Source organism: Durio zibethinus, chromosome 20, assembly GCF_047325235.1.
Source record: "Durio zibethinus cultivar Kanyao isolate XHJ-2024 chromosome 20, ASM4732523v1, whole genome shotgun sequence".
In the NCBI taxonomy this organism is placed as follows: Eukaryota; Viridiplantae; Streptophyta; class Magnoliopsida; order Malvales; family Malvaceae; genus Durio; species Durio zibethinus.
The window spans coordinates 5,331,640-5,610,918 of record NC_143181.1 but is presented as its reverse complement, the minus strand read 5'-3'; the positions used below and the strand labels follow the sequence as shown (position 1 = coordinate 5,610,918).

General features: G+C 31.6%; 30 protein-coding genes, 1 long non-coding RNA gene and 4 pseudogenes across 78 annotated transcripts in view; 19 read left to right on the top strand and 16 right to left on the bottom strand.

Annotated features, from left to right (window-relative positions):
* The window catches only part of LOC111315655 (protein CELLULOSE SYNTHASE INTERACTIVE 3-like), a 9,924-nt pseudogene extending 3,291 nt beyond the window's left edge, over positions 1 to 6,633 (top strand). The window contains exons 3-7 of the transcript XR_016330747.1: positions 1 to 1,017; positions 1,856 to 4,389; positions 4,744 to 5,201; positions 5,799 to 5,915; positions 6,102 to 6,633. The exon at positions 1 to 1,017 is cut by the window's left edge and continues 1,995 nt beyond it. The product of XR_016330747.1 is annotated as a protein CELLULOSE SYNTHASE INTERACTIVE 3-like (transcript). The remainder of the gene's footprint in view (positions 1,018 to 1,855; positions 4,390 to 4,743; positions 5,202 to 5,798; positions 5,916 to 6,101) is intronic.
* Positions 6,634 to 7,167: 534 nt separating this feature from the next.
* On the bottom strand, positions 7,168 to 11,895 carry LOC111314985 (replication factor C subunit 3-like). Its single transcript, XM_022916597.2, has 9 exons — positions 11,536 to 11,895; positions 11,021 to 11,237; positions 10,526 to 10,605; positions 10,284 to 10,443; positions 9,275 to 9,356; positions 8,538 to 8,667; positions 8,366 to 8,429; positions 8,213 to 8,281; positions 7,168 to 7,481 (listed from the first exon to the last, which is right to left on the bottom strand). Exons 1-9 carry the CDS (start codon positions 11,723 to 11,725, stop codon positions 7,382 to 7,384), a joined length of 1,092 nt encoding a protein of 363 aa, XP_022772332.2. The 5' UTR covers positions 11,726 to 11,895; the 3' UTR covers positions 7,168 to 7,381.
* Positions 11,896 to 13,991: 2,096 nt separating this feature from the next.
* On the top strand, positions 13,992 to 29,787 carry LOC149513073 (kinesin-like protein KIN-7C, mitochondrial). 4 transcript variants are annotated; one of them, XM_089749455.1, is made up of 6 exons: positions 13,992 to 14,685; positions 15,138 to 15,227; positions 16,645 to 16,709; positions 16,790 to 16,844; positions 29,014 to 29,118; positions 29,545 to 29,787. In XM_089749455.1, the coding sequence occupies exons 2-6, from the start codon at positions 15,225 to 15,227 to the stop codon at positions 29,785 to 29,787; spliced, it is 471 nt and encodes a 156-aa protein (XP_089605581.1). In that variant the 5' UTR covers positions 13,992 to 14,685; positions 15,138 to 15,224. The 4 variants fall into 4 exon arrangements, with proteins under 4 accessions (XP_089605581.1, XP_089605584.1, XP_089605583.1 ...); XM_089749458.1 differs by lacking the exons at positions 29,014 to 29,118; positions 29,545 to 29,787 and adding exons at positions 17,914 to 17,989; positions 25,827 to 26,065 and having other exon boundaries at positions 13,998 to 14,685; XM_089749457.1 differs by lacking the exons at positions 29,014 to 29,118; positions 29,545 to 29,787 and adding exons at positions 17,914 to 17,989; positions 24,897 to 25,333 and having other exon boundaries at positions 13,999 to 14,685; positions 16,799 to 16,844.
* On the top strand, positions 29,782 to 39,934 carry LOC111315653 (kinesin-like protein KIN-7E, chloroplastic). Of its 4 annotated transcripts, XM_089749452.1 has the most exons (14): positions 29,782 to 29,910; positions 29,996 to 30,142; positions 30,427 to 30,609; positions 30,803 to 30,973; positions 31,816 to 32,052; positions 33,116 to 33,256; positions 33,353 to 33,477; positions 34,114 to 34,164; positions 34,265 to 34,306; positions 34,392 to 34,685; positions 34,831 to 35,536; positions 36,530 to 36,619; positions 36,969 to 37,044; positions 37,960 to 38,126. In XM_089749452.1, the coding sequence occupies exons 2-7, from the start codon at positions 30,080 to 30,082 to the stop codon at positions 33,368 to 33,370; spliced, it is 813 nt and encodes a 270-aa protein (XP_089605578.1). In that variant the 5' UTR covers positions 29,782 to 29,910; positions 29,996 to 30,079; the 3' UTR covers positions 33,371 to 33,477; positions 34,114 to 34,164; positions 34,265 to 34,306; positions 34,392 to 34,685; positions 34,831 to 35,536; positions 36,530 to 36,619; positions 36,969 to 37,044; positions 37,960 to 38,126. The 4 variants fall into 4 exon arrangements, with proteins under 4 accessions (XP_089605578.1, XP_089605576.1, XP_089605579.1 ...); XM_089749450.1 differs by lacking the exon at positions 36,969 to 37,044 and having other exon boundaries at positions 37,960 to 39,934; XM_089749453.1 differs by lacking the exons at positions 34,114 to 34,164; positions 34,265 to 34,306; positions 36,530 to 36,619; positions 36,969 to 37,044 and having other exon boundaries at positions 34,463 to 34,685.
* LOC111315652 (aspartic proteinase Asp1-like) lies at positions 37,268 to 40,470 on the bottom strand. 2 transcript variants are annotated; one of them, XM_022917546.2, is made up of 9 exons: positions 40,015 to 40,465; positions 39,638 to 39,755; positions 39,341 to 39,570; positions 39,034 to 39,258; positions 38,803 to 38,941; positions 38,521 to 38,712; positions 38,360 to 38,432; positions 38,186 to 38,273; positions 37,268 to 38,082 (listed from the first exon to the last, which is right to left on the bottom strand). In XM_022917546.2, exons 1-9 carry the CDS (start codon positions 40,212 to 40,214, stop codon positions 37,956 to 37,958), a joined length of 1,392 nt encoding a protein of 463 aa, XP_022773281.2. In that variant the 5' UTR covers positions 40,215 to 40,465; the 3' UTR covers positions 37,268 to 37,955. The 2 variants fall into 2 exon arrangements, with proteins under 2 accessions (XP_022773281.2, XP_022773282.2); XM_022917547.2 differs by lacking the exon at positions 38,186 to 38,273 and having other exon boundaries at positions 40,015 to 40,470.
* A 3,041-nt stretch (positions 40,471 to 43,511) lies between these two features.
* Positions 43,512 to 46,018, bottom strand: LOC111314984 (aspartic proteinase Asp1-like). 4 transcript variants are annotated; one of them, XM_089749448.1, is made up of 9 exons: positions 45,878 to 46,018; positions 45,562 to 45,704; positions 45,289 to 45,406; positions 44,950 to 45,179; positions 44,538 to 44,762; positions 44,310 to 44,448; positions 44,038 to 44,226; positions 43,844 to 43,916; positions 43,512 to 43,773 (listed from the first exon to the last, which is right to left on the bottom strand). In XM_089749448.1, the coding sequence occupies exons 1-9, from the start codon at positions 45,878 to 45,880 to the stop codon at positions 43,676 to 43,678; spliced, it is 1,218 nt and encodes a 405-aa protein (XP_089605574.1). In that variant the 5' UTR covers positions 45,881 to 46,018; the 3' UTR covers positions 43,512 to 43,675. The 4 variants fall into 4 exon arrangements, with proteins under 4 accessions (XP_089605574.1, XP_089605573.1, XP_022772331.2 ...); XM_089749447.1 differs by having other exon boundaries at positions 45,562 to 45,769; positions 45,878 to 45,993; XM_022916596.2 differs by having other exon boundaries at positions 45,562 to 45,773; positions 45,878 to 45,992.
* A 1,327-nt stretch (positions 46,019 to 47,345) lies between these two features.
* LOC111315137 (mitochondrial protein import protein MAS5-like) lies at positions 47,346 to 48,345 on the top strand. Its single transcript, XM_022916728.1, has 3 exons — positions 47,346 to 47,531; positions 47,856 to 48,170; positions 48,286 to 48,345. Exons 1-3 carry the CDS (start codon positions 47,346 to 47,348, stop codon positions 48,343 to 48,345), a joined length of 561 nt encoding a protein of 186 aa, XP_022772463.1.
* Positions 47,816 to 57,320, bottom strand: LOC111315650 (aldehyde dehydrogenase family 3 member H1-like). Of its 4 annotated transcripts, XR_016330746.1 has the most exons (12): positions 56,603 to 57,205; positions 54,537 to 54,605; positions 54,341 to 54,437; positions 54,016 to 54,222; positions 52,778 to 52,893; positions 52,585 to 52,689; positions 52,335 to 52,507; positions 52,154 to 52,244; positions 51,519 to 51,671; positions 50,424 to 50,690; positions 50,122 to 50,261; positions 47,816 to 48,336 (listed from the first exon to the last, which is right to left on the bottom strand). XR_016330746.1 is itself a non-coding variant. In XM_022917545.2 (11 exons), exons 1-10 carry the CDS (start codon positions 56,825 to 56,827, stop codon positions 50,451 to 50,453), a joined length of 1,476 nt encoding a protein of 491 aa, XP_022773280.2. In that variant the 5' UTR covers positions 56,828 to 57,320; the 3' UTR covers positions 49,991 to 50,261; positions 50,424 to 50,450. The 4 variants fall into 4 exon arrangements, 2 of the variants coding, with proteins under 2 accessions (XP_022773280.2, XP_089605572.1); XM_022917545.2 differs by lacking the exon at positions 47,816 to 48,336 and having other exon boundaries at positions 49,991 to 50,261; positions 56,603 to 57,320; XM_089749446.1 differs by lacking the exons at positions 47,816 to 48,336; positions 56,603 to 57,205 and adding an exon at positions 55,691 to 55,786 and having other exon boundaries at positions 49,991 to 50,261.
* A 4,467-nt stretch (positions 57,321 to 61,787) lies between these two features.
* LOC111315649 (putative L-ascorbate peroxidase 6, chloroplastic/mitochondrial) lies at positions 61,788 to 68,053 on the top strand. Of its 7 annotated transcripts, none has more exons than XM_089749445.1 (13): positions 61,832 to 62,118; positions 62,207 to 62,335; positions 62,719 to 62,839; positions 62,921 to 63,021; positions 63,109 to 63,196; positions 63,949 to 64,016; positions 64,104 to 64,190; positions 64,739 to 64,813; positions 64,890 to 64,967; positions 65,044 to 65,148; positions 65,760 to 65,834; positions 66,111 to 66,255; positions 67,792 to 68,053. In XM_089749445.1, the coding sequence occupies exons 1-13, from the start codon at positions 61,927 to 61,929 to the stop codon at positions 67,968 to 67,970; spliced, it is 1,443 nt and encodes a 480-aa protein (XP_089605571.1). In that variant the 5' UTR covers positions 61,832 to 61,926; the 3' UTR covers positions 67,971 to 68,053. The 7 variants fall into 7 exon arrangements, 5 of the variants coding, with proteins under 5 accessions (XP_022773277.2, XP_089605571.1, XP_089605570.1 ...); XM_089749444.1 differs by lacking the exon at positions 67,792 to 68,053 and adding an exon at positions 66,522 to 66,775; XM_022917542.2 differs by lacking the exon at positions 67,792 to 68,053 and having other exon boundaries at positions 61,788 to 62,118; positions 66,111 to 66,404.
* A 7,684-nt stretch (positions 68,054 to 75,737) lies between these two features.
* Positions 75,738 to 82,488, top strand: LOC111315648 (uncharacterized). Of its 2 annotated transcripts, none has more exons than XM_022917540.2 (5): positions 75,738 to 76,263; positions 76,446 to 78,032; positions 78,589 to 78,797; positions 79,631 to 79,854; positions 80,727 to 82,488. In XM_022917540.2, the coding sequence occupies exons 2-5, from the start codon at positions 76,451 to 76,453 to the stop codon at positions 81,520 to 81,522; spliced, it is 2,811 nt and encodes a 936-aa protein (XP_022773275.2). In that variant the 5' UTR covers positions 75,738 to 76,263; positions 76,446 to 76,450; the 3' UTR covers positions 81,523 to 82,488. The 2 variants fall into 2 exon arrangements, with proteins under 2 accessions (XP_022773275.2, XP_022773276.2); XM_022917541.2 differs by having other exon boundaries at positions 75,738 to 76,312.
* A 5,708-nt stretch (positions 82,489 to 88,196) lies between these two features.
* Positions 88,197 to 93,419, top strand: LOC111315647 (protein disulfide-isomerase-like). Its single transcript, XM_022917539.2, has 11 exons — positions 88,197 to 88,433; positions 89,422 to 89,452; positions 89,548 to 89,835; positions 89,925 to 90,113; positions 90,239 to 90,364; positions 90,671 to 90,808; positions 90,888 to 91,007; positions 91,214 to 91,331; positions 92,125 to 92,237; positions 92,672 to 92,865; positions 93,139 to 93,419. The coding sequence occupies exons 1-10, from the start codon at positions 88,261 to 88,263 to the stop codon at positions 92,858 to 92,860; spliced, it is 1,485 nt and encodes a 494-aa protein (XP_022773274.2). The 5' UTR covers positions 88,197 to 88,260; the 3' UTR covers positions 92,861 to 92,865; positions 93,139 to 93,419.
* Positions 93,420 to 94,724: 1,305 nt separating this feature from the next.
* On the bottom strand, positions 94,725 to 97,950 carry LOC111314983 (two-component response regulator ARR17-like). Its single transcript, XM_022916594.2, has 5 exons — positions 97,526 to 97,950; positions 97,192 to 97,319; positions 95,673 to 95,750; positions 95,225 to 95,292; positions 94,725 to 95,109 (listed from the first exon to the last, which is right to left on the bottom strand). Exons 1-5 carry the CDS (start codon positions 97,704 to 97,706, stop codon positions 94,821 to 94,823), a joined length of 744 nt encoding a protein of 247 aa, XP_022772329.2. The 5' UTR covers positions 97,707 to 97,950; the 3' UTR covers positions 94,725 to 94,820.
* An 11,679-nt stretch (positions 97,951 to 109,629) lies between these two features.
* Positions 109,630 to 114,800, top strand: LOC111315646 (delta-aminolevulinic acid dehydratase 1, chloroplastic-like). Of its 3 annotated transcripts, none has more exons than XM_022917536.2 (13): positions 109,630 to 109,841; positions 110,222 to 110,548; positions 110,923 to 111,034; positions 111,270 to 111,343; positions 111,578 to 111,646; positions 111,720 to 111,803; positions 111,914 to 111,983; positions 112,350 to 112,405; positions 112,837 to 112,958; positions 113,359 to 113,430; positions 113,525 to 113,606; positions 113,693 to 113,770; positions 114,452 to 114,800. In XM_022917536.2, exons 2-13 carry the CDS (start codon positions 110,243 to 110,245, stop codon positions 114,611 to 114,613), a joined length of 1,287 nt encoding a protein of 428 aa, XP_022773271.2. In that variant the 5' UTR covers positions 109,630 to 109,841; positions 110,222 to 110,242; the 3' UTR covers positions 114,614 to 114,800. The 3 variants fall into 3 exon arrangements, with proteins under 3 accessions (XP_022773271.2, XP_089605568.1, XP_089605567.1); XM_089749442.1 differs by lacking the exon at positions 109,630 to 109,841 and adding an exon at positions 109,876 to 109,958; XM_089749441.1 differs by lacking the exon at positions 109,630 to 109,841 and adding an exon at positions 109,882 to 110,017.
* A 492-nt stretch (positions 114,801 to 115,292) lies between these two features.
* On the bottom strand, positions 115,293 to 119,618 carry LOC111315645 (IAA-amino acid hydrolase ILR1-like 6). Its single transcript, XM_022917535.2, has 5 exons — positions 119,046 to 119,618; positions 118,197 to 118,322; positions 116,259 to 116,573; positions 116,043 to 116,171; positions 115,293 to 115,866 (listed from the first exon to the last, which is right to left on the bottom strand). The coding sequence occupies exons 1-5, from the start codon at positions 119,544 to 119,546 to the stop codon at positions 115,501 to 115,503; spliced, it is 1,437 nt and encodes a 478-aa protein (XP_022773270.2). The 5' UTR covers positions 119,547 to 119,618; the 3' UTR covers positions 115,293 to 115,500.
* Positions 119,619 to 137,384: 17,766 nt separating this feature from the next.
* On the top strand, positions 137,385 to 141,452 carry LOC111315136 (F-box protein 7-like; annotated as a pseudogene). Its single transcript, XR_016330742.1, has 11 exons — positions 137,385 to 137,417; positions 137,643 to 137,729; positions 137,873 to 137,985; positions 138,387 to 138,502; positions 138,589 to 138,685; positions 139,511 to 139,584; positions 139,687 to 139,740; positions 139,834 to 139,935; positions 140,111 to 140,166; positions 140,628 to 140,841; positions 141,123 to 141,452. The product of XR_016330742.1 is annotated as an F-box protein 7-like (transcript).
* Positions 141,453 to 141,523: 71 nt separating this feature from the next.
* On the bottom strand, positions 141,524 to 143,552 carry LOC111315642 (acetyltransferase At1g77540-like). The gene is made up of 2 exons (XM_089749440.1): positions 142,952 to 143,552; positions 141,524 to 141,885 (listed from the first exon to the last, which is right to left on the bottom strand). Exons 1-2 carry the CDS (start codon positions 143,213 to 143,215, stop codon positions 141,820 to 141,822), a joined length of 330 nt encoding a protein of 109 aa, XP_089605566.1. The 5' UTR covers positions 143,216 to 143,552; the 3' UTR covers positions 141,524 to 141,819.
* Positions 143,553 to 143,707: 155 nt separating this feature from the next.
* On the bottom strand, positions 143,708 to 146,115 carry LOC111315644 (V-type proton ATPase 16 kDa proteolipid subunit). 3 transcript variants are annotated; one of them, XM_089749439.1, is made up of 3 exons: positions 145,873 to 146,115; positions 145,398 to 145,683; positions 143,708 to 144,076 (listed from the first exon to the last, which is right to left on the bottom strand). In XM_089749439.1, the coding sequence occupies exons 1-3, from the start codon at positions 145,919 to 145,921 to the stop codon at positions 143,944 to 143,946; spliced, it is 468 nt and encodes a 155-aa protein (XP_089605565.1). In that variant the 5' UTR covers positions 145,922 to 146,115; the 3' UTR covers positions 143,708 to 143,943. The 3 variants fall into 3 exon arrangements, with proteins under 3 accessions (XP_089605565.1, XP_089605563.1, XP_089605564.1); XM_089749437.1 differs by having other exon boundaries at positions 145,867 to 146,113; XM_089749438.1 differs by having other exon boundaries at positions 145,870 to 146,113.
* A 2,709-nt stretch (positions 146,116 to 148,824) lies between these two features.
* LOC111315641 (BTB/POZ domain-containing protein At1g21780-like) lies at positions 148,825 to 152,287 on the top strand. Its single transcript, XM_022917533.2, has 4 exons — positions 148,825 to 149,193; positions 149,312 to 149,457; positions 150,617 to 150,732; positions 151,421 to 152,287. Exons 1-4 carry the CDS (start codon positions 149,081 to 149,083, stop codon positions 152,024 to 152,026), a joined length of 981 nt encoding a protein of 326 aa, XP_022773268.2. The 5' UTR covers positions 148,825 to 149,080; the 3' UTR covers positions 152,027 to 152,287.
* Positions 152,288 to 153,951: 1,664 nt separating this feature from the next.
* On the top strand, positions 153,952 to 170,252 carry LOC111315640 (protein transport protein SEC24 C-like). Of its 3 annotated transcripts, XM_022917530.2 has the most exons (25): positions 153,952 to 154,127; positions 154,262 to 155,208; positions 157,380 to 157,616; positions 157,804 to 157,878; positions 158,024 to 158,122; positions 158,232 to 158,343; positions 158,803 to 158,930; positions 159,511 to 159,630; positions 161,025 to 161,105; positions 161,923 to 162,000; positions 162,143 to 162,235; positions 162,826 to 162,880; positions 163,005 to 163,081; positions 163,892 to 163,963; positions 164,118 to 164,201; positions 165,361 to 165,480; positions 165,600 to 165,668; positions 166,732 to 166,809; positions 166,935 to 167,073; positions 167,369 to 167,533; positions 167,745 to 167,890; positions 167,961 to 168,140; positions 168,830 to 168,918; positions 169,041 to 169,072; positions 169,495 to 170,252. In XM_022917530.2, exons 2-25 carry the CDS (start codon positions 154,339 to 154,341, stop codon positions 169,599 to 169,601), a joined length of 3,306 nt encoding a protein of 1,101 aa, XP_022773265.1. In that variant the 5' UTR covers positions 153,952 to 154,127; positions 154,262 to 154,338; the 3' UTR covers positions 169,602 to 170,252. The 3 variants fall into 3 exon arrangements, with proteins under 3 accessions (XP_022773265.1, XP_022773266.1, XP_022773267.1); XM_022917531.2 differs by lacking the exon at positions 157,804 to 157,878; XM_022917532.2 differs by lacking the exons at positions 157,380 to 157,616; positions 157,804 to 157,878.
* Positions 170,253 to 173,439: 3,187 nt separating this feature from the next.
* On the top strand, positions 173,440 to 174,037 carry LOC111315639 (zinc-ribbon domain protein). The gene has a single exon (XM_022917529.2). It carries the CDS (start codon positions 173,531 to 173,533, stop codon positions 173,855 to 173,857), a length of 327 nt encoding a protein of 108 aa, XP_022773264.1. The 5' UTR covers positions 173,440 to 173,530; the 3' UTR covers positions 173,858 to 174,037.
* Positions 174,038 to 174,390: 353 nt separating this feature from the next.
* On the bottom strand, positions 174,391 to 178,547 carry LOC111315638 (chlorophyllide a oxygenase, chloroplastic-like). The gene is made up of 9 exons (XM_022917527.2): positions 178,397 to 178,547; positions 177,669 to 177,911; positions 177,313 to 177,417; positions 176,778 to 177,053; positions 176,353 to 176,500; positions 175,980 to 176,164; positions 175,743 to 175,855; positions 175,236 to 175,530; positions 174,391 to 174,963 (listed from the first exon to the last, which is right to left on the bottom strand). Exons 1-9 carry the CDS (start codon positions 178,472 to 178,474, stop codon positions 174,793 to 174,795), a joined length of 1,614 nt encoding a protein of 537 aa, XP_022773262.1. The 5' UTR covers positions 178,475 to 178,547; the 3' UTR covers positions 174,391 to 174,792.
* LOC149513072 (uncharacterized) lies at positions 175,416 to 177,158 on the top strand. Its single transcript, XR_016330741.1, has 2 exons — positions 175,416 to 175,553; positions 176,796 to 177,158. It is a non-coding gene; the product is annotated as an uncharacterized LOC149513072 (long non-coding RNA).
* Positions 178,548 to 183,301: 4,754 nt separating the features above from the next.
* On the bottom strand, positions 183,302 to 185,284 carry LOC111314982 (myosin-9-like). 4 transcript variants are annotated; one of them, XM_089749436.1, is made up of 4 exons: positions 184,467 to 184,831; positions 183,932 to 184,079; positions 183,634 to 183,704; positions 183,302 to 183,534 (listed from the first exon to the last, which is right to left on the bottom strand). In XM_089749436.1, the coding sequence occupies exons 1-3, from the start codon at positions 184,530 to 184,532 to the stop codon at positions 183,682 to 183,684; spliced, it is 237 nt and encodes a 78-aa protein (XP_089605562.1). In that variant the 5' UTR covers positions 184,533 to 184,831; the 3' UTR covers positions 183,302 to 183,534; positions 183,634 to 183,681. The 4 variants fall into 4 exon arrangements, 1 of the variants encoding a protein (XP_089605562.1); XR_016330740.1 differs by lacking the exons at positions 183,302 to 183,534; positions 183,634 to 183,704 and adding an exon at positions 185,158 to 185,284 and having other exon boundaries at positions 183,708 to 184,079; positions 184,467 to 184,580; XR_016330739.1 differs by lacking the exons at positions 183,302 to 183,534; positions 183,634 to 183,704 and adding an exon at positions 185,112 to 185,250 and having other exon boundaries at positions 183,708 to 184,079; positions 184,467 to 184,580.
* Positions 185,285 to 185,383: 99 nt separating this feature from the next.
* Positions 185,384 to 187,999, top strand: LOC111314981 (uncharacterized; annotated as a pseudogene). The gene is made up of 3 exons (XR_016330738.1): positions 185,384 to 185,625; positions 186,818 to 187,093; positions 187,469 to 187,999. The product of XR_016330738.1 is annotated as an uncharacterized LOC111314981 (transcript).
* Positions 188,000 to 188,386: 387 nt separating this feature from the next.
* On the bottom strand, positions 188,387 to 193,333 carry LOC111315637 (filament-like plant protein). 2 transcript variants are annotated; one of them, XM_089749434.1, is made up of 5 exons: positions 192,640 to 193,333; positions 192,332 to 192,491; positions 190,653 to 190,845; positions 189,094 to 190,529; positions 188,387 to 188,955 (listed from the first exon to the last, which is right to left on the bottom strand). In XM_089749434.1, exons 2-5 carry the CDS (start codon positions 192,440 to 192,442, stop codon positions 188,554 to 188,556), a joined length of 2,142 nt encoding a protein of 713 aa, XP_089605560.1. In that variant the 5' UTR covers positions 192,443 to 192,491; positions 192,640 to 193,333; the 3' UTR covers positions 188,387 to 188,553. The 2 variants fall into 2 exon arrangements, with proteins under 2 accessions (XP_089605560.1, XP_022773260.2); XM_022917525.2 differs by having other exon boundaries at positions 193,183 to 193,333.
* A 3,912-nt stretch (positions 193,334 to 197,245) lies between these two features.
* LOC111314980 (photosystem II 22 kDa protein, chloroplastic-like) lies at positions 197,246 to 199,417 on the top strand. The gene is made up of 4 exons (XM_022916593.2): positions 197,246 to 197,552; positions 197,662 to 197,772; positions 198,503 to 198,746; positions 199,062 to 199,417. The coding sequence occupies exons 1-4, from the start codon at positions 197,328 to 197,330 to the stop codon at positions 199,304 to 199,306; spliced, it is 825 nt and encodes a 274-aa protein (XP_022772328.2). The 5' UTR covers positions 197,246 to 197,327; the 3' UTR covers positions 199,307 to 199,417.
* A 1,151-nt stretch (positions 199,418 to 200,568) lies between these two features.
* Positions 200,569 to 202,828, top strand: LOC111315636 (uncharacterized protein At4g08330, chloroplastic-like). Of its 2 annotated transcripts, none has more exons than XM_022917524.2 (2): positions 200,569 to 200,907; positions 201,772 to 202,828. In XM_022917524.2, the coding sequence occupies exon 2, from the start codon at positions 202,174 to 202,176 to the stop codon at positions 202,591 to 202,593; it is 420 nt and encodes a 139-aa protein (XP_022773259.1). In that variant the 5' UTR covers positions 200,569 to 200,907; positions 201,772 to 202,173; the 3' UTR covers positions 202,594 to 202,828. The 2 variants fall into 2 exon arrangements, with proteins under 2 accessions (XP_022773259.1, XP_022773257.1); XM_022917522.2 differs by having other exon boundaries at positions 200,574 to 200,907; positions 202,224 to 202,828.
* Positions 202,829 to 203,594: 766 nt separating this feature from the next.
* LOC111315634 (esterase-like) lies at positions 203,595 to 205,099 on the top strand (annotated as a pseudogene). Its single transcript, XR_016330696.1, has 4 exons — positions 203,595 to 203,734; positions 203,860 to 204,030; positions 204,161 to 204,425; positions 204,524 to 205,099. The product of XR_016330696.1 is annotated as an esterase-like (transcript).
* A 6,123-nt stretch (positions 205,100 to 211,222) lies between these two features.
* On the bottom strand, positions 211,223 to 213,012 carry LOC111314979 (uncharacterized). Its single transcript, XM_022916592.2, has 2 exons — positions 212,532 to 213,012; positions 211,223 to 211,692 (listed from the first exon to the last, which is right to left on the bottom strand). The coding sequence occupies exons 1-2, from the start codon at positions 212,929 to 212,931 to the stop codon at positions 211,367 to 211,369; spliced, it is 726 nt and encodes a 241-aa protein (XP_022772327.2). The 5' UTR covers positions 212,932 to 213,012; the 3' UTR covers positions 211,223 to 211,366.
* Positions 213,013 to 215,468: 2,456 nt separating this feature from the next.
* On the bottom strand, positions 215,469 to 222,948 carry LOC111315633 (long chain acyl-CoA synthetase 9, chloroplastic-like). Of its 2 annotated transcripts, XM_089749433.1 has the most exons (13): positions 222,788 to 222,948; positions 222,168 to 222,214; positions 221,465 to 221,958; positions 221,243 to 221,323; positions 220,399 to 220,653; positions 220,089 to 220,220; positions 219,785 to 219,958; positions 219,451 to 219,680; positions 217,905 to 218,022; positions 217,148 to 217,279; positions 216,874 to 217,008; positions 216,594 to 216,800; positions 215,469 to 216,003 (listed from the first exon to the last, which is right to left on the bottom strand). In XM_089749433.1, exons 2-13 carry the CDS (start codon positions 222,208 to 222,210, stop codon positions 215,836 to 215,838), a joined length of 2,169 nt encoding a protein of 722 aa, XP_089605559.1. In that variant the 5' UTR covers positions 222,211 to 222,214; positions 222,788 to 222,948; the 3' UTR covers positions 215,469 to 215,835. The 2 variants fall into 2 exon arrangements, with proteins under 2 accessions (XP_089605559.1, XP_022773255.2); XM_022917520.2 differs by lacking the exon at positions 222,168 to 222,214.
* Positions 222,949 to 223,357: 409 nt separating this feature from the next.
* Positions 223,358 to 229,603, bottom strand: LOC111315632 (uncharacterized). The gene is made up of 10 exons (XM_022917516.2): positions 229,322 to 229,603; positions 228,533 to 228,786; positions 227,519 to 227,552; positions 227,255 to 227,391; positions 226,434 to 226,500; positions 225,700 to 225,799; positions 225,051 to 225,214; positions 224,395 to 224,441; positions 224,270 to 224,320; positions 223,358 to 223,969 (listed from the first exon to the last, which is right to left on the bottom strand). The coding sequence occupies exons 1-10, from the start codon at positions 229,392 to 229,394 to the stop codon at positions 223,598 to 223,600; spliced, it is 1,299 nt and encodes a 432-aa protein (XP_022773251.2). The 5' UTR covers positions 229,395 to 229,603; the 3' UTR covers positions 223,358 to 223,597.
* A 260-nt stretch (positions 229,604 to 229,863) lies between these two features.
* LOC111315630 (ARM repeat superfamily protein) lies at positions 229,864 to 258,653 on the bottom strand. Of its 11 annotated transcripts, none has more exons than XM_089749425.1 (32): positions 258,415 to 258,653; positions 258,064 to 258,297; positions 257,763 to 257,944; positions 257,003 to 257,123; positions 255,980 to 256,201; positions 254,631 to 254,847; positions 254,376 to 254,521; positions 254,139 to 254,296; positions 253,919 to 254,068; positions 253,802 to 253,850; positions 253,228 to 253,416; positions 251,338 to 251,517; positions 250,039 to 250,178; positions 244,289 to 244,415; positions 243,389 to 243,529; positions 243,215 to 243,280; positions 241,387 to 241,523; positions 235,245 to 235,362; positions 234,372 to 234,506; positions 234,086 to 234,282; positions 233,835 to 233,982; positions 233,592 to 233,729; positions 233,446 to 233,517; positions 233,054 to 233,363; positions 232,871 to 232,938; positions 232,711 to 232,778; positions 232,569 to 232,620; positions 231,926 to 232,012; positions 230,956 to 231,002; positions 230,458 to 230,567; positions 230,265 to 230,341; positions 229,864 to 230,062 (listed from the first exon to the last, which is right to left on the bottom strand). In XM_089749425.1, exons 1-32 carry the CDS (start codon positions 258,508 to 258,510, stop codon positions 230,030 to 230,032), a joined length of 4,215 nt encoding a protein of 1,404 aa, XP_089605551.1. In that variant the 5' UTR covers positions 258,511 to 258,653; the 3' UTR covers positions 229,864 to 230,029. The 11 variants fall into 11 exon arrangements, 10 of the variants coding, with proteins under 10 accessions (XP_089605551.1, XP_089605552.1, XP_089605554.1 ...); XM_089749426.1 differs by having other exon boundaries at positions 230,458 to 230,564; XM_089749428.1 differs by having other exon boundaries at positions 230,458 to 230,525.
* Positions 258,654 to 260,587: 1,934 nt separating this feature from the next.
* On the top strand, positions 260,588 to 261,721 carry LOC111315135 (F-box protein CPR1-like). The gene has a single exon (XM_022916727.2). It carries the CDS (start codon positions 260,588 to 260,590, stop codon positions 261,719 to 261,721), a length of 1,134 nt encoding a protein of 377 aa, XP_022772462.2.
* A 4,482-nt stretch (positions 261,722 to 266,203) lies between these two features.
* Positions 266,204 to 270,216, top strand: LOC111315629 (UDP-galactose transporter 1-like). Of its 2 annotated transcripts, XR_016330763.1 has the most exons (6): positions 266,204 to 266,568; positions 267,642 to 267,891; positions 268,000 to 268,207; positions 269,137 to 269,368; positions 269,704 to 270,000; positions 270,046 to 270,216. XR_016330763.1 is itself a non-coding variant. In XM_022917505.2 (5 exons), the coding sequence occupies exons 1-5, from the start codon at positions 266,458 to 266,460 to the stop codon at positions 269,926 to 269,928; spliced, it is 1,026 nt and encodes a 341-aa protein (XP_022773240.2). In that variant the 5' UTR covers positions 266,207 to 266,457; the 3' UTR covers positions 269,929 to 270,216. The 2 variants fall into 2 exon arrangements, 1 of the variants encoding a protein (XP_022773240.2); XM_022917505.2 differs by having other exon boundaries at positions 266,207 to 266,568; positions 269,704 to 270,216.
* A 401-nt stretch (positions 270,217 to 270,617) lies between these two features.
* On the bottom strand, positions 270,618 to 272,590 carry LOC111314978 (uncharacterized). The gene is made up of 3 exons (XM_022916591.2): positions 271,818 to 272,590; positions 271,071 to 271,192; positions 270,618 to 270,966 (listed from the first exon to the last, which is right to left on the bottom strand). Exons 1-3 carry the CDS (start codon positions 272,241 to 272,243, stop codon positions 270,816 to 270,818), a joined length of 699 nt encoding a protein of 232 aa, XP_022772326.2. The 5' UTR covers positions 272,244 to 272,590; the 3' UTR covers positions 270,618 to 270,815.
* Positions 272,591 to 279,279: the final 6,689 nt, after the last annotated feature.

Sequence of the window (279,279 nt, the reverse complement as noted above, 5' to 3'; positions counted from 1 at the left end):
CTAGCAAGACTCAAGTTGTTGCAACACAATCAGCTCAAGCATTGGGTGCTCTGTCTTGCCCAACGAAGTCCAAATCTGCTAATAGGATGGCTCACATTGCAGCAGCTGCAGATGTCAAGCCTCTAATTAAATTAGCAAAAACTTCTCTCATTGGTGCTGCTGAAACTGCTGTTGCTGCCTTAGCCAATCTTCTCTCTGATTTTCATATTGCTGCAGAAGCACTATCTAAAGATGTGGTTTCGGCTTTGATAAGAGTGCTGGGAGATGGAACTTCAGAAGGTAAGAAGAATGCATCAAGGGCTCTTCATCAATTACTCAACCATTTTCCAGTTGGTGATGTGCTCATAGGAAATTCTCAGCGTCGTTTTGCTGTTCTTGCACTTGTTGATTCCTTTAATGCATTGGATATGGACACCACAGAAACTTTATCCACCATGATCTGCACTTGCTGAGGCTCCATCAAGTTTAGAGCCCCTTGTGCGATGCCTTGCTGAAGGGCCTCCTCCACTGCAAGATACATCCATAGAAATTTTGTCTAGGCTTTGTGGGGAACAACCAGTTGTTCTCAGTGATTTGTTGATTGGAAGATCAAGATCTATTGGTTCACTAGCCCGTAGAACTATGAATTCTGCCAGTTTGGAAGTCAGAGTTGGAGGGGCTGCACTTCTTACATGTACTGCTAAAGAACACAAACAGCAAGCAATGGATTTACTTGATCAGTCTGGGTATTTAAAACCTCTAATAGAAGCTCTAGTGGATATGGCAAAGAAGAATTCAAGATGTACCTCTTTAGAAATTGAGGTCAGAGCCCCAAGAGATTTTATTGAAAGAACTGCATTCGAGGAAGGCAAGCAATTTGATGTCCCTGATCCTGCTACTATATTGGGTGGAACTGTTGCTTTGTGGTTATTGTCAATACTGTCTTCCTGTATTTCAAAAAACAGAATTGGCATAATGGAAGCTGGTGGACTTGACATTCTCTCTGCCAAGATTTCAAGTTATGCTTCCAATCCTCAGGTATCTCTCTCTCTCTCTCTCTCTCTCTCTCTCTATATATATATATATATATATATATATATATATATATATATATTTATTTTTATAAAGCAGAATCCACCTCTCTGTAGTCGATGTTGAACAACCTCTTCTTTTGCTCTCTTACATGCTTTGCTATAGGATGAACACTATTATAACTTCTGGAGCTATTTTCATGATTCATTTCGGAAAAGGACTTTCAGGATAAACTTACAGGCTCTCTAACATAACTTTAGCTATGGGTCTTTGATAATTTTGACATTATTTATTCAATAACTGGAGGGAACTTTGAGATATGTTAACTCTAGGTTGGTTTTCCTTTTCAATTTTCAGGTAATGCTCCTTAATGTTATACTGGCATATAACTACTCTTAGAGTGAACCAAGTATCTGCAAGCTTAAATACTTGCACTAACTTTAAATAGATTTTTGCTTGCACTCTAATATTGTTTTATGCAGTATAGATTTCTTTCGGAGGAGCTTATCCAAGTGTTGCCTTATCTATCTTATATACAAGGATTAGGTATATTTTTGCTGGTGAAATATGCCACGACTGTAGATGCATATAACTAAACTAAACTGACATGTATCTTCTGGACATTAATAGCAGAGAATGAGGAAAGGAGAGGAAGAACTAATGTTGACATAATTCTGGAGTAAAAGTGGGAACATGTGTTTTGAATAGATAAATATAATATAAATTTCCTAAATCTTGGAACCACTGCTTAATTCTGTTTTTGTTGATTTGATATACGATCATGCATGTTGTTACATAAGATTCCTTGCTGAAGATTTTGGTAGTGAACTGCATTTATTTGCAGGCAGAATTTGAGGATACAGAAGGTATAAGGATTAGCGCCCTGCTTCTGGCTATTTTGTTCCAAGATGCAAACATTGTTTTGTCTCCTGCAACCATGCGTATGATACTTCACTTGCTCTTCTGCTGAGATCTGAAGAAGTTGTTGACAGATATTTTGCTGCTCAGGCAATGGCTAGTCTAGTTTGTAGTGGAAGCAAGGGAATAAATCTTGTCATTGCAAATTCAGGTGCTGTTTCTGGTTGATAACATTGATTGGCTACATGGAATCAGATATGCCCAATTTAGTTACTTTGTCTGAAGAATTTTCTTTGTTGCAGAATCCTTGTCATGTTGTTCTAGACCATCTTTTTGAAATTGAAGATGTAAGAATTGGCTCTACTGCTCGGAAATCTACTCCTCTTTTAGTTGATCTCTTGAGACCAATACCAGATAGGCCTGGAGCTCCTCCAATTGCTGTTCAACTCTTAACGCGCATTGCAGATGGAAGTGATACTAACAAATTAATCATGAGTGAAGCTGGAGCTCTTGATGCTTTAACAGAGTATCTGTCTTTGAGCCCTCAAGACTCAACAGAGGCTGATATATGTGAATTACTCAGAATATTATTTGGCATTCAGGATCTTATTTGATATGAAGCTTCACTTAGCTCCTTGAATCAACTTATAGCTGTTCTGCGCCTTAGTTCAAAAAATGCTAGATTCAGTGCTGCAAGGGCTCTCCATCAAATTTTTGATGCTGAAAATGTTAAGAGATTCTGAATTAGCTAGGCAGGCTGTACAACCACTGGTTGACATGCTTTGTGCTGCATCAGAGAGTGAGCAAGAGATTGCTCTTGTTGCCTTGATCAAATTAACTTCAGGAAATACTTCAAAAGCAGCTATAATGACTGATGTTGAAGGAAACCCACTTGAGTTTCTATACAAAATCTTATCTTCTGCTTCATCCTTAGAATTGAAAAAAAATGCTGTACAACTTTGCTTTGTTCTCTTTGGAACTACTAAATTTAGAGCAAATCCTATAGCTTCCGAATGCATACAACCCCTTATTTCTCTTATGCATGCTGGTACAGCTGTGGAGTCTGGAGTCTGTGCTTTGGAGAGATTGTTAGATGATGAGCAACAGGTGGAGCTAGCAGCAGCATATGACATTGTGGATCTCCTCATTGGCTTAATTTCTGGGAGAAACCATCAGCTTATTGGGGCCAGCATATGTACACTCATAAAGTTGGGGAAAGACCGCACACCACACAAATTGGAAATGGTCAAAGCTGGAGTTATTGATAATTGTCTTGAGGGGCTGCCTCTGGCGTCCAGTTCATTGTGCTCCTCCATTGCAGAGTTGTTCCGCATTTTGACAAATAGTAATGCTATTGCTAGAAATTCAGATGCTGCAAAAATAGTAGAGCCTCTTTTCATTGCTTTACTTCGTCCAGATTTCAGTTTGTGGGGACAGCACATTTGCGTTGCAAGCACTTGTAAATATCTTGGAGAAGCCAGAAAGCCTTGCAGCTCTGAAATTGACTCCCAGTCAAGTCATTGAACCTCTGATTTCATTTCTGGAATCACCATCTCAAGCTATCGAGGAGCTTGGAACAGAATTATCGACTCATCTTCTTGCACAGGAACATTTTCAGCAAGACATCACAACAAAAAGTGCAGTTGTGCCACTGGTGCAGCTTGCAGGAATTGGAATATTGAATCTGCAGCAAACAGCAATTAAAACTTTGGAAAAGATCTCTGAAAGTTGGCCGAAGGCAGTTGCTGATGCTGGAGATATTTTTGAGCTTTTAAAGGTTATTATTCAAGATGATCCTCAACCTCCACATGTGCTTTGGGAATCTGCTGCTTTGGTTCTCTCCAATGTTATGTGTTTCAATGCTGAGTACTATTTTAAAGTCCCTTTAATAGTTCTGGTCAAAATGTTGCACTCCACACTAGAGAGCACCATTAGTGTGGCTCTTAATGCCTTAATTGTCCATGAAAGGAGTGATCCTTCAAGTGTTGAACAGATGACTGAAGCTGGAGCTATGGATGCATTGTTGGATCTAGTAAGATCTCACCAGTGTGAAGAAGCATCTGGAAGATGCTTGAAGCTTTATTTAACAATGTAAGGGTACTAGAGATGAAGGTTTCTAAGTATGCCATTGCACCCTTAGCGCGGTATCTTTTTGACCCACAGACAAGATCAGAGTCTGGCAGGCTCCTTGCAACTTTAGCTCTTGGAGATCTCTCTCAGCATGAAGGACATGCTAGAGCCAGTGATTCTGTTTCTGAATGTCGTGCACTCGTAAGCTTGCTTGAGGATCAGCCAACAGATGACATGAAAATGGTTGCAATTTGTGCATTGCAGAACTTTGTCATGCAGAGTAGAACTAATGGGCGAGCTGTTGCTGAAGCAAGTGGCATATTAGTAATTCAGGAACTTTTACTTTCTCCTAATGCAGAAGTTGCTAGCAAGCAGCACTGCTGATCAAATTCTTATTTTCTAATCACACTCTTCAAGAATATGTATCAAATGAGCTCATTAGATCTTTGACAGGTGATATAGCATTACAACAGTTTTTTGCTTTTATAACTTGTTGGTTTCAGTTCAAACTGTCAAGATGCATCATTACATCTTTTGTTTGTTATTTGAAAATTTAATGTTGGTAAGAGAAAGGAAAAGGAGGAGCATTCTACATTTTGCTTGAAACTCAGCTCAATTCATTTCTGTCAGAAGTTTTTGTCTGCATGATACACGACTATCATTTTACAATTCAAGAACTTCTGGCCTACAAGCAATATCTAGCTTAAGTTTTTACTTTTCTCTTTGTAAAAGTTCCTATCCCTTCCTCTCTTTTGGTTCTCAACATTGCATTTTAATATTGAAATGCTTAATCACTTTGTTTTGCTGCTGCCCTAGAGAGAGAATTGTGGTCTGCTGCAACTATTAATGAAGAAGTCTTGAGAACATTAAATGTGATATTTGCCAACTTTCCTAAGCTCCATATTTCTGAAGCAGCTACCCTGTGTATTCCCCATCTCGTTGGAGCGCTAAAATCTGCTAGTGAGGGTGCCCAGGAATCTGTATTGGACACCTTGTGCTTGTTAAAACATTCTTGGTCAACCATGCCAATAGAAATTGCAAAATCTCAGTCCATGATTGCAGCTGAAGCAATTCCTATTTTGCAAATGCTGATGAAAACATGTCCTCCAGGTTTCCATGAGAGAGCAGACAGCCTATTGCACTGCTTACCGGGATGTTTGACTGTTACCATCAAGCATGGTAACAACCTAAAGCAAGCCATGGGAACCACAAATGCATTTTGCCAATTGACAATAGGCAATGGTCCTCCCCGGCAAACCAAGGTAACAATTCTATTCAAGTCACTGGAAAATAAACTATGTATCCTACCTTTAGATTGGTCTATGGTCATATGAAATGTAGCTTGTTCCTTATTCTTGAAAATTTTCCATAGCCTTTTTCTTTTCTAATTTAGTTATGGTGATGCATTTTGCATTTATTGCGATTTTGCCAGGGTATAGAAAATAGAGGTTTTGAATATTATCATTTCTTATTTTATTTGATGGTTCCTGAATATGCCACCTTATATGGCAATTATAGTAAGCATATGACTTCATCACCTTGTTGGGATTTTCTAGTTTTTCTTTGTTCAAAAAAATTGAACTCTGCAGGTATAAATTTATTGAGAAACTAAGTGCTTAGCATTTCATTTATTCATTAAAATATTTTCTAAACCATTTATGCAGATGAAGAATTTATTAGCAAGTCTAGAATTTCATTCTTTTAGAAAAAGTGTTCCAATCCACACCATGATGCTATATCAGACACTTCTTATGTGATGGAAAAATAAAAGGTTTATAATTGTACACTTGCTGATTATATATTATTCTATTACTATCAGTGCCCATACTTTAACAGGAGTGGTTTTCAACTATGATTAGGTCATAAGCTACAGTACTTCTCCTGAGTGGAAAGAAGGCTTTACATGGGCTTTTGATGTGCCTCCAAAGGGACAAAAACTCCATATCATTTGCAAAAGCAAAATTACTTTTGGGAAGGTAATGAGATTTCCAATATTATGCTGAATTTATAGTTCAGTTGTTGCAACCTCAATGCAATGATACTTGTTCCTTAGATGAACAGTTTTCATTTTGTGGTGACAAAAGTGCTAATGGTTTTATTTGATATCTCTCTCACAAATGGTTTTACTTTCTGATTTCTGATCGAGATGTTGGCTTTTTCAGACAAGTCTAGGAAGAGTGACTATTCAAATTGACAAAATCGTGACCGAGGAAGTATATGGTGGTTTGTTCAGCCTGGATCATGATAGCAACAGAGATGGCTCTTCCAGAACACTTGAAATTGACATGATCTGGTACAACAGTATGTCAAACGATGGTAGCATATAAAGGGTTACAAGATCATCTCTTTACAAGCAACCACAATGATATCAGGTGCAGAAATTTACAGGAAACATATATGGTATTAATATTTTAAGGTACATGGTGGATTTTTGCTTGTGTAAGTATTACATATATATCTACCCAAGGTCCAGTTTTGTAGTAAATTCGTAAAATGTAAAGTATAAAGTGTTTATTATTTTGAGATGGAAAAGAGAATCAGAGAGGTTTCTTGTGTAGTGAGTGTAAAAGCTGCTTAGAAGTTTTTTGTACAGATCAGTCTTTTAGGACTAACGAGTAAATCATGTTAAAGGAAAATGGCATTGCAAAAATGTGTCGAAATTGGGCTTTTTATGGCACGAATGCTGCCTTGTTAAATGGTTTAAATGGTGTTTTTTTTTTTTTTTTTTGGTTTGATAAGGAGGGCAGAGCCCTATAACAAGGGGGAAGGGGAGAGGCTGGGGTGGAATCCAGCTTTGGTGTCTTTTTAGGGCTTGCTTGGCCACTAGGCCAAGAAGCTGAAAACGGTTAAATGGTGTATGTTATGCTTATATTTGTGTCATCTGGCTGAGTATAGATACTTCATAGTTAGCCCTTACACGCCACTCTTTGGGCGCCAATTCATCAGCATTTGCTTCAGCTGCAAAATCTCAGTCCGTGCTATCTGTTGCTTTTTACAAGAATATTTTGCCTTTGTTTAGCTTCGTATCTGTCTAATCCTTTATTTGCTTAATAAAAAATTATATCCTTCCTCTTCTCCATTCTTTGACCACATATAGAATTAGTAAGCCAATCATGCCCGATGCACTCTCAGTCCGCGTAATTTGTTAGTAAAATATTATACTTTCAATTTTGATTATCAGAGTTCAAATCCTAATAAACTTAAATAAAAAAAAAAAAATCAGTACTCTGTTCCAACAAAAATAAAATCACTACATTAAATACAAGGAGGTTAGCTCTAACTGTTAACAACTATCTTTTGGGCCTCAAAATTACTTTCTTTAGGTGTTCACGACTCACAGATTACATAAGCAAACACTTGGTACTTGTCAGGCCAAAATCAGACAAAAATAACTTGTTGCGATCCCACAGGCAGAAGCAACAAGCCCAAGCCTAACAATCAGCTACTTTGCCGCAGCAACTAGTGCAGATCTAGCTCGTGTGAAAGTAGCAATGAGTGATCCAAGCTGCAATTTATCATCGCACCCAAAACTCAAACGATACCTGCAAATGGTAACCATACCAGTTTATGCCATTAGCCACTATCTGATACCTTCCACGATCTACACCCTATTTATAATATCAGCAATGATAGAGTGAATTAGTGAATTACATTTGTTTGCAAATATGAATATGCAGTCGGACATATAACTGTCATTTCTTTCATGATTCAAAACAAAGCCATCGGTATTCTTTTATAGGGGTTGCATATCATCTATTAGTCAATTGTTCCTCACTCTGTTATCTAATAATTAAAATATTAATTTATATTTCTGATGATGAGAGAAGTTCTTTCAACATTCTGGGCCCAATTAAAACATCCTACGGCTTGGCCCAAAAAAAAGCTTACAATAGCCAACAAATAGCCAGAGTAAGAGAAACAGGAAATCTCAAATGCAGTGGCTAACAATAATAATGAAATGACCTAATGGCTCAAAAAGAAAAATCTCATTTGGCCAAGCATACTCTAAAGTCTAATCCAAAGCCCAAATCAAGAAATTCATAATATTAAGTAAATGCTACAAATATAATGCTGATTGTAGCCAAATAGTCTTCAACATACTTTTCCTCCTATTTCTTTTTCTTTCTTGTTTTACAAGTATAACTGGTTTCAACTATACATTCATATATTTACATCTCAATACCTTGGTTTTATTGTATCACTAAAAGCATCAACCATCAATTATTCATGTGTTGTGTGTGTGTACGAGAGAGCAGCGTCTTTGAGTACTTACTCTATGTCAGCCAAGTCATTAATTAGCTGAACTCGAACATCCGAGGGCATTTTAATCTTAAAAACAAACCTGTTAAAAAAATGTAGTGCATGGTTATCAACCAATAAAATTTCCAAGAATGGCCATTAAAAGTTAAACAGACATGGCACTTACATTGTCACCTCCCTTACAATATCGATCAAGGCCAATCCTTTCCTTGTCTTGATTTCAGATATTCCTGCAGAGAGTTAATCACAGAATAAACAAATGGTTTTCAAAATAATAAAAGGTAAATCTCCAGACTGAAATTGTAGTAATTGCATAAATGAGAAATTGGGATGAATACGTGTGAAACTCTCTGCAAACGATTCATTCAGAAGCCAGTAAGATATTTGCTCAATGTCCTTAGGTAATGGATTTCCGGTACAGAGATACACGGCTTCTTCTGTAATCTGCCGAGAAGCCATGTGTGTTGACTGCATAGAGCAAAAAAACAATTATTGACAATGCCACTCTTGCGCATTCATGAATAACACTAGGAACTCCAGAAGTAATGTGTTGACTGCCTACAGCTAAAAAAATTCTTAATAACGACACTCTTGCACATTCATGAATAACACTAACAACTCCAGAAGGAATAGGCATCTTACTCTCCCAAATATCCCTCAACAAGGATAATAGAGTATGCCTTATTCATGCAAGTATTTAGTTCAATGATAAGTGTATGTATCCCCTTGCTCAAAGAGCTGGGTTTAAATCCCTGTTCCCCCCAACAAAAATAGAAAAAAGTACATTCTATTCATAAAAAATAGTGTTGATATCATTTCCAAAAAAGAAAAAGAGTTGACATCACCTCCAAACACAATCACATAACTCACATATCAAGTATTAATTTAGACAGGGCTACAACACCCTTCCAAAGAACAATGAAAGATCATATAATCATGTAGCACAACTCTGCAATGAACAAAAGAACAGATCAATACCAACCTGTTGTTTTTTGGACTTCCATCTCTAACAAATACTATTATTATACACACCAATGTCTGCAAAAGCAATATATGAGTAGGGGATCTAAAAAACCTGCAAAATGTTTAAAGCCTTTCTCATGTCACCATTGCTAAGCCGTACAAGTGCCGCTAAGCCGCTGTCAGATACATCAAGCCTGTTCCAATGAGGCAAAAACATTTACAGCATTCTGGTGTAAGATTCAATAATATAGTCCAGAGAACAAATTTTTTCAAAACAAAAAGTTGTCCAAAGAACAAAAGGTAAAGCCACATGACAAATGATAAGGCATTAATTTTTCACTTTTTCACAATCTTAATACAAAGTTGCAAATCATTTAAGCCAAGCTAGGCTGTAAAACTTTCAACCTACAATGGTTACATAATCATGCAAGCTAGAGCCAACCCTGAAAAATGCAAGCTCCAACTTAACTAGTGGCAAGTTAGCAAATCTTATGGTTGTTCATATAGGCTTGTTTTTATTTTAGCCAGTTCTAGCTCGGTTTGGAACCAAAAAAACAATCAAAAGCTTTACAACTAGAGCAGTTTGAAACTAAAAAGAAAAAATCTATTTAGAGCCTGAAAAATCAACAGAGTGAGCCTTTATAAGGTTATTGTTGGATTTATTTATTAAATGGGAATTGATGCATGCTCAAACCGGGCTTATTTAGGAAAAAGGCTCAAGCCAAGCTGAGCCAAACTCCTGCAGCTCATCTGCAACCCTGAACAAAATAAGATAAAAATCATCCAGGCAAGTCAAAATTTTCTGATGTCTCTGAATTAAGTCAAAGTAAGCAGTCAAACCTTAACAAGCCAAAAATTGAGAGTATAGTATTATAAGAAGACAATTTTAAAAGAGTTCTAGCATTGACAAAAAATGAATTATAGCTAGAAATTACGTGCAAGATTTAACTTTATTCTAGTAAGTTTATAAATTATAGATTTTTTAGCTGATTATCAGCACTATGAAATTCAGTCCCACCCACCCTCTAACCACCTAGAAGAGCACTTAAATTAAAAACGCCCCAGTCAACCCAAAGTTGGGCACAACATAAATGAATGATAAAAGGAAACAGAATACTTGCCCTTCAGCCTCTATAACATGTTTAAGTCGTTCAGTGACATGAATAGGATCAAGAGGTGCAAATCGAAACCGAGTACATCTGGACTGTAGTGCTGGAATGATCTTGTTCACATGATTGCAGATCAGTGCAAACCTAGTATTCTTTGTGTATTTCTCAATAACTGCAGAGAATCATTGAAAATATAGGCATAAAAAAGGTAATAATTTGCCAATGAGATATAGTTGGTCAAGGACAATATATACCTCTACGCAGGGCAAATTGTGCATCCTTTGTCATAGCATCTGCTTCATCAAGTAAAATCAACTTTACTGACGACTTCGCCCTGCAAAAACCTCCACATTAATCATCAATAAATTACCTTTATAAAGCATTGATTCAAGCTCAAAGATGATAAGGTTCTGATAACATACACACAGAGTCATAAGCTCATAAATGACCATAAAACACTATACCAAAACCCAAAACACAAAATGAATAAACACACACGCATCCTCCTCTCTTTGGAACACATTCAAATCACTCTAAGTTCTATATTAAAAAGGGACAACTATGAAAAAGTAGTTGTAAACGCCCGAAAGAGTGTTCAGCAGCAATACAAGACAACAGCTGGATTGAAACAACAACTACAAGAAATTTATGCAGTGCCAAATTCATAACAGCTGATGGTGGTTGTCACACTAAGGCATTATTTTAGCAATAACGGAGTTAATTAATTGCGCAAAACAAAAGGAATTTACCCAAATGAGAAGCTTTGAGTGCTAGCAAAATCTTGAATCTGTTGCCTAACAACATCAATTCCTCTATCATCGGAAGCATTCAACTCCAGAATCATATTATGATACTGTGCTCCGTAAAGCTTTCGTGCCACGGCCAGAATGGTGGATGTTTTGCCTGTTCCGGGAGGACCATACAACAGAAGATGCGGCAATCTGTTCTCGCTCGTTAGCCTATCAACTAATTTACAACAAAAAAAAGAAGTACTAAGTAAATAATTTGTTATAAGATATTGAGGAAAATATCATTCAATTTCCTTAAATTTAGTAAATATGCAGACTGCTTTTATTAACCTATAAAATTAACAATGAAAATGAAAAAGAAATACGAAAAGTTGAAATCTCGAATTATTTTTGTTCCTCTATTTCCTTTCTTTTTACCCCTTTAAATTACAGTGAAACTGGTAAAAATAAAAGAAAATTAGGGGAAATATATTTTAAAAACCCTAGAAGGGAAGCTGGGGAGAGGAAAGAATTACTGGTGTCGACGATGTCGCGGTGAGCGGCGACGTCCGCAAGGGACTGAGGGCGGTACTTTTCGACCCAGGGAGTAGCTTTGGAATCGGTGGCTGTGACGACGCTTTTGCCTTTGCTTAACTTCTGAGAGTGGTTTTGTTTCTGGTGATTGTCGTCTTCGTCGACGTCCATCAACGAAATTACCTCCGCCATTGTCACCGAGTTTCAATTTTCAGTTCGATTTCCGCCGTTTGCTACGGCTGATGAAAGAAGAAGCTTAGAAGAGGGCTTACTCAACCGTGATTTTTTATGAGAGTGTGATGGCGCGAACGCAGTTTTCGAAGCGCGCTTCTTTTTGCTGTACGGTTTGTCCGATTTTTTTTTTTTTTTAAGTGTGAGTTTTTTAAATAAATAAATTTGATTGTAGTGGTTGGTGTGAATTTATTTAATAATGTTTTAATTATTTTATTTATTTATTTATATATATAAATGTAATAATTAATTACAATCTTTTTGTACTTAAAATTTTAAAAAATAAATTTGCTTTTGTTGAATAAATAATCTTATATAAAAATAGTAATTATATATCATAGAATATCATTTGTTGTATCATCAAAATCTACTTCTAAATTAAAAAAAAAAATTAATATCTAAGTGTAATATCAATGTGATAATCACATTTTATAATTACTAATAATTTATTATCACTTGCATGCTGGCATGTAAATATTTATTTGCAATGAATAATTTATATTATATAAAAAAGTTGAAATTAATAAAATATATATTAATAGAATTTTGTATTAAAAAAGTAAAGTTTGACAAAACTCAAAACAATTAATTATTATATATATGAATTGTTATTATGTTAAGAGTAAATCATTCTCTTATGAAAATAATTAAACATAATTATGACTCTTTTACATTTAAAAGATTAATTTAATTATTAATTTAAATTATTAACAAGAAATATATCATTTGTAGTCAATTAAAATAAAATGTTTTAAACATTATTCCTACTTATTTATTATAGATTATAAATGAGTTATAGCATGCATGAGTATCTTTCAAAATCCAATAATTAATCATTCTAAGCATATGTACATGTCCAACTCAACATTATACTTGGAATGCAACATTTTTTTAACCTTCACTTAGGTTACTTTTGATGATTAAAAAATTGTGCAATACTTATAAATAAGTTTTTGCAAATGGGTGAGATGGGGAGATATTATGTTCCAAAGGTATTTAAATGTTATATGGTAGAACTAAAATTCACATGTTGCAAAAAGATAATGCGAGAACAAATATTTTTGGTGTCATTTTTATGCGTAAAATATTCTAAATATCTACATCTGATTTAATAATTTATATCTATATTGCATCGATATTTTAAAATATTGCATCAAAATATTTGATTTAATGTTAGGTATATGTTTCATGTAACTTTTGAATATATATAGCAAAAATATAATTATATTTATATTTAGATAGCATTAGTCAATGTGAGTATAAAAAAATTATAAATTTATCTAAAATAATTCATTTAGGGGTTATTTATTTTTGTTTTCGTTTTCAAAAATTGTAAAAATAAAAAATAGAAACATATTTGATAGGTTGTTTTATTTTTTATTTTTGAAAATCAAAAACAAAATTTTAAAAAGTTTTGATATTTATTAAAAAAAAAAAATGATATTTTCAATTTTTAAAAATAATTTGACACATTATTACATGAGTATTGTTAGCAAAAAATTATAATTAAACTGTTACAGTATCGTTATAATTATTATATTAATAAAATAATATATTATTTATTAATTATATTAATAAATATTATTTATTAAATATTATTAAATTTATTGTAAAATAATATTATATCGATGAATAATGTATTATATTATTAATATAATATATTATATTAATAATATAATATATTATATGAATAAATATTATATTAATATAAAAAATTATATGAATAATATGTTAATAATTAATATATTATTCATATAATTTATTATATTAAGAATACATTATATTAATAAATAGTATATTATATTAATAAATAAATAATATTAATAAATATTCATATATTATTAATAACAAATAGAACTTAAAAATATTAATCACTTTCTTTTACATATTTTTATTTTTATATTTTTAAATTTAATAAATTAAACATAAATAAAATAAAATATTTAAAAATATAAAATATTAAACAGACAACCATATCAATTCACTTTTAATTAAGTGATAAATTTAATATTTATCTCCCAGCTTTGCTTTTCCAGATTGAAAAGACGGGGGAAAAGGGCAAAAAGGCATCGTACGGTATGCTTTTCACCAAATTTTCATTTTTGTCCCCACTCAATTTCAAAACCAACAGCATGTGACACAAGGGGCATATCTGATAATTCATTAAATTAAAATTGTTAAAAAAAATAAGCGCACAGCACAGGTGAGACAAATTCGAAGAAAAAAACCAAATTAATGAAAAAACGTAAATAAATTATTATTAAAAATTAAATTAGAGCCTCGTTTTGGAGGGAGAGAAGAGAGAGAAAGAGAAAGACTACAGTTGAAAGGCGGCACGGTTCTCAGCCTTCCCTTGCCGGCATGTGAAAACCGCCCTCTCTTTTTCCTTTGCCCAAAACTTTTACTTCCCTTTTACTTTTTCTACTCCCGAATGTCAAGTAGGTCGCATCGATCCTCCATCTCGCCGTTCCGTTCACACAAATCTCCCGTAACCTCGCCTTCCTCCAAAACGACCGGTCGTCCGGTGACTCCTTCGTCAACGACGTCGTCTCCTCCTCTTTCTAGACTCTCCTCTTCTCCAGCTACTTCCTCTAGTCCCAGCCCAGGCCGTAGCTCTAGCCCGCCCATTGTCGTCCTCGAACGTCCCGACACCTCCAAGCCTAAAGAGAATGTCACCGTTACCGTCCGTTTTCGTCCTCTCAGGAACTCCCTCCCTGTGGCTGTCTTCTATTGGCCCGTTATTTAGTTGCCGTGACAGTGCGGAAGCTTTGTTGTTTCATTTTTCTAATATTTAAGTTATTTATTTATTTATTTCTATAACAGTCCGACAGAAATTAATCAAGGAGACGAGATAGCGTGGTATGCAGATGCGGATTATACAGTAAGGAACGAGTTCAATCCTTCTATTGCTTATGGCTTTGGTTAGTATTTTTTTTTTTGTTTTACATTTTGAGTTTCATGAGTGCCATAAATTTTCATGAAAGTAACAATATAATTTCTTCTAATTTGTAGAATTGTCAATTACTTTGAATTTTTGTATGGCGTTTTTTATTCATTAACTTTCTTATTGGATTCAATTTATCCTCCATTCTGATACTGCTGCACTGAGTAAATCAATAATGAACAAACATTTTAGCAAAGATCTTTTTTGCTTTTTTAATTGAATTTTGGAGTGTAAGAGTGAAAAAAAGGGACTGATTAATCTACACTTGTGGTTGCAGAGATCAATAACTATTGTTTATTTTCCTCTAGGGTTATGTTTTCATATAATTTAATGAGATTAGCTTTCTTCAATTTCAACACATGTTACCTTTGTCTTTGAAATTCTTATGGTTATTGATTTTCTAAGTTGATTTTCATGAGTATATCACAGACAGAGTGTTTGGCCCAGCAACAACTACACGCCATGTATACGATGTTGCTGCTCAGCATGTTGTAAGTGGTGCCATGCAAGGGATAAATGGTAACTTTATTTATCTTTGGATTTTAATTTCTCCGATGTTTGAAGTACTACTGAAAGAAGTCTGATGTGAGTGATTTATGGCTGTCACTGTTTGGTTGCAATGTTTGGATGGGATATATTGAATGTCCAATGACCCAGTAGAATATTAATTATGTGGCAATTATAGTCTCACTTTGTATGAATTTTAATTCCAAAGTTGGTGAGAAAAGAGACCAGCCTTCTTTAATATACAAATAAATCTAGCTGAACAGAATACATTTCATGCAAAATTCATAGTGAAAAAGTACAATATTTTTTTTTTTTTTTGTAAAGTATATCAAATTCAAGCAAACGGCCAAATGTTTTAAGAAAGAAGATAGGAAGAAGACTTGCCCATGTTTCCAAAACTAAAGAAGGATCGATTGGTGAAGCATAATTGTCATACTTGTTTATCTAGAATATGGAGTAGTTGTTAAAATAGGTCAATTTGAGGAGAAATGATGGTCTAGATTAACCTAACATGTCTTTTTTTTTTTTATGCATTGTTAAAAAAACAGTAAAAATTTGATCATCAGTTTTTTTAACTTGCTAAACAATGAATAATTAAGAAAGGTCAATCTTAATTCAAAACTTGACGCGTTTAACCATTTTAAGAATTGTATTTATTGACAATTAGACAATAAAAGGCAAACTTTCAATAAAAATTATAAAAAGAGATAGCATATACACTAGCATTAATTTGGAAGGATTTGGCTATAACATAAGGCCTATTTTGTTTCTTAGCCTGGTTTTGTAGTAATTCAAATTGATTGATGACAAAGTTTATGTGAGAAGAGAATATGTTTTTACATTTATTGTCACATCATGATGAATTGTTAGATGATAATTATTGATGTGATCTCATGCATGCAGGCACTGTCTTTGCATATTGTGTTGCGAGTAGCAGAAAGACTCATACAATGCATCTAAGTGTTGACCAAGAGATTATGTTATTTCTTACCTGTCATCTCTACACTATAAGTTATATATACCATGGATGTATTTATTATTGGGTATTTTATATATATATATATATATATACTTTTTTTTGTGGTTGATCTATGTGGTGGATGTTGGATGCTTGTAGAATGATTTGAATGGAAAATATATTTTTTCTCGGAAAGTGCATCAAACATGACAATCAATATCTTTCATACTCAAAATGGCTTTACGCAAATGGGAATATGTGTGAGAATTCTAATGTTTGCTGTTTTTAATGCTTTTATCAGAGAATCAATAGAATTTTAGTAATAAATGAAGTCTCTTTCTGTCTCAGCAAAGAAGAACCAACCGGGGGGGGGGGGTGATGGTGCTTCCATGGGATGTATCATGTTTATCCTATCTCAACATATTCTACTTAAATATAATGGTGCAACCTTGATCTTATTTCTTGATGCAGGGGGAGCAAAAGTCACCTGGAATCATTCCATTAGCTGTTAAGGATGTATTTGCCACCATTAAGAGGTAATTGTTTGATCTTCCATTTGATTGATTATATTTTTAGACAATATCTTTTCTTTCAGTAACCTTTCTTTTGTTTTTAGACATAATAGGCCGGAGTTTCTTCTTCGCATTTCGTATCTTGACATTTACAATGAGGTTGGTCTTGGTCTTATTTTCATTTTATGAAGTTTATGAATTTTCTTTTCATTTATCATGTCTAGCTAGTCGATTTTCCTTAAAATGGTAAAAGTTAATGTCTGGTGGCTTTGAGTTGGGAGTTTTTGGAGGGTAAAAGAAACATAGAGAAGGAGCCAGAAGGTAATAATTGTTGTTGATCTCTGTGCACTTTCTGGATTCAAGGGAAGTTTATTTAAGCTTTAAGTCATTATATATTGGATACTATCGGGGAGTTCAGAATGCTTCATAATATCTGGTCACTTTAGGGGTATCATCTCATGTGGCTTAAAAAATTTTTATGAGTTAGATTTGGCTTGTCGAATATAAAATGTAGCAAATGCAGGGGTAAACATTAGAGGATCATTACTTTTTGACATTTTAAAATTCTTTTCTTTCTTGGCATGGTTAGTTTGGAAGGAAAAGTTCAAGCAAGCAATTTATCAGCTATTTAGTCTGTATCATTGGCAGTGTAGTTCATGTGTTACGCAAAATTTTTTTTTCTTGGATTGGACACTACATTAGTCTTCACAAGTGATTGAAGAGATAAATTAATTTTCTGAAGATCTTTACTGTTGCTCTGCTGTAAGCAACTAAGCATAATCCACCAATTGATCTTAATCTGCCTAGTTGTTCAGTTTGTTGTATTTGATGACATCTAGGAGCATCATGTCTTGTCCAGAATCCCTGCTTATTTTAAGTAAATGCTTTTGTGATTTCTTGCTTGGTGGTTGCTGTTTAATAAACCTTTTGTTTTTGCCCTCTTTGGTCACCAGGTCATCAATAATTTACTTGATCCAATAGGTCAGAACCTAAGAATAAGAGAGGATGTATAGGTGATCTAAACCCTCAATATTTTTTCTGTGGAAGTTGTTCTTTTATTTTCCTGTCTCATGTTATCTGCTTTTATTCCAGCATAGGCCCTGCTTTGTGGTAATTTATATTTAACCTGTACACATACGCCTACTATATTAAGCAATTGCTGCAGGTAATATCATGTTCAGAGCTTAAAATCCTTTTGATTTTAGCTTGTGGTTTATAATTTGAGCAGGGAACTTATGTTGAGGGAATCAAAGAAGTTGTTTTATCTCTTGCTCATGCTCTTTCCTTGATTGCATCTGGAGAAGGTATAATAACAAGTACTCTCTGTATTCTAGTAGACTGTTAAGAAACATTTCTCCTTTGGTGAATTTACTTGTCATTTATTTTCTTGAGATTTTAATTTATTTCTTGTAGCATAATTTTCTTTTTTTGTTGCTTTCATATCTATATCCTTGTGTGGACAAACTGAAAAATAAAATTTTGTGAAAAACTAAGAGTAAAATTGAATGTATATTGAAAAACTTCTCTTAAGAATTATACAAGCATCTTAGGTTTATATACAACTAAATAAAGGGTAGACTAGGAAACTAAATCTTTCGAAAACTGATCATGTAATTGAGGGATTATCTATCCTAATTTTTTGCCCTTAATTCTAGGGATTCAAATATAAATATACATATTACAAGATTGCTATCAACTGTAACTAAGTGTTTTCCCGCACTCCCTCGCAAGCTAATAATAGGTGTTTTCCATTCCCAGTTTGAAAATAATTTCTTGAAATGTTGCACTGCCAAGACTTTCGCAAGCTAGTAAATAGGTGTTTTTCATTCCCAGTTTGGAAATAATTTCATTCCCAGTTTGGAAATAATTTCTTGAAATGTTGCACTGTCAAGACCTTTAATCAATACATTTGCAAGTTGACCTTTAGTTGATACATACAATTACAAATCAACCCATTGTCTAGTTTCTTCTTTATGAAGTGTTGGTCTATTTCAATGTGTTTTGTTCTATCATGTTGCACAGGATTGTGTGCAATGCTTATTGCAAACTTGTTATCACAGTAGTCTCATTGGTCCATCCCATTTTATTTTTAGGTCTTCTAGGAAAATATTTAACCATAATAATTTACAAATTCCTTGAGCAATTGCTCTAAACTTTTCTTTAGCACTTGATCTTGCCACCACCACCTGTTTTTCACTCCTCCAAGTCACAAGATTACCACATAGAAAAGTGCAGTAGCTTGAGGTGGATTTTTTATCAATTATCAAACCTGCATAATTCGCATCAATATATGCATTTAGAACCAGCCTTGAATTTTTTTGAACAAGATAGCTCTCCCAGGATAAGCTTTCAAATAGTGTAATACACGGTAAACAGCTTGTAGATGCACTTTTTTAGGGCTATGCATAAATTGACTTATCACTCTCACAGCATATGCTATATCAGGTCTGGTATGTGAGAGATAAATAAGTCTTCCAACTAATCTCTGGTTCCTTTGTCTACAGCAACATCTTTATTAGCTTTTTGAAGCTTATGATTAGGATCTATAGGGGTATTTGCAGGTTTACATACTAGCTTTCTAGTTTTCTTCTAAAGATCCATCATATATTTTTGTTAGGAGATGAAAATCCCATGCCATGAGTGAACTACTTCAATTTCTAGGAAGTATTTCAATCTCTCTAGCTTTTTTATCTTAAATTCTCTAGCCAAACACTATTTTATAAATTCTTTGTTTTTCATAATTTTCGGTTACAATTATATCATCAATTTACACTAATAGAACTGTTACTTTCCCTGAATTTGAGTGCTTGATAAACAGTGTGTGATCTCCTTGACTTTGCTTATATCTCATTGCTAGCATCACTTTGGCAAATCTCCCTAACCAAGCTTTAGGAGACTGTTTAAGGTCATATAAAGCCTTTTTCAACTTGCATACTTTGTTTGCTTTTATATGACTTTTAAATCCTGATGGAACCTTCATATATATTTCTTCTTCTAAATCACCATGTAAAAAAGCATTTTTTACATCAAATTGATGAAGCTACCAATTGAAATTTCTGGCTAACAATAACAAAATCCTAATGTATTCATCTTGGCAATTGGAGCAAAAGTTTCTTGACAATCCACTCCATAAGTTTAAGTGTAGCTCTTAGTCACCAACCTGGCTTTATACCTTTCAACAGTACCATTCACCTTGCATTTTACAATGAAAACTCATTTACACCCAATTGAATTTTTTTCCTTTAGGCAACTTTACTAGTTTTCGTGTCTTATTTTTCTCTAAGGTTTTCACTTTTATTTTCATGGCTTGCCTTTATTTCTCACTGGATAATGCTTCGGACAATGTAGTTGAAATAGAAATAGTGTTTAGGCTCATAAGGAAATTTTTGTGGGAGGGTGAAAATTTTTTAAATGACACAAAATTAGAGATTGGATATAGTGGATGCTTAGTGCATTTTCTGGTTCTTTTCCTAATGGCAATAGGCAGATCATAATCATTAGTTTTAGTTTTAAGAGATTCATGCTCATTTGAGACATAGATTCAGAGATTGTAGTACTCTCATTTTTAGTGTTAGGATCAGATTTTTGGACTTGCACCAATTCAAGAGTTGGAATGGGTTTAGATTCAAATTCAGTGTTTGACTTGGATTCAAAAGAAACAAGTTGACTCAGAAGAATTAATTGGTGAATATGTTGAGGAAAAAATAGGTTTAGACTCAAAAGAATTAATGGGTAAAAATGTTGAGGAAGATGATAAGTTAAGCAAAAAGAAGTTTTTATCCTTATCTTTCATGAATGAAGCTTCCCCTTAAAGATAAGGTTAAGTAAAAAATAGTTTACTTTCTTCAAAAGTAAGATCTGTAAGCGTAAAATTTTTTGGGTAAGAGGAGGATAGCAGTTATACCCTTTCTAAGTTGATGAATACCCTACAAAATTACATCTAATTGCTTTAAGATCCAACTTCCTCTATTATGATTGTGAACGTGAACAAATTACATACAATCAAATATCTTAGGTGTGAGGTTGTTTATAGTATTAAAGTTGGGATAGAATTGTGATAGTAGTTCCATAGGAGTTTTAAATCTCAAAACCTTTGAAGATAATCTATTTATAATGTGTGTGGCAGTGAGAACAGCTTTTTTCTAGTAGGATTTGGGTATATTTGCTTGAAAAAGTAAGGTTTGGGTTATGGTTAGTGTCATAACGATTTTTTGTCCAAAGGACTCGATCGTTGAGTCGATGAAAATTTTTGGAGTCACTATCAATTTTTTTGTTGTAAGGGTATAATTTGTCACTCAAATGCTCATCTTTTAATAAAAATCTCAAAATTAATTAAGATTTACTAAAAGATGTTTTGGTTTATGAAATAAAGGTTGGGTTAGGGAGTAGGGCTACGAGTGAGGAAATATTAGCACTTTCATGTTGCTCGTTCGAAGAATGGTATCAAATAAGCATGTATTATTCTTTAATGTTGATGATATGGTCTTATTAATTCATAACATTTATTTGTGAAAATCGTTTTTTGTTGTGAAATTATTATTATTATTATTATTATTATTATTATTATTATTATTATTATTATTATTATTATTGCATCCTATAAATTCTTCAACATTTTGGCGGAATCTATAGAAGATGTTTTCATTCAAAAAATTTTGAGAAAATTTATCATTAGCAAAATTTTCGAAATTTCGTTATAAAATATTTTATTTATTTATGTATTAAAACTGATTTTAGAATTATTTCGATTTTTTAACGAAATCCAAAAATCAATTTTTTTAACTAATTTATAGAATTTTTTTGACTCTTTGATGAAATTTTAAAAAATCATATCTTTTGGTGATAATTAAAAAAAAAAAAAAACTTTTCCAATTTTTTCTTAAAATTCTTACCAAGAGATTTAATTGAATTAAAAACTTAATTATTTTTTTTTGTTATTTTTACTATTTTATTTTATTATTTTTTATCATTTATTTATTTTTTTATTATTTAAATAAACTTTTATTTAGTAAAAATAAATTTTAGATTATCTTAACTCTTTGCTGGAATCCAAAAATATTTTTATTTACATTAATTAAAGAAAATTGAACTTTTTCAATTTTCTTTAAAAATTGTATTTTAAAAGGATTTATTGAAATAATCAATAATTTATTATTATTATTTAAAATTTTTATTCTTAGCAAAATAATTTCTTGAATGATTTTACCATTTTGGCAACATTCAAGAAATATTTTACTTGTGATAGTTAAGACATAAATTTTTTATTTTTGGAAGAACTGAGGGAAAACATTGATATTTAACTTCTTCCTTAGCATGGTTTCCTAATAAAATTCATGCAAAAATAAAGTATATAAAAAATAAAAATATAAAAAAAAGGGGAATAAGTATAAAAAAATAAAATTTATGAAGAAAATACCATTGGTCAACAAAGTCAACGGCTCAGTCAACGGTCAAAAGGTTCAGTCAATTGGTTTAAATCCACAATCAACGGATTCTATGAACTTGGTTTGACTATAAGACGCGACTTAAGTCTTGGTTCAACTTGGTTATTATTCTAATCAAAACAACAACGTTTTAATCATGGTATAAATAGTCTAAGAAACTTAATGTCCTTTTCTCTCTTTTTTCTAAAATTCTCTCTTTTTGATTTTCAATTGCTAGAGTTGTCACCGATGCTGCAATCAATCGCTACCCTCCATCGTCTATCACTGGTCATCGATACTAAAAAATTTCAAAAAATACCAGAACACTCCTGTCCACCATCTCTTTTGATCTAATGGCTCAAATTTTCTCAAAAAGTTATTTTTCCCCAAATATTAAGAAAAGATGAAAGCAAAAAACTCAGATCTATCGTCGTTGATACCTTCGATGGCCATTAAAATTTTATTGAGTTTTCCTTTCACCTTTTACTTGATTTTCACAGTTGGGATTTAAAAAAAAAAAACCCTCTAGAGGATCTTAGATATAAATTTTGGTTCGAAAGTTTAGGCCATCGAAAAACTACCTTGCCACCGTTCGATGGACCTAAAATTTTAGGATGTTTTTCTCCCATGGATCTATTTTTTCACCATTCAAATCGTCCAAAAAGCCTTTAAAAAATAGCATATCTAAATTTTAACCCAAAAATTCAAATTATTGGAGAATCACCTCGTCGTTGTCTTATCGTTTTAATATGTTGATCTCTTTTCCATGATCTGTCTTTCAATTTGAGTTTACCAAATACCTACTGTTTGATTAGCTATGGTTTTCATTTGGAGTTGAAAAAAACCTTTTTTTTGGTGTGTTTTAAAGATTGGGGAAGGTTTTGGGCTGTTGAACACTCATTCCAAGTGTGATAATTACAATGTGGGGTCCTTGTAGTAAGATTGGTAGAGGAATTTTTTTTCTCTTTTTTGAAAATTGGCTCTTCCTCTGTAAATTGTCCCCTTATTTGGTTGTGGAGGGTTCCAATTATAAGACCAATAAGGATTTCAAGAGGATTTTTAGAATGATGTTGACTTTGGCTTAAATTCTACTGGGCAGTTAAGGTTTTCAGTGCATTGAAGACTTTTGGGGGGAAAAAGAAAAACTTTCTGGCAGTTTGATTTACGCTACCAAAGTTGAATTTTTTTCTTTTTTTTATTTTTTATTTTTTAATGATTAATCAAAAAAACATATAATAATTAGTTATAATATACAATAAACATGATCAAAATGTCTGAATACATATAAATTGGATGCATCAAAATTGCAAATGTAACTCGAATCCACTTCGATCGATCCAGACAAAATTACATGTCTACAACTATTTTTCTTTGCACGTTATTGAGAATTAGTAATAGGGCAAAAATAAAAAAAACAACAATTTTGTTTGGATGAACATAACCAAAGGACCAAAACGACAATATAGACATGAATACTTTTTTTTTTCTTAAGAAAGAATTGAAACACAAAAGCACACCACACTTATTTTATTTTATTTTGATCTTCCACGTAAAATAAGTAGTAATTATTTTTTTTTATAAAAAAGTCTTCTCATTAAAGGCTTTACAAATTTAAAATTTGAATAAACTTCTCTAACCAAAGGTTTTACCACTTTAAAATTTCAGAAGTCTTACAGATTATGCCCTCAAAGGTTTTATAAGTTAAGCTTGATCTTGAAAAACACCTCTAACGAAAGGGTGTTACATTTTAAAATATTCCTCTAGCCAGAGGTTATGAAACTTTAAAGAAAGTTCCTCTAATCAAAGGTTATGACACTTGAAAAAAGGCTCCTTTAACCAAAAGCAAAGGAACTTTAAATTAAAAATCTTAGAAGTCTTGTAGATTATGTCATTTGGTGTTACAAATCATGCCTAGTTTTGATGAAGTCTTCTAACTAGAGACTCTTAAAATTAAAAAGCTCTTTTAACCTGAGGTTATGAAACTTCGAAGAAAGCACATCTAATTAAAGGTAATGAAACTTTAAATAATTCCTCTAACTAGAAGCTATAACACTTTAAAGAAAGCTCCTCTAACCATAAGCTATAACACTTTAAATAAAGCTTCTCTAACCAAAGGCTATAAAACTTAAAAGAAGACTTCTCTAACCAAAAGCAATGAAACTTTAAATAGCTTTTTTAATAAGAGGCTATGACATTTTAAAGAAAGCTCTTTTAACTAGAGGTTATGACACTTTAAAGGATGCTTCTCTAACTAGAGGTTATGAAACTTGAATAAAGGCTCATTTACCCAAAATCAATGAAACTTTAATTAGCTCTTTTAACTAAAGGCAATGAAACTTGATGTTAAAAATCTAAGTTTTTCTAAACAAAGGTCATGAAATTTGAAAGATTACTTTAAACAGAAGAATGAAATTTGAAAGATTCCTCTAAACAGAGGTGGTTACTCTTTTTTTTTTTTAAGAAGACTTTTGAAATGATGCTTGAAGGACTTTAAATTGATGCTATGAGGACTTTGAAACGATATTCGGAGGGTTTAAGAAATTAAGCTGAGAGCTTTTATAAATCAATACTTAAATGTTCTTATAACTAGAGGCTTTATAATTTTAAAATTTAAGATATTCTTATTGAGAAAAGCTTAAGGCATTAAGGTTTTTATTTAAAGGGTATCAAGGATTCATTTAATATTGAAAATTTCAGGATTTTCACCAAAAGGTTTTCAGGATTCACATCGAGAGTCGCATTACAAGTTTTTATGATTCTCATTGAAGGTTCATGATTCACACTGCAGGTTTGGGATTCACACCAAATGATCTTCGAGATTCGCATTGAAGGTTCGAGAGTCATAACGAAAAGTTGTTGAGATTTGTGTCAAAAGTTTGGGATTCACATCGAAAGGTTCTCAAGATTCACATTGAGATTCCTATCAGAAGGCCTTCCAGATTCACCTCGAAGTTAAGGATTCACATTGAAACGTTATCGAGATTTGCATTGAGATTCATATCAAGTTCGGGATTCACACCTAAGGATTCTCCAGATTCGCATTGAAGGTTCGAGATTCACATCGAAAGATTTTTGAGATATGCATCAAGATTCATATCAAGATCGGGATCCACATTGAAAAAAGTTTTTTTTTAATGAAATTCAATTTTGAACACTAGGATATCACTATCGAGTAATTTTGTAAAAGGCTTAAATATCATCACTAAGTTTTCAGTCTTGAACTCATTTTAGTGCCAACCAAACTAGACTTGGGTGCCAATTAATTTGGGTTTAAATTTTATCTTGAATCTAAAACTCTTTCTTTCTAAAAATTCTCAAACAATTTTCTTTTCAAACGAATTTTTCTCGTCAACTTTTTTTTTGCTTAGGCAAACTTTTTTCCTTTCTTATTTTGATAGATTTTTTTTTTGTTTTTCCCTTGACAAATTTTCCTTGATATTTTTATTTTTTCAAAATTCAAAATATTGTCCTTATTTTTTATTAAATTCTCAATTTTTGCAAAATTAATGAATGCAATTATGATGCAAATGTTTAATCTTAAGATAATTGAGGGAAATGTGAATATATTTACACTAGTACTGATGATTACTGATACAAATTTTTTTCTAGAATGTGTATAACAAAAGTACTTTAAAAAACAGAATGCAATGATGCAAATGCCAATGTTTTTTTTCATGTAATTCCCCTTCCAAATACTTTTTTAATGATGCAAATGCAGTGACACAAATGCAAGTGTTTTTCACATGATGCAAATGCAATGATGCAATGGTGAATGTCTTTATTGTGATGTAGATGCAACGATGTCAATGTGATTATGCAAGTGTCTTTCATGATGCAAATGCAATGATATAAATGCAAATGCTTTTATTGCGATGCATATACAATGATGCAAATGTGAATGTCCTTTTAATGATACAAATATAATGATGCAGATACGAATGTCTTTATTGTGATGCATATGCAATGATGCAAATGCAAATGTCTTTTTGCATGATACAGATGCAATTATGCAAATGGCTTTATTGTAATGCATGTGTAAGCATCTAATTTTGTTTTGATTGATCGAAATGGATTAGAATTACATTTATGATTTTGATTTGTCCAATTTAAATGTATTCAGACATTTTGATCATGGTTATTGTATATTATAACCAATTATTATATGTTTTTTAATTAATCATTAAAATTTTTTTTAAAAAAAGTAAAAAAAAAAAGAAAAAATTCAACTTTGATAACTAAAATCAAGTTGACAAAAAGTTTTTCTTTTCCCCCAAAAGTCTTTAATGCATCAAAAACTTTAACTGTCAAATAGAATTTCATAAGCCAAAATCAACGTCATCCAAAAAACATCCTTTTGAATCTCATGAAATTTGAGATTTAAAATCATGATTGGTCTTATAATTAGGATTTTTTATAGCCAAATATGGGGACAATTTACAAAGGAAGAGTTAATTTTCAAAAAAAAAAATCCTTAACCAAGCCTACTTTAAGGATCTTACATTGCAATTATCACCTTAGAAAAATGTTCAAAACCTCCCTTAAAACACACCAAAAAAAGTTATTTTCATTTCCAAATGAAAACTATAGCTAACCAAGCAATATGTATTTGGTGGATTCGAATGGTGGAAAGATAAATCATAGAAAGGAGATCAACATATTAAATTTTCAAAGTGATTGAACGACAGTGAGGTGATTCTCTAGTGGTTTCAATTTTTGGGTCAAAATTTAGATCTATTATTTTTTATAGGGTTTTTGGAAGATTTGAACTGTGAAAAAGTAGATCCAGGGGATAAGAACAACATATTAAAATTTTAGGTCCATCGGACAATGGCTAGGTGTTTTTTCGATGGCTTAAAATTTCGAACCAAAATTTAGATCTAGGATCCTTCAAAAGGTTTTTTGAAAATCCCAATAGTAGAAATCAAGTGAAAGGTGAGAAGAACACTCAATAAAATTTTGGTGGTCATTGGAGGTGACAACAACAGTAGATCCAAGTTTTTTGGTTTCAGCTTTTCTTAATTTTTTTGGGAAAAAGAAAACCTTTTGAGAAAATTTGAGCCGTTAGATTGAAAGAAGAGATGGAGAGAAGTGTTTTAATATTTTTTGGTACCGATGACTAGTGGTGGCCGACGACAGCATCGATGACAACTCCGATGATTGGAAATCAAAAGAAGAGAGAAGGAAAAGAAAGAAGAAAATAAAAGACTTTGAGTTTCTTGAACTACTAATACCATGATTAAAACGTCGTTGTTTTGATTAGAATAGTAACCAAGTCGAACTGGGAACCAAACCGAGTCATATAGTCAAGCCGAGTTCATGGGATTTTTAAAATACAAACAAGGGATTAATTTGAACATCTTTTAATCCCGCCACTATAGTAAATGAATCATCTGTAACAATAATTTTTTTATTACTAGGACACGGGATATACATACTAAATTTTTATAAGAAATATATCATATGATATGTGGCTCCGAGTCAATGACCAAGAACTCATAATAGACTTAATCGAGACATTTAATCCATAAAAATCAAAGACTTTACTTGAACTAGAGACTTTACCCAAGGAACATACCTCAATAGACTTTTCAAGCGTTTTCAATAGGCTTCTTAGTTTATCAATCTCTTCTTTGTCCAACTCTCCTTATTCTTGAGATATTTGTAGTACTCCGATAGTTTTACCAGTTGGCACTCCTTCAAATTGGATGGTAGCAATAGTAGATTTTGTTATCTTTTTTTGGATTGAAACAAGTCTTAACAATTAAGATATAACTATAAATAAGTCTTAGCAACGAAGGCTAAAGAAGGAAAAAATAAAATGTCTATGAAGGCCTAAAATAGAAGTCAGCAATGAAAGTTGAAAATTTTGCTTCCCAAGAAAAGCCTAAAGGTTTGATACCATGTGAAAAAGCAAAACAATAAATTGCTTTTAAGAATTATGCAAGCACTTTAGGTTTATATACAACTAACTAGATGGTAAACTAGGAAACTAAATCTTCTTAAAATTGATCTTATAATTGAGGGATTCTCTTTCCTAATTTTTTTTTCTTAATTCTAGAGATATAAATATAAATATACAGATTACAAGATTACAACCAGTTGTGATTAAGTGTTTTTCCACACCCTGTATATGTTTCATGTAGAAACTTTGTTTTAATTCTTTAATTTTTTATCTTTTATCAGATTTTATGATTTCCTGATTATTTTTGCTCTCTGTTTTTCTCATTTCAACTCTCTATCCTTTAACTTCTTTTTTCTGATGTTACAGAACCTTGGTTCTAATAATTTCAACCTTCTTAGCAGTCAGAGTCACTATATTTACCCTGGTGCTTATCTTTTGTTTAACTCAAAACTTAATAATTTCATATGTCTTTAGAAGCTTAATGCTTTGTTTGAGCAAATGTCATAAATTATATAATTTCTCTGTAAATAAAGGCAAAGGTAGCAAGCCTTTTTCTTGCCATCTTTGATAGAAATAAAGAGATTTAGTTTGGCTGCACATTCTGGGTTCAAATTGACAGGATAGAAGGGAAATTAAGTGTTCTGTTGGCTGTTTTGAAAAAGGAAGAGGATGTATGTTTTGTAGAAGGTTTTTCTTGGTTATTCTAGATGAATGATTCCATCTTGATTTCTTTTTGATTGTCTAGGACAATCTTTTTGAATTTGGCACTGGCATTTCTTCATAACCATCATTAGTGATCACTTTGATGGGCCTAGCCTAACTTTTTAAGAATTATAAATTTTATTTTCCTACCAATGTGTTGTCATGTTCTTCTATTTTTCCATAATTCTTGTCTCACTTTTCCGCAGGGTTTAGCTTATCTTCCTTGACTGTGATGCTTGTTTGAATACAAACATCCTGGTGTTGGTATCTGTGTGACTGGATTTTTTTTTTTTTTTTGCAGAACTTAATTGATCTTGCTGGATCTGAAAGCTCTAAAACTGAAACAACTGGATTGCGGAGAAAAGAGGGTTCATACATAAATAAAAGCTTACTGACTCTAGGAACTGTATGACACCGCTCTCGTTTTGATCTTCTGTTTTCTCATTTTTTACTTTTGATGATTAGTTTGTAACCAATTGTACTTGCACGATTGCTCCCCTTCCCCTCCTTGCCTGTGAGATGTTATTCTTATGTATTCTATATGTAATGCAATTTACTTGTAATTATGAATCTTATGAACTATTTTGGACTACTTCCAGTTGGATTAACATTTACTTTTGCATTGGTGCTAGTTATTATGGTGCCACTGGTGTTTTAAAATTGATCAACTCCTGAACTTGTCATGTCATGTTTTTAATGATTTTGTTCAAGCAGCATGCCCTTTACCAAGCATATATGAATATATGTTGCAAATGAGCTGGTTTATATTCTTGGTGCAAATTCAATCAGCAGATGTCAAGACTTTTTTGCTTATTAATGTCTCTCATTTTAGGTAATTTCTAAACTGACGGATGGAAAGGTAACTCATATTCCATACAGAGATTCCAAGCTTACCCGATTATTGCAGTCATCCTTTAGTGGCCATGGACGGATTTCTGTAAGTTCAATTAGTATCTTAGGTGATTCAGTATTGCTATTATTAACATTTTTTGTGAGATCTTTGTTTATTACTTTCCCCCCTTTTGAAAATAATGTTGCTGCTGCAGCCATTGTTTGCATTTTGCTGTCATCATAATTTTATGCCAAAGCATGTTTGTCAATTTTCTTTCTATTCCTTACTTTGTTGCTAGAGACACATAACACATTAAAGTTTGCCCATCAAAGCAAGCATGTAGAAATCAAGGCTTCCCAGAATAAGGTAAATGCTAGCCTTATTGTTTATTTGTACTTTTAGATGAAATTTTGTTGGGCTGCGATTTGATTAGTTTTCTTTACCTGTTTAGATTATGGATGAGAAGTGACTTATTAAAAAGTACCAGAAGGAAATTTCCACTTTAAAGCATGAACTTGAGCAGCTAAAGTGGGGGATGAAGGAAAGCCCTTACACTGCTGTAACTACACAAGAAGATCTGGTTAATCTAAAGCTTCAGGTTTGTTGCTGTTCCTTGAAGACTTTTGATAGTCATACTGGATATTTCTACAAAAGGCTCAATGAAAAGTAAAAAATTACTGATATTAAGCTAATTCCTTATCAGAATCATATTCTTTGTAATGGAGTGTACTTCATTACTGAATTCCAATTAACAGGATGTGATCCAATTAAAATAAAAATAGCTCAATGTAGCCCTTTAAACACCGACGTAGCTGATTTCATTGAGGTGTCTGTCATTTCTTGTTGTTTGTATCTGATAAGCATTTGTTTATGGTTTCAAAGCTGGAAGCTGGTCAGGTCAAACTACAGTCACGATTGGAGGAAGAAGAACAAGCAAAGGCAGCATTGATGGGAAGAATTCAGCAATTAACTAAACTAATCTTGGTTTCCACCAAGAATTCCATGCCACCAAGCATTCCTGAAATGTCTGGACATAGACGGAGGCATTCTTTTGGGGAAGATGAGGTAGGTGATCTATCATTTGAAACATGATTAGTATGAGTTATGGTTTCCTGGTGTTTCACAACCTTAGATATCATTTTGATATGTAGAAATAGGCTTTTTGCAGTAAATCATTTCAATGGTATGGTTCTCTTAACAATTTGAGTTCCTGGGTATTATTTCTTCAAATTTACGTTAGACACATTTGATGATGCAGCTAGCAGATTTGCCAGATAGAAAAAGAGAATACATAATTGATGATGATGCTGGAAGCTGTGCTTCTGAGCTCTCAGTGGAAGGAAGGGATGATGTCACAAATCTAGATGACTTGGTTAAAGATTATAAAAGGAATAGGAGGCGTGGAATGCTTGGCTGGTTTACACTAAGAGTAAGTTATGATATGTATCTTCCTTCTCTTTCTCCTTTAGCATGGGGTGTGAAAGCAGAGATTTATTTATGGACTATGGTGTTTGTCAAAGTAGAAAAATTTACAACTATCATTATTCTGTTGTTTCATTGTTCCTCGACTTCTTATATATATGCTTCTTTTAAGTTATATATCCTTAAACCCTTTTTATGTTTTTATTTGCTTGTGTAGACCATGCTAAAGATCAAAGATCTAGTCTATATTTATTCTCTTCATGCTTAATGAAAATTGCTGTCAATGCCATTCATGTCTCTCTGGGCGTTTCACTGTGTTACAATTAATTTAACCCTTCCCCCACCTCTGCCCCCTCCTGTGGCTTTACGTCAATGGCCTATTGCTGTTTCTTGATTTCTTATATTTAGATATATCTCTGTTCTGCTGAATCTTAGACTTCAATAACTATGACAGGTAATCAATGTGAAACTTTTTCATATCGAGGAATGCAATTATGATAACCCTGAATATCTCACAAATTTTTAAATTTATATTAGTTTCTCATGGGAGTAGTCATTATAATTTTGCCAGAAAAGGTGACTTTGAAAAGGTTGAAATGGTTCCTCATGACAAGTAACTATCATAGGATTAAGGATTCAAAACAGAAATTAAAATTTTACTATAATCTTTCTCTCTTGCACAGCTTTGTATTTGAATATTGAAATGAGAGGAAAACTCAATCTAGGTGCTTCTAGATGTGTTTTCTTTCTGTTTTTCTAATTTTTTTTTCTTAGGACTATTGATTTTGTACTTATAAATTCAACAAACTAAGTAAACTAAACAATGAATTTGAGAAATTTCCTCTGCAGAAACCTGAGAATCTGGCTGGACTATCACCAAGTGCTGATAGTGGGAGCTCAGCAAGTGGGTGTCCTGCATCTTGTTCAAAATCTTTGCAATACAATGTTACATTTACTGATACGAAAGACGGACGGAGAAAATCAGTTAGTAGGAGAGGAGATGATCCTGCGATTATTGATTCCTTTCCAGAAAGAACTCAAGCTGGTTATTTGTTTAGTGCAACTGTTGGATGTCGTTTGCCACTGGTAAGAACTCTAACTGCTTTTGGGTTCTTGTTTTCATATATAACTATTCCAATGTAGCAAGTGATGCCACATGGAAAGAAGTTGGAACTTAAGATTTTTTATATTTATTTTTGTTAATTTAATAAACTTATATTAATTAGTGTCTTGCTTATTTAATAAGTATTAGGGCTTTTGGATCATATTTGGTATTTTGTGTTTCTATTAGGACTTAGGATTTAGCTAGTTAGCTATAAGTACCTTCATGAAATTCCCCTTGAAAAATTTAACTGCCATGCCAAGGTCAATAGTTGAAACATGATAAAGCTGATAATTAAATTAACACATGAGATGAAGGAGATAAAACTGAAAATTTGAAATTCAGACAATAATTCGGAAAAATATTTGGTGGGATAACCTGATCGTTTATACTTCATGATCCATAAAGGGTTTATGTAACCTAGAAATTTAAAACTTGGGCATGAGCTTAGAAAGCTTTAATAGAAAAGTTGGAGAAGTATGATAAGGTCTAAATTAAAGAGAAACCAGGATTTCATGATGGATGATATCCTTTTCTCTTAAAATGTATCCAATTACATTATAAATGGGGGAATCTTTTTCTCCTAATTTATTCTTTTAGGTTTTCTACATTTGTGTATTGAGGCTGTTGGTTCTAGCATATGCTTTTACTCAAGTTCATTTCCTTCGACCTTGTTGTGCTAGGATTATGCATAGGAGTGCTAGACTTATGTGCATCTAACATTGTTTGAGATTTTCATGAGAAAGCCCGAACTGATATTGTGTTTTTTTAAAATTAGCTTTTTCAGTAGCATTGCCTTGGCATGTTTTGCGTGTAATGTGATACTTCTTTTTGGCATAGTTGTACTGGTTCTGGTCCTTATGGTTTAAGTAAACCTATTGCTTATTTAAGTTCTTGTAATAAGTTTTCTTGCTCTCATAATCTTTGAAAACTAACAATTTGTTTGCTCATGTTGTGGGGTTATTTGGAAAACATGTAAATAAGTGCTATAGTATTAACTTATTGCTTAAAACGTTATATTCACTGTGAGCTGAATCAACTTTCCAGAGTGGGACCACAATTACAGATCAAATGGATCTTCTTCAAGAACAGATGAAAATGCTAGCTGGAGAAGTGGCATTGTCTATGAGTTCCTTGAAAAGGCTGTCAGAGAAAGCGGCTAGCTGCCCTGAAGATTCACAGCTTAGGGTGAGCTAGATTCTATTATACTCCACACCTTTTGCGAATTTCTAAATTTAATTGGTAATGATTGATGACTTATGATGTTCATATTGTTTAATATAGGATAAATGCAGAAGTTGAAGAATGAAATTAGTGAAAAGAGGCATCAAATACGTGTTCTGGAGCAACAAATGATTGGATCAGTTGAAAAGACTCCCCATGCATCAAATAATGCTGAAATGTCACAGGTAAGCATGCGTCAAGTAATGGGTTGCTTATTGGCCAAAAAACAGTTATTGATCGGTTGGGACAGAAACGAGACAGTTTGATGTTACATGGATGGAATCAACAAACAGAAAATTAAGCTTTGAAAGTCCACATTTGTTAATCACAGAACTTTTGGGCAATGCTACTGAATTGTGAAAAATTTTTCTAGTACCCAGCTTCAGGTTTCCAATTTAATCCACTGCTTTCCATGTCAGTTGGCAGAAGAAATGTGAAATATTTTATTAACCCTGTGCATTGGTGTGAGTAACAACTGCATTTGAGGTGAAGATCTTTTTCGAAAGAGCTCTTCTATCTCACTATTTTTTATTAATTTTTCAAGTTCTCCTGTTTATTATATCTGACAGTAACCTTATTTATTAAGGATCGAGATGAAAATTGATAAGTTAAAATGCTTTGACTTTTGAAATTTTGGTGACCAAAAATTAGACAATAAACTACTGCTTTCTTTTTATTATCCTTTTTTTTTTGGGGGGGGGGGGGAGGGGCTGGTAGCTAATTAGGTCGGAATATCTCATTTTGGTTGTTGTTCATTCTCTGAAACCTTTTTTTCTTGGCCCCTTTTAGTTGCTCATTTAGTTTATTATTCTCTAATGTAGGCTCTGTTAAAGCTTGCAACACTGCTATACAAGAAAACTTTTGAACTTGAGGTTCGTTATTCTACTTAGTTGTTGAGGGAATGGTATTCAATGTCAAATGTCAAGAATATTTTACTAATTTGAGTGCAATGTCATGGAATGTGTATTTAAGTCTGCGGACAGTAGGATACTTCGGGAGCAACTTCAAATGAAGGTAGAATTTCTAAAGTTGCATTGTCTTATCCATGCTTTATTATTTTAGTCTTTGTATTATTAATAATCTTGAATTCTCTAAGTAGATATCAGAGAATGCTGAGATGCAAGAAACTATTCTTCTACCATGGCAACAGCTGAATAATAAAAGCTGCAGGAATCTAGAAGGAAGTGCAGATAATGATGCTACCCCTGAAAAAACTTGTTCCGAGGAATTTTTAGAGAACAATGATGGGAAGAATGGGATTGGTTCATGCGAAGAAATTTATAGTGATGATAATACACCAACTAGTGTCATGAGCTTGAATAGAGTATCTTCCCAGGAGGACTCCAAAGAGTGTGACAAATGGGCCTCTTTGAATTCCCAAGTTCTTATTCGGGTTATTCCTTTCTCTTTATTAATTCTGGCATCTTAAGCAATTTGAACTCAGTATGCTACTCCTGTTCAGTGCTTACTGAAGGGAAGCTTATTACTCTTCCATGAAGGGAACTGCTGATGTGGTCTACCTGTTTTTATTTCCTTAGGCTGCTGAGATAGAGGGCCTGAAGCAAGAGAAGGTGAAACTAACAGAAGAGAAGGATGGGCTTGAAATTCACAGTAACAAACTGGCAGAGGAAGCTTCATAGCAAAAGAGTTGGCAGCAGCGGCTGCAGTTGAACTTCGAAACTTGGCTGAAGAAGTAACCGGGCTCTCTTATGAAAATGCTAAACTGACCAGTGAACTGGCCGCTGCAACTGTTGTCAGAGAACTGCACTTGATTTTAGACAAAATAACGTGAGTGGTGCTTGGCCTGAGGTATGTCACAGGAAAAAAGATGATGGAATTCTTATCGAGGAGTTGCAGCAAGAATTTAACAAGAGAAACCAGAGGGAAGCTGCCCTGAAAGCTGCACTATCTGGGATAGAACAAATAGAAGGTGATCTGCGGAGAAGAATTAATGAAGCAAAGAGGCATGAGGAAGATCTTGAAAATGAGCTTGCAAACATGTGGATGCTAGTGGCAAAGATGAGAAAACCTGGTATGAATGCTGAGGACATATCATCAAATATTTCACAAACAGCCACAAGAAATGGGCCTTTGCTATCCAATGGTCACTCATTTAAATTATTAAAAAAGGATGAAACCTGTGGAAATTTACATGGGATGAAAACATATGAAAAGTTAAGAGCTTGCCATCAGGAAGAAAGGAGAAGATGTGAAGAACTAGAAAGGCTTGTTTCCAGAATGAAGGTATGCTGTTTGTTGATTATGTTTTGAAGAAATAGGAACTCATATGTTTCTTTTTGTGTACCAGTTTATAGTTGTTTCTTCAGCTATGGATTTATCTTTCTGCCGGCCGATTGGCTTCTATTAAATGTTTCACTTTTCAGCCCTAATACAAGAATAAATTAGTGTTCATATTATCATTGGGATATAAGACTTTTCCAAACCAGTGGGGATAAGGTATGTAATGGTTCTTATGGAAATTTATTCTGGCATGGTATGAATGTGTTAAATGCAGTCAACAAATCAATTGGGAACAGGTGGATGGATCAAACCTCTATATAAGGCCACGAGAAACCCAGCACTTAACTGCTGTGGATAACACCACTTAAACACTCTTAACTCATGTATAAGCCCAATTCTGTCAACTGAAGTGAATGGGGGAAAAAGTCAGCTTTTGGTATTATATTAAGCATTCAACCTACCTCAAACTTAATTGATATAGGGTAGGATAGCACACTTAGTAGAATATTGGAGTCTTTTACACTTATATTTCTTGTGTCCTTTTTGCTCTTCCTTGCTCTTTTCCTCAATTAATGGATTAGCAATTTTATCAAATTGTTGATGCTCTAGTTTCAGCTGTGTAACCATGATTTTGGTTTACAAATTAATTCGCCAGCAAATGCCAGCTTCCAGATTTCATGTGATCTTCTGCATCTTAGGACCATCTTTTCATTTTTCTGAAGTTTAATATGTCTCTCCCTATGAAGCCTGTTAGTCAAGCTGACCATTGTGCTGCAGCTTTGTTTGTGTATTTTGTGGTATACCTATCCTAATATGGTGTGAGTTATTCGAGTGTCAGCTATGTAATTGTATTTGATTGTTACTTTTCTTAAGTTGGTTATGATATGTGTGTGTGTAATTGTAGATGTTTAAGTCCCATCCAAACCTATGATTAAAAGATTGTGTTAGAACTTTTAGAAAAGTTTAAAATTTAAACTGATCAGCTATCTTTTACAGGGTGAAGTTATCAGTGGTTTGAGTGTTACAACTCTTGAAGAATTGCAGAATTTTCTTGTTGAGGCTATAACAAAGATTTGTCATGCTAAGGTTATTTCTCTTAATACACTTTCTAAAAATTGCATCGTTTGTATGTTCCTTAGTTTAACTTCTTTCATTTAACACCTAACTTAGATAGTCGCCTAGTCCCTGATCAGCTGTTATACAAAGGTCAGTTGTGTGATGATTTGAATGTTAACATTTAGCAGAATAATTATTGTCATGAGTATTTCATCCAATGGCATTTTTAATGCCTAATATTGGTGTTAACAATAAGCAATTTAATCTTTTAGGGAGCTATGTAGAGGATGTAAAAGTTTGCAGTATCCTGTGTCACATATTTTGTGGTTCTATAGTATTTCCTTTTCTTTTCCTAATTTTGGTTCTTTTAACTTTGCAGTGTGCAAATTATATGTAGTATGCAGAGTTTAACCATTCATTGAGGATCTTGCTTAATGGTTTTCCTGACCATCAAGGTCAGGATAGATCCATTTCTTTTTCCTTTATTGGGCAAATGTGATATAACTTTTGTTGACCACTTTGTACTTTATAAAAGAGGAGAGAAAAGAAAAGAGGTGGCATCCAACGGGTCTATGGCTCAAATCATAACACCTGTAACCCCTTCCCCTGTTTTCCAGCTGTTGCCTTCTTTGTACCAAAAAAAGAAAAGAGACAAATATTAGGAGCAAACTGTGCAGATGAACTAAACTAAATTGAGCCCTTATATCATGAACAAATCATAAGTCAAATACAACATATCCTTTCTCATTATTTTTCTAGAATGTTTGTAAAGGTGCGGAGCCGCTGACCAGACCTGAGCTAGTAAGCCTACACCATCCTCTCCGGCTCCAGGCTTCTTGAATCTGTACTTTTATTTGTCTCTGTATATTCTCGTGTTTTATAGCAAATCTGATTGATTGACTACACTGTTGATGTTGCTCATCTTGCTGATGTTAGGCAGGCGTGACGCATTATGTACATAATGGAATTTTAACCAAATTGATTCATTTCTGAGACAGCCTCTTCGATAATAATTCTTTGGCAAGGTAACAACCACGGCGACGCATCCATGGAGGTGCACCTTTTCCATACTGGAAATTCGTTTATCTAACTTGCATTAGAAATTCCAGAGTATATCAAGGTTTCTAGCGATATATGTGAATTTCTTCTGCGACAAAAGTTAGTATTACCTTTTGTATTTGGGATAATACCCATTTACATTTTATACCTTATAGGTTACAAAAATAGAGAATAGTTCTAATGTACCTTTACTACCAAACAAAAGTATGTGTTTGCTGCATATGATATTATGAAATCGTTTTGACCTATAGATGTTATGAAATCGTTTTGACGTATCTTTTACTAATATCTTTTTCTTCTTTCTGTTTCAGAGCTCTCTGTCGCGAACCCGAATGTTGCTCTTGCTGGAAGCTTGTTTTGCAGGATAATTCTCTTCAAGGATACCAAAATTGGCTGCATATGGTCTAAAATGTTCATCATAATTGCTGTCCCAACTGTTAATAAACAGGGCAAAAAGAAAAAAAAAAGGGTAAGAAAATGCTAAACGCAGTTATAAAGAAGAGAAGTGCGTGCTAAGAGAATGAAAGTGTTCAGGACTTGGGAAGCCTGTCACAATTTGCAGATGCCCAGCCAATCTGCTGCTTCTCATTGTCATAAATCACCATTTTGTCTAGCAATGAGATGTCTGAGGAGAAAAGAAAAAAAATGAATCAGGAACCCAAAAAATGAGTAAAACCGTGGAACCCTTATTTCTTCTCTATTATTGCTCACCTCCAATTATGTTTGAGTCTTCCAATCCTGCTTCTGTGCCATTCAAGATTCCTAAGCATGCATTTCCATGTTCCTGGATAGAAGCTCATGTTAGATGTGTCGATGAACCTGTGCTCGCTTGTATCATATTGCTGGAAAATCGTGGATTAGTTGGCGCTCACCGTGACAATAAGATATGCTTCAGGCAGTAATTGTAGCTGAATATTCCCGGTGTTTGTAAAGCTCAGTGTCAAGCTGCTGAAATAGTTCCTGACATCATGAACTGATTTGAAAGGTTTCTTGCCTTTCCAGCAGACTGGGAGAGCTTTATCTTGCACCGAATTCAATGGCTTCCTGTTTAAGCCTCGGCTTACCTGAAAGATTTAGTAAGCGATCACTTCCCTGAGCAAAGCTTAAAGATTACTCTAAAAGGGGGAATAGTTAAGTCTCGCTCATTTTCTTACCAGATCAAGTAGAGCTTTATAAACTCGGGAGCAGAAGTAAGTGTAGGAACTCCCACTGTCAAATACTACTTTAAGGTCCTTTATACCAGTAGGCTTTCCACCGAAAAGGAGTTCTGCTGGACTCGACAAATAATGTTTACTGAAATACAATAATCAAGGAGGCAGAGAAGAAACGTTAATGGTAAGATAGAGTTGCTACAGAAGAAAAAGGCAGAAATTAACATTGCTTACGATTCGGCTGACACTGGCAACCAAGCAATTCCTGAAGGGACAAGATCATCTCCTAGGAACAAAAATCCTCCACCTTTCCCACTTAAACAATGGCCCAATACATTTCTTGTGAGACCAAAGCTTTGCAGCTGTGACAAGATGCTTGCTTTGCCATTGCCAAGCCCGACGACTCCAGCTGTTGAAGGAGGAGGGTATGGACCAGGGTTTTGCAGATTATAAGCACATCTGTGATTTTGAAGCCATTTCAACGGATTCAATAATAGAATCAAAACCATTGCTAAAACTGAATAGAGAGCAAAATACCCACCCAAAAGTCAGAAGGGGACGAATAAGAGAGCCATTCATAAGTCTAAGGGAAAAGAAGTCATTGACCACCACACCCATAACTGAACCATGATCGACATAGTCGACCTCGAAGTCACATTGGTCATCCGGTTTCTCACATCGAGGACTTTCAGGAAAGTGAACAGCACCACAGGATGGATGATTACAGGGCACAAGAATGTTTTTGTCGGGCTTGTAAAGTTGATCGACGGGCTACAAAAAGACAGACACGACAAGATATAATCAAGTGATAGGAATCAACATCGACCGACAAATTTACCTTGGTGCAACCGGTGCAAGGTGCATCACATTGGACCCAAGTGATGTCACTGCCTGTATCAATATCAAACTCAAAAACCTTAGGCGGTTGGCCTATGGCAAGCCATATAGAGTAGTATCTGCAAAAAGTAGGAATTCCATGATTTCAATCATTGGAGAGAAGGGCAAAACGACAGTACTAAAGATTTTAGAGAGAAACAGAACCAACACCCCCATGGACCCTGACTGGTTTTACCAACAGTCTGATTGAAGAAATCAAATTTTCCAAAGAAGAAACAATTCAAGAATTCTTCCAAAATGTTATACACTGTCGAAAACAAGAACAATAAATGACCAAATTAAAAAGATGAGAATATTTCAAAGTAAATGAGAGCTTACCCAAGAGGATAAACATTCCCAGTGACAGGAAAAAGAACAGATGAACCAAACCCACTAGCTGCCTTGGGATGGGTTGACTTTTTCTTGTTGGGTCGCTGACTGGCAGCTTGGGAACACCCTGAAAAATTTCCAGAAAATAGAAGAATGAACATCATCATCATAATCCATGGCACTGTTGCTTTCCTTTTCTTTACATCCATCTTGTTTTGCCAAGCAAATCTTTTTAAAAATAGACAGAAAGTTGGATTCTTGGGAATCAAAGAAGCTAAAAAGGTGAACTTGTCTTGCTTGGATGAAAAAGGGGGAGTCCTGTGAAAGAAAAGATTTAGGAGGCAGGAAATAGAAAGAAGTTCTGGTCTCCGTACGTCAAATTATAGACAGGAGTTTGCAACTTCGTGTAGCATCCACTTGTTTTTTTACTAATAAAACATTTTTATTTTAGACAGACAAAACGATTTTTGGAACTCTGTAAAAAAAAAAAAATTTACTATTTATCAAATATTAAAAATCGGTATTTATTTTTTTAATTTATCAAACAAATTAGCTTCTATAAATTAATTTAATTTTTTTCAGTAATGAAATTAAACCGGTTATCAATTTGATCCCAAGTGGACAGATTTTAGGGACAAATTAATCAGATAGATATTTTAGATGAAAGCTTTTGATTTTTCTTTAGGATGGAAATATATAGTCGAAATTGTCCCTTAATATTTAATATGGATGTGGAATTGGGAAGGGCATAGTTGTCTTTTGAAGATGGGTTCTTCGCGTCTGTCCGACTTTTGGGTAACAAGAACAAGAGTAAATATGTGGGTATTAGTAAGATCGGAGAGAAAAGAAATGGCGGCTCCACAGCTTTCATCTTTTTCTTTTTCATTTTCCTATGAGAAATTTTTTCATTGTCTATTTTAATAAAAGAATCTCAACCTTTTTTTAGTGGTACAAAGTTTTTGAAACATTTTTTAGATTCGTTCAATATTTTTTTAAAACTAATTTAAATAAATTCATACAAAATTATTTCTTTATATTTTTCTCATAAACTCCCAAAAAAAAAAATTGCAAACTTCCTTTATTAGAGATGTCGATAGATTAGAGAAAAATAAAATATTTTTTATCTTTATTTTTAAATTTTTATATTATATTTATTGTTATAATTATATATAATAAATATTTTAAATTTATTTTTATCTTTATCTTGTGCATATTTAATAGATACGAGTAATTCTAATATCTATAATCATTTTAAAAAATAAAAATAAAATTTTATTTTTAAAACTTTTTTATTTTTAATTTATATGTTTAGATAATTTTTTATAAAAATATATTAATATGTTTTTAATAAAAATATATTAATTTTGATTAATTTATAATAATAATTTATATTATTTAACAAAAAACTATTTATTAATTATATAATAGTATATAAGTACAAAACATATATTATATTTTTTATTTTTATATTTATATTTAATAAAAATTTAAAATTATATTTATATTTATACCCACGATATTATATTTATATTCATTTTTATTTTTATTCAAATAAAATATTAAATTCATCACTAAATATGGATAAAATTTACATCTTAACCTTATAAAGGGTCATTCATTGAATTTCCATGTGACAGAAAAATCAAGGAGAGTAATCAATGGAAATAGTCGCAAAAGAAAGTTGATCGAAAACTCTTGTTTTCAAGAAAATTTTTTGACGGTGGCAAGAAAATATGGTCAAAAATGATTTGTACGTGCTTGATGAAGGTTTAATTATTGGGATCCCTATGATGAAAAAAAAAAAAAAAGATAAGCGTATTAATTTTACAGATATTATTGAAGTGTTTGTAGATTCAAGTTAAAAAAAAATTTGTTGAGATTTATTTTGAATATCATAATCTCACATTAAAAGTTAATGAGTTTTGAATTTGTCTAGTATCTCAGATCGGGAGTTTAATAAAAGTATAAGGAATTTCATCGTATTTTGTTTTTAGTTTGATAATCTTAGAGAGTTAGACACTAAGAGAATAACTAAGTGAGTAGGTTATTAAAAATGTGTAATTAAATTTTTGGTTAAGTTTTGAGTAAGTAGTTTTATGAGACTTTTTTTATTCTAAAAGTCTCATAATTATAAAGATTTATTTGATAGTGGATTAGGTTTGGAGTATGCTATTTTGAATTGGACCGAATCAAATATATTTGTGTGTTTTTATTCTTAATTTGAGCTTGCTATTTTCTGTATGATTACTGCGTGTGGATGTTGTTTTTTCCAATACAAATATTATATTTTTTATTTTTATATTTATATCTAATAAATATTTATATTTATATTTATATTTATATTTATACCCACGATATTATATTTTTTTTTATTCAAATAAAATATTAAATTCATCACTAAATATGGATAAAATTTACATCTTAAACTTATAAAGGGTCATTCATTGAATTTCCATGTGACAGAAAAATCAAGGAGAGTAATCAATGGAAATAGTAAAGAAAGTTGATAGAAAACTCTTGTTTTCAAGAAAATTTTTGACGGTGGCAAGGATGTCTCCTCCAAAAAAAATATAGATAAAAGTAACGATGGGTCATTGTGTTTTAAATTAAAATGATTGACATGTTTACTTTCAAATATTATGCTCCATATATTGTTTCTAGCTAAAAAGTAGAGAGAGATAAGGCCAGAGCCATTTGTTCCGAACATCTGGTTTATATTTATTGGACAGTCTCCAGCAAAGCTGTAGCTTAATATTTTGATTGCCTTTGAGGTGACCCACAGTAAAGGAATTAGGAAAGTTAATCCGAAATCAGTCCAGACAGCTTATCGAGTCATTTTGCATGTACTCCCTTTTTTCTCAAGGGTGTTATAACTGATAGATCATTGCTTTAAGATCATGTTAGGCCTCTGAAATATCAATATCTATTAGTGAAAGAAAAAGTAATATACCAATGCATGTTAATTTCAGTGATAAAAAATTTAATTTTTTTTAATAAATTTTAATTTCGAATCTTCTTATGAATAAAATAAATAAATTTAAAAAAATTTACTTATTATAAAATTTGATCTAACTCGATTTCAAATTAATCGATACTTAAAATGATTATTGAACATCAAAAAATTTCAAACAACAAAAAAAATAATATTATGATTTTTGAATTATAATAAAATATTTAATATAATATTTAAATTTTAAAAATTTTTAATGTAATACTTAAATTATAAATATATTAACTAATATAACTTAAACTATTTGTCCATTATATATTATCATTTAAATCTAATAATATTGTGATTATTACATTAATTAATAAATTTATAATTCATATATTATATTAAAAAATTTTTAAATTTAAGTATTTTATTAATTATTTTAATATAATTAAAAACTACTCGTAGTATTAAAAAAAACACATTTTAGTTACTACATTCCACAAGATTTTCACTTTGTACCGTGAAGGATGCATGTTTTTATGGATATGGAAATTTCTAAAGCTAACTTTGCTGCATAAAACATATCAAAAGACATTGTGAATGTCTTCTGTAAAGCCATTTGTATTGCCACTATAACTAAACAAACTGACGAAACATGGGAATGAGGCCTCTATAAGTAAACAAAAAGAACGAAGCTACGTTCAGCCTTTTTATTTAATTTTACATAGAAGTTATTCAAAATCCGCTAAGCTGGCAAGTACAATCTGCAACAGCCCATCCAATCCTCAGATTCTCATTATCATATATCACCAGTTTGTCTTGCAATGAAATGTCTGGACAGCAAACAAGAAGGCACAGTTAGGTTCCAGGTAAGGGGGAACAAATCTACTAAAACGCTCTTACCTCCAATCACATTGCTACTTCCTAGTCCTAATTCAGTGCCATTCAAAATTCCAAGGCAAACATTTCCTTGTTCCTGAGAATGATGAGCTTGTTACATTGCATTCTCTAATTCTCTAATTGCTTCTATCTATTATCTTACTTCCTATAATTGCACTTTGTTTTTATTCTTTGTACAAGGTTTCAGAGGTACTCACAGTGACAATGAGATATGCTTCGGGTGGTAATTGTAGCTGAATGTCTCTTGCGCCTGTAAACCTCAGCGAAAAGGTGTTGAAATAGTCACTAACATCTTGCACAGATTTGAAAGGTCTAGTGCCTTTCCAGCAGATTGGGAGAGCTTTATCTTTGACAACTTGCAGTTTTCCACTGAGATCTTGCCTTACCTGAAAAACAAAGCGAGCAATCAATTCTGGTAATGTTTTCGCAATCATAAGGTATTGTGCATTGATGTTTGTTTATGTCTCACCCGATCAAGTACAGTTTGGTAAACTTTTGAGGTCAAGTAAGTGTAGGTGGATCCAGTATCAAAGATAACATTAAGGTCATTTACACCAGTAGGCTTCCCACGGAAAAGAAGTTCTGCTGGACCTGAAGAATAATGTTTACTGAAATGAAATCAACAAAAAAAAAAAACATTTGTTAGAGGCAACTGGAATCATTAAAGAAGTAAATAGAAGTTATTGATTGTGCTTACTCAGAGGAATTTTGCAATGTCCAAGTCATTCGTGATTCAGGGACAAAATCTGCTCCAAGGAACAAAAACCCTCCTTGTCCATTGAGACAATGGCCTACCACATTTTGTGTTAAACCTAAGCCACTCAATTGTGATGATATGCTTGCTTTACTTTTGCCAAGTCCGAGGACTCCGGCAGTGGTCGGAGGAGGGTGTGGACCGCCATTTTGCAGACGATTTCCACACCTGCAGATGTGGAAAAACATAACACCATTAGTTATCATGGCAGTGAATGTATCAAATAAACACGATACACAAACTTTACAACTTTCAACATTTTCAAAATTGACAAAATTCTGAGTTATTCACATGGTTGAAATCACTTCCAAAATTCAAAGGTTGTAAATTGAGATGAAGAGTTGGAAATACCCACCCAAAGGCCAAAAGGGGATTAAGACGGGAGCCATTGACAAGGAGTAGGGGAAAGTAGTCTGAGACTACGAAACCAAGAACTGAGCCATGATCAGCATAATCAACTTTAAAGCTACATTTTTCATTAGGGTTCTCGCAATGATGTGATTTTGGAGAGTGAAGTGCAGCACATATGGGGTCCTTGCAAGCCAGAAAGTTTTTCTTAGCCGGCTTGTAAAGACGGTCAGGAGGCTGCACAAATGAAGACAAAGGCATCATAAGAATCTAGCAGAGTTTTTTTTTTTTTTTTTCCCAACAAATCTTTATAATGCTAAGATCACATATGAGTAAGAAATTTTACCAGAGTGCAACCAGTACAAGGAGCATCACATTGGACCCAAGTGAGGTCACTGCCAGTATCAATATCCAGCTCAAAAGGCTTTGGTGGGTTGCCTATTCTAAGTGTCACAGAATAGTACCTGATGATTGACAGAAAGTCAAATTATGATGAACAATCAAATAGCAAAACAACTACAAACCCAAGAAATTTATTACTAAAAAGAGGAGATGGGGAAATTTTGGGGGAAAAGAGAAAAAATTGACAATAAATTTAAAAAAAAAAAAAAAGCAGTACCCAAGAGGATAGACATTGCCAGAAACAGGAAGAAAAACAGAGGAGCCAAAAGCATTAACAGCCGTTGGATGGACAGCACTTCTCTTCCTAAGTTGACCTTGACCGGGTGCTGTAAAACAGCCATGTAAGGATGCAGACAGAACCTGGGAGATCAACACCATGATCATCAATGCTACTATTCTTCCTTTCATTTTGTAATCAACCATCTCTGCCTTGGATTAAAAAAAAAACCCAAAAAGAATAAAAAGAACCCTATTGCAAAAAACGAAAAGAACAGATTTTTTGAAATCAGAGGCCAAAAGGGCACTTAAAATACCATTTCTTTTTCGATGAAAAAGAAGAAGAAAAAAAAAAGCCTTCGATAACTTCGTCACGAACAGGGTGACTTCTCGGCTGTCACTGACCACCCGTTGCTATATTTATCGGCGCGCTCTTTTCAATTTTTTTAATTTTAATTGTTAAAAAAGTTTTTTTTTTTTTGTTGTATTTATTAAAGATTGTCACATTGATGGTCTTTAACTTGGCGACCAAGGAACTTAGGAGAAGACTTTGAGTGTGAATGTTGACTCGATTGATTCAGTGTTTTATGATTTGAGATGTACTTTCGGATTAATTATTGATGAAAATTAAATTAAGTGTAATTATTAATGTAGAATCAATGAATTGTATTAGCATAATTTTAGCATAAAGGAGTAGTTATAATATTAATGATTATGTATTTGTTCTTGCAAAGCTACCTAATATGTTTTAGCATTATGTCCTTTTTGACCATTCAATCTTACCATACATTTCCTTTAGGATAGGATCAGTCAGAACCAAAAAAAGACTAATAGCCACAATTTATTTCTAACTATATATGATACAGTATCAATGAAATCTACTTTACATTCTAAATTTAAAAGTGAATCCCAATAGGAAAGTCTCATTTTTAAGTATTTGATTTAAAACTCAAATAGTGTATTGAAGGTAGTTTTTTTTTTTTTTTTAATTTGAAAGAAAAATATTTCATATGATGCTCATCAAATGAAATATTAAAATGCTTTCAAATCTAATTTGGTCATCTTTAAAAAATAAAATTTTAGATATGTTATTTTTAGTTCTTTATGTTTATTTGACTATATCACTAAAGCATAAACTATAAAAAAAAAAAAAATCGAGATGAATATAAAATATAAACTTTCAAAAATTTAATTTAATTTATTTATTTAAATATGCATTTAAAAAATTTTAATTCAAATTTTAATATCTATAATTTTTTTTTTTACATATAAAAAAAATTTATAGGCTTCCTATCTCTTGGTAAAGGCATGTACTAATAAAAGAAACGAAAAAACACCCCATATAATATTCGGCTAATTAACCATGCAATTTCTGGTGAATATGGTAACTCTATGTCATCCCATCAGCCCTTTCTTTCTCATGGTAGATCATCTGAACCAAGAATGTGCCTCCATTTCTAACCAAAACAAGATTTCAGCCTTCAGGACCTTACCAAACTGTACACATCTTCATTTACATTCCATTCATGGCGTTGTCACAAGAAACCATCCTCAGACGAAGCTCATTTCGAACCCCAAACCATCGAGGAACCTTTCCAGGTATTATCTATATTACCTTCATGCACGCAAACAATAATCTGAAATATTTCGGAATTGTCTTAAAGGATTGATGGAGTTCGAACATTAAACTTTTTTTGTTCTTTGAATCCAAACTTGGGTTGTAAACGTGAGAGAATTTTCATTTCTAGAGCCCTGGAAACGAGGATAAAGATAAAGGAGACGAGTATGGCGTTCGCAGCTATATGTATAATGGAGATGGATTGCGAGGGAATAGTCCTACGAGTTCTAAAGGTTGTTTCAAGCATCGAACCATGGACACTTTCTTTTCTTCCATCCCTTCTTCTATCTCAGGAACTGCCAGCAACAGGAGCCCCAGCCCCAGCCCAAGACCTTCCTTTGTATGGAAGCCTGGTAAGCACAGACAGAAATTGATTCCTGAAACCCTGTCAAGAAGCTCAAGCCGCAGGAACGGCTATCCAATCATGTTTTCAAACTCAGCTGCGATTGTAAAACCTCCACCAATAGAGAGGCAACTCGAATGCACGCTTGAAGAGTTATGATATGGATGTATGAAGAAGATTAAGATTACAGGAGATGTTCTTTCAGAATCTGGGTTCGAAATCTTAAACATTCTCTTGATGTTGTCTGTGATTCGAGATTGCAATGTCTGCTAAAAGCTGAAAGGGCACCACTACTTCAATGTTTAATGATGTTTTTATGTTCTTATATTGGCAGACAAATAGTACAATTGAAGCCAGGATGGAAGAAAGGAACAAAGATACATTTGAGGGAATGGGAAATGAGAGACCAGGATATTATGCAGCTGATGTAACTTTTGTGATTGCTGAAAAACGGCATGATTTGTTTAGAAGAGAAGGTGATGGTGCTTGCAATAGAAATTCCTCTAGTAAAAGCTCTGACTGGTTGCATCCTTCCCATCCCTTTATTGGGTGGGGAGAATATGAAATCATTCACCCTGGCTATCAAAGGATAATCAGGGGCCAGGTTATGCCAAACACAAAAGAACAAGGAAGCAGAGGAAAGTTGAAGGTATTATTCCTTATTAACTTTCCAACAGAGCTCACAGATGAATGACGAGCTGCTGCGGTTAGTGTTTTAGGGGATTCTTGTTGATGAAGTTGATGAATGTGCTTCGTTTCTTTAGGAGTCTAGAATTTGTTTTCATCATTCAGGCAGTGACACTTCAAAGAATGTCCTGTATTAGGCAATTATAAGTCTGGTTAAACACATGTAAGGGTGATGTTTCAAACAGGAACAGAGCATATTTGATCTACACTTTTAAATGTTAAGCATCCAACTTATAATTAATTGACAGTAATTCGAGAGACTCAACTTAAATATAATGTTACAAAAAATTAAAAATTTATCAAATATAAGATAATTCACTTTAATAAGCTTCTATCACTTATAGACAAAAATGAAAAAAACCTTTCACATGACAATTAGGAAAAGACAACAAAATGAAAGTTCTAACTCTGATTCTATGTTAAGCATTCAATTTAAAATCAATTGGATTAACCCACATCCAATAAATTTTCAATATATCATAGTCTTATATTTAGATCAAACCCCATCACTTTGAGACAAAAATGGAAAAAACCTTTCATGTGACAAATTAAAAAAGAATAATGAAAAAAAAATCTTAACTTTGATACCATGTTAAGCATCCAACTTAAAATCAAATGTTATTAGATGTGAAATAACTCACTTTAACATGCAATAAAAAGAAAATAATAAGGCTACAGGAATTGGAAATTTATTCTTCCACATGATAAATGAGGAAAAGGCAACAAAAAGAAAATATAAGGCTATAGGAAGCGAAGATGGAAGAAGCCTTACACGTGATACAGAAAACTAAAAATTTATTAGATATGAAATAACTCGTAATTTATTAGATATGAGATAACTCGTTTTAACATGTAACAAAAAGAAAATAATAAAACTACAAGAAATTAAAAATTTATTCTTCCACGTGATAATTAGGAAAGAGCAACAGAAAAAATATATATAAAGCTACAAAAAATTAAAAATTTATTAGATATGAGATAACTCACTTTAACATGCAACTTAGGAAAGGGCAACAGTAAGAAAATATAAGGCTACAAGAAATTAAAAATTTATTAGACGTGAGATCACTCATTTTAATATGTAACAGAAAGAAAATATAAGACTACAAAAAATTAAAATTTATTAAATGTAAGATAACTCAATTTAACTCACTTTAATAGGCTCTCATCACATGTAGGTGAAGATAAAAAAAACTTTTCACATGACAAATAAGAAAAGGCAACGAAAAGAAAATATAAGGCTATAGGAAATTGAAAATTTATTAGATGCTCAAACTGAATGTAAAACTACATGTATTGAAAATTTATTACATGTAATATAAACCACTTTAACAAACTCTCATCACATGTAAGTGAAGATAATAAAAACCTTGTACGTGACAAATTAAGAAAGGGGAACAAAAAAAAATCCCGACTTGTGATACCCAAAAAAAATATCAAGCTATAGGAAATTGAAAATCTATTAAAGCTCAACCTGAATATAAGACTATAAGATATTGCAAATTTATTAGATATGAGATAACTCATTACAAATTTATTAAATATGGAATAACTAACTTTAACATACTCCTATCACAAATAAATGAAGATGAAAGAAAATTGATACCGAAAAGAAAATATAAGGTTACAAAAAATTGAAAATTTATTAAAACTCAACCTAAATATAAGACTACAAGATATTGTAAATTTATTAGATGTGGGATAACTCACTTTAATATGTTCCCATCATGTGTAAATAAAAATGAAAAAATACCTTTCACATGACAAATTAGAACATGACAATGGAAAGAAAATCTTAATTCTAATACTATGTTAAGCATTCAACTTAAAATCAATTGACAATAAGTGGAGGAGCCCAATTTCAATATAAGATTACACAAAATTAAAAATTTATCAAATGTAAAATAACTCACTTTACTAATAATATCAGCCTTAGGCAAGATTGCAGATAAAGTTCTGTCAAATGAACAGAGTTTTGAAATTTAACGCATCAGTGTCATCCGCTTCCTGTAAAACTATTCCTGATGTAACTATGTTCCTACAAGTCTGAGATCTGCAAAGTGCAAACAATCATTGATAATAAACAATACATTCTTGACATCACATAGATTTATACATATCATAATCGCTGATATATATTTTCCATTGTCTTGTATACAATCAACATTGGTCAAATTGAATTAATGCTTAAAAAATACCGAAATGCGTGACTTACGACAAAGATAGCCGCACCCATTGCCGTTCATGCCTTAGACCATCCCAACAAAGCACGGATTATGCCTAATATGCTACCACCAAGAAGAGCCTGCAACAATCTTAGCTTTCCACTCGTGTATGGTGGGTATCTCATAAATGCATCACAAGCAAAACCTCTATAAAGAACGGCCTTTTTATGGCTAAAAGCATCGAAGGAGAATTTCCCATGATACGCACCCATTCCACTGTCGCCGACTCCTCCAAATGGTAAAGTATGTTCAGCAAGCTGAAATAATATCAGTTGCGTATCACATATACAACTTCTCATATTCAATAAGAATGTGCAAATGTATTTATAAAAGTGCATATTTCGACAAGTAGGGACATACCATATCTTTTAACAGATTTCAACATTATTCAGTACACAAAAAGAAGTAATTAATAATGTCTAATAAAACTTCACTATTTCACCCTTTTTTTAGGAAAAAAAAAAAGGAAAATTGTCAACTCTTAACATCAAAATATACATAGTGAAGCAAACATGAATGATATCTCTACATAAGATATAGTCAACCATATCCAAAACCAACGTGCATAACTTCTGGGCTACCAAGAACAATGCTCAAGGGTATCAAAAGTAACAACCTTCCATGAATCAATGCTTTGCCCTACTGGTGATGATGGCCATTGACACGATTATAAGAGCAGTTCACAAAATCCAATCATTTGCCTATCATTAAATTAAAAATTGTCTACTAATAGCTTTAAAAGATAATTTTTTGCATCACCAAATTCATTCTAGAAATTCTTTTTGACCGAATAATTTCCCAAAAAGGTAGTTAAAATCTATTGTCACCAATGGCCTATAAGTTCCTATCGACATTCTTCAAGGATTCATATAATAATAACTATTATAAATTAAAATAAATTAATTATCAAACCTAATTTGACATTTACACATCTGCCACTCAAATGCTCTCTTTAGCCAAATTGAGGGTCATTTGTAACCTATCCATGGAGATTACCACCACTTTTGAAAGTACATATGTCTAAATCTAAATTGTAATAATGCATGCATGTCTATATTGATTCCATAAGTTAGAAGTATAATTACATGTACAGCAGTGTCATTGACGACCAAACCCCCTGCAGAGACAGTTGCAACAAATTTCTCTTTTAGCTTCTTGTTATTGGTAAACAGATATGCAGCTAGTGGCTTTGTTCCTGAAGAATTTATCACATCAAAGCTGTCTTCCACTTTATCAACCTGTTATAACCAACCACAACAAAGTCATGGTAAATGTCCCATATTCAAATCTCTATAACTGAAGTAGAAGAGTACCGAGCTAAATATTAATTTCAATTTCCAGATAGAATAAATAATTTGTGTTTGTTTCTGCCAGGCCATTTTTCATGCAGATCATTCATAAACCAAGCTGCTATATCATCAAGTAGATCCTCTCTGTTCATATGTAGAAGGAACTTTAACTTTTCCGTTGCAAACTTTCCAGAAAAATATTGCTTAGTACTTCATAAATTGCATTGCTACTACAGGTCAAGTCCTATGATTCATGTTCCATTTGAAGAAAAGCATATGCATTCTTTTCACTCGAGCAATTAAAGAAAGGCTTAAAACTATTTAAAATTTTCAAGGACTATGCTACACACAGAAACAACATAAACTTAAAAGAGAATTAAAAAAAAAAAATAGCAAAAAAATTCAGAGCAATTGACCCTTTTAGTTCCTACCAGGATAATTGGAAGCAGTGGACCAAATATCTCTTCATTCATGATTAGAGAATCTTGTGGGACATCAAGCAAGATAGTGGGAGCAATCTTCCTGCCATTAGATGAAAGAAATGCATATTAACAGTGTAAAATGCCTAGTGCACTTGAAAAGAGTAGAAGCAAACTCCTGGCTAGAACTCACAAGTTTGTTTTGTCTCTTTCACCTCCATGGACGATCTTACTAGAAACCTTGTCCTCATCCAAGAGCTTTAACAAGCGAGCAAAGTGGTTAGAATTCACTATGCGAGACAAATCTTTTGACTCCAATAGATTCTTTCCATAAAATCGCTCCAATTCACATTTGAAAGAATCTACCTGCAGGATGAAAAGCGCTTGAGAAGAATGATTGAAAAAAATGGATTACAAATGTTAACATATACAGGCAATCTTACCAGCTTCAGAGCAAAATCTTTTGTTGTAATAACGTAATCAGGAGAAATACATGCTTGTCCATTATTACATCCCCATTTGCCTGCAATTATCCGCCTAGTTGCAACCTGAAAATACACAAAAACATGTCGTAATGTGTCAGTATGTAAGTCACAAAGAAAGCAGACATGGTGGCAAACTAAACACTAAGCTTACCTGTAAATTGATGCCTGAATCAACAATGACTGGAGACTTTCCTCCAAGCTCCAAAAGAACTGGAGTTAAGTGCTTTGCAGCGGCCGCCATCACAATTCGTGCAATTCTTCCATTGCCTAAAATTCAAGGGTGTTTTGATTCATAACACATTTTATCATAACTGAGATGACAATAGAAGTACTATAGCATGACAATGTCTAAAGCATCAATTAATAACCATACACTGAAAATGAGAACTTTTAGGAAAGCACCAACATTTTGCCACATGTTTTCATGTTTTTGAAAAATGAATGTAAGAAATAGTGGCATTGCATGTCTGAAAAGAGAATCCAAAAACAGCATATCAGCAGAGCATCCAATAAATATGCCAAAGCAAACCCCAGAAATATCCCCAAAAACTCTCTTTAGTTCTTTCCAGATTCCAAATGAGAAACTCTATACCAGCTGTACTTACATGTTCCAGTAAACTCTTGACTAGTTCAATTTCAATTCTCCATAACCAGCCTCAGGGGAACACGTTAGCTTCTGCCAACCAAGGGACCATAGAACTATCTTCTAAATATCCTATTAAGGATTTTTTTGTGTCTATCTAACCAACTCACCAAGGATGGGAAAACGTTCATGGTGAAGTGAGATTTCAATGAAAAGAGAACAACTCACTAAGCCCTAATGTTTTTTACTTCATAGTTTGAGGTCCCAAACCAGATAAAGGATCAGAGTCGCAGTTGGTTGGCCTGGCAGCCAGTGCAGAATTATAACCACTAACTATCACTGTAAATCCTATAGAGAGAAAAGATTGCCACCTACAAACAGTGTTTATACTTTATAAGATAAGTCATTGAAAAAAATATTGGGCCATACACCGCCCAAAAATGAAGAATACCTGATTTTGCATCTAAAATAGATCGAAGCTACAAAGAAACATCTAAACTAAATGCTAAAAGGGAAATCCTGTTAAATCATCCGTTGTCACCATCTGGCTCTTCACTACAATGGATAGAGTCTCAAAACAACACAATCCACACAGCAGACATATAAGACTTCAAATCCTATCCTTCACCCAATTGTTTGATAACAAGAAATAGAAAGCTACATCATTCAACACCAACTTTGGTTACAAACTTCTTGATTCATGGTACACATATGAAACTAAAATGCAGTTGTCCAAGTGTACATTAATTAAGATATAAAAGATTGAGCTAGAGGAGAAGATAAATGGATGATAACTGAGCAGGGACCTGTATAAAATATTTTGTCCCACTTTTGCTCCAGTAATGCTGATGTTTCAGGAACAGCCCCTTCAACAACCTTTATGCAAGAGCTATCCAAATAATTGGATACCAGTTTTGCAAGCAATGATGCTGTTGCTGGAGCAATTTCTGATGGCTTTAAGACTATAGCATTACCAGCTGCAATAGCTCCAACAACTGGATCAAGAGACAACACTGAAAGAAGAGATACAATTATAGTCATCATTCTAACAATTTTAGGAATTAAAAATAAGAAAAAGAAAAAGACAGAAAGATGTGACTTTGAACAAGTCCATCAGGAGGTTTAACATACAAAAAGGATAATTCCATGCTGAGATTACTAACACAACACCAAATGGTTCAGAAACAATTTCAGCAGAGGAAGGAAATGTAGTCAATGAAGTTTTTGCCTGCGAAAAAGGCACGTTAATCATGTTCAACTCTTTTAATGTCAAGAAGAAACCTTAATGAAAGCTTCCACCCAGTTGAGAGGCATCCAAAAAATTTACCTTTTCTGGCATCATCCAATGCTTCATTTCCTTGAGTGCCAATCTGCAGGAGTTCTTTAACATTGCTATCTGCAGAGTAAACCATGTCAACATCAAAAGATAAACAACAACATATTTCATGTGGGACTTCCATAGAAAAGAATAGCACACTCAGGATGCTAAATATAAATAACTCAAATATTGTTGCCTTCTCCATAGTTCTAGTTTTCTAAATTGTGAGACATATAGAGTTTAACTATTAGGTGTAGTATGAAAAATAAAATTAAAACAAAGATATCAACTATCAAGAATTACACAAATTTAACAAGAGAAAGACATCTTCATATAAAATTGTCCTGGTGACAAAAAATTAATTGCTCCTGAAAAAAAGTCATCCAATACATTATTTTCCCTGGGTTAGAAAGCCTAAGATAACTACCTGAAAGTTCCTTAAAGCACTTTATCTTCAGCAAAAAATTGACACTACCACCAAGAATAATTACTTAGGAAATTTTGCTTACTGTTTAATGTTCATTAGCTATTAAATCTAATCAGCTTAACACAGAAGGTTGACTTACATGATGCATATAACTAGTTTAAGGTAAACCAAATCAACCTCCACAATTAAACCCAGAAACTGAAAATGTATAATTTAAGCATTTGGCTCAAATACTGTTGCTTTCAAACATGTAGCAGACAATTATGACTATAAACAGATGATAATTGTTGAAACAACTCCTTAAGTATTCATGAAAATTGAGATAATCAATGTTTATCTAGCTTTAAAATTGCCTATTATTCAGTGATTCCTACATTAATCAATCACAATTACAATTATCCTCACAGCTGACTGTCCTGAAGCTCCATTAATCAAATTATAACTACTCAAAATAACAGCAGATAGCAAGACGTCTCTTTCTTTCTTTTTTCTCCTCTTTTTTCTAATTTATATCCAACTACTGACATACATGCCTACACTCAAATTCAAACACTACTTATTATTCTTAATCCTGATCTCTACTAAATAAAGGTAAACTCAGGAACTATCCACCCCAAAGCCCAAATTTGTTCCAAATGATTAATAGTTTTGAAGAATCTTAACTGATAAAAGAACATTAACAGTCAATATAAAAGCTGAACAAAAAGTATGTATCAAAAATGGAAAGATTTCTTACATTACATCCTGCTCCTTTCAGTAGAGATTTTAACAACGTGTGCAACTTGGATTAGAAATAAATATTCAAGTACTTGAGTTCTAGTAGTTTCAAGCACTGTATAGCTATAGCTAGCAATTCTTTACTAAAGTCTGAAAAATGAACAACCATTTTAATGAAAAAGCAAACTCTTAGCATGTCATAAATACTACTTGTGTCCACCAAGATTTCAAGCCTGTCACTAATATAAACACTTTTAAAAACTTTGCACACCAAGAAAAATAAAAAACAATAAGTGGACCACTCTAATTCCCAAAACTTCCCAACCTCTTTCTTCATGAATTTCATGATTCTCGACTTGATGCTCGACAGAAACAAGGTCTCACACAAAATCAATACAATTAATACAAATATATATAATTAAATAAACCCCAAAAAGGATAAATTAATGAAGATAGACAGCACCAATGCAAAATATATATATATATAGAAAAAATAAAATAAAATAGAATCAGCTTTAGAGACAAAGAAATAGTTGAAGTTCTTTATCAGTAACCAAATATGAACCATCAAATCCTTTATGAATATTCTGATTTGGAGACGGCTCGAGTATTAATAACAAATTAAAAATAAAATAAAATCTAAATTCATTAAATAACTAAGGACACAGTCAATTTTATTATTATTATAATTGGCTGCGAAACAAGAATCATTAATAGCTGACTTAGTGGCGGCTATTGACTCGATACTGATACTATGATTCAATTCATGAAATAACTTCACTGAGTTGTACATCTCGTCGCTGGCCGGAAAAAAAATTAATACTTCTTATCCATTTTTAAATTTACTAAAATAGAAAAACCTAATCCGAAATCAAATTAAAAAAAAAAAAAAAACCATTGAAAAAAATTCAAATTAGAGAAAAACTTTAACCTCATAGATGGAGGATTCGAGTTCCGGCTTGGAAAGATCATCGCGAAGAGCGGCGACGATTTGCGGCTCGTTCTCTTCCATCATCTTCAACATCGCTTTCAACTGAGTCCTGCGCCATTCATAGCTTTTAGTCTTTCCGGCTACGAAGCTAGCTCTCAACTCCTTAACCAGCTCCTTCGCCGACTCCGAATCGAAAACCTCCTTCTCCTTCATTTCGCTCGCCATTATAATCCAAAATCAACTCTCAAAGTAAAATAATCAATTTAATTAGATTCAAACTTTGAAACTTAAAGAAGAACCGAGAACAAAAAAAAGTGAGGATTGAATTGATTGGACTGTAGTTTTGTATTCAATTTGCTTAAGGAACACCCCGGCGTCGATAATGATAATGTCGTATGTCACTTTCTCGTGTGAACGTTGAAAGCGACCAAATCGCGTGTCTATATGCAAAGCGGAAGAGTAGTGACTCGCTCCGGATCTCTGGCATTTTTGATCACCTGATTTCTAGAATCATAACAGTAGGTGTTTCTCACGCGAAGTAAAGGGCGCTTGTGGGGTGGATGTTTTCATGCGGTTCCTGGCTTCTTGCTGGCTTGGAAAAAATCGGTGGGAAGTTGCCAAATTGGAAGCAGGTTTTGTCAAACTGAAAGATTCCGCTTTCGACTGACTTCGAAAATTCCACAGCATGATACAAAAGTGGAAAAGTTGATTGATTATTGAAATTTTAAATTTTTATAATTTTAAATATAAAAAATATAAAATTTATTTTGTAATGATTAATACATTATTTAATTTAAATATAATAATTTGTGTGATTGATGTCTTGTGCAGACATTTAATTTATTAATAATTCCTTGCACGTATCTCAAAGAATCAAATTCAATTTTTTATTTCCAAATTAATAAAAAAAAGAGGTAACGAGCACGTTTCTGACTTAAGAAGATCCCACAACATTATCAAAATTATGTCATTGATAAGTAAAATTTTTAGATTATATAAATAAAATTAATAGAATAATATATATTTTTTAAATATATTAAATTTTTTAATTATATAAAAAATAAAATATGTGATAATTTTTAATTTTATTTGTAAAATTAAAATATTTCATTACTAGTGTATAAAAATGAACTCTTGTAATAATATTAAAAAACTAATTAAATTGGTGTAATGAGTTAAATGACATCAATTCAATCAAAAAAATCAAAAAATAAATACTATAATAAATATAAATAAAAATATTTATGTCTTTTTAATTTTATAAAACATATTTTTATTTAAAAATTATAAAAACTACTTCCATCTACATAAAAATAACTAAATAATTGCTCTTTTTCAAAATTTAAAATTAAAAAAAAAAAAACTCACAACATGGTGGGTGTACCGAATTTTAATCAATAATAATGAAAGCAAATGATGGAATACTACTTCAGACCTTTCTATTAAATTTTCATTTTTCTATTCTAATTTTTACAAAATATTCCTTCATTTGAAGTCTTGAATTTTTTGCGAGTAAATTAAAACAAGAAACAACTGGCAGAAGGCCATTGCGTGATGTTAACAGCCGCGGGGCTGTGAAACTGTCACCACGACTCACAAGGGGGCGAAGTGCCTTTGGTTGATGATTTTTTGTTGAGAAAGCCAGCCGTGGAAGTTGCAGCTACCGTTGCCTTTGCCCTTGGGTATCGTCATCAAAGATTCGTGGTAAATAAAGCTTTGTTGTCTTTAAAGATTGAAATCAAAGCCATGTCATACACTGATGTAGTGACGAATTTAGCCCGTGACTTTATCATCCAAGAATAAATGCTCTTTTTAGGAAAAGATAATATTTTATTGCCGTTATAAGTTATTGAATATTATCAAAGTTTGAATGGAATTATTGAAGTTTCAATTACAACTATGGAGAGGCTATTGGGACACAAGTTATTATTTATGTATTTAAGTTCATCTACTTTTTATTTTTTATAGAAAATTACTCAGCTTGATAGAGGGAAAAGATTTTTTTTTTATTTAGAGTATAAATGAATAAAACATTCTAAAAATAATTTGTAAATAGATTTATTTTTTCTTCATTTATATTTATTTATTAAATTTAATCAATTATTATAAATAATATTTAAAAATTTATTAATTAAATGAACAAATTATAAATATAATAAAACTTATTTAAATTTAATTTATTTACACTCAATGACATAAATGAATAAAGCAATTGATAAATAATTTTATGAATAAATTTAATTTTTATTTATTTATTAAATTTAACAAATAATCATAAAATTATTTTAAAATTTATTACTTAAATAAATAAATTACGAACCTAACAAAATTCATGCTTGTTTAATTTATTTACATATATTTTAAATCCAACAAATTTTTTTAAGATTAAAAAGTTCATTATTTAACATTTCCTTTATAAATCAAGTTGAAATAAACAAATCATTTTTGAATTTTTTTTCCAATAAAGGAAAAGTCAAATTTGTCATACTGGTGCTTTCAGTTCTTAATTCTCACAAAGTGGTCCAAGATCAGAAAAAAACAGACAGTGAAAGCAAAAGCCACAAGATCAACATCGTTTTTCCTTTTCTTCGATCTTATCCCTCCGATCATACTTCATTTAAACCCTGCGTTTGATGTGATAGTATTAATTAATAGACTTAAATTACCCCCACCAAGTTGACCAATTAATGTGAAAGTGTTTTTTTTTTTTTTCAAAATGGAGATGAAGGAAATTTGTCATTCTTTGCAAAATTAATTACAGGACATTAGTTAATTGATAAATATTTCAATGGTTAAGCTATAAAGTGAAATAAAATAAAATTCATGATTTGATTTAATTATTTAAATAATTATTTTTTAAAAATAATATTTAATTAATTTAAATTTTAAATCTTAATATTTATAATTTTTTTTTATTTTTAAATTGTGACTTGTTTTATAGAGAGAGAGAGAGAGGAATGTCGATGGTTCATATGTGGCAAGAGTTTTATTAATATAAGTGAATCTGTACTACATATATAAAGAAAGAAAAATTATTTGATACATTGATAGTTAAATTTTTTAATTAAATAAGAAAAATTAAAATGATTATATATTTTTTATTTTTAAATTATTTTTTATTTTTTAAATATACACTAAAAAATATATATATGATCATTTTAATCTCACTTATAAAATTAAAAAAATTTACTATAATGTATTTAATAATTTCTTATATATATAAATATATAGGTAAATATGATTTTACCAATTAAATATTAATTTAAATGGCATGAATGTTGGAAAAGTCATGGTCACGGGGCTATAGTTTTGAGATTATTTAGACGCTTAAAATTTTTTCAAATGAGTTAAGTAAATAAAGATTGAGAGATTAAAACGTAGAAGAATTAAAAAAAATACAAATATAATTTTGGTTGAGAAAATAGCAGCGGACGTTCAACAACCGTTGCCATTGGCGTGCATGTGATGAGCGATAATAAAGAATTGTTATTAAAGATTGAAATCCAAGCTTAATTCACGAAAGCCTAGAAAGTCAAAGCATAGTTCTGGCGACTTAAGTCACGACCAACCCTCGAAAAGTACTTTGCATTTCCATTTACATTTTTAGCAACGAAAAATGGAAGGCAATGTTTTTTTTTTTTTTTAAAGAAAAATTAAAGATAAATAAGTTGTTCAGTACTTTAAATTAAAATAAGATATATCGTATCTGATAATTTAAAATAAATGATTATAAATTATACATTCGAAATGACCTCAATAAATAAAAACTCGAACCCAATACTTTTTCATCGAAAAAAACGAGTTTTAACCGATTGAATCAATCATTTTTTGATAAAATATTAGCTTAAAATAAAATTAAGGTTACAAGTTAGAAGAATAAAGTAACCCGGATTAATAAAGATTTTATATCTAATATGTGTATAAATTTATTTTAAATCGACGTTGATTATAAAACTTAAAAAAAAAATCATACCCAACAAAATAAAACAAAATTTAAAAAACTAAAGATGTAAATTGATATTAGAACATTTTAATTCAATTATAAATGCATATATTTTGTAAATTAAATTCTAAAAAGTTTCTTCATCTAAATTAAATTGAATCATATTTTGCTTAAAAATGAAAATGAAGGAAACATACGAGAAGTAATATGAGATACATTCGGAGCTATGCAAGATGTTAAACATGCCCACCTTCTCCTCCTGCCAGATGCCTCTTTTATTCCCTTAAATTAATGTGCTTTATTTATTAGTTTGGCACCTTAGAAATGGGCTTTTACGAAACCCAATTTCTTATCCTAAGGCTTGGTTAGACGTTATGGGACACAGCACATGAAAAGTAGGGTGATAAGGGTTTAGTTGAGGTTAATGTATAATATTATAAATTTTTAAATTTTAATTTGAATTTAAATTAAATTTTATTTGAAATAAATTTGATTTTATTTAAATTTTATTGATTTGATTTGATTCATTAGATTTTAAAAATTATTTTAATTATTTTTATATTATTTAAATATAAATTTTAATATATTTAGTTAGATTTAAATATAAAATAATTATTTTTTTATAAAATTTAAAATATATAAATTAATAAAAATATATAATTTAATTCGAACATTTTTAATTTTTTACTTTTTAATCTAAATCTAATATATATATTTAATATTTAAATTTAATATGAATTGAATAAAAAAATCCAAATCAAACTAAATATTATAATTTTAAATTGATTTTTATTTTTTATTTTTTTTCTCCTCCTCAATGAAAAGAGCCTCTTTCTGCATCATTCATGGTGTGAAAAGCGAGCCTAAATCAAGGAAAGCTATTTTTATATACAACCAAACGCGACCTTGATTGATTCCATTAAAAGATAAAAAAATTTTAATTTTAATTAAAATTTATAATATATTAAATTATAATTTAATCATTGGATTATTTTTTATTATTATTAAAAGGAGTGTAAGTGTGAACGAGATGGATACCCCTATAAACATATTCCCATCTGGCACCAACAATTTCATAGGCTTGCCACCATATTTTGCACAATACAAAGAGTAAAAGGATTAAAGTAGATTTTTTTGGCCAAATAAAAAATGAAGATTGTCAAAAGCAATTTTGCTACTATCAATTACATCCACAGTGTAAAAAGAATTAATTAAAAGAAAAAAAAAGGAATATCTTACTTTGAAAAAATGAAAAGCTAAAGCTTTTATATATACATTTATATGTGGCTGTTAGACATATGATAATCGATAGAGCCCAAACCAAAACCAAAATTTTGATTGGCGTGTGTTTGCCATTGGGCAAAACCAACTCCTTGATCCTATGGCTTCGTCTCTAGGCACCGCCGCCGTTTCTCGAATCTTGACTTCCTCCTCCTCGACCTCCGACGGAGCTCGACTGTCTCTCCGCTCCTCCTCTTCCTCCTCCTCCCCTTCTCCCTCTATCCTTTCTTTCTCCTACTCTCTCAAATCCCTCGCTTTCTCTCCTCTCTCTTCTCATTTCTCCCGCCACCAGGTTCCTCCTTTTCTTTATTCTTCTCTCCTTTTGATATTGATATTTGCATTTATTTTTTTGAATTAATTTTGTTAAATTGATGAAACAGAGGAGACCGGTTGTTAATGTGTCGACTAGAGCGAGTCCGAAATGCGCAGCTTCGGATCCGGATCAGTTGAAGAGTGCTAGAGAAGATATCAAGGAGCTTCTCAAATCTACGTTCTGCCATCCTATCCTGGTATTAATCCCTTTTTTTTCTTTTTCAATGCTTTTTTTGCACTATTGCTTCCCTTTGTTTCTTGTTGAATAAATGTAGTTATTTTTTTATTTTTTAGCATAAAGAATAAATTCTTGGTTTATTCTGAAGAACTATTTGATTTTAGTGAACTTTATTTTATATTTGAAGAGATGAAGTATCAGTATAGGCAGCATTCAAAGTGTTTGGATAGATATTAATAAAGGAATGTAATTTGATTGGAGTTTGATAGAAAGGAAGGGCACAATTCTTTCCTCCTCTCTTCCTGTTTCCTTCCTACCAAACCAGAGAAAATAGTTTGTCAAAGACTTGAGAAAAGCAACAAGGTTACTTCCATATGAATATAATTTGATATAACGCAACAGGTTCGCCTAGGATGGCATGATGCTGGTACCTACAACAAGAACATTGAGGACTGGCCACAAAGGGGTGGAGCAAATGGAAGTCTTAGGTTTGAAGTTGAGTTAAAGCATGCAGCGAATGCTGGTAAAGTATTTCCTTTTTTTTACTTATAATGTCCGATTAGCTTAGTTGGTAGGATTGTTGCCTCATAAGCTTAAGTTTCAGGACTTGTGAATGCATTGAAACTTATTCAGCCAATCAAGGACAAGTACTCCGGTGTAACTTATGCAGATTTATTTCAGTTGGCTAGTGCCACTGCTATTGAGGTCATCCTTATTACTATTACTCTTCTATGAGTATGCTTATTAATTGATTGTGTAACTATTGTACTCAAAATCCTTTTGAAACTTCAGGAGGCCGGGGGACCCAAAATTCCTATGAAATATGGAAGGGTGGATGTCTCAGGACCTAATGAGTGTCCTGAAGAGGGCAGGCTACCTGGTATGTGAACCTTCAATTGCTATATGATGTATCCGTATGGATGTTAATTTGTGCGATGATTATGTCGCTCCTTAATTAAGAAACACAGAAGAAGTCTGATGCAGCTAATAAATTGGTAGGAGAGTGTTGCTAAAATTTCTTAACCGGTTGTACGATGAATTTGAACATGGCATCACTTACTCCATCTAATTCTGGATTTTGGGCTGGTCATTGCATTTTTAAGCATCAATTCATGGTTTTTATAGGTGATATATCTTTGTCTGATAACAAACATAGGTACCACTTGGTTTTCTGTTGTCAACAAGATAAGACAAATTCTTCAAGTGCCATTGTTCTAGACTGTATAAGAGTATTATGATCTTTAGGATTTTCTTGTGAGTAATAGTAGCTACAAGGTGCTTTATATATAAACAAGCTGAACCATGTTTTAGCTACCATTAAGTTAGTAGCTCGTGTCTTAGGGATCTGGTAGCAAACTAGTACTAATAAATTTTATTTTGCTGGATTTTGTGAGTAATGAGCTCCTATTGGCTGTGGTTTTGCACTATGTGGCTAAATTATCAGCTGTCGATAATTAGATTCCTCATATTGGTTGCCTTTTATATTTTTTAGGGTTGTTTAGATCTATCCCTTCTCCAAGTATTTTGGGCTTCTTTTCCTTCCATTTTCCCTCATAGGTATTACATACAGTTTGATTGACTTCTGCTTATTTTTGGAAACAACAAACTTTTAAAGTATTTTTCTGTTGTTAGATGCTGGCCCCCCATCACCTGCTGATCATCTACGAGATGTTTTTTACAGAATGGGATTGAATGACAAGGTAAATTTAATTGTAAAAGATCTTGGTAATTGTCTTTGTCTTGGCATGTAGGTGATACTATTAATCATCTGCCTTTTTGATATGTAGGAAATAGTTGCATTATCCGGTGCACACACTCTTGGGAGGTCCAGACCAGAGCGCAGTGGTTGGGGCAAACCTGAAACAAAGTATACGGTATTTAAATAGCTTGTTTTGGAAAGTATATTTGTTCAAGCTACTTAAGTTGGTCATTTGTCATATCCAATTCTTGATTTTGGCTAGAGATTCTGGTGCAAATTCTTAGCACTATAGCCTTTTATAGTTATCAAAGAATATGTGAAGCGCCATTTATTTAGCACATTGCTGTTCATAAGAAGAAGCATTCTCCCTTTCCTGTACTCACCAATATCATCCATAAATCAAATCTATGGTCTTCCTAAATATATTTTTCTGTTTGGTATAATTCAAAAGGCTTCCTGAATATAACATGTCGTCAAGTGTTTTTATTCACGTTTTCTCGCATTTGATAAGAAACCTATTCATGATTGGTAGGTGTGCCTGTGATATTAGACCTGTTAATGACTTCATAATTACTGGAAAGATCTGTTTCCTTAAGTGGAACATGCATTGAGGATAGGCAATGTGGTAATCTCCAGCAGAATGGTGGTGGTTCTAGTAGCTATGGTTTTGTATCAATAGCAGCAATTAAGGATTTAAATTGGATTTTCCTTCTTTAATGACAGAAAGATGGGCCAGGAGCACCAGGAGGACAGTCCTGGACAGTGCAATGGTTGGACTTTGACAATTCATACTTCAAGGTCCAAAATTGAAATCAATTTCTCTTCTCCAGTAAGAATAGATGTAAAAGTGTCTGATTTTCTTTTATATATACAGGACATCAAAACAAAAAGGGATGAAGATCTGCTTGTGTTGCCAACTGATGCTGTTCTTTTTGAAGATCCCTCTTTCAAGGTAGATAAATTGAGTTCAATTTAAGCTGGTAAGAAAATATAATTGCAGTTTTGGCTAAGCATTACTTTATTTGAAGGTATATGCTGAGAAATATGCTGTGGATCAAGAGACATTCTTCAAGGATTATGCAGAAGCCCATGCCGAACTTAGCAACCTTGGGGCCAAATTTGACCCTCCAGAGGTTTGTTTGCGATGAATGGTTGCTGTTTATTGCTTTCATGAATACAAAAAGTTTAATTAGTAAAAATTGCTAGGCTTTTGTTACTATTAACGGCACTTTTCTTTTTATTATGGTGTTGTTTTTCGACATTTGGGGAAGATACTTGTTTTAAAGAGTTGCTTGTTAAGCATACTCTACCTAATTTTTTTCATGCATATTAAGTTCCACCAGAAAGAATTTGTCTTATCTCTGGATGGATCGATGATACCTTAGCATAAGCGAAAGAAAAATGATTGCGTCTTTTCTGTGCAAACCCCATTGTTGTTGAAGTATTCTAAATTGCTCATGTTTGTGGCACTTAATGACAAAGATTTTAAATTTGTGGTTTGGCTAGTATCAGTTTCTAAGTTTTTGTTTCATCGAGTTGCTTTTGTCTTTTGCTTTCTGATGTAGGTTTCCATTTAGATATATGTATAGCCATAGACATGCAACTTTCATGTTTCTTTTATAGAGTTTTAAAAAAAAAAAAAAAAGAAAAAGAAAGATTTTCTTTTCTCAAGTTAGATTGTAATAATGACGTGAGAGAGTTACTTTAAGGACCTAAATATTGATTTGCTAAATTTGATGATCAGGGTATTGTGTTAGATGATGCTCCCAAAGAAGCTGCACCGGAGAAATTTGTTGCTGCCAAGTACTCAACAGGAAAGGTTGTAACCATGAATAACTTATTTCATTTTCGTTATATATAGTGATTTCTTAAATTCATTGCATTTTTTTTCTGCATGAAGGACTCACCTGAAAGAAATTACATATGCGCAAATTGTTCATCTTGTCTGTTTTCCATGATTCATTGCAGGATTAAAAAAAACAAGTTTCTTGTTTTGTTGTGCCGTATCTTATAATAATACAAGCTCACATCTTAAACTTGGAAGTCTAAATGAAGAGGAAAAGAATAAAAATTCAATGAGTGTTTTGAATTGCAGAGAGAGCTCTCAGAGTCTATGAAGCAGAAGATTCGAGCAGAATATGAGGCTCTTGGTGGAAGCCCAGATAAGCCTCTACCAACCAACTATTTTCTAAATATCATGATTATTATTGGTGTTTTGGCCTTATTGACATCTCTTCTTGGTAATTAACTTAGTTTTTCAGATTCTTTATGAAAGTAGTATCATGATTTAATTGTGAAATGAGTGAGACAATGAGTATATATGGTTTATGATGCTGAATCAGTGCTATAATCAATGTTTATATCAGCAAAATAGTTTTTAAGCCTGTCAGATGGTATACTTAAGCTCCATTTAGTTGCTGCTTGTTGCATATTGAAATTGGTTCATGAATCCTGAGCCAGCCACCTATGATTTTTTTCTGATGAATTCCTTTTTGGGTTACAAAAGGGTGGGAGGGAGAGTATTTTCAGGTAAATTTCTTGTTTTGGGTTTCGAATAAAAACTCATGTAGGCCAAAAGCGCAGTTCCATTCTTTAAAGCAATATCTATCTAAACCTGCCACTTTCAAGGGGCAAACAGCGGGAAAACCAGTACTTGTATCCAAAGAAACATTTCCATGGTTCAAATTTGAGGTTTTAATTTATAAGTTTCAAATTCTCTTCTAATGTTAAGTAATGCAATATATCCAAGTATTTACTCAATGGTCAAATTTTAAACTCTTTTTTTTTTTTTTTTTTTTTTTTATTGTGTGTGTGTGGTAAAATTTAGGGTAGATAAGTCATTTAATCTTTCAGGTTAAAGATAAAATGTACTCTTTGTTAGAATAATGCAATTGAAATTATCATCAACAAGGAATTATTTTTAGGATTCCAATCTAAAATCACTTAAATGGAAGTGAACAAATTTATTGATGGAGTCAACTCTTTGAGGTAATTACAACCTCATCTTAAAATAGAGAAGCATCTCAAAATTGCTAGCATATGTGATGTTTGACAAAAATGGAAAGTAGATTTTGGCAGCTACTTACTATCAGTCATGACCAGTTCCAAGCGATTTGACACAATATTAAGCAGCCAGCCTTTGAGAAAAATGGAGAAGATGGTGTGATATGGCCTTTTAAGCGGACATTGGTGCCTTAATAATGCAAGGTGTGTTGGTTGGATTCGGTTGAAAAAAGCTGTAAATTGAACATTTCAAAACTGTACATGTGTGTTAATGGCTAAGATTGGATTAGTAAAATAAAAGAAGATGATCACTTTCAAGTTTTTCAAGTTCTTTCGATGGAATCTCTTATGGACGAGGATAGGGTTTATGGAATTAGAAGTGTAACTCAGACTTAGGATGGAATCTATTTGAGATTTTTTTTTTTTTTTTGATACATAGGATGGGCGTAGCTCGGGAAGGAGAGGAAGTTTTGGTTCGAAACCAAGGTCTTTATGTTCTCCCAAGGGCTACTTAATCATTAGGTGAAGGAGTTGGGGACAAACTCAATTGAACTTTCATGTAAAGAAAAAGTTCAAACACAATCTTAACTAGTCATCCTTCGTAATAAAAATAAGATTAAGAATCCTGAAAAAGCTAAACAATGTTGAGGTCCATAAAAGATGAGATAAATTTGCCTTCAACAACCGGTTTCGATTGTAGTGAACCAGAAAAAAGTCTGGCAAAATTGGTCTCTAATTCAATAATTTGTTTCGCAAAACATGCTAATGAATAGAAGGTGGAACTATTTCAGTCGAAGGACAAAAAGGAAAATGGATTGGAAAACAGGCCAGAACTTTAACAACTTGCAAAATTAAGACATCACCCAACAGGCCAGCACCCACCCAAGTTTCGATTATCAGAATCCTTAAAAGGTGGCTTTTTTGCAAAAGCATATTGGTTTTTGAGTTTTGACCAGACAGACAAGAATGTCGATTCAAACTTTCTCTTCTCTCCATCCATTGAACAGTGTAAAAAGGAGACCAAGAGATCATTGCTGTTACCCCATTTATGCTGCACATGGGGTGTTCAGTTAATGATCAACTCTCATGGAAATCATCATTTGTAGATTTACTTTTTTTCAGCTTTGCTATGGTAAAAGCTTATAGTACCATATAATTGGGGGGCTGAGCTATACCTTATCTTCTTTTTTTTTTATTATTACTTTTTCTCTGGGCCTCACGCTCAGTTTTTGCCTCTCTCATTATTAATTTCGATGGGGAAAGTTGGGATTGGAGGGTTGTAAATTGTATTTGTTCTGCAATGGCAGAAATAAGTTGAGTGCAATGGATTTCATGATATTTTCATGGTTCAATCACTTTTTTTTTTTTTGGTAAAAGAGGTTATAATATGAGAATAAATAAAAAGATTATAAATGTTAAAATTTAATTTTTAATATTATTTTTTTAAAAATAGTTACATAAATTAACTGCATTAAATATTGAGCTTGGTTCAATTATTTTTTTGATGATTATAAATTTGTATATAAATAAAATTTAGAAAAGGGATTACAACATCCCAACATTTAGCTCATTTGGTTGGTATGGTACATAATTTACTTTTCAAAGAGTATGAAACAAATCATGTTCTCCAAATTAAAAAAAAAAAAAAAAGGAATTACAACTATTATCTTAGACTTGCATCAAATTTTAAATGTTGCCCGAGTTTCCAATTTGAAATTTCTAATTAAACTTTTGAATCTCAATTCATAAAGGGAATGGGTAAATTTTTGGAAGAAAGGAACAAAAAGTTGGAGAAAAATAACAGCAGAAAAAGGCTAATACATTATTAACATAATAAGAAATGATAGCTTTGTTATAATCCTTAATCCCAATTCCCATTATTGCCTGTGTTAATAATTTTCAAGTATCAGGCTTAATTATGGCCTGCATCGATAAGACTTGGCAATCTAAAAACCTAATATTTTTGTATGGACCACAGAGTAATTAAAGGAACAATGCAACAGATTAAAATTGGATTCAAACAAATTGATGGATTTTCAAGAGAAATAAGAAGAGATTATCTGATGATGTTTTGTTCCATTACAACTTGCATAATCAACAATCTGAACATGAATACAATTTTCTTAGTCAAAGATGCTTTATCAAATTCAGCATATATTCATCACCAATGGACAAAATTAATCCTTGACCACGAACAAAGGGTGGGTGTCCTAGGTCATATCCTTTACGATGACCAAACCCTATGATTCCACTTCAAAAATTTTTGAGTTTGACTTGAATTTTAAGTGGAAAAAGCCAAAAACTTTTCTATTTTTAGGACCCATCTACTTAAAAATTTTGTAGGTTCTCTAATGGCCATCTCTTTCACAAAATTTTGAGCTTTGTTTTACGCGTGTTTGTGTTGAAAATAGAGGCCAAAACTTCATTACAATACAAAAATTTTCGGATAAATTGAAAATACGTGATTCTACAAATTTTGTTTGGTCGGGGACCAATTACCCTTTAGATTTGAATGTCCTTTGGTTTTGAAATTGGGTTGTTTTGAGCTCCTGTCCTATGAAATTTCAAAGCACGTGATTTGGCATAGGAAATATGGAAAGTAGCACGCCCAATTACCTGTGGGATTTAAGCCACTGCAGTTCATTCATTTTCTCTTATTAATTATTTGTTATTGGTTTGGTTGATTGAGTGAAAATTTTACACGAAATTTTAAGATAAAGTTCATGAATTTTTTTTAATATAAATAATTTAATTAAATATTTAATAAAAAATTTAAATTAAATAAATATATATTTAATTGTAAAAATTTTGTCAAAATTTTTATTAAAAATAATTATTTGAAAAATATATCAAAATTAATTAATTTTTTAAAATTTTTATACGTTTAATTTATGTAATAAAAATTTATTAGTTAATCAATTTTAATTTTTATTTAATACTTTTAATAAAAAATTTTACAATTTTAAGTATTTTCTTATTTTAATAATTATCGCTTTTTGTCTATTTATATGCTACAATTGTTTTTTTTTTTTTTCCAATATTCTACCATCACTATTTAATTAGTGGCGAAGTGATATTTGATATGCTACATTTTTTTTTTTTTACCAATATTCCAGCGTTACTATTTAATTAGTGCCACTTGCGAAATGAAATTTGCAGAGAAAGTAACGCAAGCAGCTGATAACAATTCACAGCCTCTGACTCACCGTTTTACGACATAAGCTCCGCTGAATTTCGAGGCTATCCTTTAGATAGTTTTAGAGTTAGCGTCACGACGGGTTCGAACGTAAATTTTACTCGTTTTGAATTCGATTTAATTTTATGTATTATTAAATATAAATTTAATTTTATTTATTTTTTTAATTTTTATATTTAAATTTAATTTCGATTCGATATTATATAAATTATATTCGATTTGATTTGACTTAAAATTAATAAAATATTATTTTTTTAATATAAAATATTATTTTTTAAATATAAATATTAAAAAATATCATTATATAAATATATAATTAATTAATTAAAAATAAATTTTTATATAATATCGTGTCGGATCAAATCGAGTTTACCTAAAATTTGAACTTGACCCGATCCGATTGTTTTATAATCTTATCCGACCTGACCTGAAATCTAAATTTAAAAAAAAAAAAATCGATCCCTTATAATCGAGTTGGATCAAAACCTGTCAGGGATAGATTAAAATGTCAACCCTAGATGGTATCGAGACTAATAAATTGTTAATTTAAAGAAAATGGAATGAATTTTAAACTAAACAATTTCGATTTCAAATTTTAATTATAATAAAAAATATATAAAAATAATGAGCGAAGAGGAGGTGAGACAAAATGTTTTATTTTTAATTCTTTGATAGATTCACTCAAATTCATTCCTTTCTACCTTAGAATTATTATTTTTATATCTAATCTTGGATCGAAAAATATATATAACTTTTATAATTGTTTTATTAATTACATATATGATATAATTATATAATTAAAATATATATAAATACAAATTATAATAATATAAGTGAATATTTGTTTCGTGTGTAATCACATAATTTAGACCGTCAATGATGAACGTCATCACACCGTCCATCTTTAAAAAATTAAGATAAAATGCCTTAAATTTATGAAATAATAAAGTGTAACACATATAAACATTGTGCTTTTTATTTTCAACTTGGGAAAATGAAAATGATTGTACGAAAGGAAATTCGTGAACAATTATGAAAGTTAAATTGTACAAAAATAGTAAATTAAATTAACATCTTTATAAAAATTATTTTATGCCACCATCTTTAAGTGGAAAATAATTTTTAAGGTTTTTCCTCTTTAACTACAAGATTTAAATAGAATAGAATATAATATAATATAATAAAAATTGACAATATTTAATTATTTTTTAATTAATTTTCATATATAAATATATATTTGATTAAATACTTTGTAAATTCTTTAATTTTATTTGTAAAATTTAAATTTTTAAACGTTAATATGTAAGATGATTTTTCATAAAAAAGAAATTACCTAAATCTTTTTCATAAGTTCAAAAACAATTTGGGTTTTTTTTTTCCAAAAAAAAAAAAAAAACAATTTGAGTTTTTACTTTTTGGTGATTGGATGGAAGAATCAAGAATCTATGCTTGGGGTTACCCAATTGCATAAGTTGTTTCCATCAAACACAATAGCAACAACAACTACTCTTTTTGCAATTATTTATTTTTTTTGGTGAAAAATTCCCACAAAATTGCTTCCTTTCCTCTCATTTCACTTTTAGCTTAGGTTTGTTTGTTAACCCTTTTTATTTCTTTTCAAAACGTTTTCTAAAAGATATCATCTACCATATTTTTTTTATAAAAAAAAAAATTTATTCATGCAATTATTTTTTAAAATTACATTTATAATAAAATATTACATTTATATAATGGACTGAATAATCAATAATTACATCATTAAATTATCAATTAATAAATTATAATTTAATTAAATAATTAAACCCACGCATAATATAACTTAAACCTAAGATCTCATAACATTTACTCAATCGACAGGAAATACATTTTTAAAATAATTATTATAGATAAATGAAAAAAACATGAGAATAAAAAATCTATTAATCTAATAGGTAAGCTATAAAATAAAAAATAATTAAGAATTTTAACTATTAGATTAATAAATTTTTTATTTTTACTTTTTATTTTTATCTTTCCTTTCAAGCTTTAAGTTAAATAAATAAAGCAAGTAGCTTTAACCTTTAAGCATGCAATAATTCTTTTAAAGGACATCTTAATAATAAAAAATCTTACACTCAAATTATAGAAATATTTTATGGAATGAAAGAAAATCATATTTTTTTATTTTTAAATCAAAATTGTTTATATTAAAATAAACAAATTTATAGCTATATCTATATTTGAGTATTTAACTACTTTGCACATGCAATTGATATTGTAGTTTAATAGAGCTATTGATTGCACACAAAAAAAGTAGTAATTTTTTTAATGCCAAACAAATCACCAAAGAAAAACAAAACCTACATTTTTTAATGTCTTGTAATTTGTAATAAAGATTCCTAACTTGTGTCTAACTCATTGCTATTTATATTTGTTTATTGCAGCATGTTTGGCTGGCTTGGTCAACAACTCTCATTGCAACATTCTGCCCACCAAATCTACATCCTTCTCACCTTATAAAACCCCACTTTAAAATCACACCCAACAATAGTAAAGGTTGCTCTAGAGCTAAGGTTTTTCCTTTTGAAGTTAGAGTGGGAAAAAAAAAATTTTTTTAATTGTTTGATTTAATCGATTTATGTAATTATTCTTAAGAGATAGTATTTAATAAGTTTAAAATTTAAATTTTAATGTTTACTATTTTTTTTCTATTCTTAGTTTGCGACATCTTTTGTATCGAAAATTAAAAGAAAAAAGTACTCGAAAACGAAGAATCTAACTACTTTGGGTGTCATTAGGTTAAGATAAGGATGGATTAAAGTGGACAAATTTAAACAATTTTGAATTAAAAAAAAAAGTTTCTTTTTCCAAAGGGTTTTATGAGAGTTTAAATAATTATTTGTCATTCACTTAATCTTGGTTTTCCTTTTTGTTTTTAGTAAGAAGAATAGGCACAATAATGAAAAAGAAATTAAAGCTTGTTAATGAGTGATGTTGATGCCTCTCTTTTTTTTTTTTTTTAATTCTCCTTAAAAGAAGAAAAAAGTTATCTTAAATAATTACATATGTATAGACCTAAGATAGCTATATCCTCAAAATAGATTAATTGTGTAATTTAATCTATGCCTATGTTACTTTTCAGTGATTGCATTCCAATATTTTTAACAACAAAATCAATTTGGTGAGAACTTGTATGGGTGAACCTAAAATAAGAAGAAGAAAAGTAAAGGGATGAATAATATTTTAACTCAAATCATACAATCATACAATCATTCCAAATTTTTTATGTTAAAATGGCATATATATTTAGTAAATAATTTTAAATAAATTATTCAATGCACTGATAATGAAATTTTTTAACTTTACATGCGAAATTAAGATGATGACATATATCATTTATATATTTAAAAAAATTTAATTTAAAAAAGTAAAATATGTATCATAATGTTAATCAAAATTAAAAAATTTCACTGTCAGTATATTAAATAATTTATCGTAATTTTATTATATGATGAATATCATTGTTTCCATTTTTTTTTTAAGCTCATAATATTGATTTTATTCACAAATTTTCTTATTTTAATGTATTAAAATACCAATTTTTAAAAAAAAGTGATTGAAAATCTAGGGAGAATAAAATGGCATATGCCCAAAAGTTAACACCCTTCAAATTAAACTAAAAATATTGTAATGTTTAGTGGTGGAATTATTCAATAAGTGAAGAAAAAAAAATGTAAACAACAAATTCAATGAATTAAGAGATCATTTAGCATTGTGACAAAAGAGATTTTCATAACATCGTAATATAATTGTATGATTGAACTTTAATCGAATCTTAACTAGGGCTGTAAACGAGTCGAGTCGAGCTGAATAGTGAGAAGTTCGAGCTCGAGCTCGACTCACAATTCGGGGCTCGATATTCGACTTAAGCTCGATCAAGTTTTATTTTTCAAGCTCGAGTTCGATTCGTGATCGAATTCGAGCTATTCGAGCTCGCTCGATTAAGCTCGATTAATATGTAAAAATAAGCTCGATTCGTATACTCGACAAGAGTTTGATTATTCATGCTTGAACTCGAACTCGAAATATTTTATTAATTAAAATAATAAAAATATATTTAAATATAAAAGCTCGATTAGGCTCGCAAGCTACTCGAGTCAGATATAAGAATACTCAAATTCGACTCGATCGATAAGTCGAATTACTCAAACTCGAGCTCGACTCGACAATAATCGAACCGAATTCTAATTTTTTTCGAATCGAACCCGAATAACTTGTGAATACTAATATATCATTTACATCCTTAATCTTAACAAAATCCAAAATCAAATGCATTGAATCTGTGGTGGGAGCAATGCACCACAAATTAAATGCATGTCATCAATAAAACACCTACTACAAGCATTTACTATAAAATGATCAATAAATGAGTACAATCACCTAAAATTCATCAACCTATTACTTAGCGTACATTTTTATCTCATACTACATTTATTCTTTTTTTTTTTTTTGTAATTTTGTTACTGAAAATTATGTAATCTCCGTATTTTTTTTTTGTTGGGCTATCTAATTTATTATTGTCAGTAATAAAATCTGTAGGTCTTGGATCACCTAACTCAAACCTATAACTTTGTGCTAATATGCTTTGTTGGTATTAGCCCATTTTCTCTATATATAAATAAATATTTTATATGTAATAAACATCTAGAGTTACTCGAGTTAGAAACATTAATTGACAAATTTTTTAATTTTTTGAGAAAAATTTTAAGACGAATAAATAGTTATAACTCGAATTAAAATATAAATGTATAAAATTTTCACTCATTTTTTGTTAGAGTCTTATTAGGGTTGGTAACCCAACTTATCTTGACAGATTTCGATCTAATCTAATTTTATATGATTGATTTATTTTTAAATTGAGTTTTGGATCGAGTTGAATCAAGTAATAAAGAAAAAAAGTCAGGATCAGATCGAAATCAAATTTTAGGTAAATTCGATTCAACTTGATCCGATATATATAATTATTTTTTAATTAATTAATTAATTATTTATATATTTATTTAATTTTATGTTTTTATTTAAAAAATAATATTTTATTAATTTCGGATAAAAACGATTTATACAATGTAAGATCGGGTTGTGTTTGATATAAAAAAAATAAAAAATTTTTCAAGTCGGATTGGGTTCGTATTTTATAAATCTAAAGTCAGATAAAGTTTTAAGCAAATAAAAATTTATCTCGACTTGATATCATCCTTAAATTTTATATTATTTTTAGTGTTAAAGGGTTATTAAACTCAAATTCAAAATTTTTATTACATAATTTGAGGTGAATGAATTAATCGATTAAATAAATTTTTAATCGATTTTTTAAAATACGTGTATATTACATCTTAATCATTTTAAAATGAAATAATAAATATAAAGCCATCTATGAAAATATAAAATAAAGCACAAAAAAATGTCACTATTAGACAGTAAAATTTTTTTGATAGACAGTAAATTTTGATTGTTCATAGTATGACATTATCATTGTAATCTGCACAGATAGAACAATCAAACAAGGCAGGCAGGCAGGGCACGTGAGCTTAGGAGTTTGACAGAAAACTTATTACTGTCGATTCATATTTATTTTTTGGCCAAACAGTCGATTCATATTTACTGCTATCAAAATAAGATAAAATCTGAAAAAAAAAAAAAAAAAAAGAACGAAAGAGAGAAAATGGTAAATGGGAGCAATAATGACAACGTCCGTTACAATGGCGGGTTCCACGAGCTTTCTTCTTCTGTTCTGTGCAACTCTGAACCATCTCTCTGCACTAAACAAAACAAAATCAAAAGGGAAACAAAGCAAAGCAAAGCAGAGTCTTTCTCACCATCCAAACAATACATTCAATTTTTTTTCACATCCCCACAAAACCCTCTTCACGCATCTCTATAAATCATTTAATTTTTGTTTTCATGTTCTCTGAATTCAATAACTAAACTACAAAAAACCCATATCTTAGTTTCATCAATCTTCTTCTCTCTCTGCATGGACGGTCATTTCTTGTTCTCTGTAATCTCAACGGTCAGATTTCTCCCTCCCTTCTCTCTCTTTGCATGTATCAAATGAGAGAGTTAAGTTCTTCCCTTTCTCCTTGTAGATTTTCGTTGTATTTTTTTTTCTTATCAAAGTTCACTCTTTTTCTTGGGTTCTTTTTTTTGGCTGACAAAAAAATGGCTTCTTTTTGGGGATTGTTTTATGGGCAGGCACCATGAGTGGAACTGCTGGATCAAGTTTCCATAGTGGGTTTTATTCTTCTTCTACTTCTTCAGTTTTGGCTACACTTTTCGTTGCTAGTAGTATTATGGGCTGCGGACCATCCAAAGTCGACGACTTACCTTTGGTGACCCTTTGTAAAGAACGTAAAGAACTAATCAAAGCGGCGTCGATTCACCGTTCCGCTCTCGCGGCTGCTCATGTCACCTACTTCCACTCTCTCCGGGACGTTGGTGAAGCGATCCGCAGATTCGTCGACGAAGAACTCGTCGTCGGATCTGTGTCTTCGGCTGATTCCCCTGTTCTCACATTGCCTTCCGACGAATTCAAATACTCAAAAAAGAACAAGAAAAAAGACGACGACAACTTTCCTTCCTCTTCTTCAACTTCCCTTTCCCATTCCATTGAAGAAAACAGCAAACACACGAAAAAAGTCAAAGAAGAAAGTGATGGAGAGGATTCTCATTTGGATTTGTCATCTGGGTCACCTTCAATTTCCGGTTCAGGGTCCAATACAGGTCCTGCTTCTCCTTCGGGTCCTATTCAAATGGATCATAGTCATAGCCATAGCCCTGAAGAAGAGGGAGCAACGCCTTATGGTTACAACTATGGCTATGGCTATGGCTACGGATATCCTTACTCTCCCCCTCAAGAAAACTGGGGGTATAATGGTAATTCTACTTCTATGTATTACATGAAGAAATCTGCTACACCTTCTCAATCTTTTATTTATCAGGAGCCTGAGGGACATTCAAGTTATGGCTACTCAAGTTATCAAAATGGGGGCTTTTTTGGGAACTCTTTGGGGTCTCCAGGAGGGGGATATGGATATGGGCAGAGGAATTCTCCTCCTGATCCACCACAACCACCGCCAGCGCCGCCGTCTCCGCCGAGAAACTCGACATGGGATTTTCTTAATGTGTTTGACAGTTTTGATAGTAGTGGGTATCCGGGCTACTACTCTGCAGCTAGATACTGGTATGGGTCGACTACGAGTAGCCCAGATTCGAAGGAGGTGAGGGAAAGAGAAGGGATCCCTGATTTGGAAGATGAAACTGAAACTGAGATGTTAAGAGCTGCTCATAAAGAGAAGAGGAAAATAATGAATGAGGAAATGAATCATAATTATAATAATAGTAATAAAATTAGGAACTTTGGTGAAGGTACTTCAAAGTCAGTTCCAGTTCAAAGTGCAAATATTACTACTGATGGATCAACTTCCGCTTCAAAGGCAATGCCATCTAGCAAAAGTGAGAGCTTGGAGTCTGGTGGTCATATTAATATTAATATAAGTAGTGAAAGTGGTGATACTATTGTTACAAAGAGTTCTGAGGAAGGGCATGCAAAGAACAAAATGGTGAGTTTTGAGGTAGAAGAGGTATCAAATTTGGAGGTTGAGTCTTCCAAGCCAAGTAGTTTAACTACATTGTCCGTTCATGGTACAAGGGATCTCCAGGAGGTTGTGAAGGAGATTAAGGATGAGTTTGAGACTGCCTCTAGTTATGGGAAAGAGGTTGCTATATTGCTTGAGGTCGGCAAGCTGCCTTATCAGCGGCGTAAAGGAACTGGGTTTCGAGGTGGGTCTTCGGTTAAATTATCCTTTTTATAATTTGTCTTGGTTTCTTTTTCTGTCCTCTTCTTCAATTTGTTGCTGTTGTTGGATGCTTGTAAAATTATCATGTTGAATGTGCTAGGTAAGGCTTTGTGAGAGAGAGGTTTAAAGATTTTACTGTACTGCTATGGGGTGAGCTCATATTCTGCTAGATATTTTGCTTAAGCTTTCACTGAAATTCGGGACTATAATGAGTCTCATATGATAATGCCAAAATTGAAACAGGATCAGGTTGATCTATTAACAAAAAAGACAAAAAGAAAATTATTTTGACACAGCCAGGGCTGTAGCTAATTACATGATTTTACATCCCAACAAAAGTTGAAACACCGAGCATTAGGCAAAACTGAACTTTAGATCTTGTGTAAGCTTACCCACGTCTATTCTTTCATGATTTTGTCTGTTCAATCCTTGTTTGCATAGATGATTGAATTATTTGGGTTGATGGATTTTAAAGTTGTATTCCTTTTAAAATTCATTTACTTTGTTGCTTTATGGAAGCTTATATCTCTTTTCTGCAGTGATCTTTTCCAGGATCCTATATTTGGTAGCACCTAACATGTTATCATCACATCCTCCACCCAGATCATCCATACAAATAACTTCTAGGACAATGAAAATGGCAAAAGAATACTGTCAGGTATCAGCGCAGGACGAAAAACATAGAAATCTTTCATCAACTTTGGAGGAACTTTATGCATGGGAAAAGAAATTATATAAAGAAGTCAAGGTATGCATGTTATAAAAAAAAAGAAAAGTTTGCTTCTGTACTTAGCAATCGATAACTATTGCCCAATCAATTTTTATTAGACTGAAAAGGTTGTATAGCATAATAGTTATAATTCACAGACGCTATAGTACTTTTTAGTTGTTCGATTTCTGGTTCGGTCACAATGTGATGCTTATTGAATTATTTTTTCAAGACTCTTGCTCTTATCTTACTATCTAATAGTTTCCTCAGCTTTTCTAGCTTTCTGTTTTTTATTTTTTATTTTTTTATTTTTACGTTTAATACTATTTTCTTCACCAGTTTCTGTTATTTCCACTCTTACTTCATAATTAAACAAAAAGCTATCAATAGTTGGATTTTAAAACTTAAAGTATGTTATTAGTCATGAAGTGACCTTATATGATCTGAAGCATTAATTTTTGCTGTTAACATGCATGAACATTAGATACTGATACCTATTTGTTGCAAGGCAAGTTTTGAAGTAGTTTGTTCCTAAATGGAAGAACACTTCCTAGGAGTTATTTATTGGTTTGCATTCTGAGAATTGGGAAACAGCATTTTTGTTTTTGCTAGTCATATTAAGATAAATCTTCAAGTTTCTTTATTATTGTTTGGCTGACCGTTTAAGTCCTTCAACATGATTCCAGCCATGCACTATTTCTTGTACATTTGTTAAAAACTAAATCCTTGGTCAACCAAGTAATAAGATTTTCAATTGTGAATTCAAATTTGGTATGGATGTATCAACTAATTGTTGTTCACAAATGTTTTGAAACTATTCTAGTTGGCTCAGTATCATGCTTATAATATGTTTGTTTTTGCCCTGATTTTAGGATGAAGAAAGGCTACGGGTTATTTATGAGAAGAAATGTAAGCGACTGAGAATGTTGGATGTTCAAGGAGCAGAGCCCAGCAAGATTGATGCAACACAGGCTTCAATAAGAAAGTTGCTGACAAAAATTAATGTTTGTATAAAGGCTGTTGAAGCTATATCAACTAGGATACATAAGATAAGGGATGAAGAATTGCAGCCCCAGCTCACTGAATTGGTTCATGGGTATTGAATTACTTCCATTCTTTTACTATTTAAAATTGATCATCAGTGTGCTTACTAATTAGTTATCTTCATGAACCATGGTGCCTCCTGATGATCTATTACATGATTTGCCCAACACTGGGAGTATCATCCTGTTGTTTTCTTGGTGGTGGCTTTCATTGAATCCATGCACCATTAATGGCTGGTTAGGGATGAAAGAAAGGTTTAATGGGTTGGGTTATTTGACTTAGTACGTTAGTCATGCAAAACACTAATAGCTTTTTCTTTTCAATGGATACAATTAAATTGTGTTTCAATGTTGAATTGCCTCCTTTGCATAATGATATTTGCACGTATTGGTGGTATGTCTGTAAGCTTGTAAATTATAACGACATAGCTTGTAAATTGTAACGACATGGCTCCTTCATTAATTTGTCTTTTAACTTGCTGGGGAAATGACTTTAGTTTTCTCTTATTCTTGTTTATCATCCGAGTGAAAGTATCTTGTAACTTTAAAAAGATTTATGGAATATTTTATTTGCATGTTGTAAAATACTTGTGCAGGAGTTCATTATTGTCTGATGCCAACTTGATGTCTCTATCTGTTTGGAGATAATTGAAGGCTTGTTACTCATTAGTAATTACCTATTTGACTTTTGAGTGATGATGACCAAAAGCTTCAAAATATCTGCTAGTGATGTGATGGTATATTTGAAGCTTGTGAACGTCAAGAGCAGGTCTTTTATCTATTCATGATTTCCCCCCATAATGGAGGAAGACATTTATGTCTCTATGTGGAAATGACAACTGATTGCACACCTATTTCTTCTTGCTGCTTTCATTTTACTTCTTGAGGTTCTTATGTGATGATATGTGGCCATTTTAATTTGCAGATTGATAAGAATGTGGAAATCCATGCTTAGATGCCATCAGAAACAATTCCAAGCAATAATGGAGAGCAAAGTTCGCTCTCTTAGAGCAAATACTGGTTTTCATAGAGATTCAGGCTTGAAAGCTACTGTTGAGCTTGAGATGGAGCTTTTGGACTGGTGCACTCGCTTTAATAATTGGATTAACACCCAAAAGGCATATGTTGGGTCCTTATATGAATGGCTTATGAGATGCATTGAACGTGAACAGGAAATAACTGCTGATGGAGTTGCTCCTTTCTCTCCAGGTCGGGTTGGAGCTCCACCAATTTTTGTAATTTGCAATGATTGGTACCAAGCAATTGATGGAGTTTCAGAAAAGGGTGTAGCAAATGCCATGCACAATTTTGCTTCCAACCTACACCAGTTATGGGAAAGGCAAGATGAGGAGCAACGTCGGAGGACCAGAGCGCAATATCTCTCAAAGGATTTTGAGAAACGGCTTAGGGAGTTTCGCTTAGAGAGGCAGAGGATAGAGCAGGAGCAAGATGCATTATCCCATAAAACTGCTGTTTCCAAGGTTCCTTCCGAAAGTGGAGTTTCACCGCTGGATGACCTAAAGGTGGATTTGGATTCTATGAGTAAGAAATTAGATGAAGAGAGAGCTAGGCATAAGGATGCCATCAAATTAGTTAATGATGCTGCTTCAAGTAGTTTACAAGCAGGTTTGGTCCCAATCTTCGAAGCCTTGGGTAACTTTACCTCAGAGGTTTTGAAAGCTCATGAGCAGGTCAGACTCGAAAATGCTGGAGCCTCCTAGCTTGATATCTCCCTAGGAAGAAAGCCTGCCTTTTTAATGTACAGTAGATGCCATGTGATATTAGATTTGCCAACAAAGACAGCTAGGCATAACAGAAAGTGACTTTGAGGAGAACTTGTTTGGGGTTGGGGGTTGTAGAATCCTTGATACAAAAATGAACGTTGGAAGAAAGTTTTCCCAGCAGATACTGGCTTGAAACCTTAAATCCCCCTAGTTAATTAGAAATAACCCCTTAACATATGGTTAGGTAGCAATTTTGTACAGAAAATATTCATTTATCGGTGGATTGGTTGTAAGTTGACTGTATGGGAGGAGGATTATAGCTAGGAGTAGACATATATTGTAGTTCAGTAGCTTCAAAACAAATATTGATAGGTTAGATATATGGAAAGCTCTTTTTGGCTGCTTCCTGTTATGTTAGAGATCACGTTATTCATAAAATTTTCCAGAATAATGCCAGAGTCTTAGATTAAGGGCAGTCTTTAGATCATCCCAGGTTCTAGTAGTAGTGCCTAATTTGCACGAGAAGGTGGCAATGATCCTGCTATCATGGTAATGAATTAGAACTCCATCTCCAGCAGGTCCAGGATTTCCTATAGAGGATCCATATGTGTCGATTTTGAACATGCATCCCTTCATGAGGTGGCTCCTATCTTCTGCATAGGATGGTTTTTGTAGTGGTTTTAGAAGATTTGCAAGGCCAAGCAAAATATTCAGCAGCTTTGGTTTATCAATAGTGTTTCCAGATGGAGTATCCTCGTTATTGTAATTTATCAAAATCTAACCGGAAAGAATCGACACCATATTGGGTGCTTCTCTAAATTTTGGAAAGATACGATGGATGATATTCTCATTTTCATGACCAAGTATATGACAACTAGGATTAGGGGTGAGAAAAAAAATCAAGAAAACTGAGAATCAATTTAAAATTGTAGTGTTTGATTTGGATATGATTGATTTTTTTTATTTGGTTCGATTCAAATTTAGATATTAAATATATTATTAAATTCGGATCTGATTTTTGATTGATATATAAAAAATAAATCAAATGATATATTATTATTAATTTTTATATATTTTTAAAATTTTTATAAAATAAAAATAATTATTTTACATATAAATTTATTAAAATATATTAAAAAATTTATTAAAATAATATATAAAAAATTTAAAATTTAAAAATCAGTTAATTGAATCGAATCGAATAGGTAAAATTTGATTCGGATTAAATTGATTTCAAAAGAAAAATAGTTTAGACTTGAATCAAATTTTAAAAAATTCATAATATTATAGATTATCTAAAAAAAATAAAATTTGATCTGATTCGAATTGTTATATATCTAAATAAGTTTAAGGGTGAGAAAAAAAATCAAAAAAATTGAAAATCGATTCAAAACTGTAGTATTTGATTTTATTTAAATATTAAATATATAAATTAAGTTCGGATCAAAATGTAAAAAAGATAAAAATAATGAACCGAATTTAATTATATATTTTTATTAATTTTTGTATATATTTTAAATTTTTATAAAAAAATAATTATTTTATATATAAATTTATTTAAATATATTACAAATCTTAATACAATAATATATAAAAATTAAAAAAAATTAAAATTTAAAAATTGATAAACTAACGTGAAGTAATAAAATTTAATTCAAATCAGATTAATTTAAAAAAAATAATAGTTTGGATTCAAATTAAATTTTAAAATTTTATAATATTATATATTATTAAAAAAATTAAATCCAATTCGAACGATTATCCAAATCCGAATCCCCTTTTCGTTGAGATCTGAGGAGTACAAAAGTAGCAAAGTCTTTGGTGAGCCAGAAGCCAGGACAGGTATTGAGTCCTGGGATAAGTAGGAGCTTCCAAATCCACTTGCCAGCTACATTCAGTAATGTCTTTTAGACAGCCTATAAGCATGTTTGTGACAAAAGCTGGCCATCAGGGATTCATATGAGATCTTTTACAGCACAAACTGTCTTGTCCTTGTCCATGCATACGACTGGTTTTTATCGATTCAGAATTATTACGAGGGAGGTGAAAGGAAAAGTCTTCCATCATCGAAGCACCATCTTGAACAAATAAAATTTATTAATAGCAGAGAGAATCATAGCATCCTCTCTGGTGAAAGGACCAGTATCCAAATGTCTGAGTGGTCCATGGCCTTCCAAGCTTTGCTTTATGGGCCACCTCTGATCACCCATGTTAGCATCAACCACTCGTTAAAAATATGTCCAGTGATGCCTTTCCAGAGGTGTGAGGGTCATTGTGATTATTTCGCTCGTGAACCCAAGCCTGTTTGTCCTTTCAGGCATTCATATTTATTTTCAGTATTGCTATGTTTTTGTACTTGCGTCATAAATGGCCACAATCTCTTCTCTTTCTTTTCTTTTTTTGGTTGAAAATAAATGTGCCTAATCTCTAATCTTTAATTTTTTTTCCTAGTTTGCCATTTTCTTATTGGATAATCTTATAATTTGCCATTTTCTAACCCCATTTTGGAACGTGGATGCATTTGAGACCGCTCATGAATTATATTCTTCTGCCTGTTCATTTCAAAATTTTAATTTCAAATCTAATATATATATATATATATATATATTATATATTATATAATAACATATATAAATGAATTTATCACATAAATATTTATGTAAACAACTCTCTTAAATAATATATATGATAGTTTTTTTTTTAAATAAGATAATTTATTTTAATTATAAATCAGATAATTTTAAATTTATTCAAATATTAAAATTATTAAAATTATAATTAAAAATTACATCAATTTAGAGATATTTTTTAAAATAAAAATATAAAAGATGTATTTTATTTTTTTAATAAATAATTTTAGTTGATTACCAAATAATCTTATTTAAAAATTTATTTAATTATCAAAATCTTTCAAATATATTTAAAAATTATAAAATTAAGTTTATCCAAATATTTCAACAATCTTTTTTTTATTTAAAAATTATATTTTTTAAAAAATTTTCGTAAGACATTAAAAATTCAAGCAACTTTACGAAAATATTTTGAAAATTCAAAAATTTTTCATCTTAAATTTTTAAATAATAAGATCATCAAAACCATTATATCCATTTAAACTCTAATTATCAAAATTATAGTTCAAATAAATGTAAAAAATTTAATATTATCTTTATCACTTATTATATCCATTTTAAATTTTAAAAATTAATTTAAAAATTATCTATTTAATCCTAGTTATCACTAAAAAATTCTTCTACAATTTTAAGACTACAAATGTAATGTGTCATACATCAATTTTTTTATTTTTTTAGTAATTTTTTTCAAGGTATATTCTATTACTATTGCATTTTTTTTTTTGTTTATAACTTTTTTTCAATATATATTTTATTGTTGTTACAGTTTCATTCTTATAAAAAATAATATTTTTTAATTTATTTTTTTCACATATTTTTCAACATTTTTCATATTTTGCATAATAAATTAATCAAATTTACTAAAGTAAAAGTACGTTAATACTTCTTTTATTATTTAATTTTATCATTTAATAATATATATTTATTTTAAAAAAAAGCATAATTTATTTTTATTTGATATAATCTTATAGTTGTATATATATTATTGTAAATAAAAATATCCAAAAGAAATACATAATTTTTTCTTGCTGTTTTCAAAAAGTTTATTTTTTAATGACAAGTTAATATATATAAATTTTATATATGTTATGAGTTTTAAAGATTTTAAGATAATTTGAAAAGAAACTAATTTGTGTATATATATATATATATTCATATTAAATAAATAAAATTATTTCGCATATTGCACAAGTTATAATCTAGTTTTAAAATAAAATCTTAGACTTTAATGATAATGATGCTTGGTTGATACATGAAAATTATTTAAAAGGCATAAGGATTAAAAAAAAATTTCAACAAAAATTTAATAATCAATTAAATTTTTTATATTTATTATAATTAATGAAATTCTGTATATTTTATTTTGAATTAATTAAACTCTTAAATATTTATTTTTACTTAATTAAATTTTTATATATCTATTTTTACTTGATTAAATTCTCAATTGGACGGAAGCAATTAACTATTTTTTCTCTAATAAAATCTCAATTGATGAAAATAAAAATTTAATAGTTTAATTGATTGAAAAAAAATTATTAAATTTTAATTCATGATTGTTTTTACTTTTTTTATATTTAAAAAATAGTTTTTAAATTTTTAAATAAAAATATATATTTTAAAGTTTTTATAACTTATAACATGCCCCGATCTTAACGTTATATTTGGATTGAAGGAAAAATAAATAAATAAAAATAAAGAAAATAAGAAAATTTTTTTTGTTTGATTTACATTTTAATAAAAGAAAGAAAATGAAATTGAACTTACTTCCCTTTATTCTAATAGCTCCAATTTTTAATTACCCTAAGTTGGGGTAAACAGGAGGAAATGAAAAGATTAAAACTTTTTAAATATAAAATATTTTTTATTATATTTTATGAATTTTTAAAAATATTATTATAATATTCAAGCTTAATTATTGATAACCATTGATACTATATTTAAATTTTTTGTAACTCATTTCTCAACTATATTTTTGTCAATAACTTCAAATTTTATATATTTTAAAACTAGTTTTTTAAACCCGTACGGGATTTTTTTATTAAATTTTTCATAATTTTAAATTTATTTTTTTAAGTATTTATCTAATATATAATCATATATTTATAAATGCTAAGTTGCAATTAAATGATAATTTATACATAATATATTATAAATGATATTGTTCATTTAAAATAAGTCTAAACTTTGGTAAATTTTAAAGAATTATAAAAATAATTTTTTCATTAAAAAATATTTTCTTCAATTTGTTTACTAAATACTAAAAATTTTACTATCGTTTTTTTCTTGTTCGATAAAAAATCAAGAATCAATATTTTAATAGTTAAAATTGATAATCATTTTTATCATAATGTTGATTAAGTGGTATGTATATATATATATATATATATATATATATATATTTGATTGAACAACAAATCACAATTATTAATTATGTTATAATCATTTGCTTTTTATTAGTTCTTATTTTTAACATACTTCAAGTAATTATTATATTGGGCTAACTATTAGTTCTATATATGTCAATAAAATAAAGTTATTTTTTAGATAAAAATGAAACAATAATTTTTTATGTTATACTTAAAAACCTTTTTAAAAATATTTTTTTATTTTTAATTATTTTTAACATAATTGATAGTATTTTTTTATGAGTTAGACATGCTAGTGATCATCATTATTCTCATATCATCCATTGTAGACAATGATATTTAATAACAAAATGTATAGCAAAAGGAAATAGAGAATATAAATTTATATATTAATTTGTCAATATTAAAATATATACAATAATGAAAGCAATATGTTAATAAATTAACAAAGAATAAAAATATTGAAGAAATAAATAAAAAATATATATAATACAAAAAGTTAATTATAATCAATCTAAGCAAAATAAAAAAAAAATTTATGGACTAAAGAGAAATAAATAAATTAACCAAATATATAATATAAAAATATTTGAATTAGAACATAAATAAAATATTATATTATTTTCAAAGCGAAAATATATTTTTATCTAATTTTTTTATCAATATTTAAATGTATCATATTTTCATATAAATATGTAAACTTTTATTTCTTTAAAAAAACATGCTTTATAGTCAATAATTCATTAGCTTATCTAAAAGTATTAAATATTTGATTTATGCTTAGGCCTTAATTTTTTTATTTTATTGTGACTTCACAAATTCTAAATAATAAAAATAATATAATACAATAAAACATGTACAATGATAGAAAAATACTAATACTTAAATAAATTAATGGTAAGTTTTATTTTAATAATAAGTATTTAAGTTTTTAATTTTCTCATTTATAGATTAATTTTCAAAAAATATTGTAATATAAAAATAATTCTAAACATACATTTTTATGAATTAATTATCAATAATAATCTCTTTAATTAAAATTATTTTTATTAATTTTTAATTTTTTTAAAAGTTAATATTAAAATTATTCACATAATAAAAAAGATTTTATTAAAAAAATAATTAAAGAAATACATTTTTTTTCACAATTTAACTAAATAAAGGTTATGATCAAAATTTTTTTATTCATTTTAACTATTCAAATAAGAGAATAATTTTTTTTTTTCTTTTACTCACGTCAATTCCAACATAAAATAAGCTATCGTCAACTAAATTTCTATTAACCCGAAAAAAATTTCGTTGCCGTTAATTTCGGATTAATAAAGGAAAAAAAATTTGTATCCAAGATGGTCAAACCACGAAACTTGAAAAGATAAAAACGAATTAAAATGCAATAAAAATGACGTGGAATGATTCAATTTGTTTGGCCAAAAATAAATCTCAATAAATGAAAACCCAGATGTACTTGCCTTCAATGACATCATTTTCCAAACCAGCATAAAATGACGTTGATCATCCAATAAATATCATCCATGTGGAAATCAACCACATGCGCAGCGAGTAAAGTATCATCATGTACTCAAGAGCGTGATCTATTACCAACCATGTTTCTGTCTCATTCACCGTCTAAATTCCTTGAGAACCCTATAAATCTCAAAGAGGAAAAACGAAAAACAAAAATAAAAAATAAAAAGGTGTAAAAAGAAGCGAGGAAAAGTCGAAAGGAGAGGGCTGCGCTAATGGCGAGAAGTGTTTCGGTTTGGTTTGCTTTGGCCGCAATCTTATGCTCTCTAACGGCGATCTTAGCTGAAGAGAGTGAATCGAAAGAGTTCGTTTTGACTTTGGATCACTCTAACTTTACTGACACTGTTAGTAAACACAACTTTATCGTCGTCGAATTTTACGCTCCTTGGTAAACCTTTCAATTTCCAATATTTTCCCCTAAATTTCGCATGTTATTGTTTGGATCTGATTTTTGCTTCTCTCTCTCTTTTTTTTTTAATACTTAAATGCCCTTTTTTTTTGTTAAAGTGCGTGCAATGAGTTTAGTAGCTGATTTAGAATTTAAGAAGTCTGTCTAATAGAATTTTGAAAAATAGTGCTAAATACGAAATCATTTTTTTTTTTTGGATTTTTAGTGCATTTTACGGTATTATATGCGATTTATTTCTCCTGGAAATTTCCTATTTAAGTTGGTCAAATTGAGATCAGTGATTAATCTCAGGATTGCTTTATTGAAATTAGCAATTTATAATGAAAAATTGAACTCGAAGTTTTCGATCTGACATTTGTCTATGTAGAAATGAGTGGATATTGGGCTGCTTTTCAAGAGCCAAATGGAAATGTTTACTTTCGGAAGCAACAAGAAATTCTAATGAATTCTAAGAAACAATCGCACTCACTTATATGTGGAATATTATGTGAAAATTTGTGACATTTTAAGTATTTGAGTTTATTATGAAATCTCTTTTTGTCTTTTGTAATTACACATGGTTTTCGATCCTGTAGGTTGTTGTAGTTTGAACCTTTTTTATTGGAATATATTGTGCAACGTATTTACGTGTTATACCGGGTTAACATGAAATATTTTAATAAACAAACCTTGTAATATCGGATGCATCTCTTGATCCTTTTGGCATGTCTGAAATATGAATATTATAGTCATAAAATTATTTGATATATAAACTAAGCAAACTTGATTCGACAATCATTAACAGATCGACAGAGATATGTTTTATACAACGATTACTTAATTTAGCAGTGAAATGCTTCATACTTGAGAGATTTAACTTAATTTCTCAGTTTACAATTTGCAATTCCTTTTCCTTTCTTAATATGCTTTGTTAGTCTTTTGTTTACCTTCTCATAACTAAATAGTCTCCTTTTACCTCTACTCTTAGGTGTGGACACTGTAAAAATCTTGCTCCAGAGGTAAACAAATTTAGGTTTTCTTCAAAGTGTTGAATTTTTGTTGATAATTCATACACTGTCTGTTACTAACAATAAAACTTTTGTTTGCTGTGTAGTATAAGAAAGCAGCATCTATATTGAGTAAACACAACCCTCCAATCATTCTAGCTAAAGTTGATGCCAATGAGGAAGCAAACAAAGATTTAGCAAATAAACATGAAGTCAAGGGTTACCCTACACTCAAAATTGTGAGAAATGGAGGAAAGAATATTCAAGAATACAAGGGTCCACGTGAAGCTGATGGTATTGTGGAGTATTTGAAGAAACAAAGTGGTCCTGCTTCTGCTGAAATAAAGTCGGTAGAAGATGCCAGTAATCTTATTGATGACAAGAAGATAGTAGTTGTAAGCGTTCTGAGAATTCTCTGCTCCTCTGTTTTCGTTGGTTTTTCGTGGCGAAGTTTAGCTGATATGCATGTGTGTTTTGTATCTAGGTTGGGGTGTTCCCAAAATTCTCTGGTGAAGAGTTTGAGAGCTATATAGCATTTGCTGAGAAATTGCGTTCTGACTATGTATTTGGTCATACTTTGGATGCTAAACACCTTCCCCGTGGCGAATCATTGGTGACTGGTCCTGTTGTCAGACTTTTCAAGCCTTTTGATGAACTCTTTGTTGACTTCAAGGTAATCTGGAATGTTGACTCTATTCTATATCACCATTAAAATACAATTTCATTGATGTTTATGTTGTTAGATAGCTCTGCGCCATTTACAATTAGCTATCTTTTACAGAAGGTTTTTGCTTGCAGGACTTTAATTTGGAAGCTCTAGAGAAGTTTGTTGAAGAATCTAGCATTCCTCTTGTGACTTTCTATAACAATGACCCAAGCAATCACCCCTTTGTTGTCAAATTCTTTAACAGTCCCAAGGTGAAGGTAAATTACACGATCAGAAGTTTATTCTCTGTGCCACCTCATTCTTATACACAGTGAAGGAAATAAGAGTGTGGCTGGCATTTATTTGGTAACAATCATTGTCTTGGAATACCCACATTTTGTTATGTTTTCTAGTTGAACATCCACCTTTACTGATCTTGGTTCACCTTTAATGCACTTTGGACTGTGTTATTAAGTTCACTATCAGTTCTCTTCAGTATCATTTTGGTTTGATTGTCATAATTGTCATAACTTGTTCCATGCATCCTTTAAATTCACCTACTAATAGGACTTTGACTCTGGTAGGCTATGTTGTTCGCAAACTTGAGCAGTGAAGGTGTTGATTCCTTAAAATCAAAATACCGTGAAGTTGCTGAGCAATACAGAGGACAGGGCATTAGTTTCCTTTTGGGAGATGTTGAGGCTAGTCAAGGTGCCTTCCAGGTTAGTATCTACTCATATATAGCAGTTTGTTTATTGCATTATCTACTTAAGTCTAATTTTCCTGTTGGTTGGAAAACAGTATTTTGGAGTTCAAGAAAGCCAAGTACCTCTGATCATCATTCAGAATAATGATGGGAAGAAGTATTTGAAAGCACATGTGGTGGCTGATCACATTGCACCCTGGGTGAAGGATTACAAGGTGACTTCTGCATTACATTTAATGTATTGGTTCATAATAAATGATAAAGCTTATCCTTTCTTATTATGAAAATTTTGGTAGAATCGCAAAATTCTAAAGTTTGTACCTGTTAAGGTTATGAGTTTAGTGAGAGGATATGTAGCAATGAATTATGCTATATTAGTGGTTGTTTTCTGCTTTTGTTTGACTAAATTACTCTTCTGCAGGAAGGAAAAGTTCCACCATATGTAAAATCTGAACCAATCCCTGATGTGAATGACAAACCTGTGAAAGTGGTGGTTGCGGACACCCTACAAGACATGGTTTTGAAATCAGGAAAAAATGGTGTGTAATTTGTAGTTTGCTTGATGCTATTTTCCCCCTTTACCATATTGGTAGTCATGGTTTATTGTCTGGATTTTTTGCTTCTTGTTTCACTTGAAGTTATGATGTTATCATTTAGAGCCTATGGCAATTGAAGCTATGATGGATTCTCTGAATTGGCATGCATTGTTTTTATCCAACAGTGTGGAACTTTGCATCTAGACCGAGTTGATCCTTGTCTATAGCTTGTTTGCACTCCAATAATCAGTACCCTTCTGTTCAAAATTTGTTGATACCCTTAGAATCAGCAAATCCTTGTAATACAGAACGACATGTCAACACCCATGTGGTCTGTTAAGTAGAGTGTTAAACTCTTAGTTCCAATGATCAAGTTTTAATCTCTGGAAACCTCAACTACCAAAAAAAAAAAAACTCTGTAAGCATATTTTTTATAGGGTCTCATGCTTTTCAGATACTCTTCTTTTTAAAACTTTTATTTTTTGGTTCAAGACATGACTAATTGGTGGATAACTTTTTGTTGTAAAGATAAAAAATCGTTATGCGCATCTAAAATTTAACTTTTAAGAAGTTGATATCAAGCTTTCTTTTCATTTTGGGAGCTATCTGTTAGGTATTCTGTGAGTCTTAAGTTAGGGATTTGAATAATGTTCTGGTTGAGTTTGGTGGCGTTTTTCAGTGCTTTACAACTGTTGGTGTTAGACTTCAATCTTCATGTATAATGAGCTTTGTTTATTCTATTTCCGTAACCACCTTCTGGGAATTATAAAATGACATCATGCTTTTCTTTCTGCAGTTTTTCTTGAGTTTTATGCCCCCTGGTGTGGACATTGCAAGAAATTGGCACCAATCTTAGATGAAGTTGCTGTCCATTATGAAAAAGATGCTGATGTTTTGATTGCAAAACTTGTAAGTTTTATTACTTTTGTTGGTTTTAAATAGGGAGTAGATATTGCTTTATATCATTATATTGAATATTTTCCGACTTGCTTAGGTTTCCGTTTCCATTTGATCAGATTAAGTTTTGAGCAATGCTCTCTTTAGCCGAGTATGATAGAAATGATAGAAAATGCTTTAGAACGGAAGGTCTTGGTTAGTGGCATTATTGATGATACGTTGTCCACTGATTTTAGACAATTTATTAGGAAGATAATTTTATATAGAATGGTGATGCTTAGAGGTCGTACTTAGGACGAATATTGAGGTACATAAACAGCATTTGTTGCAGGGCCCACATGTTTCTCTGGTCTTTATATTGTGTTGACATGATGTTATGTTAAATTACCTTCCTACTTTTTGGGAAGAGTTTTCTGATCAATGGGCTTCTTCATTCCTCTTTGTAGGATGCAACTGCAAATGATATTGTGGATGAAAACTTTGATGTTAAAGGTTACCCAACTGTTTACTTTAGATCGGCTAATGGAAATATAACTCCATATGAGGGTGATAGGACCAAGGAAGACATCATCGACTTCATTGAAAAGAACAGGGGCCAAGCTGTCCATCAAGAGTCTGTAAAAGATGAGCTTTGAAGAGCGTAAGTTTCTGACATTTCTAATATCAATCTTTTTGTCTTATAAGCACTGGTTTTAATGAAAGCAGTACACTTTTAGACTCTTCCAAGTTTGAATTGGTATTGGTGTTTGGACATTTGCTCTTTTTTTTTTAATCTAACAGTATATTTTTATTTTTATTTTTATTTTTACATTCAACATTCAAGGACGCAAATGGCAAAAGGCATATAACAAAAGCGACAACATAGATTAAAAAAATTTTAATGTCGAAATTCTTCTTTTTTTTTTTCTTGCAGGACTTGAATACACAACCCACATATATGGTATGTGTATTACTGTTATATGAAAGAACTGCTACGGACCAAATGATGCTTAATCTTCCTCCTTCCCCTTTTATTTCACTATAAGCCCTTTTACATTTAAAGATATGTGTCTATGAATAATAACTGGATGTGTTTTTCTTAAGTTTTAGGCTATATGGTTCATAGTAGTTCTGCGGAATATCATTAGTTGTAACAGTTACTTGGCTGTAGGAAACATCGAAGCAAGTTAAATTAGAGAGGATATATTGAAGTTATTCTCTTGTACCCTTAATTTTTGAATGTTTTCTATCACTGCTGTTTGCTTTGATGAGTAATTTGCGATCTTTAAACTGCATGTTTACGAGTACATGGATTACAAATTCAACGAAATGAAATAAAGGTCAAGTTTGGGACAGGGCCATGCTTCTTTTGGTGGAGTTGTGGGACTTTTAACAGATCTAAGTCCAACTCCACCGGGCCTTCAGGTTTTTGAATCGATTAGACTGGACATACCTTTGTACCTGACTCACGTGGGTACTGGAACTTTAGGTTCTGCGTCTACTTCTTATAGTACTTGAATACACAGATTTTTAATTTTTATGATAACCAAACTTTAAGTTGGATACTGGTTTAATTTTCTATCTAATGCTTTGGTTGATTTTGTTGTTTTTGTTTTTTCTTAAAAGTAAAATGCAAAATCAGCCAAATCAAACTCCGAGTTTAATTTAGTGATATTAAAAGGGTCCAAAAAGTTCTTAATTCAAAATTTAATAATCATTTAAATCTTCATGGATTTTTTACAATCAATTAAATCTTCAAATATTTATTTTTAGATATCTATTTTCATTAATTGAAATTTTGTTAAAAGAAATTTGATTATTTTTGCCTAATTAAGGGTTTAATTGAGTAAAAATATATATTTAAAGTTTCAATTGGGTGAAAACAGATATTTAAAGGTTTTAATTAATTTGAAATAGAAGATTTGGGATTGGACTAATTATAATAAAATGTTAAAAGTTTAAATAATTATTAAATTTTTGCTCGAAGATTTTTTTTACCCTTTTGTATATTAATTAGTATAAGTTTGCATTTGAGCTATTAATTAATAAAAATAATAACGAATCATTTATAAAGTGTCAAATAGGTGGGCCAAGTTTGGTTTAGGTTGAGTTCCTTTTGTTTGGGTAATCTTAGGTTAATGAAAGTTCAAAAAGTTTTGCGTTTGGTTCATCTTGCACTTGTCTCTTTAAAGTTTGATAGTTAAATTATTTGAGTTCTAAGTAATTTCTAATTTCTCTTTTGGATTGTTTGAACTCGGATCATTTTAAATTTAAATCATTCGAATTTAAGTCTTCTGGATTCGAGTTAAACAAGTTCAGTGAAATTTTTTCAAATTCAAGTCAATTTTTACAGCTTCTCCGTTCCTCAATTGCTCTTTAGTATGATTCTAATCATATCAAATCTCTTCATCTCCTCTTGTAGCATGATTTTACCATGTCGAATCAGCAATTTACATTATTTTCATGTTATCCTACTAAATTGATTACGTAATTAATATATAATAGCTAAAACATTATAATAAGCCAAAATTAAATCCTCTCGGTTTTTGATATTGGCATTAACCAAGTAAATACACTCCCCGAGTATAAGAAAATTCACGATTACTTATAACATTTTCATACGACAACTGCTAGTCCTTTCATTTTTGGTCTTCTCTCCGTAGCTTCAGAAGATACAGCCTTTCTTTTGCTAAAATTAGTGTTGCTTTTATTACTATTACTGTTATTATTATTGTTGTTGTCGTTGTTATTGATGTTGTCTTCATCGACGTGATCGATCAAGTCTGTTTTGTTGATGTTTGTACAAGAATGATGAAGGGATTTCAGAAGGTAAGTTTGAATCTTGTCAAGGTCTGATAGTTGAAGAGGCTTTAGCAGGAATTCCTCTGCTCCTCCTTCTAGGCACCTGCCATGTAGTTTTATGAATCTTTCATCAAGTGATCACCTAAACTAGGGTATTAAGAAAATTAATTATATATAAAAAAAGAAATGAATTGGAAAAAGAAATAAGTATGACTTGCATGCTGATTCTTGAAGGTACATTCTCTGATGACATGACCACGACTGGTACATCTTTCCAAGAAGATCCCTGCCGTTATAAGCATAATCCTGATAAGTTGTTATAATATTAAAAAAAAAAAATGGCAGTTGATCTTCTAGATTTTTTTGTTTTTTACTTCTTGTTTGAAGCAATCTTAAACATGACTCCATCCGAATAAGAAAAGGTATGCTCTATAAGAAATACGAATCAATAGCATTGAATTTGAAGATGAGTAAGCATTGCTTAGAGCCTAATGCATGTGAGTCAATAGCATTCTTTTTTTTTTTTTTTTAAGTTTTTGCCTGAAATTAGATGTCCTGGTAAAGCATGCAGTATCCTGGAAAGTTGGGAACTTCCTATATTCTAAATGGAGAAAAAATTATAAATATAATAAAAGGAAATTAATTATTTAAGTCGTATTGGTTGACCTTGACTCGTTTGAGTAAATCATAGCCGCTCATTCCGGGCATACAGAAGTCTGTCATGATTAAGTTGACTTTAAGTCCCTACATTTGATGTAAGAACACAAGAAAATATTAGTATCAGCCGTGTAAAATAAACAACTTTAATTGTATTTTCAATGATGCCAATTAAAATTGCAACAGATAAGGTTAAAAAAATTATTAAAAAAAAAAAAAGAAGCTTGCATTGAAAGTGATTAAATTATATTGCACATCAAACCAAAATTTAGTCTAATTGATTCATTAGCAAATTTGAAATTTAAATTTCAATATTACAAAAATTTTTCCTATCTTTAAATGATGATCTAATTTGGACTAAAAAAATTATATCATACATTTTCTCAATAATTACTTGCACATAAAATGAGTATAGATGATTTACATGCATTTAGTTTTTTGGAACACAATTTATGTGAAAAGTAATATCATCTGATTCTGATTTGATCTATCTTTAGGGATTTTGATGATGAATGTGTTTACAAATTTAGAGCTGAATTTTCAAGTGTGAACCCCTAAATTTTTAGGGGTTTTTTATTTTCGATCATGATACAAAAGGGACACATCAAGTATTGTACCCATTAGAGGGAAAACAATGAATCATGATTAACCTTTAAAACGTGCCTTTTCTCCTACGGCCTAATTAATCTACAGTCATATTTCCTGACATGGAACCTAGAACCAATATCCTTGAGCCGTGGAGCACTTTTTTTTTTTTTTTTTCAATTCTGGATTCATGTTACCATTCATTCCAAACATGTAATATATACATATTTAAAGGAAAAACAACAATTGGTCATTGCAAATCTACCGGACACTGGATTTTTTTATGTGTCCTAAGCAGTGTATAAGTCAGCATTTATTGTTTCAACATAGTCTTTAAATGGTGCCAAAAACATTCTAATTTGATGCCAAAAAAAAAAAAAGGAGTGAATTAAAAATTAAATCTAAACAAATATTAAATGGAATGAAAATGATGCCTTACCAAAAGACACTAGAACTAGAGTGCATTTTTCACTCATCTTAGCTCAGAAGAAGGTAAGTGTCATTGTTACTGGAATTCAAGATCTCTTATTATCGAAAACAAAGGAATTGACAGATTCAATAATCTAATTAGAACTAACAAATTTTCTACCAAATTCAAATCCCTTATTTTGGATTCAGTACAATTAAATAATTGTACTGTGTAGAACTTTTAGGTTAATAGTCAAAGGAGAAAAATTTTTACAGGTTCCTGTAAAAGCTGTGGCATGGATTTTCTTTCACTCAATAATCTCATCAAGAAAGAGAATTAACGTTCAGTTCCAGAAATTAAAACGCCAATTAACAGACTAATGATAGTGATTAAAAGCTTAATTTTGAGTAAAAATTTACTATATATATTATATAGTAGTATAGTTGAAACGAGAAAGTGATGCAGCAAGCAGATTATATATATATGATATTCTACAACAGGAGGAAAAAGTGTTTTAATGGAGAGAAGCACTACCTCTTGTTGCGGAGGCTGGGAACACGAAGATGAGGTAGAAGAAAAAGAAGAAGCTGTTGAGTGAGGGTCCAAGTTATTGAGCAGGCCAAGATATTCCAAAGCTTTATCCCCGGAGTCAACACAGGTCACTGCAATTATACGTCAACCCAACAATCAAGAATCAATCAGATTCAGAAACCAAAAAAAAAAAAAAAGCCATTAAACCATTTGGATTTTTTTTTAATGGGAAATTAAGGGGAACCCAAAAAAAAAAAAAGATAAGGCAATAGCTGTAGTCTGAAGGGTTTAGAACACAAATGGGTTAGGATTTTGTTCTTATGTCGTGGTTGGTAACCTTGGTATGAAGAAACTTTAAGGAGCTTCTCCAATAACTTTCTGTCTATAACACTGTCATCAACTGCCAACACATGAAAGTGATGCTGTTCTTGTTGTTGCTGCTGCCGTTGCTGCATTTCTTGTTCTTGTTGCTGTTCGGAGCTGTCCTGAATAATATTGTCTGATTTCATCAACTCCATCACTGTCAAAACAAAACTTATAACTCTAATACTAAACCCAATACTATTACTCGATCAGCCAACCTCTTAAAACTTCTGATGAAGCAAAAAAACTAGTTTTTCTTGTTGATTATTGTTGTAATTGGTATATAGTATGTTCTTGCAGGCCTTTTATACAGCCCAGCTATGAAGAGAAAGAAAGAAAGAAGAAAGGAAAGGGAGAATTGAAATGCCTTTGATGACGGAATATGAATGAAGAGTGTGTGAGAGAAAAAAAAAAAAAAAAAAAAAGGTTGTTTCCCTAGGTTTTTATGAAGTAGGTGAGAGAGGCAACTGTATTTTGCAGCAAATAAAAAGGAAAAGAAAAAAAAAAAAGAAAAAGAAAAAGAAAGAAAAGGAAAGGGAAAGAAAGGGAAAGAAAGAGAGAAAGTGATGTTATTTATTATTAATCTAAGGCTATGAAAAAAAAAATTGTAATTTCTCACTAGATTCTCTATAACGTGTGTTGGTACAACTACTTATCTATTCCTCTTTCTCTTTCTCTTTCTCTTTCTGTCCTTTTCTCTTCTTTCATTTGCTTCGGATTTTGTTTGATTGCCAAGGAAAATCCAGGGCAGATCTTTGTTGCCACTTGGTCATGATGGTTTAAGTGTATAAAAGAGGTTTTGATTTTTGGGAGTTGGAATTGGATTTGGAGAGATTGACTTTAAAAAAAATACAGTGATTAACTAATTAAACTATTATTCTTAGTATTATTCAAGAATTAAAGATATTTAATTTATAATTATTTTTTGTCTTATTGGGTAGGTTTATATATATATATATATATATAAGGGAGGGATTTAATTATGTTAGCGTAAATTTTATATTTTTTGAATCATTAAATCAAAATTATTAAAATTAAAATTATTATTTTAATTTTAATTAATCACAAATTTAATTTTGATCAATTCAAAAAAAATAAAAATTGCACTTATGCAAATGAATCTTTATTTTATAAAATAATTAATATAATATAAATTTTAATTTTAATTTAATTAATTCATATAATTATTTTAAAAAATAACATTTAATAAATTAAAATTAAAATGTTAACATTTACTATCTTTTTACTTATCTTCAATTAAATTATAATTTATTTTATAAAAAATTAAATTAATGTCAAATCAATGTTGCTTTGCATGCTTAAAACTTGGTGGGATCAATTTGTTCCAACTAACAGATTGTGGGATGTGACCCATGATTTCTTCCTTTCTCTTATATTACTATATCCTTGAGGAATAACAGTAAAAGATTAAATTAATATTATGACTATCAATTTCAAATTAATTTATTCATATTTTATAGACTACTTGCAATTACTTAAAAAATAGCACATAAAAAAAGTTGTCGGTCCGACATTAACGAAGTTACAAGTTATCACGGGTTTGTAATACTTGTAATTGTCGGTGAAAATCTTGATTTGCATTTGTCTTTTCTTCTTTAGAAAAAATGCATTTGTATTCTTCACAATTACTAGTAAAAAAAATTCCTCATTAATTTTTCTATAAAATAAATCATAGTATAAGAATAAAAAAATAGGTTATATATGTTCAAATTTAAAATTTATATCTAAAAATAATTGTATGAATTGATTGAGTTAAATCTTGAAATTTTTATTAAAATTCCTTTCATGTTTGCACAATATCTATAAAAATATTATAATATTTTTTATAATAAGAACACGTTGTAGAGTAGACTCGAGATTTATATATTCGTATAATATAAAATATTAAAATTTATGTATTTATATAATATTTTACATGAAAATTATATGTTACAATTCGTGTCAACATGAAAATATAAAATTTTATTTTATTTTTTTGTTAAATTTAATATAGTTATTGCTATAATTTTAAGCTGTATTATCTTTGTATCATATTTTCGTATCGTATTTATATTGTATTACTATTGTATTACTTATCGTATTTTAAATTATCATATCTACAATAAAATTTAAAATTTTAAAATAAGTGTTGATTTTGGGTAACTATAAATTATACTTACTTCAATTTAGAAAATTAATTACATTGACAATATGTGATATTTGTTATGATTTTAAGGAAAGAACTAATAAATGGCGTTTGAGAGCCCAAATTATGGGAACAAAAAAAAAAAACTAGCATTAATTTTAATTTTATAATTAACTTTAGATGCCAAAACTATGAGGAAAAGATTTGATTCCATTGAAAGAAGATAGAAATTTGTTTATATCTTTAGGTATTCTTTCATTGTCAAAAGTCCTAAACTTGGTTTAAGCAACCATGGGGGACCTACAAATTATTGACCTAATTTGGCAATTTAAACTAAGTTTTGGCAATAAGTGTGAATCTTAAGGTCTTCTCTTTTCCTATCTAATTCAATAAGCGAGTTAAAAAAATGTAAAAAAAAGAAAAAAAAAAGAAGCAAAGCTTAGTCTAATCCCCACAAGCTTATTCTTTATAGTTAATGATAAGGACATTAACTTGCCAATAATCAAAAGAAAATAAAAAAAAAATTTTGCCATCTTACATTGCTTAAATAGTCAAAGATAAACAAGTAAGAAAATCCATTAAAAAAAAAGATTAATCCGAATTTAGGATTTAATTTTAATAATTTATATAATTATTTTAAAAAAATAATATTTAACGAATTTAAATTTTAATATATATAATTTTTCTATTTTGAAGCTGTGATTTTTTTATATAAATAATTATTAATCCACCTTAAATAGACATAATTTGAGGTAACCAATCGGTCCAATCCATAACGAAGAAAAAAAAAAAGAAGGGATCCCCTAGTCAATTTTGAAATCAAAATAAGAGGACAAGCTCGGGATTCTTGCATAATCAAGGGAAACATAATAATTATAAATTTGATTACTGTAGATGGCGGAAAGAGTGAAAGGAAAACAAAAAAATAAAGAAAATAGGGACCACGAAATTCAAAACCCATGCAAAGAAAGAATGTCCATAGGCTAAAGGGAACATGAAAGAAATAAAAGTAAGAGCATGAAGGGTCCCACAAAGCAAGTATGAAATCTTTGGGGTGGGGTCCTTTCAAAATATGATCTTTTCAATGGCCCCACAATTTACTATTACTCTAAAATCTTCCCCATTTTTCGAATCTGTCCCCGTCGAGGCAGGGTGGCCATGGTAAGAAAAAAAACATTTTGTTTTTGGAAATTTATTCATACTTGAGTGTGGGTCCTATTGGTTGTCTGCCTCGTGTTGCTAAGACGTGAGGTAAAATGGCGTGGGAGCACATGAACCGTCTGATCACATCACGATCATGATGCATGCACAATGATTTCTCTTTGAAACTTTTGATTGCTGTACTATTTTGTTTTTTTTTTAATATATTTTTTTCTGTTTATTTTTTCAGGGTCGAGGGAAAAAAATAATTTGTTAAACTTTGACGTACTTGATGCATTGTATATGGTAGACTAGCAGTCAGCAGCACATGGAGGAAGTGCAATTTGCAAACGACTTCAATATGCCCTCTGCTCTGCTATTTCAACACTCACAAGTAAATTCTTTCAGTCATTCTGACGAATACATGATGTATAAAATCTGTTAACATTAAAAATATATATATAATACACATTTGTTGATGAGCTAGGCAAACCAAATCTACTAGCTAGGTGTCTTCACTTTCAATCAAGTTGCATAGCAAGGACGTATGGTTAGTCCAGTGGATAAGAAAGTAAAATTGATTCGATTTTCGTAAAAAATATTTTTAAAGTAAAGTTTTAAAATATATCATTTCATGAAGAGAATGTCCCTAAAATGGTATTAAATAAATAAATCCAAATAAAAGTTAAAAACATCCTGATCGTATTTAAAAAAAAAAAGTTAGATCCTAGCTTTATAAAATATTAAAATAATAATATTATCATCTATTATTATTTTAATAATTGTTAAAAATTCAATTGAAAATCAATTTATATTAAATAACAAAATTCAACTTAAATATAAAATTATATAAAATTAAATATTTATTAGATGTGAGATAATATTATTTTAATAAATTTTTATTATATATAAAAAATAAAAAAAAATTTATTACATAACAAATATAAAATAAATAATAAAAAATTGATTAGAGATTTTTTTTTTAATTTCATAAATCTAAAATTTCATATTTTAAAGACTTGTTGAAATTTTTGAACAAATATTAATTAAGCCTAAGCTTCAATTGAATCACACATAAATTCTTTAGTTGATTCTACAAGAAAATGATGATCATCCGTTTGCCTTTTAGCTGTATATTTACTTCCCTCAGTTCCAATTCTTATCTTCATGCAATAAATTTTAAATAAATATTTACAAAAAACTTAAAACCTCCTTTTTATTGTTGAATTTTTTCTTTTAAAAATTTTTCTCTATTGAAAAAAAAAACTAATATATACCCTTCATCAATTGATTATAATTAGAGGTATAAATGATATATTAATACTCGTAAGTTATTCAGATTCGATTCGAATAAAATTCGAATTCGATTAGATTATTGTCGAATTGAGCTTGAGTAATTTGATTTATCGATCGAGTCGAGTTTAAGTATTTTTATACTCGACTCGAGTAGCTCGCGAGCTTAATCGAACTTTTATATTTAAAATTTTTTATTATTTTAATTAATAAAATATATCGAATTCGAGTTCGAACATAAATAATCAAACTTTTATCAAATATAAGAATCGAACTTATTTTAACATATTAATCAAATTTAATTAAATAAATTCGAATTAAATATTAAATTTTAAATTAAAAATTAAATTTAAATTCAAACTTTTCATTATATCGATTCAATTCGATTCAATTTCACCGTTAGATATAATAATAAAAACAAAGTGTGCTGTACAATTTTGACATTTTAAGTTCAGAAGAGAACGTGTAGGCAAACTTTTGCACAGTACTATCGTGCAATTCAAGGGAAAAAAAAATCAACTCAAATTCTTTGGACAATCTTTTTCTTTTTTACTTTGAATTTGGCAAGGAAACATGAAGTCCCATTTTCAGAAAAATTTAGGATTGTTCTTAAACTGATATGTTACCTTAATTACTTAAGCAGACCCACCAAGAATCATACCAAATTTCACTAAATCAAGGCATATGGGGTCCCGTTGATAGATGCTGTTGCTTTTGCAAGGGATGGGAAGAAATTTCCAATGGGTTGGTCCAAACATATATATATATTAAATAAATATATCAAACTTTTTCTTGGTCCAAAACAGAATTATAGCTTACTTTATTGGTCAATAAAAGGACTTGATTGAGGATTCTCAAAATCAAGGATAGATTACAATAAATATAATCAAACTTTTTCTTGGTCTAAATATTTTAATAATTCTCTTATTAAAAGTTTTCATATGGTATCAAATAATAACTTTTTGTTTTGACAAACTTTCTCACTACTTTTCATGTAATTTCATGATCTTTGCAGTAACAAACAGATATATGGTTAAGATATTGCTCCAATTAAACCTATGCTCTGCAATGGAGGTTTTGAAATCAATTTCTCCTATCCAATGACTTCAATTTTTTTTTTTTAAAGGGATTTTCAACAGATTTTCACCTAAAGTAAACAGAAGATTTGACATCTTATTAAATATCTTTGTACCTGTTCTGATCCTTTGATATGAGATCTTTTGTATCAGATTTTGTCTATTGTTTTTAGTTTCTTTTTGTATCAATGAACATCCAGGAAAAAGAAAAATTTGCAAAGAAACATGATACTATTGCTGCCGCTTTGCTAGGTAACAACACAGCCTTTTCAAAATCATGCTTGTGGTATGTTGAGACATACCATTAAAGAACAATATAAATAAATGGGTTTTTGTTGGTGAATGCTCTAAAGAGATATTCTCTCAATCATGCATTAAAATTTATGAAGTTAAATTTTTTTTTTATTTTTTTAAATTTAATATTAAAATTTAAAATTTTTTGTCTATCTTCTTATTTTTAATGCCTCAAAATTATATTTTTTTTTTTGAATATTTAAAACTCTTATTTTTATATATTTTAAAATTATTTTTTTTACTTTTTAACATTAAAAAAATTATAGAACTTAATTTTATAAAAAAATTTAAAATTTAATATTAAATACATTAAAATTATTATTTTTTTAATTTCGTGAAAGTCAAAACATGATAAATATTTTAGGATGAATGGAGTATTTTGTTTGGAAAATTTCATAATTATCTTTAATAAACAAAAAAAAAATCTTGAAAAGAACACTTATCGGCATTATGTTGCATACAAAATTATATAGACTAGTGTTCATTCCCCGCTATGCATGGGTCAATTATTAATTTTTTTCATTTTATTTAATAAAATTTTGCATCATTTAAATTACATTTAGAATTATTTTTCATCTAATTTTTTAAACTAATCATTTATAATTTTTAAGAATTTTATTATCGGATTTATTATTATTATTTTTCAAATATCTAAATTTTAATTCCAAATTTTATTTTATTATTTTTAAAATTTTCTCACTTTCATTTTTTTATTGCTGAAAAATAAATGTAAATTATCATTATTGGAATTTATGAAAGATTTTTCATCATTGGGTCAAACTTAGAAAAAAATTTTCATATAAAAATTTCTTAAAAAATCAATTATTCATGATTTCTATGAATTTCATCTTTGAAATAATTTTTATTTATTTTTAAAATTTTACCATTTTTATATGAATTTTTTCAAAATTTTATTACATTTTATTTTTGGCTTGAAAACTAATATCAATTATCATTTTTTAATTTTTTTCTAAAATTTCTATAACTTGGCTAAAATTTTTTTAAAAAATCTCATATAAATTTTTCTTAAAAAAATCAACCATTTATGATTATTAAAAATTTCATCATCAAAATTTTTTTTATTTTCAAAATTTTATCACGTTATTTTCAAATTTAAAAGATTATTATTTTTTAAATTATCAAAATCTATCATAATCTAATTTTTAAATAAATAACAGATTTAAAAAAATTAAAAATAAAGAAATAAAACAAACCAATAAAATAAAATAATCAAAAACAAAAATGATGAATAAGGTTACAATAATAATTTAATAATATTAAATAGGTGTCACTTAAAAAACCCTTAGGGAATTTTTTTAATCTAATGTAATATATATATATATATATATATAGATGTTAATACTAATTAATTCTAAAATATTATATCACTTATTATGTTTATTAATATAAAAATATTACTATAAATATTATATAAATCCTTAAAACAAGTTAGCAAAACCTAAATAATAAAAAGAATTAATAAAAAAAAGCTTACATCATAATTTTTAGAGAGGAAACATTTAATAAGTTAGAACGGGTTTTTTTTTTTATAGGATCATTAATCAAAATATTAATTATATGCGACAATTGCACGGAGGAACGTTGCAAAAAGGTGTTGGAATGGTTTGAATGACCCCACTTGCTTGGATATGAAATCAGAATCCAATTAATTAATGCTTTAATTAGTATTTAGTTACGGCATGATCATCGAGGATTTTATGGTTGAGGACAAGCCACAAGTTTAGGACCTGGTCCCCCCTTTCATGGTCATGGGGTCCCTCTACATTACTATTACATCTTTGATCAACCTTTGCTAATTGCTAAGAGGTAATTCCCCAATTGGCCAATGTTTTTCATATATTTTTTTTCATTTGTTTGCTGAGAAAAGTTCTTTATATATATATTAGATTTAGATAAAATCGACCCATGTGGTTTCAATGAATGTGATTTGAGTGGGATGGAATTAGTAATAAATAGAGAAAAAGTACAAATTTTCCAAAAAAGGTAAAAACTTGACTAAATAGATAAATTGGTGTAAATTATATTATATTTTTCCGTATATATAAATAAAAATTTATTTATATTAGTGTAACTTCTATATCTGTTTTAAATTGTTGGATTAAAATTATTAAATTTAAAAATATTAATTTGATTCAAATAAATTTTAATTTTAATTTTAATTCAAAATTAAAAAATATAATAAGAATTATTAAGTGAATCTCTTTTTTATATATTTATATAAACCAAATACTAACAATGTGATATTCTTCACTTTCCTTTCTTTTGTTTTAAGAGTGTTTATTAAACTCGAAATTCAACAGTATTTATTAAAAATAAAACTTAATTAAAGTTAAAATTTAATTCAATTAGTTTCATGCGATTATTTTTAAAATGTGACATAAAGGGTTTAAATTAAACTTTTTTTTTATTTTTAGATTACAACTTTTTTTTTTGAAAAAAAAATATTGTCATAGAGGGAAAAATTTCAGATGAAAGGGTCAAAAAGATAGGAATTACTAATGAAAATAAATTGAGGGAAGGATTTAGGTAGCAACTACAAGAAAATGAAACTATAATATTTTCTCAACACCGAGTTTGGGACTGGAGAAAAAAAGGCCATAAGAAAGAGACTTTGAGGGGCCATAGCTTATCTAACCAAACAGGAACTCTTCCTTCAAACATGGGCAATTCCCATTTTTTCACACTTAAGCTGCATTTTTATATTAAAATTCCACCAAAGAGGCAGATGGAATAATTTGCTTTTTAGATTATTCTTATTTTACATGTGGAGTTTCCGAAGTTTCTATTATTGGTCAAGAAAGAAAAGGGTTATGTCATATGATCATACTTATTTGATTATAGGAGCATTTTAATATATATTCTAATTTATTTTTCTTTTATATAATTGATTAATTTATCTAATATTTTTTATATTATCAAATGGTTTGATTATCATTTGTGGCAAAAAAAAAATGATTATCTATAAAAGAAAAAAAAAAGGTTGATTCGATCACATCATAAAAATTTAACGAATCATAACATGATCATATCATAAATCTAAAAAACAAACATATAAAGTAATTTATATAACATAATTTATGCTTCACGTGACAATGAAATGAAATGAACAAAATTCAAAGTGAAAAAAAAAAAAGAAAAAAAGAAAAACACCCTTTACTTAAAAAATGGGCATTCCTTCCAAACCACAAGTTGTAATTCACCTAGAGACCCATGATTATCATGATAAAAAATTCCATGCGTGAAAATCCCCAAGAATTCTTGAAGAAAATCTTTTGTGCTTTGATAACGGACCCACAAAAGGAGCAAATCAGGGTCACAGGGGAATTGAGGTCTTCTCTTTCATTTCATTGCTTTGAGTTGGTATAGAGGCTTGACTTAGTTCATAAATCACTAGAATAAAATCAGATGACAAAGTCCAAAATCTTGGCCGAAGTTCATACTCCATTTTTATCTTTTTTTTTTTGGGTTCTTTTCCATTGTCAAATCAGGATGAGAAACTGATTTACTAAGATACACCAGACAGTTTATGATAGGACATGTGATCAAATTAGCCTTTTGTGTTTTAATATGAAAAGACGAGAGAATGATCAGACATCATCATTCCTGTAATTAAAAAAAAAAAAACGAGATTATAAATATTATAAAATTAAAGGACATTTGTTTATAGTATAGTTGCATTGGGGTTGAACTGGTAATGGAGACATCGTCAAGGTTTTTTTTTTTTTTTTGGTCAGGAAATTGGACTTGGAAAAACGCTCGGTCCTTATTTAACTACCAATCTTATTCTTCCCTTCGTTTGGAAACCAATTTATAGACAAAACAATTAGAAACTTATACGGTTCATTTAGTTTCTCGAAAATAAAATACAAGGAGAATAAAATTAATATTTTGTGAGAATAACAAATAAAAATAATAATAGAAAATATTTATTATTAAGTTTGATTCATTAAAATGAAATAGAGAAAATTTTGATATTAATATGTTTGATTAGTTCAAGGAATATGAAAAAAATAAGTTCAAAAAATCATTTTACTCTTATAATTTTTTTAAAATTATTAATTAATAAAATGAATAAAAATTCATAATAATTTAATATAAAAATTAAATATCAATATTAAATTAATCATATTAAAATTTAAATACTATTAATTCCACAATATTCATTGTTAATTTAATAATATTAAATATTAATTAAAATATTTAAAAACTTTAATAAAATTTAATATTGTTTAATAATTTTACATATCAAACTAATAATATTAAATATTAGTTTACAAAGATTTACTATTATTTTAATACTATTTTCATATTATTTTTAAAAATATTTTAGTATTTAATATTATTTTATTTAATATTTTAATATTATATATTAATTTAATATTAATATAATATATTATATTATTTAAATATTTTTATTAAATATTAAATTAATAATGTTTTAATATTTTAAGAGAGGGTAAAGTGTTGTTATTCTTTATTTTTAAGGAATTGACATTCATGAAATTATTATTCTTTACTAAAAAAAAAACAAACAACGAAGTGAAAAAGGCATAAGAAAAAAGGCTAAAATGTAATCCTAATTCCATCCAACCAAATATGGGGTGAGGATTCCATTCAAAAATTTCTAAAACAATCCAACTTTTTTGACACGAGACCAACCAAATATATCACTCTTAGATTAAGTTTCTAGCATTTATTGGAATTATTAAGCTAACTATGGTTTTGTTATATAATATGATATGAATGCTTTAAATATAAAATTTGAATTATTTTTTGGTCTTTTAGATTACGATTGAGGTTTGAATTTGAAAATTTTAATTTTAGGCTCTATTTGTTTCGCTAAAATTGATTTTTAGAAAATGTTTTTTGAAAAATATTTATACTTTTTGAAAATATAAAATTTTTTTATTAATTGGATAAATTAATGAAAAATATTTTCTTTTGTTTGATTGTTTTCTTGAAACTTTGTTTTTTTTTTTTTTCAAATAATATTAATATAACAATTAAAATAATAAAAATTATTTATTATTAAAATTATTAATATTCAAGAATAATTATATTTTAATAATAATATTTAATATCAAAAAATTATATTAATATAAAAATATTTAAAATAAAACTATCTATTATTCTTTATATTAATATTTTAATATATTTAATAAAAATATTATTAAAAAGATTCATTTTAAGAAAACAATATTATTATACTATTTAACATTAATTATTAAGAAAATAAAAATATCATATATGTTCTTATTTATTATTAAGATAATAATATAATGCTATTTATTATTAAAATATTAAAAATATTTATGTTTAATAATATAAAAAATAAAAATATTTAAAATTGAAATCTTATAAAACTTTTAATGCTAATATTTTAATTTTTTTAATTAAAATTAAATAAAATATTTTTACTAATATAATAATATTTCAAGTTGAATTAAATCAAGTTTGAATTTAAAATATTATGTTTAAAGTCTTACACGAGTATAATTACAAAATATTTAAAATTAAAATATTAAAAAACTTTTGATATTAATATTTTAATTTTTTGAGTAAAATTAAATACAAATATTATTTATTAATATAATAATATTTTGGGTTGGGAAAAATTAAATTTGAGCTTAAAAAAAATCATGTATAAGGTTTGAGTAAAATTATACTCTAACACATTTATAAATAGTTATACTCATAAATAGTTATTTTTTAAAAATTATATTTTTTAAGGAGAAGATAATTTTTTAAAAAATTGCTTCATTTTTCAATGATTAATAAATTATTATTTTTTATCAATCAATATTTTTATTAAACAAACACATCAAAATATAAAAATTAATTTTTAAAAAATTATTTTGTACGAAACAAATGAAAATTCAAAAGGGTCAGTAATAATAAACTAAAAAGCCGAAAATTTTAAGAAAATGGACATCAAATTTTCATTGAATGGGCCATTGGCTCACATTCTAAGCCCAAAAAGATTTGGACAAATCTTCTTTTGTCCAACAGACAAATCCAAGATTAAAGATCGTGGATGATTTCGACACACGCCCCCCCAAAAAAAAGCCCAAGTCTTCTAAGAAAAATGTGAAGACAAGAAAGCGAGTTGAGAAAATTTCATATTCAAGAGAGTAGTTGGTTCGGCCGAAAAAGGAGAGTGTTCGGTGTGTTGCTGGGCATTGTCTTTGTCAGCTGCGAGAGAAGGACAAAGGCAACGGTGTGGGATCCTCTGTCTGCGCCCACAGATCACAATATAAACTTTCTCTTTCAATTTCGCTTCTTGTTTCTCATTGGCTTTCTCTCTATCTCAATCAGATAAGGTAAGATTTTCATACCCAATTTCCTTCTGTTTCTTCTTTTGTTTTTTCCCGGTTGTAACTTTAGATTTCATTTATGTTTTCTCAAGTAACTTTGAAGGAAAAAAAAAAGAAAAAAGGGTAATTCAAAGTTCAACTTTTTCTTTCTGTTTCCTTCGTTTTCTTAACAACCAAACAGGGTATGGCTGAAACGTTATATTTTTTGTTGATTATATAGAGTTTTTTTTTATCCATTTCTTGATTTTAATTTGGCAACTTTTTTCTGCTGCTGATTGCAATTGGAATAATTAGAACAACAGCAATAGAAAAAACCTTCCGACTCTTGTAAAAATTCACAACCTTTTTGTTTGATTTGTGCTGTTTTTTATGATTGCACTTTGCAGAGATCGTGTTGATCTAATGCTATGGCTTCTACTATTGTAAATGCTCCCTGTACGGTTCCTTCAGTTAAAGGTTTTGATACTCAAAACTATGTTGGTCTGAGACTAATCTCTAGTTTAAGGTTCAATTCTGGTAGAACTTCAATAACTGAGCGTTCTCATCGCCTTTTGGTGGTGAGGGCGAGTGAAAGGCACGATGGACATTTGAAAAAGATTGAAATGAGTATTGAAGAATGCGAGGCTGCTGTTGTAGCTGGGAATGTGCCGGAAGCTCCTCCAGTACCTCCTAAGCCAGCTGCTCCTGTTGGGACTCCCGTGATTCACCCTCTTGTGAGTGTTTGAAAATGAAATGATAATGCAATTTATCTTCTGCCCTTTGTATAGTGCTGATTAGTTGTATTTATATGCAAATAGGGGTAATGTGATATGAACTTGTAATTAATTCGATTGTATCTGATTAGTTTTGGAATGTCATCGCCAAGTGTTTGGTCTATTGAATGGTGATTGTTTAAGTATGTATTTGGAACTTCACAGGTTTGGTTTTCTTGTCTTGTGACATGGATGAGATTTAATCAACAACCTTGTGTTCTTCACATCTCTTCAATTCGTGACAATGAAATGAAATAATTCAAGTTGTAATTGTGGTTTTGAGGCCAGTTGGTGCACTCTTTTTTCTTCTTTGCTCATTTGTTTGTTTTTGTTAGCAACTTAGCAGGCGACCTCGTCGTAACCGCCAGTCTCCTGCATTGCGAGCATCATTCCAGGAAACAAGTATATCTCCTGCTAATTTCGTATATCCACTTTTTATTCATGAAGGTTGGTATTCTATGGATATTAGTCTGTTTCCGGTTTTGGTGAAAATATGAAGCTAATAAGTTAAATATTCGAAGAGGATCAATTCTATGAAAGACCCTGATAAGCAGCCTCATATCATAACATGAATATTATATTGTTGCAGTTTTCTTTTCTATGACTTTCGTCATACTTTTCTCTCTTCTTACCTTCTGGTATATGCTTAAATTTAATTTGATACAGTTCCTTAAACCTGCAGGTCAGGAGGACACACCCATTGGAGCTATGCCAGGATGTTATAGGCTTGGATGGAGACATGGACTTGTTGAAGAGGTTGTTAAGCTCTTTCTGATAATGTCTCTTTTTTCACAAAACGTTTTGCATTAGCCCCTCAATGCTATTGCTCAAGCAGTATATTGTCATGTTTTAATGACTTACGTATTTCATGTAACTATGATAATAAACGCTCTAATGATTGTTGAAGTTATAAACATATACAAGCATTTTGTATAATTATTTAATCAGTCAATTGTGAAGTTGTTTTGAAGTATGCATTATCTGATGCAGGTAGCAAAGGCCCGGGATGTTGGTGTTAATAGTATTGTGCTCTTCCCCAAAGTTCCAGATGCTCTGAAGGTTTTGATTCTCCCTCTAGAATTCTATTTTGTTTGATATGTTGATGTAATGTAATTGGTCTTTTGCACATTAGTCTCCCTCAGGGGATGAAGCCTATAATGACAATGGTTTAGTGCCTCGAACAATACGGCTGCTAAAGGACAAATACCCTGACCTTGTAAGTAAATGTAGTTCATCCTCTGATTTGCATATTATTTATAGTGATGGAACTGCCAAATTAAGGTGCTTTATGTGTTGAAACATGGTGATGACTTATTGGTTTATTAGGTTATCTACACGGATGTTGCTTTAGATCCATATTCCTCAGATGGGCATGATGGTATCGTCAGAGAAGATGGTAAGACAGAAATGTTTCATACACTTTTGGTTGCTATAAATGGAGTATCTCGTTTAAAACATGTTATTCAAAGACAGATGCCAAAAGCCTAATTAATTAGTAAAGGATTCGGTTGAAGATATAAGCATAGCCTGGAAAAGATGCGTTAATCTTACTTAGCTGCTTTTTGGTTTGCTAGGTTCCCATACAAGTTAACATAGAATGATACTTGTTTTCCTTACCAAAAATGCTGTGTAAGCATCGAGTTTTGGTTGTTGAGAAATTTCCTTTTTGGTCAAGAAAATTGTGTTCAGGTAAAGTTACTAGGTTCTGAATAGATATGTGCATAGAAGTATTAATTCTATTTATGTTTCGTTTACATTGTAGGAGTCATAATGAATGATGAGACAGTGCATCAATTATGTAAGCAAGCCGTGTCCCAGGTAAGTTTTGTAGATTTTTAACTGTTAGAACATTTACGCTTAGGCAGAAATTTAATGTTGTCATCAGAGTTCTATATGCAGTAATGGCATATGATGACGTGCCATGCTTGTGGTACATTTGTTGTGGCCATTGATGTCTCATGCAAAAGTTTTCAGTGATCGTCTTTGCATTTGTGATTTTGTGCTCTTCCCCTCCACCCATGGGTCTTACTACATATCCATGGATTAACTTTTTATTGATGCTTTATGTTTGAGTAAATAGTGTTTCAAAATTTTGCTATTACTGCTTTAAATGGCTAGTTATTGAAATATTTGGAGTTTGCTAATCGTTTGCAGAGGTCTCTTATGCTTATTTTATGTCCTATTCCTTTTCTGTTAGCTTTGTCTTGGTTGACTATGTTTTGATTCTTTTGGTGGTGTATTTTTAAAAGGCCCGAGCTGGAGCTGATGTCGTTAGTCCCAGTGATATGATGGATGGACGTGTAGGAGCTATTCGCGCTGCCCTCGATGCTGAAGGCTTTCACCATGTTTCTATTATGTCCTATACTGCGAAGTAATTTGACTCTGTATCTTTGTCCTTGCATTCCTATAGACGTCTGTTTCTAGCTCTACCAGTTTCTAAAAGTAGGTTTCACTGAAGCATGGTAAAAGACCCATGATTGTGTTAAACCATTGCAGAGGTTTTACCATGTTTTTTCTTCCCCCCACCACCAAAAAAAAAACAAAGTGCTGTGAGGGCAAATAGAGTGATATCATTCTGTCGGGATGCTCAAAGACAATATACCTTTTGATGCTGTTACTTAACTGCATAAGACATTATGGGTTGTCTTATTCTTTGGCCTTTGAACATTTTGAGCAAATGGAATATGTTGGCAGAAATTACTCTCAGTTATTCTTGGTCACCTGGGTGAAATCTGTTGTCACTATTTATGATTTTTTTTCTGGCATAACAGATATGCAAGTTCATTTTATGGTCCATTTCGAGAAGCACTGGACTCCAATCCACGTTTTGGAGATAAAAAAACGTATGAATTCACTTGACTGTATTGCATTTTATGTGTTGTCATGGGAATTTTTTGATGCTCACATTTGATTGTTAAACTCGGTTGTTAACAACAGGTATCAGATGAACCCAGCGAATTACAGAGAGGCATTAGTTGAGGCTCATGAAGATGAGGCTGAAGGAGCTGATATTCTTTTGGTTAGTATGGCTTTTTTTAGAAACTTTGAGCTCTTCTGATTAATGGCAAATCTCCCTTCGTGATGAAGTCTTTAATTGGATCATAGGTGAAACCTGGTCTTCCTTATTTGGATATCATAAGACTCCTCAGGGATCGATCTGCTTTGCCTATTGCTGCATACCAGGTATTCTCTTTAAAATGTCCTGCATTTTCTTCCCATTCTGTTAATGAAATTATTTCTGTAAATTTCTTTTCTTTTTTCCTTTCACAAGATTGGAGGAATGAGTTTTCCACTATAGTACCTAATTCATACTTCATGGAACGAAGGATGAAGAAAGATAGGATGGCATAAGAATAGTAGAAAAGGGGAAAAACAATTAAAAGGAGTTATTTTTGCATGAACCCAACCATTCTTGTATAAGATACTCAAGATTATGTCTTTATTAGCAATTAACTATTCCTTAATTTGCTTTGGAAAAGGTGTGGGTTTGGTGGATGTCCTTTAAGACTGCTTCTAGTTGTAACACACACATAGCTCTATGTATTCTTATATGTAGCACTGCAAGGAATGTGACGCATGAATTGCATTTCAAAACTTAGCCATGGGGAAAACGTAAAGGAAAGAAAAGAAAAGGCAGCAAGCTTTTACCTGCCCTGACCTTTTTTTTGACATTCTTTTTTTCTCTTCTAAATTGTAAATTCTTGTGATGCATTAAAGTATACATTTGTAGCTGACTTAATCAAACGTAATTTTTTTTTCTAAAAATGTACCTTCTTTTTTCCTTTTTCCCCAAAAATGTATACTTTCGCATTTTAGCCTCTCTATCAAATTTTAAATTTAAATTTTTATTTTTATGTTGCCCAGGTTTCTGGTGAATACTCGATGATCAAGGCTGGTGGTGTTCTCAAAATGATTGATGAAGAAAGGGTTATGATGGAATCATTGATGTGCCTCCGCCGGGCTGGTGCTGACATCATCCTTACATATTTTGCTCTGCAAGCTGCAAGATGTTTATGTGGCGGGTGAGCTTTTTGGCTGATTGTGCAAAAAAAGCTTGAGGTACGAAATTTTCTATTTGAGAGTGCTAGATGTTAGAATGAGCAGGAGTTGTTATAGAATGCTTGACTTTAACAGTTTTTGGCGTAAACCTCAAGTAAATCAAAATAAAATGCTGTCAATCTATGTCATATCTAAATCAAAGTGAAATTTGGAATGATAGGTATCCTTTTTCTGTTCTTTTGAGTGTAATTCTAGATGCATATTCAAAAGAAGAAAGTAATTTAGAACTAAACTTGATTGAAGTGTAGGTCTGGTGGTGTGGTGTAGGTATTGAGAATGTTAATCCAAAATTGGACCGAGGTACTTAATAATGCATTATAAATTATGTATATAAATGAATGCATAAACAATAAATTTATGGATTATACCGATAAAAATCACTTAGTTTATGTTTTAATGGTTATGAACACAATCACAAAGCTACAAGAATTATACCTTGTAAACATGAACTGAGAGATTTATCTAGTATGATTAGGTAAATACCTCTTTGCTTTTAGACATGGGAGATCAACTTGCTAGGTAGGTTTCTGAAACCATGGTAGAGGAAATGGATATTCTGATTTTCATAATTGTGAAGCAGTGTTCAGCACTTGTCATTCAAAATTTGGTGTGTTGGGCCTGGTTGTTGCAAACTTAATGCTCTCTGCAGAAAAGTTGAATGTAGAGTACTATTACTTGAAACATTGAACATCGAAACATTCAATTCTTTACATTGCCAAAGTGGCAAATCCTGCCCTTTGGAAGGACCACACCCTAACTAGACCAAAATTACTGAGAGAACATCACATTGCAAGCACTCCGAATAATCTTGTGCTCAGTTGAGTGGGGGATATACGAGAGGTAGCCTCTTCTCTTTAAACATGCTCAATGAGGTATCTTTCTGCAATAGTGGCATGAACTGAAGCACCAAAAGGAAGAACATCTTCATCGATCATAAAATATGGCGAGTGAACTGTGTGTGTAGACCCGAAGGTCTCATTCCTCACGCCAATGTAGTAGAAGGCTGCCGGAACCGCCTCTGAATAAAAGGAGAAGTCCTCGGCACCCATCATTGGAGGGACCACCCTGAAATTTGGTGGTCCGAGCAAATCAGTAGCCACCTTCTTTACATGCTCATACATTCTGTCATCATTCACAGTTGGGGGATAGATTGTGTACTCTTTTTCAAAGAAGTCAACCATTGCCGAGCATCTAAAAACACTGGCTTGCTCCACGATTACCTGTGTTCCATGTCACGTGTGTGTTAGATGGGGAAAACCAGGCTTGCAGTGGCGGATCCAAATATAAAAGTAAGGCAAAACCATTCAAAAATTCCTTCAAAATTTGAAGAAAACTCTTGAATTCGTCACCGCAGCCTGGACTTAGGATTAGAATCCAAATTAAAAGCATGACGAACCTCTTCGATTCTTTGAAGGAGGTTGTAGAAGCTGGAATTGGAGAAAGCCCTGAAGGTACCTCCAATTACCACCGTGTCAGGGATCATATCAAGATCACTGCCTCCATTGAATGAAGTTACAGATACGACCTTCATTACAGACAAGATGGAACTGGAGTTAGAAATATGAAAAAGGATCAAGAGTAAAAACAACGTTAAAGGTGGAGAAAGAAAAACCTGGGAGTCCAATGGATTTGATTCGCGAGAAACAATTCCTTGTAGGCTAATTATAGCAGATGAAGCAGCCAATATGGGGTCAACTGAGTGGTGAGGGTTCGCAGCGAGGCCTTTTTTTCCACTGATCACAGCTCTAAAGAAGCCGCACCCGGCAAGCAGAGGACCAGGCCTTGAGCCAATTATAGCCGTGGGGTGTTCATGAGAGACATGGACAGCAAAAATGGCCTCTACATTTTCCAGGGCCCCATCTCTAATCATCCCCTTAGCACCATTTCCTGCTTCCTCAGCCGGCTGAAAGAGCAGTACAACAGTTCCCTGAGACAGCCAAAGGATTAAATTTTAAAAAATAATTATTTTTTGTAAATAAGGACAAAGCTTCAACATTATAAAACAATCAAATTGGGTTTATTTCACTGTCTAAAGACTCTAAAAGATTTTTGAATTCCAACCAAATTTTGTTTAATTTTGGAACCACGACATTTTTTTTTAATATTATCTTTTACAAGAAGTTAACCATGGTTTGAGGGAATTCCTTTTACTAGGCAACAAAACGTGGGGGAGAAATTATTCTTCTTCAACATTACTTTGAAGATTCTTCCAATAAATAAGGCTACCATTTAGTGAAAATTAAATTTTTTAAGCCTTTTATTTGTCGGGAAAAAAATTACCGGCGGTGATATTTGAATTTTAAAATTATTGGATATCATCTTTTAACATAGGTGTATAAATCAAGTGATCTAAATCTTAGTTCTTCCTTGAGCAAAAGATTCTTGTTTATCTAAGGGTTTTTCTCAATATTCCCAGGGTCATGATATACTCATGCAGTTATTTTATGTGCCTAAGCACGTTTGGAAACAAAGATTAATTATACTAATTAAGCAACAAATGTTTACCACTTCGTCAATATTTTTTACTTTTCTTAACCTCTAAAGATTCAGATTGTAGAGATGGAAAGATGAGATTGATTATGCAGAAGAAGAACAATCCATTAACCTAGTGTCCTAATATAATATGATATAGAACTGAATGAAACAGCTTCGAAGTCGCATCTAAATTCAACATCTGAAAGCCAATCTCCCTTATAACTTTTTGTAAATCAATGATGTCCATACAATGTGATAAAATGAAAGGTTTGAATCAAGCTCTAGATTTGTACCAAGCGAAATGAACAGACAAAATGAAAAATGTTAAGCAGAAAGCAGCAATATATTTATTACACAAGCAGTTCCACAATTCAACATCTACAGAAAAACAGTGGTTCAAGGTTTGGTAGCTTATCATTTATGTCTTGGACAAAAGAAAAAAAAAAGTGGGAGATTCTCTAAATTGAAAACCCTCTGAATAGATGAATAGGCTGAACAAGAATTGGATCCAAATCTAGATGAATTACAGTATGGATATGGCTTCAGTATTCATTTTTTTTTTCTTTATAAATTCAAGTTCATTCTCTGGACAACCCCAACACCAAATTTCATTTAGCAAGAAGACTGACCACCTTTATGTGGATGTGAAGAAATCTGCCTATATGAGTGAAAGCAAAAGTAGAGGACAAAAGGGGTGTCATAATTCTTTCCAAATACAGCAAAACAAGAAAACTACCAAAGGCCATTTATAGCTCCACGATGGCCCAGGTGACTAGTCAGCCAGGAAACCAATCCTTTCACTTTCAGTCAAGCAATGATGTCCACACAAAATAAATCCCTTTATCAAAAGGCAGCGTTTCCCATCAACAAACGCTAAATTTTATGATTGGATTTTAAAACGAGGCCTAAACCAAGAAGATTTACAATGCATCCATTGCATAAGGAAGAATTAAGAAAAATAAAGTGTATTCATGACATGAAATGATCTACTATTAAAAATTCAATGAAACATGTAGATGAGACTAGTTGGTGATTTTACAGAAGGTGTTGAGTTCGAAGAAAAAAAAAATCAAACCTTCAAAAGGTGTTCTCTATTCTTCAATATTTTGGCAGCACCAACGAGCATTGCAACATGTGCATCGTGCCCACAAGCATGCATTTTCCCGGGAACTTTGCTTTTATGCTCCCATTCTACAGCTTCCTACAGTAAGTTACCCCAAAAATCAACGATGCCATAATATTCTATATGCAACCTCAAAAGTAAAGTACCTTTCTTTAAGATATGGAAGAAATTTCATTTAACCATGGTCTTGACTGTCGAAAATTTCAATGCGCCGAATTTATTTGAAGATCTCATCAACTTCCATCTTAAGAAATGAACATTTTATAATTTATTATACCTAATTAGAAGTACACTTTTTTGTTATATTTGTTATCATTATTTATCCATATAATATAATTTAGCAAAACAGAAAATATTGTACTTACATGACAATAAATTCATCCATCCTACAAAAAAATCTCAAATCAGCAACAAAAAAAGATAATCTCAATTTTTCATTTTCTTAATAAACCTTAATATTCTTATGTTGATTCCAAAACATTTAGTGGTTCATTTCCACTCCTTTAAATTCCATTAGGAAAGTAGTTGACTCCAACTTTATTATACAAAAACCCTCAAAATTTCGGAACTTCCAAAGTCCAAAATATTGTCAGCAAATGAAATCCAATGTTCATGAACCACCTCCCCTCATTTTCTTCTTACCTACAAAAGTACCAACTACCTAGTACCTGAACATATGTACATATATTTATAGAAGTACATGCATGTATATCAGCATACATACATGTATATAATTATAAACAAACGTATATGTATACATATTTTTTTGGAAAAAATCGTCCTAAAAAAACCTATCTATACCTGTATAGGAAGAGCATCCATGTCAGCTCGGATGGCAACAAAGGGCGGGCCACCGGTTCCAATCCAAGCCCGAATACCCGTTTTCGCCAAAGGGTACCTATATTCAATCTCCATCCGATCTAACTCGGCTCGAATCAGCTTACTCGTTTCATACTCTTCAAAAGCAAGCTCAGGGTTCTCATGTATCTTCCTTCTCAACACTTTAATCCACTCTACGTTCTCGCGCTTCAGGGCCAGTCCCAACACCGCCTTGGAGCAGTTCACGTCCCATACCTCGCAGCTGCTGGAAGAAGCACGTGAAGCAGACGAAGAACTTTGGTTCTTATCGGACATTGAAGAAGCCTTTGAATTTATGGAAGTTATGGCGTCGAAAAAAGTGGTGTATTCATTATCCGACGACGAAGAAGAAGTTACGGAGTTAACAAAAACAACAAAATTATTAGCAAGGAAGGGTATAAAGATTAAGAATAAAAATAAAACATATGGTTTTAGAGAATTCATGTTTGGAGAGAAAGAAAAGAAAAGAAATTAAGAGAGAAAGAAAAGTGAAGGAAGAGTTTCCAAAAAAAGGATGAGAAGACAAGGCAAAGAAAAGGAAAGAGAGAGTGAAAGGGACAGGGAATTAGTCACGTTGGAAAACATGGATGTAAGATAAAATAAAATAAAATAAAAAGTAACTGAATTTTGAAGAGATTGGTTCAATGAAGCACTGCCTTCGATGCTATTTTGTTTTTTCTTTTTTTAACATTTCCTCTTTAAAAAATTTATTGGTAAAGAAAAAAAGAATAAAAAATAATAGACATAATTTTATTCGTAAATAAAAAAAAGAATAAAAATTATTTTGTTTTTAAAAGACATAACTTTGCCTTTTTAAAAAGAATAAAAAATTTTAAAAAGGCATAACTACCTTTAACCTTATTTTATTATTATAATATGAATTTATATTTCAATTAAATTTATCAATTGAGGTTGATATCACTTTATTTAATTACATCAAATTCAGTTAACTACTTTATTAATAATATAAAATATATATGACTTTTTTAAAGACTGATTAACTGTATTGAAAAAGTATGTTTAAGAATTTTAAAGTGGGTATAATTTTTTTTTTAAAATTGCATAATTTCATAGTACAAACATTCAAGCATGGGGTATCAATTCTTATTTAAAATTAATTTAATTTAATTATAGCTTTTGTTTATTTTAGAATTTTCATTTGGTAAATAGAAATTAAGAAAATAATTTTTAAAGAAAAAGAGAGGGTGATTCCATGCTGAACAGATTGTTTAAGTTAATCAATGCATGCTCGCCATGTGTCCAAGTGAAAGGGCTCTCGATTTGGTAGCCCAACTCAGCAAGATTCATCATTCCTCTTCATATTCTGTGTGCATGAAATGCCTGGTGTCATACGGGGTAACGGCAGTTATCTTCAAATTTGAAATTTGAATTAACGTATAAAGAGTTTTCATGATTCATTAATACAAATTCACGTATAAAGATTTTGTTTTAAAAATTTTAATCTCTTTTTTAATTTTTTATCTTATTATTTATTTAATTAAAAAAATATTACGCATATAAATTTTTTAAATTTATAATCTTTAAATGTCAATTTTAATAAGATATAAGTTGATTTAAGAAATAATAAACACCTATAAAAATTTATTGAGATGCAATATAAAAAATAAAAATTTATTTAAAAGTGATAAAATTTAAGAATTTTTAAATAATTTAAAAAAAACTCATAAACTTTAATTTTTTTTTTTTTTTTTTAAGAAACTGGATGATTCTGATGCATTTCAAATAAAACATTTGAAAATTAGGTTTCGATATGTTTAATGTTTCATAAAAAAATAATTAAATATTGATGATATTATTAATGTTTTCTTTTTTTAAGGAACAGTATTAATGTTTTCTATGACTTAGAACTGATTTTTTGAGCTTTATCACTAATTAATGGATAATTAATGTACCCAAAGAAAAATATTTATACTACAAATTCTATGTTATAGTTAGAGTGGAATGAATTCACACTGTTTGGTAAGAGGGAAAGATGAATGAAGGACAGGGTGTGAAAAGAAAATTATGATCATTTTTTTTCTTTCGATCAGAAAAAAAAAAAAGAAGAGAGAAAGAAAATGAATTGATCATTCACATATTTCTTTTCTCTACAAAAACGAGAGAAAAATATTCATTCAAATTAAAATAATAATTTTATTTACAATTTTACCTTTAATTTATTTGTATTTTTTTATTTTAATCTTTCATATTAAATACAATGAAAAATAATTTTCTTTTCTCATTTTTTAATTCCTTCTATTTATTGTCTTCCAACCAAACATAGTCTTAATTACGACGTTTGATTATCGTTGACTTTTCAGTTTATGAATAATTGATTTGAATTGGTATTGGAGAGTTTGACTGAGTCATGTGAAGATGTTACTTAGAGCCAGTGGTCAGTAGTGTTAGTGTTGAAAACAAATTATAAAAGCTGCAAAGCCGTTGTCCAAGAAATTCTTACAGTTAAAATAACGAAAGCTGAGGGAGATTTTATTCTTTAAACCAAGGAAATTGAATAACAACAAATGGGTATTATACTTTGATTTTTTTTAACCTTTTTTTTTTATATATAATTGCAGATTTTGTTTGTAGAAGTAAGATGACTGTAGGACGATATGGACATTTCATCCAAGATTGAGATTCATATCACTTACTATTCTTCAACCCTCCACTCTTTATACTTTTTCACATGTTCAAAAAACTAAACATGCCAAGTTGTTTTTTTCCACTTTTGTTTTTTTTTTTTTTTGTTAAGTACATCTTCTCCCACCATTTTTTCAGTTTTTTTTTTCAATAATTTTAATTACATATATACAATTTCATTAACCATTCAAATATAAATAAATACTCGATTGTTGAATAATTTCGGGCTCAATTCTATCAATAATAATAATTTTAAATTTAAATTTTATCGATGATTTTTTTATTAGCTTTAATATCAAATGCATAATTTTTACAAAATCAAGTTATTTAAAAAAAAAAAAAAACTTTTAGCCCAATATCCAAACAAAATGGTGTGAAATTTTTTGTGCATGTTCCAACCCTTTTTGTGTTCCTCCGAATTTGAATAATAATATATTGAAAGTTAAGTCTCAAATGTGGCCAAACCCTAATTCTCTACAAAGGGATAATAGTAGTTTTGGATTTGGTTTTGGAAGAAATAAATATATTTTCTTTTCCTTTTTGAATCAAACCAAACCAAACACACATGAGAGGTCAAATTGCCTCGATTAGAGGTGAGCAAAAATTGGTTTGAACCAATTAAATCGATCAAAATCGAATGAATTCGGTTGAATCAATTCGATTTATTCGGTTTTAGTTATAATCGATTTTTTAAATCGGTTAAATTAGTTAATTCGATCGATTTTTTGTTTTTAAAATTGATAACTGTACTGACTGAATTAACCGGCTTTCTAATAATTAAAAATAAAAAAATTGAGATAAATATTTTTATTTATTTTTTTTATAAAATATTGTTGAAATTATTAAATTCTTTAGTAATTTAATTTGAATGATACTAGAGTTTGAATTTTATTGAAATGAATTTGTGGTTAAATAATTATTCATGATAAAAAAAAATGATAAAAAAAATTGGTTATTTAACTGAACGATCGAATCGAACCAATTTTGGTTGGTTCGGTTATGATCGATTATTTAATAATATTCGATCGATTCGATTATTTGTTAAATGAAAATCAATTAAATTGATTATTGATGTTTTCGAATCATACCGATCGAACCGACCATTTACTCACTCCTAATCCCGATCATTTTCTTAAATCACATGAAAAAAAAAAAAAAAGAAGGCTGCCAATGGATAATGTACAACAGTTGGGGTTGGCGACATGTTCCTTTAATTTGACCCATCTAGGTAGTCACTGTTTCTAAAGAAACTCAAAAGCATTAACTTCCTTAGTTTTCTTTTTCTTTTTCCTTTTTGTTTTTCCCATTTCAAGCTAGAGGAAAGCACAATTAATCCACGTGATCAATTTGTATGGTAGATAAGGATACTATAATATATTATATTATATTTTTGATAAAAAAATTATAATTTAAAATTAAAAAATTATACGTATTAAAATTTAAAATTATTAAATATTATTTAATAATTTTATAAATTAATTAAGCTAAATCTTAAATTTTATACTATATTTTATTATATACTAATATATTTCACATTATAATGCCAAAAATGTGATTTAATAATGGCTTAAAAATTAGGGTTACTAAACCCTTGGAATAAAGGATGGATAGAAGAACAGCTGGCACTGCCAATTGATGTTAAGTGCATGTGAAACATTTTTCTTGTTTCTCATAAAGAAAGGATATGTTCAATAATATCTTTAAATTATTCTGTCTCCTTATTTGTTATAGGTAATGTGTGCTTTGATATGGGAATAGAGTTGGGGGTGTAATGGGTTGGTTTTATACTAGAATTGGAATTTATTCTTCCATAAAAAGAAAATTTTGGAATTTATTATAACAAAAGAAATTGGATATTTTATTAAAAAGACCAATTGGTTTTATTTTTAAAAGGCAAACTTACTCATTGTATGAGTATAATATTTGCAAAATAAAATAGATAAAACAAAAGATGCTCGATTTGGTTCACAACTTCACATAAGAAAAAGTGACGATCAAATGATGAGATCAATACTTGTATTTAGAGATGTTCATGGATCGTAGTAGATTGGATTTAAATCGAATTTATATTTAATATTAATAATTTATATATTTGTTTAGATTTGATTCGGTTTAAAATTTTAAATTTTAAAATTTTTTCAAATTTGGCTTAAATTAAAAAATAAATTTCAAAGTCACATATTAAACTTAATTTATATAATAAAAAAATTTAAAAAATATGATTAAATTAAGTTTAATGAGATTATATTTAATTTACATATATATAAAAATTAAAAACAAAATTATATATGTAAAAATTAAAAATAAAAATTATATAAAAATAAAATTAAGTTTAATAAATATATAATTTTAATTTTTAATTTATATATATTTAAATTAATTTATATATAATCCACATATAATATATATATATATATATAAAAATTTAGGTCAGATAATATCGGGTTTGGATTTTAAATTTTTTATTTACGGTCGGATTCAAAATTTAAATGAATCTAAAAATTGTATCTAAACTTGATTAATGGATTTTAATTTTTTTTCAAGCCCTTTCAAAACTTAAGTGGGCCTTCAAATTTAGACAAATATTTTGATTCTTGAATAGATCTACTTGTACTCATCTAAAAATTAAAATTTAATCCTTTTATAATAATTTGTATTCTTATAATGCAAACTATATATATATATATATATATATATATATATATATAATTTAAATGTTGCAGATCATTGCCGGAGAAATGAGTAATGAGAAAACATGCACTAGAAGCAATGTAAGATCGGAAATTAAGTTTGTTCATCATCCATAATTATCATCTACATATAAATATTTAAATATACGTAAAAGATGCATTTGGTTGGAAAATATTTTTTTTTTTGAAAGATTCTTAATATATATCATTAATGGATAGAACATCTTGTTATGCTTTTATTTCATTTTTTATTTTTATTTTTGAAATGTCTATGTTTAATAATGATTTCGCAATTTGCTGAACAATTTTTCATATCTTTAAAGATTTTAATGGGATGGAGATGATTTCGATCAAAAGATTTCACAAATAAGATGTCATTTTCATTACCAAAGTATACTTCACCCTAGTTCAAGACTTCATTTGTATCTATGCTTTAATTTATATATTTGATAAATATTGATTTTTTTTTTTTACGAATAATCCAAGATAGATAGATTGTTTAATTCCTTGGTTAAGTTACTAGTTGGACTCCAACCCAAAACCACTTATGTCGAAGAAAACAATTTTACCAATTGAGCTAACATTTTATTAATATAAATATTGATGTTAATTACATTGCACTTTTGCACATAGTATGCATGCTTTTAATGGGAGCATGTCATATACAATTTTTTTTTGTATAATTTTGTAATTGTTTAATTATAATAAAAAAAATTATGTAGAGATTAATCATTTATAAGTGTGGATTTCATATAAAATTTTGGTGGACCTCCCACAATTATAAAGTATGATTGATTACTTGTATTATAATAATTATACGTGATATGCTCTCTTTTTTAGCACATATTGAGAACACTTTTTTCTTTTCATCTTGAACCCTAAGGGATTATATCACCTACAATAATTATAGTACAATTAATTAATCACAATTTAAAAATATTATATAAGATTCATCAAAATTTTATACGAAACTAACATTTATAAGTGATTAACTCTTACATAAATCTTTATTTTGATTGGACAATTATAGTATTATAATAAAAGGAATTGTAAATAATATGCTCTCTAAACATATTAATCTCTTTTTATATAAAGAAAATGATTTCTATATTTTTAGTGAAAATTTTAAATTTCATGACAATTTGAAAACATATCGCTTATAATTATTATAGTATAATTAACCAAATATAATTTATTTTTTTTATTTTTTTAAAATTCCTATTCTAACATTAAACCCCATTCCCTACTAAATACCTACATTATACGCCTAAACTTTCTCAAATCCGTAAACTCCAAGTATTAACTCTAATAACATACCAATTGATCCAAGATAAAGTCGACATTAACTAATTACAATTTAAAATTATGTGAAATTTATCAAAATTTATATAAAATCTGTACTTAAAAGTGGTGGACTTCTATATAATTTTATTATTATAATTAAACAATTTTAAGATTATAATAAATAGAACTATAGATGAAATGCTTTCATTACATTTTGCTATAAACCTTTTTTTTTTTTTGCTTTCAGTTTTACTTTGCTATTATTAAATTCAAATTATTTCATTCATAGAGAATATTTTTAGTAAAATATGAGAAAATTTTGGGGCATATCTTAGCTAAAGCAATAGATTTATCGGTTTCTTAGGTACATGGAATGTAATTACCTAAATTGATTCATTCAAGGAAGAAATGCATGAACTTAAAATTATAGATAAAAAATAATGAAAGCAGCAACTCAAAACCCCTTTAAGGTTCATCCAACCAAATACGAAAGTGGATGTATCAAAATTCAATTTCATGCTTCAAAATCAATTAAAAATACATATATATATTTCCGTATCAAACACTTTCTTTATAAAGACACAAGAAGAAAATTTTCACGAGATAACTTTCAATCATTAACATAAGATTTTTATACATCAATTTCTTCCGATCTATCGTCACCTATGGCTATCCAAAACATATAGGATTCCTTGCCTTCTATTTCAGTCAGGAAATTTAAAACGGTCAAGGATTTAACATTGAATCAATTATTGAAGTGTTGAAATAATTTTTTGTGGTTGACAATGGGTTTGGGGACAATTCAATCTTGAGTCACAACGAATCTATCAAATTATTTAATTCAACTTTATTGGATTCCCTATTGGGCCATAAATTTTTCATAAAGTCTCAATTTCATCATTGTCCTAATTTTTTCCTTCTTAAATCTCAACTCCAAGATCAAAGATAAAACTTTCATAAAATTTTTTTAATAAAGTTTGTAAAATTTTTAAAAAAATGATTTATTAATGACCTTAATAAAATATTCAAATTGATAAATTGATAAAATTTAGTGTGAAATTAATAATATGTAAAAAATTATTAAAATTATTATTTATAATTTAAATTTAATCAATACTTATTTAATTATAAAAATTTTATCAATATTTTTATTAAAAATATAAATAATTATATAAAATTCAATTTCGATAATTCGGTAGCATAAGCATTTGATAGTCGACTCTCATTTGATATTTGATGTCAATATTCGATTCTCAATTACATTGACTATGGTCGCGATTAATCTCGTGACAAGATTTGAAAGCACATTTGGCTTTGTGATCCAGCCTGAAAGAATACTCGATTCTGTGCCAATTCTTAGCTCACGTTGACTTGGGGTCTATCATTGTCAACTATAAGAGTAATTCTCGATAAATCATAGTTAACACAATAATCATAAAAGTACTTGAAAAATCATTTCAACAATCAATAAATAATAATTACTCATACTTTGACCATAAAACAATAACAACTAAAAAGAGAGAGAGAAATAAATACCAAAATTTTAAAAAATATCTCCCAAACTTTCTTGTATGTATAAAAATAAGTAAATAATCAACGTCTGTTATTTGATTTTTTTTAAATAAAATTTTAATTTCGAGTTTTATAAATAAAAAAAATTTAAAAGAGTTTTTTTTTATAAGATTTGATCCTACTCAATTTCATATTAATCGTAGTTCAAAGTAATTTTTAAATATAAAAAAAATCCCAAATAAAAATAAATAAATAAATAAATTTATGCATCAATCACCCTAGCTACAAAAAGTTAAAATAATGCTAAAAGTATCATTGAAATGGATAAAACTGTTGCCACCTCAAATGGACACTTTTTTTTTCCCAATTCTACACCACAAACGCCGTAGGGTGGTGGTTGAGGCTCGAGGGACAAAATGAAATTCCAATTGAAAAAATTAGCGAAATTGTGGGTGAGTAAATAAGAGAAAAGAGAGTGATTTGAGGGGAATATGTGAAAGAAATATTTGACTAAACAACAGTATATAACAAAGGAAAAATTGATGGAATTTCCTTACATTCATTGAACATCACTCACCAAAAGGAACCAATCGATGGGGATTTAGGGTTTGAAGACTTTATGTATCATAAATACAACATGAATGTAACCATGATACCCTTGGGGTTTGTTTGGTTTTCAAATATATATATTTTTTGTTTTCTAAATTTAAGAAATGTTATTTGGTAATAAAAACTAAATTTTTTTTTGCTTATATCATATTAATTTGAATTTTTTATGATCTTCTTCATTTTAAAATTTTTTTTTGATACAAAAAAACTGCAATCTCGAAATACGAAAAGAGATTGTAAATATTAGAATTTAAATTCGAAACTTATTAATTGGATATTATCTCTTAAAAATAATTATGTGAACTAAATTTAGATTTAAACTTTTTTCTCGATATTTTTTTTATTACAAAAAATATTTTTTTATGTAAGTATTGAGATATTTTAATGAGAAATCATATTTGAAACTTACAACTTTATTTATTGTTTAGGTTAGCCCTTAATTTCCAAAATTGCCAAATTAAACCTATAGAAATAAACTATTTTCATTTTCATTCATAACTATGTTCGCACAGTATATAATTCTAAATACAAAACTACAAAACTCAAAATATAATTGATGAATTGTCCAAAGCCAAACACATCCCTTTGAAAGGGCATGAAGGCTGTTTTAAAAGTTTTTTTTGGTTCTACTTGAATAAGGAAGTGAAGGTAGTGATGGAATAATATGGGTCATATTGTTTCAAGGCACAGGAGAAGGACTCTTCTCCCTTGTGCTAGCCTGTTAGGGCCAAGAGGGGAACGATGCCTAATGTGGGTGAGATAGATACATCTCCTTTTCTCTCCTTCACAGCTCTTTAACAACAATGGACTGATGGCCACACCCTAACATGAATGGCTCTTCTTGACTCAGTCATTTTTGTTTGTTTGTAATTGAATACTGCTTTTAAATATATTTAATAATTTCTAATATATAAAAAAGTACAAAAATAACATGATTTAACAAAAAATTATGTATAAGTTTGATAAAAATAAAAAAATATATTATATTTGGTATGTCAATATAAATTTAATATAAAATTTTTCATATTTTACACTTATTGACAAGACATAAATACTATAACATATACAAATTATTAGGTCTACTTCCAAAGACACCAAAAATTTTGAAAGAAATTTAAATTTTATTAGAAAAATGCAAAATTATCACATACTCTATTCAAATAGATTTTTAAAATTAATAAAGTAATACAATAAATAAAATATACAATAATATTTTAATTTCATTTGCAAAATTTAAAAAACCCCATCATATGAAATAATGATAAAAAAAATTTAACATTGGCCTTGAGTCCTACAAAAATAAGCCTAGCAAAAAGCTCTTATTAAATGAAATGGTCCATCTAGCTTAGATTAATACATCAATAATTGCTATTTATGTTGCACAAAGAGAAAGGAAAACTGCATATAAAAAAATGGCCTTAAGCTTTGCCAATGAGGTCATGAGGGTTTTTTTTTTTTTTTTTTGTCATTCTTGTGTAAACATTCACATGTTATGTTAGGATAGGTTGAGAACTCTTAGCTTTCAATACGTTAAGATGACAATTGAATGATGTCAAATCTATTTGAACATTTCTTCATTTATATAACTGCATAATTGTAGGCAGCTGAAATTGTTCCTTTCTCATTTAGGCTAAGGCTTCATTTTTCATCTTGGAGTTTTCAACCGCATTGTCTCTTCGGTTTTTAATTAAATGGAAAGGATATAGTAGTTTATTATATTATAGAAGAGTTGAATGTTAAATTATAAATAGAATATATTTTTTAATTATGTTAATCAAGTTTTATATTTAATTTTATCGTTATTGATATTGTATTCAAGAAAAGTCGAATTTAGGGCATTGCTCAGATGATTTTTTTTTTTTTAAGAAGTGGTTTTTAGTAAGAACAATATCCTAACACTTAAAATTTTTTCGGTTCCAATTTTTTTCGAATGAATTAAATATATAAAATTAAAAAAAATTAAAGGGTAGATTAAAAATACAAAATAAAGTCAAAACCCCCTAAAGATCATTGAAAAAGAGCAAAGCGTAACAAGCTTTGAGTGATGATGATGGAGGAGTATCAGGGCTGGTCATCCGCTTAGCAGTGAAGTTGAAGGACATTTTTATGGAAGAGAGGTGATTTTTTACCAACGACTACTTATTTTTACTGCAAAACTTTTTTGGGACGGTGACTGAACAGTAGACCCCGCATGTCTTAAAACTTAAAAATATCTCTGCTGCTGATGTTTGCGGTTGAAACTAATTAATGTCAAGAAGATAAAGCTAGCTTTTCCCTGAAAAAGGGGCATCACCTGAAACAGGTCATGCCCCATTTTCAGAAACGTGTTAAATTTAGTTTCAACATGATCACATCAATGTCACCTGAAAACTTTAACAAAGGCATGACCAAGGATTTAGATTCGACATGAAAATGGATAAGATCGGAATTTTATCCCTTTAAAGGTTTTTTTATTTTTTTTTATTTTTGGGACAATTAAATTTCATTATAAAAAGATGATCAGGTCACAAATTTTTTCTCTTCTTCTATTTTTGGATAATGATACCTATTGATTAATAAATATTTTTCAAATTAAAATTTTAATTCATTGATTGGTATAAATTTAAAATTTAAATATAAACTTTTGTAATATTTTTATATTATTTTATTGTGATATTTTTGTATAAAAATTAGTAAGTTTTTCTGGGTCTGTATTGGCGGGGGCCTTTTCAGTTATTCATTCATTGTGGCCTAAAAGAAAGGCAGGATAGAAGCCGTTTTGCCTTTGTTAGAACAGCCCTTTGTCATTGACTGCTTGGGCTTACCGCCCACTGACAAGCTTAGTTAATAGACTGATGGAGCCCAGGGCTGAGGACTAAAACCTTCTTTGTCAGTTCCAGGAGACTACGATCGAACATCTATCAGTCCAATTTGGCGTTGTGAAACTATAAAACAGAAAAATAAATAAGCCCCAAAGCGTTTTTCATTTCTTTCAATTTGACCATGGAATTTTGCAATTTTCATATTGCACCATCTAAATTTTAAATCCTCTGCCCTCAATGACCCTTGTGATTGTGAATGCTTGACTTGTAATCTCTGGTTGCTCTTCGAGAAATCTGAAAATGGGAATGGCAACATACCAATTATAGTTGTCTTGCCCCTAAAATAACCCGATAACTTCTTTAAGTGAAAGGATTAAATCGTCATATTTTTTTTACTTTAATTTGAAAATAATTCTTAACAATTATCTCTTATTAAAAGTATAATTTCATTGAATCAAATCAATATAATAAAAAAATTTGAATTTGAACTTGACTTCAAACTTGATCCAATCTTGATGAAGTTTAAATTTTTTTAATTCTCAAATGTTAACTTATAATAGCAAACACCATATCTTAAGAGGTGGAAGCTCTCAAGTCGAATATCAAGTCTTATTTTATTATCTTTGAGTCATCACACTACTAGAGATTTTTAAAATAAAATATAAAAAATAATCTCACGTTAAAAAAAAAAAAAGAAGACAGATAGTTAAGTCTTTTCAAAATAAATAGATAAGTCTATTTAAAATGAACAGTTTCAACTATTCAAAGAAAGATAGTTTTTATTTATTCAAAATAAATAATCATGTATATAAAAAAATGACATTTATTTATTTATAAAAAGATCCTCTGGTTTTTTGAAAATATATAAAAATAATTCTTAGAACTCTCCATATTTCTTCAAACTCTAGATTTCTTTTATGAAAGTTTTGTTGTAGAAAACCTTTATAAAAGTTTAGTGATCTTGTGACACGCCAGTGATTGCTTGATGGACTGATTTCGTTAGTATAAAATGCAGTCAGTCACTGGACTTCATTGTGTCCTTAAAGTTTATTACTTATAACCCTTTTGCACACTGACTAAGTAAATAATGCGGTGGGAGCAAATAAAACCTTAAGAAAAATGGCATCGTTACAAGTCTTGGAGCTTTTTCTCAAAATTTTAGATTTACCAAAAATAATAATTCCAAAATTTTCTGTAATTGCTCTAACAATTTTAAGGTTTTATCTTATTCAACAATGGCTACTAAAGCAACACCCAGGGAATTGGTTTCTAGTTTTGTCAAATTGGATCATTTGATGGTGGTAATTTTCAAATATGACAGAAGAAGATGTATTTTTCTGCTTTTAACTTTGAAGGTTGTATATGTTTTGGCTACTCTTAGGCTAAAAAAATTGAAATAGAAAAATCTATTGTTGCAACAGGAGAGAGACAAAAATGGGATAATACAAACTACATGTGTAAAAAACATATTCTGAACGGTTTGTCTGATAGCATGTTTGATACCTACCAAAATGAAACTATTGCAAAGAAATTTTGGGATAAATTGAAGACCAGGTATATGACCAAAGATGCAACAAGTAAGAAAATTTTTGTTAGTCATTTCAATAATTATCATATGTTTGATGAACATTTTGTGATTGAACCAACTACGTGAAATTAAAAGAATACTTAATCAGTTTAAATAATATAATATGAGTATAGATGAAACAATTATTATGTCTTTTGTAATAGTCAAAATTTCCCGTCATGAAAAGACTTTAAAAGAAATCTAAAACATAAAAAAGAAGAAATCACTTTCAAGGCTTTGGCTAATCATTTTCGAATTGAGGAAGAATATAAAAAACAATAACATAATTTTGGTTCGGTGATGCCAAAATTCATATTTTGGAGGAGAGACAGACTACAAAACTTGACAAAAATAAGTTCAAGTTCAAGCAAATTGCTAATGGGTCTAAATTCAAGAAGAATAAGAAATGATCATGTTACCATTGTGGTAAGTTAGGGTATTTTAATAAAGAATGATAATTACGAAGAAAAATGATTCTTCAAAATGGGACACTTCTAAAAAATTTGTTGCCATGGTTTTCAAGATCAATATTCTTAAAAATGATAAATGTTGGTGGGTTGATTTTGGCGTAACAAAACATGTGTGTAAGGACAAAAACATATTCACAACATTCAAACCAAGTGAATTGGCAATGTCCTCTATATGAAAAATTCTTCTATAACAATAAACAAAGGTAAATGGATTATTGACCTTGAATTCACTTATGAAAAAATTCTAACTTTGAATGATATTTATTATGTAACAGAAATTAGGAAGAACTTGGTGTCCGAAAGTATGTTGAACAAGTTTGGTTTTAAATTTGTATTTGAGGTAAATAAATTTATTCTATCTAAAGAAAGATTTTTATCAGCAAAGAATATATGTATGAAGGAATGTTCAAACTCAATATTATTAATAAAAATAAAAATGTTATTTCTGCTTACATTGTTGAATCTTTATATTTATGGCATTTATAGATTAGGTCATTTAAATTATAGAAAATGCATGATACGAGTAAGCTTTTGTCAATTACTAAATTTGATCAAGATATTAATAATTGTAATACATGCATGTTCATTAAGACTACCGAAAATTTTTTTCATGAGGTTAAAAGAAATACAAAGTTACTTGAGTTATTTCACAGTCATGTTTGTGATATGCATAGTACTCCTACATTATCTGAAAAAAAAATATTATATCACATTTATAGAAGATTGTACTAGATATTGTTATGTTTATATATTATATTTCAAAAACGAAGTACTTTTAGATATAAATCTAGAGTTGAATTTTAATGTGAATTTTTTACCAAGTGCTTGAGGTTGGATAAGGGTGGAGAATATTATAATCCAAGTTACTTTGAATCCACCGGAACAATCCACCAAGTTACTTCTCTCTATACATCATAACATAATGGTGTAGTTGAAAGGAATAACATGTTCTTAACATAAATGGTAAATTCAATGTTATTATATTCTAGTATTGGATAAGGATTTTGGGGTGAAGCTTTATCAACAGCTTGTCATATAATAAATATAATTCCTAACAAAGAAACAAAAATATAAACAATGGAAGAAAAGAAAACTAAATCTTAATTATTTAAAGGTTTTGGGATATAAAGCTATAGTTAAAATTCCAAAACCCAAAAGGAAAAAGTTTGGTGAAATAAGAATAAATGCATATTTATAGGATATGCACAAAATAGTAAATAATATATGTTTATGCTTATTGAACCAAATGATTCAATTTTAGTTAACAATGTCATTGAATCAATTGATGTAATTTTTGATAAAAATATATTTAAATCTATTTAAACAATTCATCTTACAAGTGGAAAAGAAATTCCAAATCCATTAGAATAAACTGAAATTAGTGATAAATCTTATCAAGAAATAAAAACAAACAAAAGAGTTAGAAAGGCAAAAGATTTTGGATTAGATTTCTTTATGTTCCTTATGAAAGGGACTGGTGAAAGCATAAACAATAAAATTTCTTATTGTTTTAATATGGAATCTGATCTCGTTACATACAAAGAGGCAATGAAATCACAAGAATCTGCTTTTTAAAGATAAGCAATAAATGATAAAATAAACTCAATAATGGGAAATAACGCTTAGATTTTGATTGACCTTCCACTAGGTTCTAATCCAACAAGCTATAAATGGATTTTTAAAAAAGAAAATGAAGGTGGATAGAACTATAAATAAATTTAAAGCAAAGTTGGTAGCCAATGGTTTTATACAAAAGCAAGGGATAGACTACTTTGATACTTATGTTCCAGCAGCTAGAACTACTACAATTAAGCTTCTAATCTCATTTGTCTCAATTTATAATTTGATTATACATCAAATGGATGCAAAGATGACATTTTTAAATGATGAATTAGAAGAAAAGTATATATGGAACAATTGGATGGATTTATCATTTCGGGTTAAGAACATAAGGTTTGTAAGCTTGTAAAATCCTTCTATGGACTTAAGCAAGCACCAAAATAATGGCACCAAAAGTTTGATGAAATCGTTCTTACTAATGATTTTAGAATTAATGAGTTAGATAAGTGCACATATAGCAAATTTGAAAATGACAAAGGAGTTATAATTTGTTTATATGTGGATGATATACTAATATTTGGCATTGATTCAGAACAAGTTAAGAAGAAAAATAAATTTTTATCTAATAACTTTTTAATGAAAGATATAGGCGTAGCGGATATTATTCTTGAAATTAGAATAATCTAAAATGATAATGGCATAACCTTGTCACAATCGTATTATATTGAAAAAAAAGTTAAAAAGTTTGATCTTTTTGATTATATTCTACTATCTACATCTATGGATTCTCAACTAAATTAGTATCTAATATTAGTAGAACAATTGTTCAATTGAAATATGCAAGGGTAATTAATTGTCTAATGTATACAATGACTTGTACAAGGCCTGAAATAACATTTGTTGTTGGAAAGTTGAATAAGTATTCAAGTAATCTAAATAACTTGCATTGGCAAGTAGTTAAAAGAGTACTTCAATATTTAAAGAAAATAATCAATTATGGATTGCATTATAATGGATATCCTTCAATTATAAAAGGATATTCTAATACTAGTTGGATTACTAATATGAAATATCATACTTCTACAAACGAGTGAATCTTTGTACTTGGTAGGGGTGTCATTTCTTAGGGTTCCAAGAAACAAACATGTATAATGGATTTCACCATGGCAGTCGAGTTTATTGCATTAGCCGCAATAGCTAAAGAAGTTAAATGGCTAAGAAATTTGTTACATGAAATACCTTTATGGCCTAAACCAATTTCCGTAACTTCTATCTAATGTGATAGTGAAGCAACTCTAGCAAAGGCATATAGCCAAGTATATCATGAAAAATCTAAACATATTGGATTAAGACGTAGCTATGTTCGACAATTAATTTCAAATGGAGTAATCACTATAAATTATATGAGATTAAGTGAAAACCTGATGGATTTTTTAATCAAAAGTCTTGCTGGAAAGTTGGTAAAAACAACCTCAATTGGGATGGGGCTTAAGCTCATGAAGTAAAGTCATATATGATGGAAACTTGACTCAACGCTTGGTATAACATCAAGTCTTGAGTTCAATGAGATAAAGTATATCATTTGCATATGAGTGCAGCGCTATAGTAATGTTTAATGCCATCTCAGGTAAAGTGCTAGGTACCCATAATGGTAAAGGAATGATGAGTAATATATTTTTAATAGACCCATAACATAAATATGTTAGAGTATTATAGTTATGAGAACACTCTTAATAGGAGCTACCATGTGATTGTGACGTGTGGCCACTTCTAGAAGGTTAAGAGCTTGGCTTTAACAACATTTATGAAAAGAGGATGTAGATACATAACCATAAATATTTCACTAGATACCAAACATTTATTGGGTGTTGAAATCATTGTGTGAGATAAGTTCGATTAACCAAATGGAATAGCTAATTTAAAATACAGTCTATCATGCGATTTCGATTAACTTTAACTTGTTTTCACTAAATGAAGGTTCAAATCGAAAGATGCTTTTATTTATGCAATTGATTTTCAAAGTCATCATAAATCTAGATTATTTTAAAAATGGTGAGAAATTGTTAGAGATTTTCAAAATAAAATATGAAAAATAATCTTACATTGGAAAAGAAAAAATAAAGACAAATAGTTAAGTCTGTTTAAAATGAACAGTTTCAACTGTTTAAAAATAGATAATTTTTGTCTATTCAAAATAGACAATCATGTCTGTAAAAAATAACATGTGTATGTTTATAAAAAGCTTTTTTTGATTTCTTAAAAATATATAGAAACAATTCTTGAAACTTTCCATTTTTCTTCAAACTCCAATTTTTTTTTAATAAAAATTTTGTTGTAAAAAACTTTCATAAAAGTTCAGTGATCTTGTAATATATCAATGATTGCTTTGTGAATTGATTTCGTCAATATAAAATGTAGTTAGTCATTGGACTTCATTATATCCTCAAAGTTTATTACCTACAACCCTTTTACACACATATTAAGCAAATAATATGATGAAGACAAATAAAATCTTAAAAAAAATAACACCATTATATGTCTTGGAGTCTTTCCTCAAAATTTCATATTTATCAAAAACAATAATTTTAAATTTTAAGTGTTTGCTCTAACACACATTACACTACCCATTTGCTTAAATAGGCAAATACCATTTTGGGTTTTATTCATTGTATCACCTCTTCTTAGTCCTTGCCTTGGGCTGGCTATTTGATTCAGTTTTTCAGCTGGGAAAACACTAGGATTTCTGGATTTAACCAAAAGAACTAAAACCAAAATCAACTGGCAAATGGCTAGGATTAATATGCTTGGACTTTGTTTGCTTCATTCTCAATTAAATTCAGCTTGATCTTACTTAAGCTTCAATATTCCAACTAGAAAATTTTCAAATTTGAGGTTTCAAACTGAAAAACTTAATGTACATTTGATTTTTAAATATGCTTGGTTAATAAATTTAAGCTTAGTCGAGTTGAAAATATTATTATTTAAAGTTTATTTTGGATGCATAATAAGAGTTTCACGTGAAAATCGATTTGAATTTTTAATACTCAAACACAATCATCAAACATAAATCTTAAAACAGTAGGGGGCCTCTAATCACACGTCCAAATCAAACTTTTTCTTATGAAAAAGGATATTGTTATGAAATAAAATCCAAGTTTATTAGATTCCTATGAATTCAGGTATTTATATAATTAAATTAATTCATTTTTAAATTCCAATTCCAACTTTTTCTTTGCTTCAGCCGATCATACAAAAAGTTTCTTTGAATTCATTTGGAATTGTTTAGTTCCAGAATACGGAAGAAAAACTTCATTAACTCAAAGTTTTAAGCTCTTTCATTGTCTCATTTCATCGTGTTTTGTCTTTGTTTTTATTTTTTTTTCATTAATGGCCTAAATTTGCAGACTTTGCCTTAGCGGTTCCGGCGGAACTAGAATCAGCTTTGCGGTTGAAGACCGTTCAGTACTTTGTAACACATAGACCTTGGCTTGGTAAATTTGTTTATTTTTTATAATTATTTATTTTCATTTCTTTTTTTAATAATAAAATTTGATACTTTTTTATTTGTATTTGCTTAATTTCCAGTATAAAGCACTTTGGAAGTTATTAATTTTACCTGATTTTTAAATTTTAGATCTTTATGGAAAACATGTTAGACCAGTTACCCCTTTGGGAAGCGCCAGCAGAAGATCATATGTTGATCCTGCGCTTATCCATCGTTGCTTGCCTGATGAGCTGCTTTTCGAGGTATTGCAAAGCATTACTGGGTTTTTTTTTTTTTTTTTTTCCCAACAAAGTTGAAATTAATTACCTTGGTTTCTAAGTTCTAATTGTTGTTCATTTGGCAAAGAAAAATGGCAAGTGTTCTGTTGGTGAACGCGGAAAATATGAATTTGAATCACTTGATTGTGATTAGATTGATATTAACAGACTTTCTTTTGAAGTTTATTGTCTGATCGCTTGAAATTGGGGAACACTTTAGCTTAAGTGCTGCACATTCTAATTGTAATGCCAGAATATCAGTTTTTCGCCTATGAATAGCTAGAATGTTTCTTCTTTAAACAAAGAGCAATATAAAAGAAGCTAGAATGTTTCTTCTTTATATTTGGCTTTATAATTAGAGAGTAATGATGGAAATGAATGTACAGGTCTTTGTACGGATGACTCCTATGATTTAGGAAGGGCATCATGTGTTTGTTGAAAGTGGAGGTATACGATTCGTAACCCTGTGTTGTGGCGTTGTGCATGCTTAAAAGCTTGGCAGGTACATTTGGCATCGACAATGAACCTTATATTAGGCTATTGTGTATAAATTATTGAAGTTAAAAAACTGCTGCCTCTTTTATGAAGCTCTCTGGAGTGGTGGAGAATTATAAGATTTTGCAGTCTAAACATGAAGGTTCATGGAGGAAAATGTGGCTTTTAAGACCTAGAGTGCGAACTGATGGTAAGATGCACTCTCTCTCTTGCTTGTTTTCTATTTTGGGTGTAATATATTTGTTGGGAGAGGGGGTATCTTCTCTGCATTTATTTATGTTTAAACTCACTGCTCTGTGCTATGCTTGGTCTTGCTGATTGCAGCTATGTTGCCATTTCTTTCGTAGGAGCATTTCTGTGATTATATTCTACTTCAGTTTTCATCATTTCCTCAATAATTAAAATTCGTTGGTTTGGGAACTAGGTTTGGGAACTATGTCTGGGATCTCTAAGGAACTCAAACAGAATTAGGCATGGTTCTCTCTCTTCCTCACTCGCCCTCGCCCTCCTCCTCCCCCTCCCCTTCCTAACAGTCCAACACCTATACAGATGTGGGGGAAGAGAGTCTATGTGTTTGAGAGCTTTAACGAAGTTTTACAAGTAAGACAGCAACTTGAGCACCTGTATCAGAGCATAGTTTTCTTTCACAAGGATTTTATAGGCAGTTTTTGTTGTATGGTTACTCTGGACATCCTACACAGACATTGGATACGCCTGACATTTTTTTGTTGTTGTATGCTGTCATAAGGATACGTCTGACATTGGAAATGTCAGCTAAGCTGCTATATTTTAATGTTATAAACATCATACTGAGTTCAGCCTGAAATATGTTGAATCTGCTGTACATGAAAAAAAAACTGCCAATTTCAAGTTTTTATGTTATGTTTGTGGTGCATATGGAATGACATGAAGCAAGCCTGGTTTTCTTCTGTACTTACCAGTGCTTTCTTTATTTTAAATCTTTGGGATTCCTAATGATTGCTTCATGAAACTAGCATTGCTTTTCACATTGCAGGTCTTTATGTGAGTAGGAATACTTATATTCGTGCTGGAGGTCCAGAGTGGAAGATTACAAATCCAGTTCACATAGTATGCAGCCAATCTGTATCTTCATCCCTCAGCATTTTCATTTTCTCCCTTTATTCTGAATTTGTTCTGATTTCTTTCTATCTTTTTTCAATACGCCGGCAGGTCTGCTACTTCCGGTGCATGAGCTTTTTCCCTTCTGGCAGATTTCTATACAAGGTTGTATTTTACAGATAACATAGTTCACTTGTGGACATGATACTATGTTTCTAAATCTAATTGATAATGATATCTATATTTGTTTATGATTAGAATTCTTCTCAAAAAATAAAGGATGCGGTAAAATGCATGAATATCCGTGCATCTAAAGCAGACTGTGTTTTTGGTGGCCATTACACTTTGTCAGATGACAAGGTCAGGCTCTCTTTTTCGAAATAATTTTTGGAATTTCATATTTTGGTGGGGTTGATGTGCTTATGTTCCATTGAATGTGCATTAAATTAACTTTTCAATTCATTGCCTGCTTTCATCCTAGTATCAGTAGATTGATATGCATCTCAAAGGTATTTATGATCATTCTATTCTGCAGGTTGAAGCTGCTGTCTTGTACCCTGGCATGCATCCTACTGTGCTGAGAATCCGTTTTAAGGTAATACAAGAAACATGGATTTTTATTGTTTGTTTCTTTGTCCATTCATTTATGAGCTGAGGGTGAGACTTCCTAGTTAAATTTTTCTATTTAGTTAAAACCATTATCCTGGTATAAGTACAAAATTTTCCAATGTATTTAAGTATCTGCTTTTGGCTAAGGGGTCTGATGGCACATATTGCATTTTGTTTGCATTTATTTTTTATTAGTCAGTATGGTTTAATCAAAACATGGCTAATGCTGGATTGTGAACCAGCAAAATACCATAAAAGTGAGTTCAGATATCTGACAGTTTAGATGATGCTGGCTTTAAATTAGGGATTACCCCATAGTTAATGGATAATTACTTGATGGAGCATTTTTTTTTACAAACCCCCTCCCCTCCTCAATATCCTTCCCTCTGTCAAAATCTCCTCCATTAGCAGTCTTGTTATCTTCTCTTACCTATATACTTACACAGATTACGAGGGACAATAGCAGGGGCTAACAACCGAATGGATTTACTTTCCCTTGTTACAAGTGGTGTTGATGATAATGAAGCCAGTGGTCCTGAAGAGGACATCCTTGGAGTTGTCGAAAGGTGGCAGGAGGATGAAACTCACAACCCAGATGTGCCTGCAGTGTCCCACAAAAGGGGTCTAACACCATTTGTCTTTGTCCCATTTCAAGAGGTAACTTTGTTTCTACCCTTTGATCTTTTGAATAATGAACCAATAGACCACTGGTGAAAAATTCTTCAGAATCTGAAAATTGTTAAATTCTCATTGAGTAACTTTGCAAATAGTCAACAGTTAGTGGCTGGACCCTGTTCTCGCCATCTAATTTCATTAATGGGAAGTGGGTGTTAAGGTTTGAGAAGAGAGAGTGTGTATGCATTAGCTGGCAGCCCGTGATGCCACCATATTTGTATTTTTCACAATTAACCATTTGGCCTTTGTCTTCCGCTGTTTAGGTGGAAACATCTGTTTTAAATCTGCCAGTGGAAAAGATGGATTATTATGTTCCCGGCTGAGACTTCCAGCAATCAAGAATTTCATTTCTGTAAATATCCCACCAATTATCCTCCAAGCAAGCAGTTGGCATTGATTGTATTCCTTTTTTTTAATAAATGCATCTTTTTAATGGGATTATAATTTGTTTTGAATTCATGCCATGGACCATAGATTCGTAACACAGGGATCTGGGTGTCCCTTGTTTGTTTCTGGCATTTATCCTTGTTATGCCATGTAAGTTACTGAAATATGATTCACAGTGATTGCAAATAGACCGGTACGACGTTGTTGGAATGCTATGGTTTATAATTTATACACCAATGTTGTGTTTGTTATTGTAAGATAGATTCAGATTCAGATATTTCATGTTGCAGTCTTCATTTCTTTGTTTAATGCTGAAAACCAGCTAAATGTTTGGAAGAAGGGGACAGGGGAGAATACTAGAGTTACCCCTACTTGTATGGTATCACCAATCATACATGCAAAATATATTGCAAGAATATAAATTGTTCAAAGATATTATGTGCAAATAAGCACAACATATTATTATTTGGCTGAAAGTAGGGTATCTGCAACAATTGAAGGCGAGTCGTCGCTCCATTTAGAGGCATATCTATCTCCAAACAACGACAACGAACAACTGAAGCTATTGAGATATTAGATTTTAGGTCCCTCCGAGTACAATACAGGATTCCAAGATGGGCTTCGAGAAAGGAAAGTGTCCTGAAAAAAAAAAAAAAAGCAAAACAAACATATGATCCAAAGTATGATCAAGACTTGTGAATCCGGAGTATAACTTAGTTTATTTATCTAATAATCTTTATGAGATGACTTTCAGCAAATCTGGAATTCGAACATCAGTGCATGCAATTCCTTATTCCTTATTCTAAAATTTATTTCTGTAGGAATGAAACAATTCAAAGGACTATAGTCCCTCTGTATAACGGTCACAAATTATTGCAGTGACATTCAGTGAAAGAATCTGATCAAGATGCCAAGCATATCCAATTGCCTGATCACCCTGGGACAGCAAAATTACCAACTTCACACTGATTTTTCTCATATTTCCTTGTGAAGAAAGGAATATTCATATGCCTACATGACAAAACTCCCTTTCATAAGTAAATCTGAAACTCCAGCAGTGCAACTGAAGTTAAATCTAACTCTGTCATGAACCATACCACTTTTCTAAGTAGACCAACCTTGATTTTTTAGTCAAACCTCGGATACCATCATCAAAATAAATCATATCGTTTTGAAGTATGAAAGAGGGTCATGATTTAGCAAGCACAGAGAAGTTTTTATTATTGACAACCTGCTCACCCAGATCCCAACTTCAAATAACTATTGATGTGAAAGACAAGCATAGGTACATAAATGCTATGGCAAAAGTGATCAGAATAGGTCAGGTAGATAGATAATGGTGTTTAAAGCCTACGGAAAAAATTTAATAATATGTGGAAGAAAGCATTTGGGTGCAAAATAAAAGAGTGGGAAAGATGAATGTTTTGTATCACTGAATTGGTATGCAATAAGATGAGGAAACTATTCCTTTAGTAGTTGGGCCTTGAGAGGATTATCATTCACCAAGCCTAGATCTGGATATATACAGTAGCAAGCACTATCAGCAATGGGTTCCTAAGTCATATAAAAGCCACGTCCTAAAGTCATTCACAAGCCTTAAAACAATACTTCATCAGATTTTGAGAACCAAAACAAGGATGTTGAAACCCAGAAACCAAATTCAAAAATTAAACAAAAAGCAAAATGAGAGAGAGAAAGGACTAACGGAGACATAAGAGCAAGAGGGGATAATGGAGAAAGAGTGGGACTTGGCATGATTGAAGGCGGCAGCACAGAGATGAGAAGCCAAGCCCCTGCCTCGCTTCGAAGATGGGACAAAAGTGTGGACGATGTCCATCACTTTGCCATCTTGTCTTAACACGTATTCTATGTAGGCTTTCTTGTCTTCTGTCTCGAACCTCCTTTGGCTCTCGTTCCACACTATCTTTGGTGCCTCCGGTGAGCTTCCTGTTGCACTGCTCGTTGCCATCTTACTCTCTCTCTCTGTATATTTTGATTCGTTGTCCTCTGGTCTTCTGGTCTTTTAAGCAATGCTCTCTTCAGAAGCATTGGCCAAGTAAAAGATCTGGCTCGTTTGGTCTTTATTATACGCGTAGGCACCAGACAAAACGTTACAGAAGTCAGAGAGGTAGTTGGAGCTCTGTTCACCTCATTGGTTTGTCCCAAAGAAACAAAAATAAAAACAAAGCCAACATCAAGACTAAAGGGTAATGGTAATGTCATTTCCTGACAATCTAGAAGCCTGCATGCAGGCCAGATAAATGAAAAAAAATCCTAACTCTAGTAATATAATTAATGTTATCTTATTAATCAAAGAATAATTAAAATTCCAATTGTCAGCATTTTAATGTTGGAATCGATTATCATTAACTGATAAGTAGACCTGGTCATATTGAGCAATGTTTCCAAGGAATCAGGATCAAAGAGCTAACGACCAAGTAAACAAGGCAAGAACATCATATATCTCAACCTTATATATTCAAGTAATCCAGCGGAGCAAGATGCCCTTTGGAAAAGAGTGTACAGTTTCATAATCTTGATCACAGACACAACATATACAGAGAGTTTATCAAACTGGATGGAACAAAACGGAGTGAAAAATCTCATGTATTTTCAGTCAATTTCTTATAATACATTTCCAACTTTAAACCATATAGAATAACATTAAAAAATTACAGCTTCGGAGTTTGGCATTCTTTATTCTGCGCGAGATTGACCAGCTCGAGATGAGAGGATGATCCCCACAATGAGTCCATAAAGAGCAAGTGCTTCCGCAAAAATGAGGATAAGAATCATACCCACAAAGAGCTTAGGTTGTTGCGCATTAGCCCTAAAAGCAATATCAAAGAGTAAAACAGGAAACAATAAGCACTTTGGTGGCATTCAATTTATATCAGTGTATATAAACTAAAATATAAGTAGTTTGGCACATGGTAGCATTCTACCTAGATCAATATATATATAGTAGAATAAAATCAAATCAATCAAATCAGTCAAAAAAGTGGCCCAAATCAACAAAAGGTTGAATTCAAACAAAAAGGACGGACATCTTAAAGGCCACACTAAGAAATACAGTACATAACAAATACGATACCCAATAGCACAAAACCAAGCCAAAAGCCCATTAGAAGACTAAGTCAATGTTAAGGACAAGCACTTGAGCAAAGAGATCATCCGACGAGCTCCATTGTCTGAAAGCCAGGATGTAATTCAAGACTAAAATGCCCAATTACAGGGGTAATAGCAGTGAGATAAAAGGAAAAAGATGCATTAACAAATACCTTTGCCTTTCTAAAATGACAGATGTGCTATTCAAATGTTCAGAAATCAAACCAGAATACAAATCTATCTGCAGATTGGAACTGGTCCTTTCAAAAGCAAATTTTCCATTGGAATATTATACTAAGTACCATCGCTCCCATCTAGATAATGAACTATTAATTGTAAAGGTCTGCATATCTTTCTCATTTACACTTTCTTCAAGCGAGACTTGACATTGACACTCAAATTCTAGACAGAAGAACCAAACATGCACATTATCTGTCAAATCTAGGAATTCACCACATCACTTAGCACATAACAGAAATCAAGCTAATCCTCCTTTCATCTAGCAGGGATAAAGGGAAATCAGCAATGAGGTCCCAGTGTCCACAATGAAGTAATTGACATTTTGTTGTCCCTTCAAAATATCAGAATAAAGTCCATTTTTTAACATTTTACTTATTCCAAGTCCAACAAACCGTTTTAACCGCTAAAAGAAACGGTACCGAACAAATAAGAAAACTGCCTTCTTCAAGTTCAAAAAAGAAAGCAAAACAACATAGAAGTACACCAAGGTTACAGATGAATGCTACTTTAAAGGTGACAGCAAGAACCCACATATCAAAGTTAGCCCCCATCAAAAACAAGTTTAAAAAGTGTTCATTTCCCACTTCATTAGTAAGTAAGAGTTACACTTTCAATAGCTTAGAAAACAATTTTCTATAAAAAGTAGTTTCACCAATTCAAAACTCAAAATCTACATCTCCATAATGAATGTAAACATTAGCAAATACAAACATGTAAAACAATTCAAAACTCACATTTGGATTGACTAAAGCATTTTACATCCAATTCAATTCCCAAAACAAGCACCAGGAAGAAAAGATTACCTGACTCCAGCATCGCCAACAATTCCAATGGCCATTCCAGCAGAAAGTCCGGCGAGGCCACAAGCAAGGCCAGACGACAAGTGTGCATACCCATCAAACAAATAATAAGATTTTGCCTTTGGGTTGATCCCAGTACTAATAATAACAGCTATAATCAATCCATAAATACCCAAAACTCCAGCCATAACCACTGGAACTATGGATTTCATCACAAGCTCTGGTCTCATCACTCCCATTGAGGCTACCCCCACACCGCTCTTCGCTGTCCCATACGCATCCCCCATACCTAGAAAAATAAACTACAAATTAACTACTGACAAAATTCACTGAGCCTTTGATTCTATTTTGGCCTTACATCAAATAAAATGTCTCTTATAATTCCTATTAATTTCAACATTTATTAAACTAAAAAATTCATTGAAAATTTTAATTGAAAAAAATGAAATTTTATCACAATCTTCAAATATACTACTACTGGAAGGAGAAATTGGATATTTCATCGCCGAAGAAAGGAGCAGTTTCATCGCCGCTGAAAGTGGACATCTTTTTCTTTTTTCATTTGTTTGGTTGCGGAGATAGGATAATTCTTGGGTTGGATTGCGGAATTTTCTTTTCCTACTGGTTTTTTTTAATTTCGAAAGGGGATGGGATAATTCTTGGATTGGATTGCGGATTTTTCTTTTCCTACTGGTTTTTTTTTAATTTCTAAAGGGGATGGGAAGATGGGGATTGGGGAAGGGAATGACTTGACCGGTAGCTTGATTTACCATAATACCCTCAGTGGTTTTAGTGGATGCGATTTGGCCCATGAAGCCACCAATAGTCCAGTTCCAATTTTTTATGGGCTTTTGAGCCCAAATAGGAAAATAAAGAACATTTCCACCTTCTAACATTAACTAATAGGTTATTCCTTAAGGCATAATAACATTTTTTTTTGCCCATGTTTGTTTAGATGACTATGAAATAATATTTTATCGTTTCACAAATCTTGTCAAATTTATTTTATTTATTAACTCAAGATTTTATAAAATCTTAAAATTTAACCATCGAAATGGCTTATCTCCTTAAAAATAATTAAAGCATATGACTATTATACTTATTATTAAATCATTTTCATATTATTCATAAGAATTGATTTTCTGATATAAGTTGTGTTTTTATTGAATTTTTTTATTTATTTAAAATTTAAATTCTAATTAAAATATAAGTACTATATTTATTATTAAATTAAATATTTAATTGTGGTTAAAATTAATTTTCAATGAGATTTATTACACATAAAAGACAAAAAAAGTTAATGTTTTTATATTATTTCATGTTCCACATTTTAAATAATAAATTTGTTAATGTAAAAACACCATTAGCTAAAGTTACTTAATCATTAGATAGAGGTAGGGTTACTGCCAAATGTTGACAAGTGGCATTATAAATTTCTATTGCTTTAGTCACATCAATTTTAGATTGTTTATAAAATGTCGGTTGGTGCTCTTATGTCAAATAGTTAGAAAATTGAAAATGTCACCAAAAAAAATAATAATACTATCAAATTGTGGGTTAAGTAATCTTTGTCATCAAGGTAATAATAAAATAATTTGTTGATACATTGATGAAGTTGACCTTTGATAATGTACAATAGTCTTTCTTTGAGTTTTGTTGCAAATTTTCATATTGAAAATATATCTCAAATACCAACAAAATTTTGGTTCAATCTATTAGTTAATGGTTCCTCTCTTCATAAATGATTTTGCATTTGAATTTTATTAGTGATTAAAAATTGTATTGATGTTTATCTCAAATAAGTAATTACTACGAAATTTAATATATTTTATTTTAATTTAGGAGATTAAGATGTGTTTAATATATAAAATTATGATAATAAGATAATATTATAAATAAAATTAAATTAAATAATTTTATTATTTTGATGTGTGTAAAGATTAGGATCGAATAATTTATTTATTCATTAAAATTATTTTTTTAAAATTTATATAATTTAAATTATTAATATAATATTTAATAATATAATATGATATATAAGTTTAATTTCATTAATTAAAAATAATTTTTTTTACTTTGAGATGATTGAATTTATCTTATATCAAGAGAATAATTAATTTTTTTATAATTTTATCATTTTCTTTATATATAAATTAAATATAATATAAGATGATATCATTATGTCATATTTATTATACTACACGCCAAACACATGACATTAAAATCTATTCATTTGAATTTTTTTTATTAAAAAAAAAAAAACTCAATCATTGCATTTCATTATAGCATTTGAATCTTAAATACACTTTAACCAAATATTGCTAAATGCTAACCTATTTCAATTAGAGGGTTTACTATTTCTTTATGTATCATAGATCCAAATTAGGATGTAATCCTTGCTTTAAATTTCAAAGTACAAACATTTCCCAATATTCATTATATTTTGTTTATGAAAAAAATTGACAAGATTGAGCAATAATTATGAAAAGAAAAAAAAAAATTCTCATAACTAAGTCTATGCTATTATTGTGTTATTATTTGCCAATCATTTCATTATATATTGAGAAACATTTTTAAAACATTAAAAGTGTTTCCGAAAGGATACACTATTAAAGTTTAGAAGTTTTTAATTTCAAAATTTGAAGCTTTTATGATTAGAAGGGATCTCTATAAAATTACTTAAAATTGATAAAAAAAAATTAAGTTTTATTCAAATAGAGATGGATATTGATATTAAATCTTAAAAAATATTAAAAGTATAATTTTTAAATATTTGTTGTGTATGATAATATAGTTTCTTCTCTATATATATTTGTATCTTATATATATTTATATATTAAAAAAATTATTAAGGTTTTGAGGTGTAAGGATTTTAATGTGTGTATTGTTTATAAGTTTGTATTTATTTTAAATTGATATTTTTTAAATTTATTTTAATTTGTTTATTGTATTTATTTGAATGTTTGTGCATTATTTGTAAGTTTTTATTTATTTTAATAAATATTATTAATTTATTTATATTTTATATATATTTTGAAAAAATTTCTATAATCATTAAATCCTCGTAAAAATAAAACAAATATAAATTTTACCACAAAAAATGTGGATATATAAATGATAAAATAATTTATATTTGATAAATTTTAATCTACTATGATTAGAAAAGCGATTTTTTTGAAAACCAGATATAAGAGGATAAATACATCATTTAAAGATAATAAATACACTTTCAATTATATATAGGATACATATTTGCTAAAATCATTTTTATTTTTTAATTAATTTATATTTTATTAAATTTTAATTTATATTAATTTAGAATTATTAAATTTTAACTATAAATTTAACTTAAGTTGTAGTTATTATTTTTAAATGAAGCAATAAAAATTTTTACTGATTTTTAAAGAAGCAAGATGAGAAGATGAGCTTTGTTTAAAAAAAAAAAAAGATATGTTTTTTGTTTGTTAACGGGAGTAACAGAAAAAAAAAAAAAAAAAAAAAACGTTCGTTTCTTGGTACATGAAGCATTCAACTTTGCAAACAGAAAGGGCGTCAAAGGAACGTCTCTCTCCCTCTAAGGCTACGCAACTACTAAAGCAAACTGCAAGGAAATCCCTCAGCTCTTCAAGCATAGAAGCCAAAAAAACAAAGACAAAGACAGGAAAACCCCCTTCCAGAGAAAAAAAATGGGTGATTCAAAGGTAGAAACGATCTCCAGATTAGCTCAATGGAGGATCGACAACTTTGGTCCTTGTTCTTACAAAAAATCCGACCCTTTCAAGGTCGGTCTTTGGAACTGGTATTTTTATCCAACACCCAGATTTTTCTTTGTTGTAAATTGTTATTCTTTTATGGTTTTTGTTTCTTCCTTTCATAACTTTGAATGATTCTTGGGGATGGTGGACTTTATGAAACAGGCACTTGTCTATAGAGAAGAATCGATATTTGTACATTCGTTTATTTCCTGAGCCATCTCGGGTGTCTAAGGAGCAGCCTCCTTATGCCAAATTTATACTTCGGATCTCAAATGCTGGTGCTAATCGTAGACTTTATATCTCCCCAGGTATGCCATACTCTCTTGCTCTCCCTCTATTTTTTCATCTCCTGCTTTTGTTCATTTGGTTTATGTTGTTGTTCTAATTATAGGTTTTGAGTTTTTTTTTCTGTTATTGTTCCAATGCTCTTTAATGTTTGTATCTATAAGTGAGTCAATTGGTAACCAGTTATCTAAAAGCTTAAATTGATAGGAAAGGTCAAACTTTTATACTTACCATTTAAAGCTCTAATTCACAACTAAGCCTGAATGAATGATTAATGGCTTTTAAATGTGGATTCAACTTTAGAAGGTGGAAGCTAAAGATGGAGTGAAGAGTGTTACACGTAAGCCCAATGGACAAGACGCTAGGTGAAGAAATAATGAAAAGAGGATCAGGCTTTTAGAGAAATATTTGAATGATCAATTATCCAAAAGCTTTAGCTAATTGGAAAAAAATCCAACTCTTATATTTAGATTATGGTGGTGGAAGCAATTTATCATGTGAAAGTGAAAAGCAAGTTGGGGATTTGGAGTTGGAGTTGGAGTTTTATCATCTAAAACATATGATATTAATGTCCGTTTGTGTTCTGTCTGTTGGTGTTCTTTGTTGTAGAATTTTTAGGATGGAAATGATATTCGAAATTGGATCGTGATTCATGATTATGGGCATTGTTTATTTGCGGTGAAGAATGAGAAGATGGAAAAAAAAAAGACACTCATGTTAGATTGCAAAGTGTTTTAACCTTTTTGAACAAGAAAAATAGGGAAAAAAGAAGCGCTTGATAAGTGAAAGTTGGTGCTGACTTTCTGTCATGCTGGTGCAAGAATGGTGAAAGGAAATTTTGGATCTATCAATTATTATTTGGTGCAACGAAAAAGAAAAAATTTCAAATTAGGTCCGTATACTGACATAAATCTAGTTGTGATCATGTTTTGTCAAGAAAGAGGAAATCATGTATAACTTACTTCGAAATGGAGTAATCAAGATCATTTATGTTGCCCCAAGTAATGTAATATTAGTGCCTTCAATCTCTTGAACTTTTCTATGGCCTTCCCTAGTTGCTTTCTTCAACAAAACAACAATGGACCTTGAATTGCTTGCTTGACATGCTTTTATGCATGTTTGGTCTGTTAAGCAGCTCTGAGAAGATGCTCTCAACACTAATTTGTTTATTTGGTGCTGCAGTTCATGATAGACCGCTGCGAACATGTGATGACTTTTGTTGGCCTGTTGATTCTACATTCCATGGGCGCTTCATTATTGATGTCGAGTTCCTGGACCTGAAGATCTGCCCTGTAAATGTGAGTTCCTTTAGATTGTAATTATAATGTGGTATGATGGCATTGTCAGTAAATGCGTTCTATTTCTTCCTCTCCCTCCCTCTCCCCTTATTGGGAAGGCCTGTTTAGTCTGTATGTGAAGAGCCACATCACTCCTCCAAAGAGGAGCTATCTAGACCAAAAATTAAAAAGAAAAGGAAAAAATAATACTGTTCTTGACAAATGTTTATTTGTCTGTTTCCTTCCTTTTCTCCCTTCTTGTCCACCTTTTAGTTAAACAATGCAATAGAGAACCTTTTTTTTATTTTTTTATAAGGGCTTAATTAATTCCCCCGTTATTTACAGTGTTATGATGACTACCCTCCCCCTTCTCCGCCCTTGCCTTCACTTATAATCTCAGTGCCCCTATTATGGTAAGACATGCTCAAAACTAGATTCACTCATTCTTGTCCCCAGCAGGTGGCAATTAACATATTTCATAGCAATCTGGTAATTAGCCTATCCCACACTAATTGAAGCCTTTAGTAAACTCATTATTGAGTTCTATCATTGTGAAGGTCCCCCACCTAAGACGAGGCAATAGCAAGTAACTATGCTTCAAGTAATGTAGTATTTTTTTTTTGTTATATGCCAATCTCCCTGAAAGTGTGCCCTTGTTATATGTCAATAGATTTCTTGTTTTCTTTACCTTTTTCTTGTTAAAACCCAGGGTGGTGACTCTGTTTCCATATGGCCCATTGATGGAGCAATGCAATCTGTGTCAACTCAAAGCTCCCTGCGCTGCCTTGCTCGCATGCTTGAAGATGGTCTTCATGCTGATGTTACTATCAAGACTGCTGATGGTACTCTAAGAGCGCACAAGGCAGTTCTATCTGCAAGTTCACCCGTTTTTGCAAGTATGTTCCACCATGACCTTATGGAAAAGGCATCATCCATAATCCATATAGAGGATATGTCACTGGAATCTTGCATGGCCCTTCTAAGTTACTTGTATGGAACTATAAAGCAAGAGGACTTTTGGAAGCATCGACTGGCATTACTGGGAGCAGCAAATAAATATGACATTGTAGATCTAAAAGATGCTTGCGAGGAAAGCCTCTTAGAAGACATCAACTCGCAGAATGTCCTTGAGAGGCTGCAGGAGGCTTGGCTTTACCAATTGAACAAGCTGAAGAAAGGGTGCATGATGTACTTGTTTGAATTTGGCAAGATTTATGATGTTAGAGATGAAATCAATAACTTTTTCAGGCAGGCAGACAGGGAACTGATGGTAGAGATGTTTCAGGAAGTGCTGACAGTTTGGAAACTGGTATGACTTTCCTTGGGAGTTTTTACCTTTCAGTTGCTGGTGAGCAGACAAACACATGGGTGTCCTTACAGTATAGTTTGTTGTATATTACTCAATGAAATCCACATTTTGTTTTTTCTTTTACACTCTTGTAATATGCATATATAGGCCTGCATGCTAAACTCTTTTCGTGCCTGGAACCAATTGCTTGAGGTTGTGTAGCTTCGTATAGTAACTGATATAAAAACTTCATTTGTATTCAAGGAATGTAAGCTTGGGTTGTTGAAAGTGTCTTCTCTGTGAAGTTTCCTGTGCAGTTTGAGAATGTACTGTTGCTTCATATTTTAGTCGTTTTCGTTCTACATATAAATTATTTGGTAATGAAGTAGTTACTTACGATTATTGATGAATACAACCACATTGACATTGCCTCAGATAGTGACCTGGAAATGAAAAAGTTCAGGCAGGTGTATGCATTTGATTAACAAGTACATTCATTTATGCTGCCACGAAATTAAAAGGTTTACAGTTGTTGGTATCGTAATCACCATTTGTTAGAGTTTTGTTCTGTCTGTGCTTGCATTGCATGTTCCTCCATGCTGTCAAATTTTTGTTCTTGTTTAACAGGTTTATTTTCATGTCCCTTCTATAAAAATGGGAATGGTCATGCTGGTAACTCCCTTATTCGTCCCTTCCTGTTTTACATTCTTGAGCAAGAGACAATGGAGGAGATTTCCATTCCCTAACTTGTGTTTTTATGTTCTGTCTTTCTTTTCAGCGATGATTTCAGGAGAATTCACAAATTTTTTTAAAAAAATTTGACAGTAGATATTTGATTTTCACGTTTGATTCAGGTAATTTAATTATAAAAAAAATGTTAGATTCTCAAACAATACTTAAAATTTCGAAATCAAATAGTCACCTTTCCCTATAATATTCTAGGATTTAAAGAAAAAGTTATTTTACTTTTAAATTTGATTCAAATAAAAAATAATGAAATAACCGTTACTCTTTTAAAAATAATGTTTGGAAGAGATTGGAACTCAATTGTAAATTTTTACCTCTCTTTATAGTATTTTAGGATTTTAGAGAAAAATTATCTTATTTTCAAATTTGATTTAAATAAAAAATGATGAAATAATCGTTATTCTTTTAAAAAATATATCTAAAGAAGTTGAAACTCAATAGTAAGTTTTAGAACTTAAAGTTTAAGGTTTAATATTAATATTTGCATAAAATGATTATATATAGAAACTTTTTAAATAATTTTTTTATAAATTAAAGAATAATTATTAAATGATCATAATATGAAAAAAATAAAAAAATTATTTAAGACGTTTTTATTATTTATAAAGAGATTATTTAAGATATTTTTATATAAAAAAACTCTTTAAATAAATTTTTTAATTAAAATTTATTTAAAAAGTTTTTTTATACAAAAATATTTTAAATAATTTTTTTATAAATAAATTAAAAGAATATTTTTAATTGATATTTTTCTAACAATTTTTTTTATTAATTTTTGTTACTTAAAAAAATGTCAAATGCCTTGATGATATTTTATAAATAAAAAAAATTAAATAAAATATATAATTTTTATTGCTAAAATTTTGTTTATAGTTTAAATATTTATTATTAATAAAATAAAATAAAAAATTATTATTATATGTTAAAAAAATTATAATAATTATGCAAAAATTAATATGCATGAATTCACTTCAACGTAAAAAATGAATTGAACAACGGATATTTTAAAAATAAAAATAACTAAGATATTACACTTTTTTGAAAATCTCACTAGAATCCAAAATTCGCAAACCAACGTAGTATTTTTTAAGACAATAAGATACGATAAATTTTATTTTAGTTTTTTTTATTTTTACACTTGTCATATTTACAGTTTTTGTTTCGTTATTTCCAACGTTAAAATACCCGCCCCTGCTTTCTCATTCATTTCTTCTCCGATCCTTTTCCTAAATACCAAGTCCGATCGAACCCTATTTCCTTAAAAAACCCTAATTTTTCCGATCTCTCTTTCTAAAACCCTACTCCATGATCACGATCCTTCAGATCGAAACTTACATATTTCCTTAACAGATCCGACCTTTGCTTTTCTTTCCGATCTCAGGTACTTAATTTTTTTTTTTTTTTTACTTCTATCTTTTGATTTTTATTTCATTCGATTTTAGTTTTCTTTTTAATGTTAATTTCGATCGTCTTTATTGTAGAATTTTTAATAGAATATTTTTTGGGTATGTGTAGATTTTGATCGTGTTGTTGTAAAGTATATAGACAAAAAGGATATTGAAAGAGGGATTAGAATTTGCTTTGATTAAGTTATGGCAGCTCCTGTGCCTCCAGGGGCACCTAGGCCAGGCGCCAATGCACGGCAACCAACACCACCTAATTTTAATCCTAATTATCAAACCAATCCCAATTCCTTAGCCGATAATATGCAGAATTTGAACCTAAATCGGCCACTTTCAATGCCCAATTATGGTCCTAGGCCTTCCCCTTTTGGTCAACAACCACCCTTCCCTCAATCTGCAGTATCTGCTGGATTCCCTGTTGCCTCACCGCCAATGTCACGGCCTGGCCCGTCGCCTGGTTTGGTGGGAAGACCTGCAGTGCCTCCTACTGGGCCACCACAATCTACGTTACCTGCAAGTGTATCCCCAGGGAGACCCGTTGGTCCACCTGTTGGTTACCCGTCTCCTTTTGGGTCTAGGCCTCCTCCTGCTTCTTTGTCTTCTTCAACAGGTGGTGCTGTTCTACCTTCTAGTACTTTCCCATCTTCAGGTATACCTAGTGTTGGAGTTGCACCACCACCAACAGGTGCTCGCCCAAGTCCTTTTGTGTCATCTTCACCTTTGACTGGTGTTCCAGCTGTGCCCGCGTCAAGTGCGCCTGGTGGTCTTTTGAGTAATGGGCCACCTGCGATTAGTTCAGGAGCTTTAACTGGTGCACCCCGCTTTCCTCCTGCTGCAAGTATTTCACAACCTCCTTTTCAAACTCCACCAACTATGATGTCAGCTAGGGCTCCTGCTCAGGCTCCAACCATGCGTTCGGTTTTGGGAAGTTCGGCTGTTAGTTCCACATCAGCTTCACCAGTGCCTTCAGCATCACCATTTTCAGCTGTGCCTCAGGCTAGACCGCCACCTCCAGGTTCTCCTTATGGACCACAGACATGGCCTATGCAACCTCAACAGGTTAGCACTAAAATCTTTACAATATCATGCTTTCAAGTTCAAGAACTATAATCAATTGGAATCTATCATTGATTTTGTTCTGGTCTTTTAGCAAAATGCATTTGGCGTAGAAAGTTTTTGATTGTCTTCCTTTTCTTTAGGCAATTTAGTAACTGGGACTTTTAGGTGCACCTTTTTGATGTTGATATGGAGTTTTTGGCATTATTTGATAGCTGTGAATGACAGTTTAGAAATTTAAGTTCTATACTATAGTATTTACCTTAAATTGCATTAATAACATGGATGTTTAGTCCAATGGTTAGTACAAGTATCTTCTATATCAAAGAACTTGGATCTGTTCCACCTTTCCCCCAAATTGTAAGTTGAACAGAAAAAAAATCTAATGCTTGTATGCAGATACTGTGTTTGAGTTGGCACCTTACTATCAGAATTTACTAATACAGTGTTTGGGATCTAGGAGGGGGAGGAAAGGAAAGGAAAGGAAACGGAGGGAGAGGGGAAGAGGGAAATGAAATGAATAATTTTTCTTGTTTGGATTGCTTAAAAAGAAAGAGGGAAAGGAAAGAAAGGCTATGTTACAAATTTTGCTTGGTTAAAGAGTGGAAAAGGAAAATCATTCTATTTTGTAAAATTAAGCCATTTATAGGTTAAAAGAAATTTTAATTTTTGTTACCATGATAAAGCTTTTTTTATGGAATTCTTGCCCTCTCAATCCTCCCAATTTGAAGGGTTTAAGAAAAATAGGGTTTGGAAGGGACACATATCCCTTCAAATTGCTCCCCTTCCTTTTATTTATTTATTTATTTTTTTTCAAATAGAGATAGGGTTCCACTCCTCCTTTGTCCGCTTCCCTTCCATTGCATGCTTCATTAATTTAAAAAAAAAAAAGAAAGGGAATTGAGAAATGAAGAAAGATTTTTGTAAACCTATAATGGAAAAAAATGAAATTGAGAATGTGGTTTGCCTTTTTTATAATCAAATCATGCTTGCCTTGAAAATTGCTTTACAGTTTACTATGTTATTCAAACTTTTTTGTTTTAATGTTAAAGTTAAGGATGTCAAACCCCTAGGGCTTTGCATGATTTATTGAATGGAAAGTAACAAGATGGCATGTTTGGCTTATTAATGCAAAAATGATAGGTCGTATAATTAAATGTTTTCGTGGAGCCATTAGTAACATCACCATCTCTGCTTTTCTGAAGATATTAATTGTTATATTGCTCATATGGGTTTTTGATCATCTGTTGTTTGGTGCTTTACATTTGGAAGATAAAAAAACACCTACTTTATTGTGTTATTTAAAGAGAAGTATCTTTCATTCCCATCGATTAGTTTTTATAGGAGCAGTAGGTTTGCCATGTAATTTGGCTTCGATGGTGCTACCATTGATTTGGCCTATCCAGTACCCCAAATGCAATTACATTTCACCACACCACTCTTATGTGGTTGCCCCTATTGCTAGACTAAAACTTTGTTAGGCATCAGTTGATACCCAGTTTGAAACAAAATTCACAGGCCTTTCTTGTGTGTACCTTTGTATGTATCAATGGTGTAAGATTTGATGATTTTTAATGCCCCACTGTCTTTTTTGTACAATTCAGATTTCATTTAGTCAACTGTTGGGTTAATTATTCCATCAACGTTGACAACATTTGCCAAGTTTCCAGTTGATTGAATATGTTTAGTTGTTTTATTATTTTCAACATTTCAACCATTCAATTTTATAAATAAAAGATAGTTTAGTCATTGAAGCTTCATATATATATTGGATTGGCTTGAGTATTGACATGCATGAATAGAATATTAGATCCCATAGTCAATTGCTGAAAGTTAACTTGTGCAGAAAGTTATAGAGCAGTGCAAAAATTAGTAATTCTGTTCCTGTCCATCCTCATAACATTTGCAGGCAAACAAAAATCAATTAGAAGTTGGTTATTGAATTTTATTAGGTTGAATTGATCGGTTTGCTTGGCAGATTTTGGTCTTAATGGATATTTTCAAGCCTCTGAGTCAAGTTGGTAAAGTTATGTTCGAACTAGAAACCATTTTAAGGCGTTTTATGAGGTGCTGAAAATTCTAAGTATAGGATTGTGTAGTTTGGTTTAAGTGGCGTTTGCATTTCGTTCGCTTCCAATAATAATTTGGATTCTGAATGTTTTAAATTGCTTTAGGGAACCCAACCTCCTCTTATTCCTGGCTCTACACAAGCACAACCTCCAAGAATGTTTGGAATGCCACACCAACTACCAAATCAAGCTATGACTACTATTCCACCTGCCATGGGCCAACCTGGAGCACCTCTGTCTGGACCATCGAAGATTGATCCTAATCAAATTCCAAGGCCCATACCAAGTTCCTCACCAATCGTGTATGAAACTCGCCAAGGCAACTCAGCAAATCCTCCCCCGGTATAGTCTCTGATCATTTCCGAAGACTGGAAAGAAACTTACTTATTTCACTCTGGAATTTGCTAATTTGGCTATTCCTTTGGATCTTCATTTAAGTTTTGCCTGTATGCATATTGCAATGACAGATTTGTTATATAGCTGCATTTTGATTTATGTTTCTTCTCCTGATCACTTGTAATCATTGAAGCCTGCTACAAGCGATTACATTGTCAGAGACACCGGGAATTGTAGTCCACGTTTTATAAGATGCACCATCAATCAGGTCATAACAAACTATATAAATTAATTTTGGCCTTTTTTGGTACTTTGTAATTGCGTATACTTCAATAAAGTTTGCACTGCAATTTCACAATCAGTATGCATGCTGATGTTTTCTGTACTTGTTTATTTTTCTATCCATATAACAGATCCCATGCACAGCTGACCTTTTGACAACCTCGGCGATGCAGTTGGCTTTGTTGGTCCAACCTATGGCCCTTCCTCATCCATCAGAGGATCCTATTCAAGTAATGCCTGATCAACTTGTTCTTATAGCTTGCTATACAATCTGTCAGGTCCTCAATGGATTTTGAAAATTGCATCTACTCATCATATTGTGAACATCTCTTACCATAGGTTGTGGATTTTGGGGAAAGTGGTCCTGTACGATGTTCTCGTTGCAAAGTTTACATAAATCCTTTCATGAAGTTTGTCGATCAGGGAAGGAAGTTTATCTGCAATTTATGTGGTCGGTATCAATTATCTTTGTGTTCATCTCATACATTTGGCTATATCTTGTGGCTTTTAATATATGCTTATGTTCATAGCATTTTCTGTTCTATTTGTGTTTCATTGCTGTAGAAACTTCATTGATCAGCTGTGCTTACACTTTGGGATCTAAACAGTGGATTGATCCTAATTATTATTGGGTAGCTCTAAGCTGTTTGAACTACCATTTAGATTGAAATGTAATAATAATATCCAAGTATCTCTGTTGTCACCTATAGGTTCGTTAGTATACCTATCTATGCTTCTATTCTTGGATTGCTGGATAAAATTAACATTTCCTCTTTTCACACAAAAAATGCCACTTATGTCCTGGATAAATATCATGATCACAGATGTTAATCTTGTCTATTTCTGCTCTCTGACTGTTTCTGTAATGTAGTAAGGTGGCAATGTCCCTGATTGTGCTATTTTCTTGCAGGTTTTACGGATGATACTCCTCGTGACTACCATTGCAACCTAGGCCCTGATGGCAGGCGTAGAGATGCTGATGAGAGGCCTGAGCTGTGTAGAGGAACAGTTGAATTTGTTGCTTCGAAAGAGTACATGGTTTGTTAAAATTTATAAATTTGTAAATTGATTAACTTGTAAATTTTTACTTTATTTAACTGTAGCCATATCTCTGTCTTTTTTTATTTTATTATTAAATGCTTTAGTAGTAATTGTAAGATGCTTGTGGACATCTTTAGATCATATATGAATAAGGTGATTCCTAAACATTTGATTAAAGCATAACGAGGATGATATGCCTGTACCCTACTCAACTCAATGTCAAACTACTTCCCAGCAGGTAGACATATCTTGTGCCTCTTGTCTACCTGATCAAGTGCCATACTTTTGTAAGGACTAGAGATAGTGGATCTTTCCTCGACAATTTTGACTGATCCTGCATTCCAGGGGTAATATCCCAAAGATTAAGATGAGCCAAAAAATGAAAGAGATTAAAAAGAAGAATCTAAACAGCCAAAAAATCATGCTAGCATTTGGTATTGTTTAATTGTGTGAAATTATTGTGGTCAGGGTTTTCAAATTGGTTTCTTTTTCTTCTTTCATCAATGGTGTTTAGTTTTTTTTTTTTAATTGGGTTGGAGGATAATTCATTCTTTTGCACTGAATTTCTCATTTCCAGGTCCGTGATCCAATGCCAGCAGTGTACTTTTTCCTAATTGATGTATCTATGAATGCCGTACGGACAGGTGCCACTGCTGCAGCTTGCAGTGCAATTAATCAAGTTATTTCTGATCTTCCTGTGAGTTTCATATCAATTTCTTGAATGGATGGTGTTTGGTTCTTTCTTGTTGTAATTTATTGATCTGGTTGTTTCTTTCCTTTTGCCCTTGTAGTTCTCCCTGCATTATGTCAGCAGATGTGCAAATTATAATGAGTAGATCATGCTTCGCGTTTTGATCTATTATTTTTCTTTAATGATTAATTGCAAAAGATTTTAAATTATTTTATCAAATTTGTGTGCCGAAACTGTTGCCTGTTTAATTCTAAAGAGATGGGCTTCTGTGCTGTTTGTTTCCATTATTAGAGCACACAATGAGTGTGAGCCATATTCTTGTTATCATTGCGTGAGTGATTTATCATAAGCTTTGTTTTTATGTAAGCATTTTCATGCTAAGTTCTTGATCACAACTAGAAAAATAAGAACTGAGGTGTATCTTTCCTTAGTTGCAAGTTAGTCATAAAATGCGCATCTCCCCCTGGTCCAATTTTTAGTTTTTCTTAGTTCTGATATGAGGTTCTAAAGTTACTGTTGATGCAATTTTGTATATGTAATGTGTATTGCATTTCTTTGTTCTCTGGAATATAAGTTGTTTGTGTATTGAAGAAAAAGTTGAACCGTAAATTCTTGTTGTTGTAACAAAATAGAGGCTGTGAAGTGGCAATGGCTCCACATGAACCTTTCAGTCAGTTTCTTGGTGCAACATTGTGTGCGTATTGCATTTCTTTGTTCTCTTGAAAGTAAGTTGTTTTTGCATTAAAGAAAAAAGATGAAATGGTAAATTCTTGTTGTAGTAAAAAATAAACGTTGTGAACTGTCAATGTCTCCACATGAACCTTTGAGTCAGTTTGGGTGTTTGCAATTGAGGGTTTTAAGCTTCATTGTGGATGTGTATGTTTGGTTGAAAAGCTAATATGGGTTATTGATTGTTATTGTTTGTTCCTGTATTTCAAATGAGTTTTTTTTTTTCCAATGACTTAGGTGAAAAGATCATCAAGAGAATCACAACATGGGCTTTCAATGTGCTTATTTTTGGTTGTGATAGAACAGAAGTGATCAGTTTCCATTATTTGTTTCTAGAGAATATTGTTGAACTTGGTTTTGGAAATCTTCTTGAGTATTTCCATAGCATGTGGTAGTATCTCATAGCATTGTATGATTTTAGCCGTAACAAGCTATGATGGTTGCATGTCATGCATGGCTAATTGTCCTTTGAAATTCATTGTTAAAGATAATGCAAGTCTTCTACTTCTTTTTTGTCCTCAGTAGTTGGATGCCTGTCACAGTTATTTGGATTGGAGGTTGATACATGGTCTTGCATTTTTCTTTTTCCGTTCTGTCCCATGATTTTTTACTTAACACTCGTACAAGGCAATGGAAATTCAGTTGGTTAATGTGTTAATTGCTTATTGCAGGAAGGTCTTCGAACTCTGGTGGGAATAGCAACATTTGACTCAACAATCCATTTTTATAATTTAAAACGGGCGCTACAACAGGTTAATATTAGTTGCAAGTGTTCCCTTCATTTGATCCTACATTCCCCCCTTTCTGGCTACTATGGTGCTGGGTAGAAGAGTTTTTGATTGGTATCAGCATGTGGGATGCTTTATATTTGAGAAAGAGAAGTCAATTTGGCAATAATTATGTCTAGAATATTCTAACATTTTTAAGAGGTATCAAGAATTTCTTTTTGCTAGTAGTGGCATTGCTGATATTATGTTAAATTGAACACATTGGCTGGTGGTGCATGCTCAAAGCTTGAATTTGGTGACACTGGATGGCAGAAATATGGTTTTGTGCTGCATCTTGCAGTTTGGATGGTTTTCTTATGTGTTTAAGTGAGATTTAGTTGATGAGTGATCAATGGAGGATCAAACTCAGACTGGTTTAAGTAGCATATAAATATAAAAGAAAGGTGGTTAAGTTGTGGAAATCATGTTTATTCATTTTGATATCAAAGAACATGAAGGTAATAGTCAGTATTCAGTAACTTTGCTTGCTGCTTATCATCTCAAGTCCCCTGTTGGGGGGGGGGGGATAGAAAGAAACATGCTGTCTATAGTGTCTCTTGTATGTTTGTGCGTCCACATTTCTTGGGGAAGGGTAGGGGGTTGCTGTAAGAAGGATTGATTCAACCTTTGTAGTTCTTGAGGAGGAATATACAAAGGAATGTATATGTGTCAGTTTCATAATTTTTATTGATTACTAAAAACTCTTTGAATCTTATTTTATATTATCTTTTTCTCTGATTTAATCTACTGAAAAACCTCTTCAAAAAGTGCCTAAGCTGATTTTGATGTCTTAAATTTGCAGCCATTGATGCTTATCGTTCCTGACATACAAGATGTCTATACCCCTCTTCAGACAGATGTTATTGTTCAGCTTTCCGAGGTTAGTTCTTATGGGATTTTATTTTATATCTGTTGAAACTTGCAAATTGTTAATTTAACAGCGGTTGATGCTATGATGTTGTATTTGAGATTTCCCAAATACTTTCTGCTGACTTTGGTTGTTTTTTGTTCCGAGGGTTCAGTGCCGCCAGCATTTAGAGCTACTGCTTGAAAATATCCCAACTATGTTTCAGAGTAGTAAAACTTCTGAGTCATGTTTTGGTGCTGCAATCAAGGTAAGCCATACAAGGTTATATTATAAATTAACAAAGCAATTCTTTGCTTTGTTGATTTCAATCATTAATGGGATCTTTTTTGAATTCTAGAAGAGATCACCAGGGCTCTAACCTATGATCCATACAGTCTATCCACTTCCCAATGATCCTACCACCTGAGCTAGCCCAGACGGCAATTCCATATGCATATGCTTTCCAAATTCTATAGCAAGTTAAATAACATCTACTATTCAATAGCATCTAGAACCACAGGGTTTTTGTGATAGGTTAATCTTTTTTCAAGGTAAGAAAATACATTGGTTTATAGTTATGAATATCTAACAAAGGGGGTTTAGTTCAATGTTTAAAAGGCAAGAAACTTAACTTATGCTTCTTAAACAAATTATGATTGTTAACTTTAGCTTGCTTTGAGGTTTTGGGGTTTTGGCCGCTGGTTATACTTGATGGAGAAAGGTGTTGGACTGATCAAAATAAGACTTTTATTTTTATCTATAAAGTTAATAATGCTTGGTGATAATTTAGGATGTATATCAATTCCTGTATGTTTAAAGTGTAGATGTTGATATCTCACTATTCTGTTTATATTTCAGGCTGCATTCTTGGCCATGAAAAGTACTGGGGGGAAGCTTCTAGTATTTCAGTCAGGCAAGCTCATATATCCATACAACATTTGCATGTTTTGACATGTGTATCATATGGTTCTTATACCATAGAAGTTACTATATCATTTACTACCATCTCTAATGAACGTATAATTTCTGTCTGACAGTCTTGCCATCAGTTGGCATTGGTGCCCTTTCTTCTAGGGAGGCTGAAGGGAGAACTAACATCTCTGCTGGTGAAAAGGTTTGCATATTTTTGAAATTGTTTCCTCCATGTCTGTTTTTACTTGAATTATAGTGCAGCAAATTTTTTTTAGATGGAGATGTGGTTATCCCATCACAATTACAGCTGAAATGTGGAACCTTCTGTTTGTTTGTCTGATGTCTGAGTTATAACTGTTACATCTGATCACTGAAACCTGCTTTATCTGTTTACTGTTTAGCATTTACAGATTGATTCTTTCATGTTTTTCAGAAGATTGGGGTAGTTACTACATGAAATTTGATTTATTATAAACCTGATGAATCTGTTTTCTGATTTATTAGTAGAAATGCTTCCCTGTTCTTCTAGATGAAGATATTGATAATCTTCTTTTAATATCATGCTTGTCTCATGTTCCACTTTTCCTAACCAAAAAGTGATATTGTTGCAAGGCAACTGACTCGGCTTTTATTTTTTGTATTTTTTCTATATAGTTGGTAGGTGTTTAGGCCATTTTGGGAGTGCTTATGGATTATACTTGATTTATCTCATATAACCATTTTTGTGGTGGAGTTATGACTTTCACTTGACAGTGGCTGTGTGTCCGTCCCCTTCTGAGACAAAGAAGAAAAAAAAATTTCATCCATACTATTCATTAAATGAATTTACCTTCTACCTATCAGCATTTCAATTATTAGTCTCTTATTTTTCTGCTTTTCATATTGAACCTACAGTGATACATTTGTTTGTATAATGAATTTAATAATATTTGTAACCAAAGCAGGAACTATTTTTATTCAATGGATGGCATTGTGCTTCTGTTTTAAAATTTTTTCATTTCTGTTTGATCAGGAGGCTCATAAGTTACTGCAACCAGCGGACAAAGTTCTCAAGACAATGGCAATTGAGTTTGCTGAGTTTCAGGTAGACCTTAAGTAATTTCTTTTCTGCTTGATATCATTGTAATGTGATAAAACAATTTGCCTGACGAATGCTTATTGAAATTCATACTGGTTATATAATCTCAGGCTATGACTGAATTTTTTGAGCATGCTCTTTATATTGCAACACATGGCAGGTCTGTGTTGATATATTTGTCACTACTCAGACTTATATAGACATTGCTTCCATCTCTGTCATCCCAAGAACAACTGGAGGCCAGGTATTAACTAATATTTATCTTATTTTTTCCTGTATCACTGCCTGATAATTTAATACAAATTGTTATCTTCTACTACCCATGCTTAACTCAAATTGAAATGGTGAAGTAGAAGTTGTTTGTTATACTCTCTACTTCACATTGAAGTTCCACCTGTGCTGTTCTCTCAATTTAAATTTTAAGTTTCTCTAACTTTAAATTGAAAATTTTCATGTACACCCTCCTCTTCAAGCTTTTCAGAATAATTCTTTTGACTTAAAATATAAAATGTTTTAATAAAAATGTTGAGACCAATTTGCTTTAAAATGTGAAACAATATAATAATGTAAATGGAGGGAGTACATTTTCTATTACTAGTAATCCATCCACCAAAGTACCTATTGTGAGCTCAAGCGTGCAGCTATGCTCAAATTCGCATTCATCATTAATTAGTTTTAAGGAAGCCAGCATGTTGAAAAAACACATTTTGAAGTTTGCAAAGTGCACTAGGTTGCAAACCTTGCTTGTAGGCTGGGTGCTTTAAAATTTTCTATTGCATGGCACATCAATATTTCTTTTTATGTCGGTGCCTATTGGGACCTCTTAGTACTTTAGATCTGGTTATCAATTCAAGTTTGTTTCTTAAGTGAGAAGAGGCTTGGTTTTCTGATGATTCTACACTTTTCTTTTGGATTCCTAACTTGTGGAATCTGCACAACCACTTCCAAATTATTATATATGTAGCCTGCTGAGTTCCATTATATGCTTCAGTTTCCAAGGTTAAACTGTGCTAAACCATGGATGAGGTGCATCTGAACAGTAAATATTAAAAAAAAAATGATGGATGAGTGACAACTTCCTTTCTTTGTTAGATAAAAAGTTACCTTACTTAATTCTCCATTTTTTTGATAAACTGCATTACCTTGTCATAGTGATCTTGTTGTTGTCATCCTCCACCTACTTGTTCACTGTCCTTATCACAGTGCTAACTCAACAAAATAACTCACGTGATGTATGCTTTGGTGAAACTTGAGAGCCTGACTCTATATTGATGTCTTTATCATTCACCATCAAATCTGTACTTGTTGAACTTCTTTGTAAGAGGTCTTCGGTATCAGGACTACAGAGTTATTTCTTGAGTGGAAGACTCACATTTCAAACACGCATTTTCTCTAAATTCCAGGTGTATTATTATTACCCCTTCTCTGCTGTATCTGATTCTGCAAAGCTCTACAATGACCTTAGATGGAACATCACTAGGCCCCAAGGTTTTGAGGCTGTCATGCGTGTGAGATGCAGCCAGGTAATGTTTTCTGATGTTTTGCTCCGTTTTATTAGTGAAATATTGATAATTGACTTCATCACATTATGATGGCAATTTAACCCTATTTCAATCATTTTCCTCCCCTTAAATACTTGTAGGGTATTCAAGTTCAAGATTACTCTGGAAACTTTTGCAAACGCATTCCAACTGACATTGACCTACCTGGGGTTTGTTCTCGTTTTGAAAAATACTTGGTCTTATATTTCTCATTAATGTCTTTTATCTTCTGTACCACGAATTATTTTGATAAGTTCATGACTTAAAGCATGATTGAAAAGTGTCAACCATAAATGCTGGCACTGTTTGGTTAACCTTAGGAAAATATAAGTTTCACAATGGTGATTATTTACTACTCAATGTTTTGCTTTGAACAACAATGATTAGCAAATCCTAAGTAAAAGTAAAAAGAAAGGGAAAAAAAGGGAAGAAAGAGTTAGAAACTATGCTAGATTAAACATCTGGGATATAATTTTGCGAGTCTGGTGAATATTGTTTTCTTTTGTAGATTGATGTGTTGAAGAATTTATTAATATTGGTTACATTCTCCCAGGAGTTTGAAATCCAATCAATGACTCTTGAATTATTAAGTGAAAATATTTTATATTTTCTCATAGTTGTGATTTAAGTCAATCTTATAATTGCGCTATAAATGACCTATGGAGATGAATGATGACTTATTGAATGAGATGTATAACTGCTTCCGGGTAGTTGGTTTGCTTTGTTGGACTTGAGATATTTTCATGCATGGCTATGTGGCGGATAGGGATATGTTCTAATTTCCCTTAGGTTTTCCTTCTGATTAAAGAGTTATATCTTCATAATTGATGTCCACTTTTAGGTGTTGCATGTGTGTAACATGGTTACTTAAAGAAAAATTAAGCATCAGATCTACATACTGGTATAGCAATGCTTATCTTCAGAGATTTTGATCTAGTTTTCATATTTAGTATCATATAACTGATTCCATAATGAGATATTTTATTCAACACTTGTCTCCTGCCATTTATGTTATTTTGTGCTTTTGTCTGACATAATAATTTAGCTCATGAATTTGGTAACTTTGCTTCTTTTATATATATATATATATATATATATAATATTCTTGAAAGACATTTTACATGTATTACTGCTATGAGGGCTTATTTACATGGTTAACTTTTGCCTGAGCAGATTTTGAGTTTTTTATCTATATCAATATGTTTCACTCATGACCAATCCTCTGTTATGCAGATTGACTGTGACAAATGTATATTAGTAACCTTAAAGCATGATGACAAATTACAAGATGGTTCTGAATGTGCTTTTCAGGTACTAACCTAATGGTGTCTGAATTTTTATCGTCCATCATGCTTCTTACATTTATTTGTTAGCATCGAGAGGTTGAGAGTTCTGAATTCTGATGCTTCTATAATATTCTGGCTTTTACTTTCCAGTGTGCGCTTCTCTATACCACTGTTTATGGCCAAAGAAGAATTCGAGTCACAAACCTATCCTTGCCATGCACAAATATGCTGAGTAATTTGTTTCGCTCAGCTGACTTGGATGCTCAATTTGCGTGTTTCTTAAAGCAAGGTATTTGAGTCTGCATTTTACATCTTTCTTTACTTTCTTTTCCCTATTTGGTGAATTGGTTGTGCATGTTAATTGGTTCTGTTAGTCGTTCTTTTCCCTCTCATCACATGTTTGCTCTGCCTCATGCTCTTCCGCATTGTTTTTCAAATAATGATTGATCCTTTCCTTATGGATGAGGGTTTATTTGGTTATTTTATCTGAATAATTTTCTTGCAATTTTCTTCCCAGTATCGTTAATTTGATATGCTAGAATACTGACCATGTATTGTTTTTTTCTAATTTACTTTGACTGCAGCTGCCATTGAAATTCCTACAAGCCCGCTCATGCAAGTGAGGGAGCAAGTGACAAATCTGTGCATCAACATTCTGCTTTCTTATCGTAAATTTTGCGCCACAGTATCATCATCTGGACAGCTTATTCTTCCTGAGGCTCTCAAGCTTCTTCCTCTATACACCCTTGGTATATACGGTTCTTGTTGCTAATTATCTACCTGATTCCTAGTTTCTAGATTATTCCATATCTTATCCTCTTCCTTTATTATTATTTTGAGCTAACCTCCATCTTCAAACTTCATATTCTCTTCCATTTTGGCAAATATTGTGGCAGAAATTGGGTCATCTTAAGAAAAAATTGAAATATTTTTCATTGGTGATAATTTTTTTTCTTACAGCGTTAATCAAGAGTACAGGGTTGCGAAATGACGGCAGAATAGATGATCGTTCCTTCTGGTTCAATTATGTTTCCTACCTTTCTACTCCTTTGGCAGTCCCACTGGTTTATTCCAGGATGTTTGCCGTCCACAACCTTATTTCAAAGGTAAAAATTTCTAGTTGGCTTACAGTCCAGAGTGTTTCAATGCTAACGGAATTTTCTGCTTGTTGGACAGGACGGGGATGAGTCTGTTCTTCCTCCTATAATCCCACTTTCTAGTGAACATGTCAGTGATGATGGAATTTATCTTCTTGAGAATGGTGAGGATGCTTTAATATATTTTGGGAGCTCAGTGGATTCAAGTGTCTTGCAACAACTTTTTGGATTTACCTCAGTGGATGAGGTCCCCACTCAGGTATTTTGTTTTAATTCCTTTTGGAGTGTGTATGTCTATTAAAATCCTAATTAACTGTTTAATTTATAAGAAACAACTTGTGAATTGTGAACATAATCACACATAAAGCATTGAACACCTGAAAGTGTTTTTCCAGACTAGTAGGTTTTGTATTTGCTGCAATATGAGCAAATTTAGGATATTTCATTACCCTATTTTTTTAAAAAATGAATTCACTATTTAAATACTTAAATCAACTTGCCCATCATATATTAAATTGACCACATCAATGTTTTGGTTCAAAATAGCTCTTACACTCCGTGTATGATGATATTTTGTCTAAATGCTCGGTTTTCTTTTCCTTCCATTTAATAATATGAATTCCCCTTGGTGATTTATGGAGTAAGTGGTTGGATTGGATGAGAAGAGTCTTGAAATGTGTTGTTCTTGATGACTGAATGGTATGACATTGAAATGAGTTCCTTGGATTCAAGTTTCAAGATTACTGGATTAGGGTTGTCTCCTGTAATATGTCAGAAAGAAAAGGTGGGAAAGGAAAAAGAAAAGGAAAACTATTGAAAAGGATGGGAACATTAATTTGTGGTGTCTATGTTCATAATGTATATTTTCAGCTTTATTCTGTGTTTTGACCCTTTCATCTACCTTGTAAAGACACTTATGCCCTTTTTGCAACATTTCTGCATGTCCAGTTTGTGATGCAGCAATATGACAATCCATTATCAAAGAAGTTCAACGATGTAGTAAATGTTATTCGGCGCCAAAGATGTTCTTACCTTCGGTATGATTAATGGTTCTTTGGTGTTATTCTTTTCCTAAAAGAAAGGTTTATTCAATCTCTTTCATAAAAAAATGGAGTAGATTTATCTGTTTAATGCATTTTATCTTTATATTCTTTTGCAGCTTGAAACTGTGCAAGAAGGGGGATCCATCAGGTGAGTGACTAGAATACAAACTATGGTACTGCTTGATAAAGAACCTGTGTGGAATATTTAACCTAATTAGCCATGGATTTCTCTTACATAGTCCTTTTTCTTTCTTTTTTTTTTTTTTTTTTTTTTGTTTTGTTCTCCACTTTCCTTTTTGTATAATTCACACCTACTCCAAAATCCTCTCAACGTGCTTCATTCATTTAAAGTTTTCTCATTCTATGTAATTGGAGAGGGAGACTAGGTGTTTTCTGGGTGTCCAAAAATGTTTGCTTTGTTTTTGTGACAATGAAGCAAATAGCTTTTGCACTATTTGCTTCTATGCTTGCAGATTTCTTATTGTCAGAATAATTTTGTTATGATTTTTATTTTAGAAAAAGAGGCAACTATATTATGACATTCTCATGATGTAATTGTTACATTTTCAGGACTGCTTTTCTTCTCATGCATGGTAGAAGACAAGAATGCAAGTGGACCCTCTTATGTTGAGTTTCTTGTACATATTCATCGACAAATCCAAATGAAAATGTCATGATAGTTTCAAGTTTCCCAAGTTCAGCTCTCAGGTATCAGATTTTTATTTGGGATTGCAATGGAGCACAATGCAAAAAGTTACGAGTCAGATGACAAGAATCTGAGTGGCCTCCTAGTCCGAGTTTCTTGTACATATTGAGCGGCAATTCTGAGTGAGTTTTATCAGTGTTTTATGCTTCTTCAGTTTGATTCACAAGTTATGATCATCCAACATTTTCTGATGCACTTGGAGGAGCTCAATCAATTATTTAGTTCCAGAACAGAAATTTCGGCTGAGTTTTGCTAAAGAGAGGAACTTGATATTACAGGGGTGAGTTTACTTTTAAGTAATAAACATATGTTCAGATTTTTGTTACCTGACTCTCGGAGTGTATCCCTGTTATTTTGTTTTATTTTTTGTTTGCCCCTCATTTTTATGCAAGACTAAACATTCACCTGAAAAAGAGTGGTGAAAATGGATAAACAGAATCTATGTAAGAGAGTAGATATCATATCGTATTCTTGTTTGTGTCTCTCCGTCTATAGTCATTTGGCTATGGTTTCTAGATTTGTAAAAAAATGATGCCTGACCCCAAAAGAAAGTGAAAAACCGTTTAAACGGAATTTTGTATGTTAGCATAACCATCTATAGCTTGCTGCGTGCTTTATTCTATGTTTGCATTTGAAACCTGATTTGGAACTGGGATGGTCAAATTGTACACCCTAGTTCATTCGTACGAGGTATTCTAGGAAGAAAGACATGTTTTATGTAAGCTTTCAGTGTTGAAGTTTTGTGTTAAACTTTCGGTATTGAAAAGTAGCGGAAAAATAACTCAAGAGAATAATTTATTGGTTCGTATAGTTATTTTAAAAAAATAATATTTATCAAGTTGAGAGTTTAAATTTCAATATTCATAATTTCTACTATTATCCTCACGTTAGGATTTATTTTGTAAAATCAAAATAATGGACAAAAAAGTATGAATTGCTTCAACTGAGTAGCATTATTCCTTGAAGTTAATTGTTTGTGTTAAAGAACGTTTTTGTGATGCTGGTAAATTCGTATGCTAGCAATTAACGTACGTTGCCAGCAACATTTTCATCATCACCTTGAAGGTAAATCAGATTTGCAATGTGGCCAAAAATGGAGTGTGCTCAAGCTTTTCTTCATTCATACTCATGGATTGTAACAACTGCAAAGCTTTACTTATATCAGAACTTATCTTGTCCATCTTCCAAGAGATTGATTCATCATCTACTTTTGCTTTCCGTTGTCGTTTTAGTGACTTAACTAAGTATTTTCCCTTGGGGAGAGGGCACTTGGTGAGAATCTTCTATTTTGATGTGTGGAATAAGGAGTTTAGGGAATTTTAATTTGTATGAGGTATTGTGTTTTGGTATTACGATGTTGATTTAGTAACTTCATTTTTTAAGTTTTAAATGGTGCTCTAGTTTTTTGAGGTGATAATTTTCCTCAATACTTCGTGATATCAATAACATAGTTTAGTCTCTTAAGTTAAGATAAGATGTATTGTAATTATTAGGTAGTGCGTTTGAAATGATTTTAACAAATGATCATCAACAAGATTTGAACTTAAGGCCTCTTTATCGAGAAAAACGAGCATAATCAATTGAACCAATCATTTATTTGTAATCCTAAAATAAATTTTAAAAATATAGAAAGATTTTTTATTTAGAGTGTCACGTGACAGCTTCATGATTTTATTTTTTTTTCTTTTTAATTTTTTTTTGTTTTCTAAAAATATTTGAAAAAAAAAAGAGAAATATTTATTTTTGGCCTTAACCGAATGAGGGAAAAGTATGTGAAAGATTTCTCATGTGAATAGTTAGTAAAGATCACGTTTTGATATAAAAAAATATAATTAAAAAATTAATAAAAATTATGAGTGTAATTGATAGAGTTTAAGTCGATACAATATTAAATTTAAGTTTGAATTCAATTCGAAATTCAAAACTCAAAACTCGGCTCAAACTTGATCAAGTTTTATTTTTTTAGCTTACGCGTAACACGAGATAAAAATTAAACTACTCGAATTCATTTGATTAGACTCAATTAATATGTAAAAATAAGTTTAATTTTTATATTCGACAAAAGTTTAATTATTTATGTTGGAACTCGAACTCAAGTTTGAGATATTTTATTAATTAAAATAATAAAAATATATTTAAATATGAAAACTCGATGAAGCTCGTGAGCTACACGAATCGAGTATAAAAATATTTAAATTTGACTCGATCGATGAGTCGAGCTATTCAAATTCTAATTTGATTTAATAATAATTGAATTGAATTCAAATTTTATTCGAATCAAACTTAAATAACTTATGAATATTAATATATCATTTATGTTCCTAATAAAAATCATAACCTTTGCTTTCGATACATAATTTTTGAATATAATTCAAAGACCACATTTCTCATGGTATTTGTGAATCCATAGTTAAATCTCACCCATATGTATTTTTCAAGTCTCATTTTGAAATGTGATATTATTTTTATGAACTTTGAAATTATTGAGTTCAAACAAAATAAATAAAAAGTGAGAGAATTAAATATCAAAATAAGAGAAAAAAATTTCAAGCAACAATGTCATAAAAGAAAATCTTAATTTTTTGAAATTTTGGTCCATTTATTATTATATTTTAATTTAATATTATATCTAACCTATTGTTTTTAATTTTATTAAATTTTATCTTTATATATTTAATGTTGTTTGTTTTTATAAAAAATTGTAGATTTTTTTATTACCCAATCGCAGCTTTAATTTCTCTAAAAAATCTTTATTAATATGTGATAGGTAAAATATTTAACTCCCATAATTAAGCACGGGCCTGCATACTGGTTAATGATAAATTAAGTAGAATAGCTTTACGATTAAGATTAAAAATTAAATTGCATTAATTTAATATTATATAATAATATAATATTTTAAAAAATCCTTTTAGCGACTCAAACTTCACATTTGCAAATATCAATCGAGCTCGATCCGACCCAAACCCAAACCATCGATATACACCAAATCACTACCCATTTCTAGAACCTTACACTTCCCAAAATCTTTATGCCATTTCTAGAACCTTATACTGTCCAAAATCTTTATGCCAAGCACAGAAGCATCCGGAACTTAGCATATATGGACGTTCCTCAACCCCTCAATTCTTCATTTTCATCAATAAAAGGCGAAACCACAAAACCCAACACAAAACCTTCAAACAATAGTGTGAGTGGATTAGAGCAACAGGTGAGGCAAGTGCTGAAATCAGGTGTGGGCAGTTGCATATACTGTAATTTAAGAGCTGATTTTGTTAAACACCAAAAAACGTTGAAGCTTTTCTTTGTGCCCGTTTGGAGATGGCCTGAAAAAGAGCCTGTCATGCATTATAACAACTATAATTTTAGAAAATAAAAAATAAAAGTCGTTTTTAAAAAATAAAAATAAAAAATATTTTTATTATTCAATTGCAGTTTTAATTTTTCTTAAAAATCTTTCTCAGTATGTGATAGATAAAATATTATAAATCTTATAATGAAATAAGGGCTTACATATTAGTTAGTGTTAAATTAAGTAGAATAGCTTTATGATTTTGATTGAAAATTAAATTACATTAATTTAATATTATATAATAATATAATATTTTAAAAAATCTTTTTCGGAACCCAAACTTCACATTTACAAATATCAATCGAGCTTGATCCAGCCCAAGCCCAAGCCATTGATGTACACCAAACCACTACCCATTTCTAGAACCTGCAATTGATGTACACCAAACCACTTCCCATTTCTAGAACCTTACACTGCCCAAAATCTTTATGCCATTTCTAGAAAGCTTACACTGCCCAAAAATTTTATATGAATGTTCCCCTTCAATTTTTCATTTTCATTAAAGCCAAAACCAGAAAACCCCACAACACAAAGAGAAACAAAAAAAAATGTTTTTTTTCTTTGTGGGTGGATTAGAGCAACAGGTGAGGGAAGTGCTGAAATCAGGCGTGGGCAGTTGCATATACTGTAATTCAAGAGCTGATCTTGTTGAATACGAGAAAGCGTTGAAGCTTTTCTTTGTGCCCGTTTGGAGATGGCCTGGAAAAGAGCCTGTCATGCATTGTAACAACTGCAAACTTTTCTTCCCTCAGCATATGTGTTTCCCACCGCCCGATTCATCATCTGCGATTTTAGAGGGTTTGCGTTGCCGTTTTTGTGATCAGCTTGTTGAGGCTGAGTTCAGATTCTGCCCCTTTTGTGGTTCTGCTATCTAATTTTCCCGAGACTCTGATATTGGAACTGCTATCTAATTTTCCCAAGACTCTGATATTGGAACTGCTATCTAATTTTCCCAAGACTCTGATATTGGAATAAGGACTTGGTTGGTTGATTGTAGAATTTTCTTTTTCTCCTTTTGAACTGTCTGTTTGGTAATAAAGTGTTGGTTTAGTAAATAGTTTTTTTTTAGTTTCATGGGACTTTTCTTTTTCTTCATACTATTCTATGAAAAAAAGTTGAGAGATGCAAGGTTTTCGTTTGTTTGTTGAGAAAATGCTATTGAAAATTGAAATGAATTAACAAATTAATGGTTCTTTAGGAAAGAGTAATCCTTTTCATTTTTTATCAGTAACTGTTGAAAGTGGCAACTGTAACAGGTAATGGAATTTTTTATGTTTTGACTCTAATCAATAGTATAACAGCTTCTGGTGTTGGAATTTGTTTAGTATTTCATAGAAATAGAATGTTCCAAATCAAAAAACAGTTTCCAGAGCCTTCGGTTGTTAAGGTCAGATCAGATGGTGATGAGTTTGAGAATGTCAAATGCAAATCTTTCATTGAACATCAGTTATTATAGTACAAGAGATTAACATTCGCTTCTAAGTTCTTAAGGCCAAAATTTCTGATCTATTTCTCTGGTCCGGGGAAGGATTAAAAAAAAAGAGGGGGGGATTTAACTGTACACAAACTATAAATGCATTGTACAGTTATCATTATTTTACAATGGCTTGTGTTATAGACCAACTCGAGAATCTGTCTCAGATCAATACACAGTTACCGCTGAATTGTCCTCAATGTGCCAACGCCAAACCTTCGAAGTATCTTTGATTGTAGTAGATCGCTTACTGAGCATGTTTGAGAGTGCAAGAGTCGGTCCAGACAATGTGAGAAGGTATGTTAAATTGGTTGCTGGAGTTAAAAATCTTGAAGTTTACATTGGTTTGCTGAAGGGTAATTGTTTAGCTCCCCGTTCAACAGCATCTCTCCACAATCTGTACCTCACTCCTAGCTTATCATAGGCTACCGGCCAATTCCAGACATTTGCCCCATTAACCATACGTTCTTGCTGGCCAATTACAAGTCGTAGATCCTCATTCAAGACCTGTATTGATTATGCATAAAAAGCAGGATGAAGTATTAGTGACAAATAGGAGTTCAAATTCTAACACCTGCAATCTTTTTTCCTATTCTTAAACTACACCTCCTTTGTACCAAAAAAAAAAAAAATTACTACTATTGCTTTTCAGCAAGTCATTCACACAAACAACCAAGGAGGATTTCTCGTAGGTTTTCAGCAAGTAATTTATGTGAATTTCACTACTCTAAAACCACAAACCGACTACCCAAAGAATGGAAAAATAAGATTTCTTTTACCTGTTCCGCAAAGTGCCTCCATAAATAATGTATAAAGGGAATGTGCTTCAAAATGGGAGCAAAATCTAGTGACATTCTATATAATAGTCTTGTCTTCTTTCTTGATGAAGGTAAGCAAACATGAAGCTGGTGAAGGTGTGTTGTGCATTCCTTGGTACTCTGTCCTTCCAGTTTCCCAGGCTTCGATATCCCAATGGTAGATAGCACCATACAAGGTGGTCGAAATTCCATATCAATGGGATAAGGGTCCCAGTATCCTTGGAGACCAGATGCCGGTGTCAAAAACTTCACCAGACTGAGATGTTCAGATTAAACACGGTAAGTAAGATCATATATTCAAAATATATACGTTTACATTGTTAGCATCTAGTCCATCTGTACTTCTAATGTGCAAGTTATTTAGAGGAGTCATCGATTGAAAGCTACAACACCCAGTTTTTTGACCCACCAGAAAGAAAGGTAGGTTCTGTTGTGGTGGACATGCAAATAAGAATTCCAGAAACAAACCTGGGAACATTCCATCCCTTGGCAAATGTGGAAGTGTGAGTAAAAGGAGCATGAGCAAGATCCAAAAGGTTATCCAAAAGTAGTCCATGTTCAACTGGAAGTTCCATGACAATCTGTCATTTATCAGCATATTAAAAAAAAAAAAAAAACTGAGGTGAGATAGTGGGGACTTTTACTTAAAAAAAGTTCACATGTTTCTTGCATTTACAATAGTGTTTGAAAACATCTCAAGCATACCTCAGCATGAATTTCAAATCCAGAAGGAGGTTGTAAGGAAGGAAGGGTTGCTGTCGGAGGGTCATCACCAGGCCAAATCCAGATCATTCCCTCTTGCTCAAGGCATGTCAATGACCTTATCTTCACATTAAGTAATCGTGTAGATGGCATTTTTTCACATTTCCCATCCGTTGTGTATTCCCACCCTGATATATCAAAAAACGTTTCAAGAATTAGAAAATTTTACACAACTATTTGCTAAACAGATTGAAAGCCTTAATGTCATTCCAAGCATATATAACATGTTAATCATTCATTGATACATGTGTCGCTTTTTCAGAAATATATGATAACGAGAGCTTGTAAAATGTAAACTTCCTAAACTCTTACTAACCATGGTAGGGACATTGGATACGACCCTCATTTACTGAACCAAGGTGAAGAGGACATGCTCTATGTGCACAGGTGTTCTGGACACATCCTGGATTCCCATCTTTTCCACGAAAAAGTACCCATGGCTCCTCAAAGCAATCGATTGGAATCTGGAATGAGAAGTAACAAGATATTAGTATGAGGACATATGTTAACTAGTTGGGCAATGAAAACCACAAAATCGCCATGTAACCCCATCAAAGAACACAATCTCATAGTTCTGATAGCTAAGTGAATTGCCAGCCATAAGTAACCAAAAATAAAAGGAAGCACTGGTGCCTATCAACCTGATTTATAATAAGGATATATGTCAATATGTTGTGACATGGTATAAAATGATCAATATTGAGATGATAAGCAATCTTATATTTCTGAACTATAGCTTACCATAGTGTCATCCTTCAGATCAGTGGAGAAAGCAACAGGATACCAGAAATTCTTCAAGCGAGGGTGATATGGTTGAACTGGACCTGACACATCCAAGCTTTTCTGGGGCAACTTCCTCTTCAAAGAATCCAGAGATTGTGTTGGCGTACTAGAAGAAGGGGATGCTACATTGGACTCTGTTATGGTTCTATCTTCAAGCAGCTTATCGTTAACCAACTCCTCCATGTAAGCTAGTTTATCCAAAGCAGCAGAAACCCTTGCTTCAGACATATGTACCTGTTATTTCTCTTGGATCAGAATCAAAATTGGCTATCACACCAGAGTTGGGACCTCCTGTGATTATTCCTTTGTCGATTATAAATGATACTTATGGTAATTAAATCAAGTCTTACTCTGATTATTTTGTTGGAAACAGAAAAGGTAAGCGTCTAATCAGTTGGACAGAATCATTGGATCAATCTATGTATCTTGTAGATGCAGCATCGACATCCAAATTAAATTATAAGAATCACAATTAACTGCTAATTTTGTCTACCTGTTTGTGAGCTTGTGCTAGTTCTCCCTGCAATTCGGCAAGCTCTTTTTTCATGGTGCCAATAGACTTGTATTCACGTGCTAGAGGATTCAACACTTCCACTACCTACAACCAAATCCAACCAAAGTAAGAAGTACTACCGTAATAAAGCAACAAAAACTTCCCAAAAGATTAAATTGAAAAAATTATTAGGTAAACACTAAACACATCATAAACGCAGATTTCTTTGTCAAAAATAACTAAAAACTAAATCAAAAGTTCAAAACACAGGTCAAGAAGTAAATTGTACAACTTGTACAAGCAGCACAACTTCTAAGTGCTCACAAAGATGAATATCAGGTTGAATTGAAGAAGACCTTTTCATGAAGAAGCATGATTGTGAGTAAATCTTGCCGAGCCCGCCAATCACAGTACTGAATATCATATCTAGCCACTTCCAATGCCTGATATACATCTAAGAACTTCCCTTTACATTGTGGAACTTTAGACCTTGGATCCTCCACATCAAAGATCGTGCCCCACGGGCTCTTCTTATCCCCCAAGCTATTTTCCTCCCCAAACGTAGCAAACACCCTAAAGCCTCCTTTAACGCCCTGAAACTGCACCAATCTCGAACTATAAGTCACAGATCAAGTGGCTGGGGATTTTGTAATAACCCAAATTACTAACGCAGGATAAACAGACAAAGATCAATGTTTTCCAAGGTTGAAACCACCATCCAAGCTAAAGACTAACAAATAAATAAGCTCATTTAAATTATTAAAATAAGAAAGTTTCCACATTAATTTAGTGGAAATCTTATACATTTACTTGAACTAAGTTTATTGTATACTAGTGCATGAAAGGGCCTATATGAAGCCAATAAAATATGCAATATACTTAAGGATTATGCAACTTAAATAAAATTTAGAATTGACCCAGATACTTGTAGCTTAAAAACAGATCAAAAACCAAATCTTTCTGGCTTCACAGCCAAAAAAAAAAAGCTAAAAGTGACAATTCAACCGCTGGTAAGAACTAAATTTTCTTCAAAATTCAACAACTACCCAGATAAACTATTCCCATAAAAAAGGCAGACAAATACCTTTTTAGAACTAATCTTGCATGATCTGCATAAAGAGATTGGCAAAGACAAAGCACCAGCAGCAGCTATGGCGGTCATGGTGTTTCAAAAAGAATGTTCAATAGCCGCTTGTGGCAGAGGAAGAAAAAGAAAAAGAGAGAGAGAGATGTATAAGCAAAAACAAAGGGGATTTTGTTAGATAAGAGGTTGGTATAGCGCGCGATCTTCGCAAGCCTCCCATGGGATGCCACGTGGAAAAACGTGGACGGCAATGTCGTACACGTGGCATGTTGGGTTTCCACATGCTTTGACGGTCGGAGAGAGAAGAGCGTCCTTGCTTTTGTGCAGGGGGCTTTCATATCTCTGCTACTTGCCAGCTCGGATCCTCTGGATATCTTTCTCGATCTGGCTATCCGTTTGTGTTTTTTGCCTTGTTTTTTTCTTCAAAAAGCTTTTTCATCTTTTCTCTTCCATTTATTGTTCTTTTCATAGTAAAAATGGGGTTTTTTTTTGTTCTTTTTTCTAACATGAGAAAAAATATCTGAATCATTCATTTGCTTTAATCATAAAAATATTTGGATTTCTTAAGACATCAACACTATGTTTCAAGATCACTTGTTAGAATTTAAATTTTAATTAGTTCAAAATTACTGAATAATTGCACTCAAATATTTAATTTAATAATTGATGCATGTTTTTATTAAAAATTTATATTTAATTTTTTTTATTAAAATTTAATATTTTTATAAAAATAATTGACTAAATCTTTTATCCTTTAATATTAACAAAATAGAGAAATTCTCAAATTATTTTGTAAACTCTTTAAATTTAATTAATGAGGGAATATCTTTATAAGAAAAGTATAAGAAAAAAAAATAAAAATGTGATTCTCTGTTCCATAGCTTGTTAAGTGTGGGATAAACTTTAGCCTACTCATAAATTAATTAGGGATTTTGAGAAAAATAAATGCTAAAATTATGTGGAGAATAAAATGTTAATCAGCACAAGCTACTCTAGCTTTATAATACGTGTCTTATGTTATATTTTAAGATATTATTTATTAGTATTTATCATTATTTTTTTCGAAGAAATTTATTATTAGTATTTATTATTGGCTGAGCATAACGTGGACTATAAAATATTAAATAGTTTATCCTTTAATCCCTAATTTTTAATATTCATTCTGAATTTTATACATTTCCAATTAATTAAATTAAGTAAACACTTTCATCTTCAATGTATTTTTTTATAAAAATTCCATATGATAATAAAAATTATAATCACATTAAAATAATATTTTCAGAATATATTAAATATGTAACTAGTACTTTAAAAAATCAATTAAATAAACAAGTAAATAAATTAACCAAAATTTAACATAAAGTTAAAAAAAATGGGATTGATAGAGTGGGTCAAGTTGGATTTATTCCTTTAAAACTCAAGCTTGGTCCGAATTTGACTTACTCATTTAAATTTATTTAATATTAAAACATTTATAAATATATTTTATAACAAGAATTAAATAAAAATAATTATGCATTAATATAGTTGATATTATGAGTTGAACTGAATCAAATTCAAGCCTTGAAAATCTTGTCCAAAGGGTTAGAATAAATCTAATATTAAGGCCTCCTTTTTACCTTACTTTTTAGAAGTTTTTTTTTTTTTTTCTTCTCAATCGACATTCATTTATGTTTTATTTTGGAGCAACAATCATTCATGTCAATGTAAAACAGTTAAAGAATATTTTAAAATTATGTGAAATTTATTAAAATTTTACTTGAAATTTACATTTAAAAATGATGAATTTTTATATAATTTTTTATTATAATTAAATAATTATAATATTATAATAAAAAATTGTAAATAATATACCCCAATAACCAAAGCTGGATCATTTTGTGTTTGGAACTGCAAGTGTGAGTTGATTTTACAAAAGAGTTATGAGAGATATTTTCTCTTTTTTTTTTTTTTTTTTCCAAATTTGTTCTCTTATCTTTTTATGTTCATTTTCACTTTAAAATTTGCTTTGTTAAAGCTGGGGCTTGGAAACCTTGTGCTGTCCAATCAAATCAAGTGGCAAACTTTGGGAAAATAGACTAATCATTTTCTGTACAAGACATTGACAAGTGAATCCATGATTCTCTAATTAGAGGCAACTGAAACTTTGATGAATTTTTCCCATCTCAAAAATGTCAATGGATAGTTTATGTTATAGGTTTCTAAATTAGAGGCTAGGTCACGTTGTCCAAACCCCAAATTTTGTAAATTTGCTGATTTTAAAATTTTAATTTTGATTTTTTTATAAAAATTTCATATATGTTTTGAATTTTTTTATAAAAAATTCATATACATCTTTTAATTTGGAATTTCCATTTTTTTTTTGAATTTTTATTTATAATTTTTTTATAAATTCTATTTTCTTTGAATTTTTTTATTTTTCTTTTCATTCTCATATTGCAATGATCTACATAGATATGGCAATGACTAAAATCAATTATCTAACAATTAGTGCTTTATTTTTTGGGATATAAAAAAGTTTAAAATATGAAGATAAGAGAAAAAAATATAAATATTAAAATTTAAAATTCAAACTTATTGAATATCATGATGATTGCATAAATCGATTAAATTAAATTTTAGATCTAGTTAATGTTTTGTTATTAGTGAAGCAAGTCTTGATATAATATAATTAATTTTAAGATAAAATATCTAACAAAATATAAATTCGAATATTTAATTTTTTTCAAAAAAATATTTAATTATTATTTTTAATTCTTTAGATAGTGAATTTTAATAAAAGTGACATAATACATGGATCCAATGAGCATTCAATAGTAAAAATAAAAAAATAAAAAAAAAAGAGGAAACTTTTGGATAAATTTCACTCTAATTTTTTAGTTTTAAACAGAATTCAACATAAGTTAATTAGTTTTAAAAATTGATAATCCGTCTTAGACTTTTCGGTTATACATGACAAATAGATCATTCTGTTAGTGATCCATTATATATAAACTAGTACAAGTGGCTCTGCTTAGCTCGGTTTGTTAGAATAATTGAGTTGGAACTTAAAGTGATATATACAATTAATATGAATTAATTACTTAATACTAATTTAATTAGAAAAGTTAAAGAAATAACAACTTAAATGAGCTACGAAAGTAAGCAAAGAATGTTAAAAGTAAACATTTTAAAAGTAATAATTGTGAAAAAGGATAATTGCTAAAAAGAAAGTGTTTTAAAACATTCAGTACTTATGAGCTAAAAACTTATCCTATTCACAAATTGTTTTAAGCAATTACCAATTATCATTGTATGTAATCATTTTCAATTTTTCTTAAAATTAATTTTCATGAAAATGCAGTGGTTGTCTGGGTTTAGATTTGTTGTCAATTGCAAATTGGTGCAGATATCAGTTGTCAATTTAACATAATCAATCTTGGTTATACTGAAAACAATCACCTGAAAATCCATAAAGAAGAGGATGAAACTTTCAACATGACCATTCTTTAATTAATGAATTGAAGAAACAATACTAAATATGATTAAATATTCTTAGAAATCTCACATTCATGGGTTTGGATATAGCAAATAGAGACCCATAAATTCCATCAAAATCAACACAATCAAATCTAAGTTTCATAACAATTCAAATTACAAAAAATATGCATTCGTATTTGAAAAACATTTTCCATTTTCATTACTATCTATTTTCATTTTCTAAAAGATAGTTTTCATGCTCTCTATTTGTTCATAAGAAAGGGTGCTTGAAAACAAAAAATTGATTTTAGAAATTGCAATCCATTTAACTATGTTTGATGTCACTATTAATATTTTTTAAAGATTAGAAAAATAGTGAAATCTATTATTGACATGTTCTTAACCAGTTTTTTAAATATGTTATAGGGCACCCTTATTCCTTATAATTTTACATGTTTTCTACTGCAGGTGCTTTTATGTTTGGCAGTCATGATGATTTTGATATTTCCTTTTGATATTTTTTTTTATTTTTCATCTCGTTACTACTTGCTAAAGACTTTTTAGCAGATAGTTCTTCCTCTACATGTGTTCATGTAATCTCTATGTACATGTGTTCATGTAATCTCTATGGACATGTCTGATAATTTTCATAACATCAGTAACTTATCAATCTGTTATATTCTCATAAGTCATGACATTTGAAACTATAAGCTCGATAAATAGCTTTCTTATCAATCAACTTGTCTATTAGATTTACCTGTCCAAATATAAGAAACCTAGCAAGTAATAATGTAATGACTTATCTGTTAACTTGTCCATTATGTTGCATATCTCTTTTGCAAATGAAGTTATTAGTCATGTCAAGTTCTTCTGAATAATAGATAGCAAATAGGTATCTAACTTGTATGGAAGTTGTTAAAATTGATAAGCAAGTCAGAATTCATTTGTTTTAAAGTTTAATTGATTTTTGCTTCATGTTTTTTTCTTTGATCAAAGAAAATGTGCATGACATACTTTAGTGTAAATTTACATGTCTGCAACTTTAACTCTTTCAAGAACTTATGCAAAAAGGTTTTGTTTTTCAACTTGGTTAATGATCTTTGACTGCACTAATTATGTAGTTCTTGATAACGTTTTAACCTATTAGTACATGATACAGCTAGAATTTTATGTGAGAACTATGTTAATCCTTATACTTATGGTTTGGAATGTTTTCACCATTTGATTGTGTTGTTTGGTTTAGAATGTTTATTGAAACCATGTTTCATTTCAATACATCAAACTATGTTCGGTTTGGAATGTTTATTGAAACCATGGTGAAAACATAAGGTTTCATTTCCTCAAACAAAACATTGAACTCCCAAAGGCTCCCACCATTTTATATTTTCACCATGGTTTCAATCATCATTCTAATATTGATCAAATAATCTATTAAATCATTATAAATTTCAACCAAAACACTATAAATTTATTTAATCATCTTTTTTTCATAACTTGCATACTGCATTTATATACCTTTTAAAATTTGCAAGTACATATCCTAGAACTAGAAAGTGAACTAGAAGGCAGTCAAAGGTACTTCATCGGTTGCCTTGTAACACCATTGTTCCAACTCAGCCAATCCAGCTTTAACATATTAACCATTACTGAATGAATAACACTCTCTCCTCAAGAAAAGGCTACAAAAGAATAGTGTATTCAAATGACAAATCAAAATTTTTTTTACATATAGCAGAAAAACGAAGTATAAAGCACTAAATAGCAGTATGGACTCTTACCCGTTGAATAGTTAAACATTGATGAATGAAAATATTTGGGTAAACACCTTACGGACTAAGAATGGAAGTCCCTATAAAGGAATCAAATAACATTAATTCTCAGGCAAAAGGTGGCCAAAATATACATAGCGAATGGTAGCACTTTTACATTTTCCCCTCCTTCCAACTTATTAGATTACACCCAACTTGAAGACATATTAAAAGAATTAAGTTCATTTTGGAATGTGAGAGTAAACGTTATGCAGAAAACATAGAAATTATAGAAATAAACAAAAATGGGAAAAGTAAAATACTAAACTAACACAACTTGCTTTCCATGTATTCAAGAAGTTTCCAAGGCTCTTCGTAATCCCTTGCGAGTGAGCAATCAAAGCTTGCTGTGCTACAATGTTAGCAACTGATCGTGAGGCTCTCTTGACTAAGTTTGTTCTAGATATTCTTGGTGCCTATATCAATGTATCCATATAAAAGTCATATAAGAAACTTTATGAAAAAATATAATACAACAACTCCACGGTTCTTTTTCATAGTTCTGTTTTTTTTTTTCTGATTATTGCCTTCATACAGCATGTAAATTGAACTAAAAAAAAAAAAACAATATGTAAACCTCACAACAAACATTTTAAACAAATTAAAGACCAAAAAAACATAATAACAAAAAAATTTTCTTCAATAACAAAATTGTTCAAGAAATCGAAGTCTGTAACACAAAATTTATCCCAAAAAAAACAAAACCCATATTTAACTAAAGAACCAAAAGAACAAAAAAATTTGACCTAAAATTGCACAAAAAATGAAAACGAAAATCAAAAGAAAAAAAGCAAAATACATACCAACTCTCTGAGTTTCGCACCACCATTGCTCTCTCTGAGCAAAATATATACCATATCTTGCTGCATTCTTCTTTGTTTGTTTATTAATTGCTGCTCCTACAACGTCGCCTTCGCCTGCAGCAAATAATAACAAATTATTATTCTTCCAAATGATTCATTATTTGATTTCTTTCTTAAGAAAATAAGGAAGGGTAAAATCTGAAAAAGAGAGAGAGTGAAATCGAGAATCTAAGAAAGAAGATTGAGAAATCCTAAAACTAGTTGCAAAGTAAAAATGAAGATGTAAAGAGAGAAAGAAGAGGAGAAAAAAGAAAAGAGAATGGAAAAACGTCAATAGGAGAATAAGGGAGTGAGATTTTGTTGGTGACAACCTATCTCCAATTTTGCTCAGCCATCAAAATCGTTGGATGGAAAAAATATGGAGAAAAAAAAAAGAAAGATTAGACAAGTGTAAATTTAAGAATCCTTAGATATTTTTTTTATATAAGGTAATATAGATACAATAAATTTAAGTTTGAGAGATAGTTTTGTAATTACATAAATTTTGTCAGTAAAGTTAAAAATTTTTAGATGAATTGTTTATTATTTAAACTAATAAATTTGTATTAAATTATGCTTAAAACTTAAAAATCCAACAAAATTTACCTACTTGTTTTTGAACATAGAAACGACTAGGAAATTAATAAATTACTCTGAATGCTAGTCCAACAGTGCAGCCTCCGTAGAGAACCACAAGCGGCCAAGCGGAGAAAAGTTTGCAGGTGAAAAAGCAATCTAATCTCCCGACTTCGAACGAACAAAAGTTAAAGCTATCAGCCTATCAACCTTCAAAGTGTCAATTGTCTCTCTTTCCTTCTCTCTCTCTCTCTCTCTTCACTTTTTACTACTGTTTTTTCCTACATACAAGAGCCATAGCAATGGCTCGGAGATATCAAAGTTCGAGCAGCAACAAGGCTGCAACTTTCTTTTCTGCAACTCTTCTTCTATGGCTGGTTTCTGTTTTGTTTGAAATCATGTTTAACAAGCGGAGAGAGCTTTTCATCGTTGCTGGTGGTTGATTTTACCAAATAGCGAATTGGGTTTTTGCGTCTCTCGTGACCCTCTCTTTGTTATCACCTCCGTCTTTCTCTCCTTCACTCAACACTTTCTTCCACTTCAGGTTCCCATCATTCCCTCTCTTTCTCTTCTTTTTTGATTTATCCTTTATTTTTCTGACTTGGCTATTTGTTTCTTTTCTTATTCCCTGACCCTGTCTTGTTTCATGTTTATTTTTGCTCTTTTTTTTTTTTTTTTGGTTGCTGAGCTCAGCTTTTCTGTCTGCTGAAGGGTCGTTTACCTGTTGCTGCTTTCATTAATTTTAGAAGAGATATGGCTTCCTGTATAAGCATATGTTTTTCTTGGGAATAGAAAAGGTGTAAAAAATTGCAGCGTTGAATTTGGTTAGCTATTTTGCAGATATCATATCATCCTTGTTTAATTTGCATGTAGAATTTGGTATGTAAAAGATATAAGAAGATGGATATTTTGGAATTAAAGGCTTTTTCTTGTATCAAAGAGCTGCAGTTGTGTTTCATATTTAAGAGTTAATTTGGTGACCAACATTAACAACTATAAAAGAAACATAAAAATTAAATTGCACAAACTGAAGACTTCAAATGAACTTGAAATATTTACACATGAATGTGTTGTTAAGAATTTCACTTGAAGCTAGCTTAGGCCCAATCTTGAATGCAGCTCTAAGTACAATCTGAAAAGGGGGTAATCTTTGAAGGTAGTTGGCACATCTTATAACTTCTTAAATTAGTAAGATCAATATTAGGGGTATGGTGTTGGTAGTCGGTAGTCCTTGTCCATAACAAAATGGTCAATTATTTCTGTTGATGATTGTTTTAATGGAAATATGTATGAGCTATTATGCGTGTAATTTGATCCGACTGGGTTGAAGCAGAGTAAACTATCCTTCTTAAGGTGGTTCTAGTGGCATAAAGAGAGGAAAAACATTACGGAGAAAAGCAAGAACTCACTTCACTTTAGGATAGTGATGTTCTAAGATAGTGCATTGGCATAGATAAATATGTAAACTTTAAAAAAAAAAGGAATCTCTGGCCATGCATATGCATGTATCTTTGTAGGATAGATGTATGAATCAACTCATTATCACCAATAATTATAGTAGTGCACCAATGATAGAGGATTAAAAATACTGATTTTGTTGGTATAAAATTATAAATTTATCAAATGCTCATATATTATGGTATTCCTTTGTTTCTGAACAGTTTTTTTTTTCTTTAATTGGGCTACTTATGTTATTAACTTTTTAAAATTCAGTTTGATATATACTTTCTGTGCAGTGGTCTTCATTTTGGTTAATCAGTGGTTCAGAACTGGTTTAAAAAGGATGTTTGAACATACACAACTTGTTGAGGGTACTTGGCCATGGGCATGCTAGGCTCTGTGCTTCTCATGTGGTTACTTTGCATATGATCAGTGGGATATGCTGCTTTACCGACTATATACTGGTTTTATCCCTGCCATTCTAAGGCATCACCTAATACTCCTTATTTGCTTCACTCGTGTTGTGTCGACACATCACCATCAGCTACCTTATTGTCACTGTCATCTGTGAGGTATGTTTCAATTTCTTTCCTGCTAAAAATTTATACGAATTATGGCTTAAGTGTTAGGCATTACATTAGTGCAGGTTTACTTGTATAGGAACATAGCAAATGCCAGATTGAGACTTCTTAAGTGTGCAAATCAAACATTATTTTAGTATTAATTGTTTTTAATTCAAGATAAATAATTAAAATTTTAACTTATGAGCCTCAGATGGACATGTCTCAAGGTGCATTGAAACCTGAAGGCGTGAGCCTAATGTAGCAGTAAAACTGAGCCCCGACATTTGGAAAGCATTCAAGTATCTTTACTAGTAAAGGTAGCAACTAGCAAGGTTGTTGATGATGTTGCAGAATACTAAAGATATTCTTGTTTTGATGGTGCAGCTGCATTCCATCTTTCTACATGTGAGGAAAGTGAGACGGATGGCTGGTGTTCGTGATGCCAAGAGCAGAATTGTGAAGGTAGATTGGTTTCTTAATTGGATCATGTTCGTTTTCGGAAGGCTTTTATCTCACATTCTGATAACCGTAAAGTTAATCAAAGATGCTTCCAAGTTTGAAAAGGGTGTTGAATGGCCACTTGCCCTCTTTGGAATGGCTGGAATGAATTTGCTTAACGCTTTTCTTGGCATTGACCTCTTCAATGTTTTCAAGAAAGAGAAAAAAAACCCCAGCGGAGTAATCAGAAACGCCATGAATTACTGACAGATAAAAAAAAAAAACTACGCTAAAGGTCAAACTTACCAATTTTTTTCCACTGATTTCGCACATGAAGATGTATCCAGTTCAGAATGTGGTTAATTTTTGTTAGCATGAGTATATGTCATTATGAATTATATACAACTGAAAAACATGATCTTTGTATCAAAATTTACAATTGCTTGGTAGTTTTTATTTTATATTATTTTATGGATCTTTGATTACTTTTTCCAAGAACAATGATCATAGAAACTTACAAACTCCCGCTTTGAGAATTTAGAATCCAAAGATAACAGAATACACATCAAATTAGCCGCAACCTGCAGGTTAGACAGCAACTTCATTTACAAGCCTTCACAAACGATATTGAAGCAATACAATGGATTAAATGATCAACCACAACTAAATAACTTCAAGAAATTGCTGCTTATCCTATTTGCTACAGGCCCATTTTTTATTCTTTTAAAGCTAACATGGCCAAAATCTAACAGGAAACTGGAAGTGCCACTGTCAAGCAAAAGGAGAGAGTAAAGGAAAAGGCATTCTTTTTCATACAAGGATTTTGCTATCAAGTTAATGTTACAGAAAGAATAACCCCAAGCATTTGAAATCTAAAATTCCAATTTGAAACTTTATATCCAGAGTCCAGACAACCATTCATGTATAAATAAGACAACCTAAAAGTGAACTAATTAATAGTGATTAAACAGCATTTAACCTGTCTTTCGAATGAAAAACAATTTCTTTGTTTTACACCAAATCTAAGTCTCTTAAATTTCTAGTTGTATCCCGTTCTTACTTCGAGTGAAAAATTTTGCAAATCCATTTCGGTTCTTCTCTGAACTAACATGATTTGATGACACAACTGATGAAGATGAGGATGAAGATGGAGGTGTGTATCCATCGTTCTTATTTACTGAAGGACCAGAATGGCCAGCACTGACTCTTGGAGACTCTGGATCTCTTTTGAGTGAAAATGTTTCATTAGAAAGTGATTTCCAAGGTTCTCCACCAGCTTTAGGAATCAATGATCCTCCTCCAGAGAACTCTGGTATGCTCATGGTGTCAATTAAGAAGTCTTCGAGTGTTGCAAGTGATTTCAATTGCTGCCCTAAAGATGCTATTGTTTTTTGACACTCAGCAAGTTTTCCAGCAGCTACAGCCAAATCCTCCTGCCATAGTGTCTCATGAGTCATGACTATTAGAAAGATGGAATAGACCACAATTTTGAAACTCTCTAGTAAATCAATAATTACTGGGACATTGAGACGCATTAAGAAAGTGTAAATGCACGAAGACTGAAGAGTTACCTGTTTTATCTTCAATTCAACGTTTGAGCTTGTAGTTTGCTGGAACTCAGCTTCCTGTCTCTTCTTTGACAGCTCTTCTTCCAATTCTTGACACTTGATTGTAATTTGTGTTGACAATGCCCTTTCCTTTTCAACTTCTGTTTCTAATGAATCAATCTTTGCAGACATTGTTCGAGCTTCTGCTTCAATGCTAATGAGTTGAGACTCAAGAAGTTTCTTTGATTCATTTGCATTAACTGAAACTTGTGCCGACAAGGCCCTTTCCTTTTCAATTTCTGCTTCTAATGAGTCAATCTTAGCTGACAGTGTCTCTGCATCTGTTTCCATGCTACTGAGTTGAGACTCAAGATGTTGCTTTGCTTCATTTGCCATGCAGAGCTCCCTTTGCAACTCCTCCAATTCTATTTCAGTGTCCCTCAACTGTCGTTCTGATGCTTCAAGACTTTCTTGACTTTTGGAAAGAGCAATTTCTAGTTCAGCCTTCTCAACTTCTATCTTCTCCAACTTCTCTTCGAGTTCTGCTGATCGATGAATCATGGCTTCAAGCTCAGACTTCAACGAGCTATCACCATCATTAGATTGTTTGGCAGTAGCTTTTGATTCAAGACATTTATTTTCACTCTTGGTTTCAGACAATGCAGCAAGTTGCTCCATCTCAAGAAAATCATCCATGAGATCAATCTCAATAGAAGAACTGGGGGGATTTCTGTTGATGACCTTTCCATTTTTGAATTGATCAAGTTCAGCAATTAAGGCTGAAGCCCATGAGTCAGAACAACTTGGTTCTCCTTTGTTTGCCTCCAAGTCACTCATCTTGCAAGTATCAATCTCCACAACATTAAGCCGTTCTCCACTGTCGGATTGACTATCAGTGAGGGATTCAACATGAATTGAGGAGGCCACTTGGGATTTATGGTCATTAACCAAGGATGATTTACAAGTCATAGCTTTGAGTTTTCGGCACTCTGCTTCAAGCTTTCCTACCTTCTTTATGCTCTCTAAGTGTTGTTTGCTAGCTATTTCAGCTGCTTGGGTGCTTAAGTCCCTTTCAATTGTTCTGATCTCCATCTCCTCCAACTGAGATGAGAGCTCAAGCTTGAGGGCTGAATTTTCCTTTTCCAAAGCTTCAATCTTATGCCAAAGGTCAGGACTGAAGCGAGGAGGGGGCTCAGACTTAACGGCTTCAGCTTTATTTTGGAGCTCAAGGAACCGGCTTTCAAGTTTGAGTTTGGTCATTTCCCAATCCCGGGTAGTCTTTGCCACAGCTTCATGGACCTTCTGCTCCTGCTCCTCTCTTGCTTGTCTTAGCTGCCTAACACATTCCTTGAGAGCTCCATCAAGATGGCTCACCCTGTCTTCTAGGGCTGAGTTTTGCTGAACAGCAGCCTCAAGTTTTTGCTTTAATACCACTACTTCACTTTCAGCCTTTTCCCAACCTAAAGTTTGGAAAAAAAAACAAAAACATAGTAAGTAGACTATAACTAAGAGAAAAATGGTGAATGTGAAAAATGAATAAACCATATTGAACATGTTAACTAACATGAAAGTGTAAGTAACACCTGCAATAGCTTCTTCGGCAACTTTGGCATGTTGCTTCACCAAGTCCTCTTTGGCACTAATATTAACTAGAGCAGCTGATAATTTCTCTGTCAAGCTCTTAATTCTATCGTTAACATCTTCAGAATTGGCTGAAGCCTTTGATGACACTCCAGGTGATTGTGTGTTATTATTAGGTGATGCCTTGAAAGCCTCCTGCTTCAACAATTAGAGAGATGAAAATCAATTTTAATTGGGAAAAACCAACTCGATTCTGGATTAAATATTAGAAAATGAGGAGCTTAATAGAAAACACCAAGCACAATTTAACTCTACCATAGAAGTATAAAAGAAAAAGAATATTGGTTTAGATTGCTTGCAAGCAACAAATAGAAAGAACATCTTAAAAAGGGGGGTGATTAATATGCAGGTGCTTCCCTTTCTTTCCTCAAAAAAGCATTGTTGATTGTAAATGCTTTAATGTCCTTGGAAATATAAATTTTATTCACTTTTTCTGAGATATCTGGTTCCACAAAGCATATCTTAGGTGAAGACATCCAATTATATACTTTTGTAAAAGTACAACAATTTATCTTTGTTAGTAAAGCAGCCATCACTATGAAGAGCAAAGCAGCTCAGACTCTATCCCAGAACAGAAACATGGAAACCTTTAGCTGGAGATGAGACTGTAAGTCTGTAACTACACTGTTCCCACCTGTCTAGTTTGTGCTTCACAAGATGCTTTCAATCAACATGTAGATTTAGAAATTACCATCCTGAATAATCATTTAGGTTTCTCTACATTAACCTCCACCTATTTCAACTAAAAGCTACTATTTAGTTGAAAAATAAGCTTGCTATCAAATTACAATGATGCGTTATCCACTAAGATCATTTAATTTGTATGCCATAAACCTCATGGCACCACTAGACATCATACCAAAAGCACCTTAAAAGACAAATTTAACACCCTAATATGCCTTCGTGTACTTTCACCTTTCGCCCAAGTAGAAAAAAAAATCTAAATTGGGAGATTTATATCAATAGTTCATTAGAAATTATTAGAAAGAACTTTGCATATTCTGACAGCTGATTAGTAATGTGAAAAAGATATATTGGAAAAGGATAAGTTACTGTAAAATTATTCACTCTTCAAGCACTACAATTGTCAACTATCCAGGGCACATCATGTTGTTGTGTAACATTTAGCACCCCGGTCGGCATGTGAAGTTTAACTCATACCAAACTTCACACTATTTCTTTATGCTACTTATCTCCTCTTTTCATACTATTTTAATGACTGGGAATGAATCACTTAAATGCCAAAGACGTGAAAGCAAATAGTTGTGTAAAATCAGATCAAAAAAAGTTTGATTGAGATAAGCAGCAGACTTGAGGCAAAAGAACTTCAAGCAACTAACAGCAAAAGGAGCAGAAGTCAAAACTGTTATCAAGGGATTTCTGGCAATAGAAAGAAACCTTGTAAGGGAGATGAGAGGTAAAATGTATTACTGATACAAACAGAAAAACTCAAGAATTCACATTAATGGGAGCATGGCATCAGAATCTAGCAATTAAGCCATGACAAAAGAAAAATTAACCAACAACATTCAATTCCACACACCAAAAAAAAAAAAAATCAAGCTTTCTGAAAGTCAATAATTAAAACTGGTCATAATTAAGGAGGAGGTTATCCACCTACCTGATCATCGGAATATCTCTCAGAAAGCGAAGAAATCGATCCGGAACTCTCAGTTTCACCGGGGCTCCTCTCAGAAGACTTCCTCTTCCACAACCATTTCCTTTTTTCCATAGCAAACTCCAACAGTCCAACATCAATCTGCTCATCAGAGAATGTTCATCTGCAAACAAAGAAAGAAGCAAACCTTTGTTCAAGATGTCACCATATACCCACCGGAAAATCCTCTAAAAGAATATGAGCAAACCCCCTAAAATGTAGAACTTTCAGCAATCTAAAACATTAAAAAATACCAAATTTACTTGGCTTACCATTTTTCTCAGCTTTGCTTCAAATCTAACCCTTTAACTGTCGAATCCCAACAACACCATCAACAGAATAACAGTAACACTTTAAAAACCCAAACAAATTCTTTAATTTTTTTAACGGAGGGAAAGGAAAATAATTCTTAAAATACTTGGCTTAAGAATAGAAGAATATCGCAGCTTTAATTACTATAAATAGTATTTCAAATGTCACTAAAAACACCCACTACTTGAATCACAAAACTAGCTAGAACTCCCCATCTCATTTTTCAAATCTTTCAAAAAAAAAGAAAAACCACTACCAAGAAGGATAAAACTCAATCAATGTAACAGTCGCTAAAAAGATATACCCAGAAATAGAAAACCCAAAAAAAAAAAAAAATCCTAAACCTCAGCTACCCGTCATAGCTAACGAGCTCAAAAGCGTCTTCTTTAAATTTCTCTAAAATGTAAATAAATCCCAGATATACAACCATCTCAGAGATATCAAATAAAAGAAGGGAACAATTTGGAGGAATCAGAGCAGCTGAGTTGACCCAGATCAAATACCTTTGACTGAAGGCAAAGAAAGAACCTTAAACCAGATGGGGAACCAAAAAAGAAATGAAAAACTAAAGTTGGGTTCAGATTTAAAACCTTAGTTTTAAGGGAAAAAAAAATGCTAAAACAAACTCTGCAAGAAAATCTGCGGAATGTCAGCAGATAATCAGCTAAAAAAACACTGTTATAACAGGTTTTCAGATAACGTGGGCTTCTATTTCTTGGCCTTTTCTTGCTATTGTTTTTTCTCCCTTTGGGTGTTCTTTTTTATTCAAATGTACTTAAATTTAAAAAAAAAAATATATATATATATATATATATATATGCAAACAGATTACAGCATGTGATTCGTGAATGTGAAGCTGTGATGAGTTTGAAAGAGTTGGAAGCCTCAAACTCAAAAACCAACCTTTCCAGCTTTTTCCTCTTTTAAAAAGTTCTTTCTTTTTAATTTAGTTTTTGAAATGGAGCTGGCCCTTAATTCCCGCCCAGGGAAGTTGATTACAGGTTATTGTAGCATGGCAGAAACATTAATGGGGGCTTTGATTAATAATCTTGACTGTCAAATTTTGTAGGTTTCTTAAAAAACACAGTTGCGGGAAAGAAAAAAAAAAAACTTTTTTTCCTCTGCCTGTATCTTCAATTTTGAGTACTTTGTCTGTCTCACTGAGACTATTTATCAGGCTTTGCTTTGCTTTGCTTTTCGAACTATTGCTTTGTTTGTCCTTTTGGTCCAGTGGAAGAATCCAATGAGATGGTGTCACTGCCTCTGGTAACCGGTTAGGTTTTTTGGGTTTATTAGATATGATATCTAAAATTTTTATTTTTTTATATTTTAAAATCATTTTTATGATTTTTTTAATTTTTCAACCTTAAAACTTTAATTTTATAAAAATATTTAAAACTTAATATTAAATATATTAAAAGTAAAATTTTTTTCTTTAAACTATATGAAAATCAATATATAGTGAATATTTTGAGTCGGAGAGGTTAATTAAAAAATAAAAATGAAAACCCATGTTTTTCTAACCATAGGGAGGTTTGGTCCATTCTAGCACTCGGAAGTCACGTGGAGGACAATTTACAGTGGTGGAGGCCTGGCCAGAGGCAGAAGGATATAATGCGCTTTTGTCACGTGGGAGGAGGACCCATTTCCCATTCCCCCTTTCTCCCCTCTCTCTCAAATTATTGGATATTTTTCTTTTTCAATGATAAAAAGGATAATAATGTATTCTAGTATTTTAATGATGGGGGAATTAATCCAATAATTTCCTTCAAATAGGGTATGATAAATTTTTTTTAATAAAAGCAACTAATTATGTTGCTGGAATAATTTCTCAAATGTTAATTTGTATGATTTGAATGTAGAAAAATATCAATTATGGCTGTAGTGATTGTTCAAGATTATTATTAATTTGAATATCATATGATTGTTGCTTTTACATATTTCCCTAAAATGCACGAAAATTCAAAGATTGAATATGAAATTTTGACTTCATGCAAGATTAAGTACCTACTAATTATAATATATATTAAGAGTAATTAATATTTAAATGTCCAAATTTTATTTCTTTAATTCCGTTTGTAACTTGTTTGGGGTATGTATCATTTTATTAAATTCATAAATAATTTTATAAGTGAAATCGAAATGTACATATTTTAATTTAAAATTTTTTTAAAAATATTTTGATAATTAAAATTTAATATTAATATTAATTTAAAATTTTTAATTTCAAATCTAAGATTGGAGATGACCGGCCAAAGATCTTCATAAGCCTTTGTATACAAAATAAAAAAATATTTGAATTATCAATAATTGATTGGTTCAATCGATTAAATTTATTTAATCGATTACGTTTATTTTTTTCGATGAAAAAATTTTGATTTCGAATTTTATCAGTAATCATTTATTAGATCATATTAAATATGCGATTTATAATCACTTATTTTAAATTATCAAATACGATATATCTTATCTTGATCTAATAAATAATTTATTTATCTCAAAATTAATATATATATATATATATATTTGAATTCGAAACAATTATTCAAATGCTGATGGTGGGGTATGCATGGGGTATATTTTATGAGTTACGATTCAGATGATGCTGCCAGACTGTAACTTTTTGCATCTCTGATTTTTTTTTTTTTTTGAAATTTCAAATCACAATCATTCAGCAGTGTTGCCCCGGATATAGAAAGGGAATATGGCCAACTTTTTTTAATAAAAAAAAAAGGTTAAATGAGTGCACGAGTTACAATTAATTATTCCATGGAGGGATGGGGCATCACATCAGAGGCTGTGTGGGAGAGGAGCAAGCAACTAACTACTCATCTCATAAAAGTCAAAACTCTTTAAAGTATGTTGGGTCATTACTTGCCATAATGTTACAAGAAAGGAGGTTGAGGAGCTTAAATGGTAAAATCCTTTCGATTGATACTCAAGGAATTGTCTCAACCAACAAGTGTCTTTCGTTTTTTTTTTTTTGTAAATGGTTTTGGGATTAGCTCAGTGGATAAAAGGAGTTTTTTTCTTGCCAACTCAAATTTTTTATTTTTTATTTTATAAAGGAAGTTATTGTCTAAAAACAAAAGGAGGGATAATAAATATTAAATATTAAATTTTAAACTTATTATATGTTGTGTTTAAAAATAATTATATAAATTAATTCAAATTTAACTTTTAGTAAAAAATATATCAGAGAATAAAATCTTAAATGTAATTTGTTAATGACACTTTAAGGCAATCATTCTTGAGCATCATAGGCTAGCCTTTTTTTTTTTTTTTTTCTTTTTGGTAAAACAAAAAGGCCAATTATACAGGGAGAGGCAAAGCAATAGCCTAATGTCCAAACTTGAACTTTCCGGTCTTTTTTTTTTAATTTTTTAATTTACCTTTAAATCTTTTTATTTATTATTTATTTAATTAAAGAGAATATTAATATATAAATTATTTTAAATCCGTAATCTTTAAATATCAATTTTAATAATATATCAATTGATAATCAACATTTTATTAAAACTATAATTTTGAATTTATAGTTGAATTTATTGCTGTAATTAGATTCATATTTCATCATTGGTGATTTGAGAATTCCGTGCATGGCATGTAGAGGCCTAAACTTCTTTTTGGGCTGAGATGAAATGGTTTAGATGTTAAACCAGGAAAGCTATTAGGCCTGTGCGTCAGTTGAATAATGGTTTCAAACAACAGCCCAGACCCAGAAGGACAGAGGGCTTAAGGACTCATGAAAAAAAACCAGGTGAACGGCATGAGTGGTCAGAATATTCTAGATACCTTTGTCGCATGTTGTCACTTTTTCACGGAGGGGAACAGAACAGAAACACAGTGAACAGGTACATCAGCAACCGTGTGGCTCACATCTCCAACAATTGGGTGGACTTGACTCGGTTTCAGCCAATTAGCCAACTCTGAATAAGACCCAAGACAAAACTCCATGACGTGTGTCATTGTGGCTTTTTTCTAGATCACTTTGCATCTTCACCACAGATTTTTTTTTGCAGACAGAATCACCCTAAGATTATAAGATTTAGAGTCCTCTCATTTCCAGGATTGTTGCCAAGTTGAAAACCGACGGAAGATGGTTAAAGATATAATACTATTATTTTTATTGAAATATCTTCTTTTTGTTTACCTAATTTTTGTTTCAGTCTTACAATGTTGAGAAACAAGTAAACTACCAATAATTTTGGATTTTAAAAACTATCGTAAGAGTTTGGTATTTCAAATTATCCAAATTTAAACTCCTAATAAAAAAAATTAAAAATTTAACCATCTTTCAATAAATTATACAACTACATTTGAGAAGGGTGCAGCGTCAAACTTTTGGCACAAAGAAATACTTTTCCTTGTGTCCCACAACTTTTTGGCTGTTAATTTCAGGGCTTATAAAAGATTGTTTGATAGAAGAAAATAAAATTTATGCATAAAATTATCTCCCAACACAAAAAAACAAGTACAGAACGACGTGGGCATTCTCATTGCCTGTGACTAGCTCTCGCACCACAACCATATCTGTGTCCTTTAAAAGCACAAATAGGATGCATTAAAAGAGAAAAGAACAGTTTAAAAAACCTACCACACTCTCTCCAATATTAAAAAGATATCTGAGATAAGAAGAAATTGATCTATGGCTCAAACGGTGCTACTCATGTCTAATACTAGTGTTTCAACTAGTCATGTAGTGAACTTGAAGAGAAGCCAACCTTTACTCCATTTCCAACCTCAAGGATTAAAGCCTAAACCCTTCTCTCATTTCTTGTTCAATCCACCTTCTAATGGTGTTGCTACTTCATCTAAAGCTTTTACCACTTTTGCAATCTTCAAATCAAAGACCAAAGCGGTTCCCAAGAAGGTATTCTTTTTTAATTCCTTCTGGGTTTTTTTTTTTTTTTTGGGTGCCATGAGTATCTTTTAATGGGGTATAACTTGATTTTAGTTTTATTTTTTTTTAATCCCAAAAGGTTGCACAAAAGCCAAAGGTTGAAGATGGAATCTTTGGCACCTCTGGTGGGATTGGTTTTACCAAGCAAAATGAGCTCTTTGTGGGACGTGTTGCCATGCTTGGCTTTGCTGTAAGTAATTTCCTTAAGAACTTCGTTTCAAGCAAGCAATATAATTGGTTTAGTTAGCACTTGGCTAGTCTAAGTTTCCTGTGTTTTTTTACAATACTGCCTGAAAGAAACATTGTAATTAGAAAAAATATCCCGAATCTGTCACGTGTTAGAAGAGAAAAATTTTTGTATTCACTAGTTTGACAAAATATTATATAGAAATATCCTATTTAATTGCAGAAAACTCTCACTAATTAATTAAGTAAAAAATCACGTAATTCGTAATCATATCGTAATATTATATATTATTCTAATTATAACATCATAATCCATAATGTTATGTGTTGACTACATAATTTCATAATATTACGTTAAGATTAACAATTTGCTTGAAAATGGTTTCATTTTTTCACAATGATAAGTCGGAGGAAATTATTAGTTAAGTTTCGTGAAAGCAAATTTTTGTTTGTAGTTAGTGAGGAAGGTTGAATAAAATAAACTCTATGATCAGCTAGTGTCATGAATTAGAGATTTGATTTGCTCCTTTGGTTGTTCAAATAATACATTGTTCTTAAGTGTTGGTGCTGTTCTGTTAGAAATGTCAGCTTGTCCCACTGTTTTCCGGGCAGTAAAAAACAGAAAACAAAAAGGGTAGAGTGATTAATTTATTACCGGAGGAAAAACTGAAATGCCGTATTGTCTAGTGAAAGTAAAATGGGGAATGCATTTCACTTTTGGTGCAATCTTGCAGGCATCCTTGCTAGGTGAAGCAATAACAGGGAAAGGAATTCTAGCACAGTTGAACCTGGAGACTGGAATTCCCATCTATGAAGCTGAACCCCTTCTTCTCTTCTTCATTCTTTTCACCCTCCTTGGAGCAATAGGAGCTCTGGGTGACCGAGGTCGCTTTGTGGATGACCCTCCTACAGGTATTGAAGGAGCAGTTATCCCTCCTGGCAAAGGCATCAGGGGTGCATTGGGTCTCAAGGAAGGAGGTATACGTTATGCCACTCCCAAAAAAAAAAAAATCCAATTTAATAAAGTTGGTAGACCTTATTTATTATTATTATTATTATTTTTTGTACAAAGGAGGATGCAATTTGGGATAAAAAAAAATTTAAGTATTGAGATTTGAATTTAGATCTGTTTTATATTAAAATGATCGTATAAATCAACTGAACTAAATAAATTCAAGATTTATTTAATTTACAATCTAACATGTTAGAACCAAAGTTCAATATTTCGATATGATCATGCCATGGCTTGTGTTCTAAAGGATATTGGTCTGTTTTCTTGTGCTTTGGTATCAGGTCCATTGTTTGGATTCACAAAGTCAAATGAACTGTTTGTTGGAAGATTGGCTCAGCTGGGTATTGTTTTCTCATTGATAGGAGAAATTATTACAGGGAAAGGAGCTCTGGCACAACTAAACATTGAGACAGGAATCCCCATTAACGATATTGAACCCCTTGTGTTGTTCAACGTTGCCTTCTTCTTCTTTGCTGCTATAAATCCCGGGACTGGTAAATTTTTAACAGATGAAGATGAAGAGTAAATGCCCGTTGTTATTACAGATTTTATGAGCAACTTGTAAAATCATGATACTATTTTTCTCTCCCTTTATCTCCTGTCTGCCCTTTTGCATCAATGGATTTGCTTAACTCAATTGGGCTGCATCCACATTGCTTTAAACAACAACAATAATAGAATAGAGGAAAAAAAAAGATGGACGGTAAAATTTAGCAGATGCGAATTGTGGAAAAAAAAAAAGAACAAGATTACAATTTATAAAGAAACACACCTTTAAATTGAAATGACAATTCACATATTTATGTTTATTTATTTTGTGTATAACACATGTAAAATATAAAAATTATCGTGTTATTATTTATAATAAAATATCAAATATAATTTATTTTTATTTTTATCAAATTTATATATAATTTTTGTTAAAATTTTAAATTATATTTTTTAATATATTTTTGGTACCATTTTCTTATTATATTATTTTGTTGTAATTAGAATTATGATATCTACCTCCGAACTCCAAAGACATTTAAAAATACATTTAAGAATACAAGACCCTTTGTAATATGGCATTTAGGTTTAAAAATAAAGGTTTTGAACACAAAAAAAAAATGTTAAATATACTATTGTTTGTGTTAAAAACATTTTTTATAACTAAAAGTAAGCCAATTGAAAGATGTAATTGAGATTTGAAATTTATGGTTTGAAAATAAAATAATTAAATATTCACTTAATTATTTATTTTTAACAAAAATAATTTTTTTCTTTATAATATTATATCCTTTTTAAACATTTTAATTTTTTACATCAATATTAAACACTCAAAAATTTTAATAATAAATTTTCGCAATAAATTTTCATAACACTTTTCAAAAATATTTTTTTCAAACCAAACTTTTTTTCAACACACTAATACTACATTAGGCATCAAGGAATTAGATTCTTTATCCTACACGATTACATCTAACAGAATCTAAAACAGAAAAAGCAGTTATCTGCAGGGAATCCGAATCCTGAGAGAAGGGTTTTGGAATTCCTGGGATTTGCCACTAACTAGCTTACCTTTTTTATTTTTGAAGGTCTTAAGCTTGTGTCGGTCGATTATCAAAACACTTTAATTTTATAGCCGACCATGCCTTTGAAACATGGACAACGGGAGCAGTGATTTGTCCGCGTAGCCGTGTGTTTGAATTTGTGTCACGTAGTTCTGCTCTTAAAAAAAAAAAAAAAGAAAGAAAGATAGAATTGCCTGCCAACCCGACAATTTAACTTCTGAAAAATGGTAATATAACCACGTCATCACTAAGAAAAGGACAGCCAAAACCTCGAAGATTCTCCTTTTTCTACAAGGAATTCTCTCCTCTTATCTTCGAACTGCTTCTGTTTTGTATAAAATTTTCTTTTTCTTTTCTCTAACTCAGCCCCTGAAGATTGAGCAACGATCAGGGGACACATTCCTCACCCAACTCAGCAGTTAGCATCTCAATTGGAACTTAGAAGTTGGTCTTGTTTAGCACCGTCAGCTTCAAAGTCTTAATCAGAGCTGTTGATTTTGTGAGAAGAAGAAAAAATAATGGAGAATCCCCATCACTCTTTTTCTTTTGCTTCTCAAAGACATGTAACTTACAGGTTTGTTCTTTCTGGGCTAAATTTTGATTGGTTCTTTTGTTGAATAGGATGTTTCAAATTTTGGATTTTGATTTCTGGGTTTTGTTTGTTATGAGATTTTTTATTCTGGGTTTGTTGTTTTTTGTTGATTTATGAAGGAAGTTGAGCACGTTGACTGTGTCTGTTTTTACCTTTGTCTCGATTGATTGTAAAGCAGGGGAGAGATTTAGATTAATAAAGAGTAAATTATTAAATGTTAACTGGAGTACAAAGCTGAATTTTAAATGCGCTTTCCATTGAAAGAAAATCTTTATAAGAATTAAAATTGGTTGTTAATGGGACCACCTGGGATGACAATGTTGAAATAGAAATCTTCAAAGATAACAGAAAAAAAAAAAAAAAAAAACCTATCCTGTTTTACCATTGGAGTGCTTATTTATCTTAGTGAAATTGGCTTAGTCACTATGATTTCTATGCAAAATCAGTACCATGGTGAATGTTAATGTTGCTGCAGTAGTAACCTACTCGATCAATGTTAAAAATTATGAATTGGGGAGTTTGGGCTTAGGAATGAGCTAACTTCTCTGCGTTTTGCTTTTCTTGTTATATTATTCTGGTTGTTACTGGCTGATGATATTTATCATAGCAAACATATTTATTACAGGTTTATTAGGATGTAGGTGAAATGATTGTCTATGTTATTATGCATTTATGGTAACTTCACTTCTTCAGGTACTGTGGCTTGCTTGATAGTTGGTAGATATAGTAATGAAACATCTGAAGATTCATTTTTTATGGGTTGCTCAGTTGTATTTTGATTCCTTTCATTTGGCTGTTACTACAAGTACTTAAATTTCTGTAACTCATCTGCTCTGTTTGACCTAGATTATTGAAGGCAGGCGATTAACTCAGATGGGATGGTTATACTGAAATAGGGTTACAGTTTCCTATTACTTTGGCATTTGAAAATTGAAATCTGCAAATTCTTTCATTTGAGTAGTTGACAGTAAGAATTAAAGTGCTAGTACTACCACTTTTATGTGGTCAAGAATTGTTAATTCTAAAGTTATTTATGATTGCAATGACTACAGAAAAAATCGGAAAGCTTCTGTGATGCTTCCAATACCACAAATTATGATGCCTTCCTCTGTAAACCTTCTGATGTAGTAATATGTTGAAAAGGGAATAATTGTTGAAATTCTAGTCGCCTTGTTTTCAGTAACAGATCTGTAAGACAACATAAGCAACATATGGAATATATATGATATAGGATGATTGCAATACCTCATGAGTTACATTTCTGAAGATAAAATGGTGGAATCAATTCTTTCTTGCAGCTGTGGTTCTTGTGGGTATGAGCTAAACCTAAGCTCCTCTAGTCGAAACACGGCAACAATTGGTTCTAAATATGGAAAATCTATAAAGCGAGGGATTATATCATTCTTCAATATAGATGAGAGCAGATTTACACAAGTTGATGAATTCCAATGTGTTCCCTACTTTTCAAAGCACTCGTGGGGTTTGTTCCGACGTAGAACCAAACTTCTCTGCCGCAAGTGTGGCAACCACATTGGAAATGCTTTTATATTAGGTGGATCTGATTCACCCTCTGGTAATGAAGTTTCTGGCCATAGAAAATATGATGTTAGAATCCGTGCGTTACAGCCTTCATCTGCTGAAGAACTTGGCACTCCACTTATTGTGTGATTTACTAGAATTGTCTTCCTCATTTGGGGATTATATTGTGATATCACAAATTATGAGGATTATATTGGGGATTTTCTTGTGGGATTACTATTGTCTATAGTGTTTTGAGTCCTTTCCTTCTATGTTTCTTTGCTGTTGTTTTTGTTAAAATTAATGTCCTCTCAATATTTCATGGTAAATCATGTACAGAAAAGTATATCAATGGAATGTAATGTGGAATTTTCAAGGGGTCGAATCGGGTGAGCAAAGTAACCTCATTTTTCACTGGAGTTTATTGTGTAAATTTAACGTAGTAATAAAATATACAGCAAAAATTTCAACATCAACCGGTCAAATTGATCTAATTTGTCAAGGCCAAGATATCTATTTAGGCTGTGTGAAGAAAATTCTACATGTACCGTCAGCACTTCATAAACCAAACACCTCTTCTTTTGATTAATGCTTTCCCAACAGCATACCCGTCTTTATTGTACTCACGTCCAAACAAGCCATATCCCTCTTCTTTTTCATGCTCCTCCAACTCCTACTCCATGCAGCCATTTTGAACCCCGTCGTCTAGGCACATAAACACTGTAATATCGCAGCTCTCTATAACTTAGGCGACTCTAATTCGGACACTGGCGGATATGCTGCTGGCTCTTATACTCCCACGTCTCCTTAGGGAGATACCTACTATCACATGCCTGCCCGCCGTTTCTCCGACGGGCGGCTCGTCATAGATTTCATAGGTATGTAATATCTTGGTTAACCATTATTATTGGCGCAAGTTCGCACAGATGAAACGATGTTGAAAGAGAAAGAAACGAGTTTTCATGTACTGTACATTGTTTTGCTAGTTTCTATTAGAAATATAATTTCTTGTACGTGTGATTAATGTTGGATTTTTCATGGTTAAAAGTTGTCTCGTTTACTTTTTTACTTCTGTTGTGTCGGCTGAGGCATTTGGTCTCCCATTTATTAATGCATATCTTGATTCACTGAGAACTAATTTCTCCCACGGTATGAACTTTGCCACTGCAGAATCTACATTCAGATTACCGAATAGGATTATCCCTAATGGTGGATTTAGTCCAATCTATTTGGATCTACAGTACTCAGTTTGAGCAATTCAAATCCAGATCACAATTGATTAGGGAACGTGGTGAGTATCTATTTAAGTACCATCTTTAATCACAATTTTTCTATGGAAGTTGATTTCAATTGGTATTATCAATATTTGCAGCAAGATTTCATTGCCAAGTTTTTGAAGATCTTTTGCATACATAGGAGGGTTGCTTGCAAGTTTAATGCCCAAGGAAGTGTATTTTCCAAAAGCTTTATACACTGTTGATATTGGCCAAAATGATCTTGGAGAAGGGTTCTTGGCAAACATGACAATACAAGATGGTTAATGCTTTAGTTCGCGATATAATCAACAAATTCTCAGCAAATATTAAGGTAATCCTATTGAGTGATTTGATTCATAGTTCTAGAAGTTCATCTCTCCCCCCCCCCCTAAAACCCTAATTTTTTGAACAATTCAGGGTTTGTATGGAGTTTGATTTTCATTTTGTTCTATTTTTTGCAGAATATATACAGTTTAGGAGCAAGATCATTTTGGGTTCACAGCACAGGACCAATTGGTTGCTTGCCTTACGTTCTGACTGCTTTTTCCTCACCAAAAAAGGACTCTGCTGGTTTGCTTAAAGCCTCCTATGAAGTAGCTCATTTTTTTAATCTCAAGTTGAAGGAGGCAGTAGCCTAACTCAGAAATGAACTTCCTTCGGCTGCATTCACATATGTAGACATCTACTCTGTCTAGTATTCCCTGTTGGCTAAACCCCAAAAACACCGTATGCCCCTAGACTGCATAACATTTGCTGATTTTTTTCCTAAAAAGAAATAAAGTTTTATATGGGCTAGTTTATATCTGATTCTGAATTATTTCCAGGATTTGAGCTTCCCCTTGTGACATGTTGGTGCTATGGAGGCTAGTACAACTACAGCACTGAAGTTCTATGTGGAGGAACAATTACAGTTAATGGTACCAAGATATTTGTCGGTTCATGTGATCGTCCTTCAGTTCATGCAGTTTGGGATGGAATTCACCATACTAATGCAGCTAACAAGTTTGTTTTTGATCAAATTTCCACCAGATCGTTCTCAGATTCACATGTTCCTTTGAAACGGGCTTGCCAGAGAACTTCAAATGAAGTTTTTGTGAAGCATAGAGACATGAATAAACCAAAATCTAACTAGTTACTATTGTATGTAATCTAAATAAGTGTCTACCTCATTGCTGGAGAATACGTTGTTACTATTGGCCAAAAGTAATAAAATTTACAGTTGTATATCAGATTTTCATCATCAGTTCTGAGATAATACAAGTCTGCTTCATTTACTTAAACATGATGGTGATATGGTCCCATACTAGAGGGGTAGCATAAAAGTGGCCAAATTCCAGGAAAAATAAAAGATTGCCCTTTTCAATATTTGCATCACAGAAAGTTCAAATCCTTCTCTAAGAAACATGAAGACACTATGCTGAACCTTGTAATTCTTTCTTTTTTTGTTACATCAGGAAGGTAAAGTTTTAGTACAAATAAAGAAAATAAAGAGACCTGATTCGAAATTAAGTCTTTGATGTCTCTTCAAACATCTTTAACAATTAAACTAAAAGTATGAGATCTTAAACCTTATAATTCTCACAGTAGGAACATTATCAAAGGAATAAGCTGTTTGTTTCCTTAAAATATGTATAGTATACACGGCGGAGATAATATTTCATTTATAGATTCCCTGACATTATATATAATTGTTGGTTTGATTATAATATCTAATTTATAAATTTATTCGGTAATTATATGTCATGAAACAACAAATTTTGGCCCAGAATTAGTAAGCTGAACGAGTCTGGGCCCTAAGATCCTAGCTAAACTTGGAGCTAAATGGGCTTAGCCTTGCCCTTGAGCCATGACACATTGGGACTAAGATATAACAATTGTCTTTTTTCTTTCGGCCAGAATGAATGAAATCCTATGGTGGTAAATGTTGCAGAATTTATACAAGTTGAGGGCTAGATCATTTTGGATCCACAATACAGGTCCAATCAGTTGGCTACCGTATATTTTGGTCAACCTGCCAACCAATGCAGCAGCGCAAAAGGACAATGCGGGCCCTGCAAAATCTCATAATGAAGTGGCTTCGGTATTTTAATCAGAAACTGATGCAGGGGGTTGTTCAATTGAGAAACAACCTTCCATTAGCTGCAATCACTAAACGTAGACGTTTATTCAGTCAAGTATTCTCTCTTCAGTCACCGAAAGAAGCATGGTCGGTTACTCTTCTCCATATAAGAAATTATTAACAAATATTAAATCAGTTATTTAGCTAAAAATGCTTTCTTAGGAATAATTTCTAGGATTTGAGCATCCATTGCTGGCCTGCTGTGTCTATGGGGGGGGGGGGGCAAGTACAGCTACAGTAACTGCGTCATCTCAAGAGGAATTGCTGTGAATGGCACCAAATGCCAGTCGGTTCATGTGACCGCCCCTCGCTTCAAGTAAATTGCGATGGAATTTACTATATAGAGGCAACAAATAAATTTGTTTTCGGTCAAATCTCGAGTGGAGCCTTCTCAAGTCCACAGCTTCCACTAAAAAATGGCATGCCACAGGGCTTCAAAGGAATAAATTAAATATAATTTACATAAATGGATGGAGGTCACTACACTGAGGCAGCAAAAATTTTGTTTTTGATCAAATTTCCACAGGATCTTTTCTCAGATCTACTTGTTCCCCTGAAAAGAGCCTGACAGACGACTTACCATTAACCTTAACCAATGGTGTCCTGCCTGCCAGTACATATGTTGTTATTGTTTGCCAAAAGTAATAAAATTTCCAAAGTCATATCTCTAACAAGTTATATCAGTCTTCAGACCTATATATAAAGCTGCTTCATGTACCTGAACATTATGGTCCTATGTCCAGAGAGGTTACATTAAAGTGAGAAAATGCAACATGGATAGAAACTGCAAGTGTCACCATCTATGGATAAGTCAAACAAGGCTGCACGCCCATTTGGAATACATGTATCCATTACAGAAAGTTCAAATCTTTCTTTAACCATCTATGGTGAAAATACTGTTAATGCTGACATTTGGAACAGATCCGAAAGGAAAGTTCAGTCTGCCGACATGTTTTTTTCCCCGAGAATGCACGTTATCCCATAGGGGATTGTAGCCGTCCAAAGCTATGTTATAGGCAGAGACATTATCTTCCTTTTTCAAGGTGATTGGCTCAAAAAGAAGATAAACCTGCATTTCTTGGCTGTGATGGTCCTGCCAGGCCGAACAAGTCCAAGCATCAAAATTGTAACTTAGGTGCTAAATGGGCTCTATCTATTCTTGCTGATAGCCACACCTTATCGAAAAATTGATTATATAAATTAATTAGATTAATTTTTTGATTAATTTTGATTTCAATAATTGTGAGTCTATTATTTTCAAACTTTAGGAAATTTTGTCTTCCACATTTTTTTGTTCAGTCTGCCATGTCAATGTAGCAGCTATACCTGCTATCCAAAATATCAGAAGGATGCGGCTCAGTATTTGATCAATCAAAAACAAAACCAAGTTGTTCTTCAATTCTGAAAGAACCTTTCATGGTTAAGTCAATCTTTAATCCGTCTAACCCCCAAGGAATTATTGACATTAAAACTCAACCATCGTATAACTCTAAGACATCTCTGATACTTCTAGTTTGAAACTATGATAAACAAACCAAATGATTTAGCTGACAATGCTTTCTTCAAATTTCTTGGATTTGGGCAACCATCGGCAGCAGAAGCAAGTATAACTATGGCAGCAGCATTAGCAGTGGAATGATTGTTATGAATCGCATCCAACAATCAGTTAATTCATGCGATCATTTTTATGGAACTCATCGTACAAATGCAGCAGACAATTTTTTTTCAATCAAATATTGACTGGGACCTTCTCAGATCCACAAGTTCTGTTCAAATTGACTTGTCAGAGGGCTTAAAGTATTGAACATATGCAACAGATGCAATGTTACGTTACTTAAATTTTCTTTCTTTTCATTATTGAACCTTAGTTGAGTTGAAATTAGCATTTGTGGAAAATTGTAGCATTCCCCCTTATCAAAATTTTGTCATTACCAAAGTAGAATTTTCTCAGCTAATCAATCTGTTCAGGTCGGTCCAATAATCAAGTTTGGGCCTCTAGATACAGTAATTTATTTTTCATGAAAAGCCTCAAAAGGAGATGTTAACATAGTAGGACAATATTATGCTTAATCATATGATAATAGATGCATGCCACCAATAGAGATGTGTGGTCCAATCAAATGTAATTGGCAATAATTTTATGAACAAAGATTTTAATTAAATTTGACATTAGAACATCAAATCATATAGTACTGTAGCCTTTTAGTTTGGAGATAATTAAAATTTTGTTATCGTAAATTGTTGGTTACTTTAATTTCAAATCCTAACATCATCAAGTGGTCCTGAACCTCTAATAAGAAATGAAAATTATTTTTGATTGTGATTAGATAGAATATTTTATATTAAACTTCAATCATAGCATGCATATTTCAGATCCCTAAGTTTGATGTAATGAAAATTGAATTTGCATGTCACGTAGATTCACAACAATAGCCATTATACATGAAAAATGCGTGCCTTCATTATCTTTCATCTTTTATTGCATAACTTATTCTTTAGTCCTTAAAAACTAAATGTAAATAAATTGAACTACCTACCAATTATTTTTGCTTAAATTAAATCTGATAAAAGATATAGTTTAAATTTGATAATTTATATATTTATATTATATTTATTTTATATTAAATATAAATAAAATATAAAAATTATCGTATTATAATTTATATCAATATGTGAAATACGAAACATAATTTTTAATATTTATAAAATTCATATATAATTTTTATTAAAATTTTAAATTATATTAATTTCGTGTATTTTTTCATATCTTTAAATTGTATCACGTGTTATATTTAAAATTAATAAATTTAGTCAAGTTCAATGGTTGTATGAGACTGCTTCAAATTTTCTCCATCCAAAGTTTGAATCAAAGTGGTGATTCTTGAACTCTATAGGTAGATTGTAATATGTGGTAGATCAATCATAAAATACTCGAATATCTGGTAAACAGTCTAACATTCGAAATTGAAATTTGAGCAGATATGACAAAAAGAAAAAGGAAATGGGTGAAGGAAAATGGAATGAGCCATGGCCTCCAAAGATAATCCAAATCAAAGATGTAATTAATTCGGTCACGGTAGCACAGTGTAAATGGACAAAGTAGGAGGGAACTTGGAAGTATGAAGTCTTGTTTACTTTGTTATACTTATAGCATATCGAATTATTCGTATATTTATATCATATAAAATATTAAAATTTATATATTTATATTATATTTTAAAAAAATTTTGTACTATAATTTATATTGACATAAAAATATAAAATATAATGTTTTAATTTTATTATATTTAATTATAATTATTATTAAAATTTTAAATTATATTATTTTTATATCTTATTTTTATTTATATTATATTACCGTATTATATTTTAGATTTTTAAGTTTAATTTGAGCTTTTGTCTCCTTTCCATACACGTGGGTTTAAAATAGAAAGAAGATTTTCACTGCTTTTTGCCCCTCTCAGTCTCTCATCTCTACATCCCAAAATTAGCATAAATTAAAGAAACTAATTAATGCATGTGGTAGAGCCCACAGCTCATGGAATACGGACTCGTTTCCATCACCCATCAAAGGACCGATTCGAGCCTATGTTATTGGATTACAAAACATTGAATTAATGCATTTACTAGTCTGTATTATTCTTTCACCAGATTTTAGTTAATCTGCTTTAGGGAGATCAGTTGGGGCCTTGGGGACACCAACAAAAACACAAGTAATTTAGACATACTGATTAAGGTATACGATATGGTACTTTATAATCAAACTTGTAAGCACAAACAAAATTGGTACTGTATTGCAAGGATAGATATAAGATGTGGCCCCTTGATTTTGGAAACTTTTTGCTTAAAGTATGTAAATCAGCAGGTCGAGTATGGTCTTCTCGAGGTGCAAACCATACCAAACTTGAGATTTTCTAGAACCATTTCCCTTCTTTTCTTTTACTTTTCCACTTTATGATTTTGGACCGTTGCCTTGCAGCTTGAAATGCATGCAAAAAAAGGAAAAAGGATGCATGTTAAGAAAAGGAGAGGAAAGTAAAGTCTGGGAATAGGCCTACCCAAGGTGCCTGAAGTCTTGAATGCTATATAATTTATGAATACTTTTGGTTACAATGGATAGAAATTTCAGTCTTTATGAGCTGTGACAAATTAGACAATGTGCCTCTTAAAGTTTGTTTGACTTCCAGAGCTTGCAAAAGAAGGCAAGGGCCAAGCCACCCTTTATCCTAGAACTAAAGAAACTAAAGCTGCTGCCCTTTTGTTGTTCTGACCAAGTTCTATGTATGGGTTTCGGTGGATGAAAGATTTGAGGTGGTCCTCTCGGTCACCAACTTTCAACCAGTTCCACACAATCCCTCAACCCCCTTAGCCCCTCCACTGCTATGTTTTCCTTCAAATAAACACATAGTAACTACTCTTTTAGGGAAAAATGGCAGAAAATTATTTGAAATTGATTTGAATTAATCAAAGTTGCCTAGTGTTGAAAAACTTGTTTCTCTATTTTTGTTATAGGAATAGAAAATTTCTTGTTTTCAAAGTCTTCTGGTCTGTAGATGTTTGTCAACATGCCCATTTTTTTACTTTGAAATCTATTTGCCTTGAAAGTTATTCAGGTTGAAAAATGCCTCCACCAGTCTTCCTGGACAGTTGGCACATGATGGAGGAACAGCAGTTAATTTCAATAATTTCCAAATGAAGTTGACAAATGCTTTCTTCTAGCAATTGATGAACAAATATATACTAGTGCTACTTTATTTACAGGCCTAGGAAAAGGGGAAATTCTAGTGACATATTCCTTTGAAAGAAATGCAGCCATGAGTCTTTAATTTTCTTCTTTCTGATACTGTGCAGACGGAGGTGGTTGAAGATTTATGTCTGGTAATTTTCGCCCACTCCATTTCAGGCTTTTCTCAACATCCATTCTGGTCCTAAGTGCACTGGTCCCTTGCTAGAGGGTTTGAACTTGGGACAAATTGCCCTAGTGAAGGCTCTTGCTGAACAAACAAATGGGCCTGCTGGGTACTTCGCACCAGCTCAATGACTGGCACGTGGGGCAGAAATCCCCAAGAGCAATGATGAAAATTTTCAAAGTCTATGAAACATGTTATGGACACTAGAGGATTGATGACTCTTTACAATATAACTTAATTAGTTAAGAGATTAGAAGAAGGAACAAGATTCTCTCCCACCAAGACAACAATGAGACAAGTTGTGGCACTATATTTTGGGGGCATGTTGCCCTTGTGAAATTATGCAAAAAATGTGCAATTGACATGGTGGGTGTTTGCTTTTGCACTTCAAAGATCAGTATGGGAGAGAAAATATTTCTTTTGTATTAGGAACAGCTTGTTCTGTTTATCGGAATTAAGAATAGAATACAAGAAGAAGCCAATGAACTTTAAGGCAAAGCACTTTTGGGTGATAAAGTATATTTTGACTCTACCATCTCAATTATATAGAACTTTACACTCACAAATAAGAGCCCAACACACAAATTGGTATGGTGGAGGAAAGCTATAGTGCCCGTCTATATACATAAAACTCTTTATTATTCTTTGGTCCTCTTTGTCAGAGTCCTTATCCAGCCCTTCCTCATCACCTTGACTCCCTCTAACTTGCTGCCCGTGTGGCACACATTGGCCTTGCTGGACCTCTTCCACCTGATGAGATGGAACAAGTGGCCAATCCGCTTTTGCCACCTAAGTGAGGCACGTGGTTTTGCATGCTCTATCACACTCTTATTAGCCTCCTTTTGCTCCTTGATGAAGGTGGGGTTCCAGTTCATGCTGCAATGCTCAAGTGAGACCTTAGAAACTGTGCCCTTTTCCCATGAAGCAACACCATTTTCTTCAAACTTGATTGAGATAAAGGAGTCTGCAAAACCATGAAGCAACGTGCAACATATAGCCTCAAAAAAAGAAAAATGTAAAATGGAAAGCCATCTTTACCAAAATTTTATATGCTGAGGACATGATTTGATAGAATTGACACGAAAGGGGTCCCTCTGTGGATTCAGATTAGATGAATTTGTATGATCTTTGTTGTCTTTATTATTTTTGTTACTACTAGGAAGCTGAATGATTTGCATGATCCAACAAATAAATGGTAATGTTGTTTTCGTTACATCTGTAACGACACAACAAGAAAGTTCTGAAGTTTTCTGTTTGCATTACCTACCAAGTTCTGTGGATTTTGCAGATACAGCAGGTCAGAAAAAAAAGCCAATATACACAAATTATCTACAGAGTTGAATGGATTTTAAAATGCCCTAAAAAAATCATAGTATTTTCAAAGCATTCTTGCCAAGCATTTCTTTCAATTAATATATATATTTTTTCATGATATTACCATGTAAAAGAAACACACATTTTCATGTAGAGTAACTGCTATCAGTTATGCTGGGGAATTACTTTACTATAAACATTATAAAAGGGAAAAAAATTAGAGGAAACACAAGAAAACAGGAAAAGATTCTTGATTTCCAGTTTTGCAATACTTTGACCGCACTTTTGTCAGTACACAAACAATAATTTTACACATAAAGACACACAAGCATGCATGTGATGCATATCTTTTTCATGTTATGTTTTGATTTAATTGATTTTCCTTTTGTTGATGGAAACTCAAGAAAAAATTAAAAAAAAAAAATTGTTTTTGCATGAACAAGTAAAAAAAAACAAGTAGGAAAGGCGAAGAAATTAAAAGGTTAGTACCTTCTTGACTGGTTGAAGTATCATGATCATCAGAATTATCAGATTTCCAATGCTTGAACTCAAGACGGTTAAGAAGTGAGCCTAAAGCAAAGATCTTGGGGAGGTGGATGGGTGGTTTTTTTTGTGAAATACCTTGAATAAATCTATGGCTGCCTCTGCTAGATGATGAAGAGCGTTGGCCTTGCCCTGAAGCCAAGATAAGAAGCCTGTCATTTAAGCACAAAGGGCAAACCCCAACAACCACTTCTTTAGGATGGAAATAGCAGCATGAATCGTCTTCACTATACCCATTCATTGGGGTATTCAGTAGTGTAAAGATGAGTGAAATTAAAAAAGAATTGAGCTGGTGTTTCTCATAGCTTATATTGTGGAAAATGTATGTAATTGGCCCCACCAACATATCAGTTTGGACAATATAATAGGTATGCAATGGGTTCCTGGACAGCCATCCATTCAGCCAGGGACATTGTCAGGGACATTGTTCTACTTTGAACCCAATGTTTTTTCTTAGTTGAAGCCAATTCTTTTGACTACCTAATTTAAGGACCGACGAGATTGAAAATAATGTTAATGTAACGATGAAATCGAAAATTGTAATAGTAATTTATTTAAAAATTTTCCAATAAAAAAATTCTAAGTGTTAGAAGCATTTTGTCTCTACATTATGCTATAAGGGTAAAGAATTATAAAAAAAAAAAAAAAAAAAAGGAAAAGCAAGATTATAATAAAAAGGTTGCGGGTAAAAGATTTAAAATCTTCATACAAATGGGTCATCAGTGTGATTGAAGGTGTGATAACGATCAATTAAGGATTCAACTTATATATCAAATTTATAAGAAATTTAATTTTTTATTCAAAGCATAGTTTGGATTTTTATTTAATATTTAATAACAAATAGATATTTTATATTTATATATTTAATTTTTTTTATAAAGATGTCAAATTTATATACTATCAAACTTATAAGGAATTTTATTTTTTATTCAAAGCATAGTGTACATTTATATTTAATATTTTATAACAAATAGATATTTTACATTTATATATTTAATTTTTTATAAAAATATCAATTTTGTAATTTAATATTTATTGAAACAGAGATGAATATGAATACTAAATTTTGAGAATAAAATTAAAGATGAAAATAATTTTGAAATACTCATCGAATAAGAAAATAAAAATGAATAATATATTACTCATTTTATATTTATGCTCATGTTAATAAATATATATAAAATTTTATTTATTTTAAATTATTATTGTTTAAACTTGTTTTAATGCGTATGTTGTTTGTATTTTTTTATTTTTTAATAAATATTAAATATTTTAATATTTATTTTTAATTTTTTAAAAAAATTTGAGTATAGAGAAATTTCACATCTCTTAAATCTCATAAAATGAGATGAATATAAAATTTTATCTAAAAGCCATTGCGGTTACAAAATTTTTTTTTAAAAATTTACTTATCCCATCTCTAATTTTTTTTTTTCAATATATATTCAATCAAACTCATTCCTCAGCTCAACGAGGCAAAAGAATATGTTTTTTTTTTTTAATAAATTGGAGGTCGTCAAATTTACTCGTGAAATTAAGTGTTTAACCTCTTAACAAAGATATTGTAAAGTTGTTGACAAAATAAAAATAATTATAATTAAGTGATTTTTGCAAAGTAAATATAAAAAGAATCTTGTCTTACTTTAAAGAATAAATCACAGTTTCTCTGATTACTTTCCCAATTTGTTGGTGAGATTGCCAATTTGAATATATATATATATATATATATTCCAATTGGTTGGTGAGATTTCCATAATTTTCTTGATTTAGTAGTTGGGTAGCTAGTTTTAGAAATTTGGGGGTGAAAGTAATGAATAAAATTTAGCATCTCATGATAATGCAAAACCCAAGTCTCTAGAAAAACAGGTTGGTGCTTTGGATTGTGACTGTGGATTGAGTTAAATACTGAGACGCCCAATTGATTTGAGGCCATGTAAAGGCACAAGATGTAGCAAGAGACATCAGAGATTGGGAAAGCTCCTGTTTTGTAGTCCTTGGCATGAATCTTCTCGGCATGGGGTTTCCCAAACAATTACTATTTGACAAAAGGCCAGGCATTAATTAGATTGTTAGATTTTAATTAGGTCTATCATTTTACCTATTTTCTTCTTAAAAAAAAAAATCAAATTGCACTATAATACTTTATTTGTAACATTCATGCATGTTAAAACCCTTTGCAATTTAGGAACATCAATTCTCCCTCTATGCCTTTTTTTTTTTTTTTTTTTCTGTTTTCATTTTAAAACAAGTGATCCACATGATTTTTGCCACGATTGCAAGCATTCCTTGATGAACATATATTTTTTGTGCTCTTGCATATGTACGTGTGTAAAGGGAAATGAATATAAGATAAAGAAAGGAAGGGGATGCTTTGAACTTTGCAGTGTCCATGAAACACATCCTGAAAGGCTTGACTTAAAAAAGTGAAGGGAAACAATCAATGTAGCATTCACATGGGGAGAAGAAGGGGCTGTTTCCATTTTCGGTTGGCTTGGAGTCAAAGTTTCACATCATCATCATCATCATGGGACCAAATTTTGGCTCTGGGATTGTGGGTCTCCTTTCCCCACTCTAATGTGCTACTTTTTGTAGGCTGCTCCAAACACTTTTTCTTTTTTTTTTTTTGGAAAATTCTTATCTCCTTGAATCCCCTTGCTCTAATACTTGGCTTAGAAACCACAATCTCCTAACGCGAACTCTAATGATATGTCAACGGATTCAAATATGCATTTCCTTGCTTATGCCACTGCATTAGTAAGTCAAATAGATGAAACAGATTAATCATGTACGGTGCATTTTCGGGTGTCTCAATTAGTTGTATTGTACAAAGCCACAAACCAAACTCATTGCTCCTCGTTACTCTGTTTCCCTTTCCTCCTAAACTAAGCAAAATCTATTCTTCATTATTACATGACATGATTACAATTTCAGTTATATCATCAACTAGAAGAACTTCATAATTTAGATGACTAAATCTCTTAATGTACCCCTACAACATCGGAATTCAATTCAAATAAAAGAGTAAAACTAAAACTTTCCTTGCAATGGTATCGTGTTCCTTTCATCGTTTATGCAATGAAAAACAATTTCTTCTATCCATTTATTCACCTAGACTTTGAATCTAAACTTGAAATGAGAACCTTACCTTAAGCTCACAGTTTAAATCTAGGTTTGATCATATCATCAGAAATTAGTCTTCCATTCTTCAAGATTGGCAAAGTCACCAGTAAAAGCATCAAGTCCTGTTGAACTATGATGTATATAACTCAGCCAGGTCATCAGAGAAAGCTTTTCTAATGGCCTCTCTCTTGATCTTGAGTGCTGCAGTGACAAGGCCAGATTCTGGAGTCCATGGAGTAGAAAGCAATTTGATTTTTGCTGGAATCTCAAACTTCTCAAATCGTGACTTCTTGGCAATCTGCAAATAAAAGCAGCAATAGAAAGGAAGGGTAGGGATGCGAGGTGGGGGGCAAAAGAATCAGTGAAAAAGTAAAATCCAATTATACAAGCCACGATTCTCGTGTCAGCATAACTGTTACTTTCTCCATCAAAGACACCCTAAGGGTATGTTCAAAGTTAAGGGAATACAATAAATCTTTTATACATGGAAACACATGCACATTCAAAGCGTTCTTTACAACTGCATCAAAGCTAATTCAGCACTTGAAAAAGAATCCTTGAAATCCCATTCTACAACAGGTTAGGCAAATCACATTAGGTCGATAAAATTTGAGTATAAAAGTATTATCATAAAGGAGCGATCATAAACAGATGGCAAAAGTAAATGTCGCCACCTGACAGTTCTCCAAGTTTAAAGAATTTGTTGAAATATGTAAAATGTAAAGAGTATAAAATGCTGCAATTTGTTGCAAAAATACATGCATATCCAGGCACCCTCCCCAAAGCTTAAAACTTTTCTTTTAAAATTCTTTGAATAAATTTGAAGATTTCATAACATCAGGATAAATTTTAAATCACTGGATTTTATTCTAGAGAGTAGAGACATACCTGACCAAGAGACGAATATACTTCCTTGATAGTTTCTTCTTTCTCACTTAAGTCTGCAAAATTAGTAAAAGCAACTCCTTGCTTTGAAGCCCAATCTTCCACTGCATGCTGGGAAGCCACCACAAGAGCTACACAGTAACTATGGAATGGATCAGCATGCAACATAATATTGTCGACATAGGGACTGATGCTGAGAGCAGCCTCAACCTGTACAAGAAATATTAGTTACCGTGGAATATCTGAAGAACATCTTTGTTTCACTAGAAACATCCATTCACACCTTTCCTAAAGAGACATATTCCCCATGCTGAAGTTTGACTATGTCCTTTTTACGGTCAATTATCTCAAGGCAACCATCAGCATGAAACTGTCCTATGTCACCCGTATAGAACCACCTCATTATTCTCTCATCAACCTTTTCCACACCAAAAGATTAAAATAGTCAGTTTCCAAAAAGATAGAGAGGAGAAAGAAAGAGAGGATCTATTGTAGATAATCTTTAAAATAAAGAGAAAAAGAAAAGGAATGCAGAAACTGAACGTTTGCAAGCCTACCTTGTACACTTCTTTTGTTTTTTCTTCATTTTTGAAGTATCCAAGTGTTACACTCGGACCACCGACCACTATGTCTCCACGAGGCATTGGTGAATCACTAGTTAAATATCCACCTTCAGGCCAATCTATTAACTGAAATAAACAAAGTGTAATGCAATACAATTGAAGTCAGAAATGTGTCCACCAACTGGAATAAGTAATCACATCAGTATGAGACGAGCAGAGCAATAATCCCACAACATTATCGTACAGAGAGCGGAGGCAAGGAGAAAATGAAGCTTTGATCACACAGAGGTTCAGCGACACACATGTGCAACTCACATATGGATGCCAAGTATTCACAGGAAACATTGATCAGATAGGCAGTGCTTTTAGGTAACAGATATACCACTTGGTGTGTAAGATACCAAAAGCAAAGTGATGCAGGGCAAGAACATTCACATGGAAAATTATAATGGAGACTTATTGCTTAGCACTGCCAATAATCAACTACATGTACCATAGAGGTCCATTCTTAAAGATTCCAGTTTCAACCAGCATAATGAGATTTTCCAGATTTTCATGGATTTGTACATTTAGAGAAAATTAAAATAACCCACTGGGTTGATTTCAAAGTAAAAGACACAAAATTTAACCACTAGATGGTGAAGAAAAGCAAAGATACTAACCAAGTCCCTTAGAATACAAAGCAAAGCACATGAGATGGTCAAAAGTCATCCCACTCAAACTAGTGAAAATAATCATAATAGCCTCTTACCTTAATAAAGGAACAAGGAAGTGAAGAACCAACACGACCAACGGATGTATCATCAACCTCAGAGAAGGTGGCACCAGCACAAGTCTCAGTTAGACCATAACCTTGGCCAATTGGAGCACTGAAAATTAGAAATCTAATGAGGGTATGATACTAAAAAAATTACATAAAACTGTGCAAAAAAGATAATTGTCAGTGTCCTTGCTGATGATAGTATCTCCATGGTGATCACACACCAAGAACCTATTTGTCATCCCATGCATTTCTGGTAGTTATAGCATATAAGCTACTTGTACACTAATCGAGTTTACCAACTAAGATAAAAAAAATAGACCTTCCATCCAAAGAATCTTCATGCATACCTATTTTCTTTAATTCAGACACATCATTTTGATGAATTGGTTTCTTAAGAAGCTTTCATTTGAAAAAATCGAATTAATGACATCTAAAATTTTCAAAGACAAATCCAGTAAAATATTTCAGTCATTCAAAGCTATCAGAATTGGGCCAAATTGTTTGGGAACAATAACATAACGTCATCTCCTATACTTACAGAAGCTTGTTTCTAATAATTGCCAACTCCAATAAATATGCCATTTGAATTTAACAATAAAGCACAATTCTTCATCTGATTACTTTAGGCAGAATTACAGTTGAACTAAATGCACTGAGCTTAAATTAATCCATGAGGAGGAATAACTCCTCTTGCTAAATTGTCAAGTTATGTTAATCAAGATTCCCATCCACAGATATAAACCCACATATCTGACACATATCCCTCCAAAGCATTCTTCGTGTCCACTATTTTTAATATATCAGCAGTAATTGAGGAAGTAATAGAAATTTAACCAAATAAACTGATTTAGACAATTGAGAACAAGGTCCAGGACCAGCTAGCAGCTTGAGAAGCAGATTTATGCACATAATTGAGCATCTGAGAAGCTTAGAAAAAAAAATCGAGAGTACTCTTAGGCTTCAGTTCTCTTTAATTATATCACTACTTCAAGTGTTTAACCCTGATAAGTTAAGATGAAAAGCAGAAGAAATCAATAAGCAGATCAAGATCTATATTAAGCATCTTTCTGTTGGACAAGAGGTTAGGTGTTCTTTGATAAATCATTGAAAATATTATTCATTTCAATGTGTTTGGTAACTTGTTTGGTAAACTACTTGATAGAATGTTTTCAATGAAAAAAGTTGAAAAATGTTAAGTAGTTACCTACTTATTGTATTCAGTGAATGTTATTTAAGATTTCCCTTTTATATCATTTGACTAAATTACCGCAATACTTCAATTAAAATTACGCCAGTCATTTTCCTTCTAACTCTTATTAGATGTTAAATTGCTATAAAATCATATAGATATTTTAGAAACCAGCACATAAAATTTTCAGTTCATCAGACAACACCATAACTAAATTTAGAACAGCAATTGTTATAGAACTAGAGAAATGTGTCTGTGTATTGACCGTGAGCTTGTATGTCTGAGTGTGCAAGAGCAGAACCAGAGGATCCATAAATTTACTCAAATTGCTAGAAACACACTAACCCAAGGCAGATGCTGATAAATCTCTGCGTATCTGCAGATAGAGGAGCACCACCAGATAGCAAAAATCGAATGTGACCACCTAGAATTGCTCGAACCTTTTTAAAGACAAAAAAGTCCCATAGAAACTTTTCCAGGCCCCAGGCACCAAACCAGCAACCATTTATTGCAGATAATCTACGGGAATAAGCCAAGTCAAACAATTTCTTGGATAGTCCACCCTTTGCATCTACCTAAAGTTAAGATTCAACAATGATTGAAATGAGCTTATTTTCACACACGCACACACATATGAAGAAGAAGAGGTCATATGTCTGCACATGAGGAATTTTCTAACCTTCTTTCGCACTCCATCTCGAACACGATCAAGAATTGCTGGGACAGCCGTCATCACAGTTGGACTTAACACAGTGGCATCCCCCTTCGTTCCTGCTTTTATTTTGCTAGATGTATCTGTGAGAGTCAATGGGGTACCATATCCTATGACACCTCCAACAGCAGAAATTAAATTCTACAATTGGAAAAAGAAAGTTAAATATGTTTAAACACACTGCAGGTAAACAAATAATTTGAAATATAATCAGAGGTCAAAACCAAGTTGTTGTTAATCTTTCTAATGCAATCCAAGACACCATACGTACCTCAGCCACTAATTCAAGAATATGAGCAAGGGGTAGATATGCCAGATAAACATCCTTGCTTCCAAGTCCAGGAACAATTGTCATGACTGCAGAAACAGTAGCTAGTACATTGCCATGTGTCATCATCACACCCTGGACAAATTTTATATATATGAAGTGGCTTAACAATATGGAAACCTAATCTTTGCCATTTTGCATATCTCAAAGATAACATCATGCTCACTACCAATCCATAAACCATAAGCATATTTTTACTTACAAAATCTATAAGGTAACAGAAGAACCAGAACCCAAAATAGACACTTCTAACCTTAGGCAATCCAGCACTTCCACTAGTATACATTATAACTGCAACATCAGCTGAAAGAGGTAAATTAGCATCAACAGGATTTTCACAGCCAACTCTCTCGACCTCAGCAAAAGAAGTGATTGTCCATCTACCACTAGCACTAGTTGGAATCTCATCGTCCATACAGATCACACGTTTGACAGTGTCAAGTTGCCCACTAATGTTGACAAGCTTTTTTAGTTCTTTGTTCCCACAAATTACTGTTGTAACTTCAGTCTGGCAGGGCAAAGATTGTATAAATAAATGAATATGAGTAACAAGTGTGGAAAACCATAAAAATCTTTACTAGCCAATTAACCCAGTGAATCACCACTTTTTCCACTTGATTGTATATTATAAGATGGAGGGAATACTGTTGTGATGTATGGTTACCTCACTAGCCTTGTGAAGAGTGTACTACCAACATAACACCTTAAGCATAAATATATCAATTCTAATAAGCTTAATGATATTATATTTTGGACATGAATAAAAAGAAACTTAGCAAATATTATTGAAAATTTAATAAACTACCTGCACACCCTTAACAATTTAACTAAACATGTAACAAATAAGAAAACACAATTCACCAATGAAGCAAGCAAATTGAGAACAGATTAGTTTCTTAAGGATTGATCAAACATATGCTGACAAGTAAAACTTAACTATTTTGCACAAAATAATATTGATTTTGTTACTATATTCAAATATAAAAGTATAATTTTTGTTGCGCAGGAAGTGGTAGCTAAGGAAGAAAGAAAGTTTGTGAAAATAAAAACATGTGCATATATATATATATATATATATAGAAAGAGAGAGAGAGGACCTCATTTAATGAGCGACATAAAGCCTCCTCCCCTAAAGATGCATATATTGTCACCACAGTGACATTGCACCTAAAGCATGCCTGAAAAAGGGACATGTATCAGTTATATTCTCTAATCCATGGAAGGAAAAGGAAGGAACTGGCATGAGTTACACCTCAGTTAAAACAGAAAACTAAAAGGCTTGAAAATTAAAAAGAAACTTTCAGAAGATAAAGTAAGACCTGCAGTGCAATGAACCATTCTTCTCTTGTATCAGCAAAGATTGCCACACGTTCTTCCTTTCTATGACAGAGTTGAACCATTCCAGAAGCAAAATTGCACACAGCTTCGAATGCTTTCCCATATGTCAACCATTCATATTCTCCCAAATGAAGCTTCTCAAAGGATCTTCCATCTTCAGGTACTTTAACCTCCCTTGAAATCAATTTTCTAGTTCCAAGCAAGCGTTTATGGTAGTGTAGCTTACATGCCTGCTCAAAAAGTTCTGCAAGAGTGGATATACCTTCCCATGCTGTTTCAACAGGGGATGGAAACTGACTGTTTCGGATTGCATACCCAGGTTCTCCACCTACATCAACAGGCACCCCTCTCTTCTTCACCTTCTTTGAATTTCGAAGGAGAAGCGTAAAAGCAATAGGGACAAGCGCACCAACAATATAACCACTCATATTTATAGGATTTTGTGCCCTGGCAGTATCTGCCTCTTTCAGTTCTCCTGAAAACAGAATCAAATCCAACCATGACCATTAACCAAAAATGAGTACCAGAAATATTAAAAGTCCTTTTTCTTTTTCTTTTTTTTTTTTTCTAAATAGCTTAGGAAAGTAGAACGTCTGCTACATTGCAATAAACCAAATAGAAACTAGCAGGGGAAAAAAAAGCCAAAACCACAAGAAAGTTTTTTTCCTCATAACAAAAGCAAACCTTGGCCAGCTGCCAGCCAATCCAAGTATGACAAAGTGCACATACAACTGCATAGCAAGAGAGAGAGAGATCACTTTGTTTTAACATGATTAATTGCTACCAAATAAGCAGCTTATAAGGAAACACAGCCATGGGCATAGAACAAAATCAAAGGTCCTGGTATCATTATCACCTTCATAACTCAGCATTGTTGAAACCAAGCAAGCACAATGCTGATTTTTTACATATACATAACTAAGATATGCTAGTATTATACTATTTAACACCCCATATTCTGGGGGCTAACTTCCCTCCAAACGGAGTTTCCTGGTTCCTAAACCGTTTTAGATGTTACCACAAAATATTTTTTCTGTGTCTGCTTTTAAGGAACCAATCATCATAAGGAAATTAAAAAGAGAAACACAAGACTAAACAAACATTACATTAATTCCATCCTCAAAATTTCACTGAAATAAAGAAAAGGGAAAATGCAGTTCATTGAATCAAAGAACCCACATAGTCAATAATGGCAAAAGAAAAAAAGGAAATATCAAAACAAAAGGGTAACATTAAAAAAATAATAATAAAACAGCCAAACAAGAAAACCCATTGGAGTAAACACGCGCATGATCAAAAAATACCTTCAAATTCTGGAAGCTGTAGCTGAAATATTTGGGGAAACAAAGGGACCCAATTCAAGTGATCAGCATTACAAGAAAACCAAAATAATGGGGTGTTCAACAAAAAAGGGGTTTCAGTTTTTCTTTCAAATAAGAGATCTAAAGGAGAACGTTTGAAACACAGCCGTGTCAACCGAAATGTGGGTGTTTAAATTTGGGCGGAAAGATCGAGAATGAAAGAAGTTGGAGCCTCAGTACTCAGAAGTAGTTTACTCTGAAAAGTGTACTTGCTTTATACGTTCCTTTTTTTTTTTTTGTCTTTTGTTTTTTTGTTCGTGGTGGCATAAATTGTTATTGGGTAGAACTCAGGAGTACTTGTCAATAAATAGATAGAAGGTGACAAAAATCAAAATTTGATTTTTATAATAATTTAAATAAATTTGATTTTACATTTTTAAAAAAATAATTTTATTATAAAATTATTGTTAAGTGACTGATACAGCAATTATTTTTTCTAAAATAATGAAATAATTTTCTAAAATAAAAAAAAAATCCATTGAACATCCTCAACCTATATCCAAACAAAAGAAATGTCCTCAGTGAATCAGGGTGGTGATATCTAATCAAAATCACCTTACCTGATTAACTTAATCATTTTGCAACGAATTACAAAGTCAGGGATTTGATATAAACTTTCTATAAAACAACAAAAATTACTATCTCTAAGTTACTTTGTCTCAACTCTATGGGTAACCCGATGAGAATAATGGTTAAAACTGAAAGCATAACCCATTAAAAACTAAAGATAAGGATACGTGTTTGTACAATGGTTTAGTTTGAGGCTGATCTTCCATTTGTATGTTGAGTGTTTCCATGAGGGGATGAGCCTGAGAACATTTCCATCACAGACCTGAAAGCTCCAGTTAACTCCTCTGGGATTTGCATTTGATCACCAAAATTCAAGTTGATGTTCCCACCTATTCTTATTCCTGGTTCTTCTGATCCATTCACGTTGATGTCTTCCCCCCGCCTGTTTTGAGACGGTTGTCCCTGATATGCACTTCTAGCCATATTCATAAGCATGCTCGCAATGTTGGTGGGAAGGGCACTTGTGTCGAAAGGCATTGTAAATGGAGGTGATGATGTCCTTGATTCAGTTGAATGGTTATTAGATCCTTGATCATCTTGACTTGAACTAGCACTCTGTAACATGGGATTAAAAAATGGACAGAAAATGAGCCGTTGTGGAGAAAATGAAAAAATTATCTCTCTTCAGAAAGGGAAGGGAAGAAATGCAAGAAATCATTTCACAATAACATCCAAATAGCAAATATTCTTAAGAATAACCGGACAGTAAACAAAATGCGTCCCATTTTCAAGGGGAACAGGCTTCTCTGTTTAAGTATCAAAAGGAAAGGTGGTAAACTGGTAATGCATATTATTGGCATGTTAATTACAATGGACCAATTTTTCAGTTATTAAACAACTAATAGATCATATTACCTGATCCCACTCTGCCCTCTGCTGCTGATCTTTCAATTTCTGCTTGGCTACCTGCATATCACAATCAGAATGAAAAGACAACAGCACCACAATAACAATGTAAGTAAAGGAACACTGAACCCTACCCGAATATTTTCTTTCACAGATTCATTGTTTGGGTCCAATTGCAAGGCTGCACAAGTTGAACGAAAAAAATTTAGAAACTACATTATATGACAGCATAAAGAATCTACAACCATCAATCTCTTATTGATATGGTCAAAGAAATAACAGGACTCGAGAAAATCTGGGAGTTTTCTTTAACTGAGAATGTAATGTAATCCACACAAAGAGAAATACTGATGATTTATATCCTCAATTTGGATGTGTCCATGATTAAACATAAAAGTTAAACACAATAAACTGAAGACTGGCTAATAAAATGATGCAAAATGGTGTCTACTTTAGCATGGATCAAACTTTAGCTTCTACAAAAGATCCAATATCAATTGACTAATTTCTAAAGTGCAAACTAGCCACAGAAATTGGTCAGTTTACTGTATATTCAGGTGCTGTACAACAAGGCAAATTGCATCTCCCAAAGAGGCAGAGAGAGAGAGGTGAAATTGGCAAACTACATAAATGGATAAGACCGTGGACTCACGAAAAGCAGATAGAATAATACAAAGTATCAAGAAAGCTGAAAAATACATGGATACAGAAAAATAAAAAATTGATGCTGCTGCCATCCTTTCTCAGTACAACAGTAACATTGTCTATACTCAAATAATTTCCCACCAACCTTTCTTAAATCCTTTCTCAATCGCATCAGAATAGTTGCCTTGAGCATAATATGCTAAACCAAGACGACTGTATGCCTTGCTATAATCTGGGACAATTTCAATGGATTTAAGACAGTCTCTAATGGCTTCATTGTACTTGTGAATTTGAGTATAAGCAGCTGCCCTGATAAGCATACATAGTAATTCAATTAGACATTACAGTTTCATGAAGATAAATATCTGCAAATGTTGAAAACTTGTTGCAATCAAATAACAGAAATAAGTATATTTCTAAAAATTACTAGAAACCAAACATTAACAAGAACCAAAATTTCTAAATCCCAAAATTATCAGGAAATAATGAACAGAAAAGACAAGTTTACTACTTCTAAAAGTCAAAGCCTAAAAGCTTTTACAGGATTCAGTGACATCGGTAGAATGAGCTAATAGAGCATGAATAACGTGGTGCAGCAGGATTAAGGGTTATCCTATCTTTTGGTAAGCAAAAATTAACTGTTGATCAGTCTAATATTATTTGCCAAAAATCCATCCATTGCACTTATTATACTTCTCTTCACAAACAAACAAATTGATAAACACTTAATGAATAAATATGGTAAATTGAACAGATATATATCAGATTATCAGCAGGTAAAAATAATTCTGCACCTATTACAATAATAAACTGCATTATCATTGCAAAGAGAAACAGCAACAGAATACAGCTCTATCGCATCAGAGTATAGCTTTGACTGCATTGCCCTGTTACCTGAAAGCAAAGACAATATAATAAACAAGAGACCAGCTTTTACAGAGAATGAACACAGCAAGATATTCTAAAAATCATGCTACCAAGATAACAGAATTGATTGTTATCATATTGACATTTCTCATGCAATAATTATTTAAAAAAAAAAAGATTCATTTTTAAAGCAGAGAGAGAGAGAGAGTACATTATACGGTGGTAATAGGGTGAGTTGGGTAGTTTTAGGTATTGAATTCTCCGAGTGACTTTCGGTTTGGGTCGTTAACTTTTAGAGTCAATTGAGGATAGACCTGTCACATTTCGGCCTGGCAGGTTTGATGAGTCTTTCAAGTTCATGTCAACTTTTGCCACATTTGGCTCAACAAGGATATAGTAATTGGGTTCAAGTCATTGACTTTTTTAGCAAAACATCGTGTTAGACGGGCTGGGTTACAAGCGAGTTGATTGGTTTGGGTCTTTTAAAGCCTCTACTTCATGACTACAACAAATCAACAGATAAAGCACACACAACTTAGACAAAGAAAGAAAAGAACAAAACTCTCTCAAACTCTCCAAATAACGAACACGCTAAAATAAAGGTTACAGATTTAAAGCACTAACTGCCAAGAAAACAAAAGGCATACAAATTCTTTTTTACCTTGACATTTAAATGTCTCAGCCAGGTTTTTACAGTCAAATGCCTGACATCCAGATCTTTCCATCTCCTGATGTGCCAGATAATTGATATTAATAAAGGCACAACAGAAGGTAACTTATATCTTAGAAAGTAAAATTAAAACATGACAATAACCATATTAGCAAAAAATTATCTAAACTGAATGAGAATATGATGAAAAAGATCAAGTCCCAAACTGTCTAGATATAATAATCAGAAGAAATCCACCACAGATTCTCATACTAAGTTGCTTCAGTTAGGATAAAGATCATTACTACTGCATAAATCCATGCCCTGGTGGAACATTCATGATCATTATAGCCCATCACAATGACCTATCCTTGAATACCAGTACCTCACTCATGAAAAAGACTCGGCAGAATTTACCTACATGCTGACTTTCAGTCAAGTCTCTACAAAGACAGACCAGAAATTTTATTGTTTAATTCCTTAAGCCAGTAATTTAGCCATTTAATTTCAGCACCAGAGAATTTCCCTTCTGACCGTTCTGCAGTGAAGATACTAAAAATGAGGAACAGAAAATCATCTTAAATGACCTGCCCCACATAATTCAGCTAATTTATTTTCTGTGTATAATGTAGTCAAAGCATGGGTCCAATATGAAGAAACTAATTGAAATGGAATGCGGACAATCTAACACTAAAGCAGAATCCATGAGGCAAATCTGTAGATATCTCAATAAGAACCGTCAGTTTGTAACAATTAATTTAAGCAATAATAACCATCAACTAGTGCCAATTCACCATTGCAACAGGTTTAATATATAACAGAGAAAAACATACATTTAGAGCATCTTGAAATAAACAAGTAGCTTTATCCAGTTGGGCAGGATCATCATTCCCATCAGGGGTGGCCCTAAAAAAGTGAATTTTCTCTAGTGCAGCAAAGAATTGCCCAAAGAGTTCATCGTCAGAGACCCCTGCAAGTAACATCAGTGTCAAATTAGAATTATTTTATATAACCTAAAGCATTCAAATAGATAATCTAAACCCTATGATTAAAAATTCTAAAATGTGTAATTATGAAGATAAATAGCATCATCATACCTGCCAGCTGAGGTTCCCTTGTCCAATTATCCCCCTAATTCAGCAAAATGGACAGCAATCGTATTAGAGAGAACGAGACAAAATCATAATGCCCAAATACATGGAAAGAAACAAAACAAGTGCTACAAAAGATGAATATTGCAATATTATGAATGCCTCCAGAATGTCATGTGAGCTTTAATAACTTGTAGCTGCATATTTTGATAATTCAAAGCAATATTTTACAGACATATATCTATGCTATCATAAGATTTTAAGTTCCGTTTTTAAAGATCGCAAAATCAAATTAGGGGTCATCATTCATAAGAAGCAATTAATTTGAAGATTTTTCTCCCTTTTTTTTTGTTCTTGTAAACTTGCATATTGAATAAAATGCTAATCTAAAAGTTGAGAGAAAATTGGAGCATAAGCCTAGCAAAACCACTGCAAATTTAATTCAAGAAAGCAAAATGGTCAGCCTCTATAATGCCTAGAGATTACCGTTTTACATAGTAAGAGGCAAGGAATTCAAAAATGAGTAATCGGAATATTAAGGCTTCATAATTACTTCTGCAAAATAAAGTTCTAAATGTAATTGTTATTGCAGTAGTATCCAGAACAGTAGTAGTAACAATAATAATTCCATTACGAAATGACCATATGCGTGCTTCAATACATGTTATATACTCTCCTTTTACCCAAAAAGATCCCTCCTTTTACTTTTATCAATACACGTTATATACTCTCTTTTTACCCAAACAGACCCTTCCTTTTACTTTTATCAAACATCAAGCCAACTAGAACTATTTGCATTCAAATTTGATGTGAGAATCCATCAGATCCCCACTATTGCCAAAATATTGCCCCAAATAGAACACCACTAGAACACCACCCTTTTATTGATGATAAGGAAAGAGATCCATTTGCAGAGAAAATCTTCCTTATTAAATTGTAGATGACATAATCATGAAGTTAAATTCTAAAGCCAAATATACTTTAAATAAATTTTGCAAAAAGAGGTGGTAGAAAAGGTACCAGTTTTGATGCCTCCAAGGAATTAGCACCTCTGACATCATGGGCAGATGACAAACCTGAAGCATTATCAGAAGTTCCCCTGTGACTTAGATCTGATTTATTCAGATCCTCGCTTGCTTCAAATGAACTGAATATGTCAACTAATACATCAGGTTTCACATCATTTATAGAAGCTGAGTCAAGTTTAAACACCTCTGCCAAACATTCCCTGGCAACTTCAAGGCCTTCAATATCAACCCCCGGAGCAGGTTCAACTATTTTACAGAAAACAGAACCATCAATAGAAAATGATTTAACAAGTTAAACAAACACTGTAAATCAAAAAGCATGTGATAGTGAAATGGGTAGAAGAGGATTAGGGCCACAGAGAACAGATAATTGTTTCACAGTCAAAAAAAGATTCCTTTAAAGCTTTATCATGCTCACATTCTGCCTACATTGAATTGTTTACTGCAACACCCATTATTCATACAATTTTTTTTTCTTTTCGACCTATTACATTCCATTAAACTAAGCAAGTTTTTACTTCATCTAGGAATTTACATTTCTTAGATTGTACAAAACCCACTTCCCAACAATAATAGAATTTTTCTTTCTAAAAGCCACAATCAATTAGCAAACAAGCTAATTTCACTCTTTCAAAAATCAAGAACAATCCAAAACAAAATGACTTTTAAGATAAAGCAAAAAAGAAAAGAAAATGAATTAATGAGAAACACTCAGCTACCCTAATTGATGGATAAAGTATGAGAAAATTACTGTATAAATTCAGAGATGAGAAGAGAGTACCAGAGTAGAGGAAATCTAAGAAGGAGCGAACGATGCGACGAGAGAGGGGAGAATTGGTCTTTAATTTACCCATCCAATTCGCGAAGAGAGCGTTGCGTAACCGGCCTCTGTTTTCTTTATGTTTTCGTCTTAGACTTCAATTATTGTCTTGGAGTTGAAACAATTGGTGTAATCGGATGTAAAGGGTATTCTTTTCTTGCCGCTGGAACCAGATTAGGATAGGATTCTCTTCCTAGTTTTTACGTGTTGTTTGTTTCACTTAGAAGTATTATTTACAACTGTGGATGTATTTCCTTAATAATGTCTTTAAATCAGTATTCCGGCAGTAGAAAAATAAGTTTTTTGCATCAGCTTAATTTTTAATTGTGAAATAAAACTATTTATACAATACATACTTGGATGGTTCTGTTTATCAACAAACTAAGGTTATTAATTATCATAGCTATTAGGGTTTATAGGAATAGTTTAAAATAGTTTCAACGTGTTGGGTTAATGTGGCATGTCACACCACAAAAGTTCAGCTTGATTACGAATTTACGATAGATGTTTTAAGTTCAGATTTTTTTTAACCTCATTTTTTATTATTTACAAAAAAAAAAAAAAAAAAGGCAGGAGAAGAAAAAGTCGTCAAAAGGCGATTACAAGCAGAAGTCAGTGAAACCAGTGGCCAGTGCATTTGCTCTTTTTCTCAACGACTACAGCTGCAATTTATACTTTCCTTCTCCGAGTTCTTCTTGCAGCCTGAAATAAACCGACACAAAATACGTTAAAACGACTAACACCGGCTGTTTGGAAAATTCGGCTGTCTCTGGGCCTGTGCAGGAACTATTTTAGGATTCTTAGATAAGATACAGTTACTTGTTTCCTTTTAGTTTATGTCTCAGAAACAAAAACCAGATACAAAATGAATGAACATAAGAACTGCGTAAATGATGGTGCTCACAGCGTCTTCATCTATGTTGATAATTTCTGATGCTGATGATGAATCTCTGGACAATCCTGGTTCCTTCTTTTTCTTTTCTGAACCAGAAATTAATCAACTGTCCATAAATTCAAATGACTAAAGCCTTTGATTGCCATGCCAAAGTTACAAAGGAAAAAAGTTAAAATAGATAATAAATGTAAAGGTAAATTACCGGGCAGCAGAACTTTTCTGCTTGGAAATTTTCCATCCTCCATATTTAATTTTGTATTTGACTGTTGCCTGGCATCATCTCTAAACTTAGCATGTGTGTCTTTTATACTACTGAGAGCAGAATGCATAAAAGGATTGCAAAAAGCAGCAATTGAGTAACATAAAACCACGCAAAAGAAAGGATATATGTATACTTAAAAAATAAGTGCAAATCTCCATTCCATAGCTATCAGCTTTAATACTCATTCGTGAAATATTCAGCCCAAAAAAAAAAAAATCCTTCATTGATTAAATCAGAAATATTTATGATGGTCAAAGTGGGAAAAATCCTTTATGAGTAGAAGAATATCAAAACAAAAGCAAGCACCAAGCCAAATTTTTGCAAAAAAGATGCTAGTTGGTTAAAATGGAAACAAGACTACCGACAGAGCGCACATACAAGGGAAAAGTGTTAATTTATCTGGTTTTTCGTAGCTTAAGCATTAAGAGATCAACTCACCATTGCTGAAAATGCAAGGCGTTTGGCTTTTCTGAAAGTACAACCTCCTTGCAATGGAAAAAATGGACAGAATAAGATTAATAGGATCCACTCACAAAGAGAGATGAACAATGAAGGATCAGAAAGTGATGCTGCAAAACTCATGCTTTAAATGGATGGAAAACAATGCAGGATTTAACAATAAGAAAATCATTGTTCTAAAAATTTTTTTAGCATTCTTTAGTTTTGTTGCAATTTCTAATTTTCAATGTTACAGGATTAATTTGCCAATAACCTCTTGCTTTCATGCTAAACAGCCATTTAAGGCAGGCACCACATCCTCTAAAGCAAAAACCACTTCCCTCCCTAGTTCTCCATCAAAATAACAATAATAAGGACAGAAGAATAGGGTTGATTTCAGTACAGTATTCAAAGCAGATCTAATTCTAACTAAACAGACTTTGTATGCAAATGAACACAGATTCCAATTCCTCTACAGCTTTCTAACTTTAACATATGCTTGAGTCAACAGTTTGAAGCTGGATTGAATCACACTGAAATTTGGTAACCTGGAATTGACTTTAGAATGGCATTTCCTATGAGATTGGTACTTGTTTCATTAACTGTGACAACAGAACCGATATTGAAGGATGAAATTGGCTGCTTTCTGGGGGCTTGTTGCAAATAGTATGTGCTTTTTTCATGAGTTGCCATTTATGCTTTAAGGATGCTTGACAGAATGCAATAAACCGTCTGCTTGTTACCTGATTATTTAGCCTCACTAGACTTGAATTAGTTGATTTCTAAGTTATGAATACAAGACTTGGAGTTCTTGTCCTTTTTGGAAGGGTTCATATTGGGTATGCTTTGGGATCTCTTTTCGTTGAAGTTTGTATTTCAACAACATTTATTAATAAAATTATTTTGCTTTTCAAAAAAAAAAAACAAAAAGTTTGAAGCTGAAAAGAAAGACTCTAGCTATCACACTTACCCTCTCTGTCAAGGAACAGTCACTTATTGTCTCCCAGCTCTCACTGTCCAAGCATAATATTTCAACTTCCCCACTATCACATGTGATCTGTCAATTGCAAGGAAACAAAAATATAACCAAAACTGGGTTACATTAGTCTTGATTGAGTGAAGCATGCCTTTCTTTGCTTTTGAGTTTCTTTTCTTTTCCTTTTTGTGTGTGTGTGTGTGGGGGGGGGGGGGGGGTGGAAGGAAGTTCACTAATGCAGGCATATCACATTTTATAGCTAATTAAGAAAGCCAACAAGATAAAACAATAAGTTCTACCAGAAAGAAAATTTAAACTTACAAGTTTGTGCCGTTAAGTTATAACTCAAACTGAATAAATGATGAGTATGAACATTTCAGTTCTAAATCAGAGAAACCTCATCAACTCACCACAGCTTAGCAAGTAATTCCTCGGGTTATAGTCCTAGAATATAGGGGTTTTCAACTTATTGGTTCCACATAGAGTTGTAACATGTCTTTAAGCCATTAGAGTCAACCAAATACATCAAACCAACAGACTGAATTAAATGTCTCACATTGTTGTAATACTGCTCCTGAAATTTCTATTAGAGAGCAAACAAACACTCCACTCACTAACGATATTTACAATCATTTACCTTGTGACTGTTGTTTTCAGGGTTAAAATCATCCACATTGCCTGAATAGAAACTGAAAAATGAAAAAGCAACAAAAATCAGTACATACTTAAAAAATTGCTGAAATATTAATACATATCTCCTTTGTACAAAGGATGCTCACCAGCTATCAGTGGTAGACCATACTTTGATCCGCTGTCCAATTAATACCTCATTTGCATTAGCCAATTCCTGTTTAATTTAAAATTACATTTAGTTTAGGTAGGATATCAAAAGGCAGAAAGCTAAAGTTACAATTGCTCTCAGTTAGAGAAAAATCTTACTTTTAAACTAATAGGAATATTGAACTTCACTCTGCGACCATTGGAAGCTTCAGCAGAACGGCTTTTACCTGTCCCAAAATTTCCTTTAAATATGTTACTTCCTTCAAATTTCTGAGTTGAAACTTGTGGTTCTGTTTGAGAAGGTTTCTGAGTGACAGAACCAGAAGAAGAAAAGGGTTGGACCTTTTTCTAAAGCTGCTTCAGAAATGATACCTGCACCATATTCCTGCTCCTCATTAACCTTATTGCATGATCCATCAGATCCCAGTGCATTTGGAGAAACAGCAAGCCTTCGCCTATGTTCCAATCTGATGTCCTCCCTTGTAGATTTCTTATGCGTTTCAAGTGCCTCACAAGTTGAGTGATCAACATGCTTGCATAATACAATGTTCAAAGTACCATCATCATGACACTTTCGACCACGTTTATGAACAGAGCCAACTGGCTGAAACATAGATGCAATTAACAATCTCCAATGGAATTGTGTGCATGTCTGTGCACACATGAATAACATTCAAATGTAAATTTCATCAAAATATTAATCATGTCAATCATATGATCAATTTCATACACACCTGAGAGACTTGAGAATTGAAAATGTGAACGACCCTCTCAACAAAACTTTGCTTAAGAAATTTCAAATTACGCTGCATACAACTAAATTAGAATTTTGGTACAATATTTTACATGCAGAGAAGAAAACATGTCACTGGGAACTTGCCTCTTCACTTTCCATAGGAGTTATTTTATATAATGATGATGGAAGCAAAATCGTTCCAGGCATGCGTGAAGAGGAGATGCCATTTTGATTTAATGAATTTACACCAGAAATTCCAATGTCAGCTAGAAAGTGCAGCCTCTGCAGTGTAAGAAATCACATTATTCTCAAAAAACTTCTCCTTGTGTCAATATTAAATGCATTATTAACCAAACAAAGATATCTCAAAAATTTTTAAAATCTCACAGGAGTTCTCTGAGCATCAACAGCATCCTTAGCTCTTTTAATAGCACGAAATATATAATTCAAATAGAAAGCAGCATCGTTAACAAGATCCAAATCACCACTACTGACACTAGAGTTGATTGATGCATGTAAGAACAAAAGAAGTGGACTGCAAAAAGGGAAAAACTACCATCACCTAAATTGACAATTACATCCACGTTTAGTTCTAGGTAAACCAAATTTCAAAAGCTTGACTTGTGACTAACGCTTACCGGCAAAATTGAGCATATGTTGCTTCATCCTGACAATCTTCAGATGGGAAATCTGCATCATGCACAAGAAGATGGATCAAGAATACCACTATGTATGCTGGGTAATCCACAATTGACCCTCCCTGCATGATAGATGTTTGGCGCATTCGAGCTTCTCTACTGTACCCCTTGATAAATTCCGCCATATATTTGAATGACTAAAAGGATAAATTGGTTGGTATAAATTAGTGAAAAGCAAATAATATAATTACTTTTACAAGATATATCAGGAATAAAAAAAGCATACATCATGCTGTAGATCTTTGGGGGAATCAGAAGTGGCCAGAGTAAAGGAACAAGCATATCTTATAGGAATAACATGTTCCGTCAACAGCTTGTGTGTTTTATCAAGAAATGATCTCCTCACAAAAGAAGAAGAATCCTGGAAAATGACAGAATAAAATAATTTACCAGAAATACAAAGATATGACTGAAAAGTAACAATTATTTAACAATTTGAAGAAACCTGAAAGCTGAACTATGAAGAAAGAAACATGACAAGTGAATGACACAAACTTTCCAGGAAATGCAATACAGTAGTAGTGGATGTAACCATTACAAGCAGCAAGCTTAATCTACAATGATTTTCATCTAAGGGATTTGTGTCACATAGACAAATGACATGCTCAGGAGAAATGCTGCATATTTAATTCCTTTAGCTGCAAGGCATAAGTCCTCAAACATTGAGTGCATCTAACCTCGATCATAAAATTAAAATGTAAACTTGCATAAAAAAATTAATGCTTGGTACTCTCTTTAGTGCCATCAAAAGAAACAAATTATCAGCTGAAAATCTTTTCGGACCTTATGTATCAAAGATTTGTGTAACCATCATATTTAGTAGCATGTCACAATGCCAAAATAATAAAATATGTAAGCTATGCGAAAATAAGTACTACAAATATGAAAAGATAGCAAAGTACATTCTTATCATTTAGCATTATATAGAAAAAGATAAATCAAGAGGCACATTTTACTTTGTTATAGGATTTGAGAGAAGTACTTACAATTCCAATTGCTAATTTACAAATCAATATTGGCAAGTTTAATTTTGCTCTAGCTGAATCTTTTACATGATTACTTCTACTCCATCGAGAGTGCCTAGATCAAACCTAATTACCTTTGCCATCAAAATTGTGAAACGAAAAATATCAGGAGAAATATATACGTCCCATCTTCTAGAAAGCTGGAGAACAGATTTTGCAGCAGCCAATCTGATATAAGCCTCATCTCTTGCGCTACATTACAACATAAAGTCAATGCATGAACAAAAAGGAAAGGTTGCCAATATATCTCTGAAAACAATGACTCACTTAAAATCTAGATCTGAAGTAACAGTTTTCTAATCTGAATTTTACCTTGCTTTATTTTGTAGATAGCTAGCCTAGATATCTTCATTTCTACAAAATTATGATACTCTTTAGAAAGAAAAAGGTATCTTATGCACAGTGACTACTCTTTCAAAGCAGTCTGATCAATTTCAAAAGAAAACCAATGCTTACATTGACAGCAGTCATTGCAACATTCTCTGAATCTTGGTCAAATGTTAGTATCCAATAAACTTTTGTCAAATATTTGTGTTAACATATAATGCTAAAACATGTCAGGAACATTCCTCTACTGAATCAAAACTCATAGGTCTAAACCTTTTGAAAAGAAAAATGAAACAAACATCTTAGAAGATGTCCCAAAACCCCAGTATTTAGAACTTAGGGCTCCATCTTGGAAGTCTCAAGTTCTAATCTTGGCAAAGGGGAGGTGGGTTTATGGGATGGGAGAGTACTACCTCCCTTTGTGTAGCCCAAGGCCCTATGGATCTCTATATATACTACCAAAAAGAAAACATAGAAGATATTAATACCAAAACCTCTAGAAGGCTGATTCTAGAAGCAGTAGATAAATGCAATTAGTTTCTTCACGGCTGAAACATACCAAACATGTCATCCACCCTTGCCTTCAAACTCAAAAGCCAAGAACGGGTGCAAGTAAATGAATGCATTTATTCAATAGCTAGTCAGCGACCTTGGTTTAGGCCAGTTTATGTTTGTTTATTTATATAAATCAACAAATTTGAAAGTGTGGGAAAACATTTATTTACAGCTGGTTGTAATCTTGTAATCTATATATTTATATTTGTATCTCTAGAATTAAGTATTTGTATCCCTAGAATTAAGGAAGATTTAGTTTCCTAGTTTAACCCCTAGTTAGTTGTATATAAACCTAAGATTCTTGTATAATTGAAAATAAGCAGTTTTTCAATATACATTCAGTTTCCACAGAAAGCATCTTAAGGCTTTTTAACAAGTAAGTCAAGATTGAACATAGTTGAACTCTGGCACATTTGGGTTTTTGAACAAGCTTTTTTAACTTATGTGTGGTTCTTTTTGTGAGAAAACATTTATTTACAGCTGGTTGTAATCTTATAATCTGTATATTTATATTTGTATCCTTTAGAATTAAGTATTTGTATCCCTAAAATTAAGAACAAAAAATTAGGATAGACAATTACTCAATTATAAGATCAGTTTTTAGGAAGATTTAGTTTCCTATTTTAACCCCTAGTTAGTTGTATATAAACCTAAGGTTCTTATATAATTCTTAATTAGCAATTTTTCAATATACATTTAGTTTTATTCTTAGTTTTTCACACAATTTTATTTCTTAGTTTTTTCACATGGTATCAAAGCTTTAGACTCTTCTTGGGAAGCAAAATTTTCAGCCTTCATTGTCGAACCTTGTTAATGCCTTCATAGCCATTTTATTTTTCCCTTCTTTAGCCTTCATTGCTAAGAGTCATTTCTGGTTATATCTTAAAACTTGTTTAAGTTTAAAGAAAGATATTACTACCACCCAATTTAAGGAAATGTCAACTGAAAAAATCACCAGAGTACTACAGATGTCTCAGAAACAATGAGAGTTCGACAAAAAAGAGATTGAAAAGCTGAGAAACCTATTGAAAACCCTTGAAAAGCTTACTGTGGTATGTTCTTTGGATAAAGTCTCTAGTTCAGGTAAAGCTTCTAGTTCTCATGGATTAAATGTCTCGGTTAAACCTATTACAAGTTCCTGGGTCATTGACTTTGGAGCCACAGACCATATGACACATTCCTCACAAAAGTTTAGTACATATACCTTGTGTTCTAGTAATAAGAAAATTGTTGTTGCAGATGATTCACTTACAACAATGGCAGGATTAGGAGATGTTCAAGTTAATCCCTCATTTGTTCTAAAAAATGTTCATGTTCTTGGATTGTCTACTAATATGATCTCTATACAAAAACTTACCAGAGATATGAATTGCAAAGTAACTTTTTATCCCTCTTATTGTGAATTTCAAGATCGAAGTTCCAAGAAGAGGATTGGACTTGCTAAGGAGAATGATGGACTATATTATCTTGAGACATCAAATAACACAAGTAATGTCAAGAATAGTTTACCTTTGTCAATTCTTTCTGAAAAATCTTCCAATAAAAGCAAAATTTGACTTTATCATTTTCGTCTTGAACATTTTTTTTTTGAAACTTTGAGAAACATGTTTCCTTCTTTGTTCAAAGGATTAAGTGTCGAAAATTTTCATTGTGATGTTTGTGCACTTGCAAAGCACAAACGTGTGTCTTTTCCAATTAGTAACAAAAGAAGTTCTACTCCCTTTTACTTGATTCATAGTGACATTTAGGGTCCCTCTACAATTCCTAATATTTTTAATGCAAGATGGTTTGTTTCTTTCATAGATGATTGTACCAAGGTCTCTTAAGGTTTTTTACCAAATTCAAATCAGATGTGAATAGTGTGTTTTTAAGCTTCCAAAACATAATCCAAAATCAATTTAGAGTGAGAATCAAGAGATTTAGGTTTGATAATGCAAGAGACTATTTCAACCAGAGTCTATCCACCTATTTCCAAAATGAGGGAATTATCCATGAGTCATCTTGTGTTAATACTCCACAACAAAATGGAGTAGCAAAGAAGAAAAACAGCCATTAACTAGCCACAACTGACCCTTCCTTTTTCAAGCAAATGTACCCAAATCTTACTGGGGGGAAGCTATTCTCACTACCACACACAGAACTAGGTTACCTTGAAGAGTTTTAAGATTTAAAACTCCTATGAAACTACTTTCACAATTCTATCCCAACTTTAATACCACAAACAACCTCACACCTAAGATATTTGGTTGTACATCATTTGTTCATGTTTACAGTCATAATAGGGGAAAGTTGGATCCAAGAGCAATTAAGTGTATCTTTGTGGGTATTCATCAACTCAAAAAAGATATAAATGCTATCATCCTCCTACCAAAAAATTCTGTGTTTGCAAATGTCACTTTTGAAGAAAGTAAACCATTTTTCACTCAACCTTATCTTTATAAGAAGACTTCATTCATGGAAAATATGGATAAAGACTTCTTTTTGCTTGATTTGTCCTCTTCTTCAACATTTTTACCCATTAATTCTTCTGAGTCAAAACCTGTTTCTGCTAAACCCAAGTTAAACATTGAATTTGAATCTGAACCCATTCCAAATATAGAAGATGTGACAAAGGATAATATTGTTCTTAATTCTATTAAGGAATTACAAATGTACTCAAAAAGAAAAGTTTCAAATCCTAAACAAGTGCCAGTCCAAGAACCTAATCCTAGCTCTAGAAATGAGGTAACTACAATTTTTGATTCTGTTTCTCAAAATGAGCATAAATCTCCTAAAACTATAACTAATGATTATAATCTGCCTATTGCCATTAAGAAAGAAACCAGAGAATGTACTAAGCGTCCATTATACACAATCTCTAATTTTGTGTCATTTAAAAAATTCTCACCATCCCACAAATTTTCTTGTAAGCCTAAACATTATTTTTGTTCCAACTACATTATCTGAGGCATTATCCAGTGAGAAATGGAGGCAAGCCATGAAAATAAAAATTAAGGCCTTAGAGAAAAATAAAACATGAGAACTGGTAGAGTTGCCTAAAGAAAAAAATTCAATAGGTGTAAATGAGTTTTCATTGTAAAATACAAGACGAATGGTACTATTAAAAGGTATAAAGCCAGGTTAGTGGCTAAAGGCTACACTCAAACCTATGGAGTGGATTATTAGGAAACCTTTGCTCCAGTTGCCAAGATGAATACAATTAGGATTTTGTTATCATTGGTTGCAAATTACAATTGGTAGCTTCAACAATTTGATGTAAAGAATGCTTTTCTACATGATGATTTGGAAAAAGAAATAAATATGAAAGTTCCACCGGGATTTAGAGATCTAGAAGCAAACTAAGTATGCAAGCTGAAAAGGCTTTATATGGCCTTAAACAGTCTTCTAAGGCTTGGTTCGGGAGATTTGCCAAAGTGATGCTAGCAATGGAATATAAACAGAGTCAACGAGATCACACATTGTTTATCAAGCACTCTGATTCAGGGAGAGTCACAATTCTATTAGTGTATGTTGATAATATAATTGTAATTGGAGATGATGAAAAAGAGAGAATCTCTAAAACAATGTTTGTCTAGGGAATTTGAGATAAGAGATTGAAGTACTTCCTAGGAATTAAAGTAGCTTACTCACGACATGGCATTTTCATCTCATAACAAAAATATGTGATGGATCTTCTGAAGGAAACTACAAAGCTCGTATGTAAACCTACAAATACCCCTATAGATCCTAATCATAAAATTGGAGAAGCTAATGAAGATGCTGGTGTAAATAGAGAGATGTACCAAAGATTAGTTGGAAGACTTATTTATCTCTCACATACTAGACCTGATATATCATATACTATGAGTGTGGTAAGTCAATTTATGCATAGTCCTAAAAAAGTGTACCTACAAGCTGTCTACCGTATATTGCACTATTTGAAGGCCAATCTTGGAAAAAGTATCTTATTCAAAAGAAATTCAAGGCTAGTTTTAAAACCATATACAGATGTTGATTATGCAAGTTCAGTAACTGATAGAAGATCCACCTCAGACTACTGTACTTTCTTAGGTGGTAATCTTGTGACTTGGAAGAGTAAAAAACAAAATGTGGTAGCAAGATCAAGTGTTAAAGCAGAGTTCAGAGTAATGGCTCAAGGAATTTGTGAACTACTATGGTTAAAGATTATCCTAGAAGACTTGAAGATCAAGTGGGATTGACCAATGAAACTCTACTATGATAACAAGTCTACAATAAGCATTGCACACAATCTTATGCAACATGACAGAACAAAACACATTGAAGTAAACCGACATTTCATAAATGAGAAACTAGACAGTGGGTTGATTTGTACACTTTATGTATCAACCAAGGGTCAACTTGCAGATGCGTTGACTAAAGGTCTGAGCAGTGCAACATTTCAAGAAATTATTTTCAAGCTGGAAATGGAAAACACCTATGCACCAGCTTGAGGGGGAGTGTGAGAAAACACTTATTTACAACTGGTTGTAATCTTGTAATCTATATGTTTAGAATTAAGTATTTGTGTCCCTAGAATTAAGTATTTGTATCCCTAGAATTAAGGACAAAAAATTAAGATAAATAATCCTTCAATTATAGGATCAGTTTTTAAGAAGATTTAATTTCCTAGTTTAACCCCTAGTTAGTTGTATATAAACATAAGGTTCTTGTATAATTCTTAATAAGCAGTTTTTCAATATACATTCAATTTTATTCTTAGCTTTTCACACAATTTTATTTTTTAGTTTTTCCACACTTTTATATACATCTATATACCCCATGTAAGAGTCTCATTTAAAGCTCATGACCAAGTCAAACTCTAATAGAACATCATAGATTTTTGAATGCTACGCTACTTAGCTTTACATACATGCGTTCAGACAGGATTCGTGGACCTTCATTTGACAGTCTAAATAATATTCCTCCCTATTCTCCACAACACATTAAAGATTGAAAAAAAACTCTCCCTAACTCATAATTAATAAGATCTACCTCCCTCTTACAACATAAATGCATTTCCTAATTCTCTCCATCTCACTGAATCCGTATTTGGTATTCCATAAGGGCAGGGGTTCTTTCTATTGAGGTAGAATCTTTTTCTCCCTCATTTTACCCAAGCTATTCATTCTAGATCTGCATCTTCTCATTTTCTAATTCCAATCCATCATCAATTAGGAAAATCAATAATAGTGACAAAATTTCACAACTATAAAAGACTTATTAATCATACGAATTTGAATTTATCGCCAACAACTTGGCTGATGAAGGGCAAAATAAAGCATCTTCCAGATGGAGGTAAGGAAATAAAAAATATATATCTTTTAGAAAGCATACCATGAGATGATATCATCAAACATGTCACCCTTCTGGAGCATCTTCAACAAAATGCCCAACAATGGATTAATTTGTTTATTGACTTGAGATCCTCGATGGGGCAGAAAACTCTTCACAAGCATCTTAAGGGCATAAATCTGCAAAGGATAGTCATTAAACTAAGATAGCTATAAAGAAACTACCAACCAGTGAAATGAGATTTCCAAACATCTAAGGCAGCATCCTAAGATCATCATATCATTGTTGGATTAGATCATGACAATTTCTGATTTCAGTTCTCCCATTATGCCGTTGAATTTGTAGTTCTTGCTAGTAGTAGCTCACCATCCCTAAATATAACAATTATTCTCACAAGAATTTCAACCATAGAATAAACATCTACATCAAAACTCCACTTCACACAATGACATAGAGAATAACAAGAATGCCATCTCCTATCATGCAAAATGTAGACTTCACATAAAAAATGATATTTCTTTTTATCATAAAAATATGTGGTACTGCATATTTTAGGACTCTATCCTCAGAAAAGGAAAATCCTATGTTTTCTCGTCCTTATAGCTTGAATTCAGATTGGGAGTACGAATATAATTACAGCCTATGGACCACACAGATTAGTTTTCTTCTTAAAATCTAATAAATTCGATCAGAACACCAAAAGCTTAAAATATAATTCATTGAATCAGAAATAGTTTATTTCTGCAGTTTGTTGGTTCTTTATCAATAAGAGCAATCTAAATGTCAGCTTTGTCTAGAAACAACCTGGATAAGGGATCAGAAGAGTTTTTGAAGAAACCAACACATTTCAAGATCCCACTGACTGAGTATTTGAGGGTATAAGCAGTTTAAGCACCACTAGCAATTTACTTAATGCAACCACTGACCAAGAGAAAAAATGGCATATCGACTAATCTGTTAGTTAAAAGTTAAAGCTAACAGACTTGCACTCATCATGAATCCAGAACAGTTTAGTAGGAATACAATCTCCTTATATTTCAGATCAGTATCAATCCGAGTCTAGTCCAGTGACCAATTCAACTCTCAATTTGAAGGACAAATGGGATCTTGTTATGCTCTATATAACTCTGTACATGCCTCACCATGGCATTAGTACACAATTTACTTCCCCAAAACTAGACATACATACTGCATATGCTAACAGCCTTACTAGAATGTTATCAATGTCACCACATGAATTTGAACCAGGACTCAGAAAAACTATACTTAAAAAGTTATATTAACCTAATCATAACACATTTGTGAATTTGTAAATTGAAAAACACCATTTAGAGAAAAGTGCCAAAGTAACAATATATCCATTCACACCCAGGAAATTCTTTTTCTTTTCCATCTTTGCAATAGTAGAAGTATGATCAGCATGGGTTTTGGAATCCATCATTGCTGTTTCAAAAGAATGCTGAAAAATAAAAGAAAACTTTGATGATCTCAGCTTGCTAATAGTTTTATAAATTGAGCAAACCCTTTGTATACAAGCAGTAGACCCTACTAAAGCAACCACTAGCATCCATTCCCATCTTAACAAAACTCATTCACAACTCTTCCCAGTAAAAATTTTCTTGTTTTGTGGTGAAACACAATAAGAATATATTGTTTGGTTCCCAAGCTGAATCTAACTTGCTTTCAGTCACTTGATCATCATTTAACTGAATTCTCCTTAAAATTTGCATTTTAATCAGTTTATACCAATGCTACACGTGAAAGATAAAATCCAGATCTTAATTATTAAAACATCAAACTCCACTGAAAAGGAAATGCAAATATCATTAATTAATACTTACATGGGAAAGTTTCCTCTTCCAACACTCACCTTTAATTTGCAAGTAATACACCCAGAGCTATCCTCAATGACAGAAGGATCATCCAATGATTTTGCCTTCAGAAATAAATTCAAATTAGTTATCACATAAAAATTACCAAAAGCAAATCAGATGCTTCATCCACTAAATTCTAGGAAGACACGAGGCAAGAAGAAATCAATTACCTGAAAAATCTTTTTATAAACATGTCGTGTGATTTCTCTATCATGCTCTTCAAAAGCTGAAACAGAACATTGAGCAATACAGCCCAAAGACTGCAAAACAGTTGCAACATTCTGCCCACGATGTAGAGAATCAACAAGTTCCTGAACATGAACAAATAAAATATTGGCATGGTCATCTAATGAGTCCTCAAGCTAGCATCAATTGGTGCTTTGACAATGTAGCATTTTTACCTTTTTGTTTGTAAACTTGGAAAACACAATTCGGATTTCCTAGTTTTTTTTTTTTTTTTTTTTTGCAACTTATCACCACGGGCAACCCTCTTGAGCACTAAAATGCACACAAATTACATAACTACTGCAGACCTAAGTTAGAATCAGGCTTCAATTATAAGTTGGGACTACTGTTGAATGCTTTCGCTAGGACTGATACCAGCCTAATTGGAGACCACATCTTAAGGTATATTGCTAAATTGACTAAATTGACATTACAAAAGTAATTAAAAATGTGGCACATGACATATTAAAGTAATGAGTGACAGTGACCAATAAATTGGATGTAACTTTGAAACAAATTTCACCTTCCCTTTTGACTTTGAGTGCATTTAAGAGACAACAAAAACATTAATCAACGGCATGTAACTTCACATTCGGCGAAGTTTACTAATACAATTAAATGAAATAGCAATTAACAAAAAAAAGGTTGAGGGCTAGCTTTTCAACTTATTGCTAAGAGTATCTCAAGGTTAAATTTAAAATCAAGATGCTGTGCCTATTCCTTGTTTTCCTTTTTTGCAACATCTTGTTAACCTGCCGTGCCAGGCATACATCATCTTTCACTACTTTTAGGTTTTATACTTTTATAAGGAAACCGTAACTAAAGAAAAGTTGAGATAAGCACACCTCACACAATTCTGATAAAACATATTGCTTAGACACATCTATTAATGAAGCAACTGCAGAAACAGCATTTTTTGACTGAGTGCGAGTTCCCTCAAGACAGATCTTCTTCAAAACAGGGTAAAAATCACTGCATGTGAAGAACAATGCTAAGAGTTAAAGAAAAGGTTGCATAGAAGCGAACAAAAAATTTGAAGGATCATTAGAATGCCAGAACAAAAATAACTCAAGAAACTTGCTGCCTCCCAAACTAGTTTGACACCAGCCTCACTGTTTTGAGCAATTAGCCAATAACAAATTTTAGATATACGCTAAATCCCTATTTCAAATTGTTGAGAGACGCAATTGGGAGAAAGAATGTTTTCTTTTAATTAATCGAATAGGTTACAACAGATAATTATATACACAATATCGTAGCCTAAAAACAGTAACAAAATCCCTACAAAATAGGAAACTGCCCAACCAGTGCATACCCCTAACCAAAATCCTACAAATTAGGAAATCACACAAAATCCTCTATAGTCACACGGCTTTCCTAATAAAGCCACATAATTTGACACTCCCCCTCAAGCTGGTGAATGGATATCCTCCATTCCAAGCTTGCTAACAATATCTTAAAACACAATGCTTCACAGCCCCTTTGTAAATACATCTTCCTTTGATGAAACAAATGGAGTACATATTAGGCTGCTATCAAGTTTCTCCCTGATAAAATGTCTATCAACTTCTATATGCTTTGTTCAATCATGTTGTACAGGATTATGAGCAACTGATGGCAGATTTGTTGTCATAGTATAATCTCATTGGTCCTTCCCATTTTATCTTCAAATCATCAAGAATTATCTTCAACCATAGTAGTTCACATATTCCCATTGCCATTGACCTAAACTCATACTTTGCACTTGATCTTGCCACCATGTTTTGCTTTTTACTCCACGTTACAAGATTTCATCCCAAAAGGGTACAATAACCTGAGGTCGACCTCCTGTCCACCAAAGATCTTGCATAATCAACATCAGTATAGGCCTCTAATGTCACGCTTTCTCCTTTCTTGAACAAAATACATCTTCCGGGGTTGCCATTCAAGTATTGTAATATTCTATGAATTGCCTTAAGATGAGTTTCTTTAGGATTGTGCATAAATCTGCTAACACTCACAACAAATGCAATATCTGGTCTCGTATGTGCCAAATAAATCCACCTCCCAACTAGCCTCTGATAAAAGCCTTTATCGACCAAAGGATCCTCTAGAGAATCACATAATCCATGATTGAACTCAATGGGTGTGTCAACGGCTTACAACACAACTTCCCTGTTTCTTTTAGCAAATCAAGCACGTACTTTTGCTATGAAATAAAGATCCCTTGTTTTGAATGTGCCACTTCAATACCTAGGAAGTATTTCAATTTCCCAAGTTCCTTGATGTCAAATTCTCTCAAAAGGCATCGTTTTAAATTGTCCATCTTTCCTGCATCATTACCTGTTACGATAATATCGTCTACATACACCAACAAGGTTATCACTTGTCCTAAAACAAAGTGTCTCACAAATAAAGAATGATCGCCTTGGCTCTATTTGTATCCCAAGTAGGTCATCGCCTTGGTGAATCTTCCAAATGAGGCTTTCAGTGATTGTTTAAGTTCGTGGAGAGCTTTATTCAACTTGCACACCATTCCTTTTTTAGATTCAAATCCAAGATGAACTTCCATGTAAATCTCTTCCTCTAGGTCACCGTGGAAAACTACATTTTTAACATCAAACTGTTGTAGATTCCACCCAAAATTACCAAGCAAAGAATAAAAGAACCAACACTGTATTCATCTTCACAACAAGGGCAAGCCTCTCAAGATAACCAATGCCATAGGTTTGAGTGTACCCTTTGGCAACCAACCTTGCCTTGTATCTTTCTATGGAATTGTCGAACTTGTACTTCACAGTGAAAACCCATCTACATCCAACCAGCTTCTTTCCTCTCGGCAATTTGTCCAACTCCCATGTCTTGTTCTTTGCAAGAGCTTCCTTCTCCACTTTCATAGCATCCTCCCACTTCTTGTCCCCTAACGCCTCAGATAGGTTTCTCAAAATGTGTATTGCCTGAAGGTTGCTTAAGAATGCTTTAGGTCACTGTGGAGAATTGCATTTTTTAACATCAAACTATTGTAGATTCCACTCGAAATTGGCAGCCAACGACAAAAGAACCAGCACTGTATTCATCTTCGCAACAAGGGCAAATGTCTCAAGATAATCAATGCCATAGGTTTGAGTGTGTCCTTTGGCAACCAACCTTGCCTTGTATCTTTCTATGGAATTGTCGGAGTTGTACTTCACGGTGAAAACCCATTTACATCCAACTAGTTTCTTTCCTTTCGGCAATTTGTCCAACTTCGATGCCTTGTTCTTTGCAAAAGCTTCCATCTCCACTTTCATAACATCCTCCCACTTCTTGTCCCATAATGCCTCAAGATAGATTTCTCGAAATGTGTATTGCATGAAGGTTGCTTAAGAATGCTCTATGGTTTTGAGATAGGTTTTGGTAGGTTAAGAATAGGTACAAAGGATGTTTGGTACAAGTTCTAGTTCCTTTCCTAAGTGCAATTGGTAGATCGACATCACTTTTTTTTTTGTTCATCTACTAGTTCAATGGGCTCAATTGATAGTATGATATTTTCGATGGGTATGAAAATGGTTTCAGGAACCTGAGCAACAGCACAAATAAAAGGTTGTACCTGTTCCAATCGAGAGATTGGAATTTTCTTCCTGGAATAAACCTGCAGTGGTTGAATATTGTCTTGTTTCCTCTTACCTTTCATCACCTCACATGACTTAGATGACTCAACAAATGGTACAAACTCAACTAGTAACTCAACAAATGGAGTAGTAGGTTGAACAAGTGACTCAACTGATGACTCAATAAATGCGGACTGAACAACCACTAAAACGACTTCAAATGGAAACTCAACAAGTTGGCTAGGAAAATCAAAGAGAAATAGGTCCTTCACTCTATCTTCACTCAACTTCTCCCTCGGAAGATAGGAACATTGGAAAAAGGACTCATTTTTTACAAAAGTAACATCAACGAAGACAGTTTTTTGGTAGGTGGATAGTAACACTTGTACCCCTTTTGTATGGAAAAGTACCCAATGAAAATACACCAAAAAGCACATGGATCATGTTTTCCCCTATTTCCCCATATAATTAAAACAGCTTCTCCCCAATATATTTTAAGAACATTTTTGTGAAACAATAAAACTCTTATGACATCTAGAAAATGGCCATTTTTACACTCAGCCACTCCATTTTGTTGTGAGGTACTAACACAAGAAGACTCATGAATGATTCTTTCTTTTTGAAAAAAAGAAGAGAGAATTTGATTGAAATAATCCTTGGCATTATCAAAATGAAACCGCTTAGTTCTCACGTCAAACTGTGTTTTGATCATGTTGTAGAAATTAGGAAAAATAATACCAACATCATATTTATTTTTCAAAAGATAAATCCATGTTACTCACATACAATCATCAATAAATGAAACAAACCACTTAGCACCAAAAATATTTGAAACCGTAAAAGGTCTCCAAATATCACCATGAACAAGAGAAAAAGGATTAAAGGTTTTTGCATTGCTTATTGGAAATGAAGCACAATTGTACCTAGCAAGTTCACAATCATTACAATGAAAAGACTGAAAAGTAAACCCTTTAAATAACGAAGAAAACATCAACTTAAGGACATCAAACGATGGATGACCTAAACAACAATGATAAAGCCAAATTTTATTTTTATTTGACATGACAGACCCAAAAAGAAATGATGTAGATAGAGGATTCTTAAATCTAGTTCTTCCATTTTGATCTTCTAAGCAGTAAAATCATCCCTCCCACTAGCACATCCAATCGTCCTCATGTCTTGCTCTTAAAGCACACAATGTGAAGCAAAAAACGTTACATTGCAATTGGAATCTTGGTAAGCTTTTGAATGGAAACAAGATTCACAAACAATTTTGGAACATGAAGGACATTTTTTAGCACGAAAGAATCACTTATATAAATGTCCCCTTGACCGACTAAAGTGGTAATGGATCCATCAGCTATAGTTATTTTCCTATGACTAGAACTAGGAGTATACGAAGAAAAAATCTTATGAGGAATAGGTCATGTGATCAATGGCTCCAAAATCTATCACCCAAATCTTTGGAGAAATTTTTTCTAAGACATTAGCAGCACAAAAAGAGGAAGAGATACCTAAAAATGTCTAAGAACATGCACCTGCCAAAGAACGTTTCTCAAACGTCCCCAAAAAATTCTTCAATTTTTCAATCTCTTGTTTAAATTAGAGATCGAACTTTGGAAACTCCCTTCATTGCTCGATTGAATGCTTGCCACATGTGCTTGACCTCTATCATTTGCACTTTTTTTGGGCCTGCCATGGAGTTTCTAGCATTGCTCCTTAATGTGGCAATGCTTCTTGCAATACGTGCAAAATAAGGACTCTCAATTGATGGGCTTGGACGACAGATTGCAGCAGGCTAGATTCCTTCAAACTGATTGTTTTGGTCACAAGGGTAAAACTACCTCCTCTGTGGGTCTCAAGCATAACACTTTGTCGTCCCTCTTCCGCTCATATGATCGAAATTGTCTCATTCAAGGAGGGCATGTCTTTTTTTCCTAAAATCTGCACTCTAATGACATCAAACTCGGCATTTAGACCGGCAAGAAAGTCATAGATATGATCCTTCTCCACAAACCGCTTTAGAATAGCAGCATCCTTACTGCAGCGCATTTGAATACATTGATAATGGTCCATCTCCTGCCACAAGCCTTGCAAGAAACTCGAATATTCTATGACAGTTCGAGTCTCTTGTTTTGTTGCTGAAATTTTCGTCTTAATTTCATAGATTTAGGTATCCCAAATCTCCTTGGTGGTTCCAAGAAACACGTATCGCTAATTTCTGATAGCATCAAATTCCATAACGACTACATTACCATTGAATCCTATTCGCCCCATGCCACAAATTTGGGATCATCCTTCAAAGGACCTGTGCCCAACAAATGGCTCAATTTTCCTCTGCCTTTCAAGAACGTGCGGACCAATTGTGACCACTTCAAGTAAGTTTTTCCGTTCAATCGATACGTTGCTTGAATGTTTTGTAAATCCCCAGTTGATGCAGCAGCAGTATTCTAAGTTTTAGAGGCATCTGAGACGGCTGGTTTCGATGGACTCTAACAAACTTGCTTGAAAGGAAAAAGAAGACCACAAACAGGAGAATGAGTGAAGAAATGAAAAATATTGGGATGAACAAAGATGAAGGAATTCGGCCAGAATAGAATAGAAGCGAAGAAAAAGGAAATTTCAGGAATTCTCAAGAAAGAGCCAAAAGCTCTAGTACTATGTTGAGAAACTTAATTGGGAGAAAAAATGTTTTCTTTTAATTAATCAAATAGGTTACAACAGATAATTATATACACAATATCATAGCCTAAAAACAATAATAAAATCCCTACAAAATAGGAAACTACCCAACCAGTATATACACCTAACCAAAATCCTAAAAATTAGGAAGTCACACAAATTTCTCTGCAATCACACGGCTTTCCCAATAAAGCCACATAATCTGACACAGATTACAGTGTGTATAATGTTATCTAAGACACAAAATTGCTTTATATTAAGGCTGTGAAGTTCACAACACATCTTTCACCCAGCTGTAAATCAAATATCAATTGCCAAATGCTGAAAAAGAATGTAGAAATTACCTGAATTTGACAGAGATATGAGGTCCTGCTTTCACTAAAACTTGAATGATCTTATCATGAATCAGGTATTTCTCTTCAAACAACATCTGAAACTGAAGTTCTGAACCCCTCATGAGTGATGGGAAATTGCTGATGATAACCTGTATCAGGTAAAATGTGGCTGAAGTCAAATTGAACGCTCCATAAAAAATTCAATCAAATTTTTATTCTTGCAGGACATAACTTTTTAATTATCAAATACCACTATTAATAAAAGGCAATTCAAAAGTTAACTTTCAGTCATGACACTGCTTCTTTGACCAAATTTCACTATTCTTTTCCACATTCTCCTTGTGATTTAAAGATTTAATAAAAACTCTAGGTGTTTCTCTGCTACATAGCTCATACTCTTGTTGAATAGACAATCTTTGATTATGATCACCAAATGTACAGGAATGTAAGTGGATTGATAGAGTCAAAACAAGAAATAACAGAAAACTTTGTAGCAATAGCATTACAAGGTAATTGTTAAAGTAGCAGTACTATAATTATCCCATATACGGGTAGAGTAGAGACATGCCAAGCCAAATGGTAAAAAGTTCATGCTTGGCTCAATATAAGTGTTTGAAACTCAAGCTCGTGTCCTAGGCTCCAGCTTGATTCAAAAACAGTTCCCCAAAACTCAAGCTTACTTGACACAGATTATTATTGTATAATAAAAGTTAACTCAAGCTCAAATTTTGAGATATGTTACTATATTTAAACAATAAAATTTGTTTCATAACCAGTCAGGCTCAGTTAACTAAATGAGCAGAACGTCAAGCTCAAGCTCATTTCATTTGTTAACCAAGCAGGCTGAGCCAATATTAGTAACTGAGTGTGAGATAACTTACATACAGCTTGACTCATTTCCATCTCTAAACCAAAGGTGTGAAGCACTAATAAAGTATACCCTTCAAACCTTGAGGCTCATCTTTTTCCAAAAGATAGTTGCCTTTTCAAGCATAGGGATAAATCAAAGAAATTCTTTTTCTTTTTCTTTTTTGTTTTATGCAGCTAATCAGTGCCTATTGAAAAATTACAGCAAACAAAGAGGCTTGTGAAACTATCGGGCATTGGAACTAACTTTCTGCACATCAAGTTTCTGAATGCAGATCTTAGAAAATTACATTTAAACATTAGGGCTGTCCATCACATATGCCATAAATAATAAAGTTCTGCATGAACAGGATGATGCCTATCAACCTTCTGAGCGCAGATCTCATTTTAGAATGGAAAAAATAGCACCATTGAGAATTAATGAGAGAGAATTGTTCTTACCAGGAGTAGTTCAACAGCAAAAGGTTCCAAATGATTGCTTTCCAATCCACTACTGGCAATAAGATTGAGAATGCAACAGACATGCTCCGAGTTGAATATATTACACAAGCATTTTGAGGAAAGCAACTGCAAAAACTCAAAGTGTGGATGTTTATTTCCAATCACTTTAAGGAATTTATCCTGAAAAGGAAAAGTTGTAAATTGTAGATAAGATTAAAAAAATCCAGAAATGCAAAATGAAAAATAAGGGATAGTAACACATTATACCTCCTGTTAAATGTTTAAGAAAGTCTGAGAATATATTTTGAAAACACAGAAAAAGCTCATCAACAAAAACAGGTCAATCCATTTTATTAACCAATATCACAAGTAATCAGATGGAGCAATAATAAAGCAGAGAGCATAAGACTCAGAACACGCTGATGGTTAAACTTGAACTGATCCATTTAAATCCCAGGCTTCTACACTGATAGTTTTTATTTCAAATTCTAGTACCACAAACAAAATAAGACTGAACGGTGAGTAAAAACAGGTCTCAATTTATGTTTTAAGTATGTTAATCAATATGGGTTTCTTCAACAGTATAGAATAGACCTTCACAAAGAAAGGATGAGATACCAAACAGAACCCAGTTAAGCTCTATCCCAATCAGAATTGGGTGAAGAACCCAACTTCAGAATTTTCATATCTTGGGATGTTGAGTTTTCTATATTTAGTTAGTTGTTTCTTGACTGTCACAAGCACTTTAGCAGTCAACTTAATGTAAAAGAGACCTTTCCCAGCTGTAAGGATTTACAACACAGTAAACAATCTTCACTAAAAGACAGAACATCTGCACTAGCATCTATGGGCGCATAGAAAGTGGGATACTGAAATTCCAAAAATTGTCATCCTAGTACAGAGCCATTACTTGTTTTATCCAACTGCACAGCTAGCAGAAAATAAAAAGGTCCCTGTTCTACTAAAAGCATAAAAATAAATTTTGTGGCATAAAAGGGTAGGTGGTGATTGCAGGAACCTTCATCAATGAGACACAACACCAGAACATTGCCATTCAAGTCAGAGATGCAATCGGTATCATCAAACTATGAATTATTAGGCTATGTGCATGAAATAGGAAAATTTAGAACCCTTCTCAATTATAAATGACAAATAACTCACGTATCAACAACCAACCCTAGAACAGTTAACAGATATTACCAACTGTTGACAGCAATCAGACTATTTCTGATTTGTTGACACCAATCAGGATCTATTTCCTGATTTGTTGGGATTTATTTTTCTGGTCATTACTTTTATTTCTTTCTATGTTTAGATGATTGTGTCCTGATTTTATGGATTTTTCTGTAAATGTTGGTTACTCTATATATTTGAGGATTATCTCCCAATAAAAATCAGAGAACATTGTTTCTTTATTTCTCTTACACCAACACACCCATTCAAATTTCTCAAAACAAGGTTTCCTATTATGAATTTGGAATCTTATTTGACTCAGACTGCATAGGCAATCTCTTAAAGTCAAAGCAGCAGGTAAATTACTTTATTTTCCCTATAAACCTTCATAAAACAAAGATCTGCCTTTTGGTTAAAACTTGAAAAACTCTGTTTGTCATTATACATTAGAAGTCATACTTGATATGTTACATGGCCTATGCTAACAAAAAATGCAATCATCAACTTTTATCAGAAAATTAAGACTTTTTTTTTTCTATTAAGTAAATCAGGACAGGTTAAGTAGATAATATTATATAAGCATTTAAGGACATGGATATCGAAACTAACAACCTTAGTGCACCATGAAACAAATGTAATAGTATTAAAAGAAAGCATGTAGTGATAAATGATATCTTTCAATTAAATTAAACCAAAAAGAACAAGTAAACAACGCACTCTTGTGGCCAGGGCATTTTTAAGTGTCAGCTCATCAAGCAATAGACCAAGTGAAGCAAAAATTTGGTTATCCTTTATTTGACTCAATTTTTCAAAGCACTCTTCTGCTTTGGATGGATCTGGGAATGAAGCCGACATTTTCACAAAAGAACTCCTCAATTTCTTCTGCATATCCTCTGAACTATGCTCCTGCAATAACTATTCATCAGTCCTAATGAATAAAACCCAGAAAGTACACTTGGAAGAACAAAGCTGTGACACACAAACCAAACTCCACTCATAAGAACTTTCTGAATATTCTGTGTTTGTGCGTGTAAAAATGTCTTGACAGCAGAATGGTGTGCACAAATTACAAGGAAAGAAATACAAGGCAGAAAGGAAAATCCAATGCTTGATGTAATATTAATCACTCCAAGAATAATGCACACCACAGTGATATTTGAATAGGTAATGGATGCATTATAAAAGTAAGCATCAACTAACATGTAGGCATCTGTCAATTAGCAACAGTAGGAGAGCTGATATATTAAGTCCTCAAATTATATGGCTCCAAAAAGCAGTACAATCATTATACCTTCTCTTTCCTTTGTGTGACCAAATAATTCCGCATTTCAATTTGCAACCTGAAAACGTAAAGAGATGGTAATAAACATATACCACTCTCATTCAAGCAGTAATGTTGTACAGATACCTTTGTTTCTGAGATAAAATGGCACCAAGAGCCTTCAGATGCAAAGGACTGAAAAGAGAAAACAAATGGATCCAATGTCTTGTCCTCTCTTCAACTGGAAGAAGTACCGGAAATAAATCTTCCGAAATAACAAGTTCTATGTTTTGGGACCTAAACATCAAATGTGACATTATAGAGACCAGCTTTGGTTTTCTTAGAAACAATAAAGTGCAAATAATACCTGAATTCTTTGCAATCTTTATCATAGCAAAGCATCAAGACTTTGCATGGAATCTGCTCAAAGTGATCACACATTGTGATGTGGCCTTCTGCACACTTGTTACAATAATCTCGATATACTTCCATCACTTTCAGCAAGGCTTTCTTTCTAACAGATATCTGCACAAAAACATACACAATTAAAACGTAGACAGCTTTAAACAAAACTAATTGCATAAATATCCTAAAGCAAGTTTACCTTCTTATCCCTAAGTCTCTCTATAACCTCAGATATTAATTTGGGTGAAGTATATTTAAGGTTAGACCCAGCAAGATCGCAGGCAACAATCACTGCCTGCATTCTCACTTTATCATCAAAGTCCAGCAGTCGATCTTCAATGGCAGCTGTTGAGTTTATGATACAATGATAGAAAACATGTAAATTAGATTATGGAGACTGTGAACAAAGATACATGCACAATAACCAAAGAACTTTTATTATGGAATTGCTTACTAAGAAGTTCAAGGGATTCTATTCCCGAGGGATTGGCCAAGCAACAAGCTTTAGCACATTGTAGAGCAGTAACTCTAACTTCTGAAGATTTATCAGAAAATCTTTTCAAAAACTCTACAAAAAGAGCATGATATCTTTGTGCAAGACGGTATTCAAGTCGTGAAAGAAGTTTTCCAATTAAATTAACAGCTTTTATTCGGACATCAACCTGATCAGTCTGTAGATGAAAAACAAAGTTATTTCAACAACAATTAAGAATAAATTTCAAAGTTAAATAAATTAAAGCATAAGAGACACTTTTTAGTGAAACAAGAAAGGCTAAAATATGAAAAAAGCCCTTGAAGTATTCAAAACAATCTAACTAAACCCTTATACTATTATGTCATTTAAATAAGCCCCTCAACTGTTATTTTCTACTATTAAAACCCTTCTAACCTTATATTAATGACATCTTGGCATATTTTAAGATATGTAGACAATGACATAGCAATAAAACGTACATGTGTAAAAATAAGAAATTTTAAAAAAAAATAGTCTAACAAAAAATTTTATTAATTGATACCATAATTAAAAATAATTATAAAAAATAATAATTTTATAATTAAAAATTATTTTTTATTAATGTTATAATAAAAATAATAATTTTAATAATATTTTAATAAATATAATAAATTATAATTACAAATAATTATAAATAATAATTTTTATTATTTATTATATTTATTAAAATATAAATATTATTTATTAATAAATTATTATTATTTATTAATAAAAAGAAAATATTTATGTTTATATGAAAATTAGGAAAATAGAAATTAACATCATTTTTATACTTTTATATGAATGTAGATTTTTTTATTAATTTTACATATATACATTTTCTTTTATTAATTATTTTCAATCATGATCAAATAATTAATCATTTTTATTAATTTTCATATAAATTTTGACATTTCATTTTTTTATTAATTTTATATATTATTATTTTTATAATTTTTTTTAGTTATGGTATCAATTAATAAAATCTTTTGTTAGATATTTTTTTTGAAAATTTCTTATTTTCACATATGTGTACGTTCTTTTGCCGTATCATTGTTCACATGTCTTAAAATAGGTCAATATATCATTAATATAAGAGTAGAAGGACTTTGATAGTAGAAAATAAGAGTTGAGGGACTTATTTAGATGACTTAATAGTATAAAGGGCTTAATTAGATTATTTTGAATACTTCAAATGGTTTTTTCATATTTTAGCCAACAAGTAAATAGCGATTCATAATAATAATCCAAATTATTTAAACAATATGAGTAATGAATAGAACCGGATCAACATAATAAGGAAGTTGTACCATTAATTCTTGGGTCAAGTTGGGGATGACAGCATTAAGCATCTCAGGAGCACACTGAAAAATTTTTAACACAATTTCATGGTAGAATTCTTTGAGCTCACTCCCTAAAGCATCTCTATCCAAGGAGCAAGATGTTAAAAATCCACAAACAAAGGGCTGAAGCTTTTCTGCACAACTTTGGATAACAGAGGCAGCAAGCCGAGAAGCTGCGGAAGTCATATCCTATACAACGTACATTAATGTAAATAAATATTCAAAATTTTGTTCTTAAATACATGCTTATATACACCGATGAAAGAAATTGAACTATTATGAGATGCAGAAAATCTACCCATATTGTATTTGTATGATATAATGAAAAATGGTCCACAATTTTGCTACTATACTAGGTATAATTAACAAAAAGTTTCAGCACTCTGTTTGAATTCTGAAGCAAATAATTGTGGTGATCTTCTTAAGTAACTGTATAAGAAATGACTTTAAACTTGAAAAGGCACCACATTATGAACAAGAAGGATGAGCATCATAATGGCATGCACCAACAAACGCAAGCAAATCCTGTGTAGCACACAAAGACAAAGTAATGGTTTACAAACAATATCTCAGTTCTAGGGATTCTTGAATAATCAAAATCTCAAATGAAATTAAAATCCCAACTTCGAAGGAGATGCAGGAAGAGACAGCAAACATAAGCAACAACCAAACTTCTATATATCTGGTGAAAGATAACAGTCTGGGACCTAACAAAGTCAACAGAGAGGCCTCTGTCACCCAGAAATCCTAGGTTCAACAAATATTTGCATGCATTCCTAGCCAACAGATGACATAACTCCTACTTAAATGAGAAAGCATCCAGGAAATATTATAAGCATAAATCATTTATATTAATGAATTAAATCAGCATTAACTCATTTTGTCTCCTTGAACAATGTTCAAACCCCTTTTTGGCTAAAAATTCAGGATGACACAAGTTAAAAAATACAGTCTCTCCTGAATAATAGAAAACAATATCTACCAACTCACCTTACCCTCCTTTATAAGATTTCGAAAAATTACATCCATAAGCTGGTCAGACACTTCCTCATTTAGAATATGAACCATTATAGACAAAATATCATTGATTAAACTCTGTTGATGGTGATCTCTGGGAAGAAAGGAAAATAACGTTGTTAATATCACAGCATATACAAAATGGCAAATGAAAACAACAAGAATAATAAAGCATTAAACAAAACGGGTTGGAAGAAAACTATGGTGAGTATATATGGTGATCATAGAATGAAAAGCCTGACATAATGTTCAGGCAATAAAAGCTCCAAAGAACACAAGAATAGAAGTTTAAAGGTAAAAATTTCACTACCATTCAACAAGGAGAAGAGAAAGACATAAAATTCAAAGCTACAATAAATTTAATGGAGGCTCTCAGGCCAGAAATAAGTTACTAAAATCTTAGTACATAAAAAAGTCAAGAGTCCAACTTTAGAGGCAAAAAAAAAAAAAGAATTGTTATCAAGCATGCTTATACCCAATTAAATTATTAGAAGGAAAAACTGTAAATTTTCTCAACTTCAGTTAAAGTAAGTTTACATTAAGAGACACATATGGTCAGGCAGATTAAAAAATACCTAGCCCTAGTAGGTTAATCTTGTATGGAAAAGATCATACAGAAAGAAAGATTAAGTTAATTAAAGGCACAATATTGTAAAATTTGTTCAGTTAAAAGGAAAATCACATAAAACTACCAAAAAAATATACAGGAAATATGGAGAGAAAGGAACCAGACCTCACAACTGAGAAAAAAATATTAAACATTTCAAGAATCAAATCATTGCAGTCAATATCCAGCATAATCACACAACATTTACATCGAGCAACAGTCTCCAATATTTTAACCCTCCTTGAGAAGAATGCGCTTGTAGTATCAGCAAGCTCCATGAAAATACTGAGAATGAGTTTAAAAATGTCCTGAAATGAAAGGGTTCATAAGTTTGAACGATACACAAGAGGGAAACGACAAGGACATACAACAGTAACCATATAATTTCAAAACCCAAAAAAAAAAAAAAAAAGAAAGAAAATGTTACCCTAAGATATTTATCTGCAAAAGGTGGTTGAGGTGCCAGGATTCGAAAATTTTCACTGACACAAATGGCCACCAAAAGTCTAACATCTTTATCAGTGTGGTTAGATAGGCTATGCTTAACAATAGATTTCCTCAAAGGCTTCGTGGCAGCCTCTAATTTTCCCAACACTTGCGCCTTTGTGGCAACTGCAACAACTGAAGGCTGTTCTATTTGAGACAAGGCACTAGCAACTTGCTGCAAAAAGAATTATTCGCTGTGAAACACTCCATAATAAGTGGTATTCGACAGTCCTAGCGATTTGTTTGAGAAAATTCACTTTTCGAAGAAGAAGAAGAAGAAATCTATGCTTACACGGAGAGATTTGACGAGGACATCTTTGTTAGGGCGAGCGAGTTGGCCAAGTTTGGAGCCGATTCCAGAGATGAGTTGCAATGTGGACTCGTCCATTTAGCGATGAATCTTACTGAGAGGTTTAATTAGAAGGAAATAAAGAAAATGTGTTGGTTTGGCAGTGGAATTGAGGACTCAGAGTTTATTCTATTTGGCATGGGCTAGAAAAAAAATATATCTTTTTGGAGCAAGGGAGATTTGAAGAAACAGGAAAAGGGGTGCCCCGATTTAAGCGGGGAGAATCCCGCCTTTCGATATGCGTGACAATGACGCGCTGAATAAAGGTGACGACTGATGAGATCATTGACGGTTTTAATTTTAGCCGTACGATAATATTGACCGACTGACTTAAAGCAACGTCAGTACCAGGCCAGGCCCATCTTAGCAAAACTTGTTCTTAGTAGTTTTTTTCAGTACAAGGGCCAGGCCCGTGATTTTTCTTTCTAACATGTTTGGATTCAAAGAAAGTAAATTGGACTTCGCCCAAAAAAAGTTGTATAATGCTCAAATAAGCCATCAAATTTTACCCTAAACTGTAAATAACTATTTAACTTTTATTGTATTAAACTAAACTTATGAATTTTTATTTTGTTATAATTAAAATCTGTATAAAATATTCAATTTTTTTAAATCCTTTTAGTTGGATGATTTAATTTGTAGAAATATTTTAATTTATTTGAATAAGTTAAATGATAAATGTTGAAGAAAATACTATTTAAAAATTTTATAAATTAGACATTATTCATCCAAATTTTAAGACTTAACAAGTATAATTACAATAAAATAAAAATTGATAATCTTAATTTCATGTAATAAAATACCAAAGACTTATTTACATTTTGAAATAAAATTCGAGAGTTTATTTGAGTATGAAACCAAAAAAATAAATTAAAACAAATGAAATAAAAAAGTAAAAAAAAAAATTGAAATCAATTCAATTGATTTATATAATTATTTTTAAAATATATCATTTAATAAATTTAAAATTTTAATCAAAATACCTGTAACTCTTTTTTGAGGTCAAATTCCTTATCACTTATCCAACAAATCATAATTCTGTAATCAGCTGGAGTAATTTTGTGAAGTCAATCATCAAATTTAGAGGACAGAAGAGTGAAATTTTGCTCGGAATTTGTTTGAGAGACTGAAAGCATATCCGAAACATGGCAGGTGTAAGAATCACAGAGGTAATGTTTTTTATTGTAGCCCAATAATGCAGTTGATGCAACTGCAGTTTCAGCTATACACCATGAATCACTTTCCTCATGCCATACAGCCACGTGGGATTTTTGAGGTCTTTCCATTTTACATTAGCTCATGACTCATAAATAAAATTGATCATTTGATATATAATTAATTGTATATGAAATGTAAAGAAGAATAATACCTAGGATGATTTTGACATCTTGCAATAAAAACAAAACCACATTTCAAGTTCTCATGTGGGCTATCACAACTGATCATTTCAGAGTTGCGCGAAGAGGATTAAGGGAAGAAGGATGATTAATGGGGATAGTTGATTTTGTGTGAAGGGTGTATGCCATATGTTTATGGGGCTTTGGGGATCAGATGTTTACTCAAATGGTAAGAGAGTTTGCTTCCAATTGAATTGGGAGGTTGTGAAAAAAAAAAAAATTATGAATTCATTAAATAAAATGTAAATAAATTTGTTTGAACAAATTCAAAAAAGAAATGTAACGAATGAAACTTAAAAACATCTTATTGTTAAAAAAAATATGCCATATGTTTAATCCCCAAAGGAGTAGTATGATGTATTTCTTTTTATAAACTGAGTGAGGTAATATAAGGTTACCAAAAAGAAATAAAAAAAAAAAAAGTCAAATCATAGATTTTGGAAAATAAAACTGAAACTCATGATCATTATAAAAAAAAAAAAAAAAGAAAACGACTTAGGGCAATTAGTTTGATCCAAAGGAGATAATAATTCTAATTAATTTAGCTTTCTTCCACTCCCAATCAAACTAGAATCTCCTACTCTTGTCCAAGAATAACTAGGATATCCTATTTCATATTATGTATATATAGAATATATATATATATATATATATATATAAGCGTTGTTCTATAAACTAATCTTAAATTTGTATCAATCGATGATATATTCATGCCAATCATGTCAAACCATAGAATTCCCCTGGATGTATTGTGCGGCATATTGAGTGAGCTTCCCGTCAAGGCTCTTCTCCGCTTCAAGAGCGTATCAAAGGAATGGTTTTCCATGATCAATGATCCCTATTTCATCAAACTCCATCTCAGGCAATCCATGGAAACCAACAGAAATAATCTCAACATCATACTTAAAGAAAGAGCATCCGGTAAACTCTTCTCTGTAGGCTTCGATTCTATCAATCTCGACAAACCCAGAGAGCTCAATCACCCGTTGAAGCGTCGACGAGGTGGAGTACTTGATGAGGAATATTATGATTATACTCAAGCTTTGGGTTCATGCAACGGATTGCTTTGCTTAATCAACGACAATCAAACATATAGAACAATCGTGTTATGGAACATCTCGACTGGAGATTACAAAGTTTTACCAGATCAGTCGATGGAACCACCACAAGCATGGAGCCAAGTTCAGCAAGTGACCTTCTACGGATTCGGGTATGACTCGATCAATGACGATTACAAGCTGGTAATGATTTTGCAGGGAATTGACTACTCTGAGAGCTCTCCGCTTGTAACTGAAGTAAGAGTTTATAGCCTGAAAACAAATACATGGAGAAGGGGTGAAGAAATCCCTTACTACTTTCGTAACCTTTGGGGAAAGGGCGGGACGTTTGTTAATGGATCTTTACATTGGCTTGGAATTGAAGAACGAAAATGGGAATTGCCCAGTACGGTCATTGCCTTCGATGTTGGAACCGAGAAATATCGCCCAATTAAGTTGATCGACAACATTGAACACAATACATATAGCGTGTTTCTGGGAGCATTACGAGGTTGTCTTTGTATGATCGCAACTTGTTTCGACGATAAAGTGAACGTATGGCTGATGAATGATTATGGGGTGAAAGAGTCTTGGACAATGGTGTATAGCTTCCAAGGATTTTCGACTCCTCATTTATTCCCTCTTGCTTATACCAAAAACGATGGCAAACTTGTATTGGAAAAGGAGGGCATGACCCTTTCATGGTATGACGTAAAAAGGAAGGAGTTCAAAGACATCAAAGCCCCTCAGTTGGAGAATATTAAAATCTTTCCCCCTGAGATTTGTATGGAAAGTCTGGTTAAACTGGTTGATTAAAGATTAGAATAATTAAGACCTTGTTTAGTATTGTGTTTAGGGTTTCAAAAAAAGTTACTTTCCAACGCAGAAGTCAATGTAGGGATCAATTGACCCTCAAAAGACTTATTAATTTAGCATAGTTATTGGATTAATTTAATTTGTTTATTGGTCTCTCTTCTCAATGTATATTAAAAATTATTTAATTATGATTATTATTATTATTATTTGTAATACCTATAATTTCATTTAAAAAATCATTTACTCTTGTATCTAAATACATAATTTGTTTTCTTTTAAAAGAAAAAGATAAATAATAACAATAAGGATGAAATGAAACCCAACTTAAGTTATAAGTTTCATGGATGATTAAATCATAAACCTAAAATAATTTATCGTTATCATCGTATTAACTTTGTAATGAAGTAACCAGATAATATACTCTATAATTTCATAAACTTAAAACTTTCATATCTAATATAGATTTTTTTTTCAATAATATAATGTACATATTATATCTTATTTACATAAGGAAAGTTTTAAATCATAATTTTTCATAGCAATTTTTTATTAAACTTTTCAAATGCACCTTTTCAAACAGAGATTTTTCAGCCACAACATCGTTGGTTCAATTGGGGACAACTTTAATATATATATATATATATATATATAAATATTATGATATAATATTGAATTTTGTTATTCTACTTTAATTTTATTGAATTTGTCAATATTATACTGCTAATTTTGTTAAATTTTAAATAAAAAATTAGAAAATTTAAATATTTTATAGAATATTAGTTTAATGCAAATGAAAAATATTTTCACTATACTTCGAGTAAATAGAAGAAAAGGTTATATAGTCATATATATGACCAACAAGAATTATGGCACGTAAAACATAAGATTACAATTTTGACCAACATATCAAGAAATTTTAATACATTATTTGAAGTTTAATCTTATTTTGTTCCACATTTTAGACTATTTCTAATTTTCAATGATAATTATTTAAAAAAAAAAGCTCTTAAACCCATCAAACTCCTTTAAGTCATTATTAAATTCAACTCCGTCTTGAAACTTCAATTTGTATAGAGTTGAATCCTTAAGTTATATTTTAATGATGATACAATTGATATTAGTAGTAGTAATTTCTATTAGTAGATTTTAAAAAAATAGAAATAATAAGAAAGAAGAAAATATGACTTTAAGGCGTAAATAACATTGTTTTAAAAGCAATTATGTCTATAGGATACAATAAAATCTTAAAACTCTCTAAATCAGAAATAATGAAATTGATCAAACAAAAAGATCTATTTATAATAAATGAATAGTCATTAATCAAACTAATTTAAAAAGTCATGACATTTTGTATAGTCATATTTTATTGTTTAAATAAATTTTATTTAAACAATCATATCTTTTACTATTCAAGTATATTTATTCGGAATCAATAAATTATGGAATAAATAAAAATAATAATAATAATAAAGATTTAAAAATTAAATTTATTTGTCAAACAAGTTCAAGTGTCCAAGTGCACATCTTTGACTTTTAAAATTGTCAAAACCACTAAAAAATTTTCTAACAAGCCTAAATGATTTGACTTACTCCAATACTTAGCTCAATTACTTAAATAATATAAGTAATTTTTTTAAACCATTTATAAATGATAGTTTTACTTAATATAAGATACATCATATTTTAAACTACCACTAATTTTTACATAATCTTGAAGCTGTCATTTTAACATTCGAATCCAAACCTCTTAAATAAAATAGGAATGTCTTTTTGGGAATGGTAGATATTATACCCTATTGCAAACACCGATGTTGGCATATATGGAATGTACATTTTTGCATATGGAACATGAAAAACAGTTGACATACTTTCACACCCTTTGTTTCCAACTTCTTTAGATGTATGAAATATAATAAATCTCAAAATTTTTAGAGCCAAAAAATCATCATTTAGAGTGATCCCACGAACAAAAATATCATAAAGCAAATCCAAAGTCAAGCTAAATTAGGCTTGATTTATCTTTGAAACATAAAATCCAATCGTGGAGTCAAAAAAACTTACAAATTTCAATAAATTATACTAAACATTAAAATTAATATTTTAAACCTATTTTTTTAATTCAAATTATATATAATTTATTTTTATTAATTAAATATTATCTCAAATCGTTACTTCTAAGAACGTTCAAATCGGCAAATGAGGATTGTGAAATGTTTGGTAATCACACACTTTTCCATTCGCTCTACTTTCTCTTCATTTTTCTCCTTCACCAATCACCACATTTTCCCACTTGACGAAATTTATAATTTTTAATAATTAACCAGGACCGACCAAGACCTCGTTTCAAAGGAGAATATGCAGCTTAATTCAAGGAATATGAGGAAAGTGAGCAACTTTTTAATGAATAATAATTAATCAACCCTACAAAAGTTAGGCTTACCGAATATTAATTTGCTTCCTTTCTTGTAAATACCTTTTGCCTCAACTTGCACATTTATAGTCATTTTGGAGGAAGATTACTGTCATATTTTGTTCAGTTCATAATAATTAGTACATTTATGTTGCAAGTTCCTGATTTTGGTGACTATTTTTTTGGTATGTTCCAACTTTAAATTTGTTTTACAATGACGGTTTGACTCGATTAATAAGATTATCCATTTCAACATAAGCGATTTTAAATTCAAGCATTGAAAGAGATGATTTTCAACATTTGCGCCTATCTTTGCTTAAAATGAAGTGTGAAAAAGAAGATTTAAAAAAAAAAAAAAAGCTTTAAATTTGTAAGAGACCCCTTGCCACCTGGGAAAACCTCTATTACAAGAATATATCTACTCCACTTTGTCAATGTTGTTATAAACAGTTGATCCATCAATGTGCTCAATTTTCCACGAGCAGTCCAAGAATATTGACAAACTTCTCCACTACGTAGTACGTACTCACTCACATTCTGCCTTCGAAGTTGCCTTGATCAAACGTTTTCTAAGCCTATCTTATCGGGCACGTCAAGTGATACAAAACATTGATGTATGTCTTTATTTATATAAAGTTTTCTGAGTGAAATTCGTAAATTTTTTTATTAAAAACGATTAAATAAAAATTAAAATTGATAAATTAAAAAATTTTATTACATAAATTAAGAATACAAAATTTTAAAAAATGTTAATATATATATTTTTATATCAACATTTTTAATAAAAATATTGACATAATTTTTATCTTTAAATAAATATCGAGTAAATTTGAATTATAAATAACATTTTAAATGATTTTGTTTATATTATTGATTTCAAAATTAAACTCCATCAATCTATCAATTTAAATATTTTATTAAAATATCATTTTTCAGAAAGAATTTTACAAAATTTACCTAAAAAGCTTCATATAAATTTTATCCTCAATGAAAATATATATGGGGGCAATCTCGGAAGCCCATATAATTTTTATTTATTTATTTTTATAAATGACATCGTAGTCTTAAATAAAAAAAATTAATGATTGCAGATAAAATAATTTGAATTTTTAATTTATTAAATGTCAATATATTTTTTATTTGTTGAAAAAGTTTTAAATTTTTTTTAACATGGCGAAATTATAAAAGTTACTACATAGTTTCATTAGTTTGGTTACTTTCCGACACAATGGACTTGCATTATTCAGTTTTTCTTAAAGATTTCAACCATTCAAGGGAATAAAATGAATGAAAGATATAAGCTTGTCTATTAAATTCATTTGATCATCCTCCAAACCACTATAAAACTATGCTATAAATCTGGAAACCAAGGCTCAAAGATAAGAAAGAAACACCCAAAATCCTTTTTATCATCGTAAATTAAATATAAAGTAGTGTTTTTCAATATTTAATGCCCAAAACTTACTTTCTTATGATTTGATTGAACCATATTTTTGTCCAATTTGAGCTAAGTCACTTATTTTTTTACAGTATTTTAAAATTTCAATATTTATTTACTTAATTCACATAAAAATATTATAAATTTAAATTCTCTCAAATTTATAATCTTCAATAATCTTATCAACATGAGCTTAAATTATTTCGAATTCATAAACTTTAATGATATGAATTTAAACGTGTGTTATATATATAAAAAAAAAATAGACAGACTAAATCAGGAAGTGACCACCTAACTTAGACACTAACCATCAAAGCCATACCTTTTTTCCTAAAGAGATGTCCAGAAATTTCAATGCACATTAGAGAAATAGCTTTACTGATTATTCACACTTTATTACAAATGGTTTTTAAACGAGGTTTGTCCAAAGTGGGACAAGTTCTATGATGAGACAAAATCCAATGGTAAGAAATTCTAGTCAACGTCAAAAATAAAAAAAAGTATACTTACTCAATGGCTGTGATCATCCTATTTTCTAGGATCTTTCTTAAGAAGAGGACCCCACTTCAAATCCAAAGGCCCAAAAAAAAAAAAGAAAAAAGACCATAAATACAATTTCCATGGCATAATAAGAGACGTTTAAAAGAGAGAGAGATAATCGCATGGAAGAAGGCCTTCCTCCGGACACCCTCTCTCACATTTTCATTAGGTTTCTCTTTTTAACTCTCCTTCACTTTGTCTCTCTATTTATGTAACTTTAGCTACCTATTCAATACTCTATAAAAGCAAAATTTTGAGGTGGGTTTTTGGTTTCTGGTTACGGGTTTTGAATTTGGTGATCTGGGTTTTTGCTGAGAGAGAGAGGGATAGAGGGGTGGTGAGAGAGAAATGGAAGACGGGAGATTGTGGCAGTGGGATGTTTTCAGATCTCTTCTTGCAATTCTTCAGTGGTGGGGTTTTAATGTTACTGTTATTATCATTAACAAATGGATCTTTCAGGTTTGTTTCTAACTTTATTTATTGATTTTGACACTGGTTTAACTTAATTTTCTTATATTTTGCTTTAATTATTCCATTAGTACAGAATTCTGTTTCTTTGTGTTATAAACTTTTAATTTTGATGCCTTCTGATTTCTGCTTTGATTCAGTATCAGTGAAAATTTTGCTGGAGTTTGTTCATTGATTCTTAGTAATGCTTGCTAAACTATTTTTTTTTCTTTTTGAAAATTAAGAATTGAAAATTGGAGTTCTCATGTGGGCTAGGTTCTTTTCCTCTTTATCATATTTTAACTTTTTTTATTTTGAAATCTAAAATAACAGCTTGATTATGGACTTAAATTAAGCATCTTAGAATAAAAATACAGGAGTCATGGTTAGGCTGCTAGTTTTGTTCGTGTTAGAGGAATGTGGCTGCAATTTTCAGTTTTGTCTAGGTACATAAGTAAAAGATCTAGGAATATAAAAATATCTTGATTATATATGATTCCTCATAATTGGTATTATAATGTTTATTTTGTTTATGTGGTGCATTTTGATGAGATGGGGGAAAGCGTAGGGATGGCTGTCTAGCATGTGGTGGGATTAAACATGAACCTTCAATTTGTGGTTTGACAAGTACATTTTCCTGCTTTAAGAATTAGCTAAAATTTTGGATGGTTTAATGGAATCTTGGGAAGCATGCTAATGATTTTGTGCTGTTCTTTCAATTCATTCCAAATGATTCACTTCTGTTCTAAAGTTTCAGGTGCTTAAAAGCACCTTCTATCTCTGCTTTTTTCCTGATTTTATGCTAACGCCCAAAATTATTTCTGTAACTTTAGTATGGGTATAGCTGGGAGCCTAATTCATTTGGTTGCTCTTCAGTCCAACGAACAGCCTGATGTGAATTTATTTCTCTCTAAATGTTTTCTTTCCATAGTTTGATTTATTTTTCTCTAGAGGACATAATAAAGTATAACATTCAGTGATCACACAACGGTTAAGTTGGGGTATAGGTATCTTAGATTGGAATTGGTTGATTCTGACACTTATACTCAAAGGTCTGAGGATATGACATCGTTTCTTTTCCCCAGAAATTGGATTTCAAATTTCCTCTTTCAGTATCATGCGTTCACTTCATATGCTCATCAATTGGGGCATATCTGGTAATCAAAGTGCTAAAGCTGAAACCTCTAATAGTGGTTGATCCTGAAGATCGCTGGAAAAGGATATTTCCCATGTCTTTTGTGTTCTGTATCAACATAGTGTTGGGAAATGTCAGCTTACGCTACATCCCAGTTTCTTTTATGCAGACTATAAAGTCATTCACTCCAGCAACCACAGGTGAGATTTAGGAATTATAAGCCTACTCGTCACTTTGAGTGCACCTTATCTTGATATTAATCACAACTGCATATCATCATCACATTTGATCTTTGTACATTTTAACAGTTGTTTTGCAGTGGCTAGTTTGGAGAAAGTACTTTGACTGGCGAATTTGGGTCTCTTTGGTTCCTATTGTTGGAGGAATTCTGCTCACATCTATTACAGAACTTAGTTTTAATATGTTAGGGTTTTGTGCTGCCTTATTTGGATGTCTAGCTACTTCTACAAAGACTATCCTTGCAGAATCTCTGCTGCATGGATACAAGTTTGACAGGTACTGATGTTATTCTTGCCATTGTTTTTGTCCTTTTGGTTATCTTTGATATTTTGGAGAAGGTAATATAAAACACGTGGGTTGAAGCTAAGCACAGGTTCAATTTATACTGCCATGGAATATCTAAAGATATTAACACAAAAATTTAGTTAATTCTGCATTTAACTGAGTGTTGTGTGTCAATGATATAATTTTACTATTCTTCTTGGTCATCCTTCCTCTAAAATTTTCGCAACCATGCCTATTCTCATGTAGTTAAACTGTTTTGGCTAACAAATAGAATGGCTGGCATTACTTTGGCCATCACAACCTCTAATAGCCTAGATATTTACTTTTGGGAAAGGTTTTTTTTTTTTTTTTTTTTTTCTGACAGGCGGACTTGACACAACGCAATCTATGTCTCCTTAGATTGAACTATTAACCAGTTGAAGTAAAATTATAAAATTATAACTCTCAAGTAAAACTCTGCAAAGAGTTATTTAAGCTAAGTATTGAACATGCAACGCCCAGCATCTTAAAACCATCTAATTATGCAGACATTCGGTTTCACAAACTGGTTCTAGTTATTAAACAAAGCCAAGTTTCAACATGAGATTCAAGGCCTCCCTTCCTTTTTGAGAATAAAGGCCGAGAATGAATTCCTTCCATGGTTTTTTTTTTCCTGGCTGGCTTTGATTATTGCCTGGTCTAGCATTCTAAGAGTTCATCACAGTCCCATCCGATGTAGAAGTATGTGATTTCAGTAATACTACGTAGAGATCTTTAGTTTGCTTGTGCTTGTTCTTTTTCTTGAGCAACTGATGCTAAATGAGCAAATTCTTAGTTGGTTATTTTTTATTTATTTGTAAGAATTATTATGTGCTGCTCGGTTATATACTGCTGGAGAAGGTTTTTGATCCAACATACTCTTGTTTTGCATACTCTTGTAGCATAAACACTGTCTACTATATGGCACCTTTTGCAACCATGATCTTGGGAGTACCAGCACTGTTACTTGAAGGCAATGGGGTTATGAATTGGTTTCATACCCACCCCTCTCCGCGGGCAGCCCTCATCATTATTTTCAGCTCAGGAGTGCTGGCTTTCTGTCTTAACTTCTCCATTTTTTACGTGATTCACTCAACTACTGCCGTCACATTTAATGTTGCTGGAAACCTTAAGGTGAGATTTGTTGAGAGAAAATTGATTGTGTTCTGACTCAGTTACACTATTCATTACTATCATTATTGCTGTCATTAATTGTGGTTTGCCAGGGCTTTAATTTTTTTTTTTTTTAATTTGCCCTAGATGTGATTATTTATAGTCTACTTGTCCTATAACGACGAACTTCATTCAAAATTCATCATCTGAATGTTGAATGTATTTTTCATTATCTGCAGAATCTTGTAAATTTTTGTGGTATATAATTGCAGACTTACAGTGCTTAAATTCTTCAAAGATTTCCGGTTTATCATTTTGAATACAGCATTCATTATTCTTATGTTTTTCTTGTGCAGGTAGCAGTTGCTGTGTTGATTTCATGGCTGATATTTCAAAACCCGATTTCGGGTTTAAATGCTGTTGGCTGTGGTATCACACTCGTGGGATGTACGTTTTATGGGTATGTCCGGCATATGCTTTCCCAACAACCTCCTGGAACTCCTCGAACACCCAGGACACCTAGGAACAGGATGGAACTACTTCCCCTTGTAAATAATGATAAGTTTGATGATAAGGTCTAATTGAGTATGTAATGTATGGGGTTCCTGGTTTTTGGAGAAGGGATAATACAAAGAAAAGGGCATAGTTTGGAGGTTTTTGGAGAAGGGATAATACAAAGAAAAGGGCATAGTTTGGAGAGGATGCTCAGTCACCTTGTGCGGATTTACATTAGATTACCCATTTAGTTGCAAAATTTTTTAACATGTTTTCTTCTCTCTTAGAAACAGAAAATTATTACATCTCTTTATTTATTTGAGTGCCCCCAATATTGAGTACATGAAACCAATGAAATTTTCTATTTTCCACCTATTTCTTATACCATCTCTCCCAACACTAGTTACAACGGACAAGCTAGTGTATTTATCGTGCTTACCAGTTAATTTAGGTTGAAACTTGATTCGATTTAAAATTTTGAGATTCAAACTTCGATCTAACTTTAATTTTAGATTCATGAATTTCTTGAATTAGATATTAAACTATTTGAATTTAATTCAATCCGTGTTACTCAAATAATTCAAGCTTAATTTTCTTTAGGTGTACTATTAAATTTCGAATCACCCCTGCATTAGAAATTTACCCTTGAAGTTGGAAATGAAATCCAAATTATGGGAATGTTTGTAGAAGATAAGAAACTTATTTTGGAAATGCAATGATCCTCCATTTCATTAGAGCAAGACAAATTTGGTTATCCAGTCTGAGAAAAGAAGGAGAGGCAGAACCAGTTGTACATTTTATATTCAATGATGAGGAGTACAAAGGAAAAACTAGTTAGTAGTGGTTATATATTAGGTGAAGACTAGATGATTAGAAGCTAAATATTATTACAGTGATTTATCTTTTGATGTGCTATCAGGCATCATAGTCTAACCATAAGGATCATATATAATGTAGTTAATAATAACTAGAACTAAGCCAAGAGCCAGAAGTTCTTCTGCCGTCTCGTGCTGATGAGGTAGCCACCGACGCCTTTGCTCTGCTTCTTGACCCCTATGGTTAAGCAATCTGCACTGTTGATACATTGCTCGACAAACTCATCAGTGCCGCTGCTCCCGCATAGGCTGCAAAGCAACACCATCAAACGGTTAGAAATATCAGAAAGGGGTGAGATGAAGATCTGAATCAATTGTGGAAAATCTGTTCTTGGGAAAGGGTAAGGACCCACCAGTTTAAGAATGGAGAGGGCCTTTTCTGACCCAGTACCAACACTGAAACCTCTAGCTTTTTCACTTGGCTCATCACTGTCGCCAGCTTGGGCCCTTGGATGACCAGTGCTTCCACTTCTACCTGAATATGGGTTCCCAAGAAAGGCAAGTGAATCACCAGCAAATATTACACTTGCCAATATGAAATACTATATTAAAGAACATGATCTATGGCAACTGGCAATGGCATCTCTCACACAGCCCAATGGAAAAAAGGGGAAACCAAAGGCAGAAAAAAGAAACAAAAGAAAAATAAAGCATTTGAAAAATCATCCACTCCTTCCCTCCCCTCCCCTCCAGCCAAACTTTCCTGCTGTGGGTTGTGTGAAGGAAAGAGGGAAGACAAACTGGAACAGGAAAAAGCTCCCTTGCCTGCAAAGGATAGAAATGAAGCAAAATATGGGAAGTAACAGAGAAATTTTGTTAAAAAAGGAAAAAAGTGGTGAAAACCCGAGAATAACTTGAAAATTACCTCTCACCGAAAAGGTAATGGTCAAAGGGGAAAAAGGAAGATCGAATCAGGTAGGATCTATCAAACACAAAGAAAAGACTACTTTTTCTCCCACTCTCAACTCCTTAACTCCTAACGTGTTGGATCAATCAATCAAAAACACAAAAATGACAAATTTTACATGTTTTTTATTTTTCCAGAAGAGAGAAACTTGACAAATACAAATACCAACAAACTTCAGAGTAGTTTACATTACCTCAGGTTTACAAGCCTTGCAAAGTGACCCAAGAGAGTTAGCAAGATAAGAAGAAGAAGAAGAAGAAGAAGAAGAAGAAGAAGAAGAAGAAGACAACTCTGAACTCTTTTGGCTTGGAGAAACAACATTAAGTAAAGTAAGCAGATCACCCTTGTTAGCTACATGAGTAAGTGCCCACATCATTGCATGCTTAGAATGTGAGCTTTGGTCCACCACAACCATCACTCTCTTCCTTATCACCAAGCCATTATCAACACCATTGCCATATACGTTAAGCCCTTCCATTTGAGCTAAACTTGCCTCAAACCCATCAGAAATGTTCTCACCAACGTTGTTATACTTATTGTTCCCTTCCCACCTCCGGGATGTAGATTTCCAACCTTCTTTTCCACTCAACTGCCTCAAAAATGAACCTGAACTAGGCATTTTCTGTTACTTCACTTACCTAAAATTGGCTGGCAAAAACTTAGTACACTAAATAGTAATGAACAGAAAGACTATTGACTACAAAAAGCAGGCCAGTAAAAAAACTAATAATACACAGTGGGGAAAAAAAAGAGATAAAGAGAGGGTGAAGTTGGGGCCTTTGTGGGGGGATTTCTGGGAAGTTGTGGGGCTTTAATACTGAGCGAAGTATGAAAGTGTTAACAGCCAACGGGTTCAAAAATGGAAAAAAAAAAGAAAAGAAAAGGGAAACGAGAGAGAGAGAGAGAGAGGCAAAAAGGAGTGATGGAGGGCAGAACGGAGGAGTTAAAGTGGTGGTGTGTTGGGGCATCTGTGATGATGCAAAACCATGATAATTTATCTTTGTTGCAGGTTAAAATCACGAGAATCACTGGCTATTTTCTGGCTTTTCTTTTTCCGCTCGGTAAGGTCTGTAAAAACAAATGCAAATGGTCAGATTCTTGATGATGAAAGATTGAATTATTTTTTTATTTTTTTATTTTTTTATACTGCACATGCCTATACCTTACCATTTCCATATATTATTTCAGACTCTTTTCTAGTACTATATCAAAAAAATTTAAAAAAAATTTTCTTCATTCCCTCTCATAATCTTTGTTTCTGACAAAGTGAATAAAATATTCATACATTTTTAATTATTACAAAAAAAAAATAAAAAATTTAATGGAAAGTGTTTTTCAAGCCAGCAAAGAAGGAGCAGACGGGCCATACTTTTGTCCTTGGGAAGAGTTGGATTACACCACTTTCAACATACCATTTAATTTTGCCAACTCTTATTTTAGATGACCACAAATGGAGTTATGGGTGCCTAATATCTAACTTATTAATGCTTTTTCTATCCCAAATTTCATGCTTTATTTCTTTAAACATTGTAAGAAATTATTCATAAACATTAATCCATAAGTTCTTCATAGTTTAGTAGTAATTTAAATTTGAGTAGTATTAGTAGTTTTTTTGTTAGTGTTCACTTATTATTAAAAAAAGAACAATTTGAATTTAATTCTTTAAATATTGATTTGATTTAATTTTAAATACATAAATTTGATGAGCATTTTTAATTTTAGTATTCAAAAATTTCTCCATAATTTACCTATTATGCGCCCAGAAAAAAAAGTATTATTATTATTATTATATTTAAAAATTTTGTAAAATATTTTTTATTTTAATATTTATTATAATAAATAGTTTTTGTTCTTTTGACATAAACATGCATGACTATTCCCGTGATGGAGCGAAGGGAAAGTCTCCATCCAAGAAAGAAGCGCTTTGTTTTTTTATTTGTTGTGATAGACATATAAGAAAATGAAAGACAGATGCATGAGATTTAGATTCTGATTGAAATGTGGTGTCAGTCCGTCAGGATCGAAATGTGAAAGCTACCATCTTTACATTGAGAAAGATGGGGATGGGCCAAGGTATATGTTTTCGAATTTGTTATTTGGGGGGGCAAAGTCACAGAATTTTTTACAAATAATTCGTTAATATATTTAATTTTTATTTATTTATTTTATTTATTAAATTTAATAAATAATTTTAAATAATATTTTTATTTTTTATTAAATTAATCTAATAAAATTTTATTTGATTTATTTATATTTGTGAATAAATTTATTTAAAATTTATTTATTTATTATTAGTTAATAATAATAATAATAATAGTAAAATCATATTTTTATCTTTTACTTTATCCTATTTTAAAATTAATTTTTATTTATTTGAACTTATTTTTATTCATTAATATTTATTTATTTAAATTTTTAAATTATAATTTATTTGTTTTTTATAAATATGTTCGTTCATATATGTTTATTTATATATATTTATAAACATATTTTTTTAATATTTATAAATGAACTCATTAATATAATCAAATTAAATATAAATCAAATATTAATATATTATCATTTAAATGAATTAAATGTAAATAAATAAAATAATTTTTTTATCAAATATAAATTGAATCTAAATACCTTTAAAATGAGTAAATAAATTATAGACATATATTTATTTATTCGATTCATTTAAAGTTTTATATATTTTGTTGCTGTTATTATTATTTTATAATATATTTGTATAAAATAAAAATGAAAAAAGAGATGAATTTATTTTATACATTTATTATCCATCTATAAATCAAATGGGGAAAGGTGAATTTGAGATTGAAATTTTGACGTGAACAACGATATAAAATTTTTTTTTATTTTCCGGGAACGACGATGAATCACGATAAAATTATTATTTAATAATATTATTTATATTTTATTAAAAATTTAAATTTTACAAAAATAAAATATTACTACATATTTGTTATTTATGCATAATTTACTCTTTCACCTAAATTGCTGGTGCTTCACAGCTCACCCTTGAATACTGGAAAATGACTTTCATCATTTATTACAAAAAAAAAAAAAGTATTTTAATTACTTTTTTTATAGTATATTTTTTTTTTGGAGCAATTTGGTACAAAACAAAAGTCGAAGTACAAGCAGAGTGTAGAAACGAATTAATGAATTAAGTTCGAAACAATAGTTGAGATTATACGTAGTAAATACGTAGGATTTTTTTTTTAACTGAAAAGGAATTTTTTTTTTTTTGGTTTTAATTTTTTATCATCATTCTGACGTCATCAACAGCAAAGAATCCTGCCCTGACACACGCAGCCTATAATTACATCAAAGTTTTTTCAATTACTTTAAAAATAATGTTATATTTACTTTTAGCAAAGAAAAATAAAATAAAATATTATAAATAAATAAATTAATTATAGGCAAAAATGAGGGAAATGTCAGAAAAAGAAGGAGCCCCTCGTGAATTACGATTTTGGACTTTTGTTTAATTCTTACCTTCCAAATTTTTGCTTCCGGGTAACCCGCTGCAGCAGTGCTTCATTTTTACCCCCATCCAAATTATATTAATGCTTTTCTTTTTTATTCTTTGTTCCAGTGATTAATATTCCAGTTCTGTCCTTTTTAAGTCTAAAAAATTATATTTCTTATGCTTAATCATTTAGTTAATAAAATTAATTTTCACGTTAATAAAATCAATACACATTCAATTATTAAATCGTTAATAAGGAGGATTGAGGTTTAGGAATCTCGTCGCAATACATAGGGTCGTGTTAGAATTGCTTACCAACTAAGACCTGCTAGCAAGTGGGGATAATTCGTACAATTATCTTAATTAACGTTTCACCGACATCTTACTTCACAACAAACCATTTATTTTTAATTTATTTGAATCATTAAATACTATCAACATTTATTCACGTAATTTTTTTTTTAATTTTACATAAATTTTTCAACAACTATTATAGACTATTATTATGCCACGTTCATTATCTCATATATAAAAAAATAAAATAAATTTAAATATGTATTTTAAAATTTTTATTTTTAAAAAATATTTAATTAGTGAAAATTCACACATTTTTCTTCAAAATTTTATTATTAAGTATTTGATACCAATGTTTAATTTAGGATCATCTAATTTTGAAGAAATATGATATTTTTTCAATAGTACTCAAAATCTTGAAATAAAAAATCTACCTCTCTTTATGGTGTTATAAAATTTTGGGAATAAAATTAACGTTATTTTTAAATTTAACATGAATAAAAACACCTGAAATAGTCGTTACTATATTAAAAAATATGTTTGAAAATGAATGCAAGTAGTTGTATGTTTATGCTGATAAAAAATTTGATGAATATATGACTTTTAGCTTAAAAAATACATTTAATAATCATTTACAAAAAATTGAACGGGGGTTATTTAAGGTGTTTTTAGCCAAATACCCCTTAAATAATATCAAAAAATTTTTACAATGGGATTATTGAAGGTATTTTTAGTCAAAAAAATCTTGAATAACCTCTATTAAATTTTTTGTAAGAGATTATTCAATACGTTTTTGACAAAAAACGCCTTCAATAATCTCTTGTCTTTTTTTTTTTAGATTATTGAAGGCGTTTTTGCCTAGAAATGCCTCGAATAATCTCTTACAAAAAATTTAATGGAGGTTATTCAAGAAGTTTCTTGCTAAAAAAACCTTTAATAACTTCTTCATAAATTTTTATGAGGTGATTATTCAAGGCATTTTTGGACAAAAATACTTTCAATAATGTTTGGCCCGAATATTTTTTGTTAATATTTGATTTTCTAGAAAAGAAAAGAAATAAGGTAAATCATATATTAAGATATCGAATATATTACATAAAATCTTATAAACAATTAACATTCCCCTAGGTCTAGAACTTTTAATCCCTAAAGAGATGATGATAATCCAAAATATTTTTAATCTTTATTATTTTTTAACCTGTATACTTATGGTACTCTTGATGGGTAATAACAAATATCCAACTACTACAACAAGAAAATCCAATGTAAGAGCATTAAAAAGGGCGACCTAGCATTTAGGAAGATCGAAGCCTCAAGAGTTAATGGTCGAGGTGGCAAGTTAGCCTCGACTTAGGAAATGCCTTATGTCGTTAAAGAGATCGTCCATGACGTGACTTATAAATTACAGGACATGAACGGTAGTCATGTTTCAAGGATATGAAGCACAGATAATTTAAAAGTGTAATATTAATAGCTCAAACTTAGCCAAGCTCACACTTGTAACCTAAAAATTATGGAATAAAGTTGGGATGATCATGTTTTCTATTCACTGTGCATATTAAACTTAGGTTTTGTTAGACCTAATATAACCTCAGCAAAGTTTGATCTGATACTTGCATTAAAGTTCTTAAATCAATTTAAAGTATCCTTGATTATTTAGTTGAATTTTAGGCTCACTTAAATCAAGCTAAGACTTTGACTTATTTTGAATCAAGTTAACATTTGGTTGTCGTTTTGAGTCACCCAAGCTAAGTTAACTGAATTTAAGCTATGAGATCATGCAGTGGATTATTATCCCAGCTTAAACTTGAACTCTCTCACTTAAATAATTAAAGAAGTAAAAGGGAAACAAAACTGAACTAAGACAAATAAAAATTTCACTTTCTATTAATTTTTGTAGGATTGGCACAAATAATCATCCATTGAAAGAAGTTTTGGTGAGTGATGTCAGTTGGTATAAAGTCACCATGAAAACTTAACCTTATACTTAAACAAAAATTTATAAAAAATAATAATAAAAAGAAAGAAAATAAAAAATGCCTCTTAAACATCAATAGTAACACCTTGGTTAGCATCAACAATAGTCGCATTAATAGGCCCTTCATCGACCTCGAGGGTAAAGGTAGCCTCGAGCTTGATGTCTATAGCTACATCTTCATCTTTTTTCTTTTTCTATTCAGAATAGTGCAGATGAGACTTCGACCTGATGTTGTTTAGGTTAATGTCAAAAAAGTTGAGGTTGACGTCAACATACTTGAATAACGCTTCATCATTCGCGAGCTCAAAGGCACTGGGACATTCTTCTTTGAGAACTTCATCTAAAGCTGAGTGAATCTCTTGAGGCTTTAAACTTTCGGATGATCTCATCATTATAGATCTCATTGGCTTTCTGTTTAATTTTTTTCTTCTTCATTTTAGCTTATAGCTGAGACCTCAGCTTCACAATCTTAGCTTGAGCCTTGCTAAGCTGAGATTGTTAAGCTGAGGTCTCAGCTTGAGCCTCACCAAGTTTAGCTCGATCTGTTCTTTTATAAACTCTACTGAGGCCTTCTTTATGTATATGCTTTCTAGCTTGGCCATTAGCTTGTCTATTTTTTTTCCTTTGCTCGACCTCTTTTTTGTAGAAAGTGCTAAGGTTGGACCTTAGACTACTTAGGGCTTTGATGCTCTTTTAGTATTTTTCACCCTAGACAGTATGATTTTTCTTGGCCTTGAACATATGGGCTATGGCCAATAAGCGTGGTGCAGAGCTTGGTTGACATAAGCAGTAGGCTGAGGTGAGAGTTTTTGGTAAATTACAAAAGATGAACTCAAACTTAGAAAAATAACAAAGTAACTAATAAAAGAAGAATTAAGCTAAAGTGATACGTACTGTTGGGAGGGACTATGACCTTGCAAAACCTTCTGGCTACATCAGAACTCTCTAATGGGTTCTTACTAGGAGTGTACTCTAAGCCAATGTAAATTTTCTCTGAGTTGGGCCTTAAAACTCTAGATTTAAGATTTTTCAAGGTGAAGAAAAAGGCCTCAATCTTAGGCTTTTTTATAAGAGAAAGAGCTATTATGAAGGGCTCCCAATGTGCCGTCATCTTGTGTTTTTTAGTAACAGCAGAGGGTTTAGCAGAAAAGCTCGATTATTTATTCATCATGGGATTCATCACTTTATTTCTCCCTCAAGATGGGGCACTAAGCTGAAATTTTTTATTATGGCCTTTTTTGGGCCTTAGCTCGTAGAAGAAGAGAGAGAAGTTAAAGTTTTTGATCGAGTTAGAATATATCTTTATAAAATCAAGCTAAGAGTTAGAGAAAATCAGATAAAATAATGATCCTACGAGGTTATCTCATATCTATGCCAATATTTCGATTTGTTTATCATTTTGAGAGAGGTTAATTAGTAAGCATCTATGATGAGCTCCCTCATTCGGGTGCATTTCATTATTTTATCTCGATCTGTGATGTCTAGGATGAAAAAAACAACAGGCACATCAACAAAATTATTAGGCTTATTTATTATCTCATAGGCTTCAATCTCGAATTCATTGTTTTTATTTTTATTTTCTTTTTGGAGGTAAAGTAACAACAACTTTTAGTTTTTAATGAAAATTAGGCAGTCCGTAAATAACTTTTTATTGGGTTGAATTGTGACATAAAATCACCTCTTATCACTAAAGTGTTTTTATATGGAAAAGAACTCCCTAAATAAAAGAAAGTTGGAAGGAATGGCTAAATGTTGATAAAGAATTATGAATCCTACTATATACTATATTGAGTTAAGGGTAAGTTGGATGATTGTTAAATTATAATAATTAAAAATTAAAACAAATAAAAAATAAAGATGAAACCTCAAACTAACCATCATTGAATCTTAATATACTTAGAACTTATA

Bases quoted from the DNA above. Each gene is read 5' to 3' on its own strand.
- LOC111315629 (XM_022917505.2), top strand. From the start codon at position 266,458: ATGGAAGACGGGAGATTGTGGCAGTGGGATGTTTTCAGATCTCTTCTT. The intron at 266,569-267,641 runs GTTTGTTTCTAA...TCTTTTCCCCAG, and splicing joins TTAACAAATGGATCTTTCAG to AAATTGGATTTCAAATTTCC. The intron at 269,369-269,703 runs GTGAGATTTGTT...TTTCTTGTGCAG, and splicing joins ATGTTGCTGGAAACCTTAAG to GTAGCAGTTGCTGTGTTGAT.
- LOC111315644 (XM_089749437.1), bottom strand. From the start codon at position 145,921: ATGAAACTGCTCCTTTCTTCGGCGATGAAATATCCAATTTCTCCTTCC. The intron at 145,684-145,866 runs GTATATTTGAAG...TTATTTTTCTAG, and splicing joins AATTTCTCCTTCCAGTAGTA to GTATGGGGGATGCGTATGGG. The intron at 144,077-145,397 runs GTAATCTTTTCT...TATTGCTTTTAG, and splicing joins GTTGGCGATGCTGGAGTCAG to GGCTAATGCGCAACAACCTA.
- LOC111315630 (XM_089749425.1), bottom strand. From the start codon at position 258,510: ATGGACGAGTCCACATTGCAACTCATCTCTGGAATCGGCTCCAAACTT. The intron at 253,417-253,801 runs GTATAATGATTG...TAGTTATTGCAG, and splicing joins TCACACAAAGGAAAGAGAAG to GAGCATAGTTCAGAGGATAT. The intron at 233,983-234,085 runs GTAAGCGTTAGT...CCCTTTTTGCAG, and splicing joins ACATATGCTCAATTTTGCCG to TCCACTTCTTTTGTTCTTAC.
- LOC111315646 (XM_022917536.2), top strand. From the start codon at position 110,243: ATGGCTTCTACTATTGTAAATGCTCCCTGTACGGTTCCTTCAGTTAAA. The intron at 110,549-110,922 runs GTGAGTGTTTGA...TGTTTTTGTTAG, and splicing joins CTCCCGTGATTCACCCTCTT to CAACTTAGCAGGCGACCTCG. The intron at 113,771-114,451 runs GTATTCTCTTTA...TATGTTGCCCAG, and splicing joins TGCCTATTGCTGCATACCAG to GTTTCTGGTGAATACTCGAT.
- LOC111314985 (XM_022916597.2), bottom strand. From the start codon at position 11,725: ATGGCGGAGGTAATTTCGTTGATGGACGTCGACGAAGACGACAATCAC. The intron at 9,357-10,283 runs GCAAGTATTCTG...TCATTGGAACAG, and splicing joins CATGTTATAGAGGCTGAAGG to GCTTGATGTATCTGACAGCG. The intron at 8,282-8,365 runs GTAAGTGCCATG...TTTTTTTAACAG, and splicing joins ATTGTAAGGGAGGTGACAAT to GTTTGTTTTTAAGATTAAAA.
- LOC111315137 (XM_022916728.1), top strand. From the start codon at position 47,346: ATGGCGTTCGCAGCTATATGTATAATGGAGATGGATTGCGAGGGAATA. The intron at 47,532-47,855 runs GTAAGCACAGAC...TTATATTGGCAG, and splicing joins TTCCTTTGTATGGAAGCCTG to ACAAATAGTACAATTGAAGC. The intron at 48,171-48,285 runs GTATTATTCCTT...TCGTTTCTTTAG, and splicing joins GAAGCAGAGGAAAGTTGAAG to GAGTCTAGAATTTGTTTTCA.
- LOC111315637 (XM_089749434.1), bottom strand. From the start codon at position 192,442: ATGGAAAAAAGGAAATGGTTGTGGAAGAGGAAGTCTTCTGAGAGGAGC. The intron at 190,846-192,331 runs GTAGGTGGATAA...TTGTTGAAGCAG, and splicing joins AGAGATATTCCGATGATCAG to GAGGCTTTCAAGGCATCACC. The intron at 190,530-190,652 runs GTGTTACTTACA...TCCAAACTTTAG, and splicing joins TGCCGAAGAAGCTATTGCAG to GTTGGGAAAAGGCTGAAAGT.
- LOC111315650 (XM_022917545.2), bottom strand. From the start codon at position 56,827: ATGGCGAGCGAAATGAAGGAGAAGGAGGTTTTCGATTCGGAGTCGGCG. The intron at 52,245-52,334 runs GTGAGTTCTAGC...ATCTAATGGCAG, and splicing joins GAAAGAGACAAAACAAACTT to GAAGATTGCTCCCACTATCT. The intron at 51,672-52,153 runs GTAGGAACTAAA...TGGTTATAACAG, and splicing joins CACTGCTTCCAATTATCCTG to GTTGATAAAGTGGAAGACAG.
- LOC111315649 (XM_089749444.1), top strand. From the start codon at position 61,927: ATGGCTTCGTCTCTAGGCACCGCCGCCGTTTCTCGAATCTTGACTTCC. The intron at 63,022-63,108 runs GTCATCCTTATT...TTGAAACTTCAG, and splicing joins CTAGTGCCACTGCTATTGAG to GAGGCCGGGGGACCCAAAAT. The intron at 64,017-64,103 runs GTAAATTTAATT...TTTGATATGTAG, and splicing joins GAATGGGATTGAATGACAAG to GAAATAGTTGCATTATCCGG.
- LOC111314983 (XM_022916594.2), bottom strand. From the start codon at position 97,706: ATGGAGTTGATGAAATCAGACAATATTATTCAGGACAGCTCCGAACAG. The intron at 95,751-97,191 runs GTAGTGCTTCTC...CATCAAATGTAG, and splicing joins CCCAGCCTCCGCAACAAGAG to GGACTTAAAGTCAACTTAAT. The intron at 95,293-95,672 runs GTCAACCAATAC...TTATAACGGCAG, and splicing joins ATTTACTCAAACGAGTCAAG to GGATCTTCTTGGAAAGATGT.
- LOC111315135 (XM_022916727.2), top strand. From the start codon at position 260,588: ATGTCAAACCATAGAATTCCCCTGGATGTATTGTGCGGCATATTGAGT.
- LOC111315642 (XM_089749440.1), bottom strand. From the start codon at position 143,215: ATGGCAACGAGCAGTGCAACAGGAAGCTCACCGGAGGCACCAAAGATA. The intron at 141,886-142,951 runs GTTAGTCCTTTC...TTTTTTTTTCAG, and splicing joins CCTCTTGCTCTTATGTCTCC to GACACTTTCCTTTCTCGAAG.
- LOC111315653 (XM_089749450.1), top strand. From the start codon at position 30,080: ATGAAGGAAAGCCCTTACACTGCTGTAACTACACAAGAAGATCTGGTT. The intron at 30,143-30,426 runs GTTTGTTGCTGT...ATGGTTTCAAAG, and splicing joins TGGTTAATCTAAAGCTTCAG to CTGGAAGCTGGTCAGGTCAA. The intron at 30,974-31,815 runs GTAAGTTATGAT...TTTCCTCTGCAG, and splicing joins TTGGCTGGTTTACACTAAGA to AAACCTGAGAATCTGGCTGG.
- LOC111315647 (XM_022917539.2), top strand. From the start codon at position 88,261: ATGGCGAGAAGTGTTTCGGTTTGGTTTGCTTTGGCCGCAATCTTATGC. The intron at 88,434-89,421 runs GTAAACCTTTCA...CTCTACTCTTAG, and splicing joins GTCGAATTTTACGCTCCTTG to GTGTGGACACTGTAAAAATC. The intron at 89,836-89,924 runs GTAAGCGTTCTG...TTTTGTATCTAG, and splicing joins ATGACAAGAAGATAGTAGTT to GTTGGGGTGTTCCCAAAATT.
- LOC111315638 (XM_022917527.2), bottom strand. From the start codon at position 178,474: ATGACCGCCATAGCTGCTGCTGGTGCTTTGTCTTTGCCAATCTCTTTA. The intron at 177,912-178,396 runs GTATTTGTCTGC...AGATTGGTGCAG, and splicing joins GCAAGATTAGTTCTAAAAAG to TTTCAGGGCGTTAAAGGAGG. The intron at 177,054-177,312 runs GTAGACAAAATT...GAGAAATAACAG, and splicing joins TAGCACAAGCTCACAAACAG to GTACATATGTCTGAAGCAAG.
- LOC111315645 (XM_022917535.2), bottom strand. From the start codon at position 119,546: ATGAATTCTCTAAAACCATATGTTTTATTTTTATTCTTAATCTTTATA. The intron at 116,574-118,196 runs GTTTGATTTTTT...TGGCTGTCTCAG, and splicing joins ATAGAGAACACCTTTTGAAG to GGAACTGTTGTACTGCTCTT. The intron at 116,172-116,258 runs GTTTTTCTTTCT...TCTGTAATGAAG, and splicing joins CAAATCCATTGGACTCCCAG to GTCGTATCTGTAACTTCATT.
- LOC111314979 (XM_022916592.2), bottom strand. From the start codon at position 212,931: ATGTTGGTGGGGCCAATTACATACATTTTCCACAATATAAGCTATGAG. The intron at 211,693-212,531 runs GTACTAACCTTT...ATGGTTTTGCAG, and splicing joins TACTTCAACCAGTCAAGAAG to ACTCCTTTATCTCAATCAAG.
- LOC111314978 (XM_022916591.2), bottom strand. From the start codon at position 272,243: ATGCCTAGTTCAGGTTCATTTTTGAGGCAGTTGAGTGGAAAAGAAGGT. The intron at 271,193-271,817 runs GTAATGTAAACT...ACCCATATTCAG, and splicing joins GCAAGGCTTGTAAACCTGAG to GTAGAAGTGGAAGCACTGGT. The intron at 270,967-271,070 runs GTGGGTCCTTAC...GTTGCTTTGCAG, and splicing joins CCCTCTCCATTCTTAAACTG to CCTATGCGGGAGCAGCGGCA.
- LOC111315632 (XM_022917516.2), bottom strand. From the start codon at position 229,394: ATGGGTAAATTAAAGACCAATTCTCCCCTCTCTCGTCGCATCGTTCGC. The intron at 228,787-229,321 runs GTACTCTCTTCT...TCTGTAAAATAG, and splicing joins CTTAGATTTCCTCTACTCTG to TTGAACCTGCTCCGGGGGTT. The intron at 225,800-226,433 runs GTAAAAAAGAAT...CTTTGCTTTCAG, and splicing joins TGAGACATTTAAATGTCAAG to GTAACAGGGCAATGCAGTCA.
- LOC111315648 (XM_022917540.2), top strand. From the start codon at position 76,451: ATGAGTGGAACTGCTGGATCAAGTTTCCATAGTGGGTTTTATTCTTCT. The intron at 78,798-79,630 runs GTATGCATGTTA...CCCTGATTTTAG, and splicing joins AATTATATAAAGAAGTCAAG to GATGAAGAAAGGCTACGGGT. The intron at 79,855-80,726 runs GTATTGAATTAC...TTTAATTTGCAG, and splicing joins CTCACTGAATTGGTTCATGG to ATTGATAAGAATGTGGAAAT.
- LOC149513073 (XM_089749455.1), top strand. The intron at 16,710-16,789 runs GTAATTGTTTGA...TTTTGTTTTTAG, and splicing joins GTATTTGCCACCATTAAGAG to ACATAATAGGCCGGAGTTTC. The intron at 16,845-29,013 runs GTTGGTCTTGGT...TTTTTTTTGCAG, and splicing joins ATCTTGACATTTACAATGAG to AACTTAATTGATCTTGCTGG.
- LOC111315641 (XM_022917533.2), top strand. From the start codon at position 149,081: ATGGGTGATTCAAAGGTAGAAACGATCTCCAGATTAGCTCAATGGAGG. The intron at 149,458-150,616 runs GTATGCCATACT...TTGGTGCTGCAG, and splicing joins TAGACTTTATATCTCCCCAG to TTCATGATAGACCGCTGCGA. The intron at 150,733-151,420 runs GTGAGTTCCTTT...GTTAAAACCCAG, and splicing joins TGAAGATCTGCCCTGTAAAT to GGTGGTGACTCTGTTTCCAT.
- LOC111314980 (XM_022916593.2), top strand. From the start codon at position 197,328: ATGGCTCAAACGGTGCTACTCATGTCTAATACTAGTGTTTCAACTAGT. The intron at 197,773-198,502 runs GTAAGTAATTTC...GCAATCTTGCAG, and splicing joins TTGCCATGCTTGGCTTTGCT to GCATCCTTGCTAGGTGAAGC. The intron at 198,747-199,061 runs GTATACGTTATG...CTTTGGTATCAG, and splicing joins ATTGGGTCTCAAGGAAGGAG to GTCCATTGTTTGGATTCACA.
- LOC111315639 (XM_022917529.2), top strand. From the start codon at position 173,531: ATGTTTTTTTTCTTTGTGGGTGGATTAGAGCAACAGGTGAGGGAAGTG.
- LOC111315636 (XM_022917522.2), top strand. From the start codon at position 200,852: ATGGAGAATCCCCATCACTCTTTTTCTTTTGCTTCTCAAAGACATGTA. The intron at 200,908-202,223 runs GTTTGTTCTTTC...TCTTTCTTGCAG, and splicing joins CAAAGACATGTAACTTACAG to CTGTGGTTCTTGTGGGTATG.
- LOC111314982 (XM_089749436.1), bottom strand. From the start codon at position 184,532: ATGCAGCAAGATATGGTATATATTTTGCTCAGAGAGAGCAATGGTGGT. The intron at 184,080-184,466 runs GTATGTATTTTG...ACATTGATATAG, and splicing joins GTGCGAAACTCAGAGAGTTG to GCACCAAGAATATCTAGAAC. The intron at 183,705-183,931 runs GTTTAGTATTTT...ATTCCTTTATAG, and splicing joins ATGGAAAGCAAGTTGTGTTA to GGACTTCCATTCTTAGTCCG.
- LOC111314984 (XM_022916596.2), bottom strand. The intron at 44,227-44,309 runs GTGAGACATAAA...TTTGTTTTTCAG, and splicing joins ACCAAACTGTACTTGATCGG to GTAAGGCAAGATCTCAGTGG. The intron at 43,917-44,037 runs GTGAGTACCTCT...CATCATTCTCAG, and splicing joins AAGCATATCTCATTGTCACT to GAACAAGGAAATGTTTGCCT.
- LOC111315652 (XM_022917546.2), bottom strand. From the start codon at position 40,214: ATGGATGTAAAGAAAAGGAAAGCAACAGTGCCATGGATTATGATGATG. The intron at 39,571-39,637 runs GTAAATTTGTCG...GTCTTTTTGTAG, and splicing joins CTTGCACCGGTTGCACCAAG to CCCGTCGATCAACTTTACAA. The intron at 38,083-38,185 runs GTCCTGAACACT...GTTTATTAACAG, and splicing joins AATTGTGACAGGCTTCCCAA to TTGGGACAGCAATTATGATG.
- LOC111315633 (XM_089749433.1), bottom strand. From the start codon at position 222,210: ATGTGCACTTTGTCATACTTGGATTGGCTGGCAGCTGGCCAAG. The intron at 219,681-219,784 runs GTTAGAAAATTC...TCTTAACTTTAG, and splicing joins GAGATGGAGTGCGAAAGAAG to GTAGATGCAAAGGGTGGACT. The intron at 216,801-216,873 runs GTGTGAATGGAT...TTTCTTGTACAG, and splicing joins AATATGTCTCTTTAGGAAAG to GTTGAGGCTGCTCTCAGCAT.
- LOC111315640 (XM_022917530.2), top strand. From the start codon at position 154,339: ATGGCAGCTCCTGTGCCTCCAGGGGCACCTAGGCCAGGCGCCAATGCA. The intron at 155,209-157,379 runs GTTAGCACTAAA...AAATTGCTTTAG, and splicing joins GGCCTATGCAACCTCAACAG to GGAACCCAACCTCCTCTTAT. The intron at 168,919-169,040 runs GTATGATTAATG...ATTCTTTTGCAG, and splicing joins CAAAGATGTTCTTACCTTCG to CTTGAAACTGTGCAAGAAGG.